The sequence below is a fragment of the Pleurodeles waltl genome, chromosome 9 (assembly GCF_031143425.1).
Source record: "Pleurodeles waltl isolate 20211129_DDA chromosome 9, aPleWal1.hap1.20221129, whole genome shotgun sequence".
Classification (NCBI taxonomy): domain Eukaryota; kingdom Metazoa; phylum Chordata; class Amphibia; order Caudata; family Salamandridae; genus Pleurodeles; species Pleurodeles waltl.
Window position 1 is genome coordinate 983809086 of NC_090448.1, and position 288358 is coordinate 984097443.

The 288358-nt window shown below is 44.7% G+C and overlaps 1 protein-coding gene across 1 annotated transcript; it reads left to right on the forward strand.

Annotated features, from left to right (window-relative positions):
- The first annotated feature begins 19981 nt into the window (after positions 1-19981).
- Positions 19982-241472, forward strand: NEK9 (NIMA related kinase 9). Its single transcript, XM_069208465.1, has 23 exons — positions 19982-20426; positions 23227-23404; positions 24424-24479; positions 25290-25360; positions 65088-65193; positions 66495-66626; positions 76559-76669; positions 76768-76832; positions 92939-92989; positions 93305-93497; positions 94090-94234; positions 94358-94558; positions 154505-154551; positions 154681-154836; positions 163367-163475; positions 191067-191228; positions 215816-215986; positions 230396-230455; positions 233413-233615; positions 235616-235780; positions 240032-240235; positions 240507-240560; positions 240871-241472. The coding sequence occupies exons 1-23, from the start codon at positions 20238-20240 to the stop codon at positions 241021-241023; spliced, it is 2982 nt and encodes a 993-aa protein (XP_069064566.1). The 5' UTR covers positions 19982-20237; the 3' UTR covers positions 241024-241472.
- The last annotated feature ends 46886 nt before the right edge of the window (positions 241473-288358 follow it).

Below are 288358 nucleotides of genomic sequence, written 5' to 3' on the forward strand. Positions count from 1 at the left end.
ACGGAGACCCAGGAACACAGGGGAACTGGGAGGGCTGCCGTGCGACAGGGGGCGGACAGGCCAAGGGAACCCACTCTCCACGAGGCCCTCTCCTCCATCATGGAAGCACACCACCACTCCCAGGAGACGATGGCAACGGTACTGGCCAAGTTTCAGGAGACCCAGTGCATGCAGGAGGAACAGTATATGGGCTTCAGGGAGGAACTCAGAACCATCAGCTCTGCCCTGGGCACCATCGTAGGGGTGCTGAAGGAACTACTCAACACCAGGAGGGACACTGTGGCACTCCAAGGGGCCCCTGACACTAGCATGGATGATGAACTGCCCACCATCTCCGCCGGCGCTAGTGGACAGGATGCCCCGCCACAGGACCACCACACCAGCACCCCACTCCCTGCAGAGGGAGAACCACCCCGCAAACGGTCCCTGAGATCCAGGAACAAGACATAGAACGATGCCAAGACCCCCGCCAAGAAATGAGACCACCCTGATTGTCATCCCACTGTCCCACTTTGTCACCCTGTCCATAATTAAACTGCCCCAGCTCCACTTCCTATGCCCATATGGGCAATGCACCTGTGAGACTAATAGACTGGACTCTGCCATGGACACTCCTCCGCCATCACCCCTCACCATTTAACTTCCCCCTCCAATCTTTTGCATTTAAATAAACACACCTAAAGCACAAAATGATCTGGAGTCTGTCTGTGATTTCTAAATAGTGTATTTGCAATTACAGTGACAAAATGTTCTTGAAATAGTAATGTCAACATACCTATGTCACACAGCTCTAGTCCATGAGGAATATAAGCAGATGACACACAGTGGGACCCACATCTGTGAAACCGTAAGGGAAAGTGACAACTCAGTGACCATACACTGGGTGAAAACGACAGACAGGATAGAGATAGTAGTGTAAAAGTACATGTAGTAGGCAGGATTGTATTCTCACCTGTGTTTCACTGGAAATATTGCTGGATCACTGAGACCCTGTCCTGCATGTCTTCTTCCTCTGCTTCCTCCTCATCACTGTCCACAGGCTCCACAGCTGCAACAACACCGCCATCTGGGCCATCCTCCTGCAGAAAAGGCACCTGTCGTCGCAAAGCCAAGTTGTGAAGCATACAGGAGGCCACGATGATCTGGCACACCTTCTTTGGTGAGTAGAATAGGGATCCACCTGTCATGTGGAAGCACCTGAATCTGGCCTTCAGGAGGCCGAAGGTCCGCTCGATCACCCAACTAGTTCGCCCATGGGCCTCATTGTAGCGTTCCTCTGCCCTGGTCCTGGGATTCCTCACTGGGGTCAGTAGCCATGACAGGTTTGGGTACCCAGAGTCACCTGCAAATGGCGAGGGACAACTGTTAGACACATACTAACCTGTAGGGATAACCCCAGACAACCATTCCCACTGTCTTGCTTCCAGGGGCTCACCTAATAGCCACACACGGTGCCTCTGGAGTTGACCCATCACATAAGGGATGCTGCTATTCCGCAGGATGTAAGCGTCATGCACTGAGCCAGGGAACATGGCATTCACATGGGAGATGTACTGGTCTGCCAAACATACCATCTGTACATTCAGCGAATGATAACTCTTCCGGTTTCTGTACACCTGTTCACTCCTGTGGGGGGGGGACCAAAGCCACATGGGTCCCATCAATGGCACCTATGATGTTGGGGATATGTCCCAGGGCATAGAAATCACCTTTCATTGTAGGCAAATCCTCCACCTGAGGGAAAACGATGTAGCTCCGCATGTGTTTCAGCAGGGCAGACAACACTCTGGACAATACGTTGGAAAACATAGGCTGGGACATCCCTGATGCCATGGCCACAGTTGTTTGAAAAGACCCACTTGCAAGGAAATGGAGCACTGTCAGCACCTGCACTTGAGGGGGGATTCCTGTGGGATGGCGGATTCCTGACATCAGGTCTGGCTCCAACTGGGTACACAGTTCCTGGATTGTGGCACGGTCAAACCTGTAGGTGATTATCAAATGTCGCTCCTCGATTGTCGACAGGTCCACCAACGGTCGGTACACCGGAGGATGCCGCCATCTCCTCACATGTCCCAGCGGACGGTGCCTATGAAGGACAACAGCGACCACAGAGTCAAACAACTCAGAGGTACGTACCCACAGTTTACACAGAACACCAATCATACACAAAAGGTGGCCTGTATGTGTGTTGAGACTAGGCCTAGGTATGTGTGACGCAGTTTATAATGAGGCCATGTGGGCCCCTGAAATGGTGGAGCCTGACCTCTAAAGTGGGACAATGGGATGTGAGGTAACTGCGCTGGCGTTGTACACCGTCGCGGTAGGCGGTTGGAGACCGCGGCGCAATGCTGCATTGGTTAACATTGGACCCTATGGGTCCCAGGAGCCAATGACGAATTATGCCGGCGGTGATGGTACGCACCGCCGCGGACGTGACCGCCATTTTCTATCATTTCAATCACTCGATACCTGATCTTCGACAGGAGAGGACCTACACTGCAAGTGCTGCTGTGACCTCGGTCTGGAAGAGACAATGGCTCGTGCGTCTGGGGAAAGGGCCCCTGCCTTCACATCGGAGGAGTTGGAGAAGCTCATTGATGGGGTCCTCCCCCACTACACGCTACTCTACGGTCCTCCAGACAAACAGGCAAGTACACAGGGAGCATGTTGTATGGGCTATGCCTGTGTGGAGAGGGCTGGATGTAAGAAGGAAGGGGGCAGAGTGCTGCGTGCATGAAAGACGGTGAGTGCCTGTGCCACATGGCAAGGGTAGGGATGGGGGCCACTCACTTTGACGGTGCAGTTGATAATGACTTCTCTTCTTCCCCTGTACATTTCATGTAGGTCAGCGCCCATCAGAAGAAAGATATTTGGCATGCCATCGCCAAGGACGTCCGGACTCTGGGGGTCTACCACAGACGGAGCACCCACTGCCGGAAAAGATGGGAGGACATTCGCCGCTGGAGCAAGAAGACGGCGGAGGCTCAGCTGGGGATGGCCTTCCAACGTGGGAGGGGTGCCCGTCGAACCATGACCCCCTTGATGTTCAGGATCCTGCCGGTGGCCTACCTGGAGTTGGATGGGCGCTTGAGGACATCACAGCAGACACAAGGGGGTGAGTACACTCTCATTCAGCTGACTTTGCACGCAGTGGAGTTGTCTGGGTGGGGGAGGAGGGCTGTGGGTTTCCCTAGGCCAGGGCGAGTTTCGTAGGCTAGTCCCCTCCGTAAGGCATGGCCCAGTGGCCCCCCACCCCACCTCTGTAGAGTGCCAAGTACACCTAGTCATGCCCCTGTGTCATCTATGTGTGCAGATGTCGTCCATAGCCTTGTAGGCCATTTCCCAGGAATTGCACTGTAGAGCCCAAGAGCGCTGCGTAGTGCAGGGGGCTTCTGTGTCTGTCTTGTCCGCCAACGGTAGCGGTAATCCATGCACTCAACATGTCTTTCTTCTGTCTCCCGTCTCCCCTTTTTGTGGTCTTCCTGTTCTTGTGTGCATTAGCATCATCAGGCGGAGGAGCAGTGGCACCGGAGCACGAGGGAGCTGCATCCCACATGGCTCTGGAGGGCAAGACTACGGACTCTGAATTCACCAGTGGGACGGAGGGCGAGGGGAGCTCCACAACGGGGACAGGAGTGAGACCAGAGACACGGACTCGTCCTCTGATGGGAGCTCTCTTGTGGTGGCGGCAACATCTGTGCCCCCCGCATCTACAGGTACAGCCGCCACCCCCCCACCAGCACCGCCCTCCCAGCAGCCCCTCAGTCTTCGCCCCGTGCCCGCTCACCCAGGAGGGTGGGCATCTCCTTCGCCCCAGGCACCTCAGGCCCTGCCCCAGTCACCCCTGCTGCCCTCAGTGAGGAGGCCATTGACCTCCTCAGGTCCCTCACTGTTGGGCAGTCTACCATTTTGAATGCCATCCAGGGTGTAGAAAGGCAGTTGCAACAAACCAATGCATTCCTGGAGGGCATTCCTTCTGGTCAGGCGGCCCTTCACCGAGCTTTTCAAACTCTGGCCTCAGCACTGATGGCAGCCATTGTCCCCGTCTCGAGCCTCCCCCTCCAACTTCCTCCACCCAGACCCAATCCCTTGTACCTCTGCCTATCAGACCAGCCTGCACACACCTCACCACACAAGGGAAGCTCAGGCAAACAGAAGCACCACACATCCCACAGGCACTCACGCAAGCATCACACACATGCAGACACACCAACATCCACTGCCTCCACTGTGTCCCCCTCCTCGTCGTCTCCCTCCTCCCTCCCAGTCTCATCTACAGACACACCTGCATGCACTACCTCTACAGCCACTACGTCCCTCACCAGCACACCCCGCTCACGTGCAGTCACCACCCCCACTACCATTCACACGTCCCCGTGTCCTCTCCTAGTGTGTCTGTGACGCCCACTCCCAAGATACACAAACGCAGGCACACACCCACCCAACAGCCATCCACCTCACGACAGCCTCCAGCGCATGCACCTGCACCCAAAGTCACTAAACGTACACCTCCTACTACCACCACCTCTTCCTCCACTCCCAGACCCCCTCCAGCTACCCGCCCCAGTGTGTCCAAAAGAATTTTCCTGTCCAGCCTTGACCTTTTTCCTCCACCTCCTCCACCCGTCCATCTCATAGGTCCCGAAGTAGCACATCAGCCACAACATCTCCGGGACCAGTGGTGCCTGTAGTCACGGGTATTTGGAGTGCACCGGCCACCAGCACAGCCAGTGTGGCACGGAGCCACCGCACAGCCAGTCCCCCCCCTGTGAAGCATCAGAAGTTGGCCAGTGCCCGGCGGGAGAGGGGGAAGACTCCAGCCACCAAAGCCGCTCCCAGGGGTCCCGGTGGGAGTGTGGAGTCAGCTGTTACACCTCCCAAGGTGGGGAAGGGCCACAAGAAACCCGGCAAGTCTGGGAAGAGCAGCACGATGGAGAAGACCGTCATCATCCCCGCTGCCCAGGAGGCCACCGCCAGCCCCAGCCCAGCTGCCCAGGAGGGCCCGCAAGCCCCAGCCCAGCTGCCCAGGAGGGCCCCGCCAGCCCCAGCCCAGGAGGGCCCCGTCAGCCCCAGCCCAGCTGCCCAGGAGGGCCCCGCCAGCCCCAGCCCAGCTGCCCAGGAGGCCACCGCCAGCACAAGCCCCGCTGGGCCATGAAGGACAGCCAGCACAAGCCCCGCTGGGCCATGAAGGACCACAGGCACAAGCCCCGCTGGGCCATGAAGGACTGCTAACTCAAGCACCGCTGGGCCATGAAGGACCGCCAACTCAAGCACCGCTGAACAGGGCACCGCCAACTCAAACACCGCTGAACAGGGCACCGCCAAATCAAGCACCGCTGAACAGGGCACCGCCAACTCAAGCACTGCTGGGCCATGAAGGACCGCCAACTCAAGCACCACTGAACAGGGCACTGCCAACTCATGCACAGCTGAACAGGACATCGCCAACTCAAGCACGGCTGAACAGGGCACCGCCAACTCAAGCACGGCTGAACAGGGCACCGCCAACTCAAGCACGGCTGAACAGGGCACCGCCAAATCAAGCACCGCTGAACAGGGCACCGCCAACTCAAGCACCGCTGAACAGGGCACCGCCAAATCAAGCACCGCTAGCCCATGAGCGGCAGGGGCACTGACGCAACTGGGTCCGTCACGGGGTGAGTGATGCACTCTGGGCACCAGTCCCCCTCCAGAACCAGTGGAGAGATCCATCCACTACCTCTGTCCTTCACAGGGTGAAGCACTCTGGGCACCAGTCCCCCTCCAGAACCAGTGGAGACTGTTATCCACTTGAGAGACTGTGGCTTTGCACTCCCCAGGATTGCACAGTGGGCAAACCACCCACTGTAGAGACTTGAGAGACTGTGGCTTAGCACTCCCCAGGATTGGGCAGTGGGCAAACCACCCACTGTAGAGACTTCTGAGACTGTGGCTTTGCACTCACCAGGATATGGCAGTGGGCAAACCACCCACTGTAGAGACTTGTGAGACTGTGGCTTTGCACTCCCCAGTATATGGCAGTGGGCAAGCCACCCACTGTAGAGACTTGAGAGACTGTGGCTTTGCAATCCCCAGGATTGCACAGTGGGCAAACCACCCACTGTAGAGACTTGAGAAACTGTGGCTTTGCACTCCCCAGGATTGAACAGTGGGCAAACCACCCACTGTAGAGACTTGAGAGACTGTGGCTTTGCACTCCCCAGGATTGAACAGTGGGCAAACCACCCACTGTAGAGACTTGAGAGACTGTGGCTGTGCACTGCCCAGGATTGAACAGTGGGCATTGAGCCCCATCGTGGATCTGGCGTCGTGCACTCATCCGGCTGAGGTGCCCCCCTTCCCTTCCCCCTGAGGTGCCTGTTGTATTTCTATCTGATGCCCCTGCAGTGTTCTCTCTGTTTTGATCGGGTATCGAGTGTGGGCCTTGCCCATGCATTGTGGGCCCAGTGGTCCACGGACTATAAATGGTGCAATACCTGGACTTGTATTATTGGTGTATATATTTGTTTATAGTGTATATATATTTTTGAGTATTGGATTTTAATATATTACAATGGTTACATTCATTTCCTTTTGTCTTCCGGGGGGCTTGGAGGGTGTAACTGTAATGTATCAACATGTATTAGTGTGTGTGTTGTAGTGGGTGAGGGTGGGGGTGTTGCGTGTGTGTGTCCCTGTTTTTTGCCTCCCCCCTCCCCTGTATCGTAGGTGCAGTACTCACCGTGGACTTCACCGCCGGCGTTCGTGCTCCTGGTAGAGGAGCAGGAAGACTATCGCAGGTAGAATTTGGAGTTCCGGGTCCATGGTGTCCTGGTTCCTCGTGGGGTGTGTAGAGGTTCGAAATTCCTGTTTCCGCCGTGTTTTTATCCGCGGTGAATCCGCCCCGGAAAAGGTGGCGGATTGGCCTGTCATAATAGTGTGGGCGGTACATTGTCTCCCGCCTGTCTGTTGGTGGTGACCGCCGCACTGTTTGTTTGTACCACCGTGGCGGTTGGAGTTTTAAAGTGGCTGTCTTTGTTGGCGGTTTCCGCCACGGTCGTAATTGCAAATTTTTTACCGCTGGCCTGTTGGCGGTCTTACCGCCGCTTTAACACCGTCCGCCAGGGTTGTAATGACCACCTTTGTTTGTTGGAACGAGTGAATGTAGAAGTGTTTTTGTTTCAGAGTAAATGGACGTTCATGTTAAATGGACAAGACTCAGCAATTCCAGGAGTTTATTACATCTGTGGACCAAATGCGTATTACCGTCTTCTAATAGGATGGTATGACACTTATGGATAGTTTTCTAATAGATTTATCAACTTGAAAATCTAAATAAAGTACCTAAAATGACTGAATTACATCACAATAGACAAAAGCAAGAATCATATTTTGTCATAGTTGGAGACGTATTTGGAGCAATAGTTCCTTCAGTGGGGTTTTTTCTGAATTCTATGAACATTTGAAAGTTGTCTACTATTGTGGATAACATGTTGAGAAACTTTTCAGGAGCTATAATCCCAATGGATACAGAAATAGCTGCGGTATGATCTATGACTCTTCAGAATCGCCTTGTGTTAGACATCCTTTTAGCAAAGGAGGGCGGAGATTGTAAAATGCTGAACTCGCAACATTGTTACACATTTATACCTAACAATAGTAAAGAAATTAGAGGCCTTATTAACAATTCGACTAATGATAGCGCTGATTTGAAGGAGTTGAAAGATCCAGGAGTTTGGGAAAAGGTTGGCAAAGGTTTGCTTCTGTGGGAAATTGACTGGGCAACCTAGGAAAAGGGATAATTTTGAAATGAATGCAGATAATATTGATTATTGTGACTTGTTTAATTGGAGCATGGGGAATTTATTTATAAATTGTATCATTTGATTAAAATGAAGTTGAAAAATGATCAGAGGAGGTAAGAAATTAAAATGGAATAGTTATTTAGAGAAATTTCGAAAAAGGAAAGGAGAAATAAAAGTTACAGAGAGAGCAAATTTTAGGTGAACAAAAATGTGCATGGAATGATGACATATTTAGTCAACAGAGGAGGGATTGGGAAAGGTTTGGGCCTAGTCTGCACAGTCTCATATTAAGCTGCATTGACAAATATATTAGTGGGAAATGTGTGACCTGAGAACTAATGCATATATTGTTCACACTGTGCTGACCAAACATTTTGCAGATGTCTTTAACGTTCTCATGAGAGCTGCTGCTAGAATGTCTTGTATTAGAAATTGCAACTTTGTAAAGTTTGATGCGTGAGACAGCGACGTTCCCAGGAACCAACAATGGATTCACTGACTGGAGTACAGATTGCAACAAGAAGGTTACCTGACTAGTTTGACGATGGGAACAGGAGAAGAAGACCCAATCAGCGATGTGTGAAAGACAACTTAGTTATATCTTAGTTTTGGGGTTTATTTCTATTGGACTAACTGTAAACGTACATTCTAACTTAGCCTGACTGCTCAGAGGAGAAAAAGCTCATTCTACTCTGTTTTTCCCCGTAGTGGTTCTGTTTGAGGAGCTGAATAAGTTCCTGATGACTTTGTTTCTATCTTTGACTTTATTACTTAAGTTTCTAATACTGGATGCTGATCCCTTAAATATTGTTCCTTAATGGTTCAGATAGCTTAGAGTCCCCGGGTCTGAACCATTCCTTTTCACTACCCTTTACTGAAGCTGACCAGACAGATGTCCAACTGAAGAAGAGAATTGCAGCTTGCGAACCGATCCATTTTGAGGAGAGGTATAAACAAAATGCTATTGTCCTTCTTGTAGGTTTTGTTCTTTGTTTCTAGGTACCAACCGCTATTTTGATAGAGCCATAGTTAGATGTTTTCCAAATTAACTTATTAATTGTTTTGCATGAAGTCCAAACATGCTATTGTAATCGGATTGTTAGTTAGGGAGCCCTGAAAATGTTAACAAATTGCGATTAACAAATAACTTATGTTGTTCACCTGTGGAATCTAGATGTATGTAATTTCTATTGTGCAGTTATTCTTGCTGTTAATTTGTACCGTGACTCTTGAATGCTTAATTGTTAGGGCTTTAGTTAAACTGAGATTCTTTAGAAGGTATGGTCAGCCGGTTTAATTGATGTATGTTTATCATCTGGTGCTGAGATTAATTTATGTGACATTAGCATTGTTAATATAGGAAAATAAACCTTCAAATAATTTGTAATTAAAGGTGTGGTTATTTGTGGCCAAATGGGTCACGGTGTGTAAAGATTATTGACTCCAGATGAAATGTTCGCTTATTGGTTATGTGGAAAGGACTATCATTTATAAGTGAAGCTCTTAGTAGAATCACTCCAAGTGTAGTCAAAAGGTCCGTCTAACCTCTAACGTGACCTCTTATAGGTTAAATTATAAAAGACCAAATAAGGTTAGACGCGTTCACAACTCTACCCTGAGTATGAGATGTGAGAGATCGGTATAACCAGGCATACACAGCAATGGAAACTGGCCTGACCAGAGAGCCTCCTGACTGCAGTACAAAGGTGGCTGCGTGTTGAGTCAGCAACATTATACTTAAAATAAGAAAGTGGAAACTGATGTAGCCTTATTTAGGCCCTCGTTATGAACTTGGCAGCAATCACCGCCGTGCTGACGGTGAACAAAAGACCGCCAGTGGTGGTGAACTGCATACCGCAGCATAATGATGCCAAAAAGACAAACCTCCAAAAATCTTGCAACCTCCACCCACAGCCAGGGCCAACGACGGCGGAAAGGCAGCACACCTCACCCCGCCACCACCATGCAGACAAATCCCCCACCCACCTAATAATGATGCACACATCAGCTCGGTGGACAGTGAATGTCGAACGACCAATGGCGATACGGACTGCCACAGCAAGCAAAGGGACCTGCCAACAACAAATGAAAAGCACACACCTGACACACACACATACACACACACAATCCTTTGCAACACCAATAGCTCAACAGATATTGACACCACAACACGCATATACTGAACTAACCATCCCACAAGTCACACACACATAAACACCACCAAAACTCATACATTGCACACCCAACATCAAAGCCACACACCCAACCACACAACAGCACCCTCATCAACACACCTACAACACACCACCCACAACACACACAACGGCACCACCTAAGCACCCCGCTTCACAGACAGGGAGTTAAGGACCATGGTGGACGAAATACTCAGGGTCGAGCCACACCTATTCGGGGCACAGGTGCAGCAGACACCCTTGGCCAGTAAGATGGAGCTTTGGCAGAGGATAGTCAACAAGGTCAACACAGTGGGAAACCATCCACGCACAAGAGACGACATCAGGAAGAGATGGCTCGACCTGCGGGAGAAGGTGCGTTCCATGGCATCCAGGCACAACATCGCCGTAAGAAGACTGGTGGTGGTCCCCCCTCCTCACCCCGAATACACCGACTGGGAGGAGAAGGTCTTGGCTATCCTGCACCCAGAGGGCCTCACTGGGGAACCGGACTTGGGTAAGTGAACTACAATACCCCAACAGTCACCACACCTGTAATGCATGTATCACCCGATCCCTCTCACTACCACCAGGACCCCATCCCCTACCCAGTCCACAACACCCACACACTCATATCCATGTCACCTGCATGCCCATAATCCCCCATACAAATCACCATCCAGCCCCCTGTGCACAGTCACCAACCCATGAATGTAATCTCAGGAGCACCACAACACCCACAATGCACCATCTCCACTCAATAAATGCATCAAAGAGAACACGAAGGGACCCTGCATGCCACTACATGGGAATCCAAACACCAAATACTGCTGACCAGTGCTGCAATTGACAAGAATGTGCAGGACACCCACATTTCAATTCTCTCACACACAGGCACCACCACCCATGCCACCCGGACGGAGACGTTAAGGAGTGCCAGTCCTCCACCTGAGGACGAATGCCCCACTCAGGAGAGTGCAGATGGATGTTTGGACACAGAGGAAATCCCTGGCCCATCCCACACCCCTGGACAGTTACCCTCCATAAGCCCAACCCAGGACACCACTGACACCCCTACCAAACAGCCACCACCATCAGCTCTGGCCCAAAGCCCTACACCAGTGTCCCCAAAACACGGACTGGCTGCCCACATGTACAGAGGCTCGAGTCCCCACCCACCACAACGCAGGATGATGAAGGGCCCATTTCAAGTGGGACTGGCAGCCTTGTGTAGGGGGCACAGGCACAGGGGGCTAGGGCCAGTTGGAGGATAGCAGTGGCCAAGGGGGGTGGCCAAGGAGGGATGCTGCTGCCCAGGAGGCCATTGCTGAGGTACTGGGAGCATACCACCATTCCCAGGACAGGATGGGCTAGATCCGGGCCACCTTGGAGGAGAATCAGAGGCTGCAGATAGCATACCACCAGGAGGCCATGGAGCAATGGAAACAGATCAATGCTACCATGGCCACCATTGAAGGGGTGCTGCAGCACCTGACAAACATCCAGCCTGAATCCTCCACCCACCTGCAGGCCCCTCCACTATCCAGGACACTGCCCAGCCATCTACATCAACAGCAGCTACTGGACTGGTGGCACTGCCAGAGGACTCGCAGGACACCAGCACCCCTTCCCCTGCAGCCCAGCTTCACCCTCGCAAACATGGCCTCAGACCCAGACAACCCACTGAAATGTCATCCATGACCAAGCTCACCGCCAGGAAGTGACTCTGCTCTGAACTGTCTCCCTTGGTTGCTACTGAGTTACCTTGTTGACATGCCACTACCATCTCACCATCTTCCAATGGCCCCATGGACCTCTGCTACCAACAGCTGTGCGAATGTGCCTGAGAATGTTTTCACCATGTGCCCACTCCCTTTGGAATAAATACACTTGTCCATCCTAAGTATCTGTCCTTACTTATTATGAGCAATCAAATCTGATTGTCTGTGCATTAGCCAGTTACCATCATAATGCCGCTAGCATTGCAGGAGGGGGATCTAACAGACTGTAGTGTAGTATGTCACACTGTACATTCCATAGCGTTAACTCACATCTGCCACTGCAGTCATGATTTTGCTATATCACTGGCAAGGGACACCACAGCACTTACTACATGAGTCACCCTGAAACAATGCAGTGAAGCCATCAGCATCATAGGAAATGTACCTGAGAGTCACTGGAAGTATAGCTGGATTAGCTGGGTCCTGGAGTTGATGTCTTCCCCCCCCTTCTTCACATCACTCTCATCCTTCCTCTGAGGTGGCAGGGCTGGTTGGACGGCATCCTCCTCTTCCAGAAGTGGGATAGCTTTCCTCACAGCCAGGTTGTGCAGCATGCAGCAGGCCACCACTATCTTACACACCTTGTCAGGGACCTAGCACAGGGATCCTCCAGAGAGATGCAGGCAACAAAATCTTGCCTTCAGGAGTCCTATGGTCCGCTCATTCACCCTCCTAGTTCGACCATGTGCCTCATTATAATGCCTTTCTGCAACTGTCCTGGGATTCCTCACAGGTGTCAGGTGCCATTGCATGTTTGGGTAGCCAGAAACCCCTGCAAAAGTGGGCGAAAGAGGGTTGAAACACACACTATCTACTTGTATACAGCCTGCCTGTCAGCTATGTAACTGATCCAGTGTCATACACACTCACCTATGAACCAAGCTCTGCCCCCTGTAGTTGTCCCATTGTGTGTGGCACACTGCTGTTTCTCAAGACCAATGAATCCTGGACTGATCCTGGGAACCTTGCATTGACATGTGACATGTACTGATCAGCAGTACACACCAACTGGACATTCATGGAGTGATAGTTTTTACGATTCCGAAACACCGGTTCATTTACTCTTGGGGGTCTAAGGGCTATGTGCGTACCATTAATAGGATCCCCGATCACATGGGGGATATTTGCAAAGACATAGAGGGGGTGATTCCGACAGAGGCGGGCGGCTACTCGCGGGAACCGCCATATGGCCGCTCCGCGGTCAAAAGACCGCGGAGGCCATTCAGGCTTTCCCGCTGGGCTGGCGGGCGACCGCCAGGAGGCCACCCGCCAGCCCAGCGGGAAACCCCACCCCACGAGGAAGCCGGCTCCGAATGGAGCCGGCGGAGTGGGTATGTGCAACGGGTGCAGTTTGCACCCGTCGCGTATTTCAGTGTCTGCATTGCAGACACTGAAATACACAGTGGGGCCCTCTTACGGGGGCCCCTGCAGTGCCCATGCCATTGGCATGGGCACTGCAGGGGCCCCCAGGGGCCCCGCGGCACCCCCTACCGCCATCCTGTTCCTGGCGGCAGCAGGATGGCGGTAGGGGGTGTCAGAATCCCCCATGGCGGCGCAGCAAGCTGCGCCGCCATGGGGGATTCCAAGGGCAGCGGAAAACCGGCGGGAGACCGCCGGTTTTCCTTGTCTGACCGCGGCCAAACCGCCGCGGTCAGAATGCCCGGCGGGGCACCGCCAGCCTGTTGGCGGTGCTCCAGCCGGGGTCGGAATGACCCCCAGAATCCTGATTTGATGGCAGTGAGATCAGCCCTTTGGCGAAACTGGACATAACTTTGCAGGCATTGAACAAATGCATTCAAGAAATTGGACAGGATGTGGCTAAACATTGGGTGAGATACCCCTGCAGTCATGCCCACTGTCACTTGGAATGAGCCTTTGGTCAAACAAATGGAGCACAGATAGTACCTGCACAGTTGTAGGTATGGCATGGTGATTCTTATTACCTGGCTTCAGAACAGGCTCCATTTATGCATAGAGTTTGAGGATTGCAGCTTGATTTAGGCGGTAAGTTATGATGATCTGACGTTCCTCCATGGTGGCTAGATCTACCAGGAGTCTGTAAACAGATGGGGCTCTCCCTCGCCACATGGGTCTGTACCTATGGGGGAGGAAAGAACCACATTGAGTTGGGACATACACTTGCATCACATGGTGACAGAAATCATGTTCTACATGCAACACAAATGTACTGCACACAGACACAAAGAAGGAGGTAATCCTGTCAGGCTAATGTGTGGTGAGGTGTCTCAGTCGTAATGGCATCACAGTGTAGACACACTTCCCACCATGGTTACATGTGGAGGACCAGTACTCATGTCAGTACTCGACGAAGGGGAGAGGGAATGGAGCCATGGATGAGGCCCCCGGCCAGGCTATGGAGGCGTGGTGGATGCAAAATGGCAGCCTCCTGCCATACAGGTAGTGTAGTGTGGAAGTGACTTCATTCCACTGGGTTACTCGTCATGGGGGTAGGCGGTGTTCACCGCCGTGCACCTGATCATTGGATACCATGGTTGTCAATGGGGAAGCTGGGCCAATCATGTTCCCCGCCGGTCCAGTGGTGACGGTGCACACCACAGCGGTATCTACTGCTATTTTGACAGGCCCTTGACACTTGACTCCTGCACTACGAGAAGGGAAGAACTCCACTGCGTGTGCTGCTGTATCCTGACTTTAGTTTCTGAGATGTGTCATCTCAGGGATCAGAGTCAGTTCACAGCAGTAGGACACTGTTACAGGGGAACTGTTACAGGGGTCCCGGCCTTCACCGCAGAGGAGCTGAAGAAGCTGGTGGACAGGGTCCTACCCCTGTATGCCAAGCTGTATGGGCGATCAGAGGAGCAGGTGAATTTCTATTTGTCCTCCTTAGATGTGTGTGAATGTGGCAGATGCCTTATGCATTTTTGTTCGCTGTGTGAATGCTCACCCGTAGTGTGTCTGGCAGTTTTTGGCTTGGAAATTGTCCATATGTATGTCTCAATTGGCCATGTCGGGTTGAACGGGCATAGCATTTGTGTATGGGGCACCCACACTGACGTCTGTTTCTTTGCTCTGTGTGTCCCATGCAGGTAAGCGCCCATCAGAAGAGGGGACTATGGCAAGCCACTGCCAAGGAAGTGCGGACCCTGGGGGTCTACAACCGGTGGAGCACCCACTGCAGGAAGCGGTGGGAGGACCTGAGGCACTGTCATGCTGCGAGCTCCTGTGGCTTCCCCTAGTCAGGCCGCGGTGTGGTGCACCCCCCCACCCCCCAAACTCCCCCACCCAAACCCCGTTCTTTCACTTACCTGGTACCCAGATCTAGGGCTTTCTCCTCTTCTTTCTTTTTCCTGGTGGGGCCATGTTTTCTCCTTCCCAGCATACCATTCTCATTTTTCCCCTTGCCTGCATGTATCTGTTCCCCTTACTAAAATGGTGCTTTTCCTGCCTTGTTCTATCGCCCCTTTCCCAATCCAAGATGGCGTTCCTACTTCTTCCTGCGTGTCACTTCCTGCTAAGGGGTATATAAGGGGGTCAGATTCTTGTTCTCTTTGTGTTGCAACACTTCTTCCTGTGGTGGTCACGCTCCGTCTGGTTTTCTCGCTGATTCCAGTTTTTGCTCTCGTTTTTTACCAGCTGTTCCAGTTAAATTTTTCCTGCCGTTGAAGTTCTGATTTTCACATCTCCTTTTTTCCTGTTCCAGAAAGTTCCTGTCTCGAGGTTTTTTCCCTTCGGGTTTTTCCTCTGGAACTCCTGGAGGACACGGACTGTGGTGGCGTACTATTGTCAGCAGCACCGTGGCTACCGGAAGGGGTCGCCCCTACCTCAGCCAGAGCAGGACCTACAAGATCCAATGTTGCACGTCATCTCCATCTGATCAGGGCGGTATGCGAAAGGTAAATTGTGATACCTTGGGCCAGGAAGACCGGAGAGGCCCAGCTGGGGAAGGTCTACCAATGAGGGGGGGGGGGAAGTGCCTCGTCGGACCCTGACCCCCTAATGGTCCGCATTCTGGCAGTGGCCTATCCGGATTTGGATGGGTGCTTGAAGGCAGCCCAGCAGCCACAAGGGGGTGAGTACCAACACTGTTGTGATGCCACTATGATGAGTGTAGTTAGGTGCTAAGGGGTGCATGCACAGTAGTGCCAAGAACATAGACAGGTGTATCCCTGCAATCCTGCCCCCCTCCACGTCCGTGGGATAGTGTCCTAGGTAGTTTTGGCTGGGTCTGTAGGCCTGTGAGGGGTTCCCTGTTTGGGCCATTGTATTCAATATAGCCTCATGGACTTGCATATGTGTTGGCTTGGCATCGTCTCTCATTGGTTCACTTTACAAAGTGTATCAGAGTAGTGGGGTAGGATGGGAATGTAGTGTACTGTGGGGCCATGCCCACCAGTCAGGGGCACATTCATAGCATGTGTTGTGTATGCTGAGGGTTAGTGTCTGAGCTGTGTTGGAGTGCCCCAAAATGTAAATTTTTCCTGGAATTTACATACTTCTTTCTTGTTTTGTCCCCCCCACCCTTGTGCTCTTGTGTCCTTGTGTACATTACCATCATCTGGCGAGGGAGCTGAGGCACAGGCGAGTGAAGATGCTGCAGCCCACGGGACCCATGTGGCAGAGTTCACCGACACCAAGGGGACCTGTGGAGGGCGAGGGGAGTACCACGGAGAGGCAACTACCACTGTAGGTAGTGACTCTGATACCTCCTCCGATGGCAGCCCGCTGGTAATGGCGGACCCTACTGGGCCCACCCATTCTTTGCCATCTTCTGCCACCCCCCTTACCATCACGCCCTCCCAGTAGCTACCCAACGAGTTGCCCGTGTCCGCTCACCCTTGAGGGTGGGCGTCCCCTTTGCCCCAGGTACCTCATCCCCTGCCCCAGTCAGCCCTGCTTCCCTCACGGAGGAGGCTATTGACCTCCTGAGAACCATCTCTGTAGGGCAGACAAGCATTGTGAATGCCATTCAGGGGCTAGCATCCCAGATGCAGCAATTCAGTGCATACCTGGAAGGCATTCACGGTGCCATGTTTAGCCTACAGAGATCTTTTCAGGCTCTGGCCTCCTCTTTGACGGCAGCCAGTGTCCCTGGTCTTTCCATTCCCCCCTCCCACCACCTCTACCCCTTCCCGCACCCCACTCCCTTCACCCATCCCAAGCACACATACAGACAGCCATGCACACAGATCAACACACAAGAAGCACACAGAGAAACACAGGCACCACACTTCCCACCACAGGTAGGCAAACACCCAACATATCAAAACACACACAACAACATCCACCTCCCCCACTGTGTAACCTCCCCCGCCTCCCTGTCATCCACCTCACCATGCACACCCACATGCACTGCACTCTCAGTCACTGCTGCTGCCCCCATTCTTGCAGTCACCACAACAGCTAACATCCAGTCATGCACCCCAGACACCACACCTGCACTCACCACGATCACATTCACAGACACTTGCAGCACACTCACCAGACCTGCAGACACCCACACAACATCCATATACACTGGCAGCATGTCTTCTCACACTGTGTCCACCCCCCCTCCTCCCAAAACACTCAAACGCTCACACTCATCCACACCACACACATCCACCATACATAAGCAGACTAAACAGGCACCTGCATCCATGTCCAGCACACCTACACCTCATACCACCACTCCCTCATACCACCACTCCCTCAACCTCCACTCCCAGACCTGGCTCTAAAATCCCTCCAACTGCACCAAAGAAGCTTTTCATCTCCAGTGTTGACCTGTTTGAACCCACTGGCCCAGTCCGTCTTGTTCCTAAACGTTCCCATGCCCTAGCCCAGTACAGTCGCTCCTCTTCAAAGTCCTCAACAGTTCACCCTCCCCATTCCCGTGCCCCTTTCCCAGGGAAAAAGAAGAAGCCCTGTGTTGCCCCAGGTCCCTCTGCCACACCCCGGCTCACTCCCCCTCCTTCCAAGGGCAAGCCCAAACCCTCTCCACCTCCTAAACCTAAGCCCAAGACCCCCCCCCCTTCAAAATATGACTCACTACCCCCGCAACTCCCTTCCCCTGATCCCTGAGGTGCCTGGCTGCCCCATAGACGCCCCTTCTCAGTGCAGTTTCCTTTGCCATCGTAGGCCTATATTTGCCCTTCCGGGACTTGTACATATGGACTGGACTATGGCCTTGTTTGTACATTTGTTTTGAATCCAGTTGAAGTAAATTTTAGTGCTCAGCAGTCCAATATTGACCCGTTGTGCAACATTTCACTGTGGGGGTGTGGTGTGCACAGGTGTGTGCATTGGTGTAGGTATTTGTTGGCTTATCTCTGGTAAGTACATCTTGTTATGATATGTATGGCTTGGGATGGTGGGAGGGGTTGGGAGTGCGTTGTGGTGTGGGTGGGTGCGTAACTGTGCCCTTTCCTCCCATGTGTACTAGGCTGGGGTACTTGCCATTGTCGTCTTCGTCGTCGGTCACAGTCCTGAAGAAACATGGCAAGGAGAAGCACTGGGATTATCTCCAACTCTCGATCCAGGTTGGCGTTGGTGTGTTCCTTGTGCCTCCGGTGAGTGTTTCCTTTTATATGGGTTGTTTCCACCAAGGATTGCGTAGCGGTGGTCCCGCCTTGGAACTGATAGTGGTGTGGTGTTTCATTATTTGGTGGGGGAGGAGGGATAGGACCCTTCCGCCAGGCTGAGGATGGCCTCCCCCATCGTCGTCGGGACTACCGAAATGGCGGTGGGTGGATGGGCCGCTGCCTGTTTCTCATGTACTTCATTATTCATTTTTCCAGACCGCCAGCCTGTTGATGATAATTACTGACGGCGGTGCGGTGTTTACCACCCTGTTCATAATGACCACCATAGTCTTCTAGATGGAGTTTATTCAAGTAACCAGTGCACTGACCTGTACACATCCTCCACACAGACTGGTTTTGTTTTCTCTAGTCTCCACTACCTCTACTCTCTCTTGCATCCTGATACGCCTATGTTCCCATTCAATTTAACTTTGGATCAAATGGTCCAGACTGACAGGCTTGTTTCTTTGTACAGTTTGACATCTCGGATAGCATGCTGTCTGAAAAAGACTCTTCCCACTATATTTCTAAAACCCTGCAAGAAAAATCAACCTTAACCTAAAACTTTGGTTGTATTCCCCTCCTTTATTTCCATTGAATGGCCCTCTCCTGGCCATCCATACTATACTTGCTTTACTTTCTCTAACTACAGCCTACTGTAAGTAGCATGCCTGCCTGCCTTAATTTCTGTTATGTATGTTTGCAAATATCCCACAACTCATTTCATAGATGACCTTCCTTCTTTGAAACCATATCCCTCCAACCTACCTAAACTCCTCTAGCTTGACTATTCATTACACCAATAATTTGCAGGAACTCACAGAATCCCCACTAATGATCAAACCCAACTCCTATTAACATTCATGCCAATAGACCTAATTCAGGCACGATGCTTCTGATTTTCAGGGCCCAAAATTGCTTTATTTCAAGCCTCTCCCACCTAAAATTCCCTCTGCTTCACTATAAGCCAATGAGAAAAGTACATTCCCATTTTTTACCAAAATCTTCCACTTCCCAGTTTGAAGATGATGGCATGTGTGTGTTAATTTAATCTTCCACGGAGAAATTGAGTAAATGCATTAATGATTTCCTTGACAGCACAAAACTTATTCCAATAACCAACAGTCGGTCATGCGTGTATAAAATATGCCAGGTGGCAACCCGGTTTATCACTTGTTCCATTTTCTTTTTTTAACAATCACCTGCCCAATTATCTTTTTTTATCAGTCAGTATGCATTCACGTATAATTAAAACGGTGTTCTTTTATTTTACCTAAATATGCAAAACCCAGGCGGCTAAATGTCAATACAATTTTGAAGAAAAATATTTTAGCCTTCTTCAACCTAAAACTAAATGAACTGCTAAGCAAGGTCCTAAAAAGAAGTCCTCCTTATTTCTTGTTCTAAATATCTCTGGTAGGTGTTGTTACGTTAGAACGTATTTCCGACAGTAGCATTCCTAGATTACCTTTTCCGATGTCATAGTAAATGTCTCCTGGCATTATTAGCAGCTCAGCTCTAATAGGTAGTATGCGTAGCCGCATCCAAAATCCTCAATAGCTACTGTAGTCCTCCAGATAATTAAAACCCTACCCAAGATGGCCGCGCAGCCGTGATCCGCTCTTCAATGTGTTGCTCCCTGTGTGAGACCGGAAGTGTCTCTTGAAAGCTGACAGCAAAAGCAGCTAACGCTTCCGGTTCATAATAACATGGAGGGTTTCTCCGTAGGTCTGGTGGTGTACGGGTGGTGAAGGCCACTGGGAGAGGAAGGGACGAGTGACCCGCGAAAGAGCGGGGCTTAAATCTCATTTTGTCTATTTGTGCAGCCAAAGCCCTGTTCATGAATAAGCTTTGTGCTGCTGTTACTCTTGCGGTCTTCGTGCGCCCTGTTACCCCGTACTTCAAGGTATTCCTTTTGTGACCCTTCGGTTTGCTGTGTCCAGGTCACGGAGCATCATGACCTCCCTCGGGGAGTACGAGCGGCACTGCGATTCCATTAACTCCGACTTCGGGGGTGAGGGTGATGGGAGCGTGGGACGTTCACGAGGGAGCTTCGGCGGAGAGCAGGAAGAACTGCATTACGTCCCTATTCGGGTGTTGGGACACGGGGCCTACGGGGAAGCTACTCTGTACCGGAGGACTGAGGTGAGAAACTGTCCGAGCACACCGAGACCAATGCGACAGAGCATGACACAAAACTTCCCGGCATGCTGATAACGCACAGTCTCAATCGCAATTTTTAGTTACCTATCAACCAGTTAAAATCCTGATGAGGGCGAGTCTATTCATTTAACTGCAGGTATTTCACTTTGAGACCGCGATGGCCGTTTTTAAATTGGGCTCGACGAGTTTGGAGGCATTCTGGCTGATAAAATGTTTAATAGAAAGAGGGCTGGAGCTTTCTAAACGAGGTAATGCGACAGATCTACTGTACAAGATACCTAGTCAGACAGTTTACGACAAACAGCTTTGTGAGACGTCTGTTCAACAACCATTTAAGAGGCTAATAAGAGATCCCAGCCTCTTAGCACACTGAAGCGCCACACTCCCCTGACACTATAGACCCCCTTTTAATTGGTGCCTTTCAGGGTCAAATACGATTTTAGAGGAGATTCATGTCAAGCATAAAACTCGGACAGTTTTCCTAGAAGGCTCTCCCTTATGCACCCAAAACTCTTTACATAAAGATCCTTCCACCCTTCGCCAGCTGACAACTTTTTCCCATACCCTGAGATGTTCCCATACCCTGTCAGTAGGGCTAACCTGTATATTCATACTCGTTGATGTTTTGAAATGGTGCTGTAGCTTTCTCATGTACGTAGCCATTTCATACTCTTCAACTTTCAACTGCCATCCTCACGTTCAACGCTCTGAATAATTTATTTACTATTAGCAGCCCAAGCTCCAGAAAGCAGGACAACGCTCTGAATAATTTATTTACTACTAGCAGCCCAAGCTCCAGAAAGCAGGAAGCTGTCTGTGTCCTTTATTCTCCCACAAGTTTTGGAGTCATCCAAACGTGATAACCAGCCTTTATAAAGCCAAGAACATTTGGTGTTATGGTAAAGCAGTCATCTTGGCTACCTCAGCTGAGGTCCTAAACTCGGGAATTTTAGTCCATGCCAGCTTAAGATACTCAGGTGTCACGTTATGACCTTCAGCGTCAAGTCAACCTGATGTTTTCTGTCTTCCAAACCAAATTTTCCTTTCTGTGCCATTTTATTATTATTATTATTATTATTATTATTGTTCGACCTCTACCGACGTCAAGAACAACATACAAGGGACAACATCGCATATTGGCACATTTCATCACGATTAAAAATTTAAAAGCACAATACACAAAAAAATGTCAGAACACATAAAACCCATTAAAAAACTTAAATATATAATACATCCGAGGAAAGAGAGAGCGAGAAATAAAGTGCAACAGGTTTTCATGTTTCAAAATAAAATACATTATTAGAGGATATATAAATCGTTTCATGGTATGACTTAAAATGGGCAGAGATGCAAAACACGGTAGAGATCTTGGTGACCCAGATTATATATATATTGCATGTCTTAGATATTGGAACTACGCCTTTTCATTTAACCTTCAAGTTAAGAGGGAAATTCCCACTTAATAGAAGGAGAACAACTCGCTTTACTTTATGGGGCATTTGATAGTGCAGGTACGGTTGTAAAGACCCCGAGTTATACCCTTTAACACGTTTTCCACAATTTCAAAGAACAGTGCTTTATATCACTGTCCAAACTTAGCCTGACAGTGTGTACATCTGACCTGGAGACCAAAGTTTTAATAGGTTGTTACTACAGTTAAAAAAATATCTATAGCACTTTCAAGATTTTGATTTAAAGTCATTACTTTTCTGTGCCTCTGTAGTCTGGAACCAAGCAATGCCGATCACCCTTGGCCCTCTCCAAAAGGGACAGAACTACTACACCTTATTATAGGAACAAAAGTAACATAAGCAACCCAGGAGGGTCCTTCCTGTTGTGACTCAGTCGAGATAAAATGGAGTGTAGTGCACACACAGCAGTTACTAGTGGCTTAGTGTCTATATGGACATTCCCACACGTTGGTCACATTTTACTTGGGTTGTACTTCACTTACAAATATTGTTTAACTATGCATAAGGTTGCCAGTGATCCCGTTTTAGAGTGGGCATGGCGAACAGTTTAGGCCCGCCTACTCCTTCGGGGGAAGTTAGACTAACTTGCCTGTGGTTGGCCTCTGTAATTGCATAAGTGAGCGAAGAAAACTGGATTGAGTGGTGAATGAATAGTCAGTAATTTTGATTCATTTCCTTCAATACTTTTTTTGCTGTCTAGAAAATCATTGTAAGCAGCGTGGATGTGTCCAGAAATGGGTGCTGGGTTCTGTTGTACCATAGGGATTGAAGCTGTATCTCACTGTTGAGATCTAACAAGGCATGAACTATATATGGCGTGGCTTTTATTGCAATTCGGAGAGGGTGGCCTAGCAATTCATGCTGGAATGTTCCATTTTGGCGCAGGACCAAGGTTGATTGCTCCCTTTATTGTTACAGGAGAGCTAAACTACATAGGATGGAATGTCAACAGACAATATTGCGTCCTAATTGTTTAGATTAATTAATGTATTTTCCATCTGTCACTTTTTTTTGCTGTGTAAGAGAGAGAGATTCACTAGATGTTTAAGCGGAGGGGCTAGACGGGAGCTCTGTGTCCACGTTGAGAACGACAGACTTGTTCCGGGGGGGGGGGGATACCTTTCCCCTGTTACTTTGCTAAGGTGTCCCTCACACTTTGTGCTGTATAGATGAGATTTGCACACCACAGACACAAACACTTTTTCCTTTTTTAACTGCTGATCATCACATTAGCATCTCACGGACCTTTTACTTCTGGATCCCTACTGGTGTTAGCTGATTGGGCATTTGTTTACCCTCATATGTTTCAGGATGACTCTCTGGTAGTATGGAAGGAGGTGTGCCTCACCCGGCTCTCGGAGAAGGAGCGTCGTGATGCCTTGAATGAGATTGTTATATTGGCTCTGCTGCAGCACGAGAACATAGTAGCATACTACAACCACTTCCTGGACAACAGCACGCTGCTAATAGAGCTGGAGTATTGCAATGGTGAGAGGTGCTTGGAGTGATGCATAGAGTACTCGAACACTGGGAAGTGCTGATGAGGTGGGGTGGTTACTAGAAAACTGAAATGGTGAGAGGTGTTGGGTTTGAGCACTGGAAAACTTAAGTATGAAGGTAGCAAGGATCAGTTGATCACTGGAAAGCCGCAGCAGTGAGAGCTGCTGACCTACCTGGAATACTTAAGCTGTGAGAGATGGTGGAGATAATAATTAACTTAAGACGACTTTTGAGAGCTGGTCATCCAGCAGTGTTCTCCAGGAACAGGTTTATTACTGGAACATTGTAACAGTAAGTTTTACCAAAGTAACCCTTGAAGCAGGAACATCGTTCTCTCTTAGGCAGTGGTTGGGTCTGGAGTGTCCCTCCATGGCGAGGCTCCGGTGGCAGGGGAGGGGGTGGCTGAGTCTTCTCTTTTCACAGTAAATGTAAATGTAAATTTGCACTTGTATAGCGCACTACTCACCCGTTAGGGTCTCAAGGCGCTGTACTCATACCGCTATGGAACCCCTCCTGGCTTTTCACTGTGAGGTGCCCACTCCTGGGCACCCCCAGGGTGAAGCCAGGCATCCAAGCGCTGTTGGGGCCGTTGTTGTGAGGAGTCCATCTCCTGTGGGGCATGAATGCTGGAGCCCGGCCTATTCTTGTGTAGCATAGTGTTTGCTAAATAGTTTCCTGTGCTGGTGAAGAGACACTTTTGTGGAATGGGAGTAGGTCTTGGATCTTCTCTGGTACTTTATATGGGGTAGACAACTGATCCTTGTTTATAGGTTCTCACATTGCTATAACCGTAAGTGCATCGATTTCATAAGCGCAGGGTGGGTGGGGTTGGGGTGACATGCGTAAAGATGTTTTTTTTTTTTAATTGCCACGGGGGCTGCTGCTGTTTATGAGTGCTGTCTGTAGGTAAGCACACTTTCTGGTGGGGGAGGATAGCATCAGGGTGCAACTGTCTTTTTCTCATGCCATTGTCCTCGTAATGACTGTTCTTCTTTTGTACAATGCAGGTGGGAATCTGTTTGATAAGATTGTTCGTCAGAAGGACATGCTGTTTGATGAAGAGGTAATCTCAGAGGATGAAAACGTGGAGGGTGAGGTTTTGTTTATGGGGATGAGATGAAGTGGTTTGGGGAAATGCCCCATTTCACTGCATTGTGAGAATTTGGAGGAAATACCCCACCCCTTTTCTGTTGCTCTGCTTTGTCTAATGTTTCCCGCCCATTTTTCTGGTTCTTTGTTATGAGTAGCTTAGGGTCTTGAGTTTGTATAAGATGGTAGGATGTGGGTGGCGACAGAGTGGGGTACTACATCTCGTGTGTATGGTGTGGTATAAGCAGCAAGATTTGCCATCACCCCTCTGTTTTCCCATGTAAGCCTGTGTTTTGAACGAAGACCTTGTCTTCCCATGAGTTCTCAGATTTTAATGACTCTTCCCAACATCCGTTTCTCCTGTTTGTGGTGCTTATGGTTTTACATGAGCTTACCCCGGTTCGGTGTAACATTTTGTTTTTCTTATTTTGTAGGTCACATTTACCCCATACTATTTTACCAGTACTTGAGTTTTTTTTGGCTTGCTTTAAGTGTTTTATGCAACCCCTCTCGTTTTAAAATAAAGCAACCTCCGACTCCTTCAGACCTTTCTATTTCGCTTCCCAATGTAAATGTAACAGCCAAATAGAATCAAAGGTGTTTTTGTTCACAGTAGTAGTGGGTGAAAGAAAGTGTCTTCCTCCTGTGTGCCGCGATAGAGCCTCTTGCACATAAAATGTAACTTATTCACTCTATTCATATACAAAATTATAATTGACTGGTGCCTTCCAGTGTTTTGTTTCATCTGACTGCACCTTGTTATTTCCCTTCTCCTTTTGTGCAGACTGTGCTGTGGTACCTTTTCCAGATTGCCTCTGCTGTCAGCTGCATTCACAAAGCTGGGATCTTGCACAGGTGGGTATAGGAGAATAGCACTGAAGTAGGGAATTGCAAGCCAGCAGTCTGTTCACCTTCTTGAAAACACTCATTTAGTGATTAAGAGTCTCCTGTGTAATAATTTATCTAGTTTTTAGGTCCAGTGTACTAGGCAGTGTATTGACACTGTTGTGTGGCATATTGTAGTTTACCTAGTGGCTTTCCTTGTCACTGTTATTTGCTGCCTTCTTATTCGTGTCCCAGCTTGTGAATTTTATGTTTATCCCTCTCATAGAGCATTGCCTCTTTACAGTATCTTTGACCGGCATCGGTGCTCCGGCTATTTGCTTTTCAAGCACTGTTTTTATTAGGGTCGAGCCTGCGTTGCATGCGCTCGCGCATGTGTATCGCAGGGAGATGCTTTTATATTTAGAAAAGGCCTCGGAGCCCTGTCAACTTCACGTCAGTGTTTTTTATTGGTTCGTGGGCTTGCCTAATAAAATCTGCTTGCTTTCATTAGTCGAAGGCAAGCATACATCATGCCTTTTCCGGTGGCTAGCCCTCCTCGAGCGCAGCGACCAAGTACAGAAAACATGCGAGGCTCGCTGTTTTCCATCGGGCTCGTGAACTTCTTTTTCTCTAGTTTACGAGCGCGATCTCGCAAAGCAGAAGTCGAGCGCTTTAAATAGTTAATTTCACTTTTTTCGGGTTGTTTTACACAAATGCACTGTTGCCCGATAGGTGAAAAGTCGGGTTAGGAGTTTACAACGCGATCAGCTCTAACATGAGCAAACGCGAGACCCGTTGCATTGTAAATGCTTGTTCCTTTTGTGTGAAGCACTCTGTTAAAGTGCATGTGTTTTTGAGCAGTCTCCCTTGTGTACTTCTCTCCCCCTGCACTCCAGGTTATTCTCTGTTGCCCGACTGCTTCTCCCTGCCATCCTCCCTTTTGTGCTCGCCATTGATTCTCTGCATTGCCCCCCTCCCCCCCCCCCCCAAACAAGCTACATCCGTGTTGCATTCCCTTAACACCTGTGTTGCTTAAGCTCCGCCCTTTTGCTTTGGCATCCCCTCAATCCACCTTTGTTGCTTTCAGTCACCCTTCCCGTGTTTGCTTTGTTGTACACCCCAACCTCCTTCGTGTTGTTTCACGTCCACCCATTGATTTTTCAAAAGCTTTTTCTTGTTTTTTCTTTTTTTACTCCAACTCGATCGCTAAAAAATTGTAGGCACAAGCAAGTCTGGTTTTACCTTACTTTTGCTGTGCAGCATATAAGATGCTGTGCAGTAGAGCTGAAAAACATTTGTAAAGCCAATAGGTAATGAGGGCAAAACCTTTTGGCTTTGCCAAGGCTTGTTCTCATTACCGTTTTCAATTAGTAACATGGAACTCGTCCAGTGATTGCTGAATGAAGCCTGCTGGAAGGTGGAAACAGTGATCCTATGGCTATTAAGTGATGTCTTCTGTGACCCAAAGCCAGCAGTTTGTGAATGTTGAACTTATAGGGTACTTGGTTGTTGCCCCGTGGCCACTGAATGTGGAGACTCCATTGTTCAGCATTGAATGCTTGATGCAGCATCTCTTGAGCAATGATCAGTCACAAGCCATTTATTCCACTGGCTGATTTAAGCTGTTGTAGTGCATGATATTTATGTGTTGAATTCAGTGTTCAGGGCAATATACGAACCTGTAGCCAGTGCCATATAAAGAATTGTGACGTAATGAATTTGTTTGAGGTAAATGAAGGACTATAATCACCTCCTGCAGTTGCATCATCGAATAGTGGCTGAAGTCACTCTTTTGCAATTGCTGGTTCATTAAACAAAACACTGTATAGGATCCTTAGGTGTTGGCAAAAGTGATTTTGTTTCCATTGAATTCCTTTAAGTACTTCCCCTGTATAACTTTTTAAAATTCTGATAATTTTCCCTTGTGGCTAATTGATGGTTCTTTTAGGTTTTAGTCGTGCAGACTTGTGGAATGCTTAACATTGCACCCCACTACTTGTAAGTTACTTTACTCTATAATCTGGTTACTTTGAGAAATTATGAAATAGTGTTTGTAAACTAACTGGATCATTCACCAGCTGTGGGAGCCATTCCTTTTGCACGATAAATGGTGGATGTAGTACTTCCTGTCTTGTGGAAGGCTCCATATGTCAGTCCCCCTGTAGGAACATTAAATGCAGAAGGTTACAAGTCATTTGGTGATAGATACCACGCAGAGCTTAGACCTCCTGCGTTTCCTAAAAGAGTTTTAGAAATATTGTTTGCAATTGTTTAATGTACAATTATATTTACTTTATTTTAAGACTTCAAGATATTTCTGAGTGACTTAGTAATGTTTGCCTAAGCCTACACTGTGATTCAATAAGGTGGTTACCATTAAAACACATTTAAATGCTAGACGTATTCATTTACTTGAGTATCTTATAAATACCTTTCACACATTCAGTGGGACTCTACATTGTTTTGATTATAGTAACTTTGCTTCAAACATTAGTTACTTTTGTCTCAATAGTTTTATCTTTAGATTTCCATCATAATTGCAGAAGATTGTGCAGTATTGCAAATTGTGTGTAATGAATTTGAAAGTACTCATAATAGCAGTAGAATGATAGGTGCTCTCATGATTTTACGGAAACAATACCTTAATCCAAAAATGATGAAGTTGGTGGTGAAGTCCAGAGGAATCTGGTAAACCTGTACAACCATCCATGGCTTCTAGATAAGGGTATTATTTCGAGTGCATTGTATTTCAAGAATCTGTTCAATGCAAAATGAAAGGAACAGTGTGGGACAAAGGTCACCTTCCTAGCTTTGAAAATCAGTATGTTTAAAGCTTATTCTGCTCTGTTTTTCCTTTAGAAAACATGACAATCTTAATACTGTGTAGCTGCTCCATGTGTTTACTGTGCTGTTAGTCAGCAGGAGCTAACTGATCACCCAGAGTGTTTCCCCAGCCTGATGAAAGTGCTACTTCCCTCTTATCCCCCAAGGACCATCCCCCCCCTCCACTCCCATCATTCAAAATAGCATTCCCTGCTGTGGTGAAATTCGCCCTCTGCTTTTACTTGAGTTTCTGTCTGTTGCCTAACATTGGTGACTTCCTTCTGGACTTAATATCAGGGCAACCCTCTTCCATGCCTTCACCAAACAATACTTTACTGTGCAAGTCTTCAGAAATGAGAGAACACTTTTCCAGGATTGGTTTAAGTGATTGAATTAAAACTAGTCTTGCCTCATGTTTTCTGCCTCATGTTTTCTGCCTCTTCTCCAAACGTGCTATAAATACTAGACCTTTGAGACAAGTAAATTGTTTGTTTGGTCAACCAGGAAATGTGGATCAGTTCAGAGCAATCTCATTAATGAATGGGACCTCAGTCACCTAATTCCTATGCTTGTGGAAAGTCTGGCCAGTGAAGGAAACATTGATGCTGTGACCTACAGAGAAGAGAGGAGCTGAATTGTCCCTTTAAAGAGGGAAGTGGTTTTGATGCAGACTCTATGTAGAGGCACCATGGAGATTCTCAGCTCTTCCAGCAGTAAGTGCAGTTTAGATGATGTGCCCTCATCTGTGGCAGACTGGCTGTCAGGCAGACATTAGCCTGGCTACACAGCAGCTCTTCAAGTCCCCTTCAGAGCATTCCATTCCTTGGTCATAAACAAAATGGAATTGGAACAAAGTAGGGTTGTTTGGATCCCACATTAATACACATTTTCTAGATGGTGGGTGTACATTCATTTTCTGAAATTTCGGGGCCAGTTTATTGTGGTTCTCTATGAAGTGCTCTTCTTAGACTGCTCTCCAGAAACAGCCTTTGTGTAAAGTGATACCTCTCACAACAGGTAGCACTGAGACTGTCATCTGGCAGGAGCACCCAAAGCATGGGAACAGAGAAATTTGAGATCTCTGCACCTGGGTGTAATCAGCCTTTCTAAAACGGTAATCAAAGCCAGACAAAAAGAAATCCTGTATACCAAGCAATGGCCATTCCTATCCTAACCGTAACATGTCTGTTGCCCTTCTTCGAGGGGCGGATCCAAAACAAATATTACTGTTGCTATTAAAAAAGAGGACAGCCATATACACTAGTAATAAAGAAACAGTGCCCACTCACAATGCTGCCCAATTAAATACTGACTGTCCCTGGGCCCCATTAAAAAGAGTCAGCATATGAGTGAGCACATTGTTCGATTCGCTCTTATGCTACATTACTATATAAATGCCCGCTACAACCACTAAGTCATTTCTAATGAAGACACAATACAGTGGTAAAATCTGCATCTAAATTACTGGTTGCGGGGGCGTTGCCAAGATGGCGGCGTGATTGTACGCCGGATCCCAAGCTCTGCCGCCCGGGCATTCCCCGGCTGTTTAGCGGGCCCGGCTGCCCTCGGAATGGGACCCCCTGGCGTCTGACGCAAAGGTAGTCGTCCCGAGGACGGGGCTCGGAGCCTGCCTAGAGCCCTGTGGCCTGACGGCATGCCCAGTCGGCGGGGTGTCTGGGCCCTGGGCCGCGGGCGAGTGTTGCGTGTGTCGCGACCCTGGGGGCCGGGTCGCCTGAGTGTGACGGCGGCGGGCGGAGCAGCCTAGTCCGCGGGAGTCGCCGCGAGCTGGACTGAGGCGGCTTGTGGGGCTGGGGCCTTCCACGGCCCACGTGGGGCAGGGGGGCCGGGCCCCTGCCTGAAGGGAGGCCCGGTGGACAGGAGGATCGGCGTGGTCCGCACCGGGCAGCACAGTGGTCGGGCGGGGCGCCCCCTAAGCCTGGTGAAGGCAGGACGGTCCCGTGGTGTGCCAGCCTTGGCCTGAGCTTGAAGTGGGAAGAGAGGGGAGGACAGATCCATCTTCCTGATTTGGTGGACTCCTGGGCCCGTGCTGGGAGTCCTGGTGCAGCTGGTGCCCCGGAGAGGACGACACCTGAGGGGCACTGCGAAGGGCTGCAGTGGGTCCTGGTTCTTCTGCTGCCAGCTGTAGTGCATGGTCTTGATGGCGTCTTCTAAACACAAGAGGGACCAGTCGGTGAGGGAGATGCTCACTTGGTCTCACCTGCCACAAAGCAAACCGACGGAGGGCTCGGCCTCGGCGAGGGGTCCAGATGACCGAAGCGGTTGCAAGGATGACGGGGGAGCGCCGGTCACGGAAGGTTTCCTTACCTCCTTATTTGACTCCCTCAGAATGGACTTGCAGGCACTGCGAAGAGACATTTCCCAGGAGTTGAAGGACCTACGAGCTGACGTCTCCTTGCTGGGAGAAAGGGTGTCAGATATGGAGGACAATGAGGTTACCCGGGGAGAGGAGATTGAGCAATTGCAACAGGAAACTTTGCAGCTTCAGGAGCAGCAGGAACTCCTCCAGATGGCGTCTGAGGACCTAGAAAATCGCTCGAGAAGGCATAAAATTCGGATCCGAGGAGCTCCAACTGGGGCGGAGTGTGGGGATATTAGAGAGTTTGTCCTGGCGCTGTTCCGCTCCATCCTAGGTCCAGAGGACACCCAGGAGATCATCCTAGATCGGGCCCACAGGGTGAGTCGGCTGGGAGGAGACAATGCGCACCCTCCAGATATCTTGGTATGCCTTCACAACTTTATGACAAAAGAAAATATCCTGCAATAAACGTGCAACCTCCCTCAGGTTCAATTTAGATGATACACGTTGCAGCTATTTCAGGACCTCTCGGTGCGGACCTTGCAAAGAAGGAGAGAATTCAAGCCCATCACGGAGCATCTTCGAGCACACTCTACTCCTTACACATGGGGTCATCCTTTTCGTTTTGTGTTCTGCTGGGAGGAACAGCTGCGTCAGGTGAAGTCTTTGCAGGAGGCGCGCCGGATTCTCGGTTTGGAGGAGTCTGAGCGGAGTCCTGAGCTGCGTGGCGACGTTACCCCCGAGGGTCGCCCGAGATGGCGGCGGAAAGAGAAGAGAAGGAGGCACCCAGGACCCTCTACGACCGAACAGGCATTTGAGAGACAGTCTGTGTTGAACAGTGTGGTGGCGGGACCTAGCGCCTAGATGTAGACTACTGCCGGGGGCCTCGTCTGGGGTCGTTTGAGAGCGATGTAGGGCGTCGGGGGCGGGATCCGGGGGGCAGGGGGGTCGTCTGGTGCTGTGAGTCAACCTTGTAGGTACGGACGTCCCCTATCTGGAACTTACTTATTCCTGGACAATTGACTGAAGTTCTGTGTGAGTTAGATGTTCATTGGTTGTGTTTCATGGTTTTATGTTGTGGTGCTTCCTCTGAAATGCTTGAGCGCCCTGAGACGATGGATGTGCCTCCGCATGAGTGTCCTCCCCTGTGTAGTGCGCAAGCGGCCCTGGGGGTGCCCTCAGAGGCATGGGATTAACTCCTAGCCACTTATGTTGCTTAAGTGTTTAAGTCTTAACGTTAGGGGGCTTAATAGTCCCGCCAAGCCGCTGGCTGTTCTTTCTGTTCTTGAACGCTGTGAGAGTCACGTATGTCTGTTGCAAGAAACTCATTTGCTGCCCTCGGACACTCACCGCATGCGCTCTAGGTGGTTCCCCGGGCAGTCCTGGTCTTCTGCTCCCACGAAGCATGCTGGGGTCTAGATTCTGATTTCTAGGACTTTCCCTGGGGAGGTGGTTGCGAAGGTACATGAGGTGAAGGGCAGGTTCCTGGCCATTAGACTTCGCATAGAGTCCTTTCATTTCACAATTGCTACTTTATATGCCCCTAATGAGAGGCAGGAGGCATTTATGAGACAGGAAATATCTCCCATGCTAGCCTCACTGGATAGAGCACTGTTGTTAGGAGGGGACTTCAATTTGGTTATGGACAATGAGTTGGACCGTTCTGGTCATCGCGTGGGGTAGACGGGGGCTTTGATTCCGGCGGGACGGCAGAGGCTGGTGGACTGTGATTTGGAGGACATCTGGAGGAGGGTGCACCCCACATTGCGAGATTACTCATTCTATTCGGTGTCCTCTATGACGTATACACAAATAGATTTTTTCTTGGCCTCCTCGGAGTTTGACGCCCGAGTTAAGGAATGTACGATTGAGCCTTGGGCCTTGTCGGATCATGCTCCGGTCACTCTGGTGGTCCTTATGGATGGTTGTCCTGGGCGAGTCTCTAGTTGGCGCTTTAGGGATGCTATTCTGCAGTCTAAGTCGGGGGAAGGGTCGTTACGGCGAGCTATCCTTGACTACCTGAGACATAATGATGACGGACAGACTGGGTTGGGAGTGCTCTGAGAGGCGCTGAAGGCTGTTGTCCGGGGGGAAGTGATGTCTCTTTCGGCTAAGGAGAACAAAACTCGGAGAGAGCTCAGGGTGGTCTTGGAGTGGAAAGTTTTGGCCCTGGAGCAGGATCATAAACGCACGGGTGCCCCCAGGGTCTGGAGAGAACTGGAGAGGGCGCACCTGCAGCTGAAGAGGCTTGATTGGGACCGGACGGAGTATGCGATGGCTCGGCTTAAACACAAATATTACGTAGGAGGCGATCGATGTGGGAAACTGCTAGCTCACAAGCTGAGGGTCCAACGATCGGCCAATGCTGTAAAGATGGTGCGTTCCCCCTCAGGGGGGGAGGCCAGGACAGACTGGCAGATAGCTGAGGTGTTTGCAGATTTCTATAGCAACTTATACGCTGCCGAGGCGGGAGGGGGGGCAGCGCCGTCCTTCTATTTAGCAGACCGTAACATTGCGCTGCTGCGTGAGCAAGAAGCTGATTCGCTTGACCAGCCTATTCGAATAGAGGAGGTAATCGTGGCGATTTTGCGCCTTTCCGTCAGTAAGGCACTGGGTCTGGATGGTTTCACGGCACTATTCTATATGACATTTTGTATGGAGCTGGCCCCACTATTAGTCAGGCTCTTTAATTCCTTTCTGTCCACCGGGACCTTAACATCTATCATGTTGGATGCGACAATTACAGTCATCCATAAGGCGGGGAAGGACCCCGAGGAATGTAGCTCATATCGGCCCATCTCGCGTTTAAATATTGATGCAAAGCTATTCACGGGCATTCTGGTGCAGCGTCTTAGCCCCTTGATGCCCAGGCTCATTGACCCAGACCAGTCGGGCTTTATCCCCCATAGACAGTGTGGAGACAACACGAAGAGGCTCTTGCATCTGGTGGACAAAACTAATAGGTCCGGTAGAGAGTCTCTCCTCCTTTCCATCGACGCTGAGAAAGCCTTCGTCCGAGTGCATTGGCCCTACCTTTTCCGGGTGCCTGAGCGCTTCGGTTTCGGCCTGGCTTCAATGTGTTTATAGCGCTCCGAGAGCGGCAGTCTGGGTGAATGGGACGTCGTCTTCCCCTTTCTGGATTGGGAGGGGGACGAGACAGGGGTGCCTTCTCTCCCCGCTATTATTTGCGCTGTACATGGGGCCCTTTTCTCAATGTCTCCGGGATGATGCCCAGATCCCTGGCGTTTGCTTTGGGGGAGACCATCATCTGGTCAGTCTATACATCGATGATGTGATCCTTACGTTGGCGGACCCCATGGTATCCTTGCCGACACTTATGCAGGCCATCAACGAGTTTAGCAGGGTGTTGGGGTTCAAAGTTAACATGCAGAAATCTCAAGTCTTGGGCCCGTCAATTGCGCCGGAGCATGAGCAAGCCCTGCGGGCGCGATACCCCTTTATATGGTCCTCGTCACATGTGCCTTATTTGGGGATTGCCCTGGCCGCATCGGTGGCTAGAACCTGTAGCATTAATTATGCCTCCCTGTCTAGAGAGATATTGAATGATTTGGAGAAGTGGAGTAAGCAAGGCCTCTCCTGGTTTGGGAGGGTTTCTGCGATCAAGATGACTTTTTTGCCTCGCATTCTCTATTTCTTTCAGACGCTCCCCCTGACCCCTCTGCCGCGTACTATTGGGACACTTCAGTCAGGGATCTTGAAATTCATATGCGGGGGTAAGCCGGCCCGGCTGCGGCAGGGTGTGTTGGCCTGCCCGAAGGATGCCGGTGGCCTCGCGGTCCCTTGTCTACTGAAATATTTCCAGGTGGCTCAGCTCCACTTCCTATTGGAGGTGTGTCAGCTGTTATCCAAAATGTGTTGTTGATAGAACTTCCATGTAATAGCTTGCCCTAGGTGGGATTGACGTTGAATGCTATTGCCTTTCCTCAGAGATGTATATCTTGAGATATTTTTGAAATTTGAAATCTCTAAAAAGAATCAAATTGCATAACAACTTTGAGTATTTTTTAATGTTCCTATATTTTTTTTTTTTTGTCTGCGATTTTTCTTTTTTCCTGTGGATGGCAATAAGCATTCAATAGGAAGACTATATGCTAATAATCTTGCAGTAAATGTTTCTTGCAAGTTTTCTGGTCCTAGTTTGTGATTATCTCTGAGTTACTTCTTCTCCTTGTTTTTATCTTTGAAAGTTGTTCTTGTATTGCCTACAAGAGGACAAAGACTAAATAACCAAATTGTAAAATACAGGGAGTGCAGAATTATTAGGCAAGTTGTATTTTTGAGGATTAATTTTATTATTGAACAACAACCATGTTCTCAATGAACCCAAAAAACTCATTAATATCAAAGCTGAATTTTTTGGAAGTAGTTTTTAGTTTGTTTTTAGTTTTAGCTATGTTAGGGGGATATCTGTGTGTGCAGGTGACTATTACTGTGCATAATTATTAGGCAACTTAACAAAAAAAAAATATATACCCATTTCAATTATTTATTATTACCAGTGAAACCAATATAACATCTCAACATTCACAAATATACATTTCTGACATTCAAAAACAAAACAAAAACAAATCAGTGACCAATATAGCCACCTTTCTTTGCAAGGACACTCAAAAGCCTGCCATCCATGGATTCTGTCAGTGTTTTGATCTGTTCACCATCAACATTGCATGCAGCAGCAACCACAGCCTCCCAGACACTGTTCAGAGAGGTGTACTGTTTTCCCTCCTTGTAAATCTCACATTTGGTGATGGACCACAGGTTCTCAATGGGGTTCAGATCAGGTGAACAAGGAGGCCATGTCATTAGATTTCCTTCTTTTATACCCTTTCTTGCCAGCCACGCTGTGGAGTACTTGGACGCGTGTGATGGAGCATTGTCCTGCATGAAAATCATGTTTTTCTTGAAGGATGCAGACTTCTTCCTGTACCACTGCTTGAAGAAGGTGTCTTCCAGGAACTGGCAGTAGGACTGGGAGTTGAGCTGGACTCCATCCTCAACCCGAAAAGGCCCCACAAGCTCATCTTTGATGATACCAGCCCAAACCAGTACTCCACCTCCACCTTGCTGGCGTCTGAGTCGGACTGGAGCTCTCTGCCCTTTACCAATCCAGCCACGGGCCCATCCATCTGGCCCATCAAGACTCACTCTCATTTCATCAGTCCATAAAACCTTAGAAAAATCAGTCTTGAGATATTTCTTGGCCCAGTCTTGACGTTTCAGCTTGTGTGTCTTGTTCAGTGGTGGTCGTCTTTCAGCCTTTCTTACCTTGGCCATGTCTCTGAGTATTGCACACCTTGTGCTTTTGGGCAGTCCAGTGATGTTGCAGCTCTGAAATATGGCCAAACTGGTGGCAAGTGGCATCGTGGCAGCTGCACGCTTGACTTTTCTCAGTTCATGGGCAGTTATTTTGCGCCTTGGTTTTTCCACACGCTTCTTGCGACCCTGTTGACTATTTTGAATGAAACGCTTGATTGTTCGATGATCACGCTTCAGAAGCTTTGCAATTTTAAGAGTGCTGCATCCCTCTGCAAGATATCTCACTATTTTTGACTTTTCTGAGCCTGTCAAGTCCTTCTTTTGACCCATTTTGCCAAAGGAAAGGAAGTTGCCTAATAATTATGCACACCTGATATAGGGTGTTGATGTCATTAGACCACACCCCTTCTCATTACAGAGATGCACATCACCTAATATGCTTAATTGGTAGTAGGCTTTCGAGCCTATACAGCTTGGAGTAAGACAACATGCATAAAGAGGATGATGTGGTCAAAATACTCATTTGCCTAATAATTCTGCACTCCCTGTAGTGTATCAGATGTTTCCACTGGTTAATATTGTACCCCTTACTTGCTGATTAACTTTTGAATTTAGGTAGGTATATAAAATTGCAGGCTTACAGCTACGTTGATTTCTTGTTCTTATTTGCATGTTGGACATTTGTCCAAAAGAGAATGGTTTTTATATTTGTGTTACTTACATTTAGGTTTCTATAAATCACATGGTTTGTAGAAAGCTTCATTGCTCTAACTTATTGACTTAAAAGAGCTTTACGGAAAGTAGGAGGTAAACAGGAATGTGTATGTTTGTGACAAGTAGTCAGAGGGAGAGCCAGATGGGGCTAGATGAGTGGAAACTTCTACGTTCCATGCAACACAGGACAAACTGGTTTAGAGCAAAGATGTACATTCACTATCGCAGGATTTTAAGGATTCCATATTAGAAAGTTACTTACAGTTAAACTCTTTGGCAATCAACTAATCAGTCGTGATCCTGAAAACTTGGCACAGCTGTGAACCTCAAGGACAGCAGATGGGCATTTGCAGTTCGCATGTCTTTTCACTTGCTTTCTTCTTTGTGGCGAACTGTTAACAAGCAAAATTAACATTTTGTTGTTTCTTCTCTCTTGTTTCAAAGAAATGCCCCCTGCTCATTTGCTGATGTTGACTACACCAAAAGTAATTCTGTCCGCTGATTGTTTTTACCAGAAGGTTTCACTCTTATCTGTGTTTAAAATTTTTAGTTTGGTAATTTGAAGAAATCTAATGTTTCACTATTCACAGAAGAATATATATAATGTAAAGATTTGTTCTGATGTGAATATAGAGGTGTTGTTCCGGTGAATATGGATTACTAAAAAAAACTATTTTATTTTTTTTGCTCAAGAGAACCGTTGCGCACAGACCTATTCTCTGTTTCTTTGCTGCCCTTCCAACATTCCTGGAAGGTGTCCCAATACTTCATTTTCCCTGCACTACGGCAATACATTGCATTTGGGACCCACTGCAGGCAGGGGCTGGATCTGTGATTTTTCTTACTGAGTTCTTTCTGTAATTCAGGATCTCATAGGGGAGTTGTGGCTGTTGAGTCTGTGCGGTATTCCATATTGGATTTTCCCACTGCATTAGAAAGTAATAACTGTCCACTCCTACACCAGTATTTTGCTGAAGATAGCATTTGTGGTCATGCTCCTAAATGACTATTGTTTTTTTCTTCAAAACTGCTCCTAATGTGTTGCACTCTATCTTTGAGCCTTCTACAAAATACCAATAATGTCATAGCCAGATTCATTTTATAGCTAAGAAAAAGTTGAGCTCATCTACCTGTATTGTGTTTTCAGATTTGTCTTCTAAATTCTCCTGTATGGCATATACTCTATTATTAAATTTAACCCATTTTATTAAGGAAATATTTCTAAAACCTATGTCCCTAGTGGTCATCAAGGTGATTCCCACCTTTTGACGCACAAGGTTTTAATGGCCATACTATCTGTGTGTACAGGTGGTGACCATTTGGCACCCTATGCTGCCACATTTCAGCTTTGTAGACAGTCAGCTGAATTTCACAAATCTCTGAAGATCTGGGTTTCAAACTTCTAGAGGGATTTAGAGGGTCACCCAGCGCATGTTTCAGTGATACTGCACCAAGAGACCCCCTGGGTTAAAAGAGTACTATACAAAGCTCCTTAGAATAATGAATAACAATGAAATTAAATTTAAATCAATTTGCTTTGGCATTCAACTATAGAAGTTGTATTTGTTTTACTGAACAAACGCTTTCCAGATATACCACCGTAGATATCACACTTGTAGGAAGTTGGCTCTGTATATACTATTTTAAAGTAAGAAATAGTGTGCACAGAGTCCAAGGGCTCCCCTTAGAGGTAAGATAGTGGCAAAAATAGATAATTCTAATGCTCTATTTTGTGGTAGTGTGGTCGAGCAGTAGGCTTATCAGAGGGTAGTGTTAAGCATTTGTTGTACACACACAGGCAATAAATGAGGAACACACACTCAAAGACTTACTCCAGGCCAGTCAGTTTTTATATTGAAAAATATATTTTCTTACTTTATTTTAAGAACCACAGGTTCAAGATTTACATTAAACACTTTAAATGTAAGGTACTTCACTTAGATACTTTAGGAACTTTGAATGAACACAATATCATGTACAGTCTTTGTAAAAATGGCAATAAGCTATTTCAAAAGTGGACACTGCAAAAATCAACAGTTCATGGGGGAGGTAAGTAAAGGTTAGTTTTGAAGGTAAGTAAAACACTTACAAGTGTCAAAGTTGGGGCATAGGTAGCCCACCGGTAGGGGTTCAAGGAAACCCCAAAGTTACCACACCAGCAGCTCAGGGCCGGTCAAAGAGGTGCCCAAAACACATAGGCTTCTATGGAGAACAGGGGTGCCCCGGTTCCAGTCTGCCAGCAGGTAACTACCTGCGTCCTCTGGGGGGGGGGTGGCAGACCTGGGGGGTTTTGTAGGGCACCTGGTGGGGGCGCAAGAAGGCACAGAAATTACACCCTCAGTGGCACAGGGCAGCCGGGTGCAGTGTGCAAAGAGGCGTCGGGTTTTGTATAGAAAGTTACGGAGAGACCCGGGGGTCACTTCAGCGATGCAGGCACAGGGGGCTCCTTGGGGCAGCCACCACCTGGGCTAGGCAGAGGGTCGCCTGGGGGTCGCTCTTGCACTGGCATTCGGGTCCTTCAGGTCCTGGGGGCTGCGGGTGCAGTGTTGGTTCCAGGCATCGGGTCCCTTGTTACAGGCAGTCGCGGTCAAGGTGAGCCTCTGGATTCTCTCTGCAGGTGTCGCTGTGGGGGCTCAGGGGGGTCGTCTCTGGTTACTCACAGGCTCGCAGTCGCCGGGTAGTCCTCCCTGAGGTGTTGGTTTTCTACAGGTCGAGCCGGGGGGCGTCTGGTGCAGAGGGTGAAGTCTCACACTTCTGGCGGGAAACGTGAAGTCTTTGGAAGTTGCTTCCTTGTTGCCAAGAAGTAGCTGGTTTTGAACAGAGCCGCTGTTCACGGGAGTTTCTTGGTCCTTGGGTGCAGGGCAGTCCTCTGAGGCTTCAGAGGTTGATGGTCCCTGTTGGATGTGTTGCTGTTGCAGTTTTCTTCGAAGTAGGGAGACAGGCCGGTGGGGCTGGGGCCAAAGCAGTTGTCGTCTCTGTCTTCTCTGCAGTGTTTCAGGTCAGCAGTCCTTCCTCTTTGTCAAGGTTGCAGGAATCTAGTTTCCTAGGTTCTGGGGTGCCCCTAAATACTAGATTTAGGGGTGTGTTTAGGTCTGGGAGGGCAGTAGCCAATGGCTACTGTCCTGGAGGGTGGCTACACTCTTTGTGCCTCCTCACTGTGGGGAGGGGGGGGGGCACATCCCTAATCCTATTGGGGGGATCCTCCACTCTCAAGATGGAGGATTTCTAAAAGCAGGAGTCACCTCAGCTCAGTACACCTTAGGGGCTGTCCTGACTGGTAGGTGGCTCCTCCTTGTTTTCCTAATTATCTCCTCCAGCCTTGCTGCCAAAAAGTGGGGACAGTGGCCGGAGGGGCCGGCATCTCCACTAGCTGGGATGCCCTGTGGTGCTGTAACAAAGAGGGTGAGTCTTTGAGGCTCACCGCCAGGTGTTACAGTTCCTGCAGGGGGAGGTGAGAAGCACCTCCATCCAGGGCAGGCTTTGTTCCTGGCCACAGAGTGACAAAGGCATTCTCCCCATGTGGCCAGCAACATGTCTGGTGTGTGGCAGGCTGGCAGCAACTAGTCAGCCTACACTGGAAGTCAGGTTGGTATTCAGGGGGCACCTCTAAGGTGCCCTCCGGTTGTATGTTACAATAAATCCCACACTGGCATCAGTGTGGGTTTATTATTCTGAGAAGTTTGATACCAAACTTCCCAGTATTCAGTGTAGCCATTATGGAGCTGTGGAGTTCGTTTTTGACAGTCTCCCAGACTATATATTCTTATGGCTACCCTGCACTTACAAGGTCTAAGGTTTTGCTTAGACACTGTAGGGGCATAGTGCTCATGCACCTATGCCCTCACCTGTGGTATAGTGCACAATGCCTTAGGGGTGTAAGGCCTGCTAGAGGGGTGACTTACTATGCCAGTGTGAGGTTGGCATGGCACTCTGAGGGGAGTGCCATGTCGACTTAGTCATTTTCTCCCCACCAGCACACACAAGCTGTGAGGGGTCCCCATGGTGGCATAAGACATGCTGCAGCCCTTACAGACCTTCCCTGGCATCAGGGCCATTGGTACCAGAGGTACCAGTCACAAGGGACTTACCTTAGTGCCAGAGTTGTGCCAATTGTGGAGACAAAGGTACAGTTTAGGGAAACAACACTGGTGCTGGGGCCTGGTTAGCAGGGTCCCAGCACACTTTCAAACTTAGCATCAGCAAAGGCAAAACATTAGGGGGTAACCATGCCAAGGAGGCATTTCCTTACAACACTTTTATAGTAGCTGCTCTGCTCCCATCTTCCCCAATTGCAATTTAGTGCAAAGGACACATACATATTTTGCTTGGAGTCACAGGATGTCAAAACCAGTCTCAAATCATAAAGGGGTGATAGAAAACCAGTTCAAATTGCTACAAAATATTGATACCTTGAACCCTGGTTTCCTTTTTAGGTTATGCTTGGGTGCTTTTAAAATCTTTTGTGAGTAAAACAAATCTTAAAAGGGGCTTAGAACCCGCCCCTCACGTACCTGAACTTACCATTGGTTTATTCCAACATTACTCTAATACATGCTTCTGATTGGCCAGCACGTCATCTGCTTTTACTTCCTGCTCTGCTTTGCCATCTGTGCCATTGTGTGAAGCCTGAACCAGGTACTCCTTCCAGTCACTGGCCTCTAGCTAGTGTCCTTCTACAGGCTTCTCCACTCTGCAGGTACATTTTTTTCATTTACTGAGCAGGCACTGCATCTGCACTACCCCTTTTTTTCCTCTTGGCTGTGTTTTTAATTTGAGACAAGCTAATCACTGACCGTTCTGACCAAAGAGTATTGCTTTACCAAACAAATGAGCCCCTTCTGCTGTTGCGCAACTGTTGGCCTTCATCACTGTTCGTTTCAAAATAAAAGCAGAACCTAGAATACCCACTTTTTTTGCAGTTTGCAAGTAGCGCCTTTGAACGTAGCCATACACTCCTAGATTCAGAAAAAGAGCTAGCATGTCCTTATAGGAGCTGCACATCTTGCTTTTAGTGGTGCACAACTTTCTGCATCGGCTCTGGAGAGGAAAAGACCAGCTCCCCTGCAAATATTCCCTCCTGTTTGAACAATTGAAACAATTAAAGCCATATAAAGAAAGGCACATCACTACTGGCTTCCTGCACAGCATTGCCTTTTATTCATGTTTCTCGCTTGTGTACTGAACACCTTCGGATGGAGTTTGGCTATATAAGACTGAAAGCCCGCACCCCCCCACTTTACACTCAGCAGTCACCACCTCCCCATTGAGCTTTACTCCTGTCTATCCCCTCTCCATTTGTCTTTCTCCTCACACCCTGGATACCCTCCATCTGTCAGGGCTCCATTTGCCACTTTTAGAGTGTGAGACGCTGGGATGAAATCGGGTGCCCCTCCCGCCACTGATATTGCTTTTGTCCCACGGTACATGGTTGTCACTGGTGCGTGTTTCCTGCCTATCTCTTTAAACTGCTGTAACTGCAGCATAGAATGTAGTATAACCTATGTGTGTTGCACATGCACCCCTCTCTCAAGGCCCTTGGGGTTCCCATGCAGCCTTTTTGTTTGCTTTTAATTTGCTCCTCTGTTCATGGATTTTGTCAGGCTCCTCCATTGCAGTGGAAATGGATTGCACCAAGTTATGCACAATTTTCCATCCTAATTAATGTTTTCCTTTTGAAAATGGACTTATGCTGCCTTGGAAATTACGGTGCAGCTTCTGTTAAATTATGAGATAAACATCAGTGTAGGCAGCTTTCTGGAATATCAGTGGCTAGTTAGGTAATCTGCAGACCTCCTTTTCTTCCTAAATTTTTTATGTGTTTAAAGCCTTAAACCTCTTGGTCTCTCTGCAATAAGGATTCTCATCTGCCTTCTGAAATGGCATTAGTCTATTTTTTGAGTTTGGCATTGTGAGGATCTGGTTTGCAAAATGAATCGGGAAGTCAAGAGAGCTGCAAGGCTCCTTAACCATAGTGGTGGTGTTTGCCTTTCAAGAGTAACTACTTTGGTTGCTGGGCCTGCTTCTTCCTGGATTCCTGGGTTGGACTTCCAGGCTCATGATGGATTTGATGTTCTTTGGTTTGCCATGGTGGCCAATTCATGCACCAGGGTAACGCCTTGTGGTTTGTGGTTGGGCAAATGATCGCCCTACAGAGCCCATTATTCTCATGTATATGGTCATCATGCCTAAGACGCATACGCACTGTAAGCAGGGGTGCGAGTAGTGGTGTCACCCCTCTAAAATAACCATGCTGGAGTTTGGAATGGGAATAAGCAATAAATATGCTTTGAAATTTTTAAAATACCTGTCTCCTAGTAATTCCAATGATTTAGTAGATCTCTTGGAGGCAGTATGATTAAAAAGGGGCTGCAGAAGTGGGTGATGTAATGTACCTGACTTCCTAGTCAACATGTTTCAGGGCCTTAACCCTAGGCTCCTCTTCAGGACCAAGGTGGACTCCCTGGTGCCACTCCTTGTTTGACTACCTCTAACGAAAGTATAAATAATACATGCTCTGTGATATGGTGCAATTCACCTTACTAAAGTGGTGTCATAAGATGATACCTATGGTTTATGGTGTCCGTCATAGATACTGAGTAGTATTTGGATTCTCATTTCGTAGCTCCTCCAGAAAGGGTGTGTGCTTGTAGTCCCACTTTTCATCAAAGTGATGCTCCCACTCTGTACCAAATTATCATCTCCCCGGGGTCTCCCCAATGATGAAGCATGCCACCAAGGGGTAACCCTGGTCGGTGAGGGTTTTTCTAACAGGAAAATCCTATTTCCTATCCATCCTGTGGTAGTTCTTTTAGCTGGGCCTCTTTTGTAATGTTATTTAGGCTATAAGGAGGACAGACCCAGCCCCGCAACCTCCTTCTCCCTCTGTTTTTGTAATGTGTTTTTAAAGTCAGGCTGACATTTTTCCTAATCAAAGGAATACTGATGTTGCAAAACATGGCTGTGAGAATACTTTTTGGACTGTAAAAACATGAACCAGAGCAGCCCACCTAAAATCCTTCACTGGCTTCTAGTCAAAGTCATAATCACTTAAGATGTTCTGCCTGGTATAAATGCATAGAAGGGATCACCCCAAAATACTTGCAAGTTGAAATTGTGACATACTCTTTTTTTTATAAAGCATAGGGAGGGATAAGGAACTAATTGTCAAGTCCAGCACATATGGTTCCTATTGTAACTTTTATCAACAAAAGTGTGCTGTCCCTAAAAAAAAGAAAAGCGGAGAGAGAAACCTTTGGTCGGAAAAAAGGCTGGTCAACTGGATTGGGGAGATCTGATTGATCAGAAGCAGTGGCCCTCACAAACCCAGAAGGGTGTCATGCTTCATCATCAAACAGCTTGTCATTGGGCTGGCGCTGCAGTGCCTAGCGGGCCCCTCGAGGTCTTCAATGTAAAATGCTGTGGTGATGAGTGCAAGTGAGGATGTTGTGACTAAGGGGTACCAAATGTAGTTTAATATGGTGGTCACCTTGCCAAGAGTAAAACCAAAAAGTGGCTGTCTTAAGAATCAATGAACCTTGGCAGCTCACAAGACGTGAATCTGGGTCAACATGTTTCTTGCCTTGCGCGGTCTATCTGGATCTTCATCAAGACCAGAAATGTGACACCTCACCTACACCTGATTGGGAATCAAGATATGTGTAGATTCAGGTAGCAAATCAAATGATGTATACTGTGGCTACTATACCTTCTACGGTACAGGACACCAAAATCCGACCTGTAAAAGATAAGACAACTAATCATGGATGCCACCACTGAGGAAAACGGGTTGACACCTTCTTGATACATATATAATGCATTTATGTCAATCTTAAAACATGCTTTGGGCGGAACATTGCCTCGCAGTGGTGTGCGCACAAATAAAACCAGCAAGTGACCACAACACCAAACCAACGTAAAGAACATTGTACATCACTATGTTCCATTTCCAAATGTAGGTAATAGGGATATTACCCTATTAGAATTGAGTTTGCAGAGGACAGCGCTATGTTGTGGGAAAATAACTGGTAGAAAATACATACCAGCTAGAAGGTACATGGTAGAAAATAGTAAAGAGTAGCTCCCACAGTGGCAAAGGGTAGCTTACACCTTAGCCCTGCGTACAAGTACTCACTTAGTCCAACGCGGTAAAGTGCCTGTGGCCTACCCTCCTCTGCTGGCCTGGAGGTAATGAGGCTGCCTGAGTGAGGGTTTTTAAAGCATTTGTGAACGATGTCAGATGCGGGATATGCTGTGAAGTGGAAGACTGGCCATTGGTAGTGGCTGCCATGTTGGGTGGGGCAATGGAAGGCTAAAGGTGCCCCCCATGGTCATAACTACTAAGCGACTGCCATGCTGGCAGGCTGTTACTGGAATCAGTAGTAGTGTGTGTAAGCACCTACTGAGTTGTTGCAAGAGTGTCATCAGGGGCTGTCTTGGCCCAGTATCCTAGTATGAATAGCAGTCGACATGTTTGGGCGGCCGCCGATCTAGTGAGCATGAGTGCCTGAGAGCCGGTGCATGAGCGACTGAAGGTGCCATCCCTGCAAGGCCTAATGTGATGGTAACTCAAATTGGGCGCCATCTTGAAATAATGTGTAGCTGTATAAATTTAATGCCAAATGCAGCCTATAAACAGTCCTACTTGATTAGGACAGATGTAATAAACGGGTGTTGTGGAGTGTACAAAGAATATTAGATTAGAAACTGAATTGTCTGCACCGGTATAAATACAATAAAAGACTTTCTGTAAGCACACTTGCTTTGTTTGGGGGATGTGAAATGTAGTAATGTGACACCTGTCAGTGTTGTAGTGTGTGGTCAGAATAATCTCACTAGGTCTATAAAGTATATGGGATTAAATTCTTAATAGTTTAAAGGCATTGTCAAATGCACATATTTGTAGATACTTACAAATGCATTTACAAAGGAGTTTTGACACGGAGAGCCGGAGTGAAAAATCAATGACCAAAGGTCTGTTTATTTTTGCTGCAGCAAAAGAGGACAGGTTTACCACTGGCATCCCTGGCCCGAAGTAAAGTGTGCTAGCATGAAGCGTTTAACAGTGATATTTATACTCGTACATCAAAGGATACATAAAGTATGTAAATAATGATATACGTCATATAGATATTTTAAGGAGGTAATCAGTTTCCACACACCGGTTCCATTCCCAGCTTTGTCCTCGACTCCCTTCTGCAGCTGCCTGACTCCCCACATTCTTGAGACCCTTCAAAGGATTGCGTGGTTCAAAGGTATAGATATCAGCCTTTCCCTCCCCAAAATACAACAACCGAGGTCGGTTAGTTATTTTGACCACATGATTATAATGAGTAACGTGCCCCAGTTAGGGAAAGAAACCAGCGTCAAGCCTGTGGTGTGGAGCCAGGCTTATTTTACTTAAACAAATATACACAAGATAACATATGTGATAGACAGTGCGTTCAGAGAGGAAAGAGCTCAAACCTACAAGTGTTAAAGAAAAAGGATCAATTCAAAATGGATTCTTACAGCATAGACACCTCAGTGATCACGTAAAGCAGGGAAATGTTCAATGGCAGTGTTTCAAAGTGTGATCGGAGAGATCTGATTAGGTATATGTGATAAAACCCTTCAGTGACTCGGGCCACAGACATCTCTGATCAAAGGTAATGGGTAAATAGTAATGTAAAAGATGGTCAGGAATCTAACTCGCTCCACGGAATGTCATCCTTTAGGCCAGTGATAAGTCTGGCTAGAGAGAAGACCCAGTACTGTTCCCTCCGGAACAGGATACCTTTGTCTCGGAAATTGCATTCTTCCAGGATGGTCCACTTTAGGTCGTCAGGAGTATGGGTGATGGTCAAGAAATGAGAACTCGTTTTTGTAGTGGGCTTTTTTGCACCATATGTTGCTGCAGTATTCCATGATCCTGATTTTAGCTGGTCTTGTCGTTATGCCAACATGTACCGTAAGGGGCAGGGGCAGGTGGTCAGATAAACACAATTGTTAGTGTTACAGTTAGTGTGACCCCTCTCTTATATGCGACTAGTGCTATCCTAATCAGTTCCAAGGATTTAACACGAGACCTATGATTGTCCAGTCGCCTGTAATTGCCTCCTGTGATCGGCAAGATTGATCTTTGATCTCCTTTACAGGGAGTGCAGAATTATTAGGCAAATTAGTATTTTGACCACATCATCCTCTTTATGCATGTTGTCTTACTCCAAGCTGTACAGGCTCGAAAGCCTACTACCAATTAAGCATATTAGGTGATGTGCATCTCTGTAATGAGAAGGGGTGTGGTCTAATGACATCAACACCCTATATCAGGTGTGCATAATTATTAGGCAACTTCCTTTCCTTTGGCAAAATGGGTCAAAAGAAGGACTTGACAGGCTCAGAAAAGTCAAAAATAGTGAGATATATTGCAGAGGGATGCAGCACTCTTAAAATTGCAAAGCTTCTGAAGCGTGATCATCGAACAATCAAGCGTTTCATTCAAAATAGTCAACAGGGTCGCAAGAAGCGTGTGGAAAAACCAAGGCGCAAAATAACTGCCCATGAACTGAGAAAAGTCAAGCGTGCAGCTGCCACGATGCCACTTGCCACCAGTTTGGCCATATTTCAGAGCTGCAACATCACTGGAGTGCCCAAAAGCACAAGGTGTGCAATACTCAGAGACATGGCCAAGGTAAGAAAGGCTGAAAGACGACCACCACTGAACAAGACACACAAGCTGAAACGTCAAGACTGGGCCAAGAAATATCTCAAGACTGATTTTTCTAAGGTTTTATGGACTGATGAAATGAGAGTGAGTCTTGATGGGCCAGATGGATGGGCCCGTGGCTGGATTGGTAAAGGGCAGAGAGCTCCAGTCCGACTCAGACGCCAGCAAGGTGGAGGTGGAGTACTGGTTTGGGCTGGTATCATCAAAGATGAGCTTGTGGGGCCTTTTCGGGTTGAGGAGGTAGTCAAGCTCAACTCCCTGTCCTACTGCCAGTTCCTGGAAGACACCTTCTTCAAGCAGTGGTACAGGAAGAAGTCTGCATCCTTCAAGAAAAACATGATTTTCATGCAGGACAATGCTCCATCACACGCGTCCAAGTACTCCACAGCGTGGCTGGCAAGAAAGGGTATAAAAGAAGGAAATCTAATGACATGGCCTCCTTGTTCACCTGATCTGAACCCCATTGAGAACCTGTGGTCCATCATCAAATGTGAGATTTACAAGGAGGGAAAACAGTACACCTCTCTGAACAGTGTCTGGGAGGCTGTGGTTGCTGCTGCACGCAATGTTGATGGTGAACAGATCAAAACACTGACAGAATCCATGGATGGCAGGCTTTTGAGTGTCCTTGCAAAGAAAGGTGGCTATATTGGTCACTGATTTGTTTTTGTTTTGTTTTTGAATGTCAGAAATGTATATTTGTGAATGTTGAGATGTTATATTGGTTTCACTGTTAATAATAAATAATTGAAATGGGTATATATATTTTTTTGTTAAGTTGCCTAATAATTATGCACAGTGATAGTCACCTGCACACACAGATATCCCCCTAACATAGCTAAAACTAAAAATAAACTAAAAACTACTTCCAAAAATATTCAGCTTTGATATTAATGAGTTTTTTGGGTTCATTGAGAACATGGTTGTTGTTCAATAATAAAATTAATCCTCAAAAATACAACTTGCCTAATAATTCTGCACTCCCTGTATAAGTAGTAAAATGAACAGTTTCACTTGGAGAGCATTGAGAAAGCCCCAGGTATAAGCACCACAGGGGGTGAAACACGTGTCGGCTGTTTGCTTTTTCAAGTGTGTCACAATAAACTCTCAACTGAATTTAAGGACTTGACTCAGTGCCCCCGTACTTGTAGGTGTATGGTATGATAAAATGTTATTTATAGATTTTTTTTTATTTATAGAGATGGTGCCTATACAAGAGTTTAAACAAACAATGCGAAAGATTCCCTCACCGAGTGCTATTGAGGTGTGAAATATCTATGGTAAATGATACCATCATGCATACTTATTTGTCTCCGTTTTGGTTCTTTTACTTTAAATAGAATAATGCTTGTTAAAAAACATTTTGCAAACATTTGATTGACATGAAACAGCTTAATATAGATTATGAACCCCAGTACTCAGCTGTATGTCAGGATGTACATTTTAAGATGGCGCCCACAAAAATGAGAAATGGAGGTTGATATCAGTCTGCCATCACTGGTTATGGATTGAATGTGTATTGTGCGAGGTGTGCACGGTAAAGTGATTGTGTGAGCAAGGCATTTGGATCGGCTGAAACGTGGCATGAAGGAAAATAAAACCTTTATATTCGATTGTGGACTAATGATAGATATATATATATGTATATCTTGACTACACAACTTATTATTATTGAGGTTAATAGCTTCATACCTCGTTTTGGTAGTCCGCAATTTGAAGGGGAAAAAAGGGGTAATTCTGCTGGAAGAGAGAGCTGGACCATGTTTTTCTTTTTGGACTTTTTTGCTCTCCTAGTCATTGTCACAGAAAGAGGTGACACATGTTTTTCAGTTACAGTTCCCTTCCCTCCTCTGGAAAATGCTGTCCTATCTGTTGCTCTTGATAGCTGCTGCTGTTGAGATTGAGATTCATGGTCCACCTATTCCAGTCTCCGTTCTCTTGCGTGATGCGCAGTCTGTATTTATTAGTGTTCAAGTACTTTATCTGTTTGTTATACATCAACCGTACTAATTCAGTCTGGACCCAGTCACTGTAATCTACACTGCCCAGCATTGGTTGCATTCATTTCCTAGATTCTGTAACCAGTGTGTGATTTAGATAACTATGCATCTGTCCTCTTTCGCCCTATTCGTTAGTGCCTCTCTCCCTCTGTTTTTGTAAGTTCTCCTACTTAGTGTCTGCATCTAGTAGCAATTGGGTTGTTGTAATGTGTGCAGTATAAGCAAAATAAACAAACCATTAGCATATATGTGATTAATTTACACAATGCAAAACAATTCAGTCCTATCTTTAGACTGCTAGGTCATTGAAATAGTACATAAGAGCCTACTAGAACAGTTGGGAGCTAGGAAAACCGGTGGATCCAGCAACCTGTTAAAAAGCATCACTAGTGCAGAGGTAAATGGTATAAATATTTCCAGCACCTGGTGCACCCAAAAACTAACAGTTACCTCTCATGTGAAACAAAAGGCCAGAAATGTGAGGCTCCAGGCAACTTACACAATCACTCTACTGATAAATATGTAAAATTAACAGGTGTACAGAATTCCCAATAGTCTAAATTTGTAGTCAAAGAATTAAGTGGGTTAACAATGAAATGAGCATTCATGTGCAGCCTTTATACATAGGTAAGCAACCAATCGCCACGTTTAACCTGCTTACAGTTCAAATGTGCACCATGTATAAGATTAGCCTGTCCAGTTGGAATCACTTTTCATGTCTTTGTGCCTATAAAAGTGAATGTTTGGAAATCCTAACTATGTACATTAACACCATATGATGTTCATAATGATGAATCTAATTGCAACATGTATTTTTAAGCCCAGCTTTTAAGGATCAGAGTCTTCTGTGTTTTTTGTTTTTTACTATTCATTCTTTGTTGATGATTCCAGTTCATCTTGCACAATGACCAGGAGTTGGCTTGTATACAGTCTCAACTTTTGCTGTATAACATATACATATACACCGTTGCACCCATTTCATTGGAACACTGTTGATGTAGCATCTGGTAACCTCTTCCAGAGTGTGGCTTTTGCACAAAGCTATAAAGGCTTTGGATTGTAGCCTTCTATGATGTAACAGTCAACTTCATCAACAAAGATCTACCTCTTCTGTGAGATCCAGGCCTATGTTCTCTCTTTAAGTGATTATACATAGAGACTGGTGACTGGGATATTGGGCCTAGCCTTTATTGATCCGCTTCTGGCTCTAAACCTTGGCAGCTTCCCCCTTGTTCTCATCAATGAAACGTTTGTCCATCTTTCTTAGGTTTGCATCATCCAAAGCAATATGCTTCTATAACATCTCGACTGGCTACGATAGCCACTTTATTCATGAAATGACTAGCTGTTTGTATCCTGCCTATTCTTTTGAGTTGCTTCCCTATCACTCATTCACTGGCGTCTTCAGGAATGACCTATTGCTTGTTACATAATGCTTATTCTGAGAGTCTTGTTGCTACCAGTGGGGGCAGTGCTAGGTTCCACAACAGTGGTCGTATAACCATGTCCCTGTCCAGTTGGGAAGATGTCCTCTGTTATTAAGGCACTGGGTCTTGCTTGATGTGTGCGGGTAAGTGGTGGCTACACATGTGGCTCTACCTTCAGTCCTGTGCTGCTGCCTGAAGTTGGCAGTAGGGAACTACATTCTTGCCTGTATTGGCTACAGTGTGCCATTATTGAACAAGAGGGAATCGGTACAGGATTCATTTAAAGCAGGGGTTGTCAAACTTATGGACGGGCTCCACTAGGGAGGCCTCAAAGGATTCCAGGGGGGACCCAACCTTTGGCAAATGGAGCATTATGCAGATAACAGTGCTTTGTTTTAAGCAGAAAATAATTTATTGCATCTTTAAAAAGGTAACAGAACTTAACTGCAATGTTTAAATAAGTGTAGGCATATTTAAACATTGCCCGCTTAATAGAATAATTATGAAAAATTCTGAGGGGGTCCGATGTGTTTTTTTTTTTTCCCCCACTTTAGGGGGTGTCACATCTTTAGAAAGTTTGAAAACCACTAAGTTAAAGGATTCTGAGTATAGAGTAGGTCCTTTTTCATTCATATTGACTTCTCTGCTTTTGTAGTGTGCAAGGCCAGTCTTCAAATGGTTGCCATTCAAAGATGGTGATAACTCCTATAGTTTTTGTGTGGAGTTTATCAGTTCAATACTGCATTTATCTATATAGGAGTGTTGAAGACTAAAACTTTTAAGTGATAAATCAATATTTGTTAGTGAAATATGACAATAGGCAAGCATAAATCAACATTCAGAAATAAAGACTCGGCTGAGTTTATCTGGTTTAATGAGCTACACGAGCAGTCACTTGTTTGAGCTGATAATTTTCATTTTCTTTAGTTTTGATTTTTTTTTTTTTAATTCTCATCCTTTGTTAGATCTGTCAACTTGTCTTTCACCCCTTAAGTATTTATGGGCCTAGGGCTTTTCATGGGAAGGAAGATTTGTAGTAGTTTTGACATACAAGGAGACACAGATGTCTCAAGTCAATTGTGAAGCAATAGAATGCGGTGTGGATTATGCTTAGTGGTGCTCAGATCATCATGATCATTCTGTGTGACCCATTCTCATGTAGGTTGGATATGCAGTCTTGCATATTTCTCTTGCTTTTTACTTCATTTTCAGTCAAGAACAACAAACTTGTTTTTTTCTGCCTGTTGGGTTTTTCATCCATTGGGACCAATTCTAGAAGGCACTGGCTGGCATTTATGTGCCTTGACTGTGTAGAGTGGCACCATGGCTACTGAAGAGTGTTGTCCCTTGCCTAGCCAGTTAAAACAAAACAGAGTGTGTATATACTACACTTGCTGCTCCTGGATGTACTCTGAAGACTAAATACTCTGGTGAATAATCATCCATTCCTGTGGGTTGCTTCTTTCCAACTTGTGTGTGGACCTCTTATAGCACATGCCAGGGTTACTTGTCTAATTACCCATTCCTATGGGTTACTCCCTGTCGCATCCTGATGGACTCCTTGCACATGTTGTATCTGGTTGTATAATGGTTGCTCTTTCATTTCTCCAGGATAGTCCCATCTGAGATTTACTATGGTTGATTTCATAATGCACATTCCTACAGGTTGCTCATGTGTGGACCCCATCCGTTACATTGTGACTGATGCAATATTGCACGCCTAAAAGTAATAGTGTTCATGTCCGATTGGACTCCTCAGAGCATGTCCTGAGGATAGTTGTGTGATGCCTGCTCCTGTTGATTGCTCCTCTGCCACTCCTGTTTGAACTCCAAAGCTATTACTCTAGTTGATTTAAGATGACACCCACATGAGTATCAGTTGTCACAGTGGGTACTTTACACTACTCTAAAGCTGATAGGTATCTGTGTGCACCACTACATACTTATGTACTCATAGTGTTCCCATACACCCATAAGTATATGTAGCTACACACTAGTAGCTACAGTTTGCTCAGTCTCTGCAATATACACTTAGCAGCAAAACACTTTCCACCAAGGCCAAACTACTCTCACATTCTTTGTATATATTGATAAACTGGTATCTAATGCCTAAGCTCCCGCCTTTCTCTCCGACTTGCTTCAACAAATGCTTAGGTGCTGCAACAAAACACATTAAGAGCACAACTCTGGTTGTTGCATATGCAAGTTGAACAATAACTACTACAAGAGAACTCTACATGTGGCAAAAGACATTTACCCCAGGGTACACAAAGCAACAACACGAAAGTAACCACTTAAGAAAACCAGACATACTGAAGACTTAAACACAATTCCTGTATCTTTAAGCCCCCTTCAAAGCCAGGGAAGGGTGGCATTACAATATCACATTGCATGCCCTTTAGGAGTGCTTCTACAGCCAGAGTGCCTCATCTAACCATTCTAGAGCTTTATTTACTCCAGTTAACATTATGCCAGGCATCTGTCTCTGTATGGGAAGAGAATTACAGTTGCATAATAGATGTGCATAAAGTGTGCATGTATCGATGTGTGTACATGTACATATCAATGAGTGCAATTAAATGGCTAAACATACAGACCAACAGCTTTACTCTAATCCCACCCAATTTATCTCATTGACTCAACCTCACAAAGTATAATGAAGCTCCGAAGTCAGATTGATTCATCCACACCTACATTTTGTCCAGTGGAATTGAGATTGGTATGCAGAATGCCAAAGTCATGTCTTTAAGCATGACAAGCAAGATACACCTGGTCCTTGCCAACAAGGCGTAATATTGGTAAGGCTTTATTGGTTCCAGCTTATTGACACTGCTGTGAACTGTGAACACCATGACATAATAGTATTATTTTGAAATAGTACTGCTGCATCCGATACCATCCTATTCATGGAACACCTCAACTTCCAACTCAAAACGGATGGCAAAACCACCATCAGAGGCATCCTCATCTACAGACCTCCATGTCCAATTTCATTGCACCACAAGCCATCCACACCAAACACTACACTTTCCTTGAAGACCTCAGTTTTCACCTAGAGGACACCACTAAGCCAACCTCCTCGAAAGCATGAACACATAACAAGTCACCAACCCCACACACAACGCAGGACACACGCTCAATCCTATTTTTACAGCCAGCGACAGTCTTGTTACACCCATGTCACTGTGCTCATCTGGACAGACCACTCAATCGTCCACTTCACAATCCCAGTGGCCCCCCGCCACCAAGTCGCTCAGCACCTCTCACTGCAGCCGGGTTAAAGTATCCAAAAACCAGTGGACCAACACCCTCAACGCTTCCCACCGCAACCAACTTTGAACAGGCCATCAAGAACTTCCAGACCTGGATCGTAGACTGCGCCAACAGAGTTGCCCCCATCAAATCCACCAATCTCAAGAGAGCCACAAAGTATGCCAGCTGGTACACCTCAAAACTGAGAACCACAAAACACACATTCATGCAACTAAAAGGAAATGGCACACTAGCAAGGAGCCCACAGACCGCACCACCTTCAAGACTTTGCTCAACCACTACCAGCAGCTCTTGAAATATATAAAAAGGAACACCCTAGCCGACTGCATCAAAGCCAACTCCAACCATAGCAAAGGATACTTCATCATCAAGGAGTTCTCTAACCCGTCACCAACCGGAAACATCATCACTGCTTCCTGAAACCTCTGCAGCACCATGGTGTACTTCTTCCACAACAAGATCTCCACCATCTACAAACCCCATCCTGACGCCGCTGACTTCGTTGGTATCCTCGCACCCACAGATGCAAGCTCTGTGCACAGAATCTTTGTCTGGGATTAGCTTACCACACGGAACAATACATCCTTCATTCACTCCATCCACTTAGGAGTTCCTCGCAATCCTGTCACCACGATATGCTCAACTTCGGAAACAGGACTTTCAGCAACAAGCTTACCACCTTCTTCAACACATCCATCAACTCTGGCACCTTCACAGAAGAATGGCAATACGCTGAAATCAAACTCCTCTTTAAGAAACCGTCCGCCGACCCTCAACAAGCTCAAGCACTATCAGCTCATCTCCCTGTTCTCTTTTCCCGCCTAAGTCAAAGCCAATTTATGGAGAACAGCAATCTTTTGGACCTATCCCAATCCGTATTCCGATCAAACCACAGCACTGAAATCCCCACGATTGCAGCTACCGATGATAAAGGAACCCTCCTCGACTGGGGAGAAACGGCCGCCTTGATCCTCCTCGACCTCTTGACACTGTATCGCACCACATGCTGATCAAAAGGCTTCATCAGGTCAGAATTTAAGAGGTCACCCTTAAATGGATTGCATCCTTCCTCACTGGAAGAACAGAGAGAATCCGCCTTTTACCTCGGAACCCAAGAACTTTACCTGCAGTTACCCTTAAGGTTCATCCCTCAGCCCTACTCTGTTCAACACCTATGTCAGAACACATGGACTGAACATCATCTCCTATTGAGGCGATACCCATCTCATCCTCTCCCTATCTGAAGAATCTCCCATCATGAGGGCCTGGTTCCGCTCATCCATGACTATTGTCAGCGACTTGATGCAAAATAACTGCCTCAAACTCAGCACAGACAAAACAGAAGTGCTGATCTTTGTGAACAACACATTCCAAATGAATGACTCCTGGTGGCCCACAGAATTTGAACTCTCACCATTTCCCGCAAACCATGCCTGGAACCTCGCGATCACCCTCAACAACAAACTCACCATGAAAAACCAGATCGCCTTTTTACTCACTCTTCACATGCTCCAAAAGATCTTCAGATTGCTTCCAGTCACCACCAGATGCAATGTGACTCAAGCTCTCATCACCACCTGCTTGGACTACTGCAACACACTGTACGTAGGAATCACCTCCTGAAGAGACTGCAGACCATACAGTACTCAGCGGCCAGACTCATCCTCGACCTCCCCAAACAGGCTCACATGACTCCTCACCTAAAGAAACTCCACTGGCTCACCGTCCACAAGAAATGCCAATTCAAGATGCTAACCCATTCCTACAAAGCCCATCACAATCAAGGACCAGTATACATCAACCACCGCCTGAGCTTTCATCTACACTCGAGACACCTGCGCTCTGCCTCCCTCTCCCTTGCTCACACCTCAGTGACTGCCGAAAAAGTCAGGGATGTTCTTTCATCTACCTAGCCGCGAAATCCTGGAACAGCCTCCCCCCCTCCGTCTCTGAACCGCAACTTCTCTTCAGAAATTCAGAGGGAAATTCAAGACCTAGTTGTTCAATGGATTCCATCTGAACAGCCTGGCTCTCAGCACCTCCTTATCCTTGCAGGTGATTAGTAGAGTTTTATAAATCCTGACTGATTGATTTAATTTTCCAAATATTCACAATCCTCTTACACATTGGCACATGATCATCTATAAACATTGTGGTTATCTTCTCATTACAATGTGAAAATCTGGATACAGTGTACAATTTAAAACCTTTCGCCCGGGGCACTCGTTTGAATCACCCATTGTCCCTCTCTTGGGTCTGAGCTGTGCATCCCACTCTTATGGTGGTCTGCCGTCTCATGGGTCTTTCATTTTACCAATCATTTCCCCCATGTCTCCAAGTCCACCTCCCACCTTTTCATCTCTCTTAGTGAGACGAATATGCTGTTTTTCCACTATGTGCCACTTTAGGAGGTCCTTTTTCAAAACCACTTCCTCTGGGGCTCTGGGCACCACCCAATGTATTACCATGGCATACTACATACTCCTCGGGGACCTGAACTTCCACCTCGTGAACACCAACGACAACATCTCTACCACCCTGCTCAACAACCTCGGCCTCAAGCAGCTCGTCACAACACCCACCCACTCCTCAGGACACGCTTGACCCTATTTTCTCCACTAGCAAACAAGTCTCCTTCAGCCACACCACCCAACTCCACTGGACCGACCACCGCTGCATCCACTTCTCCTTCTAGGAAATGCACAACACACCATCACCTGCAATGGATTCCCCACCGCAGATGGAACAAGGCACTGAAGACCAACTGATCACTGCCCTCTTCCGGAAACCCACATATCGACACAACTGACACAGCAGCCCGCAACCTCAGGCAATGGATCGACGACCGTGCCAACACTCTCGCCCCGCTCAATAAACCTTCTAACAGACGCACAGACAAAAAGGCCTTCTGGTTCACTGCCGACCTCCAAGAATCCAAGCAAACATGCCAAAGACTCAAAAAGAAGTGGCGTTAAGAACCGCCAAGAGAACCACCTTCAAAGAACGCACACAGCTACGAGGAGCTCCTAAACAACATGAAGGAGCTCTCCAACCCCGGCTCCCACGTCAACGACATCCCACCATCACAAGACCTCAGCGACTCCCTAGCCACCGTCTTCTGCTGCAAGATCGCAGACATCCATGACAGCTTCAGTACTCAGACTCCCCCCACCAACCACTGACACCACAGACTCACCACCCACCAACCTCTTCCTCTCCCAGACCCATGACAACAACACCATCAAAATCATGAACACCATCCACTCCGGCTCACCATCTGACCTCTGCCCTCACCACATCTTCAACAAAACAAGCTCTGTCACCGTACCCAACTCCAGAAGATCAGCAACAGTTCCTTTGAGACCACCACCTTCCCAGAGAGCTGGAAACACGCTGAGATCAACGCCCTCCCAAGAAATCCAAGGCGGACCCAAAGGACCTCAAGAACTTGCAGCCCATCTCCCTGCTCCCCTTCCCGTCAAAAGTGATAGAGAAAATTGTCAACAAACTGACCAGTTTCCTTGAGGAGAAAACCACTCTAGACCTGTCCCAATCCGGATTCCACAGTACCAAAACCTCCCTCATTGCTGCCACCAGTGGCATCATGACCATACTTGACAACAGCAAAGCCGCAGCCCTCATCCTCTTGGACCTGTCAGCTGCGTTCAACACCGTCTACAGCTCCACCATATGCACACGCCTCAAAGACACAGGAATCCGTGACAGAGCCCTGGACTGGATCACATCCTTCCTCACCGGCAGAACTCAGAGAGTCTGCCTCCCTCCATTCTGCTGTGAAGCCACCAGAATCATCTGCGGCGTACCCCAGGGATCGTCCCTCAGCCCGACCCTCTTAACGTCAACATGGCTCCGCTCGCTAACATCACCCGATCGCACCACCTCAACATCGTCTCATACGCCGATGACACTCAGCTGATTCTCTCCCTCACGAAGGACCCCACCATCGCCAAGACCAACCTCCATGAAGAAATGAAGGCCATCGCCGAATGGATGAAGAACAGCTGCTTGAAACTGAATTCTGACAAGACTGAGGTCCTCATTCGGCTCCACCCCCTCCGCATGGGAAGACTCCTGGCGGCCTGCCACACTGGGAACCGCACCGACACCCATCGGCCATGCACAGAACCTGGAATTCATCCTAGACTTATCACCATCAATGACCCAGCAAGTAAACGCCATCTCCTCCTCCTGCTTCAACACCCTTCGCATGCTTCGTAAGATCTACAAATGGATCCCCACTGAAACCAGAAGGACGGTTACCCAAGCACTTGTAAGCAGCAATTGGACTACTGCAATGCCCTCTACGCAGGAACCGCCGCCAAGCTCCAGAAAAGACTGCAACGCATACAGAACGCCTCTGCACGCCTCATCCTTGACATCCACTGCCACATCATAGCCCACCTGAGAGACCTACACTGGCTCCCTGTCAACAAGAGAATCATGTTCAAACTCCTCACCCACGCTCACAAGGCACTGCACAATACCAGACCAGAATACCTCACCAGACGGCTCTCCTACATCCCGACCCAACAGCTCCGCTCCGCCGACTTTGCCCTCTCCACTATCCCACGCATCCGTAGAACGACCGCCGGGGGCAGATCGTTCTCCCACCTCACCGCCAAGACATGGAACACTCTTCCCACCCACCTGCGTCAGACAAGGACCTACATACCTTGAGGAGACATCTCAAGACACGGCTGTTCGAGCAGTAGCAGCCCATCCCCACCCCATCCCCTCAGTGCCTTGAGACCCTCTTGGGTGAGTAGTGCGCTTTACAAATTCTCTGATTGATTGATAGTACTTAACAGATCTTTATCAGATAGGACATATCCACTATGCTGAGAAGTCTGCCAAAGGGACCCTGTTAGTCTAATACTTTAAAAGCAGACTAGAAAATTACAAGCTTAAATAATCTAGTCTGTCCTGATGCCCCCCCAAGTCCATCACTAGAGGCTAAACATTCGATACCACCCCTCCTTTGGCCTACAAGCACTCAGTGGGACCTTAACTCACTAAGGAACATGTTCCAGAGATGCGAACAAGCTTGAGCACCTACGACTCCAGAGTAAGCCTGCTGGGTAGAGCTTGTAGGCATTGATCATGCATTCCCTTATTTTTGGCAGAATACCTTTCGCCACAGAAGTCCCACCTTGACAACAACTGTGTACATGAATAGTTTAAATCACTGGGAAACTGTTCATTCACCTACTACCTTCACACGCACCTTTAGTGATGCAGCTGATGCAGGTCCACCACTATGAGAGGTCTTTCCTTATTTATCCTTAAGTAAATGCTTGCAGCTGTCTTATAGAAGCCTTAATTATGAGGGGAAGTACAGACCTAACCAGGAGTATTCTCCTGTTCCAGACTACCTTACCTAATTGTCAGCCCTTGATCTCTCCAAACCTTTGGCAGGAATATTTCAGTTAACCGGAGCTGTGGATAATAACCACTCCCCCGCGCTTTAATAAAAAAAAAAAAAAAAAAAAAAAAAAAAAAAATATATATATATTCTTTACTGGTGTTTACAAAGAGAAGACAAAACAGCATAAATCATCTGAAAGATTTATACACCAATTAAGAGAAATAATGACAACACTTTATGGCAATGCAGCGTTTATTAAGCCGAAGACCCAATGAAAGGAATTTTCTACTCAGTTTCTTCTTCCAACACTTTATGGCAATGCAGCGTTTATCAAGCCGAAGACCCAATGAAAGGAATTTTCTACTCAGTTTCTTCTTTTTGGGGGGGGTTGGTGTCAAGCCCCACACCGTAGCCGCATTGAGTACCTACTCCCTCCCTCACCTTCCCCTCCAAAACTCCCCCCGCACCTTCCCGACCAGTACCGTGCCAGTGATGAGCAGCTTTATACCACATATAAATTTCACTGCTGGGCTTCCGCATCTGCTGCCTCTATCCAGTCTGTGTACATGAATGTAGTGCAGTGTTTTGGTAAGAGATAGGCCTGGTGGATAATGTTGTATTGAATTAATTTAAATTGTGTATTCAAGCTAAACGTTTGTGCACCAGCTTGAATTTTCTTCCTCTGTTGAGCCGATAGGGGCTCACCCAGAATCCCCTCCCACTTAACTTATGCCTTTGCTATCAGCTTAGGCATGTCTTCTTTAAGTGCTCAGTCCATATGGGAGATCAGCCTGCGCCCACCCGCAAGGAGCAGGAGTGATGTCAACGTATGTGAGGGTTTCGGTTTCCCGGAAAGCAAAGCCAAATTTCCCAGGCTGTGCTGATACCTTCAAATATTGATCTCTATCTAGTTCAACGGAGTCTAATGCCTCATCTTGAGTGATAAATTGCCCACTGTATAATACACCCAGCGGATCACGTGCCCTCCTTTCATTTTAGTAACAACATCCCCTCTGCAATCTGTGCAAGTGCTTTTATGTCCCAGATCGGCATGTCTTGTGCATAGGGTGCACACCGCAACACCCTCCTGACTGTCATTTTGTCATTTCCCATATACAACACACCTGCCCAACTACATAGGGTGTATCTGGTGGCACACAATGGTTCCCTGTCCCCCAACATGATCATAGTGGGTAGCAAGTGGTCCCCATGGGATTCCTTCAGCAATAGTTTTTCCCAGTTATTGTTTCGGTCCATCCAGTGAATAGCATGCTACTCTTGTGCTGCCATGTAATAGAATTCTAGATGTGGGACCTCAATTCCCCCCACCCCCCAGTCTTTCGAAGCATAGGTAAGCTTATTTGTTTCCTCTTGTTAGCCCACAGGAGATCAAGAATCAAATGATCTAACACAATAAAATCATGCCTGGGGATGTCAAAATGTATTCTTCAACGCGAATAGGCATCGAGGGAGTACTACAATTTTTACGATTGCCGCTTTGCCCATCAGAGACTATACTAAGGAAGATCCCCCTTGAAATCTAACAGATGCTCAAAGACCTTCCAGCACTCTGTTGAAATTGAGTCCCCCGGCTCTGTTATTGACAAAAAAAGACAAATAGAAACACTGGCTGCTTCATGTTCATATTTTGTCTTGGTATGTGACTGGCGGGGGGGGTGAGACAGAGCTTTGCCCCTTTAGCAAAACAAAGGGTTGAGGGCAGTTTCAAACAAGTAGCACAAACTCCTGGATTACAGACTGTTGCAGCCTCCACCATCAAGAACTGGCAGATTCAAGAGAGCAGGTAGACCACCACAGCAGTTTGCACTTTGATAATTGCTACTTAAAATAAACCACCGCCTACATGATTCTTCACAAAGGAATGCTTCAAAGTCCTCAACCATTTGTCCATTGCATGCCATGTGTGGCGAAGTCACTTCTCATGGTCCCATGGCTCCCAAACCCCATTTTCCCCCTCCTCCCTAATGCATAGTTAACATTTGTAACAAATTAATTCTTGGGTCAAGTTATATTAAAATGAGTTTTCTTTATACACCCTTGCATAGTCCAAAATGAGCCGTAAATAGCCTAAGCCTTCTACATGCCAAATAAAGATATTTTGAAAGTATAGCTCTTTGCTCTTCTAGCAAGTACTGAAATAGTGTGGTTCATAGGTTTGGAAAAATCTTCTGCATGGTGTTTGCACCACTATCAAAGGTAGAGTGTAGCACCATTGTTCGACTATGTGACTTACCAGTGCTAAAATTTACTTTTCCACCTTGCGTGAATTATCCTATACTTTCAAAGTTCATATGAAATACATCAATGTTTTGTAGAAAGGGAGGCACACTGCTGGTGTGGCTGTCAGCCTTCCCATGCTTATAAAATGCTTCTTATACTGTGCTGCATGTTTGTAGGAAAGTGCCCCCTTTTTTTTTTTTTTTTTTACATGGTCACCCCCCACTTTTTGCCTTTGTATTCGTGACAGGAAGTGCACTCGGATCCTGCTAACCAGGTCTCCAGTGCCAGATCTCTTTCCCTCAAACTGTACAATTGCTCCCCAGTTGGCCATATCTTTGGCGCCCCTGTAAGTCCCAAGTAAATGGTACCCCAGGTTCCTAGGGCATGGGTACCAAAGAGGGCTCCCTTTTCTGCAGCACTTATTGTGCCACCCTTAGGGACCCCTCGCCTAGCTCATGCAGACTGCCATTGCAGGGTGCCTGTCTTGGTGCAGCTAAAAGTGAAAACACGACATGGCACACAGCCTGTGTGCCATGTCCACTAACAATACATGCAATATATATGTCACCCCTGCAGCAGGCCTTCCAGCCCTAAAGCAGGGTGCATTATTTTACATGTGTGGACATAGCTACATGAGCAGATATGGCCCTGCTATGTCTTTGTCGATTCTTAGACCTAGTACGTGATTAAGGAAGCCATTTTACGAACATCCCCAGCTACATGAAGGTGTCACTGAAGCTAGGGATGTTTGGTATCCGACATCTTGCATGAATACATCCTAACGATTCCAATGATGGATTTATAAATACCTGCACCCAGAGGGCACCTTAGAGGTGTCCCCTGAATAACCTACCAACTGGTGGGGTACTGGCTGACTAGTTTTAGTCAGCCTGCAACCTATAGACATGTTTCTGACTCCCCAAAGGGTGAGAGTCTCTGCTCTCTGACGGTCCGGAACAAAGGCTGCACTGGCAGGAGTGTTAATACACTCCACCCAACAGGATGACCTGCAAATCTGCATTTCTAGGCAGAGGGTTTCTTAGAGTTCACCGTCCTTGGTATGCATATCTGGCTTCCCTGGGAGGAGGAGATGCTGACTCGCATGCTGACTCACCCGCTGACCCACCCGCTGACCCAGGGCCCATTTAGCACCTGGTCAAGTGGGAAAATTAGGGGTCAGAAAGGCGTGCCCGCCCCACAGGTCAGTTCCACCCCTAAGGTGAGCTGCCTGATGTGGACACAAAATTTGTAAGTCTGCCGTCTTGGTGATGGCAGAACTAGGAACTTTGGAACAAGGTTATTTCCACTCCCCACAGGAAGTGGGTCATAAAGGGGGTGTACTGACCCCAGTGGTATGTAGCCAATTGGTTATTACCCTACACTTCCTTAACACCCCTAAATTTAGTATTTAGGGGAGCCCCTGGCACCAAAACGTCAGATCCTGCTGCCACGAAGAAGAGACACTCCAGAGATACAAAAGCAAGAACTGAAGACCAGTGACTAACTTGGCACCAACCCTGCCAGTCTGCCTGCTGACTTCGACATTTGCAGCAAAAATGCCTTGTCCTTCTGCTGTTTGCACCTCCAGAAGCCCGGGAGAACTGGCAGCCTTTGCACCAGAACCAGGAACTCCCATGGAGTAGTGGAGTGACATCCCTGCATCTTAGAAGCACCTCAAGAAACATTCGGAGGACTCTGGATGCCAAAACCTGATGCCGGAGAGCACCACTGTGCCCGTGCTCTCTAGCCCAAGTTGAAGTGGGCCAACGGTGCCAGCATGATCCCCAGTCCCTCCAGAGACAGTCCATCATTGGTCTTCCCATTGTGACCTTCATGCCGACACCTGCAGCCTCTTTCAGCAGGCCCCCTTTACCTCGACAGCCTCTGGTGATGAGAACCCGATGGCCCACTGCATCTTTGCTGCCGGCCATCCCGGACCGAGGGGAGGACCAAAGGTATCCCTACATCCCCAAACCCCGTGAGCCCTGAGCCCACTTGTTGGTTCGGTCGGATTGGACCCCCATACCATGCCTGCAGCCTCTTTCTGCAGGGCCCCGCTACCATGAAACCTGATGGTCCAAGACACCTCTGCACCTGGCCTCCCAACCTAGGAGAAAAGGACCACAGGTGTCCCTACGTCCCTGGGCATCACCAGAAATGAAACCCCTTGTTGGTTCACCTGGACTAGACCCCCAGTCTGTACCTGCAGTATCTTTCTGACCGGACCGATCCCCATTGAATTTAACAGGGCGACCAACGCTGAACAGCACCACTGAGCCCGGCTGCCTCCGTGTTGCCAGAGGTGACATGTTGGTGTAGCCTAGGACTCTGCCCTATACTCACCTTAAATCTGCAAGATTGGTCCTGTAAGTTGATGTGGAGTACCTGTTTGCTGTAAATGTTTTCTCTCCCATAGGATAACATTGCAACTTCAGAAAATTGCACTGTCGGCTTTTCAAAACTATGATAAATTCTATGGCAAAACATACTTCCTTTATGGTAATGATTCTGGTGCCTAAACATATATAAAGATACTGATTAATTTTGTAAATTGATGTGGAACTCCTTATTGAGTTGTCTCTCTAATTTATTGACTGTGTATCTGTGGTAAATGTCTAATACTCCTCTCTGATAAACCCAAGCCTGCTTAACAACACTACCCCCAAGAGGGATTGCTAGAGTAAGCTCCTGTCCACTAGTAAGGGAACCCCTGAACTCTTTGCACAGTATACCTCATTTTGGTATACTTTATAAAGAGCCAGCTTCTTACACTGTTAAGATTGCTCCATGGCCAGCTGGAGAAACGTTTGAATGCACTCCATTACATCCGAGAACTAAATTAACTTGTGTGCCAGCAGTAGTTAATTACATTTGTATTCTTTGGTTTAAAATATCTCTCAAAGTGATCACTGTGTTCCACATGGTTTGCTTACCAAGCATTTAGAGTTTAAGTAATTTCCGAATCCCACATTGCACTGCACCTCACTATTCAGTTTCAGTGTGTTTTAAGGGCTGACTGTGGCCATCTCCATTATGTGCTTCCCAGTGAGCTGTTAAGTTCATTTATCGTTCAGTGTTTAAGGCTCCTTCCCTTTCCAGGCATACCTGCTCATCATCTTCACCTAGAGTCCATCAGCTGCACAACAATTGTTAATGGTTGGTCTTGCTGATAGTATAGGTTGGCTGCTTTACTGTTTTGTTTGTCAGCAGTGAGTAATTGAAGCAATCCGCTATTTGCATGCATTCTCTCACCCCTTTTCAACCCAGTAGGCTGATATAGGTAGAAAAATCTGGCTGGGCCAAGCCCGATTTCACTTTCAGTGAACAAACCCTTTTTGAAAGGCGCTTTGGAAAGTTTTGTGAACATAGTCCTAATATGCAGTATTGTCTCCCTCTCCATCTCACTCATGTTTCGTTTCATTCTCTTCTTTAATTATTTCTAATTCAACTCTTATTAACTGCGTTTTTCCAACTAACTTTCTCATGTATTCTCTCACACCATTTCCCAGCCTTTTTGCACGGTTTCTCTACTTACTTTACTTCCTGTATGCAGTCTTAACTTTCTGCTTCCTGTTATTCTCTCTCTTGTCACAGAGATATAAAGACCTTGAACATATTCCTGACCAAAGCAAACCTGATAAAGCTGGGTGACTATGGCCTGGCTAAACAGCTGACCTCTGAGTTTTCCATGGCAGAAACGGTAAGTGTTGCCCAAGTTCTCTTCTGATCCCAGGCTCCAGTATTAGACCATTACTGCAAAGCCCAGGCATTAAGAGAAACAGGTCCCACTCTTATTAGGGCATCTGAAAAGCCTAGCTGCAGAGGAACGCATGTGCTAATGTTAGTCTAGGTCTTTGCTGAGTACCAGTGCAACGAAGAGTATGTGCTTTTTATGCACTGGTGCTTGCAAATGCAAGGTTATGTATACCTCTGCTGAGCCCAGCTGTTTACTGCACAGTTAAATGCCTGTTAATGTGTTGACCAAGCTCAATGCTGGGAGAAGGTGGTCTTACCATCTGTAGAGGCCTCTTCAGGGTTTGGGTAGAGACAGTATTGAGAGAGGCAGGTGATGCATTCTGTTAACTCTGTGCGGAGGTGAAGACAGTGCTTACAAATGTATAGAACTTTTGTCTGGGATTCTAAAGAAACCAGGAAAAGAAAGTGAAGGTAAAAGCAGTTACTGAAGTCTTTTGAGGCTACATAGGACCCATGTGCAGAGCCCAATTACAGACACTGTTGAAGGGAGCAGTTGCTGCAGTTTATTAAGGCTTCTGCAGGGCCTGGGTACAGATGCTGCAAAAGGGAACTGTTGCTACCATCTACCCAGGCTTCTGCAGGGACCAGGTACAGATGCTGCAAAAGGTAGCAGTTGTTATCCATCTATCAAGGGTTCTGCAGAGCTCGGGTACAGACTGCAAAAGTGATTAGTTGCTATCACCTATCAAGGCTTTTGCAAAGTCCGGGTACAGTTACTGAAAAATGAGGCAATTGCTACTGTCTGTTAGGACCTCTGCAAAGCACAGATACAGACACTGCACATTGGAGCAGTTGCTACCGTCTACCAAGGCTTCTGCAGAGCGTCAATTCAGACAGTGCAAAACTGAGGAGGTGCAAAGATCTGTCAAGGCCTCTTCAGTGCCTACTTCCCTACTTCTAGAGCAAAGCTGCTGCATCTGCCTTTTAAAGACCACTGCAAAGTCCATGTACTGACATCACAAAAAATGGCCCTCCAGTAAGATGTTTTCAGCCAGATGCAAGCAGTGCAGACAGTAGCAGGTTTGCTCCTGTTCTAAATGCTTCAAAGTGCCATGGGACAGACCGTTTGGTACATGTAAAGAAAATGCTACTGCATGGTGAGACCACTGAAAAGTCAATTTGAAGATGGTTAATGAAGAACATTTGCTACTGTTAGTTGAGGACCATGCAGATTTAACCAGTACAATTTACACAAGGCGGAATTGAGATTGCTTAATCTTTCTTCACTTTTGTTCCTTTCTTCAGTGTGTTGGAACCCTCTACTACATGTCTCCAGAAATCTGCCAGGGGGTGAAGTACAGCTTCAAGTCGGATATATGGGCAGTCGGATGTGTCATTTTTGAGCTACTGACCCTGACAAGGACCTTCGATGCTACAGTAAGAATAAAATGGGTCAAATATGCTAGCAAAAACGTGCGTCAGAGGCAGAGATTAACTGGTTGGTAGGAATGATTTTTCCTTTGCACAGTTTAGGATTTTGGCTGGAGCTTTCTAACATATTTATATGCTGTACAGTTTTGTTTGGAGTTTTTTATTGTATGGCAGGTGGTCAAATTTTGCCTGGCTTTTCCTTTACTCACTTACCTTGTAGCACTCTATTTTTCAACCCCTTCATTCCACTTCATGAGTCTTCCAGTATCATTGGAGTGGTTTGCAGCAAGCTTGCAAACTCTTCCAGAAAAAGATGTGTGCAAAAGTGGACTCTATTCATATCCAGGCTTCATTCCAACATACCTTGTCAGACTAGTCTTCTACCAGAGTATCCCCATTAGCCTTGTTGAAGCTGGTTTATCATTTGAGGCCCTTGAACTTTTCTTAATCTCTTCCTCAGCACGTCCAAGTCTGAATGTTGATGTGTTTTTTCAAAAGAGGTTTAAGGAGTCGAAATCTACAGTTTCTAGTTACCTGCCTTTGATCTTTGTTAATAATGCTCTGTTCTTGAATCCAGTACAGTCCATTTGAAACATTCTCATAACATATTCAAAAGATGTCAATGGAAAACCTGTTAGCTGGCTAGTTTGAAGTCAAAACAGTATAAAATTCAGATATTAAACCTATCAAATTTGGTGCTGAATGGTGAAAGGGGAAGATGCAAAGTTACAAGATAGATCTCAGACGTGAGTTTTAGTTTTAAAATAATTCCCATAGAAAGTTTCCTGTGCAAAAAATAATAATAAGGCACACTTAGTGGAACTACACCAAGTTTCATATGTATGTTGTGCCATCTACCATTCGATGCATTTCTTTTTTTTTTTTTTTTTTTTTTTCAGCCTGCTGCATTTTTGCTCAGCTTTTTGAAGTTCTCTACATAAATGTGATTGTCTATTGCCTTTGAGTAGGTTATGTGTATATACGTTAATGGTCATCAACACTGGGAATTTTTTTATACCAAAATAGCCATTCTCCTTAGCTGTATGTTCTCAATGTTTGCAAACATGTGGCAATTGGAGTGGTGGGAATCTCTCTCAAAACGTTTCGGAGGCATTTCAGCATATGAGAAAATGCAGCTTCAGGAGGCCGAATGCTGCTCAATGTGTAAGTGGTTCAGCCATATGCTTCGCTTAGGAAAATTTCACCCCTATCCAATCGACTCTTGTGGCTAGGAATTGGTGATGGGTATTAGCAAAACATAATTCTTTCAAACCTTACAGAGCTTCCGAAGAGGATTTTTAGGGTCCTATCCCATCTGTTTCTAAATTGCTACTGTGCCCATGGTGTTTAAAAGGGGTGTGGGGGAAATACTGTGTTGTTCTTTCCCAAGCCTTGAGGAAGGTTATGCTGCTGCCTTACCAGCCTCTCTCAGCTCGGTCAACATTCTGGTGGATATTTGTTGCCCTTGGGGGAGGAATCAGTTATCCCCTCGCCCTTCCTTCCCCAAGTGGGGAGATGGGGGGTGTTCTTGCAGTTCCCAGCCTTAGCCAAGGGCGGTCGTTATTTGTTGCCCCGCCCCCCCCATACATACCCTTAGGATGGATGGATATTTTTTCCCCTACCCAAGGAGGCAGAATTGTGCAACCCCCCCCCCCCTCTCCGTGATGGACAAAAAAAAAATCTCCATGCCTAAGATTGGAAGTTTGTTTTTGCCCCCTCCCCCCTTCACTGCCCACAAGCCTGAACCTCTTTCAGCCTTTAAAAAAAAAAAAAAAAAAAATGAGGACACAGAACATGATGCCCAGGGCAGCTGCTCTGTTTGTAAATGTGAACAGATCATAAGGGGAGTTGCAGATGTTCTGATTTCCTTCACAAAGTAGGGTGTAGAAGGGATAGGACAGCTGCCCTGCTTTCTATTCACAACTTGCAAACAGGCCAGCTATTGCTGACCCTCCATCACTATTTCTGAAAAGACCCAAATCAACAGGAGGTGCTACCATCAGGCCTCCGTTTGTATTACCTGAGTTTGCATCAGGGTGAAAGAAGCATTGTCAATGAAGTCCTACATCTTTGCAAAGAGGCAACAAAGGTTTTTTGCTTACACTGCATTGTATCATGCAAAATGTTATTCTATTTGTAGGCTAACTCAACCTTGAATAAAACTTGCTCATATGATTGTGCCTGTACTTGTGCCCTTTCAGGGTCACTAGTATACTTCAATTGCACCGACCTCTTATAGACATAGCCATCAGTTTCCTTGATCTACCTATGAATATTAATGTAGGGATTGTCGGGATCCCTTTACAGCAGTTGCAGGGTGTAGGCATTTATCTGAATTATATATCTGCAATACTTTGTCTCAGCATTGTGGGTAATGGTTAAACTGTTTTTTTATCGATCAATTCTGTTTATTGAAAATTGCATAAATGAAATCAGTACCCAGCCAGTCGCCTATAACCCTGAGTATCGAATGAGGCAATGGAGATGTACACAGCTGATCGCCCACAACCCGGAGGCTGGCGCATCATAAACATTACGACCATTTTTATTAAACAGAACTTCCCCACCCTTTCCCAGCCCTCTTCCTTTCCTTCAATAAGGTGAGATTGTGTTATGCAGGAGTCTGTCTGGATTAAGAGTGGTGTTCCTGTCACATGTATGTGCTTGTGGAGTCATGGCACTGCATCTGGAGTGGGTCTTGTCAGGGTAGGCAGCAACCTTAGTAATTTCAAGTAAGTAGGGCAGGACAGTTCATTGAATTCTGTGGACAATATGTGTATGAAAGGAGCCCCGTCCGAGGCATAGTCATCCATTTGTTGATCTAAGGAAAGTGACATCTTTTCCATACCTAAGGTAAACCATACTTTATGCAGCTAGGACGTGTATTGAGGGATTTTAGGATTACTTGATGTGCAGCTCCCAGTGCTAGTGCCATGTGTTGACTCCTGTGGAAGTGTAGAGGAAACGTTGGAGGATTAGTTAGTCCAAGCAATGTAAAATTTCATATGCCCTATCTAGGTCATCCAGCACCTGACCCCAGAAGCGCGAAAGTCTAGGATAGTGGCCTAACAATTGGGTCAGTGTACCCGTCGCCCCGCACCCTCTCAGGATTCTCTGGAGCGCCCTGGAAGCCAAAGTCCTATTTTAGCTGGTACTAGAGATAATATGTGCTGTTTGTCTGGCTCTGATACAGACATTTTCCCATTCGGCGTCGGATAGGGTCCTGACGATTTCCTGCTCATATCTCTGTGACCTGGTGTACGGTGTTTAATCTCCCCCTTACTGAGGATGGCATAAAGTTCAGTGATCAAGCACTTGTCATTGCACTTAAGAATTAGCCATCGCTCAAAGTGTCAAAGGACGTTCTGCATGTGGCCGGACGGAAGGGTGTAGCATCCAGTGTTGCACCTGTAGGTATGGGACCGGGTCCACTTCTGTTAGGCTGTAGTCTACTTTAAGTTGTTCGAGGGGGATGATTCCTTGTGGATCAAACAGGGATCTGGTCCTCTTGCAGCCTCCCTCTTGCCAACGCCTGAATCGTTTGGGTTGAGGCCCAGGTGTGAACTCCAGGTTATGCAAAATTGGTGTCATGGGGAAGGCAAGGACGTCAACCCCTCCCTTGTTGCCACTGTGTTCCAGACACACAAAACAGCTCGCGTCACAGGTAAGAATAGATCCCCCAGGCTCGATGTTTCTTATGAAGTCATGGCTCCTTCCATATATAGGATCCCTTCACTGCCTGGCCCATGAAGAACCAATGTTTCTCAGTAAGCGGTCTACTCCACTGTACCATGTACCACAGCTGCATGGCCTGGTAGTAGCGCAATAACAATGGGGCGTGACTGCCCTCCTTTAATCGATACAGTAGCTTCTAGTGCAAGCGAGGGTTTTGTCCTCTCCAGATGAATCGAGTTGTAGGGACTGAAGGGCGTGTTTGGGAGGTTCAAGAGGTAGGGTCTGGAACAGAGAGAGGATTCTTGGGAGTGTGGTAATATTTACAGCGGCAATCCTGCCGAAGCAGGAAAGACCCAGCCTTTCCCACCCCACGATATCCACCTTAACCTTCCTAGTCGGGTTGTTGTAATTGAAGTTAATTGTGCATTGTAGTGACTTTGCTAATTGGATTCCCAAATAGGGGATGTTGGATAGACCCCATTCGAATGGTAACTGGACTCTTAGGGGGGCGCTTCAGTCTGTGGAGAGGCAGAGAGGTTCAAGATAAGGGATTTCTCCATAGTTGCCTTAAAGCTGGAAGAGTTACCAAAAGTCTGCAATTCCTGCACCAGGGTCGGGAGGGAAGTGAAAGGATCGGAGATGGCTTGTTTTACACCCCCAAACGTGACGCATGATATCTTGGGATGTGCTCAAAGGCATTGAGCCAGTGGCTCCATGTAGAGGGCAAACAGGAGAGGGGAAGGGGCAGCTCTGCCTCATTCCACGCTTGATGCCAAAGGATTTGGAGGATATTCCATTGACCCATACATTGGCTCTGGGTAAAGTTATACATGCTCGCAATCCAGCAAAGAAATTGTTCTCCAAAGCCTAAGTGTTCCAATGTTTTGAACAAGTAGGGCCAATGGACTGGGTCAAACACTTTTTCCACGTCTATGGAAAAGTGAAGGGCCCCTGCCTTGAAGCTTGAGGCTTTATCCATTAGATGGTAGAGACGTCGGGTGTTGTCTCCACACTGACATCCCGGGATAAACCTGCCCTTGTCTGGGGAAATTAGCCTTGCAATGTGCGGGTTAAGGCAGTGTGCCAGCACACTGGTGAACAGTGGGTCTTATAAGACCTGCACAGGGCAGGATCCTTGCCTGGCTTGGGTGTAATTGCTATGGATGCTTCCAGCATGGACTCTGTGAAGGAACCCGAGGATGCAAAGGAGTTAGAGAGCCTTGTGAAGATAGGGGATAATTTGTGGCAAAAGGTTTTATACGCAAATGGAGAGAAGCCATCCTGGCCTTGGGACTTCATGGGCTTAAGGCAGACAGTGGAAGAGATCACTTCCTCCACACTTATGGGTTGGTCCAGGGATTCAGCAATGTGTTAAGGGAGCTGCATTACTGGATGAGTCGAAAGATAAGGCGTGGGGTCATCATTTGTTCCCTGATCCTCTGTATACAGGGTTTCATAAAAAGTCTTGAACGCCTCTGAGATCTGAATGTCCGAATGCTCTTCCACAGCGGTAGATTGTTTGATTGCTCGGACATATCCGTAATGCCATTCAGTGCGTAGGCGGTGCGCCTAGAGCTTTCCACATCTGTTACTCCCCAAGTAGTACTTATGCATTAGATAGAGTAGAGCATACTCTGCTCTATTGAGGTCTACGCGCTTGAGGAGCAGGTGCGTGCGCTTGAGCTCTCTATAATCGAGGTGCCCCCATACTTTAATGGACCGTCATGAGTTCTGTGACTTTACGTTCGAGGGTCTGCTGTTTTTATTTGCCGAGGCGATTTTTGGAGGCTGAAATGGCAATCAATTCTCCCCTCAGAGCTAACTTCAGAGTTTCTCAGGGAGAGGAGATAGTGACTTGGACAGTGCCGTTCCTTTTCATATAGTCTTGTATTACCTGTTTCAATGCAGTGACAGTCGTGGGGACCTGAAGTAGAGTCTCTGAGGTGCCACTGTGGGTTGGTAGCAGAGTGTGGGTGAGGTGCATAGTCGGGGTCAAGGGGGCATGATCCGAAAGTGATCTTGGAGCAATATCTGAGTCCTGGACCAGAGTCATAATGGCAGGTGTGGCCAGGAAAAAGTCTATTCAGGCATATGTTTTGTGTGCTGCAGAGTAGTGGGAGTACTCTGTGGAAGTGAGATGCTGTAATCGCCACACCTCAGTCAGTCCACAATCCGATAGCCAGTTACATCCCTGAGGTGACATAGCTCCAGTCTGGTCAAAGCAGTGGGCTGATCTATCGAGATCAATGTCCATGACAAGATTGAAACCCAATCAATATGGCTGTGTCTGGGGTTTGTTATGAAGAAGAAAATGCGTTTAGGATAAATGGTTCCTGGCGCTCACTATGGGTGTAAATATTCACTGTGGTAAACTATAGGGTTCCAACTCGTATCTTAGATGCAAGAAATCGTCCCCAGGTTTCTGTTACTTTGTAGAGAATGTCGCCTCTGAACCAGGAGAAAAGGATAGCCATGCCACCCTTCTTCGTGGAGTTTGTAGACCACAGTTGCTTCTGGAACCATCTAGATTGTATATGGTGTACATCTTAGGGAGGAGGTGTGTCTCCTGGAGCAAGTCAATGTTGTTCTCCGAGCGTTCAAGGAGGGACAGAATTGATTTCCACTTAATGGGGTTATTCAGGCCTCTAACATTGAGGCTCAGTACCTTAACTTCCAGGACCATCTACCTGCTGACCGCAGAAGCTGTGAGAATAGATATAGAGAGGCGTGTAGGCTCATGGTTGCATGTAGTGCATGAGGAGCACCTATCTAGTCGGACTGGACATGTGTCATTACTCCTAAGTAGACGGATGGAAGAACAGCTACAAAAATGAAAAAAATAGGAATAACTACAAACTTTCAATACAGAGGGAATAAGTCCATCTTCGATGGTGGTCAAGATAGGCAGGTGGTCCATGGGCCGTTAGTCAAACAGTAGGCAAAATCTCTCCGAGCGTATCACCAGTCCAATCCTACTGCTCCCGCCTCCACCCTCACAGTGCCCTCCCGCCCAGGTCTCTATTCAGACCGAGCCATCAGCATCCCCGGAGAGTACCTGAAGCCGTGTCTGTCTCTCCTTGATCATAGTAGACGAATCCAGGCGTGTTTTGGTGGAAGAACCTGTGTGCAGTGCCATTGGTGTGTCTTGCGGGTTGTGTCTGTGGGCAAATCCTCTTGGCCAGATTAGGCATTAGGGTCCGCAGTCCTGAATACACTACATGCTGCCAGCAGGGAAAGTAGCTGCCACAGTTTTCCAACATGTTGGAATATGATCTGAATGGATGGCTCCAAGAGTAGGCAATGCCCGTGTCTGAAAATGGGCAGTTACAGAGTGAAACTCGGCACTGTTGCAGTATAATTACGGACAAGTCTTGGTAGAGGACCAGAGCATGGTTTGTGAATTGTATCTGGTGTTTCTCTCGGGCTTTGCAAACTATCCAGTCTTTCAGCAAGAAATCGTGGACACAGGTTAATTAGTATGTCTGCTGGTGGTGCCCCATTGAGTTTAGGCGGCCCCACCCGGTGGACTCGGTCCAGTTTCAGCTCCATGTCATCAGTGGCACCCAGTATGTGACAGAAAAGGGTTTCCATGTACTCACCGATGCCCGTTCCCTCAGCTTTCGATGGAACCCAACAGATGCGCACATTATTCCTCTGGGAATGATTCTCGAGGTCTTCAGCGTGAGTCTGAAGTTCAGTGTGTTGATCTTGCAAGCATAGAACCTCTTGTTGCAGCAATTCAACCTCCTTGTCTCTTCCTGTTTCACAATCCTCCACCGCAGAGACTCTATCGCTTAGTTCTGCCAGGTTACAGCGGACCTTACGTGGGTCACAAACAGTTCTTTTGTCACTGCTTGCAAATAATCTTTAAAGGAAGAAAAGAGAGCCTCCAGAAATGACCTTGTCATTGGGTCGTCCTTGTCTGCTGCAGTGAGAGGGGAAGGGTCAGTTTCTTGTGAGGGTGATCCAGCATCTCCAGCCAGTCCCATAGGTTTCGTGAGAATCTCTTTGAAGGAGCGATCTTTCTTAGACGAGGTGGCTGCCATGGTGAGGAGATGTGTTTTGGCTGGTTTGTGTGTGGGCTGTGGGACCCCTCAAGCTGTGTAGACTTGCAGGGAGATGCTTTGTGAGGGGGGATGGGGTAGGGAGGGTAGGGAGATGTGCTCTTCATCCAGGGGCCTGCCTAGTCTCTCCGGTCTCCGGAGGATCCAGTAAGTTGACATTGCACTGTGGTGTTAGAGATGCGGTCTCCGTGGGCGGCGCTGTGGAGAGTGCTATGCGAGGGATATAATATTTCTCCGGGCCATGCGCTATTCTCCCCTATGCCGCCTGCTTCTGCATGTGTCACTTTGTGCTGGGCCCGACCGTCGTCTCGTGGGGGCCGCCAGTCTTCCTTCTCCCTCTCCTGCTGACTGTTGAGTCACATTGGCTGTGTGGGAGAGCAGTGAGGGCCCCTACGTGGCAAGGCTCCCATTGTTGACAACAGCAATCCCTCAGGTGCTCCTGCACTCACCGCTACGCCTTGTGCAGAGCGTGGGTCTGGGTTTGTCTTGCCTCATCTCCAGGGAGGGGGAGGGGGGGATATGTGGGGGGGAGGGGGCCTGGCAATGTCACTTGATTCTCCACTCCGTGTGCTGCTCCTCAAGCATGGTCTTCCAGAAGCAGGGTGTTTGTGGAAGGGTGTGCGTGCCCTCTGAGTAACCCAGAAGAGGGTGGGGTGGAGGGGTCCTCGAGTGGGTCTTTGCTCATCTGCCCTCCGCAGCACCCACCGCACCGCTTCTCGTGGGGGCCAAGCAGGAATGTGCTCGTAGTGCGAACGCTCAGCAGGAACTCTTAGCAGTTGCAGGGGCAAACAGTGTGGAGAAATGGCAGGGCTCAGCTGGAGGCTCAAATGGCACTGAAGCCTGGCTGGAAGGGTGCTATATCAAGCTTTAGAATGGTGGAGCCGGAGAGACCGAGGGGTGCGTCTCAACCGAGCTGCCATCTTGGCCACGCCCCCTCAAACTGTTTTTTTAAATTTTATAAAGCATCTTATGCAATTTTTAATTTTTTTCTTGGAGTCCTTGAGTAGCCACTCTTCGAATTTGCCTCTGAAATGGTTTTCTGCTGTCCATGGGTGGTGATGGGAATGCTATCCTTAATCTGGCAGATTATAAACAGAATGTTGATCTTGGATTTCCCCATCAGCAAGTCCAAGGTGATAATTGCTTCTCCTCTGTGGACACTGCAAAAGTCATCTGTCTTATTTATATTCTTTGCCTCAAGTCAAATGATAATGGGTCACACAGCCAACTTTTGAAGCATGGTGTGAAATGTCGGGCCCTCACGCTCATTTCTGTGGCTACACTACAAACTGCTGTGCTATACATTAACATGGGGTGATGCTGCTTTTTCCCTGTGCAGGTGAACAGTTACATTTTGTGCACATGAGCAGTTAGTTTTTCAGACCCAGTATACATTGTATCTTCCTTTTTACCATTCACACATTGGTATTGAGGAGAACTGACATGTGGAGATGAGGTGATCTCAATGAATACCGGGGTGGAGAGCCGTGGAGCATAATTCCTGTGGCATTTAATCTATGAAATGTGTACTTGTGATGTTTCTAAAAATGTGTGAGTGGAGGTCTTTAGCATGTCTTAGTCCATAGTCTGTTGTGGTCTATAAACTCAGTCTGAAGTGTTTAAAATGGCATGCTTAAAGCAGTTTTGCACTAGTTTATTTGTGTTTTGGTGGAGGTAGCCAGGTACATTCTTCATAGCCACCCTGGCGATTGCCTACATCTTGTTTCAAATAATTTATTAAGTTAGAAGACTTCACTTAAACACTTGCTGATTTTCTCTGATAGATATCGAAGTGATTTAACCCCAGGCTCCATTTAAAAGATCACAATGTTTTTGTTGCCAGGGCTGTGTAATGTGGGGGAGAGGGATTCCGGAGTTTGTGAGTTACAAAACTTGTTTTTAATCTTTTAGAGTTTTTTTAAATATTATTATAAATATAGACAGATAGGACATGCTGTGATTTAGTGAATGACCCCAGACTTGCTAGAAAGCAGATGTTTTATCAAGAATTGAGAACATGAAATGGATTAGTTATGGGCGTTCCAATGGATTATCTAATAGCATACCTTTTAAGGATCAAGGTCTGGTAATGTCAGTTTGCTGTAATCTCATTAACTCAGTATCACAAACCTCCTATGGCTTTTCTGAAACTCATTATGTAATACTTCTGCTGCTGACTCTGTTTGTGTTTGACTGCAGAACCCTCTGAATCTTTGTGTGAAGATAGTGCAAGGAAACTGGGCCATGCAAGTTAACCCAAATATCTACTCACCAGAGATGATCAATCTAGTACAAGACTGCCTACAGCAGGTGAGTTATCTTTTGGAGTTGTGTTATGGTTTGACAGGTAATGCAAAATTAGTCAGAACTTATGGTAGTTTCATCCTTAACTTTTGTGATTGTTGTAGGATCCAGACAAGAGGCCCACTGCAGAGGAGATCTTGGAACGTCCTCTCATCAGCCAGCGGAGGAGGTACCATATTCAGAAACACTTTTGTGACAAGAGCAAGGCCATAGTGGTAGTTGGGGGTCATGAAAGGCTTTGTAGGTAGGCATGGTCCTTTGGTACCAGTACCACTGGGACCTGAGGGTCTTGAGCAGGCTGCTTGGTTTCATGAGAAGCTCTGGGTCATGTAATGAACTCCACGTTTTAGTCACCAGAGCCATAGTAATACACTTCAGTACTTTCTGGTCAGTATTACAGTGCCTGCAGATCCACAGCGTTTTAGTGCTGTTTGTTCTGTATCATGGAAACTGCAAAGCATGCGGGTTCAACCATGTAGAGTGGATTGGTCAGTGTTAACAGTTTGCTGACCAGGTTAAGTTCTGAATCACAACTGTATCGTTTCGATCATTGCCTTCAAAACATATATATGGGACTAGTAGAAGCTGTCTCCTTCGGCTGAGAACCTCCTGCTCCACTTCTATGACAATCATTTCATGTGAAAGTAGATTACTACTGTTACTGCTATTGGTTTGTTGTGCACTACAAAATTAAGCGATGTTTCCATCCCTGAATTCAACACTTTAAAACAATTGTGACTTTACTAAGAGTCCACGATCTTTCTGGAGTGCTTTTCCTGGCATGGTTATCCATGAGAACGTCTATGCTTTCTGTGTTTTCTCAACCAGCCTCCAATGGCGAGCCTCTGGTAGTATTAAGAAGCAGTGCATAATAGCCACTGAAAAGCGCAGAATAGCACAGATTAAACATAAACAGAGCTTAACTCCAGGCAAAACTCTTCCTTATTGTGGTATTTGTTTTATTTGTATTGTACTTTAAGATAGGGTATGTTTTTTCTCACTGATGTGAATTACGTAAACTATTAGGGCAAATTTAAATATGTTATCTTGTTTGGGAGATTCTAAAATTTTTAATATCCATTCCATGTAACATTTCTGATGCAGTTCACAAATCACATTTTCTAGACAATTATATTTAAGTTCTAAACAATATTTCTTAATGACATTGTTACAGAGTACATAACATTCCACTGTGCTTGGTATTACAATGTTCAAAGTACTGTGTTTGTCTTGTGCAGTGGGGTTGAACTAGTGCCCTGTTTGTTATCCCAAGATAGGTGTGTGATACCAGCAGTGTGCCGTAAGTCGCTGACTATTCAATGCTAATCCCAACTACAGTTTGTGTTGGACTTAAGTTCTAACTCAAATGTTACCTGCAAGCAGTGGGATGTTTCCCAACATGAATGCTCTGTTCAGTTCAGTAGGTGTTCGAAATGTATGTGACCAATATGACCAATTCTTGAGATTGCGCTATTTGATCTGAAACTGAAATCCATGTGGATAACACAGTCTATATTTTGGCAGGGAGTTGGAATAGTCACCATTTACATTTAGGTTAAATATATTTTTTTCTTTTAACTTTAATTGAAATTTAAATCAGTATAATCATGCTTTAGATCAGCAGACAGTGGAAACAGTTGGTGACAGTACTTAAAGTGAGCCCCACCATTCTTCTAATTAATTATTCTTCACTAAGACAGATAATGGGCAGTTATAAGGAGCCAGTGTATTGCTATTCTAAGTTTGGCAAACACTAGACAAAGGGCAGCAAATCTATATTGTTCTTCCCCTTGTGTGGTATTGCATGCAACCCTAATATGTAGTGCATGAGGTTGTGATCATCAGTGGCTCCTCCCACCTTCCAATAATTGATCACTTGAGTGTCCAGCTACTGTACTATAATCAGGCATACTCTCACTGTATGTAGAAAACTGACCACAGGCACAGCTGTACACGTCCTAGCAGTATCACAAATACAGTTCTTGGCACTCACTGCCTAATTCATTTTGGTTGGCTCATGCACTTCAGTGAGTAAAAGAAGCACAATACTCTGGATAAAGACTAAAATGGGCTTAATGCAAAATCGCCAAGAAGCAAGCACAAATAATGCAAAGCTATTCCCATTTTAACATATGGAGTATGTAAGGCTAAAATTCATACAGCTTTTACACATTATTAGGCATTTTCTCTCAGTGCAAGTGAGTAGGAGCCAGACCACGAGACAAGTTTAACGATAACGGCTAATAAGCAGGTGCCAGAATTTTCTTGTGGGAAGAAATTGAAGAAACGTTGACAATATGAAACCAGTTATACCAGCTGGAGCTGACACCACTACTTTCTAAAATGCTAGCTTTGTTGTGCCAACCTCAATATGAAGCTACATTTTACTAACACAGTTCAGTATATGTGCATCTTGAAATTATACGGCTTCAGTACATTTAAAATGTTAATAAATGCTCGGGAATACTAAGAATTTTAGTGGTCTTTAAGTTGGTATAAAAACAACATAGCAAATCAGTATAAAATATAACTGTACGTGTTAAGGCATACATGAGTTTTGGCTTTTTCGTAGTACACCTAGAAGTATTGAGGCACAAATGTCAGTACATCTAACTTCTCATGTGTGATAAACGTTCCCATTTAATCACTAATTTGTATGTCTGGACAAATATTTATTCAGCGTTATACTATCAGAGCAATGGAAAGCTGAAAAACAATGAATTAGAATGCACGAAAAGGGAGTGGAGATGATTTGGCACTGTGACTCCTAATAGTGGGGGAGGTGGAAGTAACTTCTAATCACCATGGGGGAAAAGGTATTTATGAGGTGTGCTGGTTGATTAAATAACTGTTATAGAAATTTCTTCAGATATTTCCTTGATTGTAAAAATAATGGGCTAAGACGTATATTTGAGGAGATATTGTTCCTTGTTCTGGGTGCTTAGATGGAAAAGGCTTCTTTCATGTTTTTTCTTCTTTTTTGCAGTTTTTCATTTGCTGAAGTTCTGGCATCCTGAAATAAGCTGAGGTGTTCAGTTGTTTTGCAGAGAATTGAGGTGCAGTTTGTTACTGCATTACATGTAGCAATTACTGAAGATGAAGTGATCTTGAGGCAGCCACTGTAGGACTTCCAGGATGCACAATGTGTGGTTGAATATTTTGACGCCCTGTTGAAGCGGGTAGCAGCGTGTAACATTATCTACATTGGAACTACAGTTGACTCTGGTACACCTGTGAGCAGAGCTTTGCTCCCTTACATATACAATAGGATCATGGCATGCAGAGCAATCCTTAAATCTGCTTCAGAAGGTGGGTTTTGACCTTGAGCAGGAGTGAATTGGTGCTGTCTGCCTTTTCCTTGCAAGGTAACTTTTGAAAATTGGTTCTGAGTTGGTGATCAAATTATAGAATTTTGCATTTGAGCTTAGTTGAAGGGGGGGATATTATTGGCAAACTTGAAGCCCATAAATGATGATGATGGTATTATTGGTGTAATCTGTCTCTGTAGGGTTTAACATCTGGTAGGAGTTTGCCATTCATGTTTGGATAATGCATAGATCATTTTGACATAGTCTGTGTCTCTGCTTGTGAAGACCTCAAGAAACTGTTGAGCATCATCATCCTACTAGTGAGTGCCGACCATGAGTTTGACAGTAGGACTCTGAGGTGGTCCGTGTACAGATTAAAGATGACTTTGCAGAGGTAGGAGCCTTAAGGGACTACACAGGTCACTTGCAAATGATTGGTGCAAGATGTGTTCATAAGGACATGCTTCAGTTGGATAGATATGGGGGAAACCACTAGGTTTTTGTTTCAGTGAGGCCCATGCTTTTTGAAAAGATGGTGGTGAGGCCGTGGTAGTTGACAGTGTTGAAGGCTGCTGAGGAGGGCAAGTAATTAAGTGTTGGGGCCCGGTTGCATGGTAAATATCTCTAATACATCCCCTTTTACTTGTCTGTCTTAATAGATACACTTCCTTCCATGTGGTTGTTTATTGAATTTAATTCATTCTTCAAAGTTTCACTGATGTGGGTCACTGATTTGTCTTGCTCCCAGCCATTTAAATTGATTTAGAGATGTTTTTCAAACAGCAAAGCCTCTGTCCAATGTAGGAAGCTGGCTTTCTATGTACTGTACGAATGTAAGGGGACACTATGCAGTTAGGCCAGGGTGACCCTTACTGGCTGACAGCAGTCAAACATAAACCTAATGACCCTAAAAGCTCTCATTAGTGGTAGTGTGGGTGAGCAGTTAGGCTTATCAGGTAGTATTAAGCATTTATTGCACACACAGCCAGTAAGCTAGACAACCACTCAGTAAAGAAATCCGACACTGTAGGAAAATTGCTCCTTGTTGCAGTTACCCCCCCCCCCCCCCCACACACTTCTTGCCTTTTGTTGATGCTAGTTATGATTGAAAGTGTGCTGGGATCCTGCTAACCAGGCCCTAGCACCAGTGTTCTTTCCCTAAACTGTACCTTTGTCTCCACAATTGGCACAGCCCTGGCACACAGACAAGTCCCTTGTAAATGGTACCCCTGGTACCAAGGGCCCTGTGGCCAGGGAAGGTCTCTAAGGGCTGCATCATGTGATATGCCACCCTGGGGACCCCTCAAACAGCACATGCACACTGCTTAACAGCTTGTGTGTGCTGGTGGGGAGAAAAAGACCAAGTCGACATGGCACTCCCCTCAGAGTGCCATGCCCACAAGCCACTGCCTGTGGCATAGGTAAGTCAACCCTCTAGCAGGCCTTACAGCCCTAAGGCAGGGTGCACTATGCCACAGGTGAGGGCATAGTTGCATGAGCACTATGCACCTACAGTGTCTAAGCCAATTCTTAGACATTGTAAGTGCAGGGTAGCCATGAAGAGTATATGGTCTGGGAGTTTGTCAAATACAAACTCCACAGTTCCATAATGGCTACACTGAATACTGGGAAGTTTGGTATAAAACTTCTCAGCATAATAAATTCACACTGATGCCAGTGTGGGATTTATTGAGAAATGCACACAGAGGGCATCTTAGAGATGTCCCCTGTATACCAGTCCAACTACTAGTGCTGGGTTGACCAGTTTCTGCCAGCCTGCCACATCCACATGGGTTTCTGGCCACATGGGGAGAGTGCCTTTGTCACTCTGTGGCCAGGAACAAAGCCTGTACTGGGTGGAGGTGCTTCACACCTCCCCCTGCAGGAACTGTAATACCTGGTGTTACAGCGCCCCAGGGCTCTCCAGCTAGTGGAGATGCCCCCCAGACCTAAACACCCCCCTAAATTGAGTATTTAGGGGCGACCCTGAACCCGGGAAACCAGATTCCTGACAACCTACAACAAAAAGAAGGACTGGTGACCTGTAAGCTCCGCAGAGATGATGGAGATGACTGCTGACTTGGCCCCGGCCCTACAGGCCTGTCTCCAGACTCAAAGAACCTGCACAGCGACGCATCCAGCGGGACTAGCGACCTCTAAGGGCTCAAAGGACTGCCCTGCAACCAAAGGACCAACAAACCCCCGTGGACAGTGGCTCTGTCCAAACAGCAACAAAGAAACCACCTTTAAAGGGACTCCAGCCTCAGAGCGTGAGGGCCCAACACTCTGCACCCGACGTTTGAGGTTGACTTGAACCCCTAACAGTGGGCTGCCTATGCCCCGGAGACTGAACTTGTAAGAGTTTTACTTACCTGAAAAACTAACCATTACTTACCGCCCCCAGGAACTGTTGATTTTTGCACTGTGTCCACTTTTTAAAATAGCTTATTGCCATTTGTGCCAAAACTGTGTACATTGCTGTTTTAATTCAAAGTTTCATATTTACCCATGCCAAGTACCTTACAATTTATCTCCTTAACTTGGATTCTGAATCTTGTGGTTCTAAAATAAATTAAGAAAATAATATTTTTCTATTTACAAACCCATTGGCCTGGAGTTAAGTCTTTGAGTGTGTGTTCTCATTTATTGCCTATGTGTGTAGACAAAAATGCTTAACACTACCCTCTGATAAGCCTACTGCTCGACCACAGTCCTGAAAATGCTCAGGCATGTAAGGGCACCTTTGGTCCACTTCTCCTCGGGCTGTGGGACTCGAGTGCTGTGATGCTTTCTAGGTGTTGGGTCGTTGTGCAGGGTATACTAGTGGTTTAAGGGGGCCTGCAGACAGAGGCTGCAGGCGGCAAAACCAGCCTGGCCAAACCCAAGGGTGGGCTCAGCTCCAGAGGGTCTCAGGACTCTGTGGACACCGTTTGCTCCCTTGGATCTGGTCTTTGGGGATCGGGTGCAGAGGTGCTTTGAGGCGTCTGGTCGTGGTGGTCAGAGACTTGCTCTGAGTCTTGGTGACCTGGCGAAGAGGGGAAACAGGGCAGTGTGGCCACTCTCCTGAATGGCCTTGTGGATCCTGGCGTCCCTCGATGGTAGGTCTGCTGTGGTGCTATTGGAATCTAGATTGGACCACCAACAAGCCTTGGTCCCTGCAAGGAGTCCAGTACCCCAGGCATGGGTTCAGGGCGCCTCTGGGAGGGGTCCGAGTCTTGGTACTTCAGAAAAGTGGTAGGGCTGGGCTCCTGGGCTTCAAAGAATCTTCTCCTGGCTTGTTTTTACCTAGGAGGGCCTGATGGCCAACTGGACAGAGTGCCAGACTTCGCAAACAGTGTCTGCAATTTGCAGGGAACTAGCTCCTCTGCTCCTAGGGATATTTTCCTGGTTGTTGAAGTGATAGGGAGGGTGTCCCTTTCTTGGCGAAGTTGGTCTCAGTGATTGTTGAAGTTCAAGCAGCTTGGCAGAGTTTTGCGGCAATCTGTAGTGCAGCTCTTAAGTTCACACTTTCCTGGTCCTCCTTCTTTCTTTCCTAGTAGTTGAAGTCTTGACTTGATCCTCTTTCCTGGTGTCAGGGGTCCCCTAAATACTCAATTTAGGGGCATTAATGGACGTGAAGGGTAGTAGCCAATAGGCTACTTACCCTTGGGATCACTAAACCCCCTAGATGAACACTTTCTGTGGGGATAGGGCATCGCCCTGTCCCAGAGTCCCTAATTCCAACACACATAAGATGGTGTAATTCTCCTTTTCGTTTTCACTTCAGGCTTCTCCCCTCTAAGGGTGTGTCCAGCCTGCAAGTGCAACATACCTTCTGACTATCATTTCCTGACTGGCCTGGTGCTTGATGGGCCTCAGGGCAGTTGGTGTCCCTCCCAGGTCTGGTAGAAGCTGGGGTTGCATATCAAAGGCAGCAGGGACTTTGAAGTCTCTGGCCTTGGTATGCAGATTTAATAACCATCCTGTTGGTTAGGTGATACCTCCTGCCAGAGTAGGCTTTGTTTTTGACCTCCGAGAGCAGGGGCTCTCGCCTCCAGGGGGGTCAGAAACTTGTCTGTGGTGGCAGGCTGGTGGATACCATTCAGCCAGCACAGTAGAGGACTAATAGGTTTTCAGGGGGCACCTCTAACATGCCGCTGGGTCCATGTCATAATAAATCAGATAATGGCATCAGTATGGATTTATTATGATGGTGTTTGATACCAAACTCCACTATTTTTCGTGCAGCCATCATGGAGCTAGCTGGGTCACTCGTGATGACTAGTATCCAGTACATGCTTTAAGTTGGCTGCCGGTCACTTGCAATGTCTAGTGATAGAACTTGACATCACAGGGGCATATCTTATGTAGACATGCCCTCACATGCATTAATATGCACTCTGCCTTAGGGCTCTCACAGCCTACTGTGGGGATGAATTATATATAATGCATGCAGTTACTTCAGCATTGGCACACTAGGGCACACTAGGGCACACTAGGCTACAATGACAGGCTGTGTGCAATTTGTGTGTGGCTCCCTTAGGGTGGCATTAGATATGCTACAGCCCTTAGGGACCCTCTTTAGTACCCATGGCCTAGGTACCAGGAGTAGCATTTACTAGGGACTATCAGGGGTAACAACCTCCATGCCAGTTTGGTTACAATTAGACTTTACTTATTTTAGGAGAAAGAACACTGACATTGAGGTCTGATTAGCAGGCCTCACTAAACTGCCAGAATCAAAAACCAGCATCTAGCAGCTCTAAGGGGGCTAAAAGTGTGGGGGGCATCTGCATTTGCTACGCCCAACGTTAATATTTGCGTGTTGAAATGTAATTAGTTTTACACTGATTACATTGATGCTTAAACATTTTTGAATCCATCTTGTTCTCTTCACACGTAACCTTATTTTGTATTTTTTTATCATCTTTCTCTTTTCTAGAATATTTGAAATATCCAGCTTCAGCTTTGCTTTTTGAAATAGAAACTGTGCTTAAAAGCAAACTAGAATTTACCAGTTTAATGCTTTTACTCTAAAAGAGAAGATGCTTACACAGTAAACTCAGGAAGCCAGTCACCATTCTTCTGTCAAGGAAGATGAGCATCTGGAATGCAACAGAATACGAACTTCATTTCACTGTATTAAATGAAAACACTGGACAATAAGGAGTCAGGAAATATTCTAGCACTGAGAAATTAAACGTAGTCACATATAGGCCTGTTTCATGAAAATAAATGGAGCAGTTAGATTAGGTCTACATTGTTCTGTGTATGTGGCAAACAGGGCTTCACTGAAAACCAAAAACACTGACAAAAACCACTTCAGAGCTGCCCATCTTACTTAGAGCAAGTGAACCAAATCTATCCTGTATCTGAAGTAGGGTCAGACACATTTTACTGCTCATTTTCAAACCTATCAAGACACATACTTTACAAGCAGCTTTAAGGGGAATTAATTAACACTTACAGTACTTCAGGGTCTATCTTACTATCTGGGAGCAAAATTTATGTTTAGTAGAAATTCCTGTTCTTACTCTCATACGCCATTCTCTTATTCTCTCTCCCTACCTTCCTATCTGATATCTTGTGCTTATTCCTTGACCTTTACCTACCTTGCCTCTGTTTTCTTTCTTCCCTCTCCCTACCTTCTTAATCCTGTTTTCCCCTTTTGCCTGCCACCTCTCTACTTATTGTATATATGTAAATATAAAATGTAACATTACTACCGCTAAACAAAAACACAGGAAATGGTTCCACAGCCCTGTGATTCATCCACCTTAATAGAGATAGGCCTTTCTTTCTAGCCAAGTGGAGGTATAGACTTGCAATAAAGAACCATGTAAATATATGTATGCAAGGCATGTCGTAACCACCCATTCAATTCTGCTTGATTGTATGCTACTGCAAAGCATCGGATATTTGTATCAGTACATTGTTATTCCAAGAATGTTTCTAGTAAACACTTGATACCACCATCTCTCTCGTGCGACCCAAATTTAAGATTTGTTCAAATTTTGGCTGTTGGTACTTTGTTATTACAGCCATTTTAAATATTTTTCGTTTGTCTAGCGTAGGATCTTTCATAGATTTAGAAGTTAAAATTGTCCCCTTTGTCAGACTGGGACATTTTCAGTAGAGGCTGTTTAAAGAACACTATTTGAAAGCACTTGTTTAACATTGCAAGAGCCTTGCGTCATGTGAGGTTTACCCACCATATTGTGTTTCCTGAATATTGGCCAGTTAGATGGAAAGATGTTTATCTCCACTCCCCAGGAGGCTTTCATAACTTAGATTTTCTACTACACAACAAGTAAATTGAAAGGAATGCCCAGCTCTCTACTCTGTCTGCTTTAATAAATATATATATTTCTGTACTTTTTAGGTCTCCAAAGACCTCTTGTGGACCGTGGCAAAAACCTATTTGTGCCAACCCATTACTTACAATTTGTTGGCTTTCTTTTCATTCGTTGGCTTGCTCTTATTCAATGATTTTCCTTCCCTTTCTTGTATTTGTCCCTCTCCTGGAATATAATTTCTTTAAAATCCTTTTCTTTGGATGACTTGAGTCCATCGCTTCACTGCTAACATTCATGAAACTATTTTTTTTCTTTTTCATTCATCACTCAATTGGGAGTGCATATGTTTTCTCACTCTCTCCCATGCTCTTCTACCTCTGTCACATCCTACAGCTTGCACACCTCCCAACTCACACCTGAAAGCACTGCAACAGATATATTTTTTCCAGGGTTTGATAAAAGGGCAGACTGAGATAGGTCTGTTTTATCTCCTGCATTTCACTTACTGCATTAAAGTCAAGGCACAGACCAGCAGCATTTATAGAACTTCGGAAGGGAGACTGGAGTGGGATGGGGTGCTGCTCTCTCTGCCATTTTAGGCAGGAGATGCACTTGTCATGACTGAAAAGGAAATGTCTCTTACCTTGGAGTCCCACAAACCTGCTTCCTGGGCTGCTGTCTATAACCAAATTGTTTTAGCATTTACATAACTTCCTAGTCCCCTGAAAAGTAAATTAGTCCTCTGCAAGTGGTCCTAGTCATATTTTTACACTTCCTTACTCTTCTAAATTCTGTTCAGAGTTTCACGTGTAAAATATATTTGAAAATTAAACCATTCTGTTTATGAAGATTGAAAATAATGAATTCAGTGTACCGTTTGCAGATACCTTAAAATGTTTGCTTTTCATCCAATATTTTGAAATGTTTTTTATTTTACCTTGTTGTAACCGTGGTTCACAGTCAAGCATTGGCAAAGCCAATAGCTTTGACCTTGAATTAGTAGTATCACTAGTCAAAAATATCCATAAATGATTTTCCTTCTGTAGCTTTTCATGGATTGTCATGAAGAGAAACCTTAAAGCAACAGGCTATATATAAATATTTGTTTATTAATTGAGCCCAATCATAAAATAATAATGAACAGTGGAATTGTGATTATGTTCTCTGTGCTCTAAAGGTGGTTCACATGCAGTGCATTAAACATTCATCAACAGAAGTATGAATGAAAGATGTGACCACTGTGGTTAGAGTGATTGGTTATCACAAATGTTAATACACCGCAACAAAATGGTTGACACAAACCTAACCAATGATCTTTTAATTCTAGCTTAATGTACGGGTCCTCTTCAGGAGTAAGATTATTTTAAAGGATTGAAGAGGTTATTCTGCCGGAAGACAATGAATATAGAGATGATTTGGGGAGTTAGAACATAGAGCCGTTGCAGTCTTATTGGTGGCTATGTAACACAAACACCACTCTACTATTGCTACTTTGTCATACCTTGCCTGTGAACTACATGCCTTCCGCTGGTATTGATCACACTGTTGGTGTCTATGTCATGAAAGGCTGCAACTCTGTCAGTGCTACAGATCCAACTCTCCAGGCCAGTGTCACCCACTGCATTATGCTAGATCCTCCCGCTCAGATTTTTGAAGAACCCTAGTCTACTTAAGGGGTTAAGAGTACAGAATAAGAGATGGTGGTTGTGTGGATGTCTTGCTGGAGTTTTACTGTTAAAACAAACACTAAATGGGTCCTGGGGGGTAGAGGGCTCAGGACCTGGACATTTACTTTGTGGCAGATTATTCTCAGGCTGACTAAGATTTGTACTGCCATGGTTTAAATCATTCTTAACATGAAAGGGATTTTTTTTTCACCACATTTGATGATGTAAGTTTCTCCCATCTTTTTGGATTTGGTTAAATACAAGATGCATCATTTCTGCAGCCATTTTTACAAGCTGCCCCTTTTGCACCACTGCCATACAGTGTATCCCTAGCAGCGGAGCTGTAGCATACCTCTTTGCAGCTGGCTCCTGTATGCCATCGGTCAGCTGCGCCTCATTGACCTCCAACAGCTTCACCAACACAGCCACTGATTATATTCTAGCTGTACCACCTTCTTGTAAGCAACCACTGGTTCAGTCAACTCAGCCCCAGTCCTTCTGATTGATCTTTCTCAGCTATCTGCTGCCTGCCAGAGTGAACTCTCACTCTGAGGATGGAAGAGATGTCCATGATTGAGGGGTCAGAGAAATCTCCTCTCCAAAAGATAAGGCCATATGGAAGTTGCCAGACAATAATGCTGTAGAGGTGGTCTCATGAGATTTTCTCCCCAACGATATCTTAGTGTTCTCAACTTTAGCAACTGTACCCTTTCAGAAGTCTACCCTTTCAGTGGCAACTGTGGGTAAGTTTTACTTTTTGTTTGATTTTTGTAGACAAGCCTAGAAAGTCAGTCAGACCTGTTCCCATTCTGGACCACCTCTAAGAGGAGGGTTTAACAGACCGGAAGTGCAAGGCCCAAACGTCCTCTCTGGCTTACTACCTTAACCAAATTAGAACTGGCTTATTATTTTCACTGTTGCTCAAAGACATGACCCCGCTTGACCTCTTTGAGACACCAGCAAATTTTAAATGCTGATTCTGAAGCTGCAGTTGGTGGTTCCCTAGTATAGTAGAGGAATCACTTCAGATTCAAGGGTCAAGGACTCTCCCACCAATTCCCCATACAAGAACCATTTCTGCTCATTGTGGTTGCTCTAATGTAGGCCTGGCTTCTTTGGTTCACAGACCTCTGGGATCTATTGGTGGAAAGGCAGATACAGTTCAAATCAGATGCATACCTCCTCACTAAGGGCCAAGGCCCTCCATCACAACCATTTTTATAATCTGGCTGCTTCAGATCTAGAGTTTGGTTCTGTTAGCATATGCCAGTATTGTCACAGTATTCTGCTGGAAGTTAGTATGGGCTCCACAACTCAAATATATGCCATACGTTGGAAAGCGTTTTGTATTTGAGTAAGAACTCTTATTAGAAATCTTCTGCAGATGCAACCACATTAAGTACTTTTTTTAAATACTTCCCTAAGCCAATTCACGCCTAAAGCAATCTTTGAGTGAAATCTCATTTGTGGCCATTGTTGGACTTTGTATGTCTCCTGGTAAATCATCATTATTTAGAACTCGTCCATAAAGTGCCCTTGCAAATGGTGTCGGGGAAGACAGTATTTCTACTCTGACCTGTTAGGCTTGTTGGCAGGTTAATTGTTCTCTTTTCAAGCATCTTTCATTAAATTTAGATTTAATATAAAGTCGCCCTCAACACCAAACCAGGCTTAATTCCAAAAGTGCATCCTTCTTTTCACCTCAGTGAGTAGATTCATCATCCCACTGCCATGTTTTTCACCAAAGTGAGTTGGGTACTCATTAGACATCAAGCGTTCATAAATAATTTATATGAATCAAACAGAATTTCTATCATCTACCCATTTCCTCTGGCGATTCCAACAAGGTCTATCAGTTGTTAAAGTAGTGCATCACCTGCTGAATCCGGTTTTGGATCATCTTTTGCACCCCCAGGGTAATACGTCTCAGAGACTGATGTTGTTGCCCCACTCAAGCAGAGGTATAGTTGCTATAATATCACCGTTTGCTGGAGGATCCTTCAAGGACATGGCACCAGCAAGAAACCATTCAAATTGGAAGGGCAGCAATCCTCCAAATCTTCTTTCTCATGGCAGCAGCTACCATGCCTCTTTAGTTTGCCTTCTTAGACTCCTGCCTGGCAGGAGTGGTGCAAAATGCATTTCCATTTCGGCTGGAGAACCATCACGTTGGACAGGTGAGTATTACATCATTCAAGGGGGCTATGTCCTGGCATTCACCCCCTCTCTAACTCTTCTTCCTCCCATACTTGAGCAACGTTTGGAGGGTCACGCTGTAATCCTTATGAAGTTCAAGGGTGCCATTAAGTGGATACTGAACTTGGGGAAGGGAGAAAGATGCTAATTGTGTTACTTCCTTGTTGCAAAGAAGGACAAAGTCCTCAGGCCTATTTTGTTCCTCCACCGTCTTCTTTCTGAATAAGGACAGGCTCAGAATACTTACTTTGGCCGAGAAACTGTCCACTCCTGATAGAAGAGACTGGATGGCTTCACTGGACTTACAAGACATGAATTTCCATATACTCATCTTGCAGTGCCTCAGGCGTTGCCTGCAGGTCAGGTTGGTCCAGTAACACTTCTGATACACCGTGCTTTCTTTGACTTCACATCTACCCTTCAGGTGTTACCGAAAGTGAGGATGGTGGTCACTAGCCATCTTGGGAGGTCAGGAATATGTGCCCAGCAAAATATCTTCCTGGTAGCTGAACACCTAAACTGATCTCTAAATGCCAGAGTGGATGAACTGAATAGATATTGTTTGAGGATCACAAGTGGTGCCTTCATCCCAAGATGGTACGGAGTGTGTTCGACCAGAGGGGTGTACCCTGTATATGTCTGGTCAGTCATCAGACACACAGTATCAGTAATTCTGCATGCCCTAGTTTCCGCCAAGACACTGGCTAGGAAACCCGTTCCGGGTAGAATGGAAGGCACCTATGCGTTTCCAGCGCTACCGCTTGTGGCTTGAGTTCTGAGGAAGGTAAATGCACTGTGCCAGTGTCATTCTCCTCTCCGTGGACTAAGCCAGGAGGGTGTGGTACCCAGTGCATTTATTCTCTAATCAGGCCTCAACTTTGCAAACAACTCTTGATTCAGTAGCAAGGCAGGGCCTTGCATCAGTCTCCACAGCCTCCATCCCCATGCATGGAGATTAAGCAGCAGGAGCTAAATGAATTTGACTTGCAGACCAAATGTGGTTGATGTCCTCTGTGGTCCGACATCCGTACACAAAGTGCCTAAAACTCCGACCCCTTACAGGTCAAACTTTGACGTTCTCCTATTTGTTTTTTGTTAGCCCAGCAAGACCTTGTGATGACCACAGTGAAGGGTAATTTGTCAGCTCCTTTGGCCTTTCTTTGTTTACTTGACCAACAGTTTTTGGTTAAGTTATCATTTGTATTGCATTTTATGAGATAAGTGGTTTGATTTACATATTTCCTCCCAAAACCATTTCTTATGCCCAATTGGGTCTGAACTTGATCTTGACATTTCTCATGTGCATGTCTTTTGATCCAGTTCACAGCTGTGCTGTAAGGCTTTTGACATTTAAAACAGTATTATTGCGATTATATCTGCACACCACAAGAGAAAACTAAAAGTGCAACATTCCTAGGTCACCCTCTTTCCAGGAAAATTGGTGCTGAGGACCTAGACAGCCTTCCCAAAGGTTGTGACTCTCCCTTCCACTTGGGCGCATCAACACTTTGCCAGCATTTTTTGTCCTGCCTCAAATCTTGAAAGAGGAAGAGAGGCTCAATTGCCTATACCCTAAAGGACACTCTGTTTTACATCAACTGCACCAAGTAACATTGTGTGGATGAACAGTTCTTTGTGGGATTTTCTAATGCAAAGAAAGGGAAGGGGTTGCAAAAGAGAATCAAAATCTGCTAAAAAGTGGCCAAGAGGCAGCCCCCTGAAGACCTGCTAGGGGTAAGTGATGCTGGAAAGAAGTATGTTCTAGACATCTGTCAAGCAGTGACTTTGGCTTTGTTACATGTGGTCACAGAACACTATTGCCTTGACTATCCAGTCCGGAAGAAGGCCTCTTCACCATCTCAGTTCTGAAGGACACTTTTGGTCTAAATCCACCTTGGGTGGTACTACAATAGTAGAAATTCTAAAGATGAGGCGGAATCTGCAGTTAGAAGTAGCCATCAGATGAACAAGTTACTCTCAGGAAGACCTTCTGGTAGATACGATACTTGATCTAAACACAGGTTCCTCATTGCCCACACACCTCCCTGTTCTGTGGAGTAGCATATTTTACATCTAAATAGAATCCAATTTAGAAAGTCAGCACTTTGTCTTAGACAAAGGAGTATGGTAACGAAACAGAAGGAGAAAAGTACATGAAACTGACCTCAGTGCACAGAGGTGGGGCTTATGTGTAGCTCCTCTCCTTTGCTTCTGGGGAAGTATGGAGTTCTAGCAGATACACAAGGTGCCCACACCTACCATGCAGGCACATTGCTGAAGACCTTTTCAGATCCAGTCTGGAACCTCGAGATATTTAAAAGGTGAGGAAACTGTGGTTAGATAGGGCATCCACCAGAAAGAGCATTACCAAAAGTAAGTAATGTGTCTTTTGGTTCATTAGTAGCCTCCAGTGGTCACTTTTAATAATGTTCTAAAACTACTTTGTATTTTAACCCCCAATTGTTTTCAATGGGTGACTTAACTATTTAAAAACTCGTAGCTCCTGGTTTCCACCAGCCATTTTGATGCAGTTTTTTTTCATGACATTTTCCTTCTTTTTTCTAAATTGGTTTGAGAATGTTACCGTTTCATTGCTTGACCTACATGTTGGTTTTGTGGTGCTACAACACTTTTAGTGCGTCGTCTCTAATTTCAGCTGGTCACTTTGAGCCACAGCTACTAGGGTTAGCCAAGGATTCTTCAGCGAAACCTGCGTTTGACCTTGAGTACTGGGTTATGTAACTGTGTGTGAGTTCATCCATTGTAGTCCGATAGGCAGTAATTTTGTTTTCCACTTACTGTTTTTTATTTTTTTTATTTCATTTTCAGGGAAATGGAAGAACAGGTTTCCTTGCTGAATGGTCCAAGCAAAAGACTGAGGTAATATTTCAACATATGTAAATGTACCCTAGTTAGCAGACCTATTTTAAAAAAACAGTGTTGTGAATTGTGAAAGATACAGTGAAGGGGCACGTACTTGTATGAAGTTGCTTCTCAAGGGTGATGAAAGGTTATTGCAAATTATTGTTGTTGATATATTGAATGGGGCCTCTTGCCAGTATAGGATGTTTTTGTTTTTGGATTGCTCTGATTTAAATGTTTCTCTCCATCTCCCTGCCCCCCCCCCCCCCTCCCCACCCCCTTCTGTGACCTCCTTTCCCCCTCCTACCCCTCTCCTAATAACAATCATCACAGGTCAGGTGCAGTGAATGATGCTCCCATAGCTGTGGTGACATCACGTAGCAGCGAGGTGTATGTCTGGGGAGGCGGAAAGTCTACACCTCAGAAACTTGATGTCTTTAAGGGGGGCTGCCAGGCTCAGCAGGTCTGTGCCGGTAACACCCATTTTGCGGTAGTTACCGTGGAGAAAGAGCTTTACACCTGGGTGGTAAGTTTAACAGCAGCATGCTTTGATTTCTTTAAGTCATTTCGAGTGGGCATAGGAAAGGTTTTGGGACACAATTAATATGGGGTGACATTGCAGGGTAATTTTTATTTTCACAGAGAACTGAGTGGTACCTATCTCTTAGAGCTCTAAGAACTCTAAGAAACAGGGTGATTATCAAGTTAACAAGGCAGGCAAAAACTGTATCTGTTTGAAGATATGGGTATTTTTGTAGTGCACTTGGATTGGTTTGAAAACAAGGTCCTAGGGGTCTGTACGTGTTCTGCATTGGCCGTCATAATAAGCATGTTGATTGAATAGAGGAGATTTGAGAATGTTGGTGAGGGTAGACTTTGGTAGTGGGCTCTCCGTTTAAAATAGGGAGATGGTATCTGATTCAAGAGTTGAGAGGGATGGAGGGGCACTGATAATGGTTTAAAAAAAAAAAAAAACAGAGGTGAACCTTAAATGAGGGAGGGACTTAGTTGTGTTTGTGACATGTTGTAGTTGGAGGATGCATTTTTGTTAGGACATTTGGTACTTCTCATATGCAGTAGCTTTGTTCACTGTGCCTGTTGTCTCCTCTGTCTTAAAGAACATGCAAGGAGGTACCAAGCTGCATGGACAGCTGGGACATGGTGACCGTGCCTCATATCGGCAGCCCAAACATGTGGAGAAGTTGCAAGGGAAGGCCATTCGACAGGTGGCCTGCGGGGACGATTTCACAGTCTGCATCACAGGTTGGTACTCTGCATAGAGATCTATGAAGAAGGAATATGTCTGCATGTATTTTTTCACTCTTCGATCACCCTTTGGTAATTTTGTTCAAGATTGCTTCTCACAGTGTTTTTTTGTTTATGCAGATGAAGGACAGCTGTACACCTTTGGATCAGATTACTACGGCTGTATGGGTGTAGATCAGGCTTGTGGCTCGGAAGTGCTTGAACCACTTCAGTTGGATTTTTTCCTTCTTAACCCTGTGGAGCAGGTCTCCTGTGGAGAAAATCATGTGGTGGTCCTGACCCGAAGCAAGGCAGTTTACTCGTGGGGCTGTGGAGAGTACGGTAATTGATGTCTTAACTGGTGTAGGTGTGTTGCACTTCCCTTACAGGCATGACTGTGCTGAAAGTTTGGGCAGAGTTCAGATTATAATTCTTACTGTTTTGCTCTGTGGGGCTGGTATATTTCTCTTTTGAGGCAGAGGCCTTGCTATAATTGTTCAGTGTGTAAATTTAGTCACCTTCATTTTAATACTTTTCTGAAACATGCATATTTTGCTAGGAATTTATATATCTTGGCACCAAGTGGTGCAGTATACAGTAATCTTCAAACCTTTGAAAGCAACATGTACATTTGATGACTCTGACACGAACTCCGAAATTAATCTTGTTTTTCAGTTATCTTTGTCTCGCCTTATCATTTAGATGAGAAGCCATTACCTCTCCATTTAAAATAAATAAATTGCATTGAGATTTTGAATACTATTTTCAGTGGCCTTCTTGTTGACAGCAAGACAATATTCAGAACTGTGTTCAGCAGCCAGTTAGAACTATGCTAGTGATTTTTTTTTTTTTTTTTTTTAAAGTGCTACTGGTGCAAAGGCATGCAAATGCATGATTCGTTGACTCTATGACCATTGTGTATAGGAAATTGCATGCCTGCGGATCACTTAACAGTTTGGAAAGAAACAAACAGTTGCAGCTTCATCTGTGGGTGCTAGACTTTAAAGTGCACTCTTTACTTTAAAGTGCACTCTTTACTTTGGTGCAGGTTAGTCTATTGGAGACAATGTCCTACAGTGCCTCCTAAGTGTGAGGAATTCACCTTGTAAGATCCATTGTCAAAGGTGAAAGCTTTATATCTGGTGACGCTCCCTCTGCAAAGCGTTGCATAGTTCTCCCCAAAAACATTATCCTTGTGATTCATTGCCAACAGATTCAAATATTTGTTTTGCTGCTGACATTGATGGCATCCAAATCATCTTAATAAAAGGCTCCAACTCCTAAGGCTGTCTTATTGGGGCAGGTGTCATGGTCTGTAACGGTGGACTCAATATTGAAGACTTCAGCATCATTGGAATGAAGACTCCAACATTGCCACCTCTAATTCTACTTGGAGCTCTATGACACAGATGCAAATGAGGAGGAACCACCAAAGATTACTTGATCTAGAGTTGTTCAAATGTTTTATAGAATGTATCCGGAGAATGCTTGGAAAGCTTACTGCTATTACTCCATTTCATGAAAGAACCCTGTTAAAGGAATCCTCACTAATATAAGTACATTTACTAATATTAATTAAAATTGTGTATTAAATATATATTTAGAACAGAAAATTCAAGAAGAAACCAATCACATTAAGATCATAATAGTTCATTGCTTAACAATGGCATTACACAGGGAGTGATAATTCATATAAGGACCTATGAAGATAAAGTTAACTTTTAAATAGCCAAGGTAATGGGAAGAAACTTAAACGGAAACTAAAAATGTTTTAATCACTGTCTTGTTTATATCCTATTATTGTCGGATTGTGTTTCTTTATTAAGTGTAGCTTTGCAGGCTGTAATAAATTTAGAAGTCACAAAACATATTACTCTAAAACGTGTTATAGGTGTCGGACAGGTTATCCAATGTCAAATACTGAACAAACTCCATTTTCTTTCTCTGTCATGCAAGTGGCATTTAGACAGTGTTTTGAGACATGGGCATACATTGAGTATGTGCAGAAGACTTTCTTGGTCTGATTTACATAATGGACACAGTGTTTCTTGACTTTCCAAATGTCAGTGCCAACTTACTTCTGAGATACCTTTCTGTGTAAAGCAGAATTTATTTTAAAAACACTTGACTAAGGAGGGTTGCAGTGTGATTATCACTCAAGATCAAGTTTTTATTTTTGAAAGTGTAATTTCTTTATGAAAACTGTGGGCTGATGTTTTGTTCGGACAAAAGACTGATATGTAACTTTAGACGTTTTAGGATTGTGCCAAACCTCTAGCATGTCATATTGAGCCTTGAACGATTCTGTTCAATCGAAGAAGGCATTGGGGTCTCCATCTATACAGATAAACCACTGCTCAGTGATGTACATTCTCACACACTGAAAACCCTTGCACACATCAAAACAAAACCCAGGGACCAGAGTAACATTGAATTCACCACTTTACTGGAAAAAGATGTCAGTAACAGACAAGATCTCCCCCTCTTCCCCCCTCTTATGCAGATTGAAAACTTCTTTGACAAATTGAAGTCCATGAAAGGTCAGTTCTGCCATGTGTGATTTGTAACTCAATTTAGAATTAAATATAATACCAAGACTTCTGTGTTTGTTGAGCTCCAATTTTATGTGCTTCATAATAGCAGGATACAAAAATGTTTGCTTTGTAAAATTGAGCAGTAGTTCATTTGTGATATTTTCAAATCGAACAAAGCATTCATCAAAGGCCCAACATAGATTAGGTCATTAGAATGAAGTTATTCGCATAGGACAGCATTGACTTAGGAAGACCTTCTAGTTTATGGAGAGATATGTTTAGCAAATACAGGTGCTGAGTCAGGTTTGCCACCTTCTTCTAAGGCTTTCAAAGTTCTGATTTTTGCTTTAGCATGCCAGAGAGATTTATTTTTTACCGTAACCCATGTATCAGAATGAAAGGATCTTATTAGTTGGAGCGTAGCAGGAGTCTGACCTTGCTTTGAGAGTTTTTGCTACATGGTTTCTGTCCACTCGGCCAAAGACTGTCCTGAAGTCAAAACAATATTTGCTATCTCACTTTTTTTTGTTAGCATGTACGAGGCTAGAAACTTCAAAACAAACGCATTACTCGTGATGGGAGAGCCTAATCTAAAAGCGTTTTGCTTTGGAGGTAGTAACTTACTGACCTCCATGCACTCTCTTAAACATAACTGTAGTGACTTTGCAAACAGTTTACTTTCAGCATCGAGAATGGTGCCCAGACTAGTGTTTATTCAGTAATTTATGGTCGTCAATTTCTATGGACATGTCAGCAGACTGACTTTCGATGACTGTGGCTGTAAACATCTTTGGAAATTGAGTGAAATAATAGAACTAAGAGCATGGCCAAAAATGAAGTTTAAATTGCAGTAGATATTGGACATGCTGTGTGAGTGTTGTTCTGCTTAAATAATTACTGGATCATAGGATTCGCCCTGATAGTCATGAACGTAGAATAGTTCTGCTTGAGTGTGGGGACCTTAGAACATGTATTTCTGGCGTTGGAGGTAGCCACCTCCATGTTTAACAGTCTGGTTGCGTGACAGGCCAGCTTTAACTGAATTTATTTTTCTCTAGAAAGCTATAGAAAAAATAAATAAATATATATATATATATATATATATATATATATATGTTCAATGGCATGTGTAGCTGCAGATACACATGCTATGCGTAGTCTGCCCTCTAGTGTTGGGCTTGGAGTGTTACAAGTTGTTTTTCTTTGAAGAAGTGTTTTCGAGTCATAGGATCGAGTGACTCCTCCTCTTCGGCTCCATTGCGCATGGACATGGACTCCATGTTAGATTGTTTTCTTTCCGCCATAGTGTTCGGGCGTGTTTCTTTTCGCTCCGATAGTTCGAGTCGGAAAAGTTCTAAAACTCGCTAATTCTCGTTGGTATTGTTTCGATCGCGTACCATCTTCCATCGACACTTCGGTACCGTCAGTTCAAACATCTTTACTCGCCCTTCGGGGTGCCCGTGCCCAACTCGGGCCTAGTCGGGCCGACCGCGTGGAAGGCTTATGGACAGGACCCCATTCCACTTTTGCCCTCGGTGCCACGCATAATTTCCCTACACAGACCAACATCTCGTCTGTAATGTCTGTCTCTCCCCAGACCATTGGAAAGAAATTTGCGAGGCCTTCAGATCCTTCTGTTCAAAGAAAACTCTCTGAGACAGAAAAGCACGGAGACTCGAGATGGCGTCCAAGAGCACTGAACATCTCGACGTCGAGGAGGAGGAGATCATGCACACAGCAGTCTCCGTCCGAGGGTCCGGCTCCGAACAGGAGTCCGAGGAGGACAGACCGTTCCTGGCAGGACAGCACTTGAGTACGCCTGCCTTTGCCCCAGCCAAGCCCAAACATAAGGCATTGAGAATGCCATTATCTGAAGGCCATGGCTCGACCCGTATAAAGACCTTTGTTGACCAACCAACAACTTGGGCACTGAAAAAGGCCACGCCACCCAAGCCTTCGGACTAGGGCCGAAGCTCTGTCTCTGAGACTATCAGGCATCGATCCTTTGAGTCGAAACCTTGAAAATCGCTTTCGGAGCTGAGGCCAACATCCACTCCCAGCCTTTCGATACTGAAAAAACCAGCTTCGGAGCCGAAAAGGCCAATTTATACGGAGGAACATGGACTTTCGCAAGCACTCAAAGAAAGCCACTGAGGAACATTCACATGATATAGATGAAAGGCAAGCCAGGATTCACATCCACAAGGACACTGGCAAAATTATAACGGCACCTCCTCTGAAGCCTAAGAGGAAATTGGCCTTTCAAGAACAATTGGACACTGCTCAGCCACCGGCTAAAGTGCCAAAATCTAAACAAAAATCTCCACCTCCTCAGTTTTCTCCTCCTCAGTCTCCTCACTTGCTTATCTCTCCCCCTACTAGTCCCACACCTGTACAATCTCCTGTACATTCATTTGATTCACAGCAAGACAATGTGGATCCATGGGATCTGTATAATCCAGGTCCCATTCCAGATAACAAACCACACTGCTATCCCTCTAATCCATCTTAGCTAGGACGGCATCCTACCACAATGTCGCCATGCACACTGAGCCCTTAGAGGATGACTTCCTTTTTAACACTCTATCCTCTACACATACCACCTATCAGTCGCTCCCCATGTTTCCAGGCATGTTAAAGCATGCACACCAAATATTCCAAGAGCCAGTGAAGACTAGGATAATTACTCCTAGAGTGGAGAAAAGTATAAGCCACCGCCCTCTGATCCTGCCTTTATTACGCAGCAATTGCCTCCCGACTCTTTAGTCTTGAGCGCGGCCAGGAAAAGAGCAAACTCGCAGTCATCAGGGAATGTACCCCCACCAGACAAGGAGAGCAGAAAGTTTGATGCTGCAGGCAAAAGGGTGGCATCGCAGGCAGCCAACCAGTGGAGGATTGCCAACTCCCAAGCACTGTTGGCTAGATATGCTAGAGCCCACTGGGATGAGATAAGGGATATATTACAACATCTCTCTAAAGACCAACAAAAAAGGGTGCAACAAATAGTTGAGGAAGGGCAGGCTATTACAAACAACCAAATCAGGTCAGCCCTAGACTCTGCAGACACAGCAGCTAGAACAATCAACACTGCTGTCACTATACGAAGACACGCATGGCTTAGGTCTTCAGGATTTAAGCCTGAAATTCAACAGGCGGTCCTTAATATGCCGTTTAACCAAAAACAGGTTTTTGGCCCCGAGGTAGACATGGCTATTGAGAAAATGAAAAAAGATTTGGATATCGCTAAAGCCATGGGTGCTTTGTATATAACGCAATATAGGGGGGCCTTTCGTAAGCCCCAATACAGAGGTGGATTTAGAACCCAAACACCTGAGGCATCCACCTCCCAAACAAAGTCAACCTACCAACCTCAATATCAAAGAGGTGGGTTCAAAGGCACTTACAGAGGCCAATAACCCAGAGGCAGGGGAAAATATCAATCAATCAACCAAACAAGCCTCACAGCAGCCAAAGCAGTGACTTAATCCATAGCTTCCCAACTCACACCTCACCTGTGGGGCGGAAGACTGCAAAGGTTCCCCACCCATTGGCTACCCATTACAACAGACGACTGGGTATTATCTATTATCCGCAATGATTATTGCATAGAATTGGCACAAATTCCCCCAAATATTCCACCAAAACCACACAACAGATCACCATGTTGCAAGAGGAAGTAAAATCTCCATTACTCAGACAAGCAAGAGAGCTTGTGCCACAAGATCATATAGGAACAGGAGTTTACTCACTGTATTTCCTCATCCCAAAAAAGGACGGAACCTTAAGACCAATATTAGATCTCGGAACCCTCAATCTTTACATCCTGTCAGAACACTTTCACATGGTAACATTACAGGATGTGGTCCCACTGCTCCAACAGCAAGATTTCATGGCAACATTAGACCTCAAGGATGCGTATTTATACATAACCATCCATCCAGCGCACAGAAAATACCTCAGGTTTTTAATTCAGGGAAAACATTATCAGTTCAAAGTGTTACCCTTTGGAATAACAACAGCTCCTAGAGTATTCACAACATGCCTGGCAGTAGTAGCAGCCTACCTAAGAAGACAACACATTTATGTCTTCCCATATCTCGACGATTGGCTAATAAAATCCAACAGTCGTACACAGTGTCAAAAACATACGCATTATGTAATCCAAATCCTACACTCCCTAGGGTTCTCCATAAACTACCAAAAATCACACCTACAACCTGCGCAAATTCAACAGTATTAAGGAGCCACACTAAATACACTAACAGCACTTGCAAGCCCAGGTCCACAAAGAATACAAGCATTTCGCAATATATTGACATAAATACGGCCAGCCCAACAGCACACTGTCAAATTCGTCATGAAACTGTTGGGCATGATGGCATCCTGTATCGCTATTGTCCCACATGCAAGACTAAACATGCAGCCTTTACAACAGTGCCTTGCACAGCAATGGTCACAGCACAAGGTCAACTTCACGATCTAGTGTTGATAGAATGCCAAACACGGATATCACTTCAGTGGTGGAATTCCACAAACCTAAACAAAGGGCAGCCTTTTCAAGACCCTTTGCCTCAGACCATACTTACAACAGATGCATCAATGATTGGCTCGGGGGCACACCTCAACAGTCGCAACATTCAAGGATAATGGGACGCCAAACACAAACAGTTTCACATAAATCACCTAGAATTGCTAGCTGTATTCCTAGCACTTAAAGCCTTTCAGCCTCTTCTCACTCACAAGAACATCCTTATCAAAACAGACAACATCACAACAATGAATTACCTAAATAAACAAAGAGGGACTCATTCATCCCAACTCTCCCTCCTAGCCCAGAAGATATGGCAATGGGCAATCCACAACAACATTCACCTGGTAGCACAATACATTTCAGGGATACACAACCAATTGGCAGATGTTCTCAGCTGAGATCATCATCAAACGCACGAGTGGGAGATTCATCCCCAAGTGCTCCAGCTATACTTTCACCACTGGGGAACACCAGACATAGATCTATTCGCCACTAGTGAAAACGCAAAATGCCAAAACTTTGCATCCAGGTACCCACATCCCCTATCCAAGGGCAATGCTCTATGGATGAATTGGTCAGGGATATTTGCTTATGCTTTTCCCCCTCTCCCGCTCATTCCATTTCTACTCTACAAACTGCGTCAAAACAAACTCATAGCGCCAACGTGGGCACTTCAACCCTGGTACACAACGCTATTAGACCTGTCAGTAGTACCACATATCAAACTCCCAAACAGACCAGATCTGTTAACGCGAAACAATCAGTTTGATCAGGCATCCAAATCCCAACACACTCATTCTAGCGATTTGGCTCTTGAAGTCATAGAGTTTGGGTATCTACAACTACCAACTGAACGTATGGAAGTAATTAAACAAGCAAGGAAACCCACTACCAGGCAGTGTTATGCAAACAAATGGAAAAGATGTGTGTATTACTGTCAATCTAAACAAATTGCCCCTCTTTCAGCATCAATACAAGACATTGTAGGTTATTTGCTTCATTTGCAAAAAGCAAATTTAGCATTTTCATCCATAAAAATACATCTCGCTGCAATCTCTGCGTACTTGCAAAATATTCAACACAGCTCTTTATTTAGAGTCCCTGGTATCAAAGCCTTCATGGAAGGGTTAAAACGCATCATTCCACCTAGAACACCTCCAGTACCTTTGTGGAATCTAAACATAGTGCTCACACGACCACCATTTGAACCTATGCACTCATGCCAGATTCAGTACTTGACATGGAAAGTTGCCTTCCTAGTCGCAATTACGTCATTAAGAAGCGTTAGTGAAATCCAAGCTTTCACAATTCAAGAACCGTTCATACAAGTACATAAACCTAAAGTTGTACTTCGAACAAACCCAAAATTTCTCCCAAAAGTTATATCACCGTTTCATATCAATCAAACAGTGCAACTACCAGTCTTCTTCCCGCAGCCAGACTCTGTAGCAGAAAGAGCCATGCATACATTAGATATTAAAAGAGCCTTAATGTATTACATAGATAGGACAAAATCATTTTGTAAAACCAAACCGTTATTTGTAGTGTTCCAAAAACCGCATACTGGTAACCCTATTTCAAAACGAGAGTTAGCAAAATGGATAGTAAAATGCATCCAAACATGTTACCTTAAAGCTAAAAGGCAACTCTTAGTTACACCTAAAGCACATTCCACGCGGAAAAAGGGGCTACAGTGGCTTTCTTAGGAAAAATACCAATGGCCGAAATTTGTAAAGCAGCCACTTGGTCAACACTGCATACATTTACCAAGCATTACTGTGTAGGTATGTTAGCAACACAGCAATCCACAGTAGGACAAGCTGTACTAAGAACACTATTTCAAACAACTTCAACTCCTACAGGCTAACCACCGCTTTTATGGGAGGTAAAACTGCTTTGTAGTCTATGCATACCATATGTATCTGCAGCTACACATGCCATCGAATAGAAAATGTAATTTACCCAGTGTTCGTGGCATGTTCCGCTGCAGATTCACATGCACCCTCCCACCTCCCCTGTAGCCGTTTAAGTTCAACATTCACTTGTACATATGTATATATATGTTTGATGGCATGTGTAGCTGCAGATACACATGCTGTGCATTATCCTGCCATCTAGTGTTGGGCTCGGAGTGTCACAAGTTGTTTTTCTTCGAAGAAGTCTTTTCGAGTCACCAGACCGAGGGACTCCTCCCTTTCGGCTCCATTGCGCATGGGCGTCGACTCCATCTTGGATTGTTTTCTTTCCGACGTGTTCCTCTTCGAATCGGGAAAGTTAGCTAATTATCGAAAATTCAACGGTATTGTTAGCCCTCGGTACCGGTTTAGTGTTAGTACATCGACACCGATAGTAGAAGCGCTCCGGCGGCCCTTCGGGGCTTCCACTCTACAGCGGGGCCTGGTCGGCCCGACCGCGTCCATCGCCGAAACTCATGGACCTGACCCCCTTCCGCTTCTGCCCGAATTGCCACGCAAAGTATCCTTATACAGACCAACACTTGGTCTATCACCGGAACACAGGGAGGATACTTGCGAGGCCTGTCGGGCATTTCGATCGAAAAAGACCCTACGCGATCGAAGAGCCAGAAGACTTCAAATGGCGTAGACACCGGCTGAACATATCGACGTAGAGGAGGAGGAAAGAATCTCCATACAAGAATCGGACTCGTACGACTCCGAAAGTGAGCTACCGACAGCACAGCAAAAAACTGTGAGTAAAACTGCCCCGGCCAAGACTACTCCAAAATCATAAAGGCCAAGGGGATGCAACCTCCAACAGGCCATGGCTTAACCCGAAAACACAGTGACCAACCATCGGCACCGAAAAAAGGCCTCACAACAGCCGAAGACATCCGACTCCGGTCGAGATTCCGGCTCCGAACCATCTCGGCACTGAGAGTTCGACACACCCAAGGTGAAAAAGGTTTCCTCGGAGCCGAAAAAGACTGTTCCGAAACCTTCGGTGTTGAAAAAGGCAGCCTCGGAACCGAAAATAGGCTCCTACACAGAAGAGCACGGACTTTCCAGCCAAATGCAAGAGCACAGATTTGAGCAGGAATTAAGTATGGGAGAACCAGACCATACTCAAAGGAGGCTGCACATCCAGAAAGAGACTGGTAAAATACAAACTCTTCCTCCAATTAAAATAAAAAGAAGGCTAGCATTTCAGGAGTCGGAAATGCAGGCAAAGGTGGCAAGAGACAAAACACCACCACCAAGGTTTTCGCCACAGCCTTCTCCACTGCATTCACCACAGCTGTCCCTGGTAACAACACCCCCAGTGTAGTCACCAACACACACAGGGATGACACAGGATGACCCGGATGCATGGGATTTATATGATGCACCGGTCTCCGACAACAGTCCTGACTGTTACCCGGCAAGGCCGTCACCTCCAGAAGACAGCACTGCATATATGCAGGTATTATCAAGGGCCGCTACTTTCCACAATGTAGCAATGCATGCGGAGCCAGTAGAAGATGATTTCTTATTTAACACCTTGGCATCCACCCACAGTTCTTATCAAAGTTTGCCAATGCTACCGGGCATGCTCAAGCACGCAAAACAGGTGTTCCAGGACCCAGTGAAAGGCAGAGCTATCACGCCTAGGGTGGAGAAAAAATACAAACCTCTCCCAATGGACCCTGTGTTTATAACCCAGCAACTGACACCAGATTCGGTGGTCGTGGGAGCAGCAAGAAAGAGGGCAAACTCCCAATCATCAGGAGATGCACCACCGACTGACAAGGAAAGTCGGAAGTTCGATGCTGCGGGCAATCGAGTGGCGGCACAGGCAGTCAATCAATGGCTGATTGCCAATTCACAGGCTCTACTGGCTTGCTACAACAGGGCACACTGGGACGAGATGCAACCTATAATACACCACTTGCCCAAGGAACACCAGAAACATGCCCAACAGGTTGTTGAGGAAGGACAGGCAATTTCCAACAACCAGATAAGGTCTGCACTGGACTCGGCAGACACAGCAGCACGGACAGTGAACACTGCGGTAACCATTCGCAGGCATGCATGGTTACGGAGCCAGGTTTTAAACCGGAAATCCAGCAAGCTGTGTTAAATATGCCATTTAACCAGGAACAATTGTTTGGGCCAGAGGTGAACACGGCAATTGAGAAACTAAAGAAGGACACAGACACAGCCAAAGCCATGGGCGCGCTCTACTCCCCACAAAGCAGAGGCACTTTTAGAAGACCACAGTTTAGCGGGGGTTTCGTACCCAAACCCCAGAGCCTTCCACCTCACAAGCCAGTCCCACCTATCTGGGGCAGTACCAGAGAGGAGGGTTTCTAGGATCATACAGGGGTGGACAATTTCCAAAAGCAAGGGGGAAATTCCAAATCCCTAAAACAACTCAAGCCAAACAGTGACTTCAATGTCACAAACCCCCAACACTTAACACCAGTGGGGGGGAGACTTACTGCATACTACAAAAACTGGACAAACATAACTACGGACGCATGGGTCCTAGCCATTATCCAACATGGTTATTGCATAGAATTCATAAATTACCCACCAGATGTGCCCCCAAGAGCACACAATATGTCCAAACAACACTTAGACCTGTTACAGCTAGAAGTCCAAGCATTGTTACAAAAGCAAGCAATAGAACTAGTACCCAACCATCAAAAAGGAACAGGTGTCTACTCCCTGTGTTTCCTAATTCCAAAGAAAGACAAAACGTTGAGACCCATATTAGACCTCAGAACGCTGAATCTACATCAAATCAGATCACTTCCACATGGTAACACTTCAAGATGTGATTCCCTTGCTCAAAAAACAGGACTACATGTCAACGTTAGATCACAAGGATGCATATTTCCACATACCCATACATCCTTCTCACAGGAAATACTTAAGGTTTGTAATCCAGGGCGTGCATTACCAATTCAAGGTGTTACCATTCGGGATAACAACAGCCCCAAGGGTATTCACAAAATGCCTTGCAGTAGTAGCCGCTCATATAAGGAGACAGCACATGCACGTATTCCCATACCTAGACGATTGGTTAATAAAAACCAGTACTCAGCAACAGTGTCTTCTTCACACACAATACGTTATAGAAACTCTACACAAACTAGGGTTTTCTATAAACTACCAAAAATCACATCTACGACCATCCCAAATACAACAATACTTGGGAGCAACACTCCACACACAAAAGGCGATTGCCACTCCAAGTCTGCAAAGGGTACAAGCGTTCCAGAATATAATATTAAACATGCAGACAAACCAACACTACCAGGTGAAGTTTGTAATGAAACTTCTAGGCATGATGTCTTCATGCATAGCCATTGTCCCAAACGCAAGACTACACATGCGGCCCTTACAACAGTGCCTAGCAACACAATGGACACAAGCACAGGGTCAACTCCAAGATCTAGTGTTGATAGACCGCCAGACACACTTCTCGCTTCAATGGTGGAACCCTATAAATTTAAACCAAGGGCCTCCATTCCAAGACCCAGTGCCTCAATACGTGATCACAACAGATGCTTCCATGATGGGGTGGGGAGCACACCTCAACCAGCACAGTATACAGGGACAATGGGACATTCAACAAAAACAACTGCACATAAATCATCTAGAACTGTTGGCAGTGTTTCTAGCATTGAAAGCATTTCAACCACTGATAGCCCACAAACATATTCTTGTCAAAACAGACAACATGACGACAATGTATTACCTCAACAAGCAAGGAGGGACACACTCGTCACAACTGTTTCTATTAGCACAGAAAATTTGGCAGTGGGCAATTCACAATCACATTTGCCTAATAGCACAATACATCCCAGGTATTCAAAACCAATTAGCCGACAATCTCGGTCGAGATCACCAACAAACACACGAATGGGAAATTCATCCCCAGATCCTACAAGATTACTTTCTACGCTGGGGAACACCAAAAATAGACCTATTCGCAACAAAAGAAAACGCAAAATGCCAAAACTTCTCGTCCAGGTACCCACACCCTCTGTCCAAGGGCAATGCGTTATGGATCAGTTGATCAGGGATATTTGCTTACGCTTTTCCCCCTCTCCCACTCATTCCTTATCAGGTAAACAAACTGAGTCAAAACAGACTCAAACTAATACTCATAGCACCAACCTGGGCTCGCCAACCGTGGTACACAACACTGCTGGACCTATCAGTAGTACCTCATGTCAAATTACCAAACAGGCCAGATCTGTTAACTCACCACAAACAACAGATCAGACACCCGAATCCAGCATCGCTTAATCTAGCAATCTGGCTCCTGAAGTCTTAGAATTTGGACACTTAGACCTTACACAAGAATGAAGGAGGTCATTAAACAAGCTAGGAAACCTACTACAAGACATTGTTATGCAAACAAATGGAAACGATTTGTTTACTACTGCCACAATAATCAAATTCAACCACTACATGCTTCCGCAAAGAACATTGTAAGTTACTTATTACTCTTACAAAAATCTAAACTAGCATTCTCTTCTGTTAAAATACATCTCACAGCAATATCTGCCTATCTGCAGATTAGACATTCAACATTGCTTTTTAGAATCCCAGTTATCAAAGCATTTATGGAGGGATTAAAGAGAATCATACCCCGAGAACACCACCAGTACCTTCGTGGAACCTCAATATTGTATTACCACGACTCATGGGACCACCATTTGAACCCATGCACTCTTGTGAAATGCTATACTTAACTTGGAAGGTAGCCTTCCTAATAGCTATCACATCTCTTAGAAGAGTAAGTGAAATACAAGCATTTACTATACAAGAACCCCTTATACAAATACATAAACATAAAGTGGTTCTCCGTACAAATCCCAAATTCTTACCAAAGGTTATATCACCATTCCACCTAAACCAAACAGTGGAACTCCCAGTCTTTTTTCCACAACCAGACTCAGTAGCCGAAAGAGCCTTACATACGTTAGACATAAAAAGAGCACTAATGTATTACATTGACAGAACAAAACAGTTTCGCAAAACAATTATTTGTAGCCATCCAAAAGCCTCATGCAGGGAATCCTATATCCAAGCAAGGCATTGCCAGATGGATAGTGAAATGTATTCAAACCTGCTATATTAAAACAAAAAGAGATCTACCTATTACACCAAAGGCGCATTCCACTAGGAAAAAAGGCGCCACAATGGCTTTTCTAGGGAATATACCTATGACAGAAATTTGTAAGGCAGCCACATGGTCTACGCCTCATACATTCACAAAAATTACTGTGTAGATGTGTTAACAACACAACAAGCCACAGTAGGACAGGCTGTATTAAGAACATTATTTCAGACAACTTCAACTCCCACAGGCTAAGCCACCGCTTTTGGGGAGATTACTGTTTACTAGTCTATGCACAGCATGTGTCTCTGCAGCTACACATGCCATCGAACGGAAAACGTCACTTACCCAGTGTACAAGTGTACATCTGTTCGTGGCATGAGACGCTGCAGATTCACATGCGCCCTCCCAACTCCCCGGGAGCCTGTAGCCGTTATAAGTTGAATGAAAATTGTAAATTTGTAAATAAATACTATTTTTATACACATTATGTACATACATACTTACTCCATTGCATGGGCACATTTACTATATTCACAACTCCTACCTCACCCTCTACGGGGAAAACAATCTAAGATGGAGTCGACGCCCATGCGCAATGGAGCCGAAAGGGAGGAGTCCCTCGGTCTCGTGACTCGAAAAGACTTCTTCGAAGAAAAACAACTTGTAACACTCCGAGCCCAACTCTAGATGGCAGGATAATGCATAGCATGTGAATCTGCAGCGGAACATGCCACGAACAGATTTAAATTATTCTGGCCCATATTGCAGCTTCTAGTATGGGAAATGCCATAAAATATTGACCAAAAACCCTATATATAGCTGAAGAGAAAACTATGAAGGAAAATGTGTTTGTCAGGTCCAGACTGCATCAGCTGCACTCAACATACACTGTAACCTTAAGTTAGCCAGTAACATTTATTATCCAGCAAGCACAGTTCTGCCAGTTTGCCTCACAGTCCGTTCCTGTTTATGGCTCGTGGATCTCAGAACACTTCAGAGGTTCTTTACCTTTATTTATCTAAGGATTTGTCTTCAAAATTAATTACTAACGTCACTAAACATTTTTTGAAGGTTTAATGACTTTCTCTAAATTTATTCCAACTTATTTATTTTTCATTATGCCTTCAATATTTCGTAAGCTTACCAAATATGGGAGAAAGGAAGCTTCTTCAGAACCCCATGACGTGTGTGGTCTGTCTGCTATCCTCCCACAATAAGACTGTCATCATTGATAAAAGATGTTAAAAAGGGCTCAGAAGGAGAAGGAAGGCGTTCACCTTGGAGGAAAAGTGTAAAACCTCAGAGCAAAAGGGAAAAAAAACAGGAAAAAGGGCAGGGCTTCTCAGCTGCAAAAGGCTCCTCCCATTTAACCCCTTCACTGCCAGGCCTTTTCCCCCTCCTGTGCCGAGCCTTTTTTTTTAGCTATTTGGGGCAGTTTGTGCTTAGGCCCTCATAACTTTTTGTTCACATAAGCTACCCACGCCAAATTTGCGTCCTTTTTTTCCAACATCCTAGGGATTCTAGAGGTACCCAGACTTTGTGGGTTCCCCAGAAGGAGGCCAAGAAATTAGCCAAATAACAGTAAAAATTTCGGTTAAAAAAAAAAAAAAAAAGGGAAAAAGGGGCTGCAGAAGAAGGCTTCTGGATTTTTCCCTGAAAATGGCATCAACAAAGGGTTTGCGGTGCTAAAATCACCAGCTTCCCAGCTTTTAGGAACAGGCAGAGTTGAATCAGAAAACCCAATTTTTTCAACACTATTTTGGCATTTTACTGGGACATACCCCATTTTTACGATTTTTTGTGCTTTCAGCCTTCTTCCAGTCAGTGACAGAAATGGGCTTGAAACCAATGCTGGATCCCAGAAACCTCAACATTTCTGAAAAGTAGACAAAATTCTGAATTCAGCAAGGGGTAATTTGTGTAGATCCTACAAGGGTTTCCTACAGAAAATAACAACTGAAAAAGAAAAATATTGAAATTGAGGTGAAAAAAACATAAATTTTTCTCTACGTTTTACTCTGTAACTCTTTCCTGCAATGTCAGATTTTCGAAAGCAATATACCGTTACGTCTGCTGGACTCCCCTGGTTGCGGGGATATATAGGGCTTGTAGGTTCATCAAGAACCCTAGGTACCCAGAGCCAATAAATGAGCTGCACCCTGCAGTGCGTTTTCATTCTATACCGGGTATACAGCAATTCATTTGCTGAAATATAAAGAGTGAAAAATAGCTATCAAGAAAACCTTTGTATTTCCAAAAAGGGCACAAGGTAAGGTGTTGAGGAGCAGTGGTTATTTGCACATCTCTGAATTCCGGGGTGACCATACTAGCATGTGAATTACAGGGCATTTTTCAAATAGATGTCTTTTTTACACACACTCTTATATTTGGAAGGAAAAAATTTAGAGAAAGACAAGGGGCAATAACACTTGTTTTGCTAATCTATGTTCCCCCAAGTCTCCCGATAAAAATTATACCTCACTTGTGTGGGTAGGCCTAGCGCCCGTGACAGGAACCCCCCCAAAACACAACGTGGACACATCACATTTTTTGTAAGAAAACAGAGGTGTTTTTTGCAAAGTGCCTACCTGTAGATTTTGGCCTCTAGCTCAGCCGGCACCTAGGGAAAGCTACCAAACCTGTGCATTTTTGAAAACTAGAGACCTAGGGGAATCCAAGATGGGGTGACTTGTGGGGCTCTGACCAGGTTCTGTTACCCAGAATCCTTTGCTAACCTCAAAATTTGGCTAAAAAACACATTTTTATCACATTTCGGTGACAGAAAGTTCTGGAATCAGAGAGGAGCCACAAATTTCCTTCCACCCAGCATTCCCCCAAGTCTCCCGATAAAAATTATACCTCACTTGTGTGGGTAGGCCTAGCGCCCGCGACAGGAAATGGCCCAAAACACAACGTGGACACATCACATTTTTTCATAGAAATCAGTGCCTACCTGTGGATTTTGGCCTCTAGCTCAGCCGGCACCAGGGGGGGCAGAAATGGGCTAAATTAAATTTGTTCCCCCCCCCCCCCCAGGAGGGACCCTTGCCTACGTGGTCGCTCCCCCTGCGTGACATTGGCGCCAAAAAAGAAATCCCCGGTGCCTAGTGGTTTCTGCCCCCTTGGGGGCAGATTGACCTACAATCGGCCAATCTGCCCCCAAGGGGGGCAGAAATGGTCTAAATACAATTTGCCCCCCAGGGGAGCGACCCTTGCCTAAGGGGTCGCTCCCCATCTCTAAAGAAACAAGACAAGCAAACAAAAAAAAAAGAATTTGCCCTGGCGCCTAGAGGTTTCTGCCCCCCTGGGGGCAGATCAGCCTAATAACAATGGCCTACAAGGTCGCTCCCCTTGCATGTCGGCACAAAAAAAAGATCCCTGGTGCCTAGTGGTTTCTGCCCTCCTTGGGGGCAGATTGACCTAAAATCGGCCGATCTGCCCCCAAAGCGGGCAGAAATGGCCTAAATACAATTTGCCCCTCCAGGGGAGCGACCCTTGTCCAAGGGGTCGCTCCCCATCTGTAAAACAAAAAAATCCGTGGTGCCTAGTGGTTTCTGCCCCCCTTGGGGGCAGATCAGCCTAATTTCTCTTTCAATCGCGCTGGAAGCAGAGCTTCCAGCACGATGGGGGAGACCCTGTGACAAATCAGCACGTGCTTGCGTGCTGACGTCACAGGGGGGTTGTGGGGGTCGTGGGTGGAAGGGGAAGGGCTTCCCCTTCTATCCCTGACTTGGGGGGGTAACCCCACAGAGGGAGCGCTAGCGCTCCCTCTGGGCTCTGTGACCAGGAAGTAATGGTTACGTCCTGGGCACAGCAGCACTGTGCCTCAGGACGTAACCATTACGTCCTGGGCACAGAACGGGTTAAAGGACACCCATCAAGGTAGATCCAGGGACAGAAAAACACTGGAGGCATCACCATCATTGTTTGACACCCCCATCTAAGGAGAACTTCAACTGACGAAGCCCTCGGCACGGCCTTGGTCACAGTTGAGAGTCTCAATGGCTCCCGCTGTGTCCACTTCGGTGCTTCAGGTACAAACCACTATGGCATTGATTCCAACAGTCAATATTCTGGACAATTAAACTGGCAATATTAAAAACCTCTGCATCATCGCTGTTCACCAGCACCAAATCCTCAACACTGTTGATTCATTCTTCGGCTTCGTCATCAAGAGATTATATCTATGTGTCAGCATCCACCATACAGTCAATGTCTAAAATCACCATCAAGAATGTTGTCCTCTAGGCACTCTTCAGGGTCAATCCATACACTTTCATCTGTCCATTCTGTTTCAGTAATACCATTGTATCCTTAACTTCGTCCAAGACCAAGGTAAGCCATACCTGCGGAGGATCCTTTTCAAGTTGATTTATGACCATTGACACTAGCGCCTCTACAAGGCACTTTGGTTCCACCTCATCCTGTTGTTCCATTGGCACCATCCATGCCACAACATGCGACTCATCAGAATGTTCCAGTTTCTCCATTGCCTCATAGATCACGTACACCTGTACGTACTCCAGATCGATAAAACATACAAAGAGCACCCTCAACTTTTCAGAGTACATCTAGAGATCCCTCTACATATACACCCTATACACCAACCTCACCTCTGGAATCTCCTTTTAGAACATCATCAATTGATAACGTCCCTACTTTTCAGGACATATTAGTGAGAGGGGCAGCAAAATTGAACATACAGATTAAAGTACACCAGTCCTTCAGTATCAGTAATTAGAGATGTTACAACCCTGAGCATCACCTAAGGCAATACTACCATTGGTTCTAGATTTCACAGAACTTGTGGGGAAAAAAGTCAAAATCTGCAACAACACATTTCCTAAAGAAGTACAAACCTGCTCAACCGGATCCAGTTTATCTCCAACAAGAGCCAAAGCAAGGGTCTGTGATTGGTTCTGCTGTCTAGAAGAAATATCGGTCTGCTCCAGATACGTTGGTCCCTCCCAAGAGGGAAAGCAAAAGAATGGATGCTGTGAGTAAGAAAATTTGTGGATCTGCGACTGTTACACACTGAAATTAGCGAGTGATTCTGCTCTTCTGGGGAAAAATTATAGGGCCTTATATGAATCACTACTCAACTTTGCTGATTCTCTTCTAAAGGACAGCAAACACGCCTTTTTAGAAATCCTAAATGAGAGACAATTAGTCCCTAATTGTGTCATCAGTGGTGCTGTAGATATCTTAGATTTAGCAGCAACCACATATGGCCATGGCATTGCTTTAAGATTCTTTGCTTTGTCCCACATCTCTTTAGCCAGATACTAAATAAAAAATTGTGAATCTACCCTTTCCAAACGTGTTCTCTTCATCCTTCACTCTTAATAAAGGATGGAACAAATGAAGGAATCTGAAACATTGAAAGCATTGAGTCTTGAAGAGAAAAAAAAGTTTTACCGTTCTCAATATAGGTACTGAGACCCTCTACAGAATTAGAGACATAGGGTTCTATCCCTTTAATGACCCTGTAATCCTCTGGAACAACAAGCACAACATCAACAGTCAGAGTATATGCAAAGTTCTCTTTGTAGCAGACGTCAACAGCCACATCAGTCTTACTGAGATTCCACTACAAGAAAGTCAATACTCTAAACCAATAGTAAAAGACAATAAACGGAACACTCCATCCTCTCTGTTTGCCACTCTAGTGAGAGAGAGAGTGTAATTTAACAGCTGGAGTAGTGGAAATAAATTACCATGGAGAAATGGGTCTTGTAAATAATTCAGGAATGCTACCACATTCAATTCAAGTCTTTGACTCACACTAGTACACAGGGGGAAAAAAACCTCAGCATCAGCTATTTAACTTTCAGGTGAAAATAACATACTTACTCCAAACAGCCCTTATCTTTCTCGTTTTAAGACAAACAAAACAAATTCATAAAGGAAGAACTTTGGAATGCTCACTCAACATCAGCTTTATCTACAATTACTGAAGAAGAAGAGAGACTGGATGCACTGTGAATCTTCTGGATTTTCACTTCCACCTCCCAAAAGTAAAAAAAAAAAAAAATAGAAAAGTTCCCTGTTTCTTTGTTGGAAAAACGCATTACCAGTACAAAGTACTACCATTCGGCCTCGGATCTGTACCAAGAACATTCTCCAAATGCATGGTAGCAATTGTAGCTTTCATAAACAAAAAACTATGTTTTTGTCCACTCCTATTTTCATATTTAGAATGTTGGCTGATAAGCACTCGAACTACAAATCAAGTTCAAAAAGACTTCAACTCCACTTTTGATACGTAAGCTTGACAAGAACTTAGTGTGAACCTTAAAAAATGAATCTCAATACAAATTATAGATTATCTAGATGAACCTCTAAACACTATCAAAGGAGAAGTGTTTTATTTGGAGGCCATAGAATGTACCATTTCTCAGAAATGTCACCAGTTAGTACACAACACATAGCCATCAGAAAGGCAGACTCCTTCTCTACTGAGATCAATGGCCTTGTGCCCATTTCTAGTCCTCCAATGTTAGTCTCGGAATGGGACCACTTCAGCAATGCTTGGAAAACCAATGGTCTCAACATCAAGTGGATGCGAGGGACAAAGTGATCAAGACCTAACTATTTTCAGATCATTGTGTCAGATGTCTCCTTCATCGGATAGGGAGCTCATCTAAACGAACTAATGATTCAAGGTCTGTGGTATCCAAACAACAACTATATTATATCAGCATCCTGGATCTAAAAGCAGTGCACTTATGTCACAGGGCTTTTCTTCAGGCTCTAACTTTGAACAGAGTACCTAGTACAAACCATCTTGTACTGTTTTGAAGAACAAGAGTACAGACTCTATCATTAGAAGCACAGGTGATTTGGTGTTGGTTCAACCAGAATTGTTTTCCCCAAACTATTAATCTGCCAGGTCTGCAAAGCCAAAAAGCAGATTTATTCTGTAGATGTTTCCATGAAAACCATGAGTATGACCTTGACAACACATTTACACTTCATCTTCAAAGGTTGAGGTTATCCATGAATATGCTTATTTGCCACCACACAAAATGCCAAGATTAAAGATTCAGAATCTAGAATACTCAGTCAAAGGACAGTTCTCTTTTGATGAACTTGTTTAAGAGGTTTCTGTATGCTCTTGCTCCAATACTCATTCCATTAGTGATCATCAAACTCAAACGATCATACCCGACCTTGTTCCTGATGGCTCCGAAGTAGCAGAGACCATGGTGATATCCAGAGCTACTTCACTTATTGCTCAAACCTCACAGGAGGCAACCTGTAATGACAATCTTCTGTCAAGAATGAAAGGCAAAATCTTCCATCCAAAGGTATAATCCTGGAGTTTGACATCATGGCTCCTGAGGTCATACAGTATGGGCATCTAGGTGTGCCTGAAGACTGTATGAGGGTACTCAAAGAATCTAAGACACCATCCACCTGGACTTCATATGCTTTCAAATGGAAGAGATTTGTAAGTTGGCATCTTGCACTCTTGTGTCAAGAAAATGCCATTATTGCTTATATACTGCACTTACGAAACTAAAAACTGCAATTTTATTCAAAAGTGCTTTTGGCTGCTATAACAGCATATCGTATAGGCCCAAACCAGGAGTATTCTTTTTCTCAATCACAGTCATCTAATTCTTCTTGGAAGGATTGAAGAAGGTTTATCCTAAAATCAAAAGCTGTGCTCATCTAGGGAAGCTAATGCTGGTTCTTTAAAAACCTGGCTTGTCCTGTTGAGCCTTTTTTTGAAGTCACATTGCAACATCTATTTCAGAAAGTTGATTTTGTTTGTTTCAAATACATCCGCTAAAAGGGTTTCTTTTACCTAAATCTTTTTATTGAGTTTTCTTTTATATCAAACCACAAGAAAACGATGCAAAACATTACACTCGAAGAGCTTAGTGAATTGTAGGCCTTAACTTCCACAGAGTAGTTTTAAGAACACAGCATTATTGTGCCTAAAGTGAAGTCCTATTTTCATTAAAAGAAAATCCATCTCCCTTCCTGCAGTTTTCCAAATCCTTCCTCTCCTGCTGAAAGATTGATCCATCCTCTAGATTTAAAGCGTCCTAACATTTTACTTGTTAAACAAAACAAACCCATTAGAAAGACTAGACACCTTTTGTTGTTAATTATGGTCCTTTAAGGGCTGGTCGAGCACGCCTCTGAAAAGAGTCTTGCTTGTGAAATAGTCTCTTGAATTTCATATAAACCTTTACCTGGTAAGTCAAGAGTTGATTCCACTAGGGAGAACACGGCTTCTACGTCTTGGATAATGAATGTTTCAGTTTCAGAACTTTGTAAGGCAGCAACATGGAAATCTTTTCCTAGTTTCTCTAGATATTACAGTCTAAATGAAAATTGTAGAACTGATACTCTGGGTGAAGCAACTCTGGGAAATTTATTTAACTCAAGCAGATTTGTCTTTTTCTGTACATGTATGTATATATATATATATATATATATGTATATATATATATATATAATTCTATTTTTCATTGCAGTAACAGCCACAATATGGGGATATGCCTGCTACTCAGTTTTACGTTCAGAATTATCCTACGCCCCAAAAGGAAATGTTACTTGCTTGTAATTTATAGTTTTACATTGTGGGGTTTCTCACCAAAGTCATGATCAGCCCTCTCTCCTCCCTGGCTGACAATGCAATGCATTTGTATACAGACAATTGCTATCAGGTATCATATACTCCTGTTAAAAAAATAAATAAAAAAAACAGAGCCTTTGAGGCAGACTGCCAGTACAGCACATACTGGGTAACAGAAGCTGCTGGCTCTCTTAAAGTTAATGTATTTTGTCACCAGAGCCAGACGATACCCTACCTGACCAACCCACAAGGGATGACATTGTGGCCCCTCAAAGGGAACTGTCATCTCTATTCTAACCCAATCCTCGCCCCTATTTGACTCCTGGACATCTGCAGAACTAAAAGCACATGACTAAGGAGACGTAAAGTTACCTGTCAGCACCATTGTATCCTTTTCACAGGATGCCTCTGCCCACCCTATGTGAGGCTCCTTGTTAAGGACAACCAACTAGTTTATTTAAAAGACAGATGCTTCTGGTGGGATTTTGGGAAGGTGTGTAGTAGAGTAGGGCCGTTATCTATGTTTCCTTGTTTGGGCATGTTTTTATTTAACAGTTTTTGATCTACCCACAGCCGCCATAGACAATCCAATATTTAGTCTTCTTGAGTGTTGGAAACTAGCTATATATGTAGTGTACCAATGTTAGGGTACACTATGCAGCTAGTTGAGGTGACACCTATTGGCTGACAGGGCTTACAATAATAACCCTAAAGGGTCTTTTTTTTGTTGTAGTGTGGGCGAGCAGTTTAGGCTTATCAGAGGATGGTATTAATCATTTATTGCACGCACAGGGCCAGTAAGCGAGACACACACTCAAAGAAATTTAATACCAATTTATAAAAGTAACACAGATTTTTATATAAATGTAGACACCTACATCATCGTACTCAAGTAAGTACTTTTTGAGTTACCAATTTTTAAGTTACATTAAAATACAGTTGTATTGACTCAACTATGGTAATGTTATCCAATTGTAAAAGACATGTATACTGCATAAGGGTACTAATCTTCTGGAGTTAAGGTAAGCATGGGGCCAGGTCCAAGGCTTCACAAGCTGGTCACTTTGGAAGGCACTGGGACGCCTGGGTGCAGAGGTGTTTTGAGTATTGCATGCCCTAATATTATCCCATGAGAAAAGAAACGTTCGGTGGCATGTTTAGCTGCAGATACACATGCTGTGCATAGTCCGCCGTCTGGTGTTGGGTCGGAGTGTTACAAGTTGTTTTTCTTCGAAGAAGTCTTTTCGAGTCACGAGACCGAGGGACTCCTCCTCTTTGTTTCCATTGCGCATGGGCGTCGACTCCATCTTCGATTGTTTTTTTTCCGCCATCGGGTTCGGACGTGTTCCTTTACGCTCCGTGTTTCGGGATGGAAAAAATAGTCAGAACTTCGGAAAACTACGTCGGTATTGTTTCGCTCGGTATCGGGTTAGATAGAATCGACACCGAATCGTGAAGAGCTCCGGAAGCCCTTCGGGGTAATTTCGATCCCCCGTCGGGGCCTGGTCGGCCCGACCGCGTGTAACATCGAGGCTGATGGAACGGACCCCGTTCCGATTCTGTCCTAAATGCCACAATAAATATCCATATACAGACCAACATTTGGTCTGTAACTTGTGCCTGTCGCCCGAGCACAAGGAAGAGACGTGTGAGGCCTGTCGAGCGTTTCGGTCGAGGAAAACGCTCCGTGACCGAAGAGCCAGAAGATTGCAGATGGCGTCCACGCCGACAGAACGACGAGGGTTCGAGGAACAGGGAGAAGAAGAAGAAGCCTTCTCCATCCATGAATCGGACTCGGAAGAATTAGACGTCGAGGAAACCGTGAGTAAAACGTCGAAGCAAGCACCACACGGAAAAACAGACAAGGCCCAGGGGACGCCACTGCCGGCAGGCCATGGCACAACCCATAAAGTAGGTGACCGTCCATCGGCACCGAAAAAGGCCGAACTGGTGCCGAGGTCGTCCGACTCGAGTCGAGACACAGGCACGCAGCACTCTCGGGACCGAGAAAGTGCTGCTGAAAAAAGTCAGCACCGAGACAGCGGAACCCAGGCTGCTCGGCACCGAGACAGCGGCACTGAGGATGGTCGACGCCGAGAAAGTTCGACACCGAAAAAGAGAAAATTCTCCTCGGAGCCAAAAACAACCAAAGAGACAGTTTCGGTGCCAAAACGCCCAGCAACCGAACCAACAGCCAGTTCGTACTCAGAGGAACAATCACTGTCCTCCCAAATGCGCAAACATAGGTTTGAAGAAGAGTTACAAACCACAGATGTAGACCATACCCAAAAACGGATCTTCATACAAAGTGGCACAGGGAAGATCAGCACTCTTCCCCCAATCAGGAGAAAAAGGAAACTTGATTTCCAAACTCATGAAAAGACACCACAAGCAAAAGTGGTAAAGAAGGTAACTCCACCACAAATAACTCATACATCACCGGCACAGACTCCGTCACATTCACCGGCTCATACCACCATGAGCCAAGATGACCAAGATGCGTGGGATCTCTATGACGCCCCAGTATCAGACAATAGCCCTGAGGCGTACCCTACCAAGCCCTCACCACCTGAGGACAGTACAGCGTATGCACAGGTGGTAGCTAGGGCCGCAGAGTTCCATAACGTGTCGTTGCACTCAGAGCCTGTCGAGGATGACTTCCTTTTCAACACACTCTCCTCCACCCATAGCAATTATCAAAGCCTTCCTATGCTCCCAGGAATGCTAAGGCACGCAAAACAGATCTTTAAAGAACCTGTCAAAAGCAGAGCGATAACTCCAAGGGTGGAGAAGAAATATAAAGCACCACCCACGGACCCTGCTTTTATCACATCACAACTGCCACCAGATTCAGTTGTAGTAGGAGCAGCTCGTAAAAGGGCCAACTCGCACACATCAGGCGACGCACCACCACCGGACAAAGAGAGCTGCAAGTTCGACGCAGCTGGCAAAAGGGTTGCAGTACAAGCTGCAAACCAGTGGCGCATCGCTAACTCGCAGAAGCTCCTAGCGCGTTATGACAGAGCCCATTGGGACGAGATGCAGCATCTCACCGAGCATCTACCCAAAGAACTCCAGAAACGGGCAAAACAAGTGGTTGAGGAGGGACAAAATATCTCCAACAACCAAATACGTTCCTCTATGGATGCAGCGGATACAGCTGCAAGAACAATCAATACCGCGGTAACCATAAGGAGGCATGCATGGTTGCGCACATCCGGCTTCAAGCCTGAGATACAACAGGCAGTGCTCAATATGCTGTTCAATGAACAACAATTGTTTGGACCCGAAGTTGACACGGCAATTGAGAAATTGAAAAAAGACACGGACACAGCCAAAGCCATGGGCGCACTCTATTCCCCGCAGGGCAGAGGCACTTTCGGGACATTTCGTAAAACAACCTTCAGAGGGGGGTTTCGAGGTCAAGCCACACAAGCCAGTACCTCACAAACAACACCGTCTACCTATCAGGGACAGTACCAAAGGGGAGGCTTTCGGGGCCAATACAGAGGGGGACAATTCCCTAGAAACCGGGGAAAATTTCAAAGTTCAAAGACCCCTCAGACAAAACAGTGACTTACAAGTCACTCAACCCCTTCACACAACACCAGTGGGGGGAAGACTAAGCCAGTTCTACAAATCTTGGGAGGAGATAACAACAGACACTTGGGTCTTAGCAATTATCCGACATGGTTATTGCATAGAATTTCTCCAACTCCCTCCAAATGTCCCACCAAAAACACAGAATATGTCAAAACAGCATTTAGACCTTCTAGAACTGGAAGTTCAAGCATTACTGCAAAAGGATGCAATAGAATTCGTACCAGCTACACAAAGGAACACAGGAGTTTACTCACTGTACTTTCTAATACCAAAAAAAGACAAGACACTGAGACCAATCTTAGATCTCAGAACACTAAACACCTACATCAAATCGGAACACTTTCACATGGTCACGCTACAAGACGTATTACCACTGATGAAACCACAAGACTACATGACAACCTTAGATCTAAAAGACGCGTATTTCCACATACCGGTACATCCCTCACACAGGAAATACCGAAGGTTCGTATTCAAGGGAAGACATGTTGCCGTTTGGTATAACAACCACACCAAGAGTCTTTACAAAATGCCTAGCAGTAGTAGCTGCACATATCAGAAGACAGCAAATACACGTGTTCCCCTACTTAGACGATTGGCTAATCAAGACCACCTCCCTAACAAGGTGTTCTCAACACACAGATTATGTCATACAAACCCTCTACAAACTGGGTTTCTCCATCAACTATACAAAATCACACACTCTGCCGTGCCAAACACAGCAATACTTAGGAGCGACAATCAACACAACAAAAGGGATGGCCACTCCAAGTCCACAAAGGGTTCAACATTTTTACAAAGTTTTACAGGCCATGTATCCGACACAAAAGATACATGCAAAGATGGTGTTAAAACTCCTAGGCATGATGTCCTCATGCATAGCCATTGTCCCAAACGCAAGACTGCACATGAGCCCCTTACAACAGTGCCTAGCATCACAATGGTCACATGCACAGGGTCACCTTCTAGATCTGGTGTTGATAGACCGCCAAACATACATCTCGCTTCTATGGTGGAACAGTATAAATTTAAACAAAGGGCGGCCTTTCCAAGACCCAGTGCCACAATACGTGATAACAGATGCTTCCATGACAGGGTGGGGAGCACACCTCAATCAACACAGCATCCAAGGACAATGGGACGTACATCAAAGAAAGCTTCATATAAATCACCTCGAATTGTTAGCAGTATTCCTAGCGTTGAAAACATTTCAACCCATCATAATCCACAAATACATTCTTGTCAAAACAGACAACATGACAACAATGTATTATCTAAACAAACAGGGGGGAACACACTCAACACAGCTGTGTCTCCTAGCACAAAAGATATGGCAGTGGGCGATTCACAACCACATTCGCCTAATAGCACAGTTTATTCCAGGGATCCAGAATCAACTAGCAGACAATCTCTCTCGAGATCATCAACAGGTACACGAATGGGAGATTCACCCCCAAATTCTAAACACTTATTTCCAAATTTGGGGAACACCTCAAATAGACCTATTTGCAACAAAAGAGAACGCAAAATGCCAAAACTTCGCATCCAGGTTCCCACACCGGCAGTCTCAAGGCAATGCTCTATGGATGAATTGGTCAGGGATATTTGCGTACGCTTTTCCCCCTCTCCCTCTCCTTCCATATCTAGTAAACAGATTGAGTCAAAACAAACTCAAACTCATACTAATAGCACCTACATGGGCAAGACAACCTTGGTATACAACACTACTAGACCTGTCAGTAGTGCCTCATATCAAACTACCCAACAGACCAGATCTGTTAACACAGCACAAACAACAGATCAGGCATCCAAACCCAGCATCGCTGAATCTAGCAATCTGGCTCCTGAAATCCTAGAGTTTGGACACTTAAACCTCACACAAGAATGTATGGAGGTCATAAAACAAGCTAGAAGGCCATCCACTAGACACTGCTATGCAAGTAAATGGAAAAGATTTGTTTGCTACTGCCATAATAATCAAGTTCAACCATTACATGCATCTCCAAAGGACGTAGTAGGATACTTACTACATTTGCAGAAATCAAATCTGGCCTTCTCTTCCATAAAGATACATCTCGCAGCAATATCTGCATACCTACAGATTACCCATTCAACCTCACTGTTTAGAATTCCTGTCATTAAAGCGTTTATGGAAGGCCTAAAGAGAATTATACCACCAAGAACACCACCTGTTCCTTCATGGAACCTCAACATTGTCTTAACAAGACTCATGGGTCCACCTTTCGAACCCATGCATTCTTGCGAAATACAATACCTAACGTGGAAGGTTGCATTTCTCATTGCCATTACATCTCTAAGAAGAGTAAGTGAAATTCAGGCGTTTACTATACAAGAACCATTTATTCAAATACACAAAAATAAGGTAGTTCTAAGAACCAATCCAAAATTTTTACCAAAAGTAATCTCACCGTTCCACTTAAATCAAACAGTAGAACTACCAGTGTTCTTTCCACAGCCAGACTCCATAGCTGAAAGGGCGCTACATACATTAGACATTAAAAGAGCACTAATGTACTACATTGACAGAACAAAACTAATTAGGAAAACAAAACAACTATTTATTGCATTCCAAAAACCTCATACAGGAAACCCAATATCGAAACAAGGTATAGCCAGATGGATAGTTAAGTGCATCCAAACCTGCTACCTTAAAGCAAAAAGAGAGCTGCCCATTACACCAAAGGCACACTCAACCAGAAAGAAAGGCGCTACCATGGCCTTCTTAGGAAATATTCCAATGAACGAAATAAGTAAGGCAGCAGCATGGTCTACGCCTCACACATTTACTAAGCACTACTGTGTAGACGTGCTATCTGCACAACAAGCCACAGTAGGTCAAGCTGTACTAAGAACTTTATTTCAAACTACTTCCACTCCTACAGGCTGAACCACCGCTTTTGGGGAGATAACTGCTTACTAGTCTATGCACAGCATGTGTATCTGCAGCTACACATGCCACCGAACGGAAAATGTCACTTACCCAGTGTACATCTGTTCGTGGCATTAGTCGCTGCAGATTCACATGCGCCCACCCGCCTCCCCGGGAGCCTGTAGCCGTTTGGAAGTAGTATTCAACATTTGTACATTTGTAAATAGATTACCTTAACCTTTATTCTGTACATACTTATTCATTCCATTGCATGGGCACTATTACTAACATACACAACTCCTACCTCACCCTCTGCGGGGAAAACAATCGAAGATGGAGTCGACGCCCATGCGCAATGGAAACAAAGAGGAGGAGTCCCTCTGTCTCGTGACTCGAAAAGACTTCTTCGAAGAAAAACAACTTGTAACACTCCGACCCAACACCAGACGGCGGACTATGCACAGCATGTGAATCTGCAGCGACTAATGCCACGAACAGATGTACACTGGGTAAGTGACATTTTCCATATGCTACATTTGGGCACTTAACAGAGACTTGCAGGACTAGTCTTCAGGAGTTAAGGTGCGTATAGGGCAAGGCCCAAGGCAGAACCAACCTCTTTTGGCTCTGGGGCATCTGGGTGCAGAGGTGCTCTTCAGCTTTGGGTGCGCTAATGTTATCATATGTGAAAAGAAACACATACTTCATTATGGCACCTAGCAACAACTTACAGGACAGTCCTTCTGGAGTTAAGGTGAGTATGGGGCAAGATCCAAGGCAGCACCAATAAGCCACTTGGGGAGGCACTGGGGCGTCCGGTTGAAGGAGTGCTTTACAGCTTTGGGTGTCCCATTCAGTTTAGTGGGAAATGGTCCTGAGGAAAAGAGACTGCAAGTGGGGATTGGGTGACCAGCCAGGCTTTACCCAAAGGGGGATGGGAGGGGGGTTTCAAGGGTTGAGGGTTTTCGGCACGTAGCTACACCTTCGGTCCAGCAGCTTGGGCTAGGGGGGTGCATTTGCAGTGGTGCTTAGTCCGCGGGTTGCGTTGTGAAGACTTCTTGCAGTACTTGGTTCCTGCACAAAAGAGGCTGCAAGCTGCAACTGGGTGATCAATCTGACCAAACCCAGGGTGGGGCTCACTTCTGGAGGGCGTCAGGACCTCGTTGGCACCATTGGCCCACTTTGACTCAGGCTGTGGGAGGGGGGGGGTCAGGTGATGTGGTGCTTTTGGGTGTCGCATTTTCCACAATTTGGGTCTCTCACAGTTCTTCTTGGGTGCCTGCAGGGGAGTAGCTCTGCTACTCCACAGGAGATGTTGGTGGTTCCTTGAAGTACTGGCAGTCCTCCCAGGCTTTTGGCGGCAGAGCAGCTGCAGGACGAGTCAGAGTTGGTGCAATTGTAGAGGACAGCAGGCAGGCCGGCAGGGTTGGGGGCCAAGTGAATTGCTCAGTTCTCAATTTTTGCAACTCTTCAGTGTCCTCCTTCTCCTTGGTCCAACGATTCAGAGTTCCCGGTGTCAGAGGGCCACCTAAATACTGAATTTAGGGGAGTTAAGTGGAAGTGATGGGTAGGAGCCAGTGGGCCACTTACCTGGGTCACTACACCTCCTATATGACCACTTCCTGTAGAAAGTGGGCATAATCATGTCCCAGAGTGCCTAATTCCAAACACAAAAGATGGTGGCATTCCTAATTTCATGTTCACTTCAGGTAGCCCACTCTAGGGGTGTGACTAGCCTGGGAGTGTAACACCCCTCCTGGCTATCTATTTTCCCATCTGTCCTGGTGCCAAATGGACCTCAGGGCAGGGGGTTGCCTCTTGCAGGTCTGGGGAAGCTGGGGTCACACATCAAGAGGGGCAGGGACTTTGAAGTCCCTGTACTTGATATGCAGATTTACTAGCAATCCTGCTGGCGGAGGTGATAACACCTCCTGCCAGTTTCTGACCTCTGAGAGCGAGGCTCTCACCTCCAGCAGGTCAGAAACTCATCTGTGGTGGATGGCTGATTCGAGGGGGCACATGTCTTAATAAATTCAATAATGGCATCAGAATTGATTTATTAGAACAAGGTGTTTGATACCAAACACCATTATTGTTTGTGCAGCCATCATGTAGGTGGGTCACTTGTGATGACCACTGTCCAGTACAGGCTCTAAGATGGCTGCCCAGTCACTTGTATTATCTAGTGATAGTACCAGACATCAAAGGGACATATCTGCTTATGAAGACGTGCCCTCACATGTACTATATTGCACCCTGCCTGAGGGCTTCTAAGGCCTGCTGTAGGGATGACTTACATATAATACATGCAGTGACTTTGGCATAGTACGCAAGTGTGCCATGTCGTGTTTTTACTAAGGGTTTACACCCTCACATGCAGTCTGTAGAGCCAGGCTGTGTGAAATTTGTATGCGAGTCCCTTAGAGTAGCATAAGATATGTTGCTGCCCTTGGAGACCCTCTTTAGTACCTATGCCCTAGGTAGCAGGGGTACCATTTGCGAGGGACATAGATGGGGTCTAAAGCCCTTTGCCAATTGTGTTATAATTAGACATCACTTGTTCTAAAGGAAAGAACACTGTCACTGAGGTCGGTTTAGCAGGCCTTAGTGCATTATCCGAGTCAAAAACTAGCATCTAGTATTTCTAAAGGGGGCAAAAAGTGTGTGTGTGGGCCATCTGCAAAGAAGTCCTGTTTCCTCCTTTTCAACGACACCCTCTCACACCCTTTCAATTGGACAAGCTTATAGAGCCACTGGCGACATGGGTCAGTTGTGACACTGTTATGGGGCTTTGACTGGGGACGGGCAGCGAAAGACAGCATAGCACTTTTCCTGGATGATATTCCTGTTCTTTGCTCCCCGCTCCCCTTATAGTCACTCATCTTCTTCTGATGTTCTCAGTGTATGGAGAAGCATACGGTCTACAAGTCAACTGGACTAAGGCCCTCATTACGACCCTGGCGGTATAGAACCGCCAGGGCCGCGGGACGCGGTGGCACCGCCGACAGGCCGGCGGTGCCCCGCGGGGCATTCTGACCGCGGCGGCTTAGCCGCGGTCAGTAAAGGGAAACCGGCGGTCTCCCGCCGGTTTCCCGCTGCCCCCAGGAATCCTCCAAGCCGGCGCAGCTTGCTGCGCCGGCTTGGGGATTCCGACTCCCCCTCCCGCCATCCAGTTCCTGGCGGTTCTCCCGCCGGGAACCGGATGGCGGGAGGGGGAGTCTCGGGGCCCCTGGGGGCCCCTGCAGTGCCCATGCCAATGGCATGGGCACTGCAGGGGCCCCCGTAAGAGGGCCCCTACAAGTATTTCACTGTCTGCTTGGCAGACAGTGAAATACGCGACGGGTGCAAATGCACCCGTCGCACCTTCCCACTCCGCCGGCTCGATTACGAGCCGGCATCCTCGTGGGAAGGTCGTTTTCCCCTGGGCTGGCGGGCGGCCTTTTGGCGGCCGCCCGCCAGCCCAGGGGAAAACTTGAAATACCCGCCGCGGTCTTTTGACCGCGGCGCGGTATTTTGGAGGGCGGAATTCTGGCGGGCGGCCTCCGCCGCCCGCCAGAATCAGAATGAGGGCCTAAGTCTCTTCTGGTCCCACTAAAAAGAGACCTGAGTATAGTGAACTGGAAGTCGCAGCTGCAGATCAGCAGATTGAGCTGTCATTGCTCCTAGAACCCAACCTAGCCTGGAGTTGGAACCTGTCTCCTGTGGACAGTGGCCCTGCCACCATGGTTGAAATTTCCACTAAATATACTTGGCAGAGTGGCACTGTTCAAAAAGATCATGCTCCTATGTATCCTATACACACTCCAGAACTTCCCTCTGCAGTGCCTCAGGCCTGGTTCCAGAAACTGTCTACAAAAATGCACTCCTTCCTGTGGCCAACCAGAGTGGCATACAGTAAATGTATCCAGTCTATGACTGGGTATTGAGCACGGCGGAGTTATGTCTATATTACTGGGTGGCACAACTTCTACACATGAAGGATTGGATGAGTGGGGTGTGATGGGACCCAGCGTTCTGCCTTGAGGGGGGCAAGTGGGGCGCAATCAAATGCTTCATATTCTATATGGAGGCCCAATGCCCCTGTCCTTACCTGACATTACAAAAATGACCTTTGGGGAATTGTGCTTAACACTGAGGTGGATGGGCTTAAACCGGAAAATTACCCTCAAAACTCCCCCCTATGGATTGGTATCCGGTTACACTACACTGCTCAATTACAAGGCTTTAGACAGTGGGACCTCATTGGGATTTACCAAGCTGGGAGTCATCTGGCAAGGGTCCTACCTGAAGTCCTTTTGTTAACTCCAAGAAAAATATTCCCTGCATATATCTGTTCTACCATTCTTTACAGCTGTGTCACACACTCCTGGAAGCTGTACCGGAGTGCAGCCGCCTAGAAGCACAACTCCTCATGGGCCCCATCAACACTATATAGATCCCGGATTAACCACATCCCCGGTTATCTCCTGGACTTAATAGTCCTTGATAGCCCAGACTAGAAGGACGTGTGCATGCCCCTTAGTTTTTTGGGGATGCCCGCCAGACTGCTGATCCTTCAACTCAAATATGTACACATGACTTCTCACAGCCATGCGCTTATGGCAAGCCAACAGACTGGCCTCACTGACATGCAATCAATGGCAAAATGCAGAAGCACACTTCTGTCACATGATGTGGGAATGTGTAGTCCTCATTGAATATTAGAGGAGGGTGTTTACTGAGACTTAAGGTGTATTGTGAAAAGTCATTGAGCCGCCCCCAAGGATGGCACTGCTAGGTATTTTTGAGGACTTGGCTGGTCTAAAAGGGAATCCAACCCTCCTTGGTATTGGCACAGTGTTGGTCAAACATGAAATCGCCAAACTGTGGTGTTCCCCGAACCCCCCCTTCGCTGGCAAGCTGGAGAGCTTCAACGGACTGATGTGATCAGACTCAAAGAATTGGTTTATAAATCAAGAGACTGTCCCAAGAAGCATGAGGAAGTGTGAGGGAAATGATTGACTTATTATGGTCTTACCTGAGGGGCCATGGGATATGCACTATTTGTAAGAGGGTTGTAATCTTCTATATAAAGATGTGTTCTGTGTTCACCGCACGCAGGCGAATATTTTACGTTCATGACTTAAGTGAGAATATCTACGACACTGAACTAGAATTTCAAGTAACGTTTCCTTCTCATTTATTGTAATTGAAAAGTCCCAAGTAAACTGCTCATGTACAGGATGCAGTAACTAACTTGACTAAGGATATTCCTGCTCTTTAAAGCTTTGTTCGAGTTTTTTTTTTCTCAGAAAGTAGGTTTAGGACCTTTAAATAATGGCGAATATCCTGCCCTCTTCAAATACTGCAAAGACTAGTGAGGTTTTGCTATTGTAAGGAGTCAGCAGACTGAACCAGAATAGAACCCCTCTGGTTTGTGCATTTGTTTCCATGAGGTGACAGTCTCTGGGAATATATAAATGTCTGTATCTTCTAGGTAGCTACTTGTTTACTATTTTTCGTATATTTAGTTGTGTTTTAACAAAATAAATATAAAACAAACATTGTAAGGATGCAATTGTGTAATCGTATAAGTAGCATAGCACAGCTTTCTCCGCATTCTTGAATTTCTTTGGAAGCAGTCTCTATAGGCAATATATATTAATCTTCCGTATCCATGCAGCTTCATTAGAACATAACGGCATGAAAAGCCTTTTAACTTTGTCCCTGTGTTACATATCTAGGGGTTTGGTCCCAGATTAACAAGGCGCAGGAACTTAGTTCAGTGCACCATCACTGATAAGTAAATACAGGTTTTGTGGCCCCCACACAACTCTGGGCGTTCCTGCAGACTTGGTGTCGGTGTGTCAGTGCTTTCTAGGTTACTAATAGTCCCTTGCAAAGTTTAGAAACACACCATTGCACTAATAACTGACACTATGGGGGTCATTATGACCCCGACGGTTGGCGGTAATATGGAGGAAAGCACTGCCAACAGGCTGGCGGTACTTTACTCCATATTATGACATTGGCGGTTTGGCAGAAGCCAAACTGCCAATGTACCACACCGACCGCCACGGCGGTAACGGCCGTCGGGCTGGAGACCACAATCTCCAGCCTGGCGGCTGTCACTTGCCCATCTGCGGGATTACGACCCTGCCTACCACCATGGATTTCGTGGCTTCCTTACAGCCACAAAAACCATGGTGGTAGGCACTATCAGTGACCGGAAATTCCTTCCCTGTCACTGATACGGGCCTCCCCCACACCCCTCCCCTTCCACAGGTTTCCCCCCCAAGCCCCCCTTCCTCTCCAGACCCCCCTTTCATACAGCCCCTCCCTTCACACATACACACACCCATTCCCACATTCATCCACGCACGCATCCATTCACACACACATCCACACACTTACATGGAGACATGCATTCACACTACTCAACATACACGCACTCACACCCCCAAACATGCACACACATACAACATGCAACACACACCCGCATGCACAGACATACACCCCCCTACCCCCCCCCCCCCCCCCCCACACACACACACATAAAACCCCGACCCCCCTCCTCTGTCGGAGCACCCACTTACCTGTGAACAGGGGGTCCTCCGGCAGGAGACAGGACTCGCACTGCTGCCAGCAGCAGCCTCCACCAGCAGAACAACGCCAGGCTGTATTATTCTCATAATATGGCTGGCAGCGGTCTACTGGCATGGTGCAGCTGCTGGCAGCAGTGCCACCTTACTGCCATCCGCCGGCATGGCCACAGCCGGATTTCCACCATTCGTCTGGCGGAAATCCGGCTGTGGTCATAATTTGGCGGACGGCTGGTAGCAGGTTTTTACTGCCTTGTTCATAATGACCCCCTATATATTTAAATGTGTTTATTTCAACTGTTTCATCTGTTGCTTAGTCCATGAATAATGACAACACAGAGTATAGTTAAAACAGCATTTATACATGTTACTATCACCGAAAATTAAATGAGCAGTTCTAACGTGCTTAGAATGTTCCTAGTAGCTTACTACCCTAAAGTTATTTTTATGCTTTACATTGTGAGATCATGAAATATGCAGCTTGCGTCTAGAGTCTCATGGGTCAAATGCTCTACATAACTGTTCTCAACAGATCAGCTGTGGCTATCTGACTTTGGCTGGGAGCAAGTGTTCCCTTGGAAGGGAAGCACACAACCAGTGGGCTGAGCTCCTCTCATTTTGGATCAGCTCTTTGCATAAGAGGAGATGCTCCGGCAGTCTGGCAAGATCTCTTGTGAAAACCTCATGCAAAGGCCTCTCAAATTCAGTAGTCAGTTCAAGGAGTTTATAGTATTGATCATTAATTCTTGACCTCCATTGCAAAATCTAGTGGAAACTTTCCAAAATCACAGATGTAACTGGTCTAAACCAGCAAGATGAAAATGTCACCTCCAACTGCATGTTTATCTTGCACGTCTGTCTTGAAAACGTAGATATCACATAGTTTGTGGCAGACTTGTGTAGCATGGTGTTATTACAAATTATTGTTTAAATGAAATAACACTTTCACAAGTTATTCGAAAGACAATGACATGCTGAATGTAGACCAAAGGCAGACAGTCTAACTTAACTTAAAAAAAAAAAAATGGAGTTTGAGTTTGGGAGATCACAACACCCCGGCTTTTAAGTCTTAGTGTGACATAATTATGTATCTGCAGGTCGTTCTAGGGATAAATCCATTTCTATCTCCTATGAATAGACTACTTTAAACTAATTAAAATCCAAGTTTTCAAAAGAAGATATTAGAAAAGAAGAAACTGAACTAATTAGTACAATCCGCATACCTGAATATATGCATTCAAGGTCCATGTAAACAAAACGACATATAATGATGCATTAAGCATTGCTTGAATATTTTTCTTTTAAACCTTGCATGCTTCAAGCAGTAGTACTAAAACTTAGTGTTTTGCAGTGGAAGAATACTGTCACAGCAATATCTCAAACATGAAAACGAATGAAGAGATGCACTTTGAAAATTAAGCAGACCAAGCATTTTATAAAAATCGGCCAAACTTAAAAAAACAAAAAATGCGGCTTGGTGGAAAATAATTTGGATAAAAAAGAAAATAGTCTGATAAAAGTTTTCTTTCATTAGGATTCAGGATAACAACACCAGTTTCATTTAATATGGGACTCTGTCCATTGTTGTTGGTTGAATTGTCAGACAACAATCTCTAATTTGTCAACGCAACTCATTTCCACAGCAGTATGGTGACAGGCAGCATATGCATTATCGATAAGAGAAATTGGTACCTGTAGGCATGGCACCAGCTGCTTGAACTTGATGGACAAGAATACTAAAACATATCTTGTGGTTCCAGGGCATTATTAAATGGTGAGAGTGCTTTGATCAGTGGCTCAAATGGCCTAAGAGGTGAGAGCCAATCATCAGGAAGCGCTTCGAAGAGTGAAGCCAGTCCATCATAGTGAGCATTTTGCAGCATTAGTAGGTGCATTGCTTGACAATACTTCTAGTGTGACTGTAGTAGTTGTAGGAGCCTTTTCACATGTAGGAAATCCATGGGGGTTTGCTCCAGATGTAACTCAGAAATATCATCAAATGTGCATTTTGTGGATCAGAAGACTTGTCTCATTCACAGAGCATCCATTTTGGGAAAGGCAAGATTCAGCTAGACTTATTTCAGAAAGCCAATAATGTTCCAAGTAGCGCGCTAAGGTTTCTTGCCACTTTTGTTCAGTTGGATATGTGTACTTCTAATCAAAAAGGGGCATCTATCCCCTTGTCAATATGAAGGCAAATGACAACACCACAGCAGATGATTAGAAAGATAGTGGGGAATCATCCAAAAAGACTTAAGAACAAGCAGTTGAATCTAGGTACCAGACCAGATCCAGTGTTTGTGAAAAGGTGCATAAGACCTGTTGTACTAGATGCTTTAAATAGTGTTTGCACTATGTCTGCAAAATGAGTGGGATATTGTGTTTGTTACAGCCTTTGTATCTCCGAAGCAGTTCTGGCTGTTTGGAAGTCATGTCTCAGCAGCAGAGGTTAAAGACACCTCCTTTTGTAGTACAACTGCAGCAAGTTCACTAATTTTGTCAAAACCCATGTCCTTTGTATCAGTTCTAGGCCAAGGGACACCTTTGATTACATGTTGCTGTTTGGGATATAAGGTCATAACACAACACTGTATTGTTTTAGAAACTATAATCACATCTGGTTGGATGGGTTGCAACCCACAACAGCTGGTATTTGTTTAAATTAAATGCAAACCATTATTTAAAAGTGCAGTGTATTGGAATCAACTAAACAAGATTTACCGATAAAACACAACAGAACATGGCTTCAATGGGTTAAACATTGAATGCAAAGAAATAATTGCACAGTAGTGAGTGACCTAGAAGATTTCTGCAGCTATAGATACCGATGAGCACAGAATTGTCTTCATGTAAACATGTGGGGGAGGGGAGGAAGTCCACAAATTATGTAATTGTGCATTTTCTCGTACCACTCTAAAGATTTATATATATGGCACTCATGATAGTGAGACTTGGTAATTGGAAGAAAAATGACTATGTATAAGCCAGGTGATAGGTGGATTTTCACAAACAGAAAATGGAGTTTCCTCGATTTGTTCGATATTTAACAAGGTGTAGGTGGATTCTTTTTTAGCCTTTGTGCACGAGTGTCATATTATTAGGCTAAAAAATAGCTGTTTTATTTGGTAGTTACCAAGGTACTTGACCTGTTTGAAGAGTTTGTAAAAGCCAGTAGAACTGTATTATAGCTCGTTTTTGAGCCTGGCTTGTTCTAAAAGACACAAGTCTGCTTTGAGGAGATCTATTTTTGAGGACATATATTCAATGCATGCACTTTTTAAGAGAGTGTGTGCATACCATTGTCTATAACTTTGAAAACTGCTTACATATTTTCTCTATTGTCACATTATTTTATTTTGTCCCCTTGCTAAATATTTATTCCATTCATTTTAAGTTGCGCATCTTCCTGTTACTAAAACTCATTTAGTTCCATTGGGGTGTGGTCCCTTGGGAAAATCAGAAAAAAACACATTTCCTTTGATTAGGAATAAATGCTCCTTTACAGCTGGTGGACTGGAATGTGTTAATCAACGTTGGCCCAGCTTACCTACACTGTAAATAGTGACAACTACAGGTAGGAATCTGTATTATATTGGGGATCAGGGCAATTAGCTTTTGGAGTGGATTGCTGGAAAGAAAATGGTGCATGCAGATGGAGCCAGTGGGCCAAAGGGCTAAACAATCATGGAGAAATAGGGTGAATTGCAAGTTACAGCTTGAGTAATATAATTTGAGCGTCTGATATGTTTATCTTTAGTCACCAGTTGGTGAACTGCTTGAAATCAGCCTTTGTGTGAAGGGTTTCCAGTTTCAAAGCCCAGACAGGTAATCTTCTGGATGGTTTCATTCAGGAAAATGATTTATGTAGGTCTGAGGCACAATTGGAATAGGGCTTCTTTACCCTGAACTTGTCAATATTTAGTTCTCTAAATACTTTTCTCATCAATATTTTCTTTCCAGTATTCATATTCCTGCATTGCCAGATTCTTAACAAATGCTTATGAATAGATAATTTTGTTCCTAGTAATTAGGTTTTTCAGGAGTTGCTCTGGATGTTGTGAAAATACAAAATCTGAATGTTTGGGGTTTGTCCTCACTGTGAAAATTTGGATGACAACTAAGGGATTAAGCCTCTCTATGATCCCACTGTGTATAATTGTATATCTCTCAGGGATAGCGAGTTCAATGTATGTAATGGTCTGCATAATGGTAACAATACATTTTTTTGTAGTTAACTGCATTCTAATAAGAATCGTCCTTATCGAGGGTTACATATCCCTTTAAATCAGACATTATGCATTTTAGTCAGTATGCCAGTCACCTGAGATAGAACCAGGAATGATCACTTTCATTAAAGCCTTTTTTTTAAAGAATCTTTTTATTATTTTCTTATATATGCATCAATTCCACATTGACAATTAAATCAACAGCTTTATAACAGTGAAGATCACCGTCGTATATAATTATTTGACATGAGTTTTACAGCTTTGTTTTTGTCTTCAACCTTTTCTACCTGGAGTGAATCAATTTTAAACTGCAATTATCATACATATATTAATCTTCATTTTTTCCCTTTACTCCTCTATGGTGACCATACTTGTTTACTACATTTGTTTGTGCTCAACCCTCTTCATCCGTGACTCTTCTGAAGATTGGGTTCCCCCTCCTCAAACATAGATAATAATGTTCCCCATGCTTGCAGGTCTTCCTCTAATTTATTATCTTTTCATATACTCCTAAGGTGACCCTCCTCTTCGGCCACCCATTTCCCTACATCCTTTTTCCAGTGTTCCTGCTTGGGTCCCTTGTGTACCATCCAGGTGATAATCACCCTACATTTTGCTAATAGGAGCGTCTGTTGGGTAAATTGATACTTCATCTTTCTCCCTTTTATATGGTTTTATGTCTCCCAAAAAGCCTTCTGCAGGGTTCCACTCTTAACTTATTTCACAAGTGGCTCCCAAATGGTGTCTTACAGCATCCCAGAACTCCCTTACTGGGGGCAGTACCATGCTGGGTGTATGAAGGATGCTGTATTTTCTGTGCATCTGTGGCATTCCTTTAACCTTACAGGGTCGATCCTGTGGCGTAGGAACGGAGTAATGTTGGTACAATGTAAAAAGTTAGAGTAGGCCAATTTAAATCTGGCATTGCAGGACACCGTGCGCACTGGCAAACACACCCTATTCCATTGCTCCTCTTGGATTTGGACCCCTAAGTCTGGTTCCCATGCTGCTCTTGTCGGGAACTGGGTCCTCAGTCTGTCAACCACTGCTTCTTTGTATAAGTGCAAAATTAAATATCTTGCACCCCCAAATTCCAGCAGGTCCTTAAATAGAAGGGAAGGACGAAGGAGCAGCTGGAGAGCTTGGCCATATCTCTTTGACTATGTTAGCTATACTAGTGTCCACTAAAAACTGGCCCTCTCCCAAAGCGAATGTGTCTTGTGCAGCCTCAAATGAGAGAAAGTCGTCTGAAGGGTATAGGTCTCCCAGTGTTATGCTCCCTCCCTCTCTCCAGGCTATTGTGTCTGCTGTCACAATCAGAGTATGAAAAGCTGTTAAATCCTAAAAATTGAACTCCCTGGCAAAAGGGGCTCTTCCCAATATCACTTTTATGGCACTCTCCCATAGGGTTGCAAAGTGTGTGTGTGATATGGGACCCTCTCTGTGGTTTGGCCTCTGGAGAAGAGGAGTGGCAACCCAGCGGCCCTCTCTCTGTTTGCCAATAGTGTCTTCTCCCATTTCTCCCCCCTCGGCCAGCCAGTGCGCGGCATGTTGGAGTTGGGAAACTAGATAATAAATCTCCATATGTGGAACCGCAAGTCCTCCCTCTAGTGTCTGCAAGTGTAGATGTTCCTGTGCCACTTCGAGAGAAGTGTTGTAAGCAGTGAGTGCAGGGGTCTAAATACCGCCCGTGCAGAGTGTCAAAGGAGTGCTGTCATTTGTAGAGACAGTTGGATAGGAGCACCATCTTCATAATTGTCACTCATTCAATTAGGGAGAGCGATGGCGTGTTCCAGAATTGGACTGAGGCTCGAAGGCCCTTGGTCACTTTGTCAATATTATATTGCGTTTGTTTCTGGTCGTAGAAGCTATGATAACACCCAGGTAGCGGAACCTATCTGTCTCCCACTGCATTAGCAGATTTGGCAGTCTTAATGGGTCCACCCTCGGTAGTCTTCCCTGCAGAAGCACTAGGAATTTGTTCTGGTAATTCGGAGTCCCGGGAGATCTCCAAACGTACTTAAGTAATGGAGCACAGTAGGCAACGACTCCCTAGGAGATCTCAGGTAGAAAAGAGTGTTGTCTCCATATAGGGACACAAGGTGGGTCTGGTCTCCCACTTTGACCCCGTATCTCCCCAGCTGTTGCCTGATCTGTATCGCCAGGGATTACATCAACAATGTAAAGAGCAATGGAGACAACAGACAGCCCTGCTGTGTCCCCCTGCTCGCTGTTAAAATGTCCAAATACAGTTGGCCAAGCCTGACCCTGATTGTGGATTCAGTATACAGCAGCTGGATCCAAGATTGAAACTGGGGTCCGAATCCCATCGCTCTCAGGGCGCTCTGGAGACACTGCCAATCAGCGGTATCAAACGCCTTAGCTATGTCTACAGACACCACCACCAGTTCGCCCTATGAATCTTCCATTTCATGCATTACATGCCAAAGACACTGCAAATTCATGTTTGTGTTCCTAGCGGGTATGAATCCACATTGATCCACGTGCACCAATCTCATAATCACCGGTCGCAATCGAAGTGCCAGAAATTTACAGGAGCTCTTAATATCCATATTAATCATCGTAAGATGTCGGTACGATGATGGGTCTGAGGGATCTGCACCTTACTTCAGTACCATTGTTATGTATCCCTCTCTCATAGATGGGGACAGGATGCTGACCTCCGTAGCCTCTAAGTAAACCTCCATTAAGCTTTGGGCAATGTGCACTGTGTAGGTGTGGTAAAATTGTGCTGGAAAGCAGTCGCCTCCAGGAGACTTTTCGCCCGGCAGACTAGCCAGTGCCAATCTGATCTCCTCTGTCGTAAGATACACGTCTTGTTCTTGTGCTGTTGCTTCTCCTGCTTGTGGTAGGGTGATACTCACTAAAAACGTCCTTGCTAGCACTGTATTTTGTTTAGGTTGGCTAGTATTAACTTGTTGCAAGTGGTATCTGAGTTTATGTAATATGGAGGATTGTGTATATGAACCGTTCTCTAGAGGGATTCTGAGGTGCATAATGGGTGAATGTGGTAATTCTCTACGCAGGATCCAGGCAAGTAGGCGCCCAGAGGTATCTCCCGCCTCTTGTAGTAACTGGCAGTAGGACTTTAGCATATAATGCTCGAGCTTGTCTCTCACCTCTATCACTTGTCACTTTAGAGTGACCTCTTGGTTACTTCCCTGGATTTCCTCTGGGGGCAACCTCTGTGCTCATTGCTTCCTCCCTTTGTAGGAGTTCAGTTTATAGGGCCTTGCGGACACCACGTGAGGCCCACACATCTACCTCTAAGAACTGCCTTCATTGTCTCCCACTCTGTGATGAGACTTTGTGTGCCCTGCCAGTTGTCTGTAAAGTAGTTCTGCAGGGCTTCAGGCATATTTTCCCGTCAGTGTACGTCCTGTAGTATGTCAGTAGGAAATCGCCAGGTGACCTGGTGTTTACCCCCCCCCATTCAAATGGCGCGACTACTGCAGCGTGGTCTGATAGGTAGGCTGAGAGACGTTCGACCTTGAGTATAATGGGGGGTCGAAACATCAGATGTCCGAATTCTCTCCAGTCTACTAAATGTGCCATGGGTTGGTGTGTGGCATGTGTATTCTCTTTGCACAGGGTGTTTTTCACTCTAAATATCTCACAGTGCCAACTGTCATGACTTCCTGCAACTGTGCCGTCATTCGTGGTTTAGTGTTCTGTCTGGGAAGATGTTGGTCCCAGTCCCTGTCTATCATGCAGTTAAAGTCTCCTGCCCAGAGTAATTTTGTATTCGCAACTAGGGCTACTACATCTAATAGTGCGCCATAATGTTGTCCATTATTTGACATTTGGTCCGCACGAGTTCCGAAAGGGCACATCTATCCCATCCAGTCTACTGTGTAGGAACAAGTATCCACTCTCCGCTTACATAAATGTTGGTGCAAATGGCACTCCTGTGGCAAACCAGATCATCACCCCCAACAATAGGAATAGTTAGCCTAATACTCCTGTCCCCCCATTTCTTAGACAGTTTTTAGCTTCCTGATCAGTGAGATTAGTCTCCTGCAAACAAGCCATACCCATTCCTCGTCTCTTAAACAGGGTTAGTACTCTAACTTTTTTTATTTTTTGTATAGGATCTGAGCCCCATACATTCCAATAGAGGACTTTGTTTACTTAATGTAACCATGATTTAACAATTGCAGGTGATCCCCCTGGGGGCGGCACTTCCCCGTGGTGCTACAGCAGTGTCTCCAAAACCATAAACTAAAGAATATTTCAACAGGAATTCCCCACCCAGCCTCCCACCCTGGGCAAGTGACAAACAATACTGTGTCCTCGCCCATATTTCCTGATGTGCCAGGACATGCATCATCTTCCCTCCCTCCAATGGACTCCTAGGTGTTTTGACCTATACACCCCACAGTTAAAGCCTCCGCTTTTCCGACTCTCCAGTTGTTAGCTCATCAACCAACTCCATGTCAATTTGGTGTGTGGGTTATACCCTGCCAGGGCACATATAAACAATCCAGAAATGTGACACCCTTGTTTAATTCAATGTTACCCTTTCCATTGGTAAACAACAACAATCCTTACATTTTTCATTGGGTATCAAACAGTTCAATTTGCCATCACCTTCATACGTTCTTCTACCCACACTTGGTTGTGCATTCAGCATAGTGCAGTGCCTGAACGTTTTGAGACATTTGACTTTTCACATCTACAACCCCTCTCAAGCGTATGTGCTCTGATTGCACATGAGATTCCATTACATTCCCCTTCAGGCACTTCTCCCCTGCGTTCATCCTCCCATGTCTTCCATCCTCAACCAAATGTATTCCTGCTCCTTTGCATTTGTAGCCCCACCCTCTCTTTGTATACCACTTAGCTTTCCTGCATATGATTCTGTCTGCTGTGGTTCTGTACATAACATAACTTATGTCTAAATCAAGGGTCTTGTCTCGACCCTCAGGACCAGGTCACAGGAATTGCCCAGATTTCCAATCTCCATCTCCGGGACTACATCCTCCTGATCAGAGAGCGGCACAGAGTTTTCAGTTTCCTCCGTGGAAGCCTTTCCCAGGGCTACTGCCATGTTTAGTCTATGCTCAGTAGTGGTGGTCAATGTACCGTTTTTGCAGATCGGCACCGCCGGGCCATTCAGGGTCGCTGGGTACCCCTCCGCTTGTCTCGTGGGCTTCCTTGGATTACATTAGCCATATGCAGTCGAGACACGAGCATGTAGTGTATGTGCATGGCTCTGAGATGTTTTTTTACTTCGAGGAAAGTTTTGCGGCGCTGTTGTGCTTGCTGGGTATTATCTGGGTAAATTGCAGTATTTCTTCCTTCCCTCATAGGGGGTAGGGTTTTCTCTTGCTACCCCAAGTATGGCATCTCGGTCTCTAAGATAAGAGCCGTGCTATGTAGGCTTGAGGAGCAGCTCCGGGGAGGGGGCCTCGGGGCAAGCGCTCTGTGTGCTCTCTCTCAGAAAATATGTAGACAACCCTGCTAGTTTCATTTTCTCCTGTACCCATTGTTCAAGGAACTGTTCCATTGATTGTCCCTCTGTCCCCTGGAATCCCAGGAGTCTAATATTATTCCTCTTCGAGCATCTTCGTTTAAACTTTTAACGCAGTGGGTCCCATAATCCTGATAAGGAACCCTTTGCCAAACCGTGCCCTCAGGCACAGGATAAGCTACAGTGTTTGCAGCTTGGAGATTGCATCAAGCTCTGTGGGAAGAAAATGTGGTTGTAGTTCATGAACAATGAGTTGTCGTACTGTTCTTTCAGGGAGGTAGTGTCCATTGAGTAGTAGCAGAACCCTAATATGCATTGTAAGCCACATGATGAAAAGGAACACTCCTGCAGCAGTCAAAACAAAGAACCACAGTAGTATAAAGTACATGTCAATAACCCAATGATAAGCAAGACTAAATCAATGGGTAGAGTGACTGGGGAATTTGTTGACAAGTTATCGATGTAGATCTCTGATTCATTCTCATAAAGCATTATTTCTCACAAAGACCACATCCCAATTAATGTTGATTCATGTGGGGTTTCATGGTGAACCACAGCATTGATTGGAATATTTACAACTGTAGAAACTGTAGCATCCGATCATTCCATGGAATCGATTTTTCGGTGCAAAGCTGGAGACACAGAAGGTTTGAATATCCCTGGCTGGAGACTTAAGCTGTCAATGTTACTGCACTCTTAAGAGGATTTCATTCAGGATAGGGAGATGCTGCAAGACTGTAATCTGAATTCTTTTTGGTGTCTAGAAGGGTTTGCTTTACCGGATCGGCCACATGGTGCTTCTTAACGTGGTCAGCGGACACCTGTCGGTTTTTCTAGGAACAAGACAGTGGAGGCAGGATTATAGTGAAGAGCTGGGACCGGTGGTCTGTAGGATATCACATATTTATGCTAGATCTTCTCTTGTACTACATCACCTACTTGAGAGACCCACCCCTCAGCAGCTGGCACTAACTTCTCTTCACCAGTGGTGGTTTTAGAATGCTTCAAAGTGGAAGGCTTGCCTTTGTTCTCTTGGCCATTCTGTAAAACATTTAAATGTTGGTCCAGGTCAAATTCTTTTTCTTCTGCTACCTTCCCAGGATTATCTGGGTCTGGTGCATTCATAGGTACTCCGAAGAGTACTATTTATGTAGAAGTAAGAACCACAGCACATCCAGCTGTTCATAATTGTATTCTTTATTCTTCTTAGTTGGATCACACAGCAATTCGTAGTAAATATGGCGTCATCACGGTCAAGGGCCACTAAATATGGTGCCAAATATAGTGTCAAATCCAAACACTTGTATATTGTTCAATGCAAACGACAGCCTGTTCAATGCAAACGACAGCCATCTTGGCTCTCAGTCGGCACACCTTGTGGCTAGGTGTGGCAACCACTCTGGCACTCCTAGAACACATAACTTGAGACTTTGGACTTCCTTCACTAGTTTTCCTGTTTATAATTTTGAAGCTGACTTTTTGGAAGTGCGCACCACTGTTCTACATAGCCACAGATTGTCTCTTTAAGTACTATTTATGTATTGTGACCACCTAGTACTCTTCTAGACAAGTTATTTAAGGCTGTCTAAACCCCATACAGGTAAAGGTACAAACTAAGTCCTGAACTGAGCACCCTAGCAGCCAAGGCTTATTAATATTGTCATTCGCTCGATTAACCCATAACTCCGTGATCGAAATGGGTTGCTGAATTGCAGACATACCCCTACAGCAGACTTAGCATCCTTGTAAGCCTTTGAGGCGAATGCAGGATCATTGTTTGAATAAAAGGAATGAGCTGCTCCCATTGCTATAAGGCATTGCAAGTCCTTTATGACCACATGAGCATTAGCATTTCTTCGTGGCCAAACCTACAGGAGTCGAGAAAATGAGTTGATTGCTACTAATATGTATTTATATTGGTTACCAGAATGTATTGACTCAATATTTTCCAAAAATACAATTCTGAACGCCGAATTAGAGACATTAAGGGTCTGTTCTGGTCATTTAACAGTAGAAGTTTTAATATGTTGATGAATATTACGTTGTCATACCTAATCTGTCACTTGTTCAGCTAAACCCAGTCACCACTAGCATTGCTGTAGCACTGCAACTGTGGCACTCATTCCAGCTTGACCATAACCCTTTTATTGTATTGTATTGCAACATTTATATAGTTTACTATTCCTACGTGGGTGTTGAAGCCTTTTCCTATGTGCATCGCAGGCTACGCTATGTGGATGGAAGGATATTGTCTGTTTTATCCTGTGTTGGAAGTGTTTCCATGTTGTGCCTGAGGACCACTGAGGTGCGGTTATTGTGTGTGGATGCATTGCTTAGCAGTGAAATAGATGAAGACGTGTGCAAGATAAGTTCACAGTTCATGTTTTTTAGGAAGCTGTCACCATTGAGCAGCTCTGCATGTCACCTTTTGGTATTTCATATGTCCATAGTCTACTTAGCTGGGTATTTGTCCATTCTGAGATACTTTGTTTGGAGTTTTTATGGACCTGAGCAGGGGTCAGTTAGAAGGAGAAGTGGTAGAGAGATCTGCTAGGATGGACTTTGTAATTATCACCCCAAATCTCTTTATCATTGTGAGATGCTAAGAAGTGGCAGTATTATGTAGCTAGTCGGGATCGGCAGTGTTCTACTTAGAGTCCTAAGTTGGCCAGCGGTATGTGGCAGATCTCTTCAGTTATTTCATGCCTATTCAGATGGTAATGGGTGGTTTACTGCTGTGAGCTAGTGGACCATCATGTGATGGATATGGCCCTTGGAGTTTTGTCTTATGTGAGTGTAAGAGTGTCAAGTGGTAAAGTGAAATACAGGGAGTGCAGAATTATTAGGCAAATGAGTATTTTGACCACATCATCCTCTTTATGCATGTTGTCTTACTCCAAGCTGTATAGGCTCGAAAGCCTACTACCAATTAAGCATATTAGGTGATGTGCATCTCTGTAATGAGAAGGGGTGTGGTCTAATGACATCAACACCCTATATCAGGTGTGCATAATTATTAGGCAACTTCCTTTCCTTTGGCAAAATGGGTCAAAAGAAGGACTTGACAGGCTCAGAAAAGTCAAAAATAGTGAGATATCTTGCAGAGGGATGCAGCACTCTTAAAATTGCAAAGCTTCTGAAGCGTGATCATCGAACAATCAAGCGTTTCATTCAAAATAGTCAACAGGGTCGCAAGAAGCGTGTGGAAAAACCAAGGCGCAAAATAACTGCCCATGAACTGAGAAAAGTCAAGCGTGCAGCTGCCACGATGCCACTTGCCACCAGTTTGGCCATATTTCAGAGCTGCAACATCACTGGAGTGCCCAAAAGCACAAGGTGTGCAATACTCGGAGACATGGCCAAGGTAAGAAAGGCTGAAAGACGACCACCACTGAACAAGACACACAAGCTGAAACGTCAAGACTGGGCCAAGAAATATCTCAAGACTGATTTTTCTTAGGTTTTATGGACTGATGAAATGAGAGTGAGTCTTGATGGGCCAGATGGATGGGCCCGTGACTGGATTGGTAAAGGGCAGAGAGCTCCAGTCCGACTCAGACGCCAGCAAGGTGGCGGTGGAGTACTGGTTTGGGCTGGTATCATCAAAGATGAGCTTGTGGGGCCTTTTCGGGTTGAGGATGGAGTCAAGCTCAACTCCCAGTCCTACTGCCAGTTCCTGGAAGACACCTTCTTCAAGCAGTGGTACAGGAAGAAGTCTGCATCCTTCAAGAAAAACATGATTTTCATGCAGGACAATGCTCCATCACACGCGTCCAAGTACTCCACAGCGTGGCTGGCAAGAAAGGGTATACAAGAAGGAAATCTAATGACATGGCCTCCTTGTTCACCTGATCTGAACCCCATTGAGAACCTGTGGTCCATCATCAAATGTGAGATTTACAGGGAGGGAAAACAGTACACCTCTCTGAACAGTGTCTGGGAGGCTGTGGTTGCTGCTGCACGCAATGTTGATGGTGAACAGATCAAAACACTGACAGAATCCATGGATGGCAGGCTTTTGAGTGTCCTTGCAAAGAAAGGTGGCTATATTGGTCACTGATTTGTTTTTGTTTTGTTTTTGAATGTCAGAAATGTATATTTGTGAATGTTGAGATGTTATATTGGTTTCACTGGTAATAATAAATAATTGAAATGGGTATATATTTGTTTTTTGTTAAGTTGCCTAATAATTATGCACAGTAATAGTCACCTGCACACACAGATATCCCCCTAACATAGCTAAAACTAAAAACAAACTAAAAACTACTTCCAAAAATATTCAGCTTTGATATTAATGTGTTTTTTGGGTTCATTGAAAACATGGTTGTTGTTCAATAATAAAATTAATCCTCAAAAATACAACTTGCCTAATAATTCTGCACTCCCTGTATAGGAAGCCTGTATGAATTACAATTGACTGAGTGTTGTGATATTATTTTAGTGGGTGTTATGTGCTGTATTGTGATTGCATCAAATAGCATGCAGCACACTGCTCCAGGTCCCAGGGTTACTGGTATTGTAGTTATTTTTGGTTAATTGTTGGTTATTGGGATTAGTCTTGTGCTCTATCAGAGCCATTCCATTCCTTTACTCAGGTTCTATGTGGTAGATTACATTAGTAGGAAATTAGGTGTTATATTTAATAGTAGTAGTGAGGGGGGACATTTCTTCCATTGGGTGGCAGTATTAATAGACTGTCTACAGGAGATGAGGCATTGCTACGGTGCAGGGTTATGACTTTTAAGAGGAGATTGTGATCTTTTATGTGGGTAAATTACAGAGGTACAATAATGGGGATTAAGTCAAGCATGCTTATAATTTAAGAGTAGGCTGTGCTCAGAGAGAGGAAGCTTGCAGTTGATTTAAAGGAAGGAGTGGGTCATTTGAACTAAAAATAAGAGTCGACAATATGACATTTTTAAGTCAAGGTTGGCTTTTTTTATGTAGAGTTTTTAGGAATGTGTTACATTAACACTGCATGCCAAGGAGAACCCCGGCGTGTACACACACACACACTCTCACACTCTCACACACACTCTCACACACACTCTCACACACACACACACACACTCTCACACACACACACACTCTCTCACACACACACACACACACTCTCACACACTCTCACACACACACACACACACTCTCTCACACACACACACACTCACACACACACTCACACACTCACTCACTCACTCTCACTCACTCACTCTCACTCACTCTCACTCACTCTCACACTCACACACACTCTCACACTAACACTCTCACACACTCTCACACACTCACTCTCACACACACACTCACTCTCTCACACACACACTCACTCTCTCACACACACACTCACTCTCTCACACACACACACTCACACTCACACACACACACTCACTCACACACACACACACTCACTCACTCACTCACTCACTCACTCACACACACACACACACACACACACACACACACACCATCAGTACCCCCAAGGTGAATATGGTTTCATATTTCCTAAAGTGGTAGGAAACTACAAAACAGCAATATGTATTTTAAATGTGTGTGCTCAAGTTGCTCTTCCCCATCTGTTGATCAGGGCAGGTTAAAGGATAACAGTATGTTTTAGTGAATTTTTATAAAAGTGATGCGTCTCGGGACAGATAGCAGTGGGCTGTCTCCAGTCTGAATCACCGAAACAACAAGCACAATGAAGTGTGAGATCCTTCATCTGGCTGTCATTCAGCACACATTTAGCAGTAATCAGACACACAGAAAATGAAAGGCCCTTCCTAGAAATGTCCTCCCCTAAATAATAAAAACTGTGACCCTGCCCTTCTCACTTTCCATCTCCGAAAGGTGCAGTGCGCAGGAAGAACAAGTAATCAGCAGCCCCTCACCAACGAGACCCACTTTGAAATTCAAAGGGGAGCAGTGTCTCCAGTTCTTCCCAACCCACCGTCTGGTAAGCAATAAGAACAGAGTTAAATGCAACATTTACACTTCCTTCAGAAGGGGGATCCCTTGCAGGACATAGCTCCCACTCATACAAAGCTATAAATATACTCTATTGTGTTATTTGAGGAAGTGGGGTAAAGATTAGTGGTCAAAGCCCATGCAGCTTCTTGCCACTAATGAGAAGGGATCTGAATGCTGAAGTGCTGTTCTGCTGAAATGCAGAAGTGCACTCTTTAGTGCTTCCTTTGAAATGGTCAGTCTATTCTCACTACCATGAACCAGTTTATTTCACAGCTTTATGTATGCGTGTCCTATATATATATATATATGTTCAATGGCATGTGTAGCTGCAGATACACATGCTGTGCATTATCCTGCCATCTAGTGTTGGGCTCGGAGTGTTTCAAGTTGTTTTTCTTCAAGAAGTCTTTTCGAGTCACGAGACCGAGGGACTCCTCCCTTTCGGCTCCATTGTGCATGGGCGTTGACTCCATCTTAGATTGTTTTCTTTCCGCCATCGGGTTCGGACGTGTTTCTCTTCGCTCCGTGTTTCGGTTCGGAAAAGATAGTTATCAATCGGAAAATTTGACGGTATTGTTTGCGCTCGGTACCGGGTTAGTGCTAGCACATCGACACCGAAGAAAAGAAGAGCTCCGGCAGCCCTTTGGGGCCTCCACTCCTCGGCGGGGCCTGGTCGGCCCGACTGTGTGCATCTTCAAGGCTCATGGAACGGACCCCATTCCGCTTCTGCCCCAAATGCCACGCTAAGTATCCTTATACAGACCAACACTTGGTCTGTAATCTGTGTTTGTCCCCCGAACACAAAGAGGATATGTGTGAGGCCTGTCGGGCATTTCGATCCAAGAAGACACTGCGGGATCGTAGAGCTCAAAGACTTCAAATGGTGTCGACACCGACCGGACACCCCGACGTCGAAGAAGAGGAGACATTCTCCATTCCAGATTCGGACTCGGACGAGAGCGAGCAGCCAACGAGGCAACAAACCGTGAGTAAACCAGCCCCTGCAAAGACTCACTTGAAAATCATGAAGGCCCAGGGGACGCCAACGCCAACAGGCCATGGCTTTTACCCAAAAACACGGTGACCAAACATCGGCACCAAAAAAGGCTTCCCAGCAGCTGAAGACATCCGACTCCGGTCGAGATACCGGCTCTGACCAGACTCGGCACCGAGATACCGGCTCCGACCAGACTCTGCACCGAGAGATCGGCACCCCGAAATCCAAAAAGGTTTCTTTGGAGCCGAAAAAGACTGCCAAAACACACAGCCTCGGAGCCGAAACACAGCTCCTACACAGAAGAACCGGGCCTTTCCTCACAATTACAAGGCCACAGGTTTGAACAAGAACTGGGCATGGGAGAGCCGGACCATACCCATAGGAGGCTCCATATACAAAAACACACTGGGAAAATCAGAACTCTTCCTCCAATTAAGATGAAGCGGAAGCTCGCATTCCATGAGGCGGAAATTCAGCCAAAAGCAAAAGTGGCTAAGGAAAGAACACCACCACAGTTTTCTCCACAGCCATCACCACCGCACTCGCAACATCTGTCCCCAGTAGCAACACCCCCAATGATGCAGTCACCAACGCACACAGGGATGAGCCAAGATGACCAGGATGCATGGGATTTGTATGATGCACCGGCCTCAGATAATAGTCCGGAATGCTACCCGGCAAGGCCATCCCCACCGGAGGACAGTACTGCTTACATGCAGGTGGTTTCTAAGGCAGCTACTTTTCATAACGAAGCATTGCATGCAGAGCCCATAGAAGATGACTTCTTGTTCAATACCCTGTCATCTACGCACAGCCAATATTAAAGTTTGCCATGTTACCAGGCATGTTAAAACACGCCAAACAGGTGTTTTAAGACCCAGTCAAGAGCAGAGCCATCACACCTAGGGAGGAGAAGAAATATAAACCTCCCCCTACGGACCCTGTGTACATTACACAACAGCTAACTCCTGATTCAGTGGTAGTAGGAGCAGCCCGGAAAAGGGCAAACTCACAAACTTCTGGAGACTCACCACCACCCGACAAAAAGTCAGAAATTCGATGCAGCAGGCAAAAGGGTGGCAGCGCAGGCATCCAATCAATGGCGAATTGCCAATTCGCAAGCTCTACTGGCAAGATACGACAGGGCACATTGGGACGAAATGCAACATTTCATTCAACACCTTCCCAAAGAGTTCCAGAAACGTGCCCAACAGGTTGTCGAGGAGGGCCAAACTATCTCCAACAACCAAATAAGGTCGGCTATGGACTCAGCAGACACGGCGGCCAGAACAGTAAACACGGCGGTAACCATTCGGAGACACGCGTGGCTACGTACCTCTGGATTTAAGCCAGAAATCCAGCAGGCTGTGCTGAATATGCCTTTCAACGGACAACAATTGTTTGGGCCGGAGGTGGATGCAGCAATAGACAAACTGAAGAAAGACACTGATACGGCCAAAGCCATGGGCGCGCTCTACTCCCCACAGAGCAGAGGGACTTTTAGGAAGCTGCATTTTAGAGGGGGGGTTTCGGGCCCAGACCACAGAGCCTTCCACCTCACAACCCAGACCCACATACCAGGGCTAATATCAGAGAGGAGGTTTTCGGGGACAATATAGGGGTGGACAGTTCCCTAAAACAAGAGGGAAATCACAAAGCCCAAAAAACCCACAAACTAAACAGTGACTCCTACGTCACAAACCCCCACCACACAACACCAGTGGGAGGGAGGCTCACAGATTATTACCAAAATTGGAAACACATAACTATGGACGCGTGGGTCCTAGCCATTATCCAACATGGTTATTGCATAGAATTCCTACATTTGCCACCAGATGTGCCTCCAAGAGCACACAACACGTCCAAACAACACTTAGATCTGTTACAACTAGAAGTCCAAGCATTGTTACAAAAGGAAGCAATAGAGCTAGTACCCAAACATCAAAAAGGAATACTTTTATGTTTACTCCCTATATTTCCTAATCCCAATAAAGGACAAAACACTGAGACCCATATTAGACCTCAGAACGCTAAATCTTTTCATCAAATCAGATCATTTTCATATGGTGACCCTTCAAGACGTGATTCCCTTGCTCAAACAGGACTACAAGGATGCTTACTTCCACATACCCATACATCCTTCCCACAGGAAATACTTGAGGTTTGTAATCCAAGGCGTGCATTACCAATTCAAAGTGTTACCGTTCGGGATAACAACAGCACCAACGGTATTCACAAAATGCCTTGCAGTAGTAGCTGCTCATATCAGGAGACAGCACATGCACGTATTCCCTTACTTAGACGATTGGTTAATAAAAAGCAGAACTCGGCAACAGTGTCTTCTACACACAAAATACGTCATAGAAACCCTTCACAAACTAGGGTTCTCTATAAACTACCAAAAATCACATCTACAACCGTGTCAAATACAACAATACTTAGGAGCAACAATCAACACACAAAAAGGGATTGCCACTCAAAGTCCACAAAGGGTACAAGCCTTCCAAAATGTAATACTAAACATGCACCCAAACCAACATTATCAAGTGAGGTTTGTAATGAAACTTCTAGGCATGATATCTTCATGCATAGCCATTGTCCCAAACGCAAGACTACACATGCGGCCCTTACAACAGTGCCTAGCAACACAATGGACACAAGCACAGGGTCAACTTCAAGATCTAGTGTTGATAGACCGCCAAACACACTCCTCGCTTCAATGGTGGAATCCTATAAATTTAAACCAAGGGCGGCCATTCCAAGACCCTGTGCCTCAATACGTGATCACAACAGATGCTTCCATGATAGGGTGGGGAGCACACCTCAACCAGCACAGTATACAGGGACAATGGGACGCTCAACAAAGGCAACTTCATATAAATCATCTAGAGCTGTTAGCAGTGTTTCTAGCATTGAAAGCATTTCAACCGCTAATAGCCCACAAACACATTCTTGTCAAAACAGACAACATGACAACAATGTATTACCTAAACAAACAGGGAGGGACACACTCATCACACCTGTGTCTCTTAGCACAAAAAAATTGGCATTGGGCGATTCACAATCGCCTAATAGCACAGTATATCCCAGGGATTAAAAACCAGTAAGCCGACAATCTCAGTCGAGATCACCAACACACACACGAATGGGAAATTCATCCCCAGATACTAAAAACGTACTTTCTACGCTGGGGAAATCCAGAAATAGACCTATTTGCAACCAACGAAAACGCAAAATGCCAAAACTTCGCGTCCAGGTATCCACACCCACACTCCAAGGACAATGCGTTATGGATGAGCTGGTCAGGGATATTTGCTTACGCTTTTCCCCCTCTCCCACTCCCTCCGTATAAGGTAAACAAATTGAGTCAAAATAAACTCAAACTAATACTAATAGCACCAACCTGGGCTCGCCAACCGTGGTACACAACACTACTAGACCTATCAGTAGTACCTCATATCAAACTACCAAACAAACCAGATCTGTTAACTCAACACAAACAGATCAGACACCCACATCCAGCATCGCTCAATCTAGCAATCTGGCTGCGGAAGTCTTAGAATTTGGACATTTAGACTTTACACAAGAATGTATGGAGGTCATTAAACAAGCTAGAAAACCTACTACAAGACATTGTTTCGCAAACAAATGGAAAAGATTTGTTTATTACTGCCATAATAATCAAATTCAACAGCTACATGCTTTCGCAAAAAACATTGTAAGCTACTTACTACACTTACAAAAATCTAAACTAGCTTTTTCTTCCATTTAAATACATCTCACAGCAATATCTGCCTATCTGCAGATTACACATTCAACATCACTCTTTAGAATCCCAGTGATCAAAGCATTTATGGAGGGTTTAAAAAGAATCATACCCCTGAGAACACCACCAGTTCCCTCGTGGAACCTCAATATCGTATTAACACGACTCATGGGTCCACCATTTGAACCCATGCATTCTTGTGAGATAAATACTTAACCTGGAAAGTAGCCTTCCTAATAGCTATCACATCTCTTAGAAGAGTGAGTGAAATACAAACATTTATTATACAAGAACCCTTTATACAAATACATAAACATAAAGTGGTTCTCTGTACAAATCCAAAATTTTTACCAAAAGTTATATCACCGTTCCACCTAAACCAAACAGTGGAACTCCCAGTCTTTTTTCCACAACCAGACTCAGTAGCTGAAAGAGCCTTACATACGTTAGACATTAAAAGAGCACTAATGTACTATATTGATAGAACAAAACAATTTCGCAAAACAAAACAATTGTTTGTAGCATTCCAAAAACCTCATGCAGGAAATCCAATATCCAAACAAGGCATTGCCAGATGGATAGTGAAATGTATTAAAACCTGCTATATTAATGCAAAAAGAGATCCACCCATTACGCCGAAGGCGCACTCCACTAGGAACAAAGGTGCCACAATGGCTTTTCTAGGAAATATACCTATGACAGAAATCTGTAAGGCAGCCACATGGTCTACGCCTCATACATTCACAAAACATTACTGTGTAGATGTGTTAACAACACAACAAGCCACAGTAGGACAGGCTGTATTACGAACATTATTTCAGACAACTTCAACTTCTACAGGCTAAGCCACCACTTTTGGGGAGATAACTGCTTACTAGTCTATGCACAGCATGTGTATCTGCAGCTACACATGCCATCGAACGGAAAATGTCACTTACCCAGTGTACAGATGTTCGTGGCATGAGACGCTGCAGATTCACATGCGCCCTCCCGCCTCCCCGGGAGCCTGTAGCAGTTTTAAGTTGATGAAAATTGTACATTATAGGTTGATGAAACTTGTACATTTGTAAATTTGTAAAATACCACTTTTATACACATTATGTACATACATACTTACTCCATTGCATGGGCACCTTTACTATATATACAACTCCTACCTCACCCTCTGCGGGAAAACAATCTAAGATGGAGTCGACACCCATGCACAATGGAGCCGAAATTGAGGAGTCTCTCGGTCTCGTGACTCGAAAAGACTTCTTCGAAGAAAAACAACTTGTAACACTCCGAGCCCAACACTAGATGGCAGGATAATATGTGAATCTGCAGCGTCTCATGCCACGAACAGATGTACACTGGGTAAGTGACAATTTCTATATATATATATATATATATATATATATATATATATATATATATATATATATATATATATATATGTAATGTCACTTACCCAGTGTACATTATATCTATATTTTATCTATATATTTTTTTAAACATAGGAATGGATTCAAACTTTGGCCCCACTAGTTTTATCTATGGCAAGTCTGTGACATCCCCACAAAATTCAACTCAAGTGATGCCACTGAATGCACTGTCTCCAACATAATGTTCACATGAAAAGAAGCACACATGCAACTAAGCCCTCATTGTCCATTGCATGTACAAGATTTCTTTAGCAAGATCCACCTTCCAGTGCATGATCAATGACTCAAGTTTGTTATTATAGTCCCTATTGATGATTCAACAGTCGTGCCAGAGCTACACTGCTCATTCATACACATACAGAGACGGATCAGTGTGCTGCATGTGCAATAAGATTCCTGCGAAGATGTGTAACTGCTTCTCTGTAATTTACTCCCATCATGAAAGGAGCTGCCATATAATTGAATAGGTTAAACAAAACATATTAAAAACCCAGAAAACCCCAGATGAGGAATAGCCTTTTAAGAGTCAGTCTTGACTAACTTTCAGTAAATAGGTGTTTCCTTATTTTGTCTGTAGTAGGTAATCATGATTACAACGGTGGCTCTATGTATTTTTAATGATGGTTCTTTTTAATGTGGTCATCCAAAGACTACCCAAAGGTCGACAAATTGGAATGCTGACTTCTGGCACCATGTTGCCTATCCTGGATCTTTGGCTCAGGTCTACAAGTTATGGATTCCTAACTCATGGGTTCAGGGACTTAGTTCAGTTCACTTTTATTGAGTAAGGAAGTCTAGGTTACTGTAGTCCCACACAATCCCCACAGCATTCCTGCAGGCATGATGTCATGCTGTCTGAATTACGTATACGTTTCTGAGCACAGTGGTAATTCAAACCCAATTTCTTTCTTAGAATAGCACACTCAAGCATTGTACTAAGAAAATACGCTATATATATTTAAATGTGTGTATTTCAACAGACTCATCTGGTTGCTTAATCAATGAATAACAATCACAGAGTATACTTCAAACAGCACTTGTGCATGTTGCTAGCAGCGACAATAAAATAAACAGTTCTAACACATTTAGACTGTTGCTAGCATCCTACCACCAAAAAGCTACTTCTGTGAGCTACACTATGAGAGCATGGAATAGCTAGCTTGCCTCTAGAGTCTCTTGAGGCCCAGTGCTCTGGGTACCTGTTCACAGCAGATCAACTGTGGCTGTCCGACTTCAGCTGGGAGCAAGTGTTCCCTCAGAAGGAAAGCACACAATGAGCTGGGCTGAGCTCCTTCTCTCACTGGATCAATTCCTTGCATAAGAGTAGATGCTCCAGCATCCTGGGCAGGACCTCTTGTGATAAACTGATGCGAAGACCTCTCAAACTCAGCGGTTAATTCAAAGAATTATATAGGATTGACCACGGACTAGTGGGGAATTTCTAAAATCCATGATGCAACTGGTTTAAACCAGCAAGAAGAAAATGTGTCAACTCAACTACATGTTTACCATACTTGTATACTATCAAACCATGAAAGGTAGATATTGCGTAGTTTTTGGCAGACTTCATTGTTTAGAAGAAATTATACTTTCACAAGTTCTGCAAAAAATAATGACACAATGAATTTACACCAAAGGCATAGATGCTAACTTAATGTTTAAAAACTGGAGTCTGACTCTGGTAGTTCACTAAACCTGTATTTACGATGATTTAGTATTTTTTTAAGGGTTTGGCTTTTTAACTTACTGAAGAATTTCTCCTGGGAGCTTTTCCATAAGCATACTTTCCATTTTACCTGCTTCCCATTTTAAATTTATTTGCTATCTGTTATTATCTATAAAACAGTCTTCAAGTAATTGTTTAGTCAATGACTCTGTTTGTAATTACCAATTAGTCTGAATGTCTGTGTTCAACACGGATAGTTAAGAGAATTGGTTTTGTATTTAGCGGGTGTGAAGTTTGCTCCAGTAAGCAAGGGTGGATGCTGAGAGGATAGATCCTCTCCCAGATGCTCTAATGGAAGTGACTTTCCAACCTAGGTCCGGAAGAGCTGGATCCATGCTATAGTTTTGTCATCTCCGCATAAACTAAATTTATATTCAATTAATCTAAATGAAAACCTAGTCAATGATTTTTTTGAAAATCCCAATTGAAGCTGACTCTCATGGATCTACATTGGGTGCAGAGATTAGGGAAGATATTTTGTTGAGCTGAAGCTGAAAAGTATTAGCATTTATCTAGTGAAAGGAACCAGTCTGGTCCTCTTTTCATATGTACCTGAGGATCATTGAAGACAAGGGGATGTAAAGTAGGGCTTTGGTGAATAGTAACGGGAGGATGTTAAAAGTTTGCTCTCTCCTAAAATGCATTCTACAGTACTCTACTGAAAACAGACAGGTTGTTACCAGGGAGTGTTAGTAATAGAGGTAGTAGCATGTTAACAGGGCATTTTAGTGACCAGGCATTACAGGCTATTGAGATGATTTCCTCCTACCTGCCCTATAAATTGGGAACGTGTGGGGTTCGAGCAGTCATCTATAGTGTGTTCTGTGGCTACCAGGATTACCTACTTACCTACCTTATTTAATACATGTTGTTTTCTGTTCTTAGGACGCCTGGGCTTAGACTCCGAGGATGATTACTTTACTCCCCAGAAGGTAAGTCATTTTGGCTTTATACTCCTTTTTATTGATGCATTTCTTTTAACTTTTGTGTTTCCTCACTGTGAAGCTTGTCTCATGAGGAATCCATGTTGCAGAGTAATGGTGTACTGTTTTTCTTCCTAGGTGGAAGTTCAGAAGACCCTGAACATTGTATCTGTGCAATGTAGCAGCGATGGCACCTTTTTACTCACCCAATCAGGGAAAGTGCTGGCTTGTGGTCTGAACGAGTGTAACAAACTAGGACTCAATCAGTGCATGTCTGGGATCATTAACCATGAGGTGGGTCTGCATGCACCTCTGTGCACTTGCATGCATCCAAGCACTAATTGAGTAGTTGATGCATAGAAGTCCATGCAGGAATGAAGGGGGAAGGCATTGGAATGGAAGGGAAGTGCTAATGCAAGCCATTATGGGTTGAACAATGAAAGACATTTTCCTGTCTGTAGCTATGTGGAACTGAAATTACAACTGATAACATCTTGAAAGTATTCCATAATAATCTGTTATAACTCATTAGGCCAGCATTCCCTGGTACTTGAAATAAAAACTGATATTGTAAGGCATGTTTTCCTGAGTAAAGTCTGTAATGTAGTAAAATAAACAATCTCAAGTCTACAATGTACAACAGAAAGGAAACAATGCAGCCTTTTAGGCCTACATTGAAAGCTGAGAAACCGGTTTCTTGCCCCTAACGGGATTCCAGAAGCTTCCCCTTCCCATAATGTATTGTACTGGCAGTTGCTGCATAGAGCTATATATATTTTTTTTAACAGAGCTGTGTAGTCAACCAAAAGTCGATTAATATTTGGGGTGGGCAAGTGCCCACCTTAAAGGATAAGGTCACCCTCTGTTAGATGTCTCATAAGTGAAATAAAATAAACCTGTGTTCTATCCTTTTTTAATGTGATACAAAGCAATCAGGCTTAAACCAAAGGCAGCGTATAAAGTATTTTGTGATGAGCAAACAGTAGACAGTAGAAAAAGTCACGCAAAGCACAATGAATCTCCACAGCCAATTTTAAAATAAAGAGAAACTAAAAATTATGGGTGAAATAAGACCTAAAAGAAAAAAACGAGGGGAACCACAAAGTTGAGTTCTCAGTGATTTAAATGAAAATAACACCAAAAAGATCAAAGCACAATTGAAAGTCCATGTAAGAGGTAGACTGGGATCTAGATACGATTTGAGCTGGTAGCAGCACCCGATGGGCCTTAGTTGTTTTTACTAGCTGTTCGGATCATTGAGCAGGACAAAAATAAAATTCTGTCTGCTGCCGGGGAACTGCCAGTCAGACACTTTTTTCAAACGTCCTACTATATTTCAAAGTTTCCAAACTTTTTTAGGCTGCTCAAACAACCACAGGAACACGCCTCTAAGGCCCTGAGGAGAGGGCGCTTAAAGATTCCCAGGGTGTCAGCCAGAGGTCAAAAGCAAAGTCCAGTCCAGGTCCAGTTGCCAATGGTCAGCTGGGCATTTCCAGGAAAGAAACTCATGCATCATGTTATGTCCCTGTAGCCATAAGGAGGTCAGCCAGCGGACCCTTGGAGTACTTGGGTGTGAGAGGGAGCACGTCTAGTTCTTCAGGGCTTCACTCAGTTTAGACAGCAGGTCCAGTACTCTTCTGGTCTTCTGTAGATCGAATGAGTGTTCTAAAGAGGGTGCTTTGGAAGTGCCAAATTTATGCCAGGCACAAGCTGGTGGGTGGAAATGCCCCCTGGGAACTACCAACCAATTGGTTAAAGGTTCCCGGGCTAACACAACCCACTTTTTTAATAGTTGCTGTTTGCCTTACTGAAAACAGACCCAAAAAGCCATGTGTCGGGGAATTTTCACGATGGCGAAAGTCTTCAGACATGCTAAACTTGAGCTCTGATGGTTGCCGATATGTGAGGAGAGTGTACTATGGTAATATTAAAGTCCTCCCACATCTAACACTGAAATCCATTTTGAGGCGTCCACTGTACCCACAACACTCCCAGAGTCAGATGTCTGGTAGGACAAAACCCTGTTCTCTCCCTTCGAAGTGTGCTCCAGACGTTACAGCTGACTTTAAAGACCTGTCAAGCAGTATTTGACACAGTTCTGTCAAAAGGAGGCTACAGCCCCAACTCTGCATATTCTGTGGAGTTGAGGGGAGTCATCTCTGCCCATTTAGGTCAGGCTGTTGTTTGCTCCAAGAAGGCATTTCATACTGTTTCAAAACCATTCAAGTCTGAGCACAGGCTGAGTGCTGGCAGAGACTTATTATGATTAGCCTTTTGACAGTATTAGGGTTTAACATTGCTTGCCAATGGTTCACTGTGAGTCAGCCAGCATTACTACAATGAGAATAGCTTTTGAGTGCTTGATAGTTACTTAAAGGACATATTAACATTACATTTCTAAATGTCCTACTTTTAAAGACTGTGCACCCTGCTTTAGGGGCTACGAGGCCACATAGTGGTGACTTAATATTTCAAAGATGTTTTTGCCTGTCAAAAGGGTTTATTTGTTCAGGTCGTAATGTGTGTTTTGAACTGTTGCAGTCAGGCTACAGTGATAGGCCTGAGGCCAAGTGTGCACTGCCACTATTGACGAATGGCACAATGGGCGTTCTAGTCCACAAGTTGCATTTAACTTCCAGGCCCTGGGTACACTTTGTACACTATATACTAGTGCCTTACAGACAAGTTAAATGTGCTAAGCAGGAATAACAATTGTTAAAGTGGGAGCGTGTGCACCTTTACTACTGGTAAAGTGCACAGAGTTGTAAAGTCAGCAAAAATGTTCTTGAATGGTCCAGCAAAGAGCGAAAAATGTGTGGTGGCTACGCAGGAAATGCGCTTTTCCTACATACATTCACACTGGCTTCCAGTAGCCAAACAGCCTATAATTATTTTCCGATCATTCACAAACTAGCACAGCATGGCTTGACTTCCCTTCCCTTTCCAGCTCACAGATTCAAACTTGCCCACTACCTCCACCCTAGTCAAAACACTTGTAGGACTACTCTGTATGACAACGGCTTCAAAGTGGCAGCATCACACCTCTGAAACAATATGCCTTTCTTTCTGAATTGTACACAGTTGCACTCCTGCTTCCGGGAACTTCTAAAGACTTCTCTCTTCCTGTATATTTAAAGACAGTTTGATGGTCTCTTGGCATAGTTTTCTTTCCAGCCTGATAACTTTGATACCCCAAAGAAGCCTTGTGTATGGTGTGCCCCTTAAATACTAATTTGGATTACACTGTTGAAGATGTGATCGAGGACCTTAATATAACCCTCATGTCAGATATAAAATAAGTGTAACCAGCTCTTCTGCAGTCAGGTGCCCTGTTACTGTGTTCTTGTTTCGGTGTTGACATAATTACAGGAGGAGCTCAGAATACATAGAGAAGCTGCATGGGAGCCACAATTATCCCTGGAACTAGTAAGGGGTGGGGCACTCTCTAACAAATGGGCTAACAGTTCCCAGGGCAGCTCTATCCACTTTTTTAGCAGTTCATATTTGCTCTACTGCAAACAATCCCACAGTGTCCTTCACTCAAAATCCAAGTTGGGGAAACCCTTCTCCCCTTGTGCTGAGCCTCTGTACCCACCAAGAGGTTTGGTCAGGGTAATAAGCGGTCCCCTCCTCTGTGGTCATGCAAAACCGGTTCTGGGGGCACTTATCCTCCCAATGGGTTTGGTGCCAGCATAACTATGGGGACAAAGGCTAGGGCTTTCTCAGTGTCACTTAACATTTGCTTGTAACAGGGCAGGCCTCTTTGAAGTTAATTAAGATTTTGGGGGCCCACCCTATCTGGTCTTCCAGCCAGGGAAAGCAAACACATCCCCAGTCACAGTTTCTTTGGTATCTGCACCAGTAATAAAGCTTAATGTCAGGATTGTATATTTCAGGCCGTTTCCCCAACCAATATTTGATCTGGAGAGGTCGGTTGCACTTGCCTCTTGTGTACGTATTTACTACTTATTTATTTTTATTTTAAAATGCGTAAGAGGTTGCCATTTATCCGAGATGTTTAGCCTTACTATTTAATTAATTTGAAAATAATTTTTGGCTGCTGACCACACCCTTATGATTGCGGTCGATCAAAGCACCGGGCCTAGTTGCTTTGTAAAAAGCCCACTATTTTTTAGTGTTTCTTTGCTGTACACTGCATTCTTGCTCATGATTAAAAAGATGTGTATTTCATCTCGGTCTAGCTTCGTTTCTCCCAGGTCTCGTGCATTTGGTGCAGAGGTGCTGGAGGCTCCATTAACACAAGCAGTCTAGTGCGTGTTCTCTGGGTAGTCAGGTGTGTGCTGATCAAGTAATTGCGTCTCACGGAGGATGACGCATGTTTGTAAAAACTGTGGATGCATTAATCCCGGCAAGAGAGCCATGCACTGGGTACCATGATGGGGCAGTATGCTGGCACTTGGCAGAGACACGCTTGCAAAAGGGTGGAGAGGGCCTCCGGTGGGCTGTGAATGAGTTTTTTTGAGTGCCCTTTTCGCACCCCTTACCTTTGTTTGTCAGCCTGGTCTCTCCGGTCATTCAATGGGCGTGTGCGACATACAGCGATGCCACATGTCGAAAGGAGTATCATTTGTCCTTTTTAGGATTCATTCAAGGGTTGTTTATTCTGTGTGAATAGAATAGTCCTTGCTTCCATGGCATTTTCAGACAGTGTTTTTATGATCGAACTCTGTGTACATAAATATTATTCTTCGTGTATATTTACAGTATATTTACAAATAATTATTTTGTTTTTCTGTACATTGTATCTGGTGCCTGTACTTGATACATACATTTGTGTATTCCAGTGCTACCTCTAGAGTTAGATTTTTAATGGGGTCTACAGCATATGTACAAATGTGCATCTGCGGAGTTGGTTAAATTGAATTGCGTCATTTTATACACACATCTTGCTCATGGTATTTTTGTAGTCACAATGGGTCGTGGGAGAGAGAAATGTGAATTGGGGTGGCCTTTTTTCTGTGCACAAGGCCTGTTCTGCAGTATGGGAACAACACTGTTAATGTGTGTGGGGCAGATGGCTGTTATTGCATGGTATGTTTTATTTTCCAATGTCGTTATTAACCCCAGACTCTAGCCTTTTCTCAGATTTATGCATGCTATGTGTTCTTCTTTCTGTCTGCAAACATTGTACCTTTTTGACACACTGCCACCTTCTGATTGATGTAAAAACCCTAGGCTTAGATGCCGGTTGGCAGCTCGATTTGTTTTAGCTTTCTTTAGCCAGCTTCCTAATACAAGCGTTAGAGGCCAAGCTTGTTGAGGTCTACCTTGAATTTGTGGGGGGTCATGGGCTATATCTGCCCCTAAAGTCTTCTACCTGGTGTGTGATCTATGGCGTGTCACTGGTCCATTCTCACTGTACAAGCCACTTTAATTTAGTCTGATGTTCAGATTCCGATCGCTTCTTGTGTAATCAAACCAGGTTGGGGGAGGGTGAGGTTCCCAGGCCCTGATTAGCTTGGTCAATACAATGGCATTCAGAAACTCAACATCCTGCTGCGGGATGTTCTCGGTGTTCAGAGCAAGGGTCTGCAGAGCCGAAGTGCCTGACGTGCCGTTCAGGCAATTCAGGTGTTGGACATGAACGCATGAGGGAGCTTGTTCCTTCTTCGTGCCACGCCAATAGGTTTCGCCTTTGTTTCTTAGTTCTATCTAACTGGAATACAAAAATGTTATAATAATGTAAGTTTCAAATTTGATAAATCGTTAACGGTTTATCAAATTTAAAACAGAAATTATTATAACATTTTTCTAAAATTTTACATTCCAGTTACATAGAAAGGAAAACAACAAAGGCAAAACCTATTGGCTTTGCCAATGCTTGTTTTAATTAGGTGATCTGTTGTTGCTTTCGCAGTAGCGGGTATTAGGATTTTTGCCTTCCTAATGTGAAATAAGCCTGAAACCAATAAGAGCAGTGTTGTGGATGTGCCCTCGGTTGTAAGGTCTCTAGTATAGTGCAGAGCTTTCCCAAGGTACATTTAAGTGGTAGGTCATTTGGCCAAGATGTTGCCTAAAGGGGTGATATAATCTATATGGGAGATATAGAAGGAGGACACCGCAGGTGAAGTGGGCATATAGGAGGAATGTATACAATCTGTTGCTAAGTAAATGGTTCTGGACTTTTCAGGGTTGATATCTTCTGCTTCTTTCTTGTGTATGTGCTCTATCCCTTGCTGAGGATGGAATCTTGAAGGAGAAGATGAGTCTCACATCTCGTCCTACTTGAGTTAGATGTTGTCTTCAATACAATACTAGTTGGTGACAATTTCAAGAGCTCTTGTAAAGGGTTTTCAAAAGTTATGCTGTGTCTTAGAGGTCTTAAAAGTAGTGGATGTGGATCCTGAGTTACAGGCATCAGAGAGGTCTGATGATGCTTGAAGTGGATTTTGGTGCAACTCACCATTCTTGGCAGTGAAGAGGTGGAGAACCTTCTGGTGAGACCAGGTTAGCATCGGAGGAGAGAGCAGGGATCCTTTTGAGCCTATTGAGACTGGTGATGTCAGTGTCACCGTCTTATACATAGATGTTGATGGCGAGTGACCTCTCCAGTCGGGACCTTCTCAACAGTGAATTAATTAAGTCTAGACTTTGAACAGCACTAAAGACTTTCAACCTCAATAGGTGGGTCCACTTTCACATGGACAGTGATGAGGCTCTTCTAGGTGTAGTTCATTGTTTCTTTGACATCAACAGTGATAATGCTGCTGTTAAGCAGTGAGTCGTCGGCCCATCTTCAGTAGACAGATGGCTTGATGCTGAGGTCTGGTACTGACTGATAACATACAATTTTTGGTCAGTGAGCAGGCTGGCTTTAATGTTGCTGACTTTAACTTTCAGGTCGATCTTGAACAATGATTGGCAGTGGCGAGCCTTACTGCTCTACCTACTCTCTTTTGAATCTCTCTGTTTCTTTTTCAGGAGCTGTCACCTTCTCAAAGGATGACTTGGAGGTTGTTTCTGTGAGCCTCTTTTTTTTTTTTTTTCTTTTTTTCATCTTCCACTTTCATATCTTGAAGCGTCCATTTCAGATTTATCCCCTCCTGGTCTTTCAGTATACTTCTGGCCATTTCCAGCCTGCATTTTTTTTTTCTGACACTTTCAACTTGTTTTGCAACTAAGGTGCTGCAATTCAAACTTGAGATTAGTTTCTTTTATTATACTACAGACTGAGGGTAAAATGTTAACTTCAAAGGGTCCCAAAAGGGTGTAACTCAGGGGGTCTCCAATGGGTAGCTTGTGTGCTACTAGTAGCTCGCCAGTACTCTGAAAGTAGCTCCTTATATTGTAGTCTAGAACAGTATGCAATTTTGAGGATTTAGCCACATTGAAGAACGCAGAACTAAACACCTCTGGACCAGTAGAGTAGCAGCCACACCAATGTTGGGGACATACTCTTGCATACAATGACACACTGTGACAGTGTGAGGGACTTGCACCATGACCACCTTTCTCCTCTCAATTTAGCAAAGTCACATGCAAATATGTGTGGGAAAAACTCAAGATGTTCTCAAAGTAAAAAAGGTATCCTGCTAGAAAAAAATAGTATTTGAGAAGGTGATATGCTGATGCTTGAGAACAAAGTGATTGAAAATTCAAAACCTGTTAAAAGCTGCTCTCTGAATGGCAATTCATTGTGCATTTAGGTGATTTATAGCTGCTAGTATTTCCTTTGTGACAGTGGACCATGTTGCAGTGCTCTATTCCATTAGTCATGTGGAGGCATTTTAAACTGATAAAGCTATTACCAACATTGATGTTGGTAACCCCATCTTACTCGTTGGGGTGGTCACAGTGCTATCAAAAAAACGTTTTAGATATTGTTTTGCCAATATATTGTGTCCAGTATGTCGATAATCACATCGTGTAGGTAAGTATCATTTTATTTATATTCTGAACTCCATATCTATTTATCTTGATATATTTATAAATATAATTTTGCACGTTGTGGTACTATTGCAGGGCTATTTAATGGTGTCACTACTGCAACATCGATCAAATTCATTAGTAGCTCTTGGCAAGTTTCATTGATAAGAAGTAGCTCTCGTTATAGGAAAGGTTGAAGACCCCTGGTGTAACTCATCTTATGAACATTGGCCCTCTGCGTTTGTATTCAGTGGAGAATATAGGGAAAGCTCTCCTAGGTCCTAGCATGTAATATGGAATTGTTATAGTATTGGACTATCAGTGAAGATCCCACGATTCAGAATAGGAAGAACAGAATAGACTGACATAATTTTATTCTTACGATATGTACCAGATACTGCTAAATGAGAAGAATGTGTAAATGCTTGTAATGATTAGTTCATTATCAGACAGGACTAATATTGTGACTGCCCATATGAGGCATTAACAACAGAGTTAGTGTAAATTGGCTTATTGTTTTTCCAGGATAGAGTTCATAGTACAAGAGCTTTTAATTTAGTAAGTATAGCTGATTAATACTTTTTTTTTAAATGAAGATGTCTTAAGGGGGAAATGTGTATATTCAAGCTTTCAGTGCTAGTAGTCGTGTTGAATCTTTCTTATGTTCACATGCTTTGAATTTTGCCCCGACAACAAGCTATGAAAGTCATTTCCATTTAGGATACTGTGAAGATTAGTTAAAAAATGCTGAGATGGGTTTGAGGAGGTACACATTGTCATGTGGAAGATACAAACAAGTGCAACGCTTCCTCTTGTTATGCCTTCACAAATTTGTGAACTGAGATTAACAAGAAACTATGAACTCTACTCTGCTTAGTAGAGGTCCCTTTTGTCATATTCCATTTGCCGTAATGAATATATCACTGTTTTCTCCTAGGCTTTCCATGAGGTTCCCTACACCACCTCACTCACCTTGGCTAAGCAGCTCTCATTCTACAAGATCCGAACCATTGCTCCTGGCAAAACTCACACTGCTGCTCTTGATGGTGAGATCCTGTTAACTTTTCAGTTGCCCGTGTATAGTTTGTGAGTTGCTGTAGGTGGTTGCATGTTCCACATATTTGACAAATGTTTACTGAATGCTGGAGCTACTCCCATAAAGATCAGATGACGTTGGGTTACATCATTCTGAATTCCCAAGCTCACAAATCTCTTTCAAAATCTCTTTTTGCAAGCATGTTACATGCTCTAGATGTGACCTGCATGCCCACATGAATACATGTTACCCTTCCCTCACTGAGATTTTGAGTTGTACCAGACCCATTCTTCAGCTGTTTAAGATCTGTTCTTTTATATGAAGATCTGCGATTGGTCTGTTTGGCTGACCTTAAGAATACATCTACTGTTAATTTATTGTCATGGGCTACATACTAACTCATTTGTTACTCCCAGTGCTGTGTATATTGTCTATTGTGGAATATTCACTGATAGGGAGCACTGAATAAATATACCCCTTGAGAGGTGTTCTAAAACACTTTAACAGAGTAATTTTTCTTTTCTCCAGTATTGGCACTTTCATAGATTCACATGCTTGAATCATTCCCTGTCGTCGAGGTGGGAGTCCCCGGTGTATTATAATAGCAATGTTATGATAACTAAAGTGTATACAGTCATCACATTATTAGTCTACCCTTGTCTTTTTGAGGAAAAAAAAGACCCAGACCAGATTTCAGCCAATCAGGCTGCCCTTCCCTCTAGAACACTCCTGTGAGAAGCTCCAGTGCCTCAGATTTTCTACTGCATGTCGTGCTAGGGAGTCTCCACTGAGCTCTGCTCAGTCACATCTTTCTGGAAGGATTCTGTTTCTGGTTCGGACAGTGAGGACTCCTCTATTTCCTCAAGACAGTCTTAAAAAAGGGACAGATCACCTGAAACTGGTCATATAGACCAACCTAAAAAAGCTGCTAAAAAAGACCAAACATGGGTCTTACAAGGCAAGGCGCACAGCTCTTCAAGTTCTCCTCACAAAAATGCTGTATCCTTACCCTGTGTGAGGAGGGAACGTTCTGTCTCCTCAGAACGTAGTAAAAAAGCGTCTTCTGAGCCTCCTCTGCCACCTCCAACGTCTTAACATTCTTTCAAATAGCCTTCTGTGAAACCGCAGACAACAAACCATCTGCACGGCATCGTCGACAACATCTACAGCGACAACGGTTTATACAGTATGCTCTGCTTCCAATGTCCACACGACTACAACGCCGTTGTCGACGGCCTCCTCCGTCAGATCATCGCCACTAAAGATATTGGTTACCTCATCTCCGGCGACGGTTCCAACGACGAGACCATCATCGATGATGACATCCTTACCATCGACGACTGCTCCATCGTCAAGACTCACACAGTCGTCATCACCATTGAGAATGACAGCATAGACAATACCGTTGACGGGTCCGTCGACAACGCCGTCGACGGTGGATATTATAGGAAAACCAAGAAAGTTAAAATCCCTGATGCCGGCGGACACATCCCCTAGTAAACTTTCACCTTTAATTCCTCCTCAACCTTTAGAGGGTGATGAAACGTATGAGGAAGGGCCATTTAGAGCGGCCCATAGTCCCTCTGAGCTACATATAAAGTGTTGGGATTTGGGAGACGATAACCTGTATGACCCTCAATTCTTTTATTGTTCTGATGATCAATATTCGTGCCAGGAACAGATATTTCCTATGCCAGGGTCACTTATTTCCGACCTCCAATTAATGTTAGCGGACTATAGAAAAAGATTTCCACCCGTTGAATCGGAAGTCCAGCAGACAATTATACCTTCACCAGTACCACCTCCTTCCACAGCGTTAGACCACGGGTATTACCATTAGATGTGCCCCCACACACATCACAAGACCCATTAACATCTGACGATGACTGGGAAGAGGGGGAATTGACAGATCATATTACAGAATGGGATGACTATCCGATTCCTTCACCATCTTCACCCTCCCTGAGCCCTGTAGCCCTGTAGAATCTCCACCAGGTGCCATTGGTGGATTTCACAGTTTGATGGAACCGGCAGCGAAGAGGTTTGCACTACCTATGCCTACAAAGCGGATGGACTGCTTTCTCTATGACTTTAAGGAGCCCTTTCAAAAAAGCGTAAGATCGATGCCCGTAGTAGACTACATATGGAGCGAGGGTATTAAAGTAATGAAAAATTTCAGCCACTGTTACTGCGGTCTTGCCTCGCTTGGATAAGAAATATAAGGCGCCAGACGACACCCCAGCGTGCCTGACTGGACATCCCAAGACAGACTCTGTCACTCAAGCAGCACAGCGCAGGTCTAGAAATCCTTCAGCTCCAATCTCTGCTCCACCTGATAAAGAAGGGAGAAGGATTGATAATATTGGAAAGCGCTTCTCCTTGATATCCTCTCTTACAGTAAGGATGTCAAACTCATTAGCTGTAATAGGAAGATATGACAGGCAGCTATGGGCTGACATAGCTCCTTACGTAGGCCAACTTCCTGAGGAATCAAAAGTAGAAGCAATGAAGATAATACAGGAAGGGGTAGTAAAGGGCTTCGGTGGAAGTCCGCGACTGTGCAATAGATATTGCTACTACGGCATTTCGTCAGCTGGCAGGCACATCTGTTTTAAGGAGACAGGGCTGGCTTCAAGCAACGTCTTTTAGACCAGAACTACAGAGCAAAATTCTTGACTTACCTTTCGATGGGGAAGCCCTATTTGGGAAACATGTTGATGAGGCCCTGCAGGCTATTAAAACTGATACGGACACAGCAAAGTCCCTTGGAACCCTGAGTTCAAAAGGCAGCCTTTTCGGGGTGCCAGAGGAAGGGGATATCCATCCTAAAGAGGGGGGTTCCAACAGTATAAATATCCTTCTTCCATCTCCAATATTCAATCCTTTCGAGCCCAATATCAGCAAAGGCAACTTCCACAGGCAGCATATGCTAGAACCACACATAGAACAAGAGCAGGACGACAAACCAGAAAAGCAAGACGCAGGCAATGACATCTCCTTTACTCTGGCTACTTATCGTTCTTCAAGTTGCATAATAGGATGAAGGATTTCCCAATACCTGTATAATTGAATTGGCAAATTATCACCTCCGACTGTTGGGTGTTAAACCTTATTCAATTTGGCCATACACTGGAGTTCATGCAAATTCTGCCACCAAGACCCCCTCCTCCATGCTCCCTGAAGCACCTATAGCTTCTCAGAAAGGAGGTATGTACGATGCTCAAAAAAGGAGCTATAGAAAGGGTCCTTGTTCGGGACAGAAACAAGGGGTTTTATTCTCGTTTCTTTCTTGTCCAGAAGAAATGGAAAGATTGGCGTCCAATCTTGGATCTCAGAGAACTGAATACTTACCTCAAAAGGCAGTCATTCCGTATGATTATGTTACAGGATATAATTTCTCTTCTCAGTCCAGGAGATTATATGTCAAACCAAGATCTTCAGGATGCATACTTCCATGTTCCTATACATCAATCCCACTGAAGATTCTTAAGATTCGTAGTAGCCAGAGAGCATTTCCAGTTCAAGGTACTGCCTTTCGGCCTCAAATCGGCCCTCAGAATTTTCACCAAGTGCCTGGCTCCAGTAGCGGCCTTCCTCAGAAGGCACAAACTTCAGGTCTTTCTGTATCTGGAGGACTGGCACATCAAGGCAAGGTCCAGATCGCAGACTCAAAGAGCGACAAAAGCCTGCATAGACCTGTTTGGGAAGCTAGGCCTAATTATTAATCATAGCAAATCAGCTTTCCAACTCCTGAAAATAAGGACTTTCCTGGGTGCAGTTCTAGACACCTCTACAAACTAATTTCTTTAGCCTGTCTTGTTCAAAAAAGGTCTGTTTCAATTCGCCTCATCAAGTCCCTACTGGGAATGATGTCTTCCTGCATCCGACTTGTACCATTCTGTCGTCTCAAAATGCGCCCACTTCAAGAGCAGCTGGACAATCAGTGGACACAGTCCAAGGGATCTTTCGATGATGTAATCAAAGTTACGAAACCAATGAGATCACATCAGTCTTGGTGGACCCAAGCATCTCACCTATCAGTAGGTCTTTCTTTTCTTCCGCCGCTAGCCCTATGGGTGATTACAATAGATGCATCCCTGGAAGGTTGGGGAGCCTTCCTTCAGGATTTAACGGTCAAAGGCAAGTGGGATTCTCATCAGAAAGTTTACCATATCAATTATCTCGAACCGAAAGCAGTTCACTTAGCGCTTCGAGCCTTTCTACCAAAGATAAAAAAATTGTCGGTACTCTCACGTACAGACAACGGGGGGAACCAGATTCTGCTCTTATCTCGAGAATCTCAACGTATCTGGAACTGGTCCATCCTACAGGGAGTGCATCTTCGAGCAGAACACGTACCAGGCACTCTGAATGTTATTGCGGATTCTCTCAGAAGGCTGAAAACATCCAATCATGATTGGGAGCTAAATCAAAATGTGCTGGATCGCATCTTCTCTCAGTGGGGCAAACCAAAACTCGATCTTTTTGCCACTCCCCAGAATTCAAAATGCCCATTTTATGCGTGTCGGGATCACCATCTGGGCTCTTGGGAGAATGCGTTTTTAATAGTCTGGTCAGGAAATTATGCTTACGCTCTTCCTCCCATTCCCTCCATTCCAAGAGTCTTTGCCACAATCAAGAACGAGAACTGCAAGATTCTTCTGGTCGCCCCAGCATGACCTTGGCAGCATTGGTTTATGGAATTACTTCTCCTGTCAGAGAGCTGCAGAATACCTCTGCCAGTGATACCTCGCCTGTTACCAATGAGCAACGGACAAGTTCTCCACCCGGATCCAGCATCGCTTCATTTGACTGCCTGGCTCCTGAACACCATGAATTCGAACATTTGAACATTCCCTCCGACTGTAGAGTTAGTCTTGCCAGAGCGGCAACTGATAGCGCCATTAAATCATATCGACTTAAATGGAGAAGGTTTTGCATGTGGTGTAAACAAGCTCAGGTTTACCATTTCTCCTCATCACTAGAGCAATTACTACCTTATCTCCTTCTTTTAGCCAGACAAGGTTTGGCAAATTCTGTAGTTAGGGTCCACTTAGCTGCTATTTCGCGTTATAGGTGATCAGGAAACTCACCATCCTTGTGGTCGATAAGAATTAGCAAGCAGTTTCTTGAAGGACTTTTTCATTCTTTCCCGCCGGTCAGTCCACCACCGCCTTCCTGGCAGCTTAATATAATTTTGTCTTAATTGATGAAACATCCATTTGAGCCCATTCACACGGCAGACTTAAAATTCTTGTCATGGAAGGTTGCACTTCTTCTTGCCCTGACCTCAGAGTAAGCAAAATTCAAGATTTCATGATCCAAAGCCCTTTCTTGCAGTTTAAAAACGAAGTAGTAATTATGCGAACAAATCCAAAATTTATACCCAAAGTTCCTTCTGACTTTCATATCAATCAGCCAGTTATTCTAAAGTCGTATTTTCCAAATCCGTCAACGCCAGCGGAAGGTTCCTTTCATTCCCTGGACATTAAAAGCTGTCTTAAGTTTTATCTGGAGAGGACGAGAATTTTTAGAAAATCAAATCAATTATTTGTCATTCAGTGCCCCTAGGAAAGGGCAACCGATTTCTAAACAAGGAATTGATAGATGGATATCTAGTTCTATTGACTTGTCACAAAGCTGCAGGAAAGCCCCTGTGCCGAACATTGCATGCACACTCCACTAGAGCTGTTGCAGCATCCGCTGAGCTCTTCGCTGGTGTGCCCATACAGGACATTTGCAGGGCGGCCACCTGGAGGTGTAAGCACACTTTCACGAATTGCCTGGAAGAATCGTCACAAGGTGAAGTAGCAGTGGGGCAAGCCGTGCTGTGGCATCTGTTCCATTAACGGTGAGCTGTGTTATTCTCCTTTTTCCCTCCTAGCCAGTATAATGCTCATCACATTGTATGATAATGAAGTTTTCTTTCCTTCACAATACACTGGTTGTTGTTTAGCACTGTAATTATTCTTTTGTTTCCATAATCATTTAAAGCTTTCTTTACTATTCATGGAATTGCATCTTTTAATTGATATAAAGTGTTCATCATATAATGTGCTTCACTACTGCTTGCTACTCTGAATTAAGCATGTGAATCTATGAAAGTTCCAATACCGGAGTAAGAAAATTAGTTACTTACCTGTAATTGTAGTTCTCAAGTATTGGAATCTTTCATAGATTCACATGAGACCCTTCCTCCTCCCCTGAGAAGCTCACCGTTACAGGCTACGTACCTCAACTACTTCAGCACTCGTGCTGTGGGAAATCTTGAGGCACTGGAGCTTCTCACAGTAGTGTTCTAGAGGGAAGGGCAGACGGATTGGCTGAAATCTGGTTTGGATCTTTTTTCCTCAAAAAGACAAGGGTAGACTGCTGATGTGCTAGGCTTTAAGCCTGTGTACACTTTAGTTATCATAACATTGCTATTATAATACACCGGAGACTCCCATCTCGAAGACGGGGAATGATTCAAGCTTGTGAATCTATGAAAGATTCCTATACTGGAGAACTACAGTTACAGGTAAGTAACTAATTTTCTTTTATTGTGATGCCAATTTCATGTCTGATTTATTTATTTATTTATTTATTTTTTTCATAGCCTTTTAAAAGATTGCAGAGTCCCTGACCCCTAACAAATAATTCTCCCTTCTACTTATTTTAATTAGGCATCATAACCTTACTTAGAGAAACTGCAAAGTGCCTTTAAAAGTAAAGACTGTCTTTTTGGTCTCCAGATACATGATCCCTATTCGTAATTTTTTAGAGAGATGTTTTTATTCTCCACTACCAGGGATGTCTTCACTGTTTTTACTGTTCATGACGTTTCACCAATAAAAAAAATTGACCTGTAGCCTCTGTACATTCTTTATCTTCCAGATTCTCACAAAGCAGAAGTATGCCCCTTTATCTAGAGAATGTCCTGAAGTGCATTAATCCTCATGAGGGACAGAGAATGTTCCAGAGCTTCCTTTCTGATATTGGCAGATATGTGACTAGGCTTGCCTAGAGCATCTTTTTGTCTGTCACTATGATGCCCAAATCTGCCATAGATGCTTCCCAGGAGGTTTCCAAGAAAATAGTGGTCACTACATGCTCAACATAGCCAATCAGCTACGGAATTATAACATCATAGCATTCATGGTACTGACATTGAGTTGGAGGTCTTGCTCAACGTTATGGCAGTTGTATGCCATCAATCTGGTCTAAATATTCATCACAAAGTCTTCTAGTGAAAAGGCATTTGTATTCAGTTCTTCTGAAAAAGAACACGAAGAAACTTCCAGGTCAGATATAATCCATTAAAAAAACATATTCTCCCTACTGGACACTGTCATTGCAGCACCCCTTTGGGGATCTTATCACACTACAGATAGAGATAATTCTATTGTCCATGCATATCCAAGAACGCAGAGGGATGATCCTTCCTTACCTACCCCCTGAGGAACAAATTGTCTGTTAGCTCTAGCTTGACCAACAATGAGTATCCCCGATTGGTTCTATAGATACCGTCCCAGATGTCCTAGTCAGGAGACTCGTCAAAGTAAACACCCACTTAAAGACATTCTATCCCACAATCTCTTTAATATTAGTGACTATGAAAGCTCAAGATTTGTCAAAGCTGCCAGTTCCTTTAGTCTCTACGACAATGTTTTCTTGCTGTGCATCTATGTAGTCTGCTAAACCTCAACTATTATGAAAACAAAAAAATATGGAGTGGCATCCATCGTTTGTTAAAAAACAGATCCACCTGTAGATCTGGTGAGTCTCTGCAATCAAGAAGAGATAAATTATTCCTCCTCTCTGGTACCACGAGATACAGAGTTGAAAGGTGTACACTGTGGCCTCAAAAATCTATGCCACCTTGGCTCTAAAAACAGTAAGTGCATCTGCACTACTAGGATGAATTCATTGGTTCTTATGTCACAGACAACTTGCTGAAAGATCAACTTCCAAATGTTCTGGTTATCGTAAGTAAAGTCTTGTTGGTGTCAAACCAAGAAATCCGTATGTCAGCTGGTACAACAGACTTGACTGCCTACTGATATTCCTGCAGAAAAATATGACATTGGAATCATGGCTGACTAAAGCTAAGCATTAAAAAAATTAAGTATACCATTTTCTGGTGATACACTGTTTGGCACCCATTCTGACCTAGAAATGCAAGAAAAGAAAGCCATCATGCTAAAGGCTGCATGTTTGAGTGCTACAAGCTCTACAGAAGTGAATGATGATAATATCAAAAGCCAATGCAAAAGTAGCAGAGACAACACAATCACAAAGGGCCTGTTCTTCTCTAATGGCCTTCAAGCAGAAGAGGAACACTTTCCTGCCTCTGTGGGAAAATTGACAACATTTCATCAATGACTCCACTACTGTCGGCTTCACCTACTCAAATAAAGAGGAATTTCAAAGATTATCTCCAAGAGTAGCATAAATATCAGAAAACAAGCAGGTGCCATCTATTATCAGGAGTTGCCTCCTTCCATCCCTTCAGCACGTTACAAGCAATACTGTAACTAACAAATATTTTAGGAACGTTGAATTTGCAGCAAGAGATGATAAACACAAGTTCCAATCCTTCACAAAATCGATGATTGCTTATTTGAGGCATTTATTCAAAGCATAAAAATGGCCCAAAGAGGTCAGGCAAATTAACAATTTGGAGAACAGAAAGAACTCCAAGAGGTTCACCTTACATTTGACTTTTCCACTACTTCAGAGTGAAAATTGGACGTCCGCTTAGAGTATTGCCTCAAACCTGAAAAAAATAAAATTTCTCAATTAGTTCTACACGTGAAAAGGGACACTTCCCAAAATGTTTGTTCATAAAATATATTAAAGTAAGGACAGTGTGAACCTGCTTAATGACTTCGGGTATGGGGTGAAAGGTTTGGAGCTAAAGGTATAATAGATTAAATGTTTGAGATACAGGATTAACTGAGGTATAAAGAATAAGCATGCAGGAGTTAGGGTTTAAGAGATTAACATTAAGGAGTTAAGGGTTAGACGTATAGAATTGAAGCTTTTGGATATAGAGGTTAAGGGTGAAAGGTTTAAGTAAAGGTTTAAGGGTTTAGGGTTGAGAATTTAGATTAAGGGTTAAGCATTTAGTGTGCAGGTTATATGGGGTTAAGGATTTGTGGACTAGAGTTAAGGGGTAACAGTTTGGGTTATAAGGTTTAGGTTTTAGGTTATGGGTAAGGGTTAAAGGTCTGTAGTTTGAGGTTTTGTATTAAAACCTACAGCTTTAGAGTATAGGACTCAAGGGATAATGAATTAAAGCTATTTGATTAGGCTGTTGACGGTATACTCTATGGGGTGTGAGTTTGCGGGTCTAGTGCTAAGAGTTTGGTGTATAGTGGTTAAGGGTACATGTTTTATGATTGCATTTCTTAAATGTCACATTTGTATGAGTTGTATAAATGGGTGTTATTTTAAACCTAAATCGCAGTAACACAACATTTACTAAATTTCATTTAAATTCACTTCATTTTCAAAGTGATGCATTTGGAAGTGTCAAACTGGTGTTATTTCAAATTATTTACCTAGAAATTACAAGGTACACCGTTGCAATAGAGGAGAAAGATGCATATTTTCATATACCGATATATCCAATACGGGAGCGAAGGTTCTATGATACAAAGTGCAAAAATAACATTTCTAATACAAAATCCTTCCAGATGGCCTGGAGTCCTCAAAATACCTTTTTGGAAATGGGTGGCAGTAGCAGCAGCCCATCTTCTTAAGGACACAGAGCTTTAATTAATACCTAAGTAGATGACCGAGTTCACAGAATCAGTTTGACAAACTGCACTAACCACTATTAAGGCTTGAGGGTTCCATTTCAGCTTAAACTTGCATTGCTTCCCAATATACATCCTAAAAAAATCAAACATAATTGTATGATTTGAAGGCTAAGCTATCTTCCTTCCATAAGAAATGTGAAACCATGCCTGTCCCAAAACTCATCAGGTCTCTTCTCTGCTAGTTTCAAAGTGTCATAGAACCCTCCCCTACCCAAAAAAAACAACTGGCTATGACTCCACCTCACTGCTTGATGAATTAGGGAAGGCCCACTTCTCATTGGATAATTTACACATGGTTATCCAGTAGGAGGAGGTGGCAGGATCTTCTGTTTTTTGCTTTCCCTCCTGTAGCCACCAGCTTCTCATAGGCTGGCGCACATCTCCCTCTTTCTAGCATCACTGGTCCTGCCACTGTAGTCATTACCGCTGTGGCTTGGTAAATTGCTTATTGAATGTTTGGGTCCATATGAGTGTTTCTGCACATGTGCTGTGAATGGGCGAGGAGCAAAATCAGTGGCATTGCACTGTCTGCTACACCAGCAACACCTAGTCCATGTGTGAGCAGTGTAGAAAAGAAATCTTACTGAGAAGAATTATCTTAATAGACTTGGAAATGCAACATGGCTTATGAAGTACACGAACAAGTTTTTAGTGAAAGTGGAAGATTGTAGATACATCCGTTAGCCACGTCAGAAAACATGGAAACCATGACTATGCATCCAAGTACTACTAACCCCTATCCAAGAGGATTCAGAGGTGTACCTTTAGAACTTTGTGCAATTGAGTTGATTCTAGAGTCAAAGCAAGCTAGCACAAAAGTGATTGTGATAGTCTTTGACAGACTTGTCCAGTGGTGCCTAAGATAGTGTTCGCCTATCTGAGCAGCTCTTGTGAGAGTTGGACAGACCAGACCCTCTGGCAAAAACTGAAGGTATATATACTACAACAAATTATTTTTTGATCTTAGATGATTAAGTTCTGAATTCTTGCAACAGTGGCACTTAAATCTCTCGCTATACCTCATTACCATTTTGGTATAAAAAAATAAAAAAAAGGGACCGTCCATCAGGTCCCCTAAACATAAAAATGAGAATTGCTCTGCATTTGGGAAGTGGAGAGGAACAGTGACCATTAATGGTGCGCGTAGGGTCTTTTGCAGTTTACAGGAAATGTACTTCGGAGAGCTTGTTTGTCACTGTACCAGCTATTAGCACTTTTTTGAGAATCTTAAGAAGGTATTCTCCCTTTCCTATCCTCTAATTGGTAGGTCTGTATCCTTTCCAAGTACAAAGCTGTACTGCAGCACTTCTCTTCAAAGGAACGTTCCTTAGCTGCTATTACTTCTGCATGTAGAAGTAGTGGAGTAGAGATTTGGTGTTTTGAGAAACTATTCAGTGTGCCTTATGGATACGGTTCTACTGAGCACCCGCCTGGCTTTTTTTTTTTTTATTTATTTTTTTAGGTGTCGGCTAGACTGCGTTTGCGCTCTTTCTTTGAGACATGTTGTTCTATACTTTGTGGGCTTCAGCCCACCCATACACTTCCCATTTGCTGGCTCCATCATCGCTCTCCTATTCTTTCTCCCCATTTGTCCAGTGTTGTCTTTCTTGAAAAGCAATTGAAATGATCAGTCCTGTTGGGAGCTGCTGCGTTACTCTAAACAGGCTTTTGAAAGTCTTGTTTATCTTTTTTCCTGTCACCAACTAAGAGGCTGGCGAGCCAGCCTACCAGGGCTCTTTGTTTCCACCCTCCCACTCCCCCCTTCCCCCGCTTTCCTTCCACACAAGTTTATCTTCCTGATTAGGACTGCTTCGGTTTTCTCTCCACATTTGTTTAAAGCGATAACCACATTTGTGTGAAGCGATAAGAAGCCCCTGTACTTTGTTTGAAGAGGGGGGCTCTTGATCTATAGCTGAATCAACTAAAGATAAAAGCAGTTTGTAGTGGATATCCTGTTTACAGCACTTCACTCAAAGCAGCGTGTCTACTAGTCCTGGCTTCTAAGCAGTTGACGTCTGTTCCAAACAGCTCATACTTGTGTGACATACTACAGTACAAGATCCTAGCGGGCTGTGACCTTTCACTGCTGCTGCGGGCAATTAAGTAGAGGGAAATAAACATAAAAAAGGCTGCTACTTGGAACATTTTACTCTGATAAATGAATTGGCACTTTCATTGCTCCTATAATAAGAGTACTACATTGTGATTTAGATTACAGTTATGCATTTATCTACAAAGGCACACATGAGTTTGCTCTTCTTCAATGAGTGTACCCCCTTCCTTGACCCATGACTCAGCTGTGGTGTCTTTCTTCAGGGAAAACCACATTTTTGCAGAACAATTATGCACAAGGAGCCCTATTCATGCATAGATTCTGCATGCATTTTAACTTAAGCTTTCAACATTTTCTCTCAATTTGTGTGCTTTGTTTAGTTATTTTAGTTGCCTCTGAGAAAAAGAAAAATAATGCAGCAATAGTGGGGCCCACCCAGCACCTTTTGCAAGGACATTCCATACAGTCTTATGGAAATAAATGGTTACTGGGCTCCAAATGGCACTATCATAGCAGGTAATGTGAAAGGTCCCGAAATCCTGACCTCTCGGTCATATAGGGCCAGATGTATCCAAGCTTTTTGCATTCGCGAACCGTGCGAATGCCCGTTTGCGAATGCAAAAAGCTATTTCAGGATGTATCAAAGGCATTCTGAATGCAATTTTAAGGAATCGCTAAAATAGCGATTCCTTAAAATTGCGACCCTGTTTAGAGACTCGCAAGTTGCGACTCTCTAAATAAGAAATCGCAAATAAGGAATCCTTAATTGGGATTTCTAAAGCACATGTATGAAGCAATTCCTTAATGCGAATTGGACATTAAGGAATCGCTATTACCACCAAGTTAAACTTGGTGGTAACCATGTGCAAATTTTAAAAATGCATTTAAAATGCATTTTTAAAATCGGCATGTAAAGCACACATGCCCTTTTGGCATGTGTGCACCTTACATGTTGTAAAAAAATGTTTTTGGGTGCAGCAGAGGGGACCTTAGGCCCCCAGCACCCTGGACTTTGCATTTCCCAAAATTGCGAATTCCAGTTAGGAATTTGCAATTTGGGACATGCAAAACATTTGCAAATATGGGCCGACAGGCCCATAGATACGAATGGGGGCTGTATCGCAGTTTGCAATTCGGTAAGAGCATTTGCGATTTTTAAGAAATCGCTATTACCGAATCGCAAAAATCATACATTGCATTTTGCGAATCAGAAATAGCGATTTTTTAAAAATCGATATTTCCGATTCGCAAAAGGCCTTTTTCATACATCTGGCCCATAGTTTATTACTGTTTCTTTTAAACACACTCTAAATCCTGGAACTAGTCGCCATGTCCTTTCCATACGTCACTCTGGCTTTCCCGCAAGGGCACTGTTTAACATTGACCACATTAATAACTACCACGCTATCATCAATTTATGTAGGGGGGGGTTAAAATAACAAAACTATACGTTCGATGGCATATGTTGCTGCAGATACACATGTTTGGCACAGTCCGCTGCCTGGTGTTGGGCTCGGAGTATTACAAGTTGTTTTTCTTCGAAGAAGTCTTTTTGGTCACGGGACCGAAGGACTCCTCCCTCCTCGGCTCCATTGCGCATGGGCGTCGACTCCATCTTAGATTGTTTTTTTCCGCTGTCGGGTTCGGACGTATTCCTTTTCGCTCCGTATTTCGGTTCGGAAAGTTAGTCAGAATCTCGGAAGAAAGCGTCGGTATTGTTCCGTTCGGTATCGGGATAGTTAGGTACATCGACACCGATCATCGGAAGACTTTGGGGTAGTTTCGATCCCCCATCGGGGCCTGGTCGGCCCGACCGCGTGCGACATCGAAGCCGATGGAACGGACCCCGTTTCGTTTCTGCCCAAAATGTCACAGTAAGTATCCTTATACAGATCAGCACTTGGTCTGTAACTTGTGCTTGTCCCCCGAGCACAAGGAGGATACCTGTGAAGCCTGTCGAGCCTTCCGGTCCAGAAAAACACTCCGGGACCGAAGAGCCAGGCGTCAACAAATGGCGTCCACGTCGACAAAACAACGTTTCGACGAGGAAGAGGAAACATTCTCGGTTCCGGAATCAGAATCCGGAGACTCCGACGTCGAACAACAGCAACAAACTGTGAGTAAGACGTCGAAAAGTAAATCCATCGACAAACCGAAAGCCCAGGGGACGCCACTGCCAACAGGCCATGGCTCGACCCATAAAACAGGCGACCCGTCGAAGGCGCCGAAAAAGGGCACGCCCATAGCGAAGACACCCGACTCCGGTCGAGGGACCGCCATGGAGCAACCTAGGAGCCGAGAAAGCGGCTCCGAGAGACAAAAACAAGATACCGGCACCGAAAAACATCGGCACCGAGAATCCATGCCGAAAGGAACAAAAATTCTGTCGGTGCCGAAACCGAAAAAAGATTCTCTCTCGGCGCCGAAAAATACCACACCTTCATCCTACTCAGAGGAACAAGGAATAAGTGGCCAAATGCACAGATTTGGACAAGAGCTCCAAAGTGTAGAATCGGACTACACACAAAAGAGACTGTACATCCAGCACGACACAGGGAAGATATCAACCCTTCCCCCAATCATGAGGAAAAGAAGGATCGGACTTCCAAAGGATGACGCACAACCACAAGCCAAAGTGGTTAAAAAAGTCACGCCTCCGCCCTCTCCACCACAGGCATCGCTGGCACAAACACCGCCACGAATGCACTCACCAGCGCAAACTACCATAAGTCATGACGATCAGGATCAAGACGCTTGGGACCTGTATGACACCCCAGTGCCGGACAATGATCCCGAGTCATACCCCACAAAGCCGTCACCGCCAGAGGACAGTACCTCATACTCGCAACTGGTGGCTAGGGCAGCAGAATTCCACAATGTCCAACTGCATTCCGATCCTATAGAGGATGATTTTTTATTTAACACCCTCTCGGCTACACACAGCCAATATCAATGTCTCCCAATGCTACCAGGGATGTTACGGCACGCAAAACAAATTTTTGAAGAGCCCGTAAAATCAAGAGCCATCACCCCAAGGGTGGATAAGAAATACAAACCACCACCCACAGACCCAGTGTTTATTACTTCGCAGTTACCACCTGACTCCGTGGTAGTAGGGGCAGCTCGCAAGAGAGCAAATTCACATACATCTGGCGACGCCCCACCTCCGGACAAAGAAAGCCGAAAATTTGATGCGGCAGGGAAAAGAGTAGCATCACAGGCAGCCAACCAGTGGCGCATCGCAAATTCACAAGCGCTGCTGGCCAGATATGACCGCGCACACTGGGACGAGATGCAACTTCTCGTAGACCATCTTCCCCAGGAATACCAAAAAAGGGCGCAGCAAATAGTGGAAGAGGGACAAACGATCTCAAACAATCAAATCCGCTCTTCACTAGACGCAGCCGATACTGCAGCAAGAACAGTCAACACTGCTGTCACCATAAGGAGACACGCTTGGCTACGCACTTCAGGCTTCAAACCTGAAATCCAGCAGGCTGTCCTTAATATGCCCTTCAACGAGAAACAACTTTTTGGCTCTGAAGTGGATACAGCCATTGAAAAACTTAAAAAGGACACAGACACGGCCAAGGCCATGGGCGCACTCTACTCCCCGCAGAGCAGAGGCTCTTTCAGAAAAACTCCATTTAGAGGGGGGTTTCGTGGCCAACCCACAGACACCACCAGCCAACAAACAAGAACCACACCATATCAGGGTTCCTTCCAAAGGGGAGGTTTCAGGGGATATCGGGGGGGGTCAATTCCCAAGGAGTAGGGGAAGATTCCAGACTCCAAAAACACCTCCACCTAAACAGTGACTTTCAAGTCACGCAACCCCTTCACTCAACACCAGTGGGGGGAAGACTAAGCCAATTCTACCAATCTTGGCAACAGATTACAACAGACAATTGGGTATTAGCAATAATCCAACATGGCTATTGCATAGAATTCCACAACTTCCCACCAAACATCCCCCCCAAAACACGCAAAATGTCACCACAACATTTAGAACTTTTAGGACTAGAAGTTCAAGCACTACTGCAAAAGGATGCAATAGAGTTAGTACCAGTACAACAAAAAAACACAGGAGTTTACTCCCTGTACTTTCTAATTCCAAAAAAAGACAAAACATTAAGACCAATATTAGATCTCAGGACACTAAATACCTACATCATATCGGACCATTTTCACATGGTCACACTACAAGACATCATTCCACTGCTCAAACAGCAAGATTACATGACCACATTAGACCTAAAGGATGCGTACTTTCATATACCAATACACCCTTCTCACAGAAAGTACCTACGGTTCGTATTCAAAGGAATACATTACCAATTCAAGGTGTTGCCATTCGGAATAACAACTGCACCAAGAGTGTTCACAAAATGTCTAGCAGTAGTAGCAGCACACATCAGGAGACAACAGATACATGTGTTCCCTTACCTAGACGATTGGCTAATCAACACCAACACAGTAAAAAAATGCGCAAACGACACCACATTTGTCATACAAACCCTTCACAAACTGGGGTTTTCCATCAACTATACAAAATCACACCTAGAACCGTGTCAAACACAACAATATCTAGGAGCAACCATCAACACATCAAAAGGAATTGCCACTCCAAGTCCACAAAGAGTGCAGGCATTCCACAAGGTAATAAGTGCTATGTTTCCAAACCAAAAGATACAAGCAAAACATGTGCTAAAACTTCTAGGCATGATGTCATCATGCATAGCCATTGTCCCAAACGCAAGACTACACATGCGACCCTTACAACAGTGTCTAGCATCACAATGGTCACAGGCACAGGGTCAACTTCAAAATCTGGTGTTGGTAGACCGCCAAACATACCTCTCGCTTCTATGGTGGAACAGCAAAAATTTAAACAAAGGGCGGACATTTCAGGACCCAGTGCCTCAATACGTTATAACAACAGATGCTTCCATGACAGGGTGGGGAGCACACCTCAATCACCACAGCATTCAAGGACAGTGGGATATACACAAAACAAAATTTCATATCAATTACCTAGAACTGTTAGCAGTATTTCTAGCGTTAAAAGCCTTCCAACCCATAATAACACACAAATACATTCTTGTCAAAACAGACAACATGACAACAATGTATTATTTAAACAAACAAGGAGGAACACACTCAACACAATTGTGCCTCCTAACACAAAAAATTTGGCAGTGGGCGATTCACAACAACATTCGCCTAATAGCACAATTTATTCCAGGAATACAAAACCAACTAGCAGACAACCTTTCGCGAGACCACCAACAAGTCCACGAATGGGAAATTCACCCCCAAGTTCTGAACAAGTACTTTCAAATTTGGGGAACACCCCAGATAGATTTGTTCGCAACAAAAGAAAACTCAAAATGCCAAAACTTCGCATCCAGGTACCCACACCGCGAATCACAAGGCAATGCTCTATGGATGAGTTGGTCAGGGATATTTGCGTACGCTTTTCCCCCTCTCCCTCTCCTTACATATCTAGTAAACAAGTTGAGTCAAAACCAACTCAAACTCATACTGATAGCACCCACATGGGCAAGACAACCTTGGTATACAACTCTACTAGACCTTTCACTAGTACCGCATGTCAAACTACCCAACAGGCCAGATCTGTTAACACAACACAAACAACAGATCAGGCATCCAAACCCAGCATCATTGAATCTGGCAATTTGGCTCCTGAAATCCTAGAATTCGGACACTTAGACCTCACACAAGAATGCATGGAGGTCATAAAACAAGCTAGAAAACCTTCCACTAGACACTGCTATGCATCTAAGTGGAAAAGATTTGTTTACTACTGCCATGCCAATCAAATACAACCATTACATGCCTCTACTAAAGACATAGTAGGATACTTACTACATTTGCAAAAAGCAAATCTCGCTTTTTCATCTATAAAAATACACCTCGCAGCAATATCTGCTTACCTACAAACTACTCATTCATCGTCTCTATTTAGAATACCAGTTATTAAAGCATTCATGGAAGGGCTAAAAAGAATTATACCACCAAGAACACCACCAGTTCCTTCATGGAATCTTAACATCGTCTTAACAAGACTCATGGGTCCACCTTTCGAACCCATGCATTCCTGTGAAATGCAATATCTAACCTGGAAGGTCGCATTTCTCATTGCAATCACATCCCTCAGAAGAGTAAGTGAAATACAGGCATTTACCATACAAGAACCATTTATTCAAATACACAACAATAAAATAGTTCTAAGAACAAATCCAAAATTTCTGCCAAAAGTAATCTCACCATTCCATTTAAATCAAACAGTAGAATTGCCAGTGTTCTTCCCACAACCAAATTCTGTGGCTGAAAGGGCACTACATACATTAGACATCAAAAGAGCACTAATGTATTACATTGACAGAACAAAGCTAATCAGGAAAACAAAACAACTGTTCATAGCTTTTCAAAAACCACACATAGGAAATCCAATCTCTAAACAAGGCATTGCTAGATGGATAGTCAGATGCATTCAAACATGCTATCTTAAAGCCAAAAGAGAATTGCCTATTACACCAAAGGCACACTCAACCAGAAAGAAAGGTGCTACAATGGCCTTTCTAGGAAACATTCCTATGAGCGAAATATGTAAGGCTGCAACCTGGTCTACGCCTCATACGTTTACTAAACACTACTGTGTAGACTTACTAAATGCACAACAAGCTACAGTGGGCCAAGCTGTACTAAGAACATTATTCCAAACTACTTCAACTCCTACAGGCTAAACCACCGCTTTTAGGGGAGGTAACTGCTTTATAGTCTATGCCAAACATGTGTATCTGCAGCAACATATGCCATCGAACTGAAAATGTCACTTACCCAGTGTACATCTGTTCGTGGCATTAGTCGCTGCAGATTCACATGTACCCTCCCACCTCCCCGGGAAGCCTGTAGCCGTTTAGAAGTAGATCATAAATCTTAAACATCTGAACATTTGTAAATAATTATTAGAAACTCTTAACGTACATACATATTCACTCCATTGCATGGGCACTATTTATACCAAACAACTCCATCCTCACCCTCTGCGGGGAAAACAATCTAAGATGGAGTCGACACCCATGCGCAATGGAGCCGAGGAGGGAGGAGTCCTTCGGTCCCGTGACCAAAAAGACTTCTTCGAAGAAAAACAACTTGTAATACTCCGAGCCCAACACCAGGCAGCGGACTGTGCCAAACATGTGAATCTGCAGCGACTAATGCCACGAACAGATGTACACTGGGTAAGTGACATTTTCATTCCTTACACATGCTTACCAGTTTACAATACAGAGGTAGGCCATATAGTGACCTTGATGAAGGCGCAGGTTGATAATATTGAGCTTGACATTGTAACATATAACCCTCACACACATTCTGTTGAGATCAATCTTTCCCTTCTTCAGCTATGGCCGATTCATCTTCTCCCTGCTGTGTTAAACACCTACTTTGGAAGAGTTGTTCAGTGATCTATGAGTTGGTACATACATCAGCTGTCTATCCATCTATCAGACAATTTTGATCTGTCTTTTATCTTCCTATATATTTAATCTAATCTAGCTATCTTTTATCTATCAATCTATTATCGATCTATCTTTCATTGATTTATCTATCATTTATCTTTTATCTGTTATTATCTTATCTCGATCTTTAATCTATTTTTTGCCTGTAATCTATCTCTTTTATTAACCCCTTCGCTGCCAGGCCTTTTCCCCCTCCTGTGCCGAGCCTTTTTTTGGCTATTTGGAGCAGTTCGCGCTTAGGCCCTCATAACTTTTTGTCCACATAAGCTAGCCAAGCCAAATTTGCATCCTTTTTTTCCAACATCCTAGGGATTCTAGAGGTACCCAGACTTTGTGGGTTCCCCAGAAGGAGGCCAAGAAATTAGCCAAAATACAGTGAAAATTTCCTTTTTTTTTCTAAAAAAAAATGGGAAAAGGGGGCTGCAGAAGAAGGCTTGTGTTTTTTTCCCTGAAAATGGCATCAACAAAGGGTTTGCGGTGATAAAATCACCAGCGTCCCAGCTTTCAGGAACAGGCAGACTTGAATCAGAAAACCCAATTTTTCAACACAATTTTGGCTTTTTACTGGGACATACCCCATTTTTACGATTTTTTTGTGCTTTCAGCCTCCTTCCAGTCAGTGACAGAAATGGGCATGAAACCAATGCTGGATCCCAGAAACCGCAACATTTCTGAAAAGTAGACACAATTCTGAATTCAGCAAGGGGTAACTTGTGTAGATCCTACGAGGGTTTCCTACAGAAAATAACAACTGAAAAAGAAAAATATTGAAATTGAGGTGAAAAAAACATAAATTTTTCTCTACGTTTTACTCTGTAACTCTTTCCTGCAATGTCAGATTTTCGAAAGCAATATACCGTTACGTCTGCTGGACGACTCTGGTTGCGGGATATATAGGGCTTGTAGGTTCATCAAGAACCCTAGGTACCCAGAGCCAATAAATGAGCTGCACCCTGCAGTGCGTTTTCATTCTATACCGGGTATACAGCAATTCATTTGCTGAAATATAAAGAGTGAAAAATAGCTATCAAGAAAACCTTTGTATTTCCAAAAAGGGCACAAGATAAGGTGTTGAGGAGCAGTGGTTATTTGCACATCTCTGAATTCCGGGGTGACCATACTAGCATGTGAATTACAGGACATTTCTCAAATAGATGTCTTTTTTACACACACTCTTATATTTGGTAGGAAAAAAATTAGAGAAAGACAAGGGGCAATAACACTTGTTTTGCTAATCTATGTTCCCCCAAGTCTCCCGATAAAAATGATACCTCACTTGTGTGGGTAGGCCTAGCGCCCGCGACAGGAAACGCCCCAAAACGCAACGTGGACACATCACATTTTTTGTAAGAAAACAGAGGTGTTTTTTGCAAAGTGCCTACCTGTAAACTTTGGCCTCTAGCTCAGCCGGCACCTAGGGAAACCTACCAAACCTTTTCACTTTTGAAAACTAGAGACCTAGGGGAATCCAAGATGGGGTGACTTGTGGGGCTCTGACCAGGTTCTGTTACACAGAATCCTTTGCAAACCTCAAACTTTGGCTAAAAAAACACATTTTCCTCAAATTTTGGTGACAAAGTTCTGGAATCTGGGAGGAGCCACAAATTTCCTTCCACCCAGCGTTCCCCCAAGTCTCCCGATAAAAATGATACCTCACTTGTATGGGTATGCCTAGCGCCAGCGACAAGAAATGGCCCAAAACACAATGTGGGCACATCACATTTTTTCATAGAAAACAGTGCCTACCTGTGGATTTTGGCCTCTAGCTCAGCCGGCACCTGGGGAAACCTAGCAAATCAGTGCATTTTTGAAAACTAGAAACCCAGGGGAATCCAAGATGGGTGACTTGTGGGGCTCTGACCAGGTTCTGTTACCCAGAATCCTTTGCAAACCTCAAAGTTTGGCTAAAGAAACACGTTTTCCTCACATTTCGGTGACAGAAAGTTCTGGAATCTGAGAGGAGCCACAAATTTCCTTCCACCCAGCGTTCCCCCAAGTCTCCCGATAAAAATGATAACTCACTTGTGTGGGTAGGCCTAGCGCCCGTGACAGTAAACGCCCGAAAACACAACGTGGACAAATCTGATTTTTTTTAAAGAAAACAGAGGTGTTTTTTGCAAAGTGCCTACCTGTAGATTTTGGCCTCTAGCTCAGCCGGCACCTAGGGAAACCTACCAAACCTGTGCATTGTTGAAAACTAGAGACCTAGGGGAATCCAAGATGGGGTGACTTGTGGGGCTCTGACCAGGTTCTGTTACTCAGAATCCTTTGCAAACCTCAAAATTTGGCTAAAAAACACATTTTCCTCACATTTCGGTGACTGAAAGTTCTGGAATCTGGGAGGAGCCACAAATTTCCTTACACCCAGCGTTCCCCCAAGTCTCCCTATAAAAATGATACCTCACTTGTGTGGGTTTGCCTAGCGCCCGCGACAAGAAATGGCCCAAAACACAACGTGGACACATCACATTTTTTCATAGAAAACAGTGCCTACCTGTGGATTTTGGCCTCTAGCTCAGCTGGCACCTGGGGAAACCTAGCAAACCAGTGCATTTTTGAAAACTAGAAACCCAGGGGAATCCAAGATGGGTGACTTGTGGGGCTCTGACCAGGTTCTGTTACCCAGAATCCTTTGCAAACCTCAAAGTTTGGCTAAAAAAACACATTTTCCTCACATTTCGGTGACAGAAAGTTCTGGAATCTGAGAGGAGCCACAAATTTCCTTCCACCCAGCGTTCCCCCAAGTCTCCCGATAAAAATGATACCTCACTTGTGTGGGTATGCCTAGCGCCCGCGACAAGAAATGGCCCAAAACACAACGTGGACACATCACATTTTTTCATAGAAAACAGTGCCTACCTGTGGATTTTGGCCTCTAGCTCAGCGGCCCTGGGGGGAGGAGGGGGGGGCAGAAATGGCCTAAAACACTGCGTCATAACCATTACGTCCTCGGCACAGAAGGGGTTAACTATCTTTTATCTAGCTATCTGTTATCTAACCAATCTTTTATCTATCAAACTATCTTTTATCAATCTATCTTTAATCTGTTGATCTATTATCGATTTATCTATCATCTTTTATCTATCTGATCTATCTATAATCTATCTTTTATCTAATCTATCTAGCTATCAATCTAATCTATCTAGCTATCAATTTTATCTATCAATCTATTATCAATATCTTTTATTGATTTATCTATCTGTTTTATATCTATCTTTAATCTATCTTTATATTATCTTTATTCTATCTTTCTTTTATCTAACTATCTCTTTTATCTAACTGTCTCTTATCTATCAATGTATCTATTTTGTATTTATCTTTAATCTATCTATATTTTGTCTATCTATTATCCATCTTGTATCTATCTATCTTTTATCTGTCTTTTATCTGTATATTTTATCTGTATCTTTTATCTAACTATCTTTTATCTGTCTTTTATCTATCTATCTTTAATCAGTCTTTTATCTTTTATCTAATTTAGTGTTTATCTTATTTATCTATTATCTACTGTATCTATCTGATCTAAATAGCTTGTTTATCTATCCATCTATCTTTTATCTCATCTTTTTCCATCTGCCTTTGATCAATCATCTAGCAATCTTTTATCTGTCTATTTTATCTATCTAACCTTTATCTATTTTTATCTATCCATCTTTTTTATCTTCTCTTTTTCTATCTCTTATCTATCTTTTATCTGTCAATTTATCTTTTATCTCTGTATCTTTGATACATCAATTTTTTATCTACCCATCTTACCTTTTAGCTGTCTATTTATAAAACTTTTATCAGTCTTTTATCTATCTCTTATCTGTCTATATTTTATCAAATGTTTTATTTAGCCTTTATCTTTTTATGGCTAACTTTTTATCAGTTTTTTCTATCCATCTTTTATTGATCTGTCTGTCATCAATCTGTCTATCTATTATCTATCTTTTGTCTATTTTATCTATCTTTTAAATATCTTTGTCTATATTTTATCTCCCTCTTCTTTTAAGTCTCTATCCCTTTTCTTTTATCTCTCCTCTATCGCGCTCTCATCTTTTACCTCCGCCTCATCTTTTACCTCTCTCATCCTTTATCCCTCTTTTATCCCTCTATCTCTTTTTTATTTCTCTCTCCTACTACCTCATCTTTTATCTTTGTATCTCATCTTTTCTCTTCTTATTTCTCTCTCGTCTTTTATCTCTTCCATCTTTTCTTTTTATCTCTCATTTTCTTTTTCGCTCTCTCTCCTTCTGTCTCTCTCTCTCTATCGATCATCTTTAGCTCTGTATCTCTCGTCTTTTATCTCATCTCACCTTTTATCTCTCATTTTGTATCCATCTCTTTTATTTCTTCCTATCTCTGGCAACTTTTATCTTTCTATCTCATCTTTTATCTATTTCTATCTCTCCCTCTCTCTGCACAGTTAATTCTTTAGTCACTTAAGCACTTACTGTTTCATACCCTCCCAGGTTTTGAGCAGCTTGAAACATAATACAAAAATGAGTTGCTAAACATGGCTAAAAGACATTGACAACACCAAAGATAGCACCTCTGGGATTGCCAGGACCAGTTAGCTTTGCCGGTGCTTGTCTCTTTTGGAAATGGGCGTCTGGTGAAACCATATCCAACTACAGTAAGCTATTAAAACCCCTTCAAGAGCCAAGCCTTCAGAAGTTGCACGAATCTATGCACCCAGCATTAAAAAAATCCCTTCTCACCTTGGATGTGAAAAGGGCTGTACTGTATAATACAAGTAAATCAAGAGATCTGATCACCTGCAATGAGCCTTTTGCCATTGGTGATCTCCTCAGTAAGATAGCTTTGACATAGTCCATCTCATGTTGCATTTTTTTGTATCATACACTGTTACCAAGAAACAGGTCCCTTTGTTGAAATCTGAAGCTAATTCTAGCAGAGCAAACTTGACTATTACCACCTTTCATAGGAATATTTCTATTAATGAAGTTTGCAGCCCTGCTCCCTAGAAACACTTTTGCAAGACAATTGCCTAGATTTTGATAGTCGAACAGGTTTCCTCCATCTACACATCAAGTCCCCTCCTCACTTCTTGAATTCCACAAGAGACTGAAGACCTGGCTCTTCAACTAACTCCCAGCAGATGACCTACACACCTGGTTCAGCGCCTGTATACCCTTCGGCTGATCAGTCACACTCTCCAAATCCAAATAACATAACATTCTCCAGTTGGCCAGCGCTCTTAGTGAAACCTTTTCGATAACGTGCATCATTACATGCTTGTTCTTTAGCTATTTTCTTTTTAGTTTCAAATGTCACTCTCTATTCTTTACATTGTATCAGTTGAAGTCCCATGATGGTCAACAAATTGTTACTTAATTGTAATGCCACTTTCCATCATGGGATTTCTTGAACAAACATTCATCTTCTCCGAGAAACCTCGATAATAAAAATTCTTTAACAGTTCAATGTGGGATACTATACACAACTGCACAAAGCAACAAAATGAGCTGGCAGGAAGGTCTCATTAGTCGGCCGCTTCGGGATTGTAGTACCACCCTGGACTCCTAAAGCATAAGCCAATTGCTGTTGTCTAAGATACTTGTGCTTTACTGAATATTGCCTTTCTTTCAAAAAAATAAACCAAAGGTAAAGCTACTTTGAGTACAATGTACACTGTGGTTTTAAAAAGAAAGTTGAGAATTGGCTTTCAAATTGTTATGTTTAAAAAAGCCAGTTGCTTGTACAACAAGATTTCCAAAGTTTTTAGAACCACATTTCTAGAACAACTAACATTACCTAACTTTAATAGACATTAGGCGGGCAATAAAGCATCATGTGGTTTGTCCAATGAAATGGCCTCTACATTTGCAAATACCTAGTTTTACTGATAGCCCTACATTGCAGACAAATGATACTGTGTGGAAATCTGGTTGCAGTGAATATTTATCATTTGTGCATCACTAAGTAAGTTTCTTGATTTGTTTTGATCCTATTAAAATCTTTTCCATTGTACTTCAAGATTACAAATAAGTGCTTTATTTTTGCTTTCCTAATGTCTGAATGTGTACCATTCATTATTTAGGTATTTACATTTTGTGGTGTGTTACAAAAAAAATGAATCAGTTCTTTCATGCTTACTGTGCACCCTGCAAATTTGTCACATTCACTTTCCTTTTCATTTTCTGACTGCAAAGTGAGCAGAATTTGTAAACACCATTCCCCATGTTAAATTTTATTTATTTTTTTAAAAAGGAGCAATTTATCAGAAGACATAGGCCCTGATTAAGAGTACAACCGCCACAAGACCGCTGCAACTGCCAGGATCTTCAATCCCTTGGCAGTGAGGCCGGTGCTGATCACGACCTGCCTTTCCGCTGAACTTTTCATGGCGGGGACCCTGCTGTGGAATGCTTGGCGGAAAGGCAGGGAAGGGGCACCAAACAGGGCAGTAGAGTGATTTTGCCCATTGGGCACTGTGGCGGAGGGGGGGGGGAGGGGAGACAACATTGTTCATGGCAAGAGTGCACCCGAGGTGCATCTGACGCTGCACTGCAACAGCATGTGCTTAGGCATGCTGCCGTAGTGAAACCGCCGCAGACACCACCAGCCCGGTGGTAGTGTTGTAATACTGCAGTAGGGAGGCCGCCGGCTTGGAAGCATCCTCCAGACTGCTGTATTATCTATATTATAGTCAGGCACATAGTCTGTCATTTGACCTTTGTCTTTGAAATGAAGATAAATACAGAATTTAAAGTCATATTTATTTATTGCTTGGACTTTTGTGACCCACCAAAAATCGTCTTGCGACCCACAGTTTGAGAAACACTTCTACAGTGTTCTATAGTCCTGGTTGCCATTTATTGATAATTCCTATGATGGAGAATTAGATTTTGAAGTAAGTAAACTTGGTTTTGCTTCTTTTTTTTCTCATGGACTAACATCACTTTTTTAAAGTTGTTTAAGAAATTTGTACTTGCGATTCTATAATGCATTGTGCCTGGAGGCATTATGGAGATTGCAATACTCTTTCTGTTGAACCCCCTTACATTAGGATAATATTTTTCTAGTATTTTCCTCATTCTCTTGCAGTGGGATAATATTACTTTTGACTTCATTACCAAATAATCCAATAGTTTCATTTTTATTACAAACCTATCAATACCCAGGACCTTGTACCATTTTAGTTTCATTGTGGAATACAGCAGTTTGGATAAGCCCTGCTCATGTAATCTAGGCAAAAACCCATACAAGAGTCCCACATCTCACTATAAGAGAATTCTTCACAGCGTCTCCTGCTGTACAGGAGAAGACAATATGAACACCTTAGATTGCAGCACTTTTAAATTTGTCCATACGAAAGATATTGTAATCAACAAAAGTGCCCAAGTTATAGAACATTGTTATTGCTAAACATCAGGAACCTTGTCTCCTGGGCAGTGAGGTCATGAAGAAGTGGTTACCAAATATCTTGTAGTCTCATTGTGGAAGACTGAATGCTAGCAAACTTAAGTTCCATGTTGCACCCTCTATAAGCCAGTTTGTCCAGTTCAGCTGGGGCCTTCGCATTCAGATTTTAGTAGTCTGTTCCACGATAACTAATCAAAATCAAGACGTAAGCCTCTTTCTGTGTGTGGGTATGACTTTCACAAAGTATAGCAATAGGGCAGGCATGTCACTAGTAACATCAGATATCTTAACTCTTGTTTCTGTAATTTCTTACCTATCGTTATTGATAATGTGACCGCTCCAACACAAGAGAAGAAAGCCAGCTTGTTGGGGGGGGGGGGGGGAGGAATGCATCTCTTACATGCATGTTTGAAGTTGGGTTAAATCGGTTACTGTTTCAGGAATATAATAAATACTACAAAAATGTATTCATTTATGCACTTAATCAGTTTTGTTTGGTTACAACAGAATTGCCAATTGTAAGGCTGTGTTCCAAATCATGCTGCCATTTACAGCTAGCCTGGTGATATATCGATGTACATTTATCGATGTACATTGTTCCTTGAACATGCCATGTAATTTAGCTACCCACCCTTTCACCTTGTGATAACTAAATCATGTTTTGAGTTTTATTCAAGATCTTTTATTTAGGCTTTTTGTTTCAAATCTATCCACTGTCCTGTTTCTGCAGGAGTATGGCAATGTGTTGTCTGTTAGGATGATATTCAGATTGTGTTAAAAATGTAGAGCCTCATTTCTTTGGTTATCCCTCTTTAACACTTTAGAGCGTGGCCGCCTTCTCACTTTTGGCTCCAATAAGTGTGGGCAGCTGGGTGTTGGCAACTACAAGAAACGCCTTGGGATTAACCTTTTAGGAGGACCTCTGGCTGGAAAGCAGGTCACTCATGTCTCATGTGGAGACGAGTTCACCATTGCTGCCACTTACGGTAAGTGGGTCGAAATTTAAGGCTTAAGGATTTGTGCAGTTTGTTATTTTGAAACTGTGTTTGTCTTTGTACAGTGTTTAACACTATAGGGCAAAACAGGGTCCTCCATTATATCCGCAAGAGTCCCCGCTAAGCACTACAATGATCATGCCCATTGGTACACATAGTTGATATAATGATACATGCTACATGACTCCAGCTAGAACGAAATACCTGAATTTTGCAGAAAGGTATTGGCAAGAGTGATGAAAACATATGACTGAAATGCAGTATACTGATCTTCATAACACGCAAACACGTACACACACATTTAGATACTATTACTACAGAAATGATGTCAGTGAGAGGTTATGTCATCTCTGTGTTTGTTTTTATTTTTGTTGCTCTTTGAAGAACCACTTGAATTTATGATTTAAGGCAAGTCCCAGTGTCTGTTAGTCATCGTTTTCTACAAGCACATTTTCTTGCATTGAATAGTTGTAGATCTGGAGTTGTTCCTTTTTCATTTTGTTCAGGTAAATCCAGTTGCAATCTACTAAAAGGGTATTTAAGAATTTCAAATGTGACGTTATTTTAGCATCAAAACGTTGAACCCTATCTTTTCCCCCTACTTTTGAAAGTCCATCTGCAAGAAATTAGCCTTATTAATATTCTAGCAGGACTCAGTGTTGTTCGGAGCAAGAATGCTCTCTCTTAAATGTGTAAATCCGCAAGTGACTGAGAACATGTGCAGGTTTCCTTTTGAAGGGAGAGATGTCATATCAAATCAGTTTTCTATATCAAATGATATAAATGTTACATTTCATTGTAGGGATTATAACTAATAATAATAAAAAGGGGGGTGTAGCCTGAAAGAGCATGAAGGTGAACGTGCCACAGTGAGCTCCCACAGAGAAGGGGCCCCGGGGGCGATTATCCTGACAATTGCAAACACTCCGCTAAAATGGGGGGAGAGGCAGGAACCCTGACCAAACGTGGGCCGGAGGAGAGAATAGTTTAAAGCGTGCCCCTACTTAGTCATGAGAGCTGGTGCAGACAATAACACTGTCAAAACTGCACAGATAACTGAAGCGAATGGGTCACGAAGAGGGGCTAGCTGGAGGCCAAGGGGGAAAGCAGTTGGTGGGAAGGACATACATCCTACGAGATGACACCCTCTTCTACCCCCTTATGGAGAACTTGGTGAACTGCTTGCCCCACCATCTCCCCTCTTCAAGACCGGAGACCGATACACAAACTGCATCAGAGTGCATAGCAGCTGAGCCCCCTGATGAGAACAGAAAACAGGGAGGTACACACTGGCTGCAAGGGCAGACCAGGCAACTGCGGTACCAGAACAGCACGAAGACACAGAGGATTCTGACTCTCTATGGTCTTGGAGGCAATAAAAGACACTAAGCAGACCCTGGAAGCACAGATCGCAACCATAGTCTCAGAAGTAGGAATGCTGAGAGAAGACCATAGGAAGCTGTCTGAGAGAGTACAGGAGACAGAAATGCACATCACCACTATCCACCCAGCGATCAAAGACCGTGAGAAGAGATGCATGCGCATAGAGAAAGATATCAAAATTCTAGCAGACCGAGTGGAAGACCCGGAGAGTAGGGCCTGCAGGCATAACGTGCGCCTGATTGGAGTGCCTGAGATGACGGAGGGGCCTAGTATGGAACTCATGGTTAAGAAATGGCTTGCAGAAAATGTACTTAACGGACAGCCGTCCAAATTCTTCTCGGTTGAGAGAGCAAACCAAGACCCCATGAAGCCACCGGTGCCAGGAGTAGACCCTCAACCTATAATAATATGGTTTATGAATTTCTGAAATAGGAATGTCATTTTGCAATCTGCACAAAAACATGGGCCCTGGCAGTTGGTCAGTCTTTATCCGGATCATACCACGCAAGTAAAGAGAAGATATTTGTCCCAGTAAAGAAAATACTCAGACATTTGGGCATGAAATATTCACTTATCTTTCCTGCGAAACTAGGAGTTTTCAACAGGGGAAAGGTGCACTTCTTTGGGGCAGCCGGGAAGTGATGGCCTGGTCAGAATGGACGGGCAGTGGTTGAAACCACGCCCAACCCCAACAAACACCAGAGAATGGAAATCAACACCCACCAGACATTAGAAAAAACAACAAACTTACTCCCAACCAAGGAACAAGCAAAGGAGGAACAAAGGAAAAATGTGCAAGAAATAAATAAATTACTGTTGAATGTATATGCTCCGCTCAGGGTACAGATAGCGACATTGGGCAGGATGGGAGAGCTCCTGGCACTCACACCCACGGCACTAACAATAGTAAGAGGAAAATTTTAACTTGCCTCTTGACACCTAGCTAGACAGAATGAGTTCAAGAAATGAGGAGGAGGCAACCAAAGGGAAACCGAAAGGATTTGCACAAACGATGAGACTGCTTTGACATATGGAGCGGGGTTCAAGGTCAAGAGTAAGAATACTCTTTTCACTTCCACACTCATGAGATGCGCTCCAGGCTAGATTATTTTTTCACCACTGGGAATGTACTATTCAGCTTTACTGCAGTTAGATACTTAGCAAGAGGCTTGAACGATCATTCCCCACTAGAGATCACCTATCTAGGTAACATCCCGAAAGAACCAAGAGAGTGGAAAATTGCGACATGGCGCCTAACCAACAAAAAAGAGATCCGTCGCCTGGACAAGTCATCCACACATTACTTTAAGGAGGCTGTACAGAGTAAGATTATAGAATGTGAGACATTCAAAGACACACTCAGGGGCATATTTGTAACGGGAGAGGTCAGAGATAGACTGGAAGAAGTTTGTAAATTGCTAGAACTGGATGAACGACTGATACAACTTGACAAAGAATACGCTACAAACCCTACGTCTCAGTTGGCAAGAACTGACCAGACAGGTATATTGTTTGGCAGTGCAAAACGAGGTCAAATTAGCTCACATGGCTAAGGACAAACGAGTCTACGAGACCTGGGACAGTGCCGGCAAATTCTTGGCTTGGTTAGGGAGTAAGGAAAGAGAATGATTGTTTGTGAGTGAGATTAGATCGGATTCTGGGGACCGAGTGACAGGTAGTGATGAAGTAGTATATTTCTTTGCTGACTATATGCAGGCGGTCCATAATGCAAGACCTCTGGCCCCTGAGGCAGAGGTGCTGGACTTCATTAAGGACTGTCTGGTGAAGCACCTAGGATCGGAGCATTGAGAGGAACTAAAGGCAGACATGACTGTAAAGGAAATAGCTCTGGCAATGGGACAAATACAGGCAGGCAAGAACCCATGTCCCAACAGGTTACCTATAGAGTTCTTCCATAGACTATCTCGTAGGATCACAGGACCACTGTGAGAATCCTGCTTGGAAGCATTTGCTACTGGAGCGCTGTCGGAGGACCAAAGAACCGCAACTGTGGTATTAATACCCAAAGCTGGTAAACCTAGGGATAGATGTGAGTCATATAGACCCATATCGCTGTTAAACACGGACACCAAGATACTAGCAAAAGTTCTTCCTACCTGATCGCTCTGCTAAACTCCGTCTTCGCAGACGACATAACAATATTGCGTAGGTGGAGAGAAGGTGACCCACGAGTGATAATATCCTTTGACTCAAACAAAGCATTTGACTTGTTAGAATGGACATTCCTATTTGAAGTTTTAGGAAAAATGGAGTTTGGGCCCATTTATATCACATGGGTAGACTGCTTTATGCAGTTCCCTGGGCCAGAGTGCAGCTGAATGATAGACTATTGAATAGCTTCCTGGTGAAGCTGGGGACTCATCAAGGATGCCCCGTCACTGATGTTTGTTCTAGCAGTTGAGGCATTGGCTGTGTGGGTTCGGATGGTTGCACAAATATGAGGATGGCCCGGCACACTGGGGTATGAGGAGCGTATTTCATTATACACGGATGATATCCTACTATACTTAACTCACCAAGACCAGTCACTGGTCTGACTAAGAGACTTCTTCTTTGAAATCTGTGGCAGATACTCCGGATTCCGGATTAACTAGGACAAATTCCTAATATACCCAGTGGGGGGGATGGGGAAAAAGAAAGAGCTTCCACTCCGAGTAGAACCCCAACAATTTAAATACCAGTGTATCTGGATTACAAAAACTGTGAATGCTCATTACGAAGCTAACATTCTACGTCTGCTCCAGAGGCTGGAGAGCGACAAAAAATTGAGTAAGCCACCATTATCAATTATGGGACGGCCAGCCATGTTTAAAATGAAAGCACTGCCCAGATTCCTTTACGTGCTTCAAAACTTCCCTCGCAGAATAACAGACTCCTCCTTCAACATACCACACACAGAATACCAGAGGCCGCCTTCTAGATAGAAAGAGTATGAGGAAATAGGAGCTACCTACATGCATTATATGGAGGTAAACTAGAGACACCAGTAGGACCAACGACAAAGACAGTGATCGCTGTATGGAACAAGCTAAAGAGAGAACTAAAATGGGGGATCAGACTGACACCCAGAACTCCACTATGAGAAGGAACTAGGCTACAGATGGGAGCAATGCAGAGAGAATTCCAGAGATGGGATGCAATTGGACTTTCCACTTTAGCAGATGTGTGGGATGCAAATGGAATAGTGCCATTCGAGCACCTATGGAAGGAATATGAGATGCACAACACTCAACGGCCATGATATAGACCATTGAAATACAGACTCCAAAAATACATACCACACAAAGAGGAGGCACAAGCAGACTCCCCCGTTGAGCGTAGATTGCTAGACGGTCACATAAAGATAAAAGTAGTCTCACTTATATATGGCACACTAATGAGGAACTCACAAGGCCCACTAGCATACCTCCAGGCATGTTGGCAACAAGACCATGGGGAATTGGAAGAGTAATACTAGCTGACCGCACTGGAGTTCCCCCACTAAGTTGCAATAGAAAGCAGCTACTGCCTGATACAACTCAAGATAGTCCACAAGACATATTATACAAGGCTACTGCTCCATAAAATAGGAATGGCTGGACATCCACAATGCATGAAAAACTGTGTATTTGAGGGAACACTACAGCACACCTTGTGGGAATGTCCCAAATTGGGACAATTTTGGGAAAAGATATGTAAATCGTTGGAAGCGGCAGCACGGGCATCATTGGACCAGCAGCCCTGGACTGCCTTGCTGGGTATCTGGGACCCTCGGAATTTATCAAGAGCCAAAAAAACACTGATCAGTCTGGGTTGCTTGATTGCAAAAAGAGACATAGCGGAAAAATGGGGAGACCAATCCCCTCCTAATTATAATAACTGGGAAATAGGAATGGAATGTAGCAAAATGCTGAAAAAAGATATATAATGGAAGGGGGTTGCCTGAAGATGTTCGTGAGGATATGGGCACCTGGGAAATACAGAACATGCAATGAGGGGATGACCTTCACTGTTGATCAGGAGAACCAAAACCTGCCTTTGGGAGCAGAGACCCGGGGAAAAGAATGGACAAAGGAGAAAAGCTGGCACATGGCTGACTCCCCGAAACCGCCCCCCCCCCTTCCAAACCCCTGGTTACAGAGGAATTCGTTATTGAGAGAGACATGCTCCACACTCAATGTGGGTATGGGATCCTGGGAAATGTCTTATCTTTTTTTTTATTTGTTTGCTTGTTTTTCCTCCTCCCCGCCCACGTCCCCAACCCCGCTCCGTTTTTTCTTCTCCTGAGGGATATAGGCCCCCAGAGATGGTTAGGTAACTATTGAATGTACTGTCTGTTCGCCTGATGAAGCTCTCTACCTGATGCAGAGTTGTTCATTGTGTTGATGTAAACCAACAATAAACTTGATAAAAATTTAAAAAAAAAATAATAATAAAAGCTGGACATAACTTCATGTGGAGGACTTCTGAACACTAAGTGAAAAACCTGTTAAATTCAAAAACACTTCATATGAAAGAAAATACTTTCGTTTTTCTTTTGTAGTATAAAATACATTTCAAAACCAAAACCCCATAAAATGTTAATTGTAGTCTACTGAACACAAGGAGCAGCATAGCTCATGGAACCCATTTTATTTACCCTTTTTAACAGGAACCAACCAAAGGAAAACAGTATGAAAATGCATTCAGTTTAATATACAAGACAAAAACTCAATTTATTGCTACAAATGAGCGCCACTGCTCCAGAAAGCAGCAGCGTGACGCTTGGTCCCTCAGTCTCTTTCTATTTTCGATGGATCTTTATATAGAGGGGGCGGACTTATTTCGATTTTCTACAGAATTTCATCTCCCACCTCATTTGTTTTTTACTTTCATACACAATGGGAACAACTCCTGCTCCATCTTTTCGCCTACAATAACTGTGAAAGCTAACAGAGTGCCACTTTGAACTGTTTAAGTACATTTACCTTGCTTGGACATTTGGGGTTAACACATCTGTCGTAATGTGATGATAGGACAGCATTACACTGGAAATCATGACACCTTTGTAAAAAAATGTAGGTAGCTGGCTGTTTAAATGGTATACCAAAATGAGGTATACCATGCAAAGAGTCCAGGGGTTCCCTTACTAGTGAACAGGGTTTTGCTCTAGCAATCCCAAGTGCTCTTTTAGAGAGTAGTGTGGTTGAGAAGCCTTAGGCTTATCAGAGAGGAGTGTTAAACATCTACCATAGGCACACAGTCAATAAATGAGACACACAACTCAGTGAGGAGGTCCACACCAATTTACGAAAATAACTGCTATCATTCTATAGGTAAGCACCAGAATCAATACAATCAGGTAAGTACGTTTTGCAAGAGAAATACTTTCAGGTTTCAAAAGTCTACAGTGCATTTTTCAGAGGCTTCAATGTTATCCTATGAAGGATAAACAAGTACTGCATACAGGTATAGTACAGCGACTTAAGGAACCAATCTCCTGGACTTAAGATAAGTATGGGGTTGGGTCCATGGCAGCACCAGCAGTTCACCTCAGGCAGCACTGTGGAGGCTGGGTGTAGAGTTGGTTTTCAGCATCTGGTGGCCAATGCTATCCTGTGTCTGGAAAAACATGTACTGCATTTGAACACTTCACAGCGACTTACAGGACCAATCTCCTGGACTTAACATAAGTATGGGGCAAGGTCCAAGGCCACACCAACAAGTCAAACTGGGTGGCACTGGGGCAGCCTGGTGTAGAGGTGCCATACAGTGTTGGGTGCCCAGTGTTTGTTCATGGCGATCGTTCTAGGTAAGAAGAGGCCGCAGGTGTGGACTGGAAGGCCAGTCGGGCTGAACCAGCAAGTGGGCTCAGTTCTCACAATGCTCATGGCTGTGTGGACACCTTAGGTCCTCTCCTCCACAGGTGACTGGTGCAGAGGTGTCTGCTTTTCATCCCCAGGAGCACTCGCGGTAGAGGGGGGTTGCAAACAGAGTCTGTAGGTGGCGGTGGTGAGGCCACCGTAGGCAAGACTAAGGTGAGCTTTGTCTCTGGAGGGCTGGGTGGACCACGCTGGCACCTTTGGCCCACTTCAAATCTGACTAGGCAGCATGGGTGCAGTGGTGCTTTCTGGTGTCAGGAGTCCTCTCAGGTCTCTTGTGGTGCCAGCAGTATGCAGGGAAGTTCTACTGGAGTTCCTGGGTTTTTGTTGAAGGTAGTCAGTCCTCCCAGTCTTTTTGAGGCGCAAACATTTGAAGGACAGATGACTGGCGCAATTTGACGGAAACAGCAGACAGGCCGGCAGGGCTGGTTCCAAGTCATTTGCTTCTTCCTCTGTCTTTGTTTTCGTGAGTCCTCCTTTGTAGGTCAGCAGGAATCTGATTTAGCGAAGTGTAGGGTAGTAGGCAAAGGGTTCACTACACCTCCTATATAACCACTTCCTGTGGGAAGTGGGCATAACCCTGTCTGAGTTTCTAGTTCTGCGATCACTAAGAGGGCAGACGTTCAAAAGTTGTGTCCACATCAGGCTGCTCACTTTAGGGGTGAAACTGAACTGAGAGGTGGGTGTGCCTTTCTGACTACTAATTTGCCCACCTGGCCAGGTGCCAAATGGGCCGGTGCCAAATGGGGGTCTGTGTCCTGCCCTTCAAGGGAAGCCAGATTTGCAGGTCATCTTGTTGTAAGGGGTGTGCCAACACCCCTGCCAGAGCAGGCTTTGTTCCTGTCTGCCCGAGAGCAAAGGCTCCCACCCTTGAAGGTCAGAAACCTGCCTAGTGGTTGCAGGCTTGTTAGAACTAGTCTGCCAGCACATAGGTAAATGGTAGGTTTTTCGGGGGGGGGGGGCGCATCTAAGGTGCCCTCTGCACGCATGTATTAATAAATCCATCCGTATTAATAAATCCATCACAGGTATCCATGAGGGTTTTATTAATATTGGATGTTTTATACCAAACTCCCCTATTCCTAGGGAAGCCATCATGTAGCTGGGGAACTCGTATTGACCAGTATCTAGCATATGTACTTAAAATGGCTTACATGTTTGCATGCTTTGTCTACGAATCGACAAAGACATAGCAGGGGCATATCTGCTCTTGCAGATGTGCCCTCACATATAATATAATGCACCCTGCTTTAAGGCTGTAAGGCCTGGAGTTAGGGGTGACTTACATATGTTGGTTGGGTGACTTGCATATATTGGTTGCAGTATTAGGAGGGGGTGGCGCACAGGCTGTGTGCCATGTTGTATTTTCACTTTTTGCTGTATCAAGACATGCAGCCTGCAATGGCAGACTGCATGTCCTTGGTGAGGGGTCCTGGAGGGTGGCACAGTACATGCTGCAGCCCTTGGTGACCCTCTTTGATACCCATGCCACCAGGGGTACCATTTACTAGGGACTTAAAAGGGTACCAAATGTAATGCCAATTGGGGGAACAATGGTAAGTTTTATGGAAAGAGATCTGGCACTGGGGATGTGGACAGCAGGAACACAGTGCACTTTCAGTCAAAATTGCATCAGTTACCAGGCAAAAGGTGGCGGTGACCATGTCAAAAAGAGGCATTTTCCTACAAAAGTCAGCTAGAAAATTGAACACAGTGAGAAACAGAAAACTATTTTAAGACCCTTCTATACATTCTTACACTCCCAGGAAAAAACTATAAGAGCACTTATCTCAGCAAAGTCGTCATTTATACAGCACGGTACATATGTGCTTCCTTCTGGGCAGTCAGTAAGCACACTTGGTCAAAGACTACCCAACATGCAAATGAGGAACTCCAAACATGTCAGCATATAGACAAAAGATTATCCTCCACTATCGGATCTCTCTTGAACGTTTTGACCTCTTTGGACAGCAGCTAGCCCTTTGTTTACATGTCAGTTTTCTGTCTTTTCACACTAATGCCTTGCATGGGACACCTTCCCCACAAAAAAAGCTAGCTCTGATCCCTTTTCTCTTCTTACCTGTCCCATTTCAACGCTCTTCCATGGTTGAACAAAGCTTACCTCATCTCAGAAGTCACTTAGTTTGCACTCAACAGTTTGGCTTTGTGGGTTATATTTGCTGGGCATGGGAACGTAGACTGTGTGCTGCTTTTTCCCATAGCGTGAACAAATATGAATGATTGTCAGAGTGCAACATTTTTCCAATTTACCTTCTTAGTGGATCATTTCCCAAGCACAACTGCATCAAGGTCCTTTCCTTTCTCCAAAAGAATTACACACCATAAGCAGGTCTGTAAGAGTTGTTTGTAAACAGAACTGTTAACTTCACAGTTTATTACCAAACACAACCTTTACGACATACCAAATATGAAAATGTCTGCAGATATTACCAGAGCATAGTGGGCTTTGTCTGAATCCCCCATGCAAATAATCTTTTGTGATGGGTTCATAGTATTTTGAAACATCCAGCTTTGCCAGAATGAACTACATGGTGTGATAATGAACTCTTCCTGCAGTACCATGTCCATGAGTTTTATAATTTAGTTTCATGTATGGCTGTAGATATACATGCTCTGCATTCTCCTGCCATCTAGTGTTGAGCACGGACATTTGATACTTGTTCTTCTATGAAGACGTTTTAAATCACAACACCTGTGGTGAATCCTTTCCTTGTCCACTGGGCAAAGACTCCACTTCAGAATGTTTTTTTTCCCAGCCATTGGTTTGGGTTTCTGGCGTTCAAGTGCCAGCTCTGGTCCTGACTCATTCTCTCCTGGATTCTTCAGGACCAGCCTTTGAGCTTTTTGACCAAGTAACTTCAAAAAGAGTTAATGCCTATCTTGAAAATAGTCTGAGAACTCTTCACCATTGCCCAAGTGTCTTCTTTCGGCTCGCTGCATTCGTCGACTTGATATCTTCTCCCTATTTTTCTATGGCCATTCAGGATGGTTGTGATATGTCCAAGTTCACGATTCATTGTGGCTTGGACCCTGCCAACTCTTTTGGACTGACTGTTAACACAGTATTGCAATTTGACACCATGCATGACTAAGATTTACTGGGTTCTTTGGGGAAAACCATTCCTCCCTGATAGATATTCCCTTCAATGAGACCTGCTTGTTCTGGGCCAAGGCTGACTCTTCCTTTGTACATTTCAAGAAGAGTAGGGCTATCATTCACTCTCTATGCCTGTCTACCAGATTTTGCCAGCAGTACTATCAGCATTCCTTTTGTGGCTTTGTACAAGGTGTCCTTTACTGCCAACCTTCCCACCCTAGCAAGGAACCCAGCAGTTTCTCAGGCAAGGCCTTGATGCCCTGCCTCCCCCACAACAGCCAAGATGAGCATGCTGCTCAGTCCACCCCCTCTGTAAAGCCTCCTCCCAGCCTTCCACCCCCTAGTGCTTCCTTGCCTGACAAATCTCTTTAGAGTGCCCTTACAGAGTCCGAGCCACCTGGTGGGAGGCAGAATCCCAACATTCTATCTGGGTTGGCAAGCGATCACATGAGAAAGGGAGGTCCTCCAAATTGTTCACAAAGGCTTATAACCATACCTTTCCTTTCATCCTCACTGCACCTTCCACTGCCTGTTCAACGACTGTTGGAGGACCATCGCTCTGTTTTACAGCAGGTAGTGCAAGCCCTTTTGTCCAAAGGAGCTAATAAGAGGGTTCCAGCACCAAAAGTAGGATGTGGTGGTTATTCTCGCTGCTTCCTAGTGCCCAGGAAGGATTGCATTATTTGGGCTATTATAGAACTGCACCATATCAATCTCTTCCTCTACAAGGAGAAATTCTAACTGTGGCCCAAGTTTTTTTTTTCTGCCCTCAACCCTGGAGACTGGATGGTAGCCTTGGTCCTGCAGGACGCTTATTTCCATATTCCTATCCTGCCGGCCCATCAGTGCCACCTCCAGTTCTTGGTGGGAGAAAAGGATTTTCAGTTTGCTGTGCTTCCCTCTGGTGTCCCCAGCATCACTCAGGTGTTCATGAAAGTGATAGTGGTAACATCGCACCTTCAGAGGTCTGGGGTGCCAGTCTTTCCCCGATCTCAATGACTAGCTGTAAAAGGCAGACTCACCCCTGGCAGTTGTCCGCTACCCCCAGACTACAGCGAACCCTCTGGCACGTTTATTGTGAACTCCAAAGATGACAAACTCACACATGACACCTTTTGAGGCACTCCCCTTCATCAAAGCGATTCTGGACACCCTATGGCAGGCTCATTGAACACCAGGGCAGATAAATTCCGCTGTCAGCTCCAGTCAGATCACAAGTGACTTACAACTGGAAGGGGCGCAGCATCACTTCCGTGAATGGGGAGATTCTTGACTTGATCTGTTTGCCACTGCTGATAACGCACAGTGTCGGCACTTCTCTCTGGAGTTTCTCACTCAGAGACGCGTTCCACCTCAGGTGGAACCAGGACTTCTGTAAGTCTTTACACTGATACAACTCCTGCCTGAGTTTTGAAGAAGATCCACCCTGGCTTCTGCAGCCTCCACCTTCATGCATGGGGAATTGAGAAGCTGAACACTTTCTGCTTTCTTCCAGAGTTAGATTATAACATCTTTGCAGCACGTCAGACATCCCTCAGTGAAAACCGTATATGCCTATCATTGGGACAAATTTGTGACTTGGTGTCACATTCACCAAATTGACCCCACCCAGGCCAAACTGTCCGATTTATTATTTCTTTAGTCTCTTGCCCAGCATTGCCTTGCTCTGGTTAAAGTCACAGTTGGCGGAATGTTACTCATGGCGCTACCTCCAACTCCGACATTGCCTTGATACAAAGATTAGGTTCTCATCCCCGACAACTCCCACTCTCTCCTGTATTAAATTACTTGGAAACTTGGGGGCAACTGAAGGGAGCGGTATCGAGACTTCAGGCATTGTTGAATCAACACCTTTTCTCACTCCCCCTCCAGACCTCCCTTAAGAATAAATGCCAGACGCGCCTACGGACGGACTATGACCTAGAGGACTGGGCTGATTTGATTGAAGCCAGAGAGGCCCGTCTAAAATTCTGTCTCTTTAAGACCCTACATGACTGGTACTGGACCCCACAGAAACTACACGTGGCAAGACTCCTCCCCCATGCAAACTGCAGGAGATGCCCGCACTCGAACTGCGACTGACTTCACATCCTACACGATTGCCCGGCCATACAACCTTTCTGGCGATCAGTGGGAAATACCCTCCGGGACGTTCTACCTCTTCCACCACTTCTCACCCCATCTCTCCTATTGCTACAATACTGGAGAACTCCACAAGGTTTCACGCACACAAAGCAGACTGCTACACATCACGCTAGCCACGGCAAAATTATGGGTCCTTAGACATTGGCGTGCAGCGACCGTTCCCTCCCATGACGAATGTCTGGTAGCAATGTATCAAGCAGCCACACATGAACAACTTATCTATAGTTTACAGGACAGAACAGAGGTGTTTCTACAGACCTGGTCACCCTTCCTCTCGGGACCCCAGGACTAGACCCTCTTCAAAGAAATCTACATCACACCACACAGCGGGAATGAGTCATTCCCGATACCATGCCTTACGCAGCCGCCTCCTCCCGTGCCTATCGCGCCTTTCTTCCAGAACTAAGGCGAGCTCCCCGGTAGGAAGCTACCACATAATTCACGGTAAACCCACTATCCTCTCGCTATAACTTATACCTCTATCTCCATTCCGATCCTTAGTGACATATTGCCATCGCCCATCTCGCCCTCCCATACCCCTGCCCCCATGCCCCACAATGCTCCGTACTCTTGCTCTATCTTCCTCATGCGGACACTGCCAGTACAATAATTTTCTTTTTGAATATGACTCGTCCCCCTCCCCCCCCCCCCCCCCCCCATGGTCACTACTGTTGTTATTCTATTACTGTTCTTCCTATTTATCTGTTGCCATTGATAATAACATAACCCATATGTATGTTTTTTCTTTTTTTTTCCTTTTTTCTTTTCTTCCCTCTCCAATCCCCTTATTGATTTATATTCTTGCCCCCCCCACCCCCTCTTTCTATTCTTACACCCCTTCCTAACCATGATCCTTCCTTATATTTCTCAGTAAATTCATAATGTTCTCTCCCCATCCTTGACCATTTCCCATTTTTACTACGCAACATTGCAATTTATATTACCCAGCAACTAGCAGTACACTTTTGAGAGACTCAATGAGAAAACTATTAGGTCATCTGACTAGTATTGAGTCCCACCGCTACTATAACAGGACTATATAAAGAGAACATCATGGAGTGAATGGGTTCTTGTTTTCTTTTACAAGACTGTTATAATGAAACGCGGATCGAGTTCCTGTTTGTATTTGTATTGTTATATGAGAATTATTACCGCTTTGGCAAATAATACTGATGAAGATAATTGAGATTTAGAAATGTAAATATCCGCAAGCACTGTTTAAAAAAAACGGACGTGTCTTAATACTGAACTACAGAATTTATACTTGTAACTGTCGCACATGCTAAGAGAAGATATGACCAGAAATAGGAATGGTATAGAATACTTTCTGTAAACTGTGTAATGTGAAATTTTTTATTTTTTTAAATACAACACAAAAAAAAAAAGTCACAGTTGGAACTCATCTTGTGGCCATCTTGGCCGCCTTGCAGTCGCCTGACCAGCCCCCTTTGCTTAAAACATCTGTTGTGATGCACTTCTTGAAAGGGCTGCAACATATGTTTCTCTCTTCTCTGTTTGTGATGCCCCAATGAGACCTCAATCTCATTCTTACTTTTCTAATGTGCTCTCCATTCAAGCTGCTCCAGTGATATCCTTTGCGGCTTCTTACCATCAAAACTGTGTGTTGCTGGTTGCCATCACCTGCACACAGTATGTGAGTGATTTTCAGTCTCCGTGTTCATACACCATCACCTTCTCCAATAAGCTGGTTCTGCAAACCGGAAGTTGTGTCTCTTCCATGTCTGCTAAACCACCACCCTGCTGGCATTCTATGCTCTTCCCTGCCCCTCTGAGGAGAAGAGACTCCATTTCTTGGAGCCCAAGAGAGTGCATGCTTGTACATCGATCATACCAAAGAAAACCGGCGAACAATCTGCTCTTTGTGGGATTCGCTGGAGCGTAAAAAGGCAAGGCTGTGCAGAAGCGTACCATCTCGTGCTGGATTATGCTCTTCATTAAGATCTACTAAGCACTGACTAAGAAGCAGCTTCCGTAATGCCTGCAAGCCTATTCCACCAGGGCCAATGCTGCTACTTCTGCGTTAGCACTCGGAATCCCCTGTCCTAGACATTTACCAGGCAGGTTTGTGGCCATCTCTCCATATGTTCACGAAGCACTGTTGTCTGGACAGTCGAGTCCTTTGAGAAGGGCACTTTGCCCACTTGGTCCTGCAGGACTTTCTAGTTTGAGTCCATCCACAACCCTCCTCCTTTTGGTGCTGCTTTGGTATCTATTGAAAAGGTGGGGGATATATCAGAAAAACAAGTTACTTAACCTTGATAACTCTCTTTCTTGTAAAGACTCTATCAAGCCACAAATTCCTCACCAACCCTCCCATCCTTCCCATTCTGTGTTTGGACTCTACCCATTATTATGATCCCAAGTGACCAGTTCGCTTTTTGAGCTCTGCATCTTGGGATGCTAACAGGCTAAAAAGCAATTGATGTTAGCGCCTAGGCTTGATGCCTATATAGGCCTGTGTGTCATTTTCAAACAGATGGCATCATCTCCCAGCGTGCAAAAGCATTGCTGAGAAGTTTCTGGATACAGCATGATGACTGGGGAATATTCAGAAGGTGGGGAATCTTCTGCTAGATAGTCTCTGTCAGAAAGAGCGTTTCCGAAGGTAAGTAACCTGTTCTTCTTTCCTAATGAACAATGCTATATGATCTCTTTAGGATTAATGTGTTTGACTCCTTCCTTGTGAATTAAATGCTCCTGGCAACCACATGCATTCCATTTTCAACATTCATTTGTGGCCTTAGGCCGTCTAGTATCGTATTTCATAAGCTCTGCTGCTCTGTGTGCTGGTTTCCCATGCTCGCTTCCTCTGCCCTTCCTGACTAGGAGTTCAAATTCTTGAATGTTGTTGATTAAATTCTTTACTACACTCTTCCTTCCACTTTTGTCAGGCCGATGCCATCATGACACTAAATGTGAAAGGACTCTGAGAAATAATTAATCTAGGAGAATTTTAACACTCTGTGTTCTCAGCTCCTCATGTAATTATGTTAACAGTGATGTAAGGGCACGGCAGCAGGTTATCTGACTGTAGATGAGGTGGTTGCACTTATTTTGTCTCCCACAGCAGGGTTATTGTAAGTTCTTCAATCACATCTTCAATAATATAATGCAAAATATTATTTACTAGCACACCGTAAAAGGTTTTATCAGTCAGGAAAGAAAAATATACTGAGAGACCATCAACATTGTCTTTAAATAGATAGGGAACAATTTGTCTTTGTAAGTTTCCTGATGTAGGAGTGCAGCTGTGAACATTTCGGATACAAAGGCATATTATTCCAGAGGAGTGATGCTGCCACTCTGAAAGCTTTGTCATAGAGAGTAGGCTTATGGTTTATTTTGCCATAATCTGTTGACATTTTTTGATAAAGACCAGTACGAAACACGCAATAAAGGATACAGGGTCATTTGTTAAGAAGCAAAAGTGCCTGAGTCTCATTACTATACAAGTGAGATATAGCACAAGTGCTTCAAATGGGACAATCTTTAAGAGAAAGCAAGATGCAAAGTCAGTGCAGTTCAAACATGCTGTTGAGGTGAGGTCTATGCAAAATATGAATTAGGCGATAAGGCAGGCACAGCAATTGGTCCTATTAAGCGAGAATAATAATATAGACCATGATTTCTCATGAGTTGTAAATTTGGGTATTGAGACATTTGTGTTACAGCATGTTTATTGAACAATCCCATGTTAGATTGAGTTTATACAGGTAACCGTATCCATATTAAATCCAGAGTGATGCTCTGGTTCAGTACTTTCTCAAGGAAACTAAACGTGATATAACCTCAACAACACACAGGGAAGGAGGGAAATAACCCACTGCTGTGTGGTGTTGGGGGGGGAGAGTACGGCCAGGTACAGAATAAACAAAAACAAAATGGTGTGGATGCGAAAGTTAAGGAGGACGGGAGCCTTGATGTGGAAGGCACTGGAGAGGCAATAAATAAAGGTTTCCATTAACAGGTGTATCAGAAAATCATGAGTGTAAGTGGCTGGGAGACCAGAGAATTATTCAAACAGTTGAAGAGCGCGTACCCTGAGTGGTTGAAAGCAAAGATGTTCTAGGCGTGAGAGGTATGTAAGGAGGGGCTGCCATAATTGCAGGAATTTCTTATCTGTGAAGGAGAGCTTGTGTCACAGGTGTTCTGGTGCCATCGTGTCCCAAAGCCTGGTGAACCCTGAGGCTATAGGAGGTGGAGTGGGGATTTCCAGGCCAGCGCAATCAATTATTAAGCCACACCCATTATATGACGGATTAGATACCAATTGCTGTGATTCATGCCTTTAAGAATAGTTGGAAGTAAGCCTGGGACGAAACCACAAAGTTCCTTTAATATGACTTAAGACTTATTTCCAGAAAAGAGTGAGTTGTGCACACGTCCACCAAATATGTTTGAAGGTACCATCTTGCGAACCACATCTCCAGCAGGTGGTAGGAGCTGTGGGGAACATTGAATGTAAGCGGACTGGGGTATGGTACCACTGAAGCATTAATTTGTAGGCTGACTTCTGTTGGGGTATGCTACAGTGTGGCTTGGAAATTTCTAGCCATAGGAGCTCCCATTGTTTTTGTGTGATGTCTGCGTCGCCCTCCTGTTCCCATCTCATTTGGTATGTGCGTCTCGCCAACAGATGAGATTGTTGGAGAACAATCTAGGTCCTGGAACCTAAGCCCTTAGAGCCCTCAAAATGGCAGACAAAACATTTGAACAGTGTAAAAAAGAGCATGGCAGGTGAATTGCCCAATGGTGGAGTTGAAAGTATTGGTGTCAAAGTTTGTCGGAGATTTTGAATTTGGATTTGCATTGCTCAAATATTTTAATGTATGAGCCCTGGAATTGGTCCCCCAGCGTCCTGCAGTCAGCATCCTCCCAGACAAAGTGAACCTGGGGCCAGTCCCAGTGTAAAGCCCAGGTTGCATTGGATGGGAGTATTTGGGGAGGGAAACGAGGTAAGGACATAGGCGGCCTCAGTCTTGTCCCAGATCTCCAATACTGTCCTATAGGGATTGCAAGATGAGCACTACAAGGGTGATGAAGTTTTGGCAGCCAGACCAAGTCCCACCAATGTTTTTCACTCTTTCTAACTACCCATTCAGAGATAAACCTGAGGTGTGCTGCCCAGTAGTAGTCAAGGAAATTGGGACAGGCTAGACCTCCCTGGTTTCAAGTTAGCATGAGTATGGTATTGGAGATGCGGGGGTGTTTCCCTTTCCATATAAAGACACACACGTCTTTCTGCAACCGGCGAATGTCTTCCACATGGATAGGAGTCGTTAGGGCCTAGAATTTTGACCATGTTGATCCGACCCAACCACAAGATACGTAGTGGCTTCCATCTGTTCTAAGATGGCCTTACGATATTGGGGCCAGTTGGCGCGGGTCCATGTCTGTAGGTAGTTGGTGATATTAAGACCTCAGTAACAAATTAACTGCGCATCCTATTGAAAAGGGGCTAAGGCCTGTAGGTCCGGAAGAAGTTGGGGTTGTATGGTGAGGTTTAGTGCCTGTGACTTCGACAAGTTTGTTTTATAGCCTAAAGCTCACTCAAATTCTTGCAATTTCAGCACTACAACAGGAAGGGTCGATCTGGGGTTAAAGTCAGTAGTAGATCATCCACATATAGCATTACTTTGTGGTCTTGTCCACCAAAGGGAATATTCGCCCCTGATGTTTGAGGTCTGAAGGAGGCAAATCGCTAGAGGTTCCATGGCCAGAGCTAAGAGAAGAGGGGGACAGAGGAAGCCATGTCGAGTATCCTATTGTATCAGAATGGAGGGGGTGGTAGAATGGCTATTAATCCTGATGGTAGTCTTCGGATCGGTGTAAGAGGCCGTAATTTTGCTAATCATAACCAGTCCCAGCCCAACTTTCTGTAAGCAAGCGCGTAAGAAATCCCAGCTGACCCTGTTAAATGTTTTTCCGCATCTAATGAAAGGAGGGAAGGTGTGGATGTTATGCATGTGGGCTTTTTCTATCAGGTGGGCAAGGCGTCTGGTGTTGGGCCCTCGACGGTGTTGTATGAAGGCCACTTGGTTAGGGCCTATCAGGCCCAGTAGGAGAGATCCTAAGTGGCTGGCCAATATCTTGGCATATATTTTAGCATCAGTATTCAAGAGGGCTATCGGCTTTAGGAGGAGCATTGAGTGAGGTCCTTACCAGGCTTGAGAATGAGCGAGATTTCCACCACTGACATCGTGGGAGTGAGGCCATTATCATGTGTGAAAGTGTTAAGTATCGCAAGCAAATGTTCTTTTAGGTAAGGGAAGAAAATCTTATAAAAAGAGACTGGCAGGCTGTCTGGGTCCAGGGTCTTCCCTATTGACAATCCCTCAAGGGCTTTTATAAGCTCGGCCAGTGTGAAAGGCGTTTCCAAGTCCACGGCTAGTTGAGGGTCCAGAGCCGGACATGAAAATTCCTGTAGATAGGTCTGTATAGCCGTTGAATCCTCTCACCCCACCGGTATTCAGATCACAACAGTAGTCGCTTACGGTCTCTTGTTTGTAAATTTCCCCAACTGTATAGCCTGAGTGTACTGTGTGCAGTTAGGCAGTATGGGACTGAGCGCATTGGTGTAGAATGCCACAGGCCAAAGAGGTACCAACCCTGTCAGCCCCATCGTAATATCGTGGCTTAAGAGTCAAGAGCGAGCATTCCGCTTTGTTGGTACTATGCACTTGTAGCTGGCCACGCAGTAGGGCAAGCTGTCGTTTATTACGTCGTGAGGGTGTTTTTGTCCATGCCCTCCAATGTGTTAATGTTGTCTGTCAGTTTGGTTTCAACAAGGCGGCTCTCTGACGCATGCTATCTCTGGAGGTAATGACCCCTTGAATTGTTGCTTTAAAACGATCCCATAGCATGTGAGGAGGGGTGGGAGGTAAAGTGTTGAGTTCAAAGTATTCCTTGATCACATCAGTGATGGTAGTTCTGTCTACTGGGTCTCGCAAGATGTGAGGTGGAAGTCTCTAAGTGGGGTGGTAGGGAGGGGCCTGCAGACTCCATCCGAGGGACCAGTTTAGTGCAATGTTAGTGGGATCAGAGATAGAGGTGTCAGATATCTGAGCAGTTTTTATGTGGCGTAATAAGGGATGTGTAATGAATATGTAGTCAATATGCCGATATGATGTGCATGTGAATAAAAAGAATAATCCTGTGTGTCGGAGTGAAAATAGCTCCAGGCATTTTCCAAACCAAAGCGGGTAATCGCCCTCTTGAGTTGTTGACATGGCCCCCATGCCCTGAAAGCGGGTGAAACTTCGGTCAAGTGTTGGGTCCCATTCCAAATTAAAATCTCCCCCCAGTACCATCTCCCCCTCCAGGCCAGATTAGGATGATCCTTGTTAGTTTTATGCAGAAAGGATTCTTGGGACTGATGTGGGGTGTACAAGTTGAGAAAAGACAGGGTAGTGCAACACTTTTCTATTGCCACTATTAAGCAGCACGCCTCAGGGTCTCTGACTACTCTTGTCAGCTTAGTTACGAAGTCCTGTCTGCACAAGATGCCCACTCCTGATGTTTTGGTGTCAGTGTATGCCCAGTATTGGGAAGACTATTTGGGGTGGGCCATGTGAGGACAGTCCTCTTTAAGCAAATGGGTCTCCTGCAAAACGATAATATTGGGGTCCTGTTGGAGGAAGTAGCGTCATATCTGTTTCCACTTATCTGGGAAGTTAAGTCCCTTTACATTTAGTGAAAGCAATTTAATATGAGGAATCTTCCCCATGTATTAGTAAATTAGGAAGAAAGGTGGGAGAGTGTGTTGAGATTAGAGCTGTGGGTATTGCTCCACAAACCAGAAAAAGGGATTTGCCCCCTTAGTGTGGTTCCCACCCTCAAGAATCGCATGGGTGGTGGTCAGAAACTAGGAAAGAACATGGGGACAACTGGGCCCAAAACAGTAAGGGTCTCCGTTCCTGGACAGAGGAGATTATCCCAAGGTCCTTAGAGGTGTCACCTCGATAAGAGAAATACCCGGACAACAGGGGAGGGACCCGGGCAGAGACAAGAAGTGAGTCTCTCTTCTGTAATCCCAGCCAGTAGTACCTGAGAGTCCCACATGAGGTCACTGGCTCTACTAAAGGATAGGAAAGAAAAGGTTAGAGTAAGAAGACAACAGATACAATGCTCCAATTAAGAAGTATGGATCTGAGGTACCCCACTGAGAGAACAGTCAAGCGGTCAAGCTATTCTGGCGGGAAGATTCCTGCTTCATATATTGTAGGTGGGAGATGATGGCCTTCTTGGTTTCGCGTAAAACTTGTGCTTGGCCCGTCGATCGATGTTTCCTTTGCCCACGTTGTTCCATAACAGGTGCCGTTGGGTTTCATCTTCCGAAGTTGTGGGTTGGGAGGTTTGATCCAAGGATTTGTCAGGTAGTCCCAGCAGGCGCTTGGTGTTTACTTGTGAGCAAACATGTTTTTGCTTGCCTTTGAGCTGAAAAAGGAGACCAAAAGGCTGTGTCCATTGCTACTTAGTGTTCATCTCCTAGAGTTTCTCTGTTACTAGTCTGACGTCTCTTCATTTTTTGAGAGTTGCTGGTGAAAGGTCTTGAAAGATCTTTAGGGTATGTCCCCTGAAGACGAGATCAGCTTTGCCCCCTGCTGTTATCAGGATTTCCTCTTTGTCTTGGAAGAAAGCACTCTTGTTAAGATGTCCGGTGCAGCGTCAAGTCTGCCTGCCAAAGCAGAGACACAGTGGGCCTGATCCAGGATCAGTGGTCAGTTTCTTGTGAAGGCCATGATTTCGTCCCCCTCTGCAACCCGAGGGAAACACTGTATGCAGATATTATTTCTGCAACTGCAGTTTTCGAAGTCCTCTTGCTTAGCTTGAAGTTCTGCTTGTTTGTCCCTTAGGGCAAGGATCCATCGCATTAGCATTTCCTAGTCTTCTGTGCGAGAGTCCACTGTGCACTCCAGATCATCAGCGCGTGAGCCTACTTCTGCCACATCTCTCTGAAAGGTCCTGGGTGCAGGTTTTGAAGTCTGCCTTCAGGGAGCCAATTTCTTGCTAAATGTCACTGAGAAATTGTGCCATATGGGTTATGTGGGAGAGTCCCCTTTGTTAGCCGTGTTTAGCACAGAAGATTTTGACCACTGGGAGTCTACCAAGCTGTCTCTGAAGGATTTACCTCGGCATAATATTGTGCGTTTAGGCGGCTGATAAATGGCACCGAAGAGTTGGGGGAAGTCAGGATCAGGCAAAAGATCCCTGCTCGGCAGGTCAGCAAGGTTCATCGAGAAAAATGACCCAGATGTCAGAGGGGATCCCAAAAGGTAATATGTTCAGATGGCAAATCCCGGATGAATGTCAAAAAATTACAAAGAATGAGGATCAGCAGCCTGATGGCAATCTGGGGTGTCACAGGAGGGGGGGTGCACCACCAATGAGGCCCCCACCATGTGCTGTCACAAGATGCAGCGGGTCTCAGAGTGCGGAGGTGGAGCAGGGGTCCCAAGTCAAGAGCGCCTTTTGCAGAGTAGGCAGTGGTGGTGCCGCTGCTCCAAGTAGCCGTCTGCTAATGCACAGGGTCTGTAGGTTGTTGCCTCCCAAGTTATTTTACAGTGTGACCCTCCATTGGGCCACACCGGCACATAACACCATAGGCCCCCAGCCATCCCATCTAGGTGCTCTGTCATCACAAGGAAGCAGTGGTATATGCCCAAGAGGAACCAGCTGGAAGAGGATAATGTGGGGCAAGGCCGCTAAAGGCCAAGGCAGGGTTTCGGGTTCCCACTGCTAAGCGTCTGGGGATAAAAAAATCACACTTACTTGCTTAGGAGCTGGCTTTGACCTCTGAGTCCCAGCCACTCAAGCTTTCTCTGCTCAGGCAGTTCCAGATAGAGGCCTTATAAAGGCGCCAGGATAACTCAACCAGGCCTCACCCTGGGTGTGGTGTGGTGTGAGCCGCTGGAGGGTTTGGGGCCTGGAGTCAAGATGGTGGCATGGAAAGCCACAAGTCCATGCGGTGGCTTCGTCAGGGGGCTGACTCCACTTTTTCCCAGGCCTTGCGGCACATCATAGTCTTTGGTGGCCCCCACTCCGGCCGGGATGTAGGCTCTGAATTGGAGCGCATCGCAAAGTGCGCCATGTAGTGGACCATGCAACGAGGCACGGTAAGATGGCAGGAGCTCTCTGGCTGAGGAGGCGAGGTTGGGCTATATCCGACTCGCCGCGAAAGCTGGTTCTCAGGGTGGCGGTCAACCTGGAGTTCTTAGGGGGTCAGTCAAGTCGTAGATGTGTAGGGTTGGAGTCATGATGTTAGTGGAAAATTGCTAAAGGGCCTGCGGGAGCGAGGAGTGTCTGCGTCCTACTCCATGTTCCACCACTTAGTGTTTTTAACTGGGGCAGAGGGAGTGGGCAAGTTTGAAGCTGCGAGCCAGAAAGGAAGCGGGAGCCACGCTGCACTTGTTTGTGAACAGATATTTAAAGCCTATCTGTTTGGCTACTGGACTGGAAGCCAGTGTAACACTGTGTAGGAAATCTGCTTTTTCTGTGTGGACACCAGAAGTTTTTTTGCTAGACTCTATACTTTTGCTGACTTTACAACTTTGTGCACTTTAACCCTGCTAACCAGTAGTAAAGTGCCTGTGCTCGCCCTTTAATCATGGTTAAATTTGCTTATTCCTGATTGGCACATTTAACCTGCATATAACTCACTCACTAGTATATGGTTTAAAAAGTTCAGCCAGGACCTGGAAGTTAAATGCCACTTGTGAACTGCAGCACCTATTTTGCCATCCACTGATCGTGGAAGTGCCCAGGTGGCTTCAGGCCTACCACTGTAGGCTTAATTTGACCGTGCAAAACCTTCATTGCGACCTGTCAAAATAAACCTCTCTTTTAAGTATTATTAAATCACTCATATGCTGGTCTTGCAGCCCACAATGCAGGGTGCATGGTATTTAAAAGTAGAACATTTAGAAATGTAACATTAACTTGTCCTTTCAGTAACAAGCAAGCACTTAAAAGCTATTTCCACTGTAGGAAGGTTGGTTGGCCCACATAGGCTTGGATCCTAATACTGTCAGAAGGCTAGCTATGCCTGCCAGATCTCCCCCTTCAATAGGTGTGAAAATAGTGTGAAATGCCTCCCAGGAGCAAACAATAATAGGCTGACCTAAAAGGGCAGAGTTGAGTCCCCTGAACTCCACAGAATATGTTGGGTGGGGGCTAGAGCCTCCTTTTGACAGCACAGTGTCAAATCCTGCTTGACTGGTCAGCTAAGCCACCTGTAACACTTGTGGCACACTTTAAAGGGAGAGAAGCGGATTCCAAGAAAATTCTTGTGTACTCACTGTGCTCACTGTTTGGTTGTTGAAGGACTGTAATTTTGTCCTACCAGAATTTTGTATATGGGGTTGTTGTGGCTTATAGTGCCTGCCTCAAACTAGATTTTAGTGTTGGATAAGGAAGCACACTAAGATTACCGTAGTATACTCCCCACAAACATCTACAGCCATCACAGCCCACGGTTAGTGTGGCTGAAGACACATAATGTAATTATAGTATGTGCTCATACCTCTGATTGTGTGTTCTAGTTATGTTATTTCTATACCTCATGCCAACTTCTTTTTCTTATTCTATATCAAAATATTACAGAACTATGTAGTGACTTTTTGGGAGGTAGAATTCTACACTGAGCTCATCTCAAAAATACAATATATTATTTATTTTGTTATTTTTATGGTTGAGGTATATTGTATTCTCATCATTTGGTCAATTTACAAATTATTTAAAATAACATGTTCTGGGGTCTCCCCACTGTTGCAGACTCCTGACAACAATCAATTTCAAAGTGCTAACTCTATAGGGAAATCACAGTTCTTCACTGCAAGGTGCGAAACTTCAGCTCATATTCCCTTCCTCTGCGCAATATGGGTCTGTAACCTTGTGACTGTATTTGTTTTCTCAGAATTGGTATGTTTTTACCTGTCAGCATTTTTTGTTTTATTTGTTGTGTGGGCGGAAGGCCATTTTTTTATTACCATAATCTGCTGTCTGAGGCACGTCAAAACACCTCCACCCATGAATTTCCATTCCTTTCACAGATAATCATATCTTTGCATGGGGTAATGGAGGGAATGGTCGCTTGGCAATGACACCAACTGAAAGGCCTCATGGGTCTGATATCTGTACCTCCTGGCCACGACCAATCTTTGGCTCACTGCATCACGTGCCAGACCTGTCCTGCCATGGCTGGCACACTATTCTCATTGTGGGTGAGTACAAGTTTAATAGAGATTGGTGTTGGTTCAAAACGAGGACCGGAAGACTGAAGTGCAGAGTGAAACAGTTTTTCAAGCAAGGAGGAAGATGAGGAACGATTATCACCAACTGCATTTAATTTCTGCATTCAGCGAGTCATTGTTGTGGGCATGTAGGCATGTTAGTGGTAGTGACCAGTGTAAAATGCTTTGCTGAAGACGTGAATTTGTTAATAGGTCTCGTAGATAATCTGTATAGCTGGTATCTGCAAAGTGAGAGAGCTGCTCAGTCAAAATTATGACATGCTACTGTATGTTCAACATCAGTGCATTTCCTAAGTTGTCCTGAGATTTATCTTAAGGAGGAGTGATTATCTTTGTATTATTTTTAATTTTCTGTTTTGCATTATTGCGTGTGTATCCTGGGGGTGGCTCCGCATGCCTGTTGTTGTGTTTCTCTGAGTAATCCAAAAAGTTAAAATATGTTGATTGAACACTAATGATCACTGGCATCATGTACATTGTTTCTTAGAGCTGTCAGTGCTTCTCAGCAAGTAAGAATTCATTGAACCTGCAAAGTCTCCCAATGGCAACCTGTTTTTCAACACAATTTTATGCCTGGATTGCCCAGGGCATCTCCAAGATAGAGAAGAGGCTATTGTGCTTTCCTAGTATTCTATGAAAGGCGTCTAGTAATTACCACTTTGTGAAGTACAAAATGCACAATACCCGTGAGTATTTTGGAAACTCTCCAATTTACATATGTTGCTTAGAAGCATCAGTCTAAATCAAAAGTTAGAAGATTTTATTTTTTTAATGTGCCATTGTAGTTGAAAGATGCAGCTAAAAGTTTCGAATGAATTTTAATTTCCACTCTGATGGATACTTCTGACCATAGATTCCTCACCTTGTGAATATCCCTAAATGACAGACTGGACCTGGAAAACTCAAAATCAGTGCTGGCAGCTGTGTGCCGGCAGGTGGTGCTGTGAACCATATTTTATCCAGTAGTGCAACTGATGCCAGTCCTTTTCTTTCTGCTCATTCAGATGTGGATTCAGAGCTCTACTTTTCTTTTTCTTCACAATGAAGTAATTTTTTTTCTCTAAAGTTTTCCAGTGTACCAGGATATATGGTTTAACCCTTGTAGGGACTGTACCCAAATTAGTATGAAGTCCATTGGTGACGCGAAGTAAAACTCCATGTGGTGAAACACTGCAAGACTCCATATGCAAAAAGTGGAAAGTGCATAACCGCTCCTGAAGTGGTTCCCACGACAGATCTTTTTTGCTGTAAAATTTTTCAGGTAAGTCCAGTAGGAAACACAAGCAGTTCAAACGAGACTCTGCCCCTTCCCTCCGCAGTCATCTCCAGAGAAAGCACGAGGATGTCACCCTGCCTCCAAGTCTCACTACAGTACCACTGAGGAGCCAGTTCCAACTTTGTTCCTGATGCACCCCACGTTTCCGGGTCCATCAGCGATGTCGCAGCAGGTCAAAGCTGACCTAGAATCCATGCTGCACATCTTTGGACACTTTTGACTGCCTCCACATGCCTTAGGGCCCCAGGGATCCACAGGGGCCCCCAGTCAATTTACCATTGGCGGACCCATCCACTGCACCATCTGTGGCCTTTAATCCAGCTTCTGGTCCCACATTGTCATCAGTACCGACTTCAGTTCCGTGACTGAGATCAGCACCAGTCTTTTGGGTGCCAACGGCAGAGGAGGGGCTGCTACCTTTCTTGGTATCAGATGTGGAGCAGAATTTGTCATGACTGAGGCGGCACCCAGATGCTGATGTCGGGCAGCCAGTTCTCAATTTCTCAGCCACATACACAAATCCATTACTGTGCAGTCACGCACAGACACTACACCAACTTTTCGTCTCAGGCTCTAACCAGAACCAGCCATAAGGCAACAATGGAGGAGACTTGGAACCATTTGTCCTGCATTATGAAGACAGTTGGTACATGGACGTCCTAGAGGCCACTGGCCTGGATTCCTCACCCGATAGTGTGATTTTATTTTCCCCTCTGGACCAGCTACAGAAGCAAGTATGTCTTTTGCCACTGTAACTGAGCGGGCTGCTGGAGTCCTCCACCTCCCTACCGTGGAGGTAAAAACAGTTGTCCTCACTGACATCCTTTCGCCTGGCCACGCACCGACCGAACCTTTCCAGCCCTTCAGTGAAACCCTCATGGGCACATTATTGGGCACTTGGGCAAAAACCTGTACTAGCCGTCTTGTCAATCGACACATTGCGCGTTGCCAGAGACCAGCTCCACGTTACATTGATTTTTTTAAATTTATTTTATTTATTTATTAACTCTAAATCCAGCAGTTTCGTTTTTTATGGCACAGGCGTCTAAAAGCAGAGTTAACCATAACACCTTTTCAACAGCTCTGCATATGAGACGCCAAATGTATGGAAACATTTGTCAAGAGAATGTTCTCCATGGCCAGAGCTGCTTTGAGGTCAGTCAGCGCCAGATGCATCCTGGGGCATTACAGCCTGCACTTCGGGAGATGGTTGATGAGGTCTTACTGTCAGTCCCAGTAGACTTGCAGCTTCCTTAACCAAAAGCGTTCAGGACAGCCAGGATGCAGCCAAGTTTGTCATCTTCTGGCCTAGAGTGGTAGTCTATTAAGAGCCATTGGAACAAGTGTGGTGCTCTGGTGCCATGTATGGATGGGAACCACAGGCTTCCCCATGGACATCCACACATCCTTAGTGGATATGCATTTCAACTGTATCAACCTGTTTGGCAAAAAGGCGGACTCTGCCTTGGAGCTTTTTATGATGAGCCGAGCTGTGAAACTCATGCGCCTTTTGACACCAGTGCGACAATTCCCCCCCCCCCCTATCAGTTTCATCCTTTTCCAGGACATGCTAGAAGCTTGGCATATCAACCTCGTCAGGTCCTCAATCCACTTACGTGGACACAGTCGTGGCCCAACAAATAGTGACCAGGCCGTCAGTGGCTGTGTACGTCCTAACCCTCCGCCCCCTCTGGAAACAACCTCAAAGCATCAAATAGCCATTTGGTAGGAAGCAGAGTCAGACATTGCCTTCATGGGTGGCAGAGCATTGCATCCAACAGGTGGGTTATTTAAATTGCCCAACAGGGCTATGCCCTGCCTTTTATTTTTTCTGACCCACACCAAAGCAACTTTTGGAGGAGGTGCAGGCTGTTTTGACAAAAAAATCCATAGAGAGGGTACCAGCATTGGAAGTAGGGGTTGGATGTTATTCATACTACTCCCATGTGCTGAAGGAGGACTGAGGCTTTCTTGCTATTTTGAATCTTCGTCCTTTTAAAGCCTTTCAGCCTAGTACCGATTCACAATACCCACACTGGCCCAGGTTCTTTCTAACCTGGATCCCGGAGACTGTGTGGTTGAAATAAACCTGTGCGGCACCTATTTTCACTTCCCTGTCCTGGAGGCCCACAGGTTCAAGGTGGGAGCAAGCACGTTCAGTTTGCCGTGCTCTCTTTTGGACTAACCAGTTCTCCTCTGGTGTTCACAAAGAGGATGACGATGGTTGCTGCCAGTCTTCAAAGGTCAAAATACCAGTCTTCCCATACCTCTGACTGGCTGTTGAAGGCAGGCTACCCACAGTCTTTCAAGGGCACCTCTGGATGACTGTGAATCACATGACGTCACTGGGGTTGTGAGTCAGCCTGCGGAAGTCATACTTGAGTCCTTTGCAAAGGCTCCCTTTCATTGGAGCCATCCTGGAAACTGTACTATTTTGGGCCTTTTCCTCTGGACCAAACAGCCCAGGACTTTTGGCCTTTGATCTTGATGTTTAAATCTCTATCCTAGGTTCAGTGCAGATGTCTCTAAGCTTCTTGGCCTGCTAACCTCCAACGTGCCCATCATGCCATAGGAGAGCTCTGCAGTGTCACCTGAGTTCTCAAGTGGGCCCAACACCAGGAAAACTTGTCAGAATCCGTCGGTGTCAGAAGAGACTGCCAAAGATGTGCATTCGCGGCTCCTTGATTGCAATTGAACTGGCCGCGTGCATAGTTTACATTGGTGACAGATTATTCACTAGTTTGTTGGGGAGACCATCTGGGAGAGGTGGAAATCAGAGGACTTTAATCTCTAGGGAGACCTGCCGCCAAATAAACCTGTTGGAGCTGCATGCAATTCACTTTGCCTTTAAGACCTTCCGCCAACCATCAATGGAAGGCTGATTAAGGTTCTCACTTGAAAAAAACTCACCAATGTGGTACTGTAACAAGCAAGGCAGGGTGTGGTCTTTGTAATTGGTTAGATTGTAAGGGCATTTCCTTGGTGGTAAATCACCTTGTAGGATCTTTAAATGGCATGTGTGATGAAATCAGCCACTGACTCCTTCTGAATCATGGATGGCATTTACACCCACAGGTGGTGCAAGGTGTCTTCCAGCAGTGGGGAGAACGCTGACTCGGTCTCTTCACCATCGCAGAGAATATGCAGTGTCAACAATTTTGCATGTTGGGTTTCCAAGAAGACTCTCCCTCAGAGACTCATTCTGCATGCAGTGGAGCCTGTGCCTCTTGTTCACCTTTCCACCACTACCTCCCCTGTCCTTAGTTCTGAAGAAAATGAGGAGTGACCTACCTCAAGTCATACCAGTGGCTCTGGGTTGGGGAAGGAAGAGTGTTGTACTTGGAACTCTTGATTCTGAGCATTTGTCCTCTGATCTGGCAGCCACATTGGTAGCATCTTCTGACACAGCGGTAGGGCAGGGTCTTGTACCTAGGCCTGCACAACCTGCACCTCAATGCATGGTGATTGAGTGTTAACAGTTAATCTTCTTTGTCCTCCCTCCTGAAGTCATTAATGCTGTTGTAGCAGCCAGCTACCCTTACATAAAATCTGTATATGCTGGACTCAGGCATAAATTTGTGGCTTGGTGCAGTACCCACCAGACAGACACGTTGCAGGATCAACTGTCAGATGTATTGTTTGTTTTGTCCTTGGCCCAGCATTGACAAGTTTACATGTCTGCCCTTTCAGCTTTTTTTAAAGTTTGCTAGACTAGCCATCCTTGTTCAGATTACATGTTGTGCTGCATTTTCTTAAAGGCCTACAATATATATTTTTGCTAACGCCCTTTGTGATACTCCAATGGGGCATAAATGTGGTCCTCACCTTTCTTATATGTACCCCTTTTGAGCCAGTGCACAGTTGTCCATTGCACCTCCTCACTTTGAAAATGGTCTTTATGATTGCGATAACATCAGCATGTCATCTGACTGAGCTTCAGGCCGAGCTGGTCCAGCCTCCCTATACCAACTTTTTACCAGACAAATTGGTGCTACAGACTTGAGCAGCATTCCTACCGAAGGTGGTGATAGATTTTCATATTGGACAAGCCATCACTCTTCTGACCAATCCTCAAAGGAAGAAGCAAGACTCCATTGTTGGATCCAAACAGTGCACTCCACATTTACATTGATCTCTCCAAAGAAAATTGGGTGGACGTTCAGCTCTTTGTGGCATTCCCTGTTGTAGGAGCTGGCTCATTATATAATTGATCAAAAAGAGGTACACTGTATAAAGAGTCCAAGCAAACCCCAGAGGAATTCAGAAGCACAAATGATGCCCCAAATGCTGTCTTTTGTGGTAGTGTGGGTGAGCAGTTAGGCATATCAGAGGGTCATGCTAAACATGTAGAGACACACATAGGCAGTAAGTGAGATACATTCAATAAAGAAATCAGACACCAGTTTATAAAAATAACATACTTTTATATACATTTTGATACTAAGATCATTAGAATCAGGTGAGTACTTTTTGAGTTATGAATTTTTGCAGTTCTCAAAAGTCGACAGTACAATTTTATGAAGCTGCAGTGTTACCCTATGGTAGAGAAAACATATACGCAAATAGGTATTCCTCAGCAGTGCACAGGACCAGTCTTCCAGACTTAAGGTGAGTATAGGGCAGGGTCCTAGGTCTCACCAACGTGTCACCTTGGGCAGCACTGGGGTGGCCGGGTGCAGTGGTGCAATTCAGTGTCAGGTGCCCCGTTGAAGCCAATGGTGGTCAGTCTGGTCAGAAAGATGCTGTAGGTAGGGACTGAGGGGACCAGTCAGGTTGAACCACCAATAGGATTCAGCTCTTGCAATGCCCATGGGCATAGGAACACCTTTGGTCCTCTTCTCCTTAGTCCGGGGCAGCCGGGTGCAGAGGTGTCTTGGACTGTCTGGTTTCCATCACCGGAGGCGGTAGAGGGAGGGACCTGCAGAAAGAGGCTGCAGGTGGCGACTGGGAGTCCAGTCTTGCCAAACCAAAGGGTGGGCTCTGCTCCACAGAGTCTCAGGACTCCGTGGGCACCATTGACTCCCTTGGACTCGGGCTGCCGGGCCTGGGTGTAGAGGTGCTTTGAGGCATCTGATCGCAGTGGCCAGAGCCTGGCTCTGGGTCCTCGTGAAGATGGGAAACAGGGCAGTGGGGACATTGTCCTCAAAGAACTTGTGGATCGTGACATCCCTTGATGGTAGATCTGCTTTGGTGCTGTTAGAGACCGGAGGAGACCATCAACAAGCCTTGGATGTTGTTGTAAGGGGTCCAGTACCCCAGGTGTAAGTGCAGGGAGCCTCTGCATCTCAGGACTTCGGTGAAGTGGCAGAGCTGACCTCCTGTGGGCAAAAACTTGTCTGTTGGTGGAAACTAGTTGGGCAGCACACCAGTAGGTTTTTCAGGGGGCATCACTAAGGTGCCCTCTGGGTTCATGTATTAATAAATCAATCACTAGAATCAGTGAGTGTTTATTAATGTGAGATGTTTGATATCAAACATCTCTGGTTTCAATGAAGCCATCATGTAGTTGGGAACTCGTATTGACCAGTGTTGAGCACATGTGCTTAAAATGGCTTCCCTGTTCACTTACTATATCTAAGAATTGACAGAGACATAGTAGGGTCATATTTGCTTATGCAGATATGCCCTCACCTTTAATATAACACACCCTGCCTTAGAGCTGTAAGGCCTGCTGTAGGGGAGACAGGCAGAGTTAGGGGGACATGGCACACAACTGTGTGCCATGTTGTGTTTTCACTTTTTGGAGCCCCTTGCCAGCCTACAGTGGAAGTCTGTATGAGTTTGGTACGGCGTTCCTTAGAGTGGCACAAGTTATGCAGAAGCTCTTAGGGGGGGCCCTCTTTAGTAATTATGCCCTAGGTACCAGAGATACCACTTACTAGGGACTTGCAGAGGTGCTAGAGGCCTGGTCACTTTGGGATCAAGTGACCAGTTGTCTTGTTTTTGGGGAAGGAACACTGGCACTGGGGACCTGATTAGCAGGGACCTAGTGCACCGCAGCCAAAGTTGCATCAAATACCGGGCATAATAGTGGGGGTGCTAATGCAACCAAAACCCAGTTTCCTACACCGGAGCCAAAGAAGGGTAAGGACGTGCAGAAGCAGACCATCTTGCAGTGGATAGCCCTCTGTATTAAGATGTATTATGTGATAGCTAAGAAGCACCCTCCAGATCTGAGGGCTCATTCCACCAGATCTAAAGCTGCTACCACTACGTTGGCCCTGAATATTCACCAGGCAACTACATGGGCATCAGTGCACACATTCACAAAGCACTACTGTCTAGACAGTAAGGTCCACGTGGAGGAGAATTTTGCCCATCTAGTCCTTCAGGGATTTTTAGTCTGAGCCATTCCACAGACCCGCCGCCCTGGGAGGTCTTGTTTAGGTATTTATTCATAAGGTGAAGAATCCGTTTTTAGAAGTATTCCCTCAAAAGAACAAATTACTTACCCTTCAGTAATGCTCTTACTGCTCGATACTTTATCTAAATGCAGATTCCTAACTGCCCTCCCTCCTCCCAGATGCAAGAGATCGTCTCTTTTCCTTCTAAAAGCAAATGTCCAAACTTCCAATTTGCAGATGGGTTCTGTATCCGAGGGTGCAGATAAGCTTACAAAAGAAAATAACGTTGCGTGCATGGGTGGTGCTAATGTGGCTGTTATAACATCTGTAGGGGAACAACGTCAACGCAGAGTCGCCCAGCGCTACCTACCATCACCCAGGAGCACTACTTTGGAGTTTCACAGATCTAGTCTGTCATCTGGGAATATTCACTAGATGAGGAATCTGAGGTTCTATAGACTATGCACCAAGAAAGAGCATTAACAAATGTTAGTAATTCGATCATCTGGTCTTTACTTTTACTTGAAGTGAATAGGGACAGTGACCAAGGGAAATACATGGTCAGGATATCTTGACTGAATTTGAGAAGTTTAACAATTAGGTCTAGTTATTTTTATTAGACATAATTCATAAAATATATGGCTTTTAACTAACATTTTTCTTGTTTTCCTTCTGTTTCACTTTGTGTTTCATGCCACAGGGTGTCTAGTCAACTGCACAGTTGCATAGATAGTAACAGTCTTTACCTAGTAGACTGTATTTGATTGGCTAGATTGAAGGACTTAATTCTTAATATAAATTTGCACCCAAGTGTACTTCTTTCCATTTTATGATTGGCGGAATCATACATTATGTTTCTGAGGATTACATCTAATTACAGTTTTCGTGGACTTCCACCTGCTTGATTGTAAAATCTGCCTTGGGTTGGGATCTTGTGCTTCTCAGCTTCTCAAGGGAGAGAGTGAATTAGTTTGTTGGTCTTGGAGGGGTGAGAAATGTTCTTGTTGGACTTAAAGGGGAAACCATCTAGGCCTGTATCCAGGCACTGTGAAAGCACATGGTGAATACCTTTTCCTGGTAAACAAGAGTAAAGGGGTGAAATAGCCACACATAATCACAGACGAGCTTTGAATGATGATGAACAAAACAAATCTAAATTTTTCTGTCTCATGAAACTGCAAGCCCAACACCCAGGACTTTGGGAAAAGTACTAGTGTGAGGCTGAAGCAAAGATAATGTGGCTGTTGCTGCGATGGAGAGCACATTTGTTTGAGGGGAAATTGCATTGCTGTGCCTTGTGCGATTTGCACTTGAGAGTGCACATTTTAGCAAGGATTTGAGGTACAGGTAGATCAATGTAGTTTAGGTGTACCCAAAGTCAGTCTGAACATTCTTTTTTCTACTTGTGTATTTGAAAGAAAGATATGTTCGATGGCATGGTGGCTGTAGATACGCATGCTGTGCTAACTCCTGCCATCTAGTGTTGGGTACAGAGTGGGGAAAGTTGTTTTTCTTCAAAGTGTTCCAAGTCACAAGATCAAGTGACCACTCCTCTTGGTGATATTGCGCATGAGCATCAACTCCTTTCTTAGATTGTTCTCTCTCCACCATCTTATTCGTACCCGTGTGCCTCTGCACTGTCTATCGACTCTCTTCAGTTTGGTTCTTCCAATCTTCTTTCTTATTTTGACAGTATTGTTATAATTTGCGCTCCTCCCATTTTGGCACTCTCGTCACTGAGTCAATTCTGACACCGACTAACAGCCCTTTGGGGCACCAGGGCCTGCTTTGGGCCTACCTTCCACATGGCTCTGGCACCAACGGGAATGGTTCCCTGATGGAACGGACTCCATTCTGATTCTGTCCTCAGTGTCATGCCAAGTTCCTGCATACCAACCAACACATCATATGCAATCTCTTCCTCTGTCTGGACCACGGCGAAGCCAACTGCGAAGCCTGCAAGTCATTCCGTTCCAAAAAAAAAACCTTCGGGATCGACTTACTCGTCAGCTGGAAATGGCCCGGAAGTCGCCGAACGACACCCCAGACATCTTCCGAGAGGAACGTGCTCAGTAGGAAGCCCTCTCCATACAGGAAAGCTCTGAGTTAGATGTTGAATTAGACATTGTAAGCCTCAAGGTGACCCCTGCCTAATTTATGAGTACTGTGGCCCCTGCTGTCTCACATAAGTCATCCAAAAAGGGTTTGCAGCCTATTCTGGAGGTCACTGGTCCACCACTGTCATTCGGCCGTGGTTGACACTGTAAATCTGCTTTAACCGCCCAACCTTCTGGGTCTGCGCCTAAAATGGCCGTCAAATCTGCTTTGACCTACACAGCTTTAGACCGAGAGATCATTTCGGTATTGATCTGAACCTCAGAACCAAGACGACATCCTCGTCTTTGGTGCCGATCAAGCTCCCGAAACCAAAGACCTCTGTGGTGAGGGCCTCAGAACCAAAAACACCTGACGCCAGAGACTCAGACCAGTCTTCCACAAACCCATCTCCAGTTGTGCCCATACTAGAGAAAATGGACGTTCGTCAGCACAAGCTCCAGATACAAGAGGGCACAGGTTGGATCATCGCCACTCCTTCCTCACCAATGCTCCATAAAAGGAAACTTTCCTTTCATGAGGCTCTGTACGTTCTGTCCCTTCTAAGAAAAAAACTAAGAACAAGTATACTAGCAGTCAACGCAGGCCTTCTCCCCACCTCCTTCACCTCTTCCTCTTCCTCAACCACTACCTCCAACTTTATCTCCACCCACTTCCTTTCCAGATTCCCCCACATCACCAGTACAGGGAGATTACACTCCTCAGAGTTCCCAGCAATCTTACATTGGTGGGATTACAGGGGCCTCCAGATGATACTGACCCTTGGGATGCCTATGTCCCTGATCCCACTCCTTCCAATGACTCCTACCTGTACCCCACACGCCCCTCACCACCTTCAGGCACTGTTCCATGGCATGCTTTGCCATGCTGAAGATATCTTTAAGGAGCATGTCCACTCTCAGGTAATCACGTCACAGATGGACAAAAAGTACAAAGTGGCCCCCTCTGATCCACTGTACATCAGGACACAGGTACCACCTGATTCTACTGTGGCAACGACTGCCCATAAACTGGCTAATAGTCAGGCCACTGGGGACTCTCCTTCCTCAGAGAAGGAGAGTAAACAAATCGATGCTGCCGGGATGAGGGTATCGGCCCAGGCCACAAACCATTGGCAAATAGCCTACTCTCATTGGGATGAGATGAAGGAGCTCTTACAGTTCCTTCCCAAGGAGCATTGCAAAAGGTGCCAACAGATGTTTTCGGACGGTCAGACTATCTCCAACAAGTCCATCAGGCGCGCCCTTGACGCCGCAGACACAGTGGCTTATGGAAAACACAAGCATCCTTTTAAGACAGCATGCTTGGTTGTGTTGCTCAGGTTTTAAACCGGAGGTCCAGAAAGCAGTCCTCAACATGCCCTTTGACAAAGAGCACCTGTTTGGGCTGCAGGTAGACACCATATTACAGAAGCTCAAAAAGCACACCAACACTTCCAAGGCCATAAGTGTATTTCATACCACTAAACAAAGGTGTTCCTTTCACTGCCCTGGGATCAGGGTGTCTCATAAGTCATTTACCTCAAAGGCGTCTGTCTCACACCCTAGGCAGTCTCAGTCCACCTACACCAGAGGCTTCTACTGAGGCTCTTACAGGGGGATCTACCAATAAAGGGAGAGTGGTAACCACTGCTACACACAGATCCTCCTCCACTGCTAAGCAGTGACTACCTCCATCTTCCCCTGATCATCCAACACCTGTCTGGGGACGACTTAAACAATTATGCTGCACCTGGGGCACCATCACCACAGACCAATAGATCCTTGCCATTATCCACCATGGTTATTGGCTGGAGCTCATCACCACTCCTCCCAGTATTCTCCCTCACACTCGCAGGCTGTCTTTGGAACACTTAACCCTTCTCAAACAAGAGGTCTAGGCCCTTTGTTTCAAATGTCCATAGAGGCTGTTCTGTATAATATCAAGGTTTAGGTATATATTTCCTGATTCCCAAAAAGGACGGCTCTCTCAGACCCATACTGGACCTCAGTCCTCTAAACAACTGCATCCTTTCAGAACACTTCCACATGGTCACCCTTCAGGATGTCATCCCGCTTCTACATCAAGGTGACTTTATGATCGCTCTTTTCACATACTAATTCACCCTGCATATCAAAAGTATTTAAGATTCGTCATTGCAGGCACACATTACCAATTCAAGGTCCTTCCCTTCGGAGTCGCTACTACTCCTGTGATATTCACAAACTGTTGGCAGTAGTCACAGCACATCTGAGAAGGCAAAATATTCACATCTTTCCCTACTTCAATGAGTGGCTCATTAAGGCCAGCACTGTTACAACAGTGCCTACACCATACTCAGTTGAAAGTGGATTCTCTTCATAGTCTGGGCTTCACGCTCAACATTCTCAAAGCTTACCGCAAACCCCTGTAGGTTCATCCTTATTTGCAGTCTATTCTGAATGTGGAGTTTAGGGTTGGCATATCCCAATGCAACTCGTGTTCAGAATTTCCGCACCCTTCTCCCTCAGTTTCAGAAAACCATTACACAGTCCAGACCATTATGTGTCTGTTGGACTTAATGACTTCTTGCATCACCATAGTTCCCCAAGCCAGACTTCACATACATCCTCTGCAGCAATGTCTGTCTCATCAGTGGTCTCGGTCACAGGGTCACCTGGAAGATCTAGTGTTAGACCACCAGACTCCCCATTCTATGCAGTGGTGGAACACCAACAGCCTTTTTAAAGGGCAGCCTTTTCTAGACCCTGTGCCTCAAGTCACACTGACCACAGACACATCACAATGGGTTGGGGTGCTCACCTTCAGGACCTGACAGAGCAAGGCCTCTGGGATGCCAATCACCAGTCCCTACAAATCAACTGCCTGGAGCTTCAGGCGGTATTCCTAGCATTGAAAGCTTTCCTTCCTAGCCTGTCTCACAAGGTTGACTTAGCCTGCACAGACAACATGACAGCCATGTTTTATTTACAGAAAGAGGGTGGGGGGGGGGGGTGTCACGGTCGTCACAACTCTCTCAGACCATATGGAAGTGGGCCTTTTACCACCACGTTCACCTGTTGGTGGAGTATTTGCCGAAATGGACAACGACTTTGCAGACCTGCTCAGCAGTATGCAGCAATAAGTCCACGAGTGGGAACTCCACCCACAGGTCCTTCACTCATACTTGGAAAGGTGAGGGATTCCCCTCATAGACCTTTTTGCCACAGCAGAAAACATCAAATGCCCAAACTTCGCTTCCAGGTATCGACACACCCTCTATCCAAGGGCAACGCTCTATGGATTAGTTGGTTAGGGATATTTGCCTATGCTTTTCCACCTCTCCCTCATTCCCTTTCTGGTTCGGAGGATCAGGCAAACATCTCTCACAATGATCCTTATAGCTCCCACTTGGGCACGCAGCCTTGCTTCACCACACTTCTGGATCTCTCAGTAGTCCCACAGGAGAAGCTCTCCAACAGACCGGACCTTCTCACTCAAAATCAAGGATATATCAGGCATTCAGACCCCAAGTCATTCAATCTTGCAATATGTCTCCTGAGGTCATAGGGTTTGGCTTCCTAGGCTCGTGCAGAGTGTATAGACATTCTCAAGGAAGCCTGTAGACCTACTACTAGAGTCTGGTATGCTTCAAAATGGAAACATTTTGTTTGCTACTGCCAACCCCAAATACAGTCTACCAGTCTTCTTCCCGCAACCTGACTCTGTTGCAGAAAGAGCCCTTCATATGCTAGATGTTAAAAGTGCACTCATGTTCTATGTTCATAGAACTAAAGACTTTAGAAAAACCAAGCAACTCTTTGTTGCATTTTCTTCACTTCACAAAGGCACCCCAATATCCAATTCAGGCATAGCCAGGTAGATAGTCAAATGCATACAGACTTGCTGTGCCAAGGCCAAGAGTCTTTGCCTGTTTCTCCCAGAGCTCTTTCTACTAGAAGGAAGGGTGCTACAATGGCTTTTCTAGGTAGCCTTCCCATAGCTGATATTTGCAAGGCAGCTACTTAGTCTACACCACACACATTCACAAAACACTACTGTGTGGATGTTCTAGCACACTAACAAGCTAACGTAGGTCAGCAGTCGTACGTACACGTTTCCAATCAACTGCAACTCCTACAGGCTAGCCAGTTTTATGAAGGGACTGCTTTACAGTCTGTACAGAGCATGTGTATCAACAGCCACTTATGCCATCGAACGGATTGTTGCTTATCCGGTAAGCATCTGTTCATGGCATGAAGTGCTGTAGATTCTCATGCGCACCCCTCCTCCCCAGACGTCTGTGGCCGTTGCAGTTACTTCACCTTTGTACATATATGTACATATGTATTTATTATTTGCATGGACATCTTTCTCCCTACACTTTCCTGCCTTTCACCTGTGGGAAAACAATCTAACATAGGAGTTGATGCCCATGCGCAATATTACAGAGGAGGAGTTACTCAATCTTGTGACTTGGAACACTACTTTGTAGAAAAACAACTTACTCCACTCAGGACCCAACACTAGATGGCAGGAGTATGCAGAGCATGTGAATCTACAACACTGCATGCCACAAACAGATGCTTACAGGGTAAGTAACATAATCTTTGTGGGTAGTATGTTGATAGCGGTTTATTGGAAGTATTCTGCCACTAACAACCTTGCTTTGTTTTCTTCACACAGAAAAGGTTCTGAACTCAAAAACAATCCGGTCCAACAGTAGTGGGTTGTCCATCGGAACAGGTATGTGGTGACAGTCACAAGTTATGCCAGTGTTCTGGGTCCACGCAGTCTCTCCTCCTTTGCTATTAGCTTCTTGTCTATCTTCTTTATATCTTTTATTACAATTTCCCTCTCTTAATTTACTGTCCCCTCCATGGCTGTTTTCCTGTTAGCCCCCCCCCCCTTCATTCTCTTTACCCTCTTAACCCATTCTCACTCCTTTTGCCCTGTAGCACCAGCTTCAAATTATTTGCGCCACACCCCTCCTCTTAATAACCCCTTACCCCATGTTCACTTGTTTTCCTACACATTTTTGGTTTAATAAGCTTTGTAGCTTCTCAACTTGTATTTCACCACTTCACTGACACGTTCATATACCATACCACTTCAGTAGGCCTTGCTATCTCTGACATTTGGAAGCCCAAGCTCACCCCCCTTCTGACCTCGTGTTGCATAGGCTCCCCTGAGATCCCTCCACTTGTCCTATTGAAAGAAAGCAGAAGGAAATCATTATATTGAGGCCCTGAGCCTCCTTTTCTTTCCAGACATTAATATCCCCAAGACCCCATTTATGATGTTGCTAACCAACAGGGTCACTTTTTTCCTGGTGGATACACTCTTTTGAAGATAGCTTCTAAATATCGTCTTCCCAGGTGCCAGATTGGATCCCTAAAATGTTTTCAGCAGTGTCAAGTCACTGTGTCTAGGTGCTGCAGCGTGTGGTAGAGTGAGGGGTGCCCTATGATGAAGCGAGCCATTCTTCAGGGGGATCAGGGTTTTTGTCCTCAAAACTTATTTCTTCCTCACTTGACAGACATACAGCTATTTTGCTCACTACAGCCTGGAATATTTTTTATGAGTATTCATTGATCACCTCATCATTAATGGAACTCATTTCACAGCCACTTCAGAGATCTGATTAAGTTATAACTTCCACTGTTTCCCACTTTCCAGTGGAGAGCATTGTTGTCCAAATTGTTATGAGAAACCATTCATGTCACTATTGCTACAATAACGGCGATGGTAATGGATGACTCACTACAGTACTGGGCAGCCAATCTGGTCACACCATGTGGCCTCCAATGAAACATTTTGCACGTCTTATGGAATTTAGTGTCATCATAGGCCTCAGCCTTCCACTTTCATCTGCTGGGTAATCAAGTTCCCTGAGACAACTGGAGTGGGATTCATACCAGAGAAGGACATCGCAGTGGGTCTCCTAAGCAGGCTACATATAGTGTAGTAGTGGAAGTTACTGTTGGCAGTGCCAAACTACATCTTCTCTTCAGGGGATAATGGGACGTCAGCCTCTTTACGATCCATGCCAACAGGAAAGTCTCACCTTTTGTTGCCTGGAATTGACCAACAAAGGGCTCATTAGAAGACCCTATTGGATTACTGTGGGATATGGTCCTTCATCACCATTATGGGTTTTCCCCATTCCTCTAATGCAGAGAGTCCTATAGAACATCTGGCGTCACAAAGCTCATGTTAGTCTCTGCCCGAGAATGGCTATATGATCCCAGATCTGCTGCAACTCAATTGTCAACTCTTTGTCATCTAACTTAGGTGGAACATTTTTCTGGTGTTGCAGCACAAGAGTCTTTTCATCCCAACTTTCAGATAATAAATCTTCATCCATAGAATTTTGCTTCTAGCTCTCTTGGCTTATGTTACAATCATGCATGCCAGGGATTATACTGGCAATCATACTTGCATTAATCAGAGTAGTTTATTGTACAGGAAGATCCATTTTGCCACAAGGTGTCTTGCGAAACATGGAAGTGAAAATAATTGAAATTATCCAATATGCTGTTTTTGCAGAAGGAAAAGGTCTAAAATTTTAACTGGCAGAAGAGCTGGCTCCGTTGTTCCTATTTGTTCTGGTTTCAATTTGTGGTTTGTGTCAAGGCTTTCACAAGAGGGTCAGAATAAGTTTCCACCTACTCCCTTTTTTGTTTTTTTCCTGGGACCCTATTGTGTTGTTTGTGTTTACTTTCCTGATGCGTCTGCCCTGGGAAACCATGCAGTTTGTGTCCATTCAAGTTTCCCCCATTGCAGACAGTTATATTGTCCTGAATTTCAGCAAGAAGAGGAAAAGAAAAGTGACTACACTGATTGGACCCCGGTAGGCCTTTTTATAACTACAGCCACAGGATGAAGGACCTTATGGTGGATGGCAGGCTTTTTGTAGAGTTTGGAAGCCACATGCTGTGAAAATCTGCCATGAAACAAGCTGCTTGTCCAGGTGGATCAAAGACTGTTATGACCTGGTGAAAAAAGTCTCAGCTAGAAGGCTTTCGGGCATGGTTGACAATTCAGAAAGCAGCAACTTCAGCTTTCTCATTAGGAGTTCTGATTCAGAGCAATTACCAAGTACCTACTTGGTTCTCTTTACACTCCTTCTCCAAACATTACTGTCTAGAGGTATGAGTTTGAATACAGTCTCAATTAAGCAGAGCTGTCCTACGGAGTCTCCTTTTCTAATCTGATGGTGTCCTCCACCCTCCTTCTTTCCGAGATGTATTAGGATGATTCAGTAAAGATGTCTAAGCGATCAAGTGCCTAGTATAAGTGGCTTTCCTTTGGTGAGGTTTTTACTGATGGATACTATGACTCACATAAGCCCCTACTGCCAACCCAATAAACTTCCTGAGTTATTAGTTTTGATTTGATTTTTATTGTGGCTCTGTCTTCTGGGTCTTCTACCTCTGAAAGATAATAGATAAAGTGGTCAAAACGGATGTAATATGCACCCAAGGCATGTTTTTATGGCATTATTCAGATGCCTGTCTTCGGTGACTAGTGCCACTGCTGGCTGGACACTGCTGAAAGAAATTTCTGGATTTAGACTGGTGCCATGAATGGTAGTTTTTATGAGGCATCTGGGAGAGCCTTAATCTATCCAACAGAAAGAACATTACCAGCACTAAGTATCTGTTTTAACCGAGCCCACGTTTGTCTGTATTTTCCACCAGTTGCTCAGGTTTCCAGAGATGGAAGTGTTGGAGGGGAAGAGGATGAGAGTGAGCAGGAAATGTTGAGCGATCCAAGTGGAGGCTTCCGGGGTACCATGGAGGCTGACCATGGAATAGGACGTTTTAATTCCACTGAGAACATGCGTAGTAATGGAGGTGACAGCAGCATGGGTGAAAGCTCTTGTCCCAGCTGGTTGCGTGAGGTAAGGATTCATCCAAAGAGATTAAAATATATCTCGTCCTTGGGAGAGGGTGGTGATTGTAGTGCTATGGATTGAGTGTAAGAGATGCAGTCAAAAAATTCTATGGTATATATCACAAAGGCATATGGCAAGTGGGGGCATTTTATAATAAGTCAGATTATTTTATAGGGAAGGGAGCAAATTGAGCACATGAAGACCAACAAGGGGGGGGGGTGCTCTTTCTGAGCTCTGCATGCCTGCCAGCTCTTATGTAAGGAAAATACCTCAATATTCCAAGAGACTGAGAATATGACACCCAGTTAAAAATCATCTGGGCAGAAAAGGCCACATTGCCACTGCTTTTCTAGGCTCGTCTAGAGCATGTGGCTTAAGGAGTGCCTTTGGGGGTCTATTCTGAGTGCAGCATCCTGAAGAGTAAATGTCACCTTGCAATGGATACAGCACACAGGTGTGGAAAAGCCAGTCAAGCACAGTGAGAAAGCATCTCATTTATGCCAATTGCCTACAGCAAGCCTAGATCACTGGTTGTGCCTTGGCAAAGGGTTGCCCGCTAGCATCTCCGATGTACCACATAGGAAGCTGTTGGAACCTCACTAGTCAGGATCTGCAGCCATGGTGGAACCACTGGTTGAGCATTCTGCTGTGGGACTTAGGTTAGTAGCACAGGTGCGGAGGTTGGGAACAACTGAATTGGAAGTGAGACAGAACTAGTGGAATGTGATAGAAGACAGTGGAGCACCCTGCAGCAAGATGTTAAGGTTGCTTTTAGGACATTGTCCTTTGCTTAGGCTGACATACCATCATTCTACTGCTCCGAATCTGTAATACTTTTATTCCCCAAATTGCAAAGGTGATAGGCTCAGATTGGCTGGTTTCACTCCTCAAATGATAGCGTGCAGATCTGCTCCAAGAGATAGTAATCTCCACAAAGCACAGCAATAGTAATACAGAAAAGAGAAAAAATGCAGACAATGTCGGCAAAAGCCTCCAAATAACCTCTTTCACTAGATTATGTTAAGTCTTCTTTACAATTGCTGGAACAGTCATTTGCTAATTTCTAGATTCTTTAGCCTGCTACCTTAAGCTGTTTTAAATTCTATCACAGATATGCTCATTGAAATTGAACAATTAGGAGACAGAAAGTATGCCAGTGAAAACCTTTATCAGATGTAACAATAGTCAAGCTAACCAAAAAATTTGTCATGCATCCCAGCAATTGCCTAACAGACAAGTGCAAGGACCTGAAGGAACGCTCTAGGTGTGTGCAATCTTTTTTTAAGTAATCCAAAAGAAAATGCCTCCGGAAAAAGGATGTTCTCATATTTCTAAAATGCTATTTGGGCGCTTCCGTCTAATGCACTAAGTGGCTACATGTCCATAGCAAAGGCACTCAAATAAATACCAGAGACCTACTAGTAAAAATATTCTCAAAACAGGCAAAAGAAAAAAAATACTTTTCACTACAAATCTGTAAGTGTCTCTGCAGTACAGGAAATAATATCAACTCAATCAGTATGTGGCACAAGAAATGCTCAGTCAAAACCTATCACAAAAAGGTTCAATAAGAAGAATGGAACAGCTTCAGTCACTGAAGAACTGAACTATAATAAGTGAAATAGAAGTGGACTTTCCCATTTGGTTTTCAATTTAAATAGGAGCTTCAGGCCATCACTTGATGCCCTTTGAGTAAACACCCTGAACATTAGTGGCCTTGAAAAGCAGGTATGGAAGAAATGGCGAAAGGACACTGAATGGAGGTAGTTTGGGCTACCCAGGATATGTTTCTTCGCTAAGGGTCACCAGTTTACATGTAACACGATTATTCGCACTCTGAGTGAGGAAATTGACTGTGGAAGGGTAATTTCTACTGTTTACACCTATCTGTAATCTTGTGTTACTGCAGAGTGCTGTGGGCATTTTGACTTTAATATTGTGAGTGATGGGCCAGTTAGTGGGGTGAAACAACTAACTTGCTCTCCAATATTTCCTGTGCTATTTAGGAGTTGGAGAATGCAGAGTTTATCCCAATGCCTGACAGTTCTGCACCTTTGAGCTTGGGATCTACGGAGCCAGAGAAGACCACGCTTTCCTTCGATCAGTTGCAAGGGATGGCGACAAATCCTGAACCGCTTCCTGTATCTGAAAGCTACAGCAGCGATTCCCCGGTAATAAGACTGATCGGGAGCTGATTTTTTTTTTTTTAAATGGGGAAGGAGGTGGGAAGTACGGTTGGTAAGATCTTACATGGGGTGCATTGATGTAATATTATTGTGATTGTTAGAATTTATGTCTGGATGTTCTGTTCACCATGGAGAAGATACTAATTACTTTGTAAGTCATCAGGCTTATTACCATTTTTGGAAGGAACAAAGAAGAGAAAGGCTTGAAAAGGAGTCAATAAAATTGTCATATATCAACATTTTTTAATTGCTTTAAGTGAAATTAAATTAATTTAAACAACTAGGTGTCTCAGTGCCAGAGTGATCACACAGTGAAACTAGCATGGTGAAAAGAGTATATATAAGGAATTAGAGTGCAGGACCAATGCTGAATGAAGTGAAGGAACAGACTATCAGAGTCCAAGATTCCAATGGTATATATTGCTTTCTACAGCAATTATTGTCCTAGTTAGCCCAGGTGTCATATTGTTTACATCCAACCCATTCCAATGTTCATCATTAGTACAAAAAAAAGCTTGAGTCCAAGCACCAACGTGCCAAAAGTAGGTTTTTCTATTCATTTACCAGGAGGTGTGCCAGACGGTCAAATGGATTCAAATAAACAAGTCCTTCCGTGGTTAGGGCATGTTAACATTTTCCTAAAAAACGTGCTTGAGGGGGAAGGTATCAATGTACCACAACCGTTGAGCATCTTTGTGGTGAATTCCCTTGAGTGGTGCAGAGTAGGCTGTGGCATTTTTGCTAGGAGGAGCGCATAACAGCTGTCTGTATCTGCACATCTGCTTTGCTGTACTAGGAATATTTCTAAAATGACTACAAAAAGCCAGTATTTTCTGTCTGATGCCCTAGTTTGAATAGGTAGCTATTTATTGGGGCTCTTCTGGCAACTTCATTTATCAGTCACAGAGAATCATTCTGTTGGGAGTAACCATCCATAGCCTGTACGGTCACATTTATTTCTCACTGCTAAGTTACACAACTGGATTTTGTAAATATTCCTATGAAGACAACTAGTTATTCACGCTGAGATTCCCTCTGACATTCATAATATATCTGCTTATGTTTGAGATCCCAGGACACAGCTTTTTAATATTTTAATAAAACACTGCACACAGTGAAAATATATGCTCCTTCAAAAACTGTAAGAACTGCACTATCCCATCATGCTTAGCAGGTGACAGGTAGTCAATTTTTTCCACTCTGTGAGGAAAATCCTGGAAATTCTGCTTTCTACCAGGCTATTTCTGTCTGAAAATACCAGGCTGTTTGGAGCGGAGGGGGGTTCAGTGGTCATTTGACTTTTTAGGACTGTTTTAGCCTTTTTCTAAACAAAAAATGTGTTCTCTTTTTCCTTTTGGCTTTCTTCTCCCTGCTCTTCAAACACATCATACACACTTTTTTGATATTCAACTTGTGGTGGAAAGATGTCCAGGAATGACAGCCACAACATCTACATGGTGTGTCTTCTGGACTCCCTCTCCGTTAAAGGCTGTGATATTTGTAAATGGATGTCATCGACGGAGGGACAGGGACGATGCCCACCTTAGGGCAAAGAAGGATGAGATTGGTGAAACATCACCTCTTTCATCTTTTAAGTCTACCTCGGAGGGAAGATGTTGTGTTTCTACCAGTCTGCCCTCACCCACTGCTTGACAATGATCTTGCCACTTTGTAGTGAGCCAGCAGCATCTTGAAGGGTCCGGTGCTTTCTGTCCACTTTTAGGCAGCGGGAAGGGCATGCAATATGTTCACATACCTTTCTGGAAGTGTCAACTCCAGGAACAAAAACAGCAGCAACTGCAGCCCTTTCAGAAGCAGAAGTCATCTCAGAGAAGAGGCTCTGGTCGAGCCTTCATCGCCTTTGGAAATGCCACAGCAAACAATGATTCTCTTTTCCTGTCTCCACCGTTTAGCACGAGCGTTTCAAACTACCTCTCTGCCTGTCAGATACTACAGACAGGTGTGTGCTAGGTATTGTGCGGAATGGATACATCATACTTTCCACATCCTCAGATTTCACAAAAGGGGATCAGTCTTGCTTTTCTGTCTCATCTAGTTCCGTAGACAATTGCTGCTGGATAAGGAAAGGACACAATAGAACCAGTACTCAAACGTCATCAGAACAGAGGTGCTTATTCGCTCTATTTCTTGATCAAGATAGGTCCCAAGCAGGAATTTCGTCTGATTCAAGACTTCAGAATGGTGGGCAAATTGGTAAAGAATAAAAAATGTAGGACGCTTGCCCTGTATCAAATCTCATCTCACTCTTTGAAAGCCAATTGGATGTGTCACTTTTATCTTCAGGGTGCCTATTTTCATGTATCTGTTTGTGCTAAGCCCAGATGTTTCCTGAACTTAAAGATTAAAATAACAATTACCAGCACAAGGTTCTGCCTTATGTACTGAACATGGCAGTGGATCTAGTTTTCCTGTGCAAGAAGAGGGTGTTCTTTTAGACCTAGGTAGATGATTGGCTGAAGAAGGCATGGTCTTGTCAAAGGCTTCTTCAAAACCTTCAGTTAATGATAGACTTGTTATTTAAGTTCTATCCTTGTTTCAGTTTAAAAAAATCAACCTTTGATCAAACACAAAGTATCCAGTACTTGAGTTAGACACAGAAAAAGGAAATGTGTGCACTTCTCAGAAGGAGTTATTTACTCTATTCTGGAAATGCATTTGACTGTCTTCTTCAGTCTCTTAAGTATTCTCTCATCTTATTTCCATGGCCTCCTGCATCCCTCTAGCCTTGGATGTAAGACTTCATATGAGACTTCTGGAGGAATGTCTACGGGATTGGCGTCAAGAGTCAGGCATTTGGGACGATGAATTTTAGTTTACTTCAGGTGTCTTTTAGTCTCTTATTTGGTGAAGCAGGAGGAAGAATCTCAATGCAGGAGTTCTTTCACCCTTTTATACCGACACCAGTGACCACCTCAGTAGAGGCCTGGGGTGCTAATGTGAATGACCTCACAGCACAAAAGTTGTGATCTCCAGTGAATTTCATGCTGTTGAGCTGGCTCTGAAAACCTTCCTCCCAGGGATCAAGGATCAATCGCTTCTGCTGCAGACAGCCATGACTGGCATGTTCTACTTAAGCAAGCAAAAAAGCAAGGTCATGAGTAATGCGGACTTGCAACATCATTCTGGGAACATTGCATTTTAAGTGGCTTTTACATATGCCATGAGGGTGAGTGAGCTTTAGGCTTTATTTAGTGACGAAACATACATGGCTTTTTATTGGAATAAAGAATTGTTAAGAACTCATCCATTTTTGCCAATGGTGGTATCTAATTTTCATATTTCTCCAACTATTTCTTTTGCTACTTTCTCTCCTGGCCTGTGTCCTTGACAAATAGATTGTTATTACTTAACCTCAAGGCCAGAGATCCTCAAAGTCAAGCAACTCTTTGTGAATTGTAGTGCTGTTAGAACAGGCCTAACTCCCAAGCAGGCCATAGCTAGGTGGATTGTATCTTATATTGTTACCTGTTATTTTAAAGCTAAAAGGTCCGTACCTGGGAAGCATAGGGGTCCAATCCACAAGCAGGAAAGCAGTTCCTGCTGCCTTGATGAGGCATGCCCTCATCTCTGACATATGTCAGGCTGCTACTTGGCTATCTGTCCAGTACTCCTGCTGTACTTTGTTTGGACTCTAAATGCAGGGCAAATACTTCAGTGTGTGGTTCTTAACATTTTACTTCTGTGTGCCCCTATTTAACCATTACTGGAATCCAGGAACCCCCACTGAACAATTTATTCAGATCTGGTGTCTCCCATTGGGTCTTTACTGGAAGCCGAGGACCCAGGCCTAAGCAGTTTTGATCAATTGAACAACAAAACAATACACAAATGATTAAATATCTTAGTTGTTTCACAAATATAAAGACATCTTCATTTTAATTATAATATGGAGGTTGGAGCTTTTCTAAACTCAATTAAGGCAACCCATCATCCATACTACATTCTGTTTGATGCACATCCACTGTCCCACAAATAAAAATGAGGATGCCAACATGCTTTTTGGCCTCCAATTTCAAATTCATTCACATTTACAGAACAGCTTAATATTTTCAGTGTTGTTTGATTATTTATATGCACTTTAGTAATAGGTTTAGATTTGATTTTCTAAGCAGCTGTAGACCCCAGAGGTCCCCTGACCACAGGTCGAGATCATTGCTCTAGTGCAACCATAGTCACTCTTAAAACTCTCTTCTATAACACTGTTCTCATCCCCAGGTGTACTTCACTGTACCTGAGACAACGTGCCTGCCGAGTGCTAACCCATTAGGGTGCTCATGCAACTCTTTGCGGGCAGAGGTCAATCGGCTTCAGGGGCAGGTCAGAGAGTGTCTGGCTGAACAGCAGAGACTGCAGCAGGAGAACACACGACTCTCGGCTGAGTTAGAGAGACTGAGTCACGATTCTCTGGAAACAAAGCAGGTGAGTCCTAACTGACCAGCCCCTGACCAAAGGGGGGAGAATAACCTTCCCATTTCAGCCTGAAACATTCATTCCAGTAGCAAGCCTCTATAATACCTGCTTTAGAGTTCTAACCAGAAGGTATTAATTTAACTGTAGTACGGTCCATTCCATAAACGTGACGGCCAAACTTCCTCAGTTACATTGTGCTATACATTTTAATAAAGCGTGAAGCAAGTTCTCGTGTAAAGCAGCTTTACTTATGCGCATTTACCACTTTTTCTTTTCACAGCTGACCCAAACTGTGATCAAGCAGGGAGAGGTGATCCAGGTGTTACAACGACAGGTTAGTATTCAGACAGCTGCAGTGGAGGTTCAGTGTAAGCATTGCTGAGCTAATGGTAGATTTAGAAATGACAGGTATAAGGGTCTAGGAATGAAAATGTAAATGCTCTGACATGTTAGGAGACCTATGAAAGAGAGAGAGGTGATTTGCTGTGGGACAAATTTACATTTCGGTCAGTGACAAGCTGGCTCTCCCTGTGGTGTGTATTGCTTTGAGGTTATTAGAGGGGATTTTGAGTGTTGAGATGCTAGTGGGAGAGACTGCCCATCGTATTGTTACTACATGTTTATTCTGATTTTTCTTTTAACAGTTAGAGTTCTTCTTCAAGCTCTCTCGCACTACTGCTGGCACTGATGGCACAAGAGAAGACACTGACGCGGATCCAAAGCAGGACTCTGATACAGACTCGTGGTGTTTCCTTGGGCCTGACCCATGCAGGTCTGTGCCAGGTGCAGGGGTTTAGTCCTAAACGTACTGCGATTGATTCATCACCACCACACAATAGTAACTAAAAGCAGAGCACTTTCTTGTGCTGTGATCACCTCCCGGATCAGAGCAGGAGTGAGCACTGGAGGGGAGAAGGCAGATTCGCCCAGCAGTGTGTACACGCGACAGCCATGGCGGAGGATGCTGTCTACAAGATATTGCTATGCATGCATTCTCCACTCCTTCCTCAGCACACATTTAACGTTGGTCGAGCCCGCCACAATTGCAGGTCTGGTGTGTAAGAGCAAAGCAGTGGAAATATTGGCTGACTTCGCATGGATGGAGGCCCTGACACTTCACTGATTCAGGCATTTGACTATTTCTAACGTATGAGGAGTAGGAGCAGAGATATGACTGAAGTATGTGATAGAATTCTTATCAAGATACTTCTTCTGGCACAAACATGCTGATATGTACACCCTGCAATAGACTTAGCTGGTTGTTATTGACTGTGAGAGTATCAGCTGGACTTGTACAGCTATATGGAACTGTGTTAATATGCACCGACTTTACTGTGACATGGGTGAATTAGTGTCTACTATTGGGCTAGAGAAAAGTCTGTTTGGAAATGTATATTTCCTTATTCTACACTCTTCATAACATCATACTGAACATTGAGGTAGTTAGTAGTTCATAGAGGAGGAACACTGTCAGCTAACTGACAATTGTGGTTTGGAGAAACGAGATCAGTCTTTTCTTCCTTTGGCTGGTACCCATTGATACCTGCTCAGGAGTCAGTCGATGCCCAGTTATCGGAGAGTTTACCGTTACACCATCCTGACAGTTGGGCTCAGTTTAGCTCAGAATGATAAATCGCACAAAGAATCGCTAGGACCTTAACTCACTACTATTTAGAGTTTAGTGCCTCCCACAAAGAGCAATGTGACTTTAGGCAGTGATGGCTTTGAGGTATGTGTCCCTAACAAGAAATGTTGACATTGAGTGAAGTTGACATTGGGTGAAGCTTGTTAGTCTTGAGTGCTTCAGTCCTGGCTCCGAAGACGAGTGCAGCCAGTCATTATGCTAAAACAATAGTCCTGAAATGACTGTGGCAATATGTTTCTGAGTTTATTTCTTGCTTGAATTTCCTCATGAATGTTGCAGTACGTCCTACAGAGCCTGCTGTCAGTGAGCTACTAGATTATAAATCAAGCCGTTCTTGCTTGCGTATCCTGAGCGCCTGACAGGTAGTTAGCTACTCACATTGAGAAAGACACCGCACACGTTCCACCTTCTCAAGGGAGATCAACTGATTGATAAGTGCCCCCACGAATGCACGCTTTCATTAATCACACAATCTGTTAACCTGACAGATAGCAACACGGAAGTTCATAATGTGATGTGATAGATTCTGGCCTCATTCTGTCAGATTGTAGCTAGCATTTCTCTCTTATGGATGGCTGTTTTGATACCAGAATTAGCACTGCACAACACTTAAGCCAAACAAAAAAGCCCAAGAACAGTGCTGCACATACAGGTGTAAATATTGAAATTAAGGTATTTTCAGGAAAGACCGATTATCTTTAAACAAATAGAAATAACTCATTAAGGCATTAAAGCTAGAACGACTTCCAGAAAGCATAAAATGGTTAAATTAGCTGTTTTTTTTTTATTTATTTTTAGCTAGAACCCTTCAGCAAAGTTTTAAAAGAGCCATCCAGTGCATGATGTGGCAGTGGTTCTCAAAACCTAAGCAGACATCATCAGTATCTATTGGGGATGCAGGAGTGAGTAAGGAAGCATGGTGTCTTTGCTTTGCTATACTGTCCCATTAGTCCTTTGTAAGAACTCTGACAGGTTGAGGGAAAGGGAAGCCACAGATAAATCCAAGCATTCACCCAGATGCCTAGTTATGTGGCTGTTGTGAGGTCAGCCACATGTTTGAAGGAGCTGCACCGGAGAACTCATTTTAAAAAAGTATGTGATTTTAGAAGCCTGTGCGCCAGACCTCGAACACCACTGGCTTAAAAAGCAAGTTAAAATTGGGTTGCACGCTGGGCATTAGGGAGTTCTAGTCTGAAAAGAACTGCTTATTTTACGCAGTAATGTAGGATCCAATGCTGTGAAGTGATGACATAATGTGAAGCAATCTACCTTTCTGAAGTTTGTCATCTTCAGGATAATTCTCAAGAAGGTCCTTCCTGGGGATTTGCCCCTCTCTGTTCTCCACAATTGTTGCTTTGACTCTAGGAAATGTTTCCTGCGGTAGTAGGCACAGTCACAAATGATAGCCTTTGCCTGCTGGTCTTTCAGAACTGAGTAGTGTTCAGTGCTATGCTGCTGTATATTTATTGCTTTCAATTTCACAGCACAAGTTTGTTTCTTAGGAAAGATGCATATGAGTTTCTGGTTTACTTCATTTTGTCGACAGGGCAGCATTCATTCTTCCAATTACTCATAGAGTTGTCAGATTTTCTTTTTTGCCCATTTTTCTCTCTGACCGAGAACAGTGGTTTCTGATGTATACTTGGAACTGCATATTTCACACCTTGTGAATATCCCCAGATGCCAGACTGGGTCAGGAAAACTCAAAAAGCGCTGGGCCTGTATTGCCGGTATGTGGCATTGTGCGACTCCTCATTGACTCCCTTCCTCTCTGTAAGTGACAAGTGGTGTCTCATATGTGCCACACTTGCACACTGATTTTGACCTTCACCTCCCTACTGTGGAAGTAAAATAAAATGTACTGATTGAGTTCCTGCAGCCTGGCCAGGCACCAATAGAACCTGTTTTGGCTTTCAAAGAAGCCCTCACTGACATACTTTTGTGCACTTGGGCTAGAGCCAGGCTCTTGTGCCCCAGTAAACCATCAGTTCACCTGTTGCCATAGTCCTGCTGTAGGTGACGAAGATTTTGACTCAGTACCCAACCCCTGAAATTTGGTGGTGCAGGTATCCACCAGCAAGGTGAACCCTAACTCCTTCCTGCCACCGCTGCTGACTGAGTCAAAAAGTGATACATCTGGGAAGCAAGTGTTCTCATCCAGCCTTGTTTTGAGGTTGTTTATCTATTTGTTTGGATACTAGACCCACACGCTTTGGGACATGGTGGTTGAGGTCTTACTTGCGATCCCTTATGGCTTGCACGCTCCCTTAGCTCAAAATAATTTAAGAAGGTCAGGATGCAAACAAACTTAGTCGATGACGCCTGGCAGATCACAAATTGCTTTTACACCTGGACGTGGTGCAGGGCATCTTCCAACATTTGGGTGAACCCTGGCACGATCTTGTCACAACCAGTGAAAATGCGCAATGTCCACGTTTATGCACACCGAACTTCTTAAGGATGCCTTCCCTCCGACTTATTCCGCAGAATGTGGAGCATGGGAATCATTTACAACTCTAATGTTTTGCAACAGTGTCTCTGCTGCCATGAGTAGTGAAGAAGAGTGAGAACTACTGGGCCCAAGTCAAACTAATGGCTTTGGATTGGACCATGAGAGTGTCATACGTGGACATGCTGGGCTTGAACACCTGTCCTCCTATCAGGCTGCCCCTCTAGGAGGATCTTCTGCCATTACATGAGAGCAGGGTCTTGCACCCGGATCTACACTTCCATGCATGGAGCTTGAGTAGCAACTGTTGATCTAATTTGACCTCCCTCTTGTAGTCCTTGATTTGATCCTTACAGCCAGGCACCTTTCTATGAAATCAGTGTGTGGTGGGCTCTTGGATAAGTTTGTGGCTTGGTGCAGTACCTGCCAGATAGCCTGTCAGATGTACTTTTGGTCTTTGGCCCAGGAAGGACCTGCTTTAGGTACTTTTAAACATTATTTGTCCGCTTTCCTGGGCTTTTTACAATTGCAGGATCCAACATCTTTTTTTTCAAATCACTGGTTGTGTTGCGTATCCTTAAAGATTTCCAGAATATGTGTCTGCCTAAGCCCTTTGCGGTGCCACAGTGGGACTTAAATATTGTTCTTACTTTCTCAGGTGTGCCCCCTTTGGACAGATGCACAGCTGTCCATTGCGCTTTCACACCTTACAAAATGGTCTTTAAAGCTGCAGCAACATCCACACGCTGAGTGAGTGATCTTCAGGCTTTAGGTCCAATCTCCTTATACCACTTTTTTCCAAACAAACTTGTGTTGAAGACTCTAGCAGAATCCCTACCGAAGGTGGTCACACCTTTTCATGTCAGACAAGCCATCACTCACCCAACATTCTTTGCTCCGCCTCATTCCTCAAAAGACCCCAAAAAAACAGTTTTCACATTGCTCGTACCAAGAAACATCAATTAGATACTCAGTTCTAAGGGGTTCTCTGGTGAGAAGGGCACTGGGTACAGAAACGGAGCATTTCACAATTGATAATCCTCTCTATTAAGATCTGCTATTCATTGGCTAAGAAGTAACCTCCAGAAGTTCTGTAAGAGCTCATCCCACCAGAGCCAAGGCGAATTCCATTGCATTGACCGAGGGTGCCTGTCCTGGATGTCTTGCAGGCAGCTATATGGGCATCAGTGCAGACACTGAGGAAGCACTACTGCCTTGACAGGTCTGCCAGGTTGGTCGTTTTGCCCATTTGGTCCTGTAGGACTTAGCGTCTTTCCACAGATTCACCAGTTCAGTAGTCTGCAGTTTTAAGTGTCTTTCAGAAGAGCAAGTTACTTACCTACGGTAACACTTTCTGGTGGATACTCTATGTAACTACAGATACCTCACTACCCTCGCAGATCCCCGGTCTGTGGAATGGCTGCTAAGAAAAGGTCCCAGTTTTAAAATTTTGCACACTGATTCTTCCAGTTTGCTGATGGACTCTGTGTCTGATGTTTGCAACAGGCTTATCAAAAGAAACCAACATCACCGCTCGTGAGTGGTGCTTACATGCGTCTCTGCTTGGCTCTTTCGGAGAAAAATGGAGTTGATGCGGATCTGCACAACTCCACCTACCACCATGCAAGAGCACTGTTTCTTGAGCTTTCCAGATCCAGTCTAGCTCCTAGGGATATTCACAAGATGAGGAATCTGCAGTTGGAGTATCCACCAGTAAAAGCCTTACCAAAGGTAAGTAACTTGTTCTTTAATAATATCAGTATTTCAAGTAACTACAAAAGAGCAGTATTATAGACTGTGAGCTTCCCCCTTTCAACAAACCTTACTGTCAGTTTCGAAGGTGGTTACTTATCACTAGCCCATCAGCCATATCCTTGGTTTGTCTCAGAGATGTGACGGGATGGTGTTCAATCATTATAACCCCCTTAAAGTTCAACTGCTACTCAGTTAATTCCGGAAAGACAATCCTATATCATTTTCATCTAAAGGAAACAGAAGATTTAGTTTCTCCTTCTACATTCTTTTAATGTTACCTTCTTCAGCATTAGATCCCTCATAAATCACATGTTTGAAACATTCTCTATTATCAGCCAGGGAGTCCCAGAAGAATTTAACATACACATAGCCCTTTTTAACATTCCCACATGCTAACAAAGCTTTTTATTTAGTACCTCATTGAAAGTGGCCAAATTGCACTGATTGTGAATTTGCTGGGCATTCCGCTCCTTTCAGCAGGCTACGTAAGCTAAGATTTCTCCTACACACACCGTGTGTGGGAGAATCCTGTCAGAGCCCTACTCTTTTTCTTCAGATAAGTTCTATTTGTATATTCAACTTCCTTAAATTATTTGCTTCGGGACAATTTACTCCTAAGGTCCTCTTTCCTGGAGTGTTGTTTCAGGGTTTTTGTACCATGGAACTTACTTTCATTCGCTAAGTCTACGTAAGAGGAGAAGGCCTTGTTTCAAGATTAGTGCTGCATTTGGTTAATGACTGTAAAGTCTGTCATACCTTCCTTTAAAAATCCCTTAAAGACAGGAAGGGACAACTAATCGGTGCCCTGTAGGCTGCCTCCTGAAAGGATACCACTCTCCAGTGAAAGAACCTGTGAGGAGTTCTCCTTTAGCACTCTCCAGAGAGGCACATATGATGTTACAAGTAGCCTTTATCTAAATCTGCTATGCCCAAGAAAACTGCATGTTCGATGGCATGTGTAGCTGCAGATACACATGTTGTGCATAGTCCGCCATCTGGTGTTGGGTCGGAGTGTTACAAGTTGTTTTTCTTCGAAGAAGTCTTTCGAGTCACGAGACCGAGGGACGACTCCTCCTTTGCTTCCATTGCGCATGGGCGTCGACTTCATCTTCGATTGTTTTCTTTCCGCCATCGGGTTCGGACGTGTTCCTTTTCGCTCCGAGTTTCGGGACGGAAAGTTAGTCAAAACTTCGGAAAACTACGTCGGTATTGTTGCGTTCGGAATCGGGTTAAATAGAATCGACACCGAATCGTGAAGAGCTCTGGTAACCCTTCGGGGTAATTTCGATCCCCCGTCGGGGCCTGGTCGGCCCGACCGCGTGTAACATCGAGGCTGATGGAACGGACCCCGTTCCGATTCTGTCCTAAATGCCACAACAAATACCCATATACAGACCAACATTTGGTCTGTAACCTGTGCCTGTCGCCCGAGCACAGAGAAGAAACGTGTGAGGCCTGTCGTGCGTTTCGGTCCCGAAAAACGCTCCGTGACCGGCGAGCCAGAAGATTACAGATGGCGTCCACGCCGACAGGACAACGAGGATTCGAGGAAAAAGGAGAAGAAGAGGAAGCCTTCTCCATCCATGAATCCGACTCGGAAGAATTCAACGTCGAGGAAACCGTGAGTAAGACGTCGAAACAAGCACAACACAAGAAAACAGACAAGGCCCAGGGGACGCCACTGCCAACAGGCCATGGCTCAACCCATAAAGTAGGTGACCGTCCATCGGCACCGAAAAAGGCTGAATTGGTGCCGAGATCGTCCGACTCGGTCGAGACACAGGCACGCAGCAATCTCGGGACCGAGAAAGCGCTGCCGAAAAAGATCGATGCCGAGACAGCGGAACCGAAGCTGCTCGACGCAGAGACAGCGGCACCGAGGAAGATCGACGCCGAGAAATCTCGACTCCGAAAAAGAGAAAAGTCGCCTCGGAGCCGAAAACAAGTAAGGACACGGTTTCGGTGCCAAAAAGACCAGCAACCGAACCGACTACCAGCTCATATTCAGAGGAACAATCACTGTCCTCTCAAATGCGCAAACACAGATTTGAGGAAGAGTTACAGACCACTGACGTAGACCACACTCAAAAGCGGATCTTTATACAGAGTGGGACAGGGAAGATCAGCACTCTTCCCCCAATTAGGAGAAAAAGGAGACTTGAGTTCCAGACACAGGAACAAACACCACAAACAAAAGTGGTGAAGAAGGTAACTCCGCCACCCTCTCCTCCACCTGTAACTCAGATATCACCGGCACAGACTCCATCACACTCACCGGCTCACACCACCATGAGCCAAGATGACCAGGACGCTTGGGACCTGTACGACGCCCCAGTGTCAGACAATAGTCCTGAGGCGTATCCTACCAAGCCCTCACCACCCGAGGACAGCACAGCGTATGCACAGGTGGTAGCTAGGGCAGCAGAGTTCCATAACGTGTCGCTACACTCAGAACCTGTAGAGGATGACTTCCTCTTCAACACCCTCTCCTCCACCCATAGCACTTACCAGAGCCTGCCTATGCTTCCAGGAATGCTAAGGCACGCAAGGCAGATCTTCAAAGAACCTGTCAAAAGTAGAGCAATAACTCCGAGGGTGGAGAAAAAATATAAAGCACCGCCCACGGACCCTGCTTTCATCACCTCACAGCTGCCACCAGATTCAGTTGTAGTAGGGGCAGCTCGCAAAAGAGCCAACTCCCACACATCAGGAGATGCACCACCTCCGGATAAAGAAAGCCGCAAGTTCGACGCAGCTGGGAAAAGGGTCGCAGTACAAGCTGCAAACCAGTGGCGCATCGCGAACTCTCAGGCGCTCCTAGCGCGATATGACAGAGCCCATTGGGACGAGATGCAGCATCTCATCGAGCATCTACCCAAAGAATTTCAAAAAAGGGCAAAGCAAGTGGTTGAGGTGGGACAAAACATCTCCAATAACCAAATACGCTCCTCTATGGATGCAGCGGACACGGCTGCAAGAACAATAAACACCGCAGTAACCATAAGAAGGCACGCATGGTTGCGCACATCTGGCTTTAAACCGGAGATACAGCAAGCAGTGCTCAATATGCCGTTCAATGAGCAACAATTGTTCGGACCTGAAGTGGACACCGCAATTGAGAAGCTGAAAAAGGACACTGACACAGCCAAGGCCATGGGCGCACTCTATTCCCCGCAGGGCAGAGGCACTTTCGGCACCTTCCGTAAAACAACCTTCAGAGGGGGGTTTCGGGGTCAGGCTACACAAGCCAGTACCTCACATTCAACACCGTCTACCTACCAGGGACAGTACCAAAGGGGAGGCTTTCGGGGCCAGTACAGAGGAGGACAATTCCCTAGAAACCGGGGGAAATTTCAAAGCCCAAAAACACCTACAACCAAACAGTGACTCACAAGTCACTCAACCCCTCCACACAACACCAGTGGGGGGAAGAATAGGTCAGTTTTACCAATCTTGGGAGGAGATAACAACAGACACTTGGGTCTTAGCAATTATCCAACATGGTTATTGCATAGAATTTCTACAAATCCCTCCAAATATCCCACCAAAAACACAGAATATATCAAAACAGCATTTAGACCTTCTAGACATAGAAGTTCAAGCATTACTGCAAAAGAACGCAATAGAACTGGTACCATGTACACAAATAAACACAGGAGTTTACTCACTGTACTTTCTAATACCAAAAAAGGACAAAACACTGAGACCAATCCTAGATCTCAGAACACTAAACACCTACATCAAATCAGAACACTTTCACATGGTCACGCTACAAGAAGTGTTACCACTGCTAAAGCAACAAGGCTACATGACAACCTTAGATCTCAAAGACGCGTATTTCCACATACCGATACATCCCTCGCACAGGAAATACCTAAGGTTCGTATTCAAGGGAATAAATTACCAATTCAAAGTATTGCCGTTCGGTATAACGACCGCACCAAGAGTATTTACAAAATGCCTAGCAGTAGTAGCTGCACACATCAGAAGGCAGCAGATACACGTATTCCTGTATCTAGACGATTGGCTAATCAAGACCAACTCACTAACAAAGTGTTCACACCACACAGATTATGTCATACAAACCCTCTACAAACTCGGTTTCTCCATCAACTATGCAAAATCACACATTCTGCCTTGCAAAATACAGCAATACTTAGGAGCGACAATCAACACAATAAAGGGAATAGCCACTCCAAGTCCACAAAGGGTTAAAAATTTTCGCAAGGTTATACAAGCCATGTATCCAACACAAGAGATACAGGCAAAGACGGTATTACAACTCCTAGGCATGATGTCCTCATGCATAGCCATTGTCCCAAACGCAAGACTGCACATGAGGCCCTTACAACAGTGCCTAGCATCACAATGGTCACAAGCACAGGGTCACCTTCTAGATCTGGTGTTGATAGACCGCCAAACATACATCTTGCTTCTATGGTGGAACAGTATAAATTTATACAAAGGGCGGCCTTTCCAGGACCCAGTGCCACAATACGTGATAACAACAGATGCTTCCATGACAGGGTGGGGAGCACACCTCAATCAACACAGCATCCAAGGACAATGGGACGTACATCAAGCAAAGCTGCATATAAATCACCTCGAATTGTTAGCAGTATTCCTAGCGTTGAAAGCATTCCAACCCATCATAGCCCACAAATACATTTTTGTCAAAACAGACAACATGACAACAATGTATTATCTAAACAAACAGGGGGGAACACACTCCACACAGCTGTGCCTCCTGGCACAAAGAATATGGCAATGGGCAATTCGCAACCACATTCGCCTAATAGCACAGTTTAATCCAGGGATCCAGAATCAACTAGCAGACAATCTCTCTCGAGATCACCAACAGGTCCACGAATGGGAGATTCACCCCCAAATTCTAAACACTTACTTCAAAATTTGGGGAACACGTCAAATAGACTTATTTGCGACAAAGGAGAACGCAAAATGCCAAAACTTCGCATCCAGGTACCCACACAGGCAGTCTGAAGGCAATGCCCTATGGATGAACTGGTCAGGGAAATTTGCGTACGCTTTTCCCCCTTTCCCTCTCCTTCCATATCTAGTAAACAAATTGAGTCAAACCAAACTCAAACTCATACTAATAGCACCAACATGGGCAAGGCAACCTTGGTACACAACACTGCTAGACCTATCAGTAGTACCCCACATCAAGTTACCCAACAGGCCAGATCTGTTAACACAACACAAACAACAGATCAGACATCCAAACCCAGCATCGCTGAATCTAGCAATCTGGCTCCTGAAATCCTAGAATTCGGACACTTAAACCTCACCCAAGAATGTATGGAAGTCATAAAGCAAGCTAGAAGACCATCCACTAGACACTGCTATGCAAGCAAATGGAAAAGGTTTGTTTGCTACTGCCATAATAATCAAATTCAACCATTACACGCATCTCCAAAGGATGTAGTGGGTTACTTACTACACTTACAAAAATCGAATCTAGCCTTCCCTTCCATTAAGATACACCTCGCAGCAATATCTGCATACCTGCAGATTACCCATTCAACTTCACTATTTAGGATACCTGTCATTAAAGCGTTTATGGAAGGCCTCAAAAGAATTATACCACCAAGGACACCACCTGTTCCTTCATGGAACCTCAACATCGTCTTAACAAGACTCATGGGTCCACCTTTTGAACCCATGCATTCTTGCGAAATACAATTCTTAACCTGGAAAGTTGCATTTCTCATCGCCATCACATCTCTAAGAAGAGTAAGTGAAATTCAGGCGTTTACAATACAAGAACCTTTTATCCAAATACACAAAAATAAGGTAGTCCTAAGAACCAATCCTAAATTTCTACCAAAGGTTATTTCACCGTTCCACTTAAATCAAACGGTAGAACTGCCAGTGTTCTTCCCACAGCCAGACTCGGTAGCCGAAAGGGCACTACATACATTAGACATCAGAAGAGCACTAATGTACTACATTAACAGAACAAAACAAATCAGAAAAACAAAACAACTATTTATTGCATTTCAAAAACCTCATGCAGGAAACCCAATATCAAAACAGGGTATAGCCAGATGGATAGTTAAGTGCATCCAAATATGCTACCTTAAAGCAAAGAGAGAGCTGCCCATTACACCAAGGGCACACTCAACCAGAAAGAAAGGCGCTAGCATGGCCTTCCTAGGAAATAATCCAATGCATGAGATATGTAAGGCAGCCACATGGTCTACGCCTCACACATTTACTAAGCACTACTGTGTAGACGTGCTATCCGCACAACAAGCCACAGTAGGTCAAGCCGTACTAAGAACTTTATTTCAGACTACTTCCACTCCTACAGGCTGAGCCACCGCTTTTGGGGAGATAACTGCTTACTAGTCTATGCACAACATGTGTATCTGCAGCAACACATGCCATTGAACTGAAAATGTCACTTACCCAGTGTACATCTGTTCGTGGCATTAGTCGCTGCAGATTCACATGTGCCCACCCGCCTCCCCGGGAGCCTGTAGCCGTTTGGAAGTTATCTTCAACATTTGTACATTTGTAAATATATTACTTAAGCCTTAATTGGCACATACTTATTCACTCCATTGCATGGGTACTATTACTAACACACACAACTCCTACCTCACCCTCTGCGGGGAAAACAATCGAAGATGGAGTCGACGCCCATGCGCAATGGAAGCAAAGGAGGAGGAGTCCCTCGGTCTCGTGACTCGAAAGACTTCTTCGAAGAAAAACAACTTGTAACACTTTCACCCAACACCAGATGGCGGACTATGCACAACATGTGAATCTGCAGCGACTAATGCCACGAACAGATGTACACTGGGTAAGTGACATTTTCATTACTGGGGAACTGGAGCCTTCTTATAAAGTTTAATCTCAGAAGATGACCAAAGGTTCTCCACGTCTTCTGACAGACGCAGAGGCAGTTGGAATCATGGTTGACAATGTTGTTGTCCGTTTCCAAGATTAAAATCATGTTCTCAACAGTTGGGACCTTCTTGACATCATCAGTGGCATACGTGTAAATTCTATCAACTTTGTTTCCTTCATTGAAGGATTCAATGACTCCTACATCCAAATCTATGTTCACTCTGTCAGCAGCCCCTCCATCTATAGCTGTCTTGTAGGGCTTTCTTTTCCTGCCCTTTAGAGGCTGCTTTATCAATGAATGTGATGCAGGTTATCTAACCACCAACCACACTGTCAGTGTTTTTGCTGTCAACTTCGCCACATATGATAACCCCCCAAAAAAACCATCAGACTTTAAGAAACCCACTTATGGCATCTACCACATTTATCACCACTTCAGGGGTCACCTTAGCAGTTTTAGTAGCTCACGACGCCTAGCAGGGTGGCCTTAAAACCATCTGTCCAGATACTTGGCGTGGAAGAAGTTGTTGCAGGTGACACCTAGGGCACCACATAATCTGATGCTGTTTATAGCCTTGGTTACCCCACAGTACGTTTTCTCCCTCAAGACAATTATGATTAGCCTAATAGCATAGAGGGACTGTTGGCTGATGAAACTAGTGGCCCTTGCCACTGTTTCATATTAGATTAAGATGATGATTTTCACTGGCATTACTACGCCTATACAGGCAGTAGAAATATTCTAATTATGTGGGACATGCACATTACCAGGCGCAAACAGTGATTCATGTACCAGAGAATTACATCACCTTAGCGCACAGTTCCTTGTATACGTCCCAGCCACAACACCCATTGACACCTACACAGCCTCTGTCACTTTCAACAAATACCGTAATCCCTCAAGTGAACATCTTTAGGCAGAAGCCAACACTGCGGAAAAGTCAGAGAGGAACATGGCAAGGGAAAAATCTCAGACACAGGATGATGAATGGCGGACAGCATAGCACTAGCGGAAGGTACAAAATATTCCTGCCTTATAGTTTGCCTTCCAGTTGTATAGGCTGGTTCTGTACAGTGGTTAAATTGTCATCTAAGACTCACCCTTTCTGCAGAATCCTAAAAATGGGACGATTTTCTTCACAACCTTATAGATCAACCAAAAAAGACAATGAAAGCCATTCATTTTTTGCCCCTCTTCTGAGAGGAGGGGTGGGAAGTTTATGCAAGCCCCAGGTACGTTCTAAAAGCTCTCCCACACCAGAACAAAAAGTATAAAGCTATCAACAATGTTCTGGTCTGTCTGATAAGATACCTTTGAAACAAATTCTGCAATGGCTCAGTACCACTCAAGGAATCCATCTTCACCTTGTACTGATTTGTTAGACTAACATTACTGACCCACATTACGGAAGAGCCTAAGCAAAATATGGCTGCAATGTCTGTTAAAGCAGGCATCACATAGGGCATTTTAGGTGTCTTTGATGGGCAACCAGTATAAACATGCTATCTAAGGACGGAGGAACTGAGGCAATTGTCATTTTTCCTTAGGTTGAACAAGAATCATGAATGGTCATTGATTCATCTATGGGTGTAACGATGTTGACCCCCAGGGATGTCCTTCTCCTACCGTAGACTGCAGTCAGTGTGAATGGCACTTCCCAGAGGAAAGCACAAGATCATACCAAGAATATCTAAGTGGCTGTCCATTTCCTTTTCCAGTGCTCCAGCCTGTTGGGAGCTAATAAGCAGGAAAAGATCCCATTTCTTGCGTCGTTGGTAGAAGATAAATACAGATAGTTGTGTCCTAGACCACAGTTAATTCGGCCACACTCAAGAGTTTTTACTGAGATTTCCACATGTCCTTCCATCCAAAGAGACCCAAAAGGACCTGGCTAATCCCTAGAAAGAGATCAAGGCCTAGTTACTCAAACAGTCCTTGTTAATCAAAGTAGTACACGGATGCTCGCAGAGCATGTGCTTCTATTCCTTTTTCTTCCTGGAGAAAAAGGCGTCCGGATGATGGCACCTTATTCTTTACCTGTGTCAATTGAATATCTTCCTTAAAAACAATCCTTAGAAATTGTTACTGTACAAGACATTTTACATCCTCTTCAAAAGGGCAACTTTCTCTCTTCTGTAGTACTTCATGACCTTTATTTTAATGTGCGTGTCCACTCCATGTACTGACGAATTCTTAGATTTGCAGTGGCAGTTCAACAGCCCTTGGTCATAGTTCTATCCCCTTTGACCTCAAGTCAGCCGAATGGGTCTTCACAAAGTGTCTGGCAGTGTTGCCGCAGCTTGTTTCAGGAAGCAGAGGGAAGTTATGTTTCTTTATTTATACAACTTACTCATCAAAGAGAAATAAAGTAAACAAGCAATAAAAATCCTCTCTCAACAAATGTCTGCAGTTCCTTGGGCCACCTTCGTTATCTGTATTGTAGGCATTACCTTTTCAGGAACTAGTGTCAAAACGGCTCGCAATAGTCTAATACTTTCAAATGATTAGCTCCTACATGATGTGCAGATAGAAGTGTCTTCTGGGGAACATGTCATCTTACATTCCCCAAATCCTTTTCTAATACCCACTCAAACATCATTACCAAGAACACCAAGACATACAGTGTTTACAGGCCATAGGTCATACGATGACACGACAATCTACCACACCTTGAACAAAACTTAAGTATTGTGGCAGGATAGTAGCAATATCTCTGAGGTGTACTTGTACTGTTCAAGGAGCTGATCTAAAGTTCATCATGACCACTGGTGCATCTCTGGATGGATGGATCTGGTTTGGGGGGCTAATTTGCAGGAATCAAGCTTCTATTATCTCTTGTCAGAAGTAGACCGATTTTTGGAGCTGCAAGCAATACTCCTGGAGTTGCCAGTGTTTTTACTAATAACCTCAATTCCCTTGTGCTAACTAGAAAATAAAATACCACTCTTATGTTCTATTTCAACAAGTATAGGGGCTGGGGTGGGGGGCATATGATAGCCCAACATGTTGAAGTCTTGATCACTCTTGTAATGGACCATTGCATGTTACATTAACTGTCAGTGGAATATTTAATATATACTAGTAGTGATCACCAAATAGATTGATGGCCTCAGCAAATCCAGAAGTTACTGTCACTAATAGGATCTCCACTCCAGCCAGCTTTGAAGAATGTTCCACTGATAGGGAACCAGACAGGTCTCTCCTCAGCCAGAGACCAAACAAAAAACATGGTGTTCATAATCAGAAACAGGCATCCTGAGAAGAGTAGATGGGTGCATTTTTAATCAGCTGGTTTGGGACATTTGGGTGCACTTTTCCTCCATTTCCTCTCTTCTCCCAGGTGCTCAACAAATTAAAAAAAGAACTGTACATGATAGACTTGATAGCACTAGTAAGGTCCAGACATTACTGTTTCACTGAAATGGTTTTGCCTTTGGAAGGACAGTACTTCACTTTTCACAGTTGCCTCAGTCTTCTATCCAAGCAGGTGGAGCAGATAGTACATCACAACCCAGCATCACACACATTGACAGCGTGACACCTGAGCACATGGAATTGGCACTCTTGAGCTTTATCCTGAACTGCAGACCTGAACTTAAACATTAATTCAGGCATCTATTACCAACGGATGGTTGTCATGCCTTTTTTTGTTCTTCCTCTCAAAGGAAGAGTCAAGGGAAATTATATTAAGTGTGTCTGCCCCAGTTACGCTGTAGACTGGGGTGTATCTATCTGACCTCCTGCATGACAGCTACATGGGGAAGTCATCAAACCTTTATGAACCATCACTGTCTTGCTAAAGATATCTGAGGGATACAGCTGTGGGCCTGACAGTCTATCACAGAGCATTTCAGTATGATGAGTCTATAAATGCACTATCACTGATTTCTGCTTTTGTAATCTACTGCTCATTGTTCTAATTCAAGCAAGTAAATAGGAGAGAGCCACCACTGAAGGAGTCTAAACGGTCTGCAGCATTGGTAACTTTCATAGGTTTTTATGAGCCTCTCCTGACTCGCTTAGCTGAGGCTCACCATTTTCGGTCCTTCCTGTTTGTTAACCTCCAAGCAATTGCTGAGGCTCACCATTTGCACTTAATTCTTACTTTTAAGCACTTTCAAATTTGTTTCTCACATTCACTTAATTGGTTGTGGTTTGGACACTATTCTTTGATGTGAATGTGCTACTATAAACACTTCGACTGTGGACATGTTAATAGTGTGTACACTTTTAGAACTTCATCTCTAACAGTGGTGAAAGATCAAACATGCAACCTTATGAAAGATACCAATACAACGGGCTGTAGTTACTGGTCACTTTTTATTAACTTCAGTCCAAAATTAATCAATTTCTGCTTCTTGAGGCACGCCATTCACTAACAACTGACACAAAATAATGCACTGCCAAGAATGGAGCCTTAGTAGAAAAAAAATGCAGAAAATGTGACTGCATATCCTTGTTTCCCTGTCCCTCACTAGCTTCTAAAACACGATATAGAGAAAAATCTCATTATATGGCTTATGTTGCTAGAGGTGCAATGTTTAGTTGTCTTTATCTGTTAAAAGTAGGACCCCTTGACTCATTAATGATTTAGTTGCACTGCTGTCCTAGACTTTGTTTACAATGGGCCCCAGATGCCCTTACTGGCGTATCCATGCATGTATGTACTAGTTTCCTGACATGTAGGCAGATTTAGACCTTAGTACCGTGATCCCAGGCAAATGTAAAACCAATTGTGAGCCGTGCAGCAGGCATAGTTTTAAGCATGTATGCCCAGGTAGAAACAGTAAGCTGCTTCATCAGTCCCATGATGAGCTATTCTTGTACCGGTAGTGACCGTACTAGAAATGCTAACATGCAAAGATGCAACATTAGCTTTTCAGTCCTACTTCTGCATTTAAGATGGAGGTGGCAGACATGCAGCTTTTAACAGTTGTCCACTAGAAAGATAGCAAGTTATTTTTCTTGTGTGGTACAAGAGGAATTGAATAGCTTCTATATGGTGGTGAAAATTTAGAGGCTCACTGTTGAGGGATGGTGGTTTGCGAGTGTTGGAGCATGAAGCCCTCCATAGTAGTTTGACCTTCTTGTGCTGCCTTTAAGCACACTTTAAGTAGCCATAGAGGTGGTTGGTGGGAGATTTTGGAAGTGATTCTCTGATTCCATGTTCATTTATTCCTTGATCAGTCCGCAGCCACCAGGTGCTTTGTTACTAGTTGCTGCAAGGGATTTGTGCAAGATGGAATGAGAGAGGATGTGGTTAATATTTAAAAATTGAGGCAGCAAACACAGTTGTCTGAAGGTTGTGCCAGAGCATTTAATGTCTGATTCACAGATGTTCTTTTGGAGAGAAGGGTGGCGCCTACAACCCTTCCTGATGACCTGCGACACGTCTCCAGCTCACCAGTGCCACTGCTAAGGTTCACCCAAAGCTCTGCCAGTTCATCTCTGTCCTTTGGGATCCCTGCTCTTTCAGTATTCAAATCGATGCACAGCTCTGCGGATGCACCACAGACGTGTCTTGTGGAAGCCCTGCTGTAACATTATGAGAGCTGCACACAGCTGTGCCAGTGCGCATTAGTCCTGACTGGGTGTTCCATGCAATGTTACAATTAGAAGTCTCTCAAAAATCTGTCATTGGATCTTAATTTTAGCGTAGACCCCACACTACTCTACCAATGAACCTGAATTCTGACATGGGAATCCATGTTTGCCTTTCTCAGCTGTTCACTAGCATTGCTATTTTGGATTTCCTGGAGAGCGATTGCATGAACTACTGAATCAATTCAAGTGTCCATTTTGTGAAACTAGATTTCTGAACCCTCTGACAATGCTGATGATTCCAACCAAGTGTAGTAACTGATGCATTACAATGCCTGGTTAAGTTAAACATAATGTTTCTTTGAGCTGTTAACGGGGCATCAGGCATAAATTGTGTAGTGGAAATGGTAACCGGGGGTTAGGTAGGCCCAAGGTGTACATAAACCATCTTAAGAGGCCTCAAGGTATAAGGCTTGGTGATTGCAGAAGGCGCAGTTCTACTGCGCAGTGGCTCCCGGTAATGTTCAGATGCCATAATCACAAGGTAAATCTTGGTGAATACTAGATATGTTCAATAGGTTTTTGGCCTGGCCTGCAGAGTGTGTGTGTCCAGCAGGTGGTTGGTCTATTGTGTAAAGATTACTAGTCGACTTGATGCCAAGTCTGTTGTGTGCAGAGGGCAGGTCCGTTGGTTTTCGGACTGACATGTTTTTAATGGGGTGATTAAGCTAGCAGACTAGCATTCTAGTGCATGCTAACTGGGTAGTATCTTACTGATTGAACAAAAATCCCTATTGCAAATGTTACCTAATGCATATGCAAAAAGCAAGTTCACTGAATAGAAGGGCACAGTATGGGAGGTACTGAATATGTTGTTTCTAGTCTTGTTCACCTCTCTGTATTTATGAGGTTTCCCTGTATCAAGTGTTATTATACAGAGGACATGTCAATTGGTTCTTGTTGTCAAACTTTGAAACTACAGCAAGCCTATTCATAGTTGTAGTTCAGTTTAACATAGAATGTCCATATGTCATATTCTTAGGGTAAATTTAGGACGTACTCAAGGATGAAATTCTTTGATTGTACAGCGAGTACTCCGTAGCTGTTTAATTCTCTCAAGAGTATGTCCCTGGCTATTATGCTTCAGGTGTGTAAGAGTACATGTCGCTGTGTACCACTTGTACAGTTACATAGAAAGGTCCCTACATGATGTTTCTTCAGTGTACCGAAGATGGGACTACATCTGTAATGCAGAGAGTTAGAGGACGTCCCCGAGTGTAATGGTCCGAGAGAACAGCAAGTGTCACTGAATTGACATATTTAGCATGTATAGAGAACTGTTCAGTAGATGTTATTGAGAAGGTGAAAGTACAAGAGCTTTGATGTCATTCTTATACTTACAGGAGAAGTGTCCATAGATGTCATTACAGGGTGTACCAAGTTCCTGTCTTTGGGCTTTATTTGTAAGGTATATGTTGGTCCTGTTCTTGGGTGCCAATTGCTGTATGAAGAGAGTATATCCACTGTGTCCTGTATTAAACCCACAGTGCGGTGAAAATGTTGTGTTGGTTTGTCTGGCATCTTTTGAGGTTGTTGATTTGACTGTGTAAAGCTTACCACATGGCACATAGATAGAAATGTACCTTGGATCAAGGAATGTGAAACAGAGGAAACAGTCACAATGTAGTTCAATTGGAAAGGATTGCAGATGTATGTTTTAGCTTCAAAATATGAAGAATTTGAAAAACGGAAGACTCAGTTGATAATTTAGGTAGGACCAGTTAATCGTTGTAATGTAAGGTAGGTGACTTCGGGAGCTGTGGATGGTTTTGGGAACAGTTGGTCATTTTTTATATTGTGAGGTGAGACAGGATTGGAGATTGGGATTTTGGGTAGAGATGATAATGTGAAGTAAAGCTAGGAGACGGATAGCTATGTATAAATACCTTTTGCTTTTATTAATTTTGGACAACATGAGTGCTTGAGAGGCAGAGTGGAAAGTTGTGAATTCAGATAATTTTGCAGAATGTAAAGTTTGAAAAGGAGGGAGTTGCTGAAGATTCTAGATTAACATGATACTTTTTCAGAATAAATGGTAGGTGAATTGAGGCAAGGCAGCTGAGAGTTGTTGATACAGATTGATTGGCATAATGTCAGACATATAATAAGAGTAGGGAAGTGAAAGGTTTGAACTAGTACCAATTCCATATCATTAGTAATACTGTCAGACATATCGGTCAAGACTTTTGTCTAGATCGTCCTATTTGCCAAAGACGATATTGCTGAAGATTCTTGGTTCACATGGATCATTTTGTATAATGTGAGGTAAAGAATGATGGAACTGCTAGGTGTTCTGGCTACAAGTCACACTTTTGAAGGTAAAATGAGGAGAGGCAGCTGATCATTTTGGCTACATGTCAGTTTGCAGAATATCAAGCCAGTTGGGTAAGGATTTTGTCTAGATATTCTGTTTTGCAAGGAATCTGCGGTTAAGATTCTGGATGCAGATTATCACTTTTCATAATTTATTTTAGGTGAAATGGTGCACTAGATCCTGGGGTACCAATGCCATGTACATAGTGCAGAATCTTTGTACCGCTAGTAGTGTAAGAACTGGGCAGTGTCACACCAAGTTGCATGGAAGCTGGATTCACTGATAGGCTCACATATTTTCTGGTTTCAAGTGGAGTTTGTTGCACATTGAAATTTGAATGTTTAAGTGACCTTGTTAGTGGGAAGTTCCTTCGCCAAAGGCCTTAATTTACATACATATCCCAGCTCTGGCGAGAAATTGGAATTGTAAAAAGGCAATGAGCACCACAAACATTGGTGCATCAAAGATGCCCAGCTTTGTAGACAAAGGGCCCTTCTACACCTTATTTTGATGTGCCTTAGAAACTCAACTCTGGACATAAAAGTAGACCTTTATGTGCCACGTCTGACTTGTGTGAGGTGTACCTCTCTTGGTATTAAGATAGAACATTCTGTAACATCTGATGTGCCTGGGATTCTAGCCTCTCTAAATATAGATCCTACTTTAACGCATAAAATGCCTGACACACACACAGCTCTGGTTACAGAGGCAGAACTTAGTGTGCTTAGGATGCTCAGCCCAGTTACAAATTGGACCTTTCTGTGACATATCCAAAGCCTCAAAGAACCAATCACTATAATCAAGAGGTAAGCTCATTAGTACCACCTAGTTTACCTAAGATTTTCAGCTCTGCTTTAGAGGCAGGTCTGTGTGTACCACACATCTTAATGGTCCAGTGTTCCCCACACCTAGATATAGTGTCTGTGAGCTGGTGATGCCCAACTCTGTATAATGAGGCAGAACTATGTGTTCAGCAACTTTTGTGTGTTAGAGAGCCTGTGCTTTGATCCAAAGATAGGCCATCCCGTATGTCCTTGAAGTCCCCACACTGAACAGAACAAGATCCTTCTGTAGCACATCTCCTGATGTTATTGGCACTAAGGGTTATAAATATTACATAATGTCTGGAGAAGCCAAGGTCTGTGGACTGAATTAGCCCCTAGTCTAGCTCACCATGATGCCAATGATGTGCAGGTCTGCTGACCAGTTCAGACCGATCTGCACCACACACCTTGATGTGCCTCAGGACAGGAGTAGGGAGGGATTCCTTTATCGCATTCATGTGAATCGAGTGCCCAGTGCTGCTGTACCACACCTGATGTGCCTTAGATGCAAGTTATTTAGACTGAGGTGGCCTTTCCCTACTAGGCCAGGATACCAAATGTCGAAGACGAGCAGGCTACTTGTCACTACAGTGCCATTGTGTCAGTCCTCAGATTGTGAACGGAGGATCCTTGCTGTGGCTTGCTCTGAAAGGGTAATGGCAGCCCTTTCTAGGCTACAGTTCTTGAAGTGCCTCTTTGTGCTGCTGTTTTTATGTTGTAGTTTATTTTTATTTTCACTGATGTTTAGCACAACACACTGCTCTCCGAAGAAGAAAGAAAACCTCAGTAGCAGTTTTTCCATGAATGGACTTGACATGATGCCAGTAGAGCGCGTGCACGGGTGGTAGTGGGCACATTGTCCATCATAACTCCTTCAGTCCCGTGTCTGGCAATCTGAGCATCGCGTCTTGTATTGTTTGTTACTTTGGTGCTGATTTTCTTGTCAGTTTCGATATGTGCCCATTGCAATTGGTTCAGGTTATATTGTGAAGGGTTGAGATTGGAGTGCAGCAGCTTTGGAGTTTGTTAAATAAAATGATAAATATCAAACACATCAAATGCTTGTGTCCGTTTCTTCAAACTAATTGATCATTTCTTTAAAGGCAGGAGACACAGTTCAGAGGAAGGGCTGTGCCTTCTTTACCCAAGCCCCACCCACACCATGGAATTCAGCTAATGTTGATTTTTGCGGGGGCAGGGGGGCGAGCCATCTGCCATAGCTAGCCGGGGCATGTAGACAAAGCTGTGTGTGTGTCTGTCTGTCGATAAACTGTTTATTCCAATTTTCCTTAAATGTATTCTTTTATTTCCACATTTTACTTTCATAATGGGAGTAAGAAAAAAACCTTCTGTTGCCATCTCTTTCTTGAACATTGCTACTTGTAGTTCTTTTGCCCCAATCTTGTGCCCAAAGCCTGTGAACCCTCTTCATTGGCGAAAGACACTTGTATCTCTGTCCTGATGTCAAAGCCACTCATCACAAGGGTATGAGGGGGATGTGGCTGTGGCAGCTCCTATTTCTGAAATAGCCTCTTCCTTTTGCTTCAACTTACACATATGCTATATGTATGTGAAGTATAATAAGGCGTTGTACCATGTGTTGCTGTAGGTATACATGCTTTACATACTCCTACTATCTAGTGTTGGGCTCAGATGTTTGTACATTATTTTTCTTAAAAGAAGTCTTTCAAGTTGCGAGGGATAGTGACTTCTCCCTCAGCTGGCAGTGCACATGGGCTTTGACTCCATGTTAGATTGTTTTTTTTTCTGCAATTCCATTTAGACATGGACTGTCAGGGATACGTTTTCCCCGGCTTGCAGCCCTTTTTTTTCAGGTCCAATCGGTTGTTTCAACTCCAGTAGCAATGGAAGAAACTTGACTCAGCACAGATCTTCCTCTTCACTTCACTTCCAGATGGTGTTCAACAGACGTTGGCCCTCTTTTAATACCTCACCACCATGGTCTCTTGCCCTTCCCAGGATGCTGCATCCTTTGCCTCGAGGACTTAATCAAGAACATATGCACAGTGATGGAAAGAATACCCGCCCAGTACTGTCCCCAGCGCCACTCCAAATTACCTTGAATCAACGACCACCAGGTCTGCAATCGCTGCCTCTCCCCTGACCACAACAACCCCATGTGCGAGGCCTACCTCACCTTCTGATCGAAGAAGACTCTTCTGTACTGACTTGAGTGAACATGGGCACATCAAATGATGCAAAGGCAGGACTCCGACAACACCCCCAGCACCTTTGGAGAGCAAAGCGACAAGGCAGGGGAGAAAGCCAGCTCCTCTGGTCATTACCCAGCCCAGAGACGGCTGTTTCCTCCGATCCTGAGGAGGAAAACAGGACTCTGGTGCCTCACAGCCACTGATGAAAACTCCAGCTGTGAGTATGGTGTGTGCGACACACAACTTAAGCCAGCACAGCGACCCCGCATCTAGGCAGGGCCCAGTTCCTAAAATAACAGCCATCGCAGCCACTACTGCCTTCAGCCATGAGCGGCACCGACTGAAGTCTTCAGAGCTAACAATTCTCCATTTTCCAAACACCGACCCAGTTCATCCATCAAGCTTGAAGATCCTACACAAGCCTCCCTTCAAATCTGAGAGGGCCTCTGCGGCTGCACCAAGACCTACGTCAGTGGTGAAACCCGCCTCAACACCAAGAACTCCTTTGGCTCTAAGAGCTCAGTCAGCGCAGAAGAGAGCTTCTATAACTGGCACTGAGGAGTCTGAACAACCCATTCTCCAGCAGCTGTAAGAGGATTTGAATGGCCAGCAGCAAGGCCTGTTCATCCATCTGCAGACAAGCAAGATCACCACCAAAGCCAACAGACTTTGCCACGAAAGAAGTTGTTCATGTTCGAAGAGGAAATGGCTTTGGAAACTCTGCCAGCTCCTACGCTCAAGAGACACAAGGACAGGGGTACCAGTCCTTTCCCTGTTGCTCCTCCACCACCTCATACTTCTCCCTTTCTATACTCACTGGAATGGCCAACCTAATCATTTTACATGGAAGGCAGCCCACATCACCCTGCCCGCCCCTACAATGTACCTTATGACCTAGTGCCTACTGACGACCTGTGGGATAGCTACATTGTTGATTCTCTGAGTGATGCAAACCCATATCTGTACCCAGCTAGGCCACCCTCCTTAAATGATACTACAGCGTTTTGTGAAGTGATAGAAAGAGCGGCACATATCACGCAGTGGATGTCCATGCCGTGCAGGAAGACAACTCACAGGTGAACACACTGTCTAAAATAAATTCAAAACACAAAGCAGTTACTGTCTCTGCTCAAGGATATATTTAAGAATGCCACAGATATCTTGCCTGAGAAGGCAAGGGTATTCATAAACCAGGTGGACAAAAGATACAAGCTCTTTCCCAATGACCTACCCTACATACATGACCACGTATCTCCTCATTCCCTCGTGGTCCACACTGCGTCTAAGCATGCAAATGCCCAGGGCACAGGAGATGCTCCCTCTCCAGACAAGGAGAGTAAGGAAATCAATGCAGCGGGGAAAAGAATAATGGCACAGGCAGCAACACACTGCAGGATTGTCAGGTGCTTTGGCCTGCTTTCCTGATGCAACAGAGCACATTGGGATGAGATGCAGGACCTCTTTAAGCACCTCCCCGAGGATTACAGGCAACGGGGGAGAGGAACTGGTGACAGAAGGAATGACTAACTTCAAAGCCACCATTTGCTGTGCCCTGGCTGATGCTGACACTATGTCCCAAGAGTTTAATGGCAATATCTTAGTAAGACGTCCCACCTGGCTCCATGTCTTCAATTTTAAACTGGAGGTACAATAGCATCTGCTCAATCTGCCCTTTGATGACCCACAGGTTGCCAGATGCTGGAAAAACTTAAGGACACTGACCAGCGCCAAGGCAATAGGTGACACCCCATACATACACCCCAAGGGAGACCTTTCCTAGGCAGCAGTACAGGGCAGGTAGCATGATCACCTCCCCAGCACCTCCTATCAGAAGCAGCAGCAGTCACTACAGGGTTACATCAGGGGGCCTAATGTGGCAACAATAACAGCGGTAGGGAGAAAGGAGGCTTTGGCAAAGGATTCTCCACTTCCCAACAGTGACTCCCCTTTCCTACCCACCTCATTCACTGATTACACAACACTTGTTGGTGGAAGGCATCAGGATTTCCTCCACTGGTGGTGGGAAATCACATCAGATAAGTGGATATCAGCAGTAGTTTGGCACAGCTATTGCTTAGAACTTCTCACACCCCCATCCAATATTTCTCCCCACAGAAATATTCTCAGCAGGAAATATCAGTCTGTGGGCAGAAGAGGTCCAAGCACTCCTTCAAAAGACGGCCATTGAGCTAGTGACCATGCACCAAAGGAGTGTACTCACTCTACTTCCTAAACCCCAAAAAGGATGGTTTCTTTACACACATTCCGGACCTCAGGCCCTTCACCAGATATGTTGTCTCAGAACATTTCCATGTAGTGACACTGATACTTCTGATTCAGTAAGGGGATTTCATGGCGGCATTACACCTCACGGACCCTCCTTCCACATCCCTAGCCACCCCGCCCACCAATGCTACCAGCTTTTCCTGTGGGCTCCATTATCAGTTCAGAGTACTTCCCTTTGGCATCACCACTTCTCCAAGAGTCTTCACCAAGACGCTTGCAATGGTCGTAGCCCACTTAAGGACTGAGGACATCCAAGTTTTCCCATATTTTGTTGACTGGCTGATCAAGAGTGCAGCAACACAAAAGGATGATGGATGGATTGCTGAAACTTAAGACAGTTACCCCCAGCCACAGATTTGGGTTAAATCCATCGTTATTTTGCTCATCATGCCACCCCAGTTTGGACCCAGCCATATGCAAATCCGCCTTGACTCTGCTCCCCATGGAAACAGCCAGGCCAGGTCCTCCCTGGACCGGAAACAAGCATCCTGGGACCAGTTTCAGGGTATCATCCCTCAACAGCTTGGCTAGCTTGAATCCAGTGGCACAGTGAGCAAGAGACCCATGTCTGGGCATACCTTGACCACTTAGGGTGACTTTAGAAACACAAAAGTATGATGGACGGAGTGCTGAAGCTTTTCAAACACTCATGAGCATCCTGGGACCAGTTTCGGGCAGGCTAGCTTGAATCCAGTGTCACAGTGATGAGCAGAGAACCCAAATCTGGCAATACCCTGGCTACTTAAGGCTACTTTAACGTCAAAAAAGTATGATGGACGTCCTGAGTGCAAGCAGCAGACAGTCCCTCCAGTACATACAGGCAACTATCTCACTGCGCCACATCCTTGTGTTCACCAGAAATGTGACCAAGTCCCCTCTACAACCCCTCCTGATCCAACAGGCAGCATTGCTAAATTTGGGCACAGACAAAGCCTACCCAAGTTCCAAAAGGGCTGCAGCCTATGGCCAGTTTGTACCCCTTTCTTGGCCACAAGGCCACCTCACAGTCTGAGTACAGTAATTCACCATTTGGGTATAACGGCCTTTTGCATTGCTATCGTATCCCTAGCCCAGCTGCACATTTTCACTTGTTGCAGCACTGCCTTACAGCACTATGGTCACAGGGGAAGGGGCAGCTGGAAGTTCTACTGTGGTTAAAGGCCAGCGTTCATTGCTCTCTGTAGTGGTAGAGCAACAGCAACTTGTTGCTCGGCAGCCCTTTCAGAGATCCATTTCCACAAGTTACCATTACCATTACCATGAAAGCCCCTTAAGTTGGGTGGGGAGCTCTTCTTTATCAGAACACACCCCACACCTTCCCAGGAGCAGAGCCATTCATCAATCACCTTGAGCTTCTGGCAATATGACTTGCCCTCAAAGCTCTCTTACTACTCATCACGACCACCATCTACTACTTACAAAAGCGGGGGGGGCACATACTTGCTCTCCCTTGCCTTACTGGCTCAGACAATCTAGTATTGGGTGCTCCACCACCACATTTACTTGATGGCAGAGTACCTCCCAGGGATGGACAACTACCTGGCGGACCATCTAAGCAGAGTGCATCACAAGTCCACGAGTGGGAAGACCACCTGTCGGTCCTACATCAGTTAATCCTCGGGTAGCTACTCTAATGTAGACTTGTTCACAACCCCTGAGAATGCAAAATGCCCAAACTTCACATCCAGGTGCCCATACTCCGTCTATGCACAATGCACTATAGATCAACTGGTCAGGGATCTTTGCTTATTCTTTTCCACCTCACCTGCTTCTTGTCTCAGTGATTGTCCCTCAGCCGCACTCTTTACAAAATATGACACCGCTCACCAACATCATCTGATCACAAGAAATCTTCGTCAATGACACCCAACTCATCCTGTACCTGGCGGTCAAGCCAAACGCCACCAGAACCAACTTTACAACTGCATGACCATGGTAGCAGATGTGATACAAGCGAACTGCCTGAAGCTCAACTCCAACAAGACGGAAGTTTTGGTGTTCAGCAACAAGACCTCTGCATGAGATTCCACCTGGTGGTTGTCTGAGCTAGGACCAACACCCACAGACCACACAAGAAATGTTGGGATCATTCTAGACGACTATCTCAACATGACTGCTCAAGTCAATGTAGTGTACACCTCCTGCTTCCACATCCAACAAATGCTGTAAAAGATCCTCAGTTGGCTGCCTCAAAACACCAGACAGGCCAACACGCAAGCACTCATTGCCACCAGGCTGGACTGCAGCAACACTCTGCGCAAGAATCTCTAAACAAATTCTACACATACTCCAGACCAAAGCTGCAAGACTCATACTCGACCTCCCACACTGCACGCACATCACACCACACCTCAGGAAGCTTCACTGGCTTCCCAGTCACAAGCACAGTTAATTCAAACTTCTCACTCACACATAAAAAGCCCTACACAACACTGGACCTGAATACCTGAACAACCGCATACACATTCACCAACCGAGCAGATACCTATGTTCTGCCTCACTTTCACTCACACACAACCCAATTCTGCAAAAGCAAAACTGGAGGTTGTTCTTTCTGCTACATTGCATCCAAGACATGGAACAACCTCCCTCAACACATCAGAGCCTGCTCTTCACTTCCTGAGTTCTGCAAGTAGCTGAAGACCTGACTTTTCATATATGCACCTTGGGACCATACACCTACATAACATGCTGAAGTGCCTGGATGCCCTCTTGGGTGATTAGTGTGCTATTTAAATCAACATAACAGTGGTGGTGCAGGAGATGTGACACACATCGCAAACCCTCATCCTGTCCCCCCCCCACCCCCCTTTGCGCCAGGCAGCCTTGATATTTTGCCCTCCTATAGGTGTCAATCAGCCCACATGAGAAACTCCCCAATAGTCGAGACCTCCTCATGATGAATCAAGGGTAGATCAAGCACCCAGAACCTAAGCAACTCAATCTAGCGATCTGGCACCTGAGGTCTCAGAATTGTTACCCAGGTTTCTCTCAGGAATGCATGAACAACCTGTGAGAGTCGTGTAGACCTAACACAGAGGCATGCTATGCAGCAAAATGGAAAAAAGATTTGTCTACTATCACATCACTAACAAACTGGACCATGTAAAATCTGCAGTCCAGGATATTATTGCCTATCTGCTCCACCTCCAGATGTCAGGCCTAACCTAGATTTCATTACAGCTTTATTTAGCAGCTATTGTTACTTACATGTAAAACTCCTCCTTTCGCATACTTGTAGTCAAGGTGTTCATGGAAAGTCTCAAAAGAGTTGTTCCTCCCAGAGTTCCACCAACACTAGTACAGAATCTTAAGATTTTCCTCATCGGTTGGTTGGGCCCCTAGTTTAAGCCTTTACATTCTTGCTTGCTCCATTACCATTCCTTGAATGTAGCCTTTCTGGTGGTGATCACTTTTTTACAGCACATTAGTGAGCCGCAAGCCTTCGCTCTACAAAACACCCTTTATCTAAATTCACATGGAAAGGGTAGTGCTCGGGACAAACCCTTAGTTTCTTCTTAAAGTGGTTTCCCCTTTCCATCTAGACCAAACCATAGAGCTCCTAGTCTTCTTTCCCCAACCAGACTATGTAACAGAGAGAACACTTCATACTCTAGACGTAAAATGTGAAGTTATGTAGCACATGGAGCCAAACCCTCTTTCAAGACAGACTAGGTGTTTGTGTCCTTTGCAAAGCCTCATGAGGGGCAACCTATATCTTACAAAAAGTCCAGTGTATACGAACTTGTACTCAAAAGGCAGAGAGCCCTCCAGATTACCCCTATGTCTCTGTCTACACACAAGAAGTCTGCATCCAGGGCCTTCCGAGGGAACAATCCCCTAGGCGACGTGTAAAATGGCTACATGGTCAACTCCACATGTTTACTAAACACTGTTGTCTTGATGTCCTGCTTTACAGTCTGTGTAGAGCATGTGTATCTACAGTAACACATGGAACGAACACTTTTTTTTTAATATATACTTATTCTCTAAGCATCTGTGCATAACTTGTAATGCTGTAGATTTGCAGGTGTTGGTCATCCTCCCCAGACACGTGTGGCTCTGATCACAGATCTCTTCGCTGTTTTTCACTTTTTATATTCCTTCTGCAGTACACGTGCATCATATAGTGTTCACTGACCACTCCATAATATTCTCACCTGCTGTGCAGAAAACAATCTAATATGGAGTTGATGCCCTTCTGCATTGCTAGCTAAGGGAAGGGGGGGGGGAGGGGTCACTATACCTTGTGACTCAAAATACTTATTCAAAGAAAACAACTTGCAAGCGTCAGAGCATACCACTAGATGACAGGAGTATGATAAGCATGTGAATCTACAGCACCAAACACTATAAACAGATGCTTACAGGGTAATTACATTTTCCTTCTATGTCTAGCTTGACAGCACAACTGTCTGCTGAACCTAGTGTGTCATTTTTGTAACATTTGTATTGAGTGGGTGTTGTCTCCACCTGAAAGGAGTATTACCCTCTCACCTCAAGCTATTGGTTGTTTGGTGTAGCATTGCACTTCCTTTGGAGTGCTTGCATTGCAATAAACATGACTGTTTTCTATCTCTATCTTCTAGATGCATACGGAAAGCATTTTTTTTGTTTTTCTGTTATCAATACAACAGGCTTTGAAAACATATGGGGACTCAAAATGCAAGCCAGACCAATTGTTCCTTTAGTCATTTTGCTTCATTTTTTTCCGTTTGTCTGGATTCGCCAGTATTGGTTTCATTTGGGAAGTTGTGCTTGAGTGGGACAGCAAGCTAGTCGCAAGGGGCAGTTTTGTTTGACATGCAAGGAGCACAAAATTGACCAGTTCTTTATATGATGATGCAGTTAATTAATGCCAATGGACCTCCAACATTTCAGAAAGCATGTTGAAACGTGTGACAATTCAAATAATACTTAGATCTCTGATTTAAAAAATATATAGGACTTTAGTTTTCAAACAACTTCCTTCATAGACTGGTAGTTTAAGGCTTCTGTCATTGAAACCCTGACAACTCGCTGCTTAATAAACCAACAGCACGCAACTCTGCCTGACTTGGGGGGGGAAAAAATACTGGCAGTACTTAAAGCATTACCCTCAGTCCAGGGCCGGTTCTAGGATTTGTGAGGTCCTGGGCAGAAAGAACCTCTGAGGCCTTCTCTAATTTGGATACGATATGTGACAACCCAGGAAGTTACATCACAGGAAGTGCCATTAATTGTAGTCCTCTGCCACCCTGAAGCAACTTTAAAAGAAGCTACTTTCCTGGTGTGGATATCAGTAAAACAATAAAAACATAAATAACACTAACAAAATAAGGACATATATTTTCTAAAGTTCTGTTAAGTGAAAATACAATAGATTAGTTACACTGAGTGGACAAGTTTTGCGTAGATTTCTCCAAAATGTATATCTTTATCCAAATATGAACACATTATTTCCAGATTAGTGTATTATTGTATGCATTATGTATGTGGTTTTTGCAAAGTGCAAACCTAGCCAAAAGGCAAAAGAGAGATGATCAAAGTCAAAAGCACAGTCAATATGTGGTAGGTCAGGTAGCTGTTTTGTGGACTGTTAACTGCATCATGATGTAGTGTTCTTTAAAGAGATGAGTATTTTCTTGTTTTTCATCTTCTGTCTGAAAGGTGTCCTTGCTGAGGATGCGTGGAAACCACTGGTGCTAGAGAACAGATCATCAAATTAGGCAGAGGCACCAGTCATTATGGCTTTGTAGATAACGCAGGCCAGTTCCCTTGGATTATGGCTACAAGGCCTGGAAGAGTGGGACCAGGCCTCTCAGGTTCCCACGTGGCCAGTATTGTACTAACATGGGCAGTATTCATATATTTAAATTAGGGGTTTGTGTGGAGCTCTGCTCCGCTGGCGGAGCTAACAGAGTTTTTGGAACTCCGTGCCCCAGCTTGGAGTGCGAAGTTAGACCAAAAACACTGCTATTGGAGCGGAGTTCACCCAGTGCGTGCTGCAGCTTGTTGGTTGTGCACGCTGGGGCACAAACAAGGTCTGAAATGGCAGCTTTCCCGGCATGAATTCAGGTCAGGGCCATAGGCCGTAAAAGCTGCTGGTTCAGACCTCTTGTGCACCGTCCTGCTCTGTGTGCACTCTACACAAGACAGGCTGGTACACAAGAGGCCTGAAACAGCAGCTTTCACTGCCTACGGCCAACCTGAATGCACCCGATCTTGGAAGCACTAAGCAGGGTCAGGCCTGGCTAACCAGGCCGGACGAGATCTGGTGCATTCAGGACTCCGTGGGTACAGAACTCTGCCTCCGTGGAATTCCACTGAGTTTTTATTCAACTCAGTGGAATTCTGCGGAGTCTGACTCCGCCCACATCTAGTTTAAATAGATGAAAAATGGATAAAAGAACAAAAGCTGGTATTCAAAAAGAACAACATCCAAGCATAACAAATTCCTACACCCGATAACCTTTCTGTGACAAATCAAAATATCCATACTTTAAACTCTTTCACACTGATTGATGGGGCTAATCTTGATTCCACTGCTACAAGCTGTCATCCTATCAGTTTACGCCCAGCTAAATTCATGCAACTTCCCTTCCCTTTTCTCAAAGCTCAACTCCTGGACATGTTTAACTGTTCTTTCAGATAAGATAATTCCCGACCACATGGAAAAATGCCACAGTAAAATCATTTTTTTGGGGGAAAAAAAAAAACACCCTTGGCCCATAAGATCTCAATAATTTTCAGGCAATTAGTCTTGTACCTTCTCATGGCAAACTTTTGACAAAACTGTATTTAAACAGCTCAAGCAGTTTTTAAAACTGTCTTTGGAATACCCTCTAAGCCAGATTCTAGACAGGGAACAACACAGACCTGGTGATCGTATCGGTTTTGGTTAATTTTTGCCACAGGGTCAACAATGGTGGTATTGAGTCACTAATACTTTTAGACCAGTTAACAGCCTTCAGTATCACATATCATAACATCCTAGGAGAAGTGAGGCTGGAAGTGAATTGCTGGGTCAAATGGGTTTCTATCTAACCACCAGCCGGGGTTTTCATCCCATTGCACTGTCTTCTAATGCAGGCCCTTAAACTCTTGAGCAGATGAAGTATGTGGTATAGTTAAAAAGTTTTTTTTTAAAACAGTCCTGTTTTGCAGCCTTGGTTCTCCTACTTGACTAAATAGTTTTATTTTGGGCAAATGATGTTCTCCCATGTCCTTTTACACCTTATTTGCCATTATTGCATGATTTCGCTGGTCATCATCTCTAAGTAAAGATTGTAAGGTGGGTAAATGCTTGTTTTAGGGCTGTTTGATTTTCTGTTTTTACATTCCCTTTTTAGCATGTCTAAGTGTACAAATTTTATTAATGTGGCCTTTGTAGGTCACCTCCTGTGCTACATGTACTCCTTCCAAGTTGCAACGTTAACAAATGCTCTATAATGCGGTGCTTCCTAGAGTCAGTGCTGGGACATCCAGCTTGGCTAGGTGACTCCAGGCTTTGCAGCTACCTTGTTTGTTTTATATCCCCTATTGATTAACCTGCTTATCTGCATCAGTCCCATGTTGAGCAAAATTTAACTTTGGGAGTCCTGCAGAAGCTCACTGTAGGATACAGGACAAACATCTGAAATGAGGGCCCTGCCACACCCCATGCTAGACTTTACAGCACTGGACTAGCGCTGCAAGGACCATGAGAGAGGGCCAGTAGAGTAACAATCTGCCATGGTAAAAACAAAATAAATGGATCACTTATCCGCTGGCGAGACAGAAATTAGAGATATAATTTAGGTAAATTGGGCCTAGGACTCCTGGACCCCAGTGCCACATTACCTGCTGCACTATGGATAGCAACACCCTGAGAGCATCCTCATCCCATGGGCCTCGCAGCAATGGTCCTTAGCTGTATGCCCAAGGCAGCCTGGGCCCCATCCTCCCAGAGTGCATCCCTCTTCTTTAGGCCTCAGAGTGGAGCAGTGGAGGACCATGGCTGGGAGGCCCAAGTGAGGTGAGTCAATGGTGCTCTGGTGCAAGCAAGGTAAATTGCTTTTCATCTGAACCCCAGTCACTGGCAGACAGTAAAACGTCCACAATTTGGGTGCAGTGGGCCCATAACCCCACAGGGCTACAGTGGCACTGCACTTGTGACGCAATTGTTAGCTATGCTCCTCAGAGTTACTTGTCCTCTTGGCCTGGCACCCATTGACCAGTACTGTAAGGCCCAGGGGAAGAGGCTCCCACACCTGGTCCTCGCAGCCCTGGACCATGTCTGTGAGGCCCAGGGGCTGATGGACCTTTGCATCTCAGAATAATGGTTGAAAGAGACATGAGTGAGGTGGATAGTAGCATAGCAATGACCCCTCATAGAAGCAAATGATGCGGGACAGTAAAACAGCCATAATTTGGGTCCATTGGGTTCCTCGCATCCCTAAGCCCTGGTACCACTGCACTTGTACTATGAATAGCTGAGAGTGACCCCCCATTGCTAGGCTTCACAGCCATGGTTCAACACTGCAAAGCCAATGGATGATCTTTCCCTCCCGAGTCTCCAACCATGACTGCCAAGTCCATGAAGAGAGTCAAGGAGCATTGCAATGGTAAAAATAGGTCTTCTTGCAAAGTAGAAGCGTGCTTCACCCCACCTGCTTGCTGCAAAGTAATATCAGCCATAATTTGAGCAAAGTGGCCATCTAATAAGTACCTCTGGGGGCTCTGTGCCACGGCACTTGCTGCACTACTGATGACTAAGTCCCTGGCATCGGTCCATGTACATAGTCATAGTACAGTCCGGTGAAGCACTAGCAATTGGGCCCAGAAGAGGAGGCCCCTCCCCAAGACCTTGCAGCCCAACATTATAGATAAGAGATCTGGGGTAGTGATTCCCACTGACCTAGCCATCACAACTATGGTCTACTGCTGCAAGGCCCAGGAGACAGGAGCCCAGGGCATGTGAGTGCGCTACCATGGGCCTTGCAGCCCTAGATCATTGCTGCGGGACCCAGGGAATGGGAGCCCTCTACCCTGGGCCTCGCAGCAATGGTCTGGTGCTGCAGGCCTGGAAAGAGGGTCCACTCCCCTGAGACTCCACCATAACCTAGAGCTTCGAGGCCCAGGGGAGAGAAACCCAGAGCATGGGAGCCCTCTACCGTGGGCCTTGCAGCAATGGTCTAGTGCTGCAAGGCCCAGGGGAAAGGAGCCCGGGGCATGGAAGTCCACTACCCTGGGCTTTGTAGCACTGATCTAGTGCTGTGAGGCCTAGCCCACGGTATGGAAGCCCTCTAAACTGCGCCTCACAGCTATGGACTAGTGCTGCGAGGCCCAGGAGACCAGGGTACATGAGCCCCCCTACCCTAGGCCTCGCAGCACTAAGCCACTTCCATGAGGCCCAGGGGGCAGTCAACTTTCCATTATCACGTCACAGGACACGTGTGTGCAGAGACACATTGCACTTGCCTAGAAATCCAAAGATATTTGTTGGGTAGCAGGGGGCTATAAGTAGCATGGTGCATTTTTCTTGTTTTATTCTAAATTCCCTCCGTTAAATTAGTCTGCCTAAACCGATAACTCAGCTGGAGATTGATCTCATTGAATGTGATTACTATTTACACTGAATTTTATTTTATATCTATTTACCACCTCCTGGATTTAGAAAGAGAGCAACTCTGGTATCCAAAAGGAATGAAATAGTCTTAAGCTTTGAATAAATAGTAGTAAATATTAATATCTACCACTCGGATTGCGCAGTAAATACCCACTGCCAAAGGACCTGGTCCAGTGGTTATGTTTTATCCATGGCACTGGGATATTTAATATCTAATCGCAGCTTTTCCACCTCACCCTAGTACGCTGAAAATAAACACTCTGCCCATGTTTATAGGCTTTCTGGCGCAGGGCAGCACAGCAGATTACGTTGCTGTGCTGCCCTGCGCCAGAGGGGAAGGGCAGGAGTGCACGTTATTTATCCAATACGGTGCGTTCCGGACCTTTCTCCCTGCTCTGGCAGCCCAGCGCCAATGCAGCCGCCTGAATTGCATGCAGGATGGTTTTTGTGCAGGAAGGATCACCTTTTTCTTCTTTCTATGTGTGCTGCAGGAAGCAGAAATCACAGATAGAAAGCAGCACACCTAGAAAGAGTACAAAAACACAGATAGATAAAAGATTTCTCTTTATGCCTCACCTAAGGAGGAGCATCTTTTTGACACATTCCCAGGTTTACAAGTTTTTGTGAATTTGCAAATGCATCAAAATCCACCCATGGAAATGTCTCCCAGGAGCATTTTGCGCTGCATTACATTACTCGAAATTCAAAAAGCCACGCAGGGCCACACAAGGTGACCTTGCGTGGCTTCATAAATCTCACATAAGGTTAGCATTACTCTTATACCACGTTACATAGTGCAAAAGTGGCGCAGCCAGGCGATAAATATGGCCCTTATTCTACAGCTGGGCAGGGCCCAAAACATGGTGACATTTACCTTGGAATAGCAGTCCCTTGTCATTGCTATCAGAGTGACCGCCATCCCAGTTGGGGACTAGTTGTAAATTAGAGGTGGGTGAGCCACTGAAACCTCAAGCCAGGCTCAAGCCTGACACCTGCCCCTGGCTCAGCTCCCGATCCTGTTGGAACCTCGAGCCCATACTGAACTGAGATTTCAAGTTCTGCCTGTCACCCTCTCTCTATCGAGGGTGAGGTGCTACGGCCAGAGTTGCAGACTTTGGAAATGGAGAACCATGTTTGAGTCTCAGCATCAGCCTAACATCCTGTGATTCTGGACAAATCATTTAATCTACCTATGCCTATAAACAATGAATGTATATGTGAGTAATGTACCTGGTGCTTAAGGAAAGCACTGCAATACCTTTGGGTTGACTTTGCCCTGTATAAAAACTGCAGAAAAATGCAGAAAGAAGTAAAAATTAAGTATTAACATTAAAATAAGAAAGACAAATAGATACTCATTCAGTGGTTGACTTGTACAAAGTGAATCCTGAAAACCTAGATAGATTGCGGTTTCCACGCTTAAATTGTGTGATCTTAGGCAATATTTTATTTCACCAGTACTCCTTTTTCTTCATTATCCCGTATGGAAGAGCTTTCAAACATGTGAGTTCAGAATAACTGCTGTACAAAGACCTATTGTGTTTGATTTAATAGACTATAATGTTGCTGTATGATAGTACAGGGTTTACATGACAACTATCTTGCCTCTGAGTTTACTAAACTATCGATCCGAATAAGTACCTCTCACTGCAGTGCTATAATGTGACATACTAATGTCACGGCTTCCACAGGTTAAAGAAATACACTTTTACAAAGTAATCAATGTGGCATCTCTTCCGTAGCCCGTAAAGGGTTAAGAGTAAATGTTGCCTGTCCACTGAAAGGGTTAAAGGAGGCAGCGCACTAACTAGGTGACAGTGGGCATCCTGCAGTGAGGTTCACATTGTGTATCGACTACCTGGGCCCAGGGAGGTGGGCCCCACTTCCCTTTCCAGTGCTTAATTTGTGCTTGGTGAAACCGGTGCTAAGCACCGCCACTTATTTTCAAGGGCCGGCGCTTATTGTTCTGCCTCAAGCATTTACAGCGAGCAAAAGACACTTTTGGGAAAGACGGAAGAAGAGAAACACGAAAAAGCTTCACAATGGGAGAAACCTGCAAGAGTGAGCTGAATGGTCAGAGAGGGGCTTTAAATGGATTGAAGAGGCCCGAGATGGCTTCGGGTTTACGCCACCTCAGTATTCCGTGTTAGCACATTTAATTGCAACAGCCGCATATTTAAGAGGAGGGCTTTGAGCACCGGCACGTTTTTATTTACAAATAAAGCACTGCCCCTTTCCAAGTAAGGGGACACTCCTCGCTCTTTATTGAGAGGGAGGTGAACAAAAGGATCATTGCGCCAGCCTGTCTGTAAGGCACTGGCGTGAGGCCCCAAGTTGTTGGGCTGGGAGAGGGGCCCTGGGCAGCTGCCCAAACTGCCCATGCCTGGCGCCGGCCATGCCTCGGGCTGATGAACACATTGCCACAGAAGGCACTATAGATAGCCCTGTGCGTTCTTAATGACAGGGTTTGAGTTCTTGTCAATAACCATGCCATGTCCACAGTGCCTTAGTATGTAAAGCATCCTAGCAAGGTGAGCTCCCCAGTGCACTGGATTTACCTAGACCTTACCTGTTTCTTTACCTTTAGTACTAGTAATTCGGTGGCGAGCTGGGAAACGGTTTTTGCAGGGGGACTGACAGGGCTCGATTAATAGCTCACCCAAACATACCATCAGCCCTAAGCCTGTGTCCTCCCAGGGAATCTCCCCACATACCACCTCAGCTGTCTAACAGTGATAGATCCTGGGGTATTTATTTTTATTAGAACTTGTGCCCCCCATATTTTTGTAGTCCTGTGGTATGAGAGGCCCTTGCTACTAGAGTGCTACCATTCTGTCAGGATGACACCAAAATGAGGGAGTGGGACTCCAGGCTTCTAGAATTAAAGCAGTGGAATTCACATAATTTCTTTAGGAACACATTTCGAGAAGTTAGCAAAATGTTTTCTTAGCATTTATCTTTTTTAAGACGTGGTTATTGATTTTTAGGAACGTATACTGAACACACAAGCCTTTCAGTGATACTCGACCACCCCCCAATCGTGCCCCATCCCCAACAAGGCCTCTCCTCCCAACCCTGACAGCACATAACTCCGATTTCGGCTATTATATTGGGCAGCCTTGACTTTTGTACACTGATTTCTCTTGCTACCACACACAGCTAACACCCATCTCCCAGTTCCAATCCTGTAAATCGTGGGCTCACTGCACTCCCTCCCCCCCCCCCCAACTCCGCGCAATTTCTCCTTTCGCTAATAGAACATCTAGGGCCAGATGTACGAAACTTTTTAGCGGTCGCTGAATCAGGCCATTTGCGACCGCTAAAAAGCTCTTTCGCAAGTCCCAATTTGCGATTTGGTAACCTATTACCGAATAGCAAATTGGGTTTGCAAGCCAGTATTAGGAAGGGGCATGTTTAGGGCGTCCCTTCCTAATACTGAATCGCACTGTAATGTGTGAATGTTTTGCGACCGAAATTCAGTCGCAAAACATTCACATTTTATCGTCTCCTTGAAGGAGATGGCAATCCAATCTCAAATCGGAAGGGGTCCCCAAGGGACCTCTTCCCTTTTGCGAATGTAGGTGAAACATTTTTTAAGAGCAGGTAGTGGTCCCATGGACCATTGCCTACTCTTAAAAAAATGGAAAAAAAAGTATTTTTTAAACACATCCTGTTTTCTTTTAAGGAAAACGGGCTGCATTTTAAAAAGAAAATGCTTTATTTAAAAAGCAATCACAAACATGTTGGTCTGCTGACCCCAGCAGACTCCGTCACTTGCGATTCACAATGGGTCACAACGCGAGACCTAAATCATGAAAATAAATGATGTAGTTCTACTTGGGACTCACTGCAACTCGCACAATGTCTCAAACACACAATGGTACATGGACATTTGCGATTTCATAATTGCAAATCACAAAAATTAGCAATTAGGAAATCGCAGACTGATTTTTTTTTTTCCTACATCTGGCCCATAATGTTAGGTTAATATGTATCTGAAACATGGATTGCGAAAAATTAGAAGTGTGTGTGGTGTAGTCTTTTCTCCAGCAGTTGACATTTCATAGATCTCCTGCTTGACTCATTCTCTATCTTCAGGCTGGGAGTCCCAATACTTATATTTTTGTAAAAGTAGTATTAACATGATTCAAGGCAAACAGTATTTATTAACTGCACTTTTTTTTTTTTTAAAGCTGGCAAATGTCGCCCAATGTGGTGAATATGTTCAGCGTTCCACTCCCCCTAGAGAACTGGCCTTCCTGCCACAGGTCTGTAAGGATGAGCAGACAGGAGGACCACAGAAGTGTGGGGGACAGGGTCGCAAGTAAATGTATGAAAGTTACTAATGCTGGACACGTAGTTACAAGTAACTACATAAAGGGAGCCTTCACTACTGGCACTTACATGACATTCCTGACGACTTTAAGATCTGTGTCACTTTTTCTGCTAAGTATCTCAACGAACCCCCACCTGCCCGTAAGATTCCCTCTCTCTTTGGGGGAGGGGCTGATTCGGTGAAAAGCTCCCCTTCGTTCGCAGTGCAAGTGTCCAAAACTGGCCTTCCTAAAATAAGCATCAAGTGAAGAAAGTACGTCTTCAAAGGTTTTGCGTCAGAAACGTCATTGGAAGCCAGATAAATACCTTTCATCACTTAAATCTACTGCCTCTCTGTGTGACAAGGCTTCCTGTCAAATCTTTGATGACTGCACTCTCATCAAAACAAAGATGGCAGAATAATTGTTCAAGATGCTCTCTTCTGTGACCCTCCGGTTTTCACCTCGTCGAATTCATGCTCGTTGACCACTAAATCTCTGTGCACCGTCATCGACACCAAAGAAAACCCCACAGGCAGTGTGCAAACAAAAAAAGTCAGAGGTCAAAGAAGTGTTTTTTTTCCCGGTGCCAACAATTTGGGTTTCCTTTACAGAGCTGATAAGTTAGGTGACATCCGGTCACCAGTTCAGATTCTAGAGACAGACAAAGAAGGAGATGGTGACGAGTGAGGCCTACAACTTGGTCTCTAGAGCAGGACACCTTCATATTTGCCTTACCATGACTCCCAAAAACCTCTGAGTGAAGTCTAAACTTGACCCAATTAAGCTGCAAAACCTCAGGCTACCATTCCTCAGCAAGATAACTGAAAAATGGTTGTATGTCAACTTCTGGTCTACAATAACAATCTATTGAACTCATGCCAGTCTAGATTTTGTCGCAAACGTAGCACTGAAAGTGCAACATTTGAGTTACTTAATAATACAGTTAGGATTGTAGATGAGGCTAATGCTTGTCTACTACTAGACCTTGTTTAAGATTTGACACCATCAACCATATTATGCTTCAATGTATTCTGCTACACAGAATCAGTTTTGATTGCAAGGTCTCATTCCTCTCTGCAAGATCAGTTGTAGAAAATTGACTCATTAAAATCCCCCACATTCCTGTTTAAATGTGAAATTCCACAAGGTTGAATTTGTCCTGGCTTTTGGAAGGAATTTTAACGCTTACATTTTCTGACTCTACCCATAAGACTAATTATTAATTGTCCTTGACGTCCTCATTATATGATATGTTTATTGTTTCTAGGATGTTACCTGCTGTTAACTGTACCTAATGTTATCTTGATTATTCGTTACTGTAGAGTTTTCCACTGAACATGGGGCAAGGTTCATGCTGTATGACTAAATCTGCTAGAAGAGGGGGCTATACATTTCTGCAGTCACCCATTTGTTTCACACCTGTTTCCACAACAAACTGCAAGTAGGTTGAATCCACAAAAATTAGAGAAAATGTATTACCTCTTAGAAAAAGACAAAAACTATGGTTTCAAAATGTTAGTGAAAGCTGGAAAGATGTTCTTTCTAGCACAAGCCATATATTGATGCCATTTTTAGAAAAGAAAATAAATTTCCCAGTTATTCCTAAAAAATGAAATTTAGCCATAGTTTGGCTATTTTCTTGGTTCCCTCCAGGGGAGTCTACAAATCCTGGGTACTTTTAGACTCTGCAGGGTTTTTGGGAAAAAAATAAGGTAAATTTGGCGTTTATACCTATTTCAGAAACAAGTTATGAAGGAGAAAGTATGAACTACCTATCCTAAACATCCAAAAAAGGACTTAGCACCAGACATTGTGTGTTTGGGGGCAAAGCCCTAGCCAGAAAGTGGTTAATGGACCGGCTTCCTCACTTCTAGGATTGATGTTCTGCATGTCCATGGCAGACCTTGCAACAGTACCCCCTGGTGCAAGTGAGCTGGCAATACTGAACATTTCTAGATCCAGCCTCAAACCTGGAGTCGGAGAGAAGGTTGTACATGATTGTAGTAAGCAGCATCCAGTAGAACAGAAAACTTTTATTCTAAAAACTCTGCTTGTTCCATAGAAAGTAGATGATTATGAGTATGTTATAACTAACCACATGATATCCATTGTAGGTACTTACTTTAGATTTAGCACTCTAGTTATTTAGTAAAACCAGCTGGGCAGAGCCATGAGTAACAATAGTGCAGCTGGGGTCCAGAGGTGTGATAGGCTCCCTGCACCCCAATATAGTTGTTTTTACTACCAGTCCCTGGGATAGGGGCCAATTTGTTTCATCACATTAGTGCCCATACACCCCTGTCTGCAAGGAGGCCCAGTACAGCAGAATGCGCTTTGTGGTCGAACAGTCTGTGGGTGGCCTAGGCCTTGTGTAGGCCCCTGAACCTGGGTCTGTGGTAGAGAAGGACTTGAGTAGGCCCTGTGGCCCTTATAGAGTAGGCACTGTGGGCAATAGACTAATTGATGCTTGAGGCCCCATGGTAGGGTTTGGACAAGCTCACTGGATATTTCTTGTATTCCACTTTAGAACTGCCTGTAAAACCTATGGCATTTTAGTTAATACATTTGGAAATCATTGCTGCGAAAGGCACTATTTGCATTAAAATGTCCATAATTGTTTAATGGATGGAAAGCTGACTAAAATCTTCATGGAGACGTTTTGGGCTCATTTACTTGTCTGGTGCAAAGGGGGGCTGGTTTGAAAACTGTTGAAAGCCCTTCCAGCAGTAAAATTCTCAACTAGAAGAGCTTGAAGTTCATTAATCTCATGTGTTATGTAACGCAGCCTCCACACAGCACAATGGGTATCGTGTGTATTTTGGGTAACCCTAGTGAAGGGTGTTCACATAAGAGAAGGGGGTGGGTCCTATGACTTTCTGTTGAATCATTCTCCATGGATAGTTTGTTATGGTTGTGAGTGATATGTGAATGCCCTATCAGCCAAACCTTTTGGGTAGGAGGAGACGTAGGGTGTGAGTGAGTGAGTGGGTGAATGAATGGGTGGATGGATGGATGGATGGACGGACAGACTAAGGTGAACGTGGGACACAGTAAGAACATAGGAGGTAAGTGGTGGGCTTTGTGGCACATTGTATTTTATTTTTTAATAGCATTCATCTGTCATTTGCACTGCCTTTTAGTGTTATGTAGTGTCTCACCGTTTGCTTAGAGCTCTGTCTGTTGTTTGTTTATTTGTTCTGCATCTTGCTGCTGCTGTTTTGTAGACCTAGCTGCTCTTAGGTGTCCTGGGATCAGCGCTGGTATCCTCGTTGAAGTCTGGACTTCTCATCATTTCCACCGTCTTGGAGCAGGGTAAGAGATTCGTTACGTTCTGGTGCTTACCATGTCGTCTCAGAACCCCCTCAACCTCGTGCATCAGAGTCAATCAGGGTAGCAGCCTGACACCTACTGATAGTCTAGTCTGGGACTTACCAGCAGCATTCTACAACTGCAAGCAGCCATGTTTTTTCTTCCCATCCCAGTATTTCCTTTCTTTCGCTGATGATTTGATGGAATATTTAACACCTCCAGAGAGACTCGGGAAAGGCAGGCATTCTCAGCAAATCCACGTCTCCAGCTGAAGATGTACACTCCTCGAGACATGCCTACCCTTTGACTCACAGTCCGAGCTGGCCCTGAGGAGGCGTTTCATGGTTGTTAATATTGTGTTTCTTTTCTCTGTGTGCTCCCTACTCATGTTACTGTTCTCTACAGCATGTGAGTTGTCTTCTGGGGGGTTTCCTTAGAAGGCCCTGTCTTGCAAGTTTCCACTAACTTGTGTGAATTTGAGTGAAGGATCTATACCATTAGATCATGGGTACTCGCAAACATGTCCCGAGGGGTCACAAATTTGGTTTGTGGTGTGACCGATGGCCACGTTGATGCCAGCAGGGTGGCAATCAAAGTGTGTGTGTGTGGGGGGTGGGGATGCTTTGAAGGGGGGCTATGACAGTATGGTGGGTGAAGAGGGCAGCAAAACATACACGTCTAGTGGCTGAATTGCACAATGTGACACCAGATAACATGTGACTGATCCCAGGTTCCCCACTTTACCAAATTGTGTGCTCCTAGGCAATTGTTCTATTTCACATTGTCCCAATTTTTTTATTATCGTATGTAAGAGGACCTCACAATGTATTACATCAGGATGTGCGCTGTACAAACCCTCCTCCTGTGTTTGATTTAACTATAATGTTGTTCATGTATAATAGGAAACCAGGTCGTCCATAAAGTGGACATAACAAGTGACTTGCCTCTGTTATCAGGGTGGAGAGAATAACACATGTTTCTGAATTTATGTTTGAAAACTATCACTTTAAAAAAATACTTCTCACTGCCCTAATATAATCGGATGTACTAAGATGAAATGGTTCTGCATGTTAATGAAATACACTTTTTGAAGTTTTAAGAGACCTTATGGTATTTTTACACTTTTTCTGCAAGATATCTTTAAGAATGAAGGTGTTTCTACAGTTGAGCAGTGCAGGACAACCTAGTTACTCTCTTTATCTTCAATTAACGTTTAACTAAAGAACAGCGTGTTTATTTAACATTTTTTTATGTTAATGTTGAGTCCAATAGCAACACAAAAGGATGATGTAAGAAGTGCTGAAACTTTTCAAACACTCACCACAAGTCACAGATCTGGGTTGAATCCATTGTTCTTCTGCTCACCTTGCCTCCTCAGTTTGGATCCAGCCATATGCAAATCAGTCTTGACCCTGTTCCCTATTGAAATAGTCCAGCTCGAACTGCCAAGCCAGGTCCTCCCTGGATCGGAAATGAGCATCATGGGACCGGTTTTGGGGTCACCCCTCCTCAGACATGCAGTCTTCAATCCAGGGCTGCTGCTGCCTCCCTGGGGGCCACATGTAAAGGTCAGGAGGGCCTCATGCGGCCCCGGGCCGTACTTTGAGTTTCACTGCATTCGATCATAAGAAGAACTGCGAATGGCATGTCAGTGTCCTATGGGAAGGCATTGTGTAACCCTGCCTGGTCAAAGGATTCTCTAGCTAGGCATGCAGAAAGTCCTGATCACCTTGAGTTCTTCCTAGTGTGATGTAGTTTTGAGATTTGTGTACACAGGGGTTTAACGACCCCACAGACTCATGTCCTACTAGACAGAATTGACTGACCAATCATCACAGGTAGTTTCTCAGATGCTGCAGAGCTTCACCTGATAAAAAGGAAGAGAGGATGAGGATGTCTGCATACTGCTCTTCTTCACTCCCACTTTCCTGACCGACACTGGGTGTACTTCCACCCTCGACTCCCTCCACAAGCACCCTGCAGTAGGATAAAGATCCCAGAGAGACAGTGGTAACAAGGGGTACCATCTTTCACTCTTTCTATTAAACATATACATCAGACCTCCAGCCTTTCTAATTTGGGAACATAAAATCATCCCACCTTCATATACTGATAACATGCAGCTCCACCTAAAAGCCAGCCGTGTGACTTCCAAGTTCCCACTCTGTTCAGTTGTTGGTCAACAGCTTCTTTAAGCCTAATTATGCAAAAAAAGCATTGAATCTATGCCCCGAGCCAAGGAAATCTTAGTTTATTATATCCCCTTTTATGTGGTGCCTTCATCACGAGAGTCAACAAATCAATAATTCAAACCAACAAAATCAGATTAAATGTTCTGAACAATACCGTTAAATAAATTTAAGACTAACTTATGTAACGATCAGTGCCTCAGCATTTCTCAAAGTTGATGACAGGCCACCAGAAACTCCAACACAAGTTTCCCATTAGAATATCAAAATTACATAGTGAAATCTAAGTCCGACAAGTAATAGCTATCAATGTAATTTAGGATCCCATTCATAGTCAGCTACTATCTTCACCAATACACACGACACCAAGCAGTGTCAAAGAAAGACCATAAAGGTGCATAGGAGTAGTATTGCCTTCTGTACTGAAAGGTCCTTGACAACCAAACCTAAATGTGCCTAATATTCAGGGAATTACAACACATACATTAATGGATGAATGGTTGAAATATTCTCAGCCACTGATGATTACTCTGGGCTGGCTGCTATTCAGTTGTGTTTTTAACCTATGTGAGCTATTATAAACAACATCAATCACATGTAAATCAGCCTGTGCTGTCCCACAAGGAACTGTCTTGGCTGAACTGCCAATTCAGGCTCTTACTGAATGGGAGCATGTTAGGCCTGATATCTTTTGCCATGTTTCCCCTGTCTTTTTTGCCTTACGACCTCCTGTTTTTATGATGTGCTGGACTCTGTTTTTGCTGCTTTATTGTCTCTACGCACATTACCACTGCTGATCAGTGCTAAAGTGCAAGTGCACCATATGTAAATTGTATTGGTGATTGGTTTATCCATTATTGGCATATTTGATTTACTAGTAAGTCCCTATTAAAGTGCACCAGAGGTACCCAGGGCCTGTAAATCAAATGCTACTTGTGGGCCTACAGCACTGATTGTGCCACCTACATGAGTAGCTCTGTGAACATGTCTCAGACCTGCTACTGCAGTGTCTGTGTGTGCAGTTTTAAACTGCCAATTCAACCTGGTAAGTGTACCCACTTGCCAGGCCCAAACCTTCGCTTTTTCTACATGTAAGGCACCCCTACAATAGGCTCTAGGTAGCCCCAGAGGCAGAGTACAGAGTGTGTTAAAGATGGGACATGTACTGATGTGCTTACATGTACTGATGTGCTTACATGTCCTAACAGTGAAATACTGCCAAATTCGTTTTTCACTGTTGCAAGGCCTATCCCTCTCATGGATTAACATAGGGACTGCCTTTAAATATCCTTAAAGTGCAGTTTCCCTTTGAGAGCAGATTGAAATTTGGAGTTTGGGGTCTCTGAACTCACAATTTAAAAATAAATCTGTTGGTAAAGTTGTTTTTTAGATTGTCAGTTTGAAAATGCCACTTTTAGAAAGTGGGCATTTTCTTGCTTAATCATTCTGTCCCCTGCCTGCTTGTGGAATCTACGTTTGGCTCAGACTGACAGGTTGTTGTGAATTCCCTCTAGACAGTGAAACAAAGGAAGCTGGGGTGTAGCCTGCATTTTCTGATGGGCCAGCTGGGCTAGAGTGGAGGGAGGATGGTCACTTACACCGGAAAGGGCTGTGCCTGCTCTCACGTAATGCAGCCTCTAACCCCCCTGGTGTGTGTCTGGAGACAGACATGGGCAAGGCAGGATCTTGTCAACAACAGATACTTTCTTTTGAAGTTTGCCTACTTCAAAGGCAGAACTGGGTATAAGTAGTTGACCCAAAACCCCAGATTTTCAGAATACTTCTGGATCAAGAGGAATCTCAGCCAAGGAAAAGAGCTGGAGGAGGAGGAGAACTGCCCCTTTGCGGCTTTTGCTTTGCTGGGTTGGCCTGCAGTTGCTGCTTCTGCCTTACAGAGGGCAAAGACTGGACTTTGATGAGTATCCTGCTTGTGAGGTTTCTCCAGGGGGTTGGAGTAGAGCTTGCCTCCTGTTGGAAGTCTCAGGGATATCAGACTTCAGCTTCATCTGCCTACAGCACTGGCAACTCTGTTTTGTGCTGCAACAGAAGAAAAAACACTGCAATGCGGTCCATGACACCACTGACTGCACTGTGACCTGACAATGCCACACGGAGCACTGCAAACCCGGTCTCAATGCTGCCGCCACCTGATGCCTTCACTGAGCCGCTGCTTGCACAGTGACCTGTGGGCCCCGCATTCCGAATCGCCTTGCTCATACTGCAGGCTATTCATCCCCGACGACAGTCCATGCTGACACAGACCGCTGCCTGCACCATGGCCTGTGGAAACTGCTTGTGAGGTACACAAAGCACCATCTCATCCCGCACCGCAGCCCCGGCATACCGACACCAGCGCCATCAACAGATGCCTCTGTCTGCACCGCAACATGTGGGCACCGCACTGAGCCCACCCAACACCACCACCTTGGGCCTACCGACGACAGTGCTTCAGCAACAATGCCGCCGCCACCACTGACTGCACCATGACCTGAAGACAATGCAGCTCTAGTCTCACCGACGCCGTAACCGTGCTGCCACTTGCACCATGACCTGTGGGCACCGCATGTTGCATCGTCCCGCTTTGCACCACAGCCACAACGCCATCTATGCCAGCAGTCCTGACTTCGTCATCAGCCAGGAGTTCAATCTGCAATGCATGTGACTTCAAGGTCCCGATGACCCCCGCACCGACCTCCGGAACCGACGCCAGTGACCCCAGCAATGCTGCACTCAGGATCTCATTGCGAGGATCACAACACCATACATATCAAAGGTACAGTTTGCGGGTCTTCCCGACACCATAG

Coding starts and splice junctions, on each gene's coding strand:
- NEK9 (XM_069208465.1), top strand. CDS start 20,238: ATGACCTCCCTCGGGGAGTACGAGCGGCACTGCGATTCCATTAACTCC. Junction 92,990..93,304: donor GGTCCAAGCAAAAGACTGAG/GTAATATTTCAA, acceptor CAATCATCACAG/GTCAGGTGCAGTGAATGATG. Junction 163,476..191,066: donor TCACACTGCTGCTCTTGATG/GTGAGATCCTGT, acceptor TTAACACTTTAG/AGCGTGGCCGCCTTCTCACT.